The 288,358-nt window shown below is 37.7% G+C and overlaps 4 protein-coding genes across 6 annotated transcripts; 2 read left to right on the top strand and 2 right to left on the bottom strand.

Moving 5' to 3' along the window:
• Positions 1-61,564: 61,564 nt before the first annotated feature.
• Positions 61,565-65,109, bottom strand: LOC134542092 (uncharacterized). 2 transcript variants are annotated; one of them, XM_063386015.1, is made up of 4 exons: positions 62,940-65,109; positions 62,637-62,777; positions 62,302-62,390; positions 61,565-62,175 (listed from the first exon to the last, which is right to left on the bottom strand). In XM_063386015.1, the coding sequence occupies exons 1-4, from the start codon at positions 63,241-63,243 to the stop codon at positions 61,666-61,668; spliced, it is 1,044 nt and encodes a 347-aa protein (XP_063242085.1). In that variant the 5' UTR covers positions 63,244-65,109; the 3' UTR covers positions 61,565-61,665. The 2 variants fall into 2 exon arrangements, with proteins under 2 accessions (XP_063242085.1, XP_063242084.1); XM_063386014.1 differs by having other exon boundaries at positions 62,637-65,109.
• LOC134542091 (uncharacterized) lies at positions 63,523-65,354 on the top strand. 2 transcript variants are annotated; one of them, XM_063386013.1, is made up of 4 exons: positions 63,523-63,979; positions 64,142-64,282; positions 64,529-64,617; positions 64,744-65,354. In XM_063386013.1, exons 1-4 carry the CDS (start codon positions 63,676-63,678, stop codon positions 65,251-65,253), a joined length of 1,044 nt encoding a protein of 347 aa, XP_063242083.1. In that variant the 5' UTR covers positions 63,523-63,675; the 3' UTR covers positions 65,254-65,354. The 2 variants fall into 2 exon arrangements, with proteins under 2 accessions (XP_063242083.1, XP_063242081.1); XM_063386011.1 differs by having other exon boundaries at positions 63,523-64,282.
• A 36,966-nt stretch (positions 65,355-102,320) lies between these two features.
• Positions 102,321-284,646, top strand: LOC134541847 (dipeptidase 1-like). The gene is made up of 13 exons (XM_063385544.1): positions 102,321-102,334; positions 103,254-103,350; positions 155,305-155,464; positions 165,736-165,913; positions 197,452-197,608; positions 220,723-220,855; positions 225,656-225,806; positions 236,735-236,813; positions 258,151-258,327; positions 259,566-259,650; positions 260,689-260,764; positions 272,229-272,367; positions 282,112-284,646. The coding sequence occupies exons 1-13, from the start codon at positions 102,321-102,323 to the stop codon at positions 282,211-282,213; spliced, it is 1,548 nt and encodes a 515-aa protein (XP_063241614.1). The 3' UTR covers positions 282,214-284,646.
• LOC134542016 (uncharacterized) lies at positions 265,073-267,849 on the bottom strand. The gene is made up of 2 exons (XM_063385811.1): positions 267,015-267,849; positions 265,073-266,916 (listed from the first exon to the last, which is right to left on the bottom strand). The coding sequence occupies exons 1-2, from the start codon at positions 267,240-267,242 to the stop codon at positions 265,237-265,239; spliced, it is 1,908 nt and encodes a 635-aa protein (XP_063241881.1). The 5' UTR covers positions 267,243-267,849; the 3' UTR covers positions 265,073-265,236.
• Positions 284,647-288,358: the final 3,712 nt, after the last annotated feature.

The following is a 288,358-nucleotide window of genomic DNA, read 5'->3' as shown; positions in this document are numbered from 1 at the left end:
TTTTTTTTTTCAGTGACGAGGTGTGAACCACGTCAATAAATTCACACAAGCGCACGCGTTATATCGCTGTGATATCGAGCCTATCGGGATGTTGCGAGGAGGATTCGAAGCCGGGACCCCTCTATCTACCGCCTGGGCTGACCTGCGACCCGGCTGCGCCGATCTCGTTCGGCGTCCGCCAGGGGCGCTGCGAGTGCGCAGGGTTTGTAGGGGGGGGGGAAAAGGGGAGGGGATGGCTGAGGGTGGGAGAGGGGCGGGAGAGGGGAAGGGAGCGGCGCCTCTCCGCTTCGTCTTTGTCCGGTCGCTTCCGCTCAGTTTCGTGCGAGCCGCGCGGTCGTCGGGTCGTCCGTGCAGGTGTCCCGTCTCCCCCCCCCCCCCGCGCGCGCGCTGTCCGAGGTTCGAGTCCCCGCAGGAGCTTTCGACCGCCCGCCCCGGAGCTTTCGACCGCCCGCCCCGGAGCTTTCGAAACGCCCGCAGGTTCCCGTGGCGACGCGAAACACACACCCCCAGTTTCCCTCGCCCTCCCTCCCTCCCTGTGACCGACCCTCGGGCTACAGATGAGTGCCGGTGACGTACTCGGACTCCCGTCGGCCGCAACGCTAGTGACAGACTTCCCGGTCGGCGGTTAGGCCCCCGATTTTTCCTGTTCGGATTAAACATTTCTGTAAGGTGAGTTACGTGCTGGCTTCAATTTTCAAGAACTTTGAAGAAAAAAAAAGGGGGTTGTCTGCAAAGTCGGTTTACGGACGTTAATTTCACGTGATCACGTCATAAGAAAACATTGATGGCAAAATTGCATTCCTTTTTTAATTTTGAAATATTATTTACAGTTTTGAAAATTTTAATTTAAATAATTCGTTTAAATATAATATCACGAAACAATTAGTTAAAAATAGCCCGCCTCAACCTGTTTGATATTACAGAAGATTTTCTCGAACGGTGGTTTGGCCGTTTCTTGCACGCTCGGCTCAGGCGGAACGTGACAATTTTTCGTGCGTGCAGACGGCGTTCAACGATTTGTAAGACGTTATCACGAAAAAAAAACTTAAAAGATTCCATTGTAAACAGAAAATCTAATTTTTATGTGCGGTATTTTTAATGGTGTCTCAAGCAACAAGTTAAATACAAAACCAACAATATTGTATATGTGTAGTGAAACACAACGTTTGTGAGAATTCTTTATATATATATATATATATATATATATATATGTATATATATATATATATATATATATATATATATATATGTATATATATATAATTATACAGTGACCCATTACAGAGCATAGTGCCACGAAACCAGCTGCTAATTAATTTGAATATAGTTATATAAATATATACGGGATACTTAAACCACGGTGGGTGTCCAGTAAAAAAAAATATATATATATATTTTTTACAAAAACCTGGATCCAGGCAGATAGTTAAGCCCACTGCCGTGCTTCCAGAGATATTACAGTTACAACCAATAATTAATTGGCACTGGGACGCCAATTATTTTCTACTATAAAACTGTTGCCAGTTTTAAAAATTTAACCAAACAGTTATAAAACACAATCTCTTTCGGCACAGCCTACAGGAGTAGGTAGAATTCGAAGTACCTATCCATTCTTGAATTGTTCTGGAAATTTCTGTAAACATATGGTATTTTTTAAGTACCTAATGTACATGATATCCTATATGATCTCCATATTACAAAATGATCGATAAAACATATTTTTCATATCCCATGCAGCGAAAATGTTTCGTCAATGCATCCAGCATTGAATAGCTTAGAAGAAATTCCATATTATGCCTACTAAGGTAGTAATGAATTTTGTGAGTTTCAAATCCTATTTTTATTCCTTTCACTAATAAATGGTCGTATAATTTTTTTTTCTTTGGACCAAGGTTTAAGATAATACTTGGATGATTTGGAATATATTCCAAAGAATTTAACGAAAGGAAGTTTTGAATATTTTTATTCCACCCCCTGTTTTAACGGTTATATTTGGATTCGTCAAAGATTGTTTCAGCCAAATTTTTTAGATAAAGTTTAGAATTTATAAATATTTTACTGTATAGGTAAATACTAAAATTTAGTTTTTTTTTTTGTATTTTAACTCTTGTTATTTCCACCCTTCATTTCATTTATATATAACGTTTTAGACAATATTTAGAAAGTTAAAAATAAATAAGAACAGACTGAATGGTGTACACTATACTGAAGATTTTTTTTTAAACCCCTGGTTTTTTCTTCCACTCACAGTTAATGGTTCATCTTGTCAAAAATCAATTAAGACCAAAGTTTTGGATGATTTTTAGAATATTTAAAATAAATTGTAACATATTTTATAGTTTAACTAATAAAATAGTTTTTTTGTCCTTTGACCGATTTTTTATTACATCCTTAGTCGCAATGGTTGGCTGTAAAATAAATTGTTTCTGAATTTTTTCTTTTTAGATAATACTTATAAGGTATACAAAAGAGTTTTAACGTATTTGGTAGTGTAATTACTAAGGGAGATATTAATTTTTCGTGTCCATCAACCCCGTTATTTTCCACTCTTTGCAGTAATGGTTTATCGTACAACATATTATTTCGAACGAAATTTGTAGATAATGTTGTTACGAGTAGGAAAACAAGGTTAGAAAATATAGCCCAAATTAATTATATACAGTTTTAATTTATTAACTACTATTCTCTTATTATTATTTAATTACAACACTTGAGAAGTCTTTCTGCAAATTATTCACTCATTTATTTAGTCCACAGTTCACTCTCTCTACTGCTCGTCTCTCAGCTCGCACCACAGTCCCGACAAACTGCCGTCCGCCGCGCACACAACACAGCCCCGATGCACCAATCAGCGCACACGAGACCCTTCGCTCTTTGTCCGCTTTCGCTCACTCGCCTCGGAGGCTGGCTTCGCCGTTTTCATACCCCCTCAGCCCCCCTTCTGGAACTGTCTCGTACACGTTTGAAGTGTCGCGTCGTCTCACCCAGAAAAATGGCGTCCTAGTTACGCCACTCCACGAGGCGGCCTTCGGAACCCCGTGGAACCCACCAGAAGGACTGATAAAGCGCTCGGGAAGGTGGTAGGGAGGGGGGAGGGAATTAGTGTGGCGTTGGCCGCTAATCTGACAAAGGAATGTGTCCACACCACCTGGAGGTCAACTGGCCAACTGAGCGCTAGCAGGCTCACTGACCTGCCTTGCGTCCCTGTCTCTAGTACTCTCGTAACATTATTTTAAGTTTTCATATTAAATAAGAAAAAAAAATTTAATAGTCTACTTAGTAAGGAAATATGTTTTATTTTTATTTTCTACCCATTTACAGGAATTATTTATATAATTGCTTCAGTCAATGGTTTTAAATAAAAATTAAAAGATTTCCAAAAAAATTTAACGGATTTGATGGTGTGCTTACTAAGGGAGTTAGGAATTTGCTTGTCCTTTAAAAACCCTGTTCCACCGTTTGCACCAATGGTTGGGTTTATCAAAAACTTTTTCAGACAAAATGTTTAGGTAATATTCACACGGTTTACAAACAGTTTGAACGAATTTAATAGTGTGAATACTAAGAAAGCTCTGATTTTGTTTTGTCCTCCAAAATTTGTTTTTATCCACCCCTTGCAGTTATGGTTGGTCGCTCCAAAAATGTACTTAGACAAATGTTTTTGGCATTAATCCTTGAAGATATAATGCGTTCAAACGGATGCGATATTTTTCATATTATGGGAGTTATGGCGATTTTTCTGTTTTTCAAAAAACCTTTACTATTTCTGTCACTTTGGTTGAATTTGGCCATTGACGTACTTGACCGAGATTTTCCATTGCTATACTTCATTTATCAGGTTGGTGGAAATTTGTGAAAAATTGCGGCAGTTAATGTGTCGACAAAATTGTATAACTGTGATATATATGACAATGATTTTGTAGTCTATGGACCATGAAACGAAAATCTATATAACATTTTCCCGGAAGTCGCACATAGGAGTCTTTCTTATAAATCTACCTAAAAATATTGCACGATAGTAAATTATAGGAATTTTTCCTTAAAATCAGGACTGTAAAGTCTGGCCTAAAATTACATGATACTCCACTGAAACCATATTTTCTGCATGTAAGTATGTAACTTTTAAAATTTGCATTTTAAAATTCCATTTGCATTTATTTTAGTACCTCTGTTGTTTTTAAAATAAATACTTGTCAGTTGTGAGGGTGATTATATACACTTTTATTCCAAGATTAATTAAAATGAAAAATTATATACACACTTTTGTCTGAAAAAAAAAACGACGTGACTTGTTGCAAAGTAAAATATTCCTTCATTTTACTAACCTGCTAAGATTTTACTTTTATATTTTACTTACCTAAATGCAAGCAGCTAACAGCTGCAACGGCATTTCAGGGGGTGGTGCCATTTGTTTTTGAACATTGTTATCGCTTGTGTGGAAAACGCTAAATACAAGATACAGGATTTTCCTTAACTCTACGTCAAACCAAGAACAGTTGATTGGCCATTAATTGCAGCCTGAATAAAAAAAACCAAATTAAAAACGTGTCGTAGTTAAAGGCAAGTTTTCAAAAGTATTTAAATACTCACTCTGCACCCAATTATTATTAGATAAAATGACTAAAATGTTTTGCTACACAATTGCATACAACTTTAATATTGATAAAAATTCATAATAATAAAAAATGCAATAATTTTAAGGGAAAAAAATTGTGTGGAAGTCTTATTCGGAAAAAAAAATAATCGGGTAAATTTGACTAGTCATACTATCAAAATATTATTTTTCTAACTTAGCCAGTTTTTTTTTAAATAATGGCTAATTAAAGCATATAACTTGCCAAGTTAGCAAAGTAATATTTTTTACGGTGTGAATAGTCACAGTTAACTGATTAAAATTGATTGCTACGTAAGTCGTGCAAATAATGTTTTCCCCATAAGTATAGCATGTTTGATTTTATTTTGAATTTTTTCAATAGTAGTGTTCTCTATGAATTCGTAGCAAAAAAATTTTAGTCACAGCATCTAATGGGTTCTTGCAACTCGGAAACTACAAAACGTTTGAATTTTTAAATTCAGAATTGTAATTAATTAGCTTATCAACACTTCTAAGTTTAACGTTGAGTTAGAGGACATTCTGTATTTATGAAAGTGAGTCTGCCATGTAATAAAATAAACTACAAGAAACGTTAAGGTAAATAATCTAAACCATTGAAATAAATTAAAGTTGCTGTGATACGTGTAATAAATGTCGGAAATTTAGTTTTCGCTAAGAGTTTAATATTTGATATGATAGTACTGAAATGTTCGGTAGTTTAAACAGTTCCTATCAGAATAATCTTTAAGTGAAAGAGCGCATTGGCTACTCCGTTTTAACTTCACTTTTAGGTAAGGTTTCATTTACAGAGCAGAATTTTTGCACAGGTAGTAACGAGCTGAAAACTAAGTAATTTTATAAATTTTACCATTTTTACGCAAGGTTATTAGCCACCACTTTTTAACTAATACTTTTTCATAATTTTAAGTGCACATTTTGTAAATATGTAACATTAACTCTTAGCTTACCACAGCTGAACGATTGCCACAAAAAGTCATAAAATCGTTTATTAGGGATAAATTTTTTTAAAACTGTGTCTAGGTATCGTTGCATATTTCATGTACTTAAACACAAAGGGTGTATTATACTCAGGCAAACGCGGATCACAGCCAATGTTTAAAGCACAAAAAAAAATTTTTTTAGCCGTTCGTTTGAACCTTGTTCTCATTGATAGGTTCTGCCAACGTGATCTGGCCGTGATGAAAACCTTTCATCCAAATAAAGCAGAATGAAAACAGACGCGTCAAAGTTCAATCGAAAGGCGCAATAGCGCCATGTAGAAATCGTTCGCTTGAATATAATAAACACAATGAGGCGCGCAATAATATATAACTTAATTAATTTCATTCAATGGCTTGAATTAATTTAAATTAGTGTTTTATTATTTTTAAAACATATTAGCGTTTTACTAAATCCAGTAATGTTTGTACAAGTGTATAACCATCAACATAAAGGTACTTACTCATCTGGTTAAGGGAAAGAGATGCCATCTTATTTTCAACAGTTTTTAAGCTAAAACCTTTTTCTATCGTTTGATTTTATCAATTTTGGTTTCGTTAATTTAATGGAAAACTTCAAGTTAATAGCAAATAGCTGCTATGAATACTTTCCCCTTTGAAGTCACTGGCGTTTAGTACTGAATTAAATTTTGGAAATGACTACAAATGTAATAATACTGTCGAAACATTAGCTATACCTAGAGACCTGAAAAATTCGCGGGTTCATTTCGTGTTATGCTAAAATTAAAATACTTATACATACCTTAGTGCTGCTTCTGCCATTGGTCCACTGTTAATCTGGAGGGACTGAGGACCAATTATTAGAGACCCTCACTCATTGAAGTGTCGAATCACAGGCCACCCAGTCGAGACGACTCACAAGTCAGCAGCCAATGAACAGTTGGCCTTTTGCCCGAGTGTGTTAGAGGATATTGGAGTCTATCCTGGAGGTCACTGAACCCGCGAATTTTTCCGGTCTCTAGCTATTTGTATATTTCGTTCTGAGCAAAGGGAAACACACACGTGGTCGAAATAAGAGTTGTTTGACTGCAGACTTAACCAGTTTTTTTTAAATGTTTTGTTGATATGCACAGAAAATTATTTTGGATTATTTTTCAAAGTACGAGAACTCGGTGGTTCTCGCCGCCCAAAACGGACCATCAGTCATTTCTAGAGATCGGAAAAATTCGCGGGTTCAATGACCTCCAGGATAGACTCCAATATCCTCTACACACTCGGGCAAATGTCAACTGTTCATGGGCTGCTGACTTGGGAGTCGTCTCGACTGGGTGGCCTGTGATTCGACACTTCAATGAGTGAGGGTCTCTAATTGGCCCTCAGTCCTCCAGATTAACAGTGGTCCAATGGCAGAAGCAGCATTTAAGGTATAATTATTTGAATTGTAGCATATCACGAAATGAACCCGCGAATTTTGCAGGTCTCTACATGCAGTTTGTGGTCTGAGCCGAGGGTGCGCGTGTGTGCGCAGGGAGATGATCCACCCCGGGGGCACGGCCTGCCTCTGCTCCCTGGACCACGGCGCCTGGGAGGACGAGCAGAGGCTGCACTTCTGGCCGCGCACCTTCCCGGCCGCCGACCCCGCCAGCTGATACGCCGCCGCCACGCAGGTCAGCATACCCCACACTCTCCTGCAGTCTGCCGGGGATGCACCGCAACTAGAGTCTCTGGCATCCGGGGCATGCGCCCACCCCCCCCCACCCCCTCTCTTGTTTTGCACATACAACACCAATAGGGGTTCTGGGGACCCTCCCACGGAAAAATGGTTCTATGTTGAGACGTTACATTGTAAATCAGATTAGACATTCCTGGCATGCAAGTTAAAAAAAAAAAAAAAAAAAAAAAAACTTTTTACCAGTTACCTACCAGTTGTAGTAGGAAGGAATTACAAAGCAAAAGCGATTTCGGCGCCCCCACACAGTTTTGCGCCCGGGGCGTATGCCCCGCTTGCAAACCCTTCCCCCCCCCCCCCACTAGTTGCGGGGCCTGCTACCGGGGACACACCACAACGCCGAAAATACCACAACGCCGAACGTACAATAACGCCGAATGACTACAATTGTCTACAACGCCGACAGCTAGAAAACTGCTGTGTACCACAACGCCGAATTATACCACAATGCCGAAATACATTAACGCCGAAAAATGTCATTGCAGGACTGCCACAAAGGTTAGGTAAGGCTAGGTTAGGCTAGCCTAGGTTAGGTTAGGTTGTGGTATTTCGGCGTTAAGATACATTTAAGAAACACACACAAATTCATTCAGTTGTTTTTTTTCATTTTGCTCCGGTGGCCCCCCCCCCCCCCTTCCGCAGCAACATTTTTCGGCGTTACTGTATTTCGGCGTTACTGTATTTCGGCGTTGTGGTACACACAAGTTTTCTAGCTGTCGGCGTTGCGGTCGATTTGGCATTCGGCGTTATGGTATTCGGCGTTATTGTACGTTCGGCGTTGTGGTATTCCGGCGTTGTGGTAACGACCCCAATCTACCTCGAAGTCTTAGCTCTCAGTGTACGGTCTCTTCGTGAAGGTAACGGAAGTTCGCGCGGTGCGAACCGCGTGGCCACACGGTGCTGAAATCTTCGGCGGACGGCGCGAACCTAAGTTCACAAAGACAAAGGGAAACTTTAAATTAGTAACTGTTTAGTGAATTTTAACCAAATCAGGCCCAACGCCCGGGCTTGGATATATATATTTTACAAGTTTTTCTCGCTTTTTTTTTCCGTAACCGTTTCATTAAGCAGTTTAAAATTTTGGTCTGCAAATGGAATGATTAGTAGTGGACGAAGCTGCTCCAGCAGTAAGTTATAGTGTAATTTGCGTCAAGAAAAGTAGTTGGAAACGTAATTTTCGTATAATTGTCACTCTCGGCATTTTTTTTTCAATACTACGTTAAATGTCGTGTTTACTAGCTGAAATACCTGGCGTTGCCCGGTATGTATATATAATGATACAAGGAACATCACTATCGAGTTTCAAGTCTGTAGGAAATACACTTGAAAACGGGAAATTTTTGATTTTAAAGTCCCACTGATTGCACAATCTCGGTGCATCAGCAAGACCGGGACGCCAATATTCAGCTTCATTTTGTGGGAAGGCAGATAAGCCCTACGAAAGACGTGACGGACGCACCAAACTAAACCGATTTACAAATTCAAAGCAACGCCATCTATTAACAAAGCTATAAAATAAAATTTTATTAGCGCCTTTAGTTTGCTTTAGGTAACGAGCTTCTCTAAGCGAATGGGTTTCGCCAAGAAGGATAGGAAGTTGCCAGACCTTTCTATATGACCGTGTAGAGGACACAGAGAAATGACGCAAACTCACGGTTTGTTTATGACCTACCTCCTAGTTTTCTATAATAAAACTGAATTTACCCCTTTTCACTCAGTTATGACATGTTTTTTTCCTAAATTAGTTAACAGAACTATTTAGAATATTCTTGATTAGTGTGGATTCACGGAAGTGCATTATTTCTATTCGATGAAAACACAACCAAAGTTCAAACAAATATACGCATGTTACTGAATATATGTTACTGGAAAATTTTCTGGTGTGCATCTGGTTATATTAGGAGAAAATCAGAATAAAATTTGTTTGCCAGATATTTCTGTAATAATAAATGGATTCATTCAATGCGGGTCATTTTAAAATGTTATAAAAACGAAAAAAAAATTAAACACAATATTTGTTGTAACCCATCATAGCATGTTGAATATTTATTGTGTAGCAAAAGTGCTTCTGGAATACAAGTTTGTACATACTTATAAATATTAATTTATGCCTGCACATATTCAACGGTATTTAATGAAATAATGTAACATATTTATAGCAAAAATAGTAAAAGTTAAACATTCCCTTATTATTCTGTATACATGCTAGAGGAAATTTTTTACTCCACAGATAGAGAACGTAAAATCGCAGCATGGCAACACACGCTTTCAAAATTGAAGTATCGCATCAAATAGTCAGTCATTTTTAAAGTGAGTTGATTGAAAAAAAAAAACGATGGTTGAACTTTACACTTGTTTTGTTTTAGAATTTTATTTATTATTAACTTCCTGTTACCGAGAGTTCGTTAACGTGGACATAAAGATTCACACAGATTATTTAGATGGAAAAGGTGTTCAATTATCTCGTTCTATAAATGATTCATGCAATGGGAGTTTGGATTTAATACAAGTTTTTGGATGTACGCCATTGCAGTTTTACACTGTTAGCCATAGAAAAAATTAAACATTCAAAATGAGAAAAAAAAAATTGGTTGTCTGTAAAGTCGGTTTACGGACGATAGTTTAAAAAGATAACGTCATAACAAAACATTAATGAAATGATTGCATACTTTTATAAATAAAATTGAATAATTTTTATTGAATTATCACTATTTTGTATGGATACAAAGAAGGAGTGAAATGAAATCTACAATTTAATTGATAAATTTACTTTTATTTCCACTCATTAATTCAAATATGTTTATTAGTTTAACGAACAGATTATTTTAACTATAACTTTTATACATGTTTGCAATTTAACTTCTTCCAATCTGTGTTATTCTGTTAAGGATAGGACGACGATAGGAAAAGCAGGAAACGAATGGGAGTGTTTCAAGTTTAATGTGCCTCGAAAAAGTCAAATCGATGGTTGTTCCAATCGAGTGGAAGAGAGATAGATGCGGCGCAAGCGTACAATGAGCGTAACGGGACAATGAGTCATCCTTTTTCGTGCGTGCAGCCGGCGTTCATCGGTTTTTTTAGACGTTGTCAAAAAAACTCAAACATAAACCCACAGAGAACAAGCCTAAATTAGCTAATGTCAAAAACAGGACCCAACTATGAAACAAATGAGGTATTATGGACGAACACAGTAGGTTTCTTATGACAGTTGCGACGTTTCGGGAACTGGCATTCGTTCCCATCATCAGGCACAGACTGATATTGCAACCGTTTTGTCATGGAAAATATATCACAAATCACATAAATAAATCTCAAACCTACAGATTTGTTCTGAGATTGATGAAATTATAGACCCTTGACTTTCAAAACAAAAGGAATGTCAGTAACTAAATAATATTTAGAAAATTTATCCACATTTCCCTTTTCCACCTCCTAAAGTGGATTTGAGGATTTTCTCGATACAAATTTTGCACCACTTACGTTCAAAATGAGAGGAATATTACCGCCTAGATCTGATTTAGAGAAAAATTAGATCACTGTCTACATAAGTTTTCATAAAAACAACCCGGTCACCCTTTCCCAACCCATAAAGCAGATGAAATTTCGCTAAACTTACTAATAAAATAAAATAAAAAAATACTATCTTCATTTTTTTTAAAGAAGAAAATTACTTTCCACTAAAATATTTATTTAGACTACACTATTTTCCTTTCCCACATCTTAAAGCTAAATTTTGGTAATACTTAATGAAATTTTGCACACTTGATCAAAATAATTATTGCCTACAACTTATTTATTGAAACAAGTAAATTAACTGTCTATAATAGATATAGAAAAACTAGCCCATCCACCTTTCCCAAGTCTTAAAGAAAAATTTTGGTACTTTACGATGCAATTTGTAACACTTGAAAAAATTACTGTCTAAACTTAATTTTTTAAAAAATAGAAGGATTATTCCGTTAAAGTAAAATCAAATAATCCTCCTCTTTCAATTTACTCACTCAATAACATTTTTTAAAACTGTATTGGTTAAGTTAATTGGTTTATAAACTTCACATTTAATATTCCACACATATCTTCTGCTGACCTTACATAGTATTGAAGATGGACCAAGTTATTTACGTACTAATTTTTTTTCCAGCCCATAAAGTGTTTCCAATTTTTTTGTAACAGGCTATACTGAATTGTTACGACTCTAACCAACCAATTTTAGCTCCAGGTTCATCAATAAATATTAAGTTAAAAAAAAAACACATAATATGATATACGGATAAAGATTTTTTTTTGTGGTTTTGAGATATAATGACTTGATGTAAGCTTTTGGACATACGCCATTGCTAAAGAGAGTTAGCAATGGCGTATGTCCAAAAGCTTACATTAAGTCATGCACTGCCATTGCACAAATCTTTCAAAGATAATATTTGAGATATAATAACTGTTTAATCGTGAAAATAGAGAAAGTATTTGAGATGAAACAGTGAGCGTCTGGTTAATTTTTGATAGAAACAAATTTCTAGTCACCATAAAACTTGTCGCTGTCGTAAAATAATTTCTTTGAAATAACTTGGGAATGAACACGTCAGAAAAAAAATGTATGAAAAATGTGGTTGTAAACGACAATCATGTCAATGTAATAATTTTACGACAATGATATGTTTTTATGTGGTTGTAGTAGATTTGTTAAATTAAACATTATCTAGATCTTTAATGTTCCGTCTTAATTAATTCCTCCATTATTGGCAATGATTTGGGAACATGTTTGGACCGTAAGTCGTGTTTGGTTCCAACTTAATGTTCCCTGGATGAACTTGTCGGTCGAATTCAGGCTCGTTCTGCACAAGTCGTTGTTGGTCGTTCTTCGAGGCGACGCTGATCACAAATAGCTGCGGTTGACGAGGGGGAAAAAAAAGGAGCAGCGCCTGCTTTGGCCGGCCGCCGACAGAATGCGCCGGCGGTTTAATCACACGCAGGGACCCCACTTCTGCCCCGGACTCGTTATCGACCGTTTCCGCGCGTCCCCCTTTCTGGTTGCCCCATTTGACCATAACCTCCTTCCCCCTTCACTCTCTCCTTTCTCACCTGTCCCCCGTCCTCTTCCCCTCCAGGGGCCCTCTGCGGCATGATTGCATAATTACGCGTGTTTTTCTTCCTTCTCTCTCCTCCCCCTCCCCTACCACCAAAACCCGACTAAACCCGCTGGAACACCGAAGTCCCGCTAGGATCTGCTGTTGATGCTGGAGTTCGTTACACGGAACTCGTGTGTTTTCGCTAGAAATTAGTTCATCCCCATTCCCTCTATAAAAAATTGTATACATAAATTTATGCCGGAAATGTATTTCATCTCGTCAAAAACGAGATTTTTTGCGACAGTGCGAAGGATTAATAACTGCTTATTTTTTCTTTTTTTTTCAAATGAAAATGTTAAAATGGAGGGTGAATTGCGGTCAAAAAAAACGCATGCAAGGTATTTTGAAAACTTTTAAAGTTTATTGAAGGAAAAAAAATGTCTAGTGACACTCGGTTGTGAATTTGATGAATGCAATCAGGTAAATTAATGTGATGAAAAGGGATAGTAATAAACCAGGGGTATTTCGTTATTGTATTTTTCTTTGAATAATAATAAGTTAATTCATTAAAAAATTCAGCTACGGTTAAGTAATGAGCAATTAGTTGTTAATTATTTTTAATTTGTTAAAGTATATTTCAGTAATTTATGTACATACCAGAGAATTGCCTATATTTTTGGTTTTGTTTTTAGTTTTCAACTTTCATAAGTACTCTAGAATAAAATGCAGTCCATATCGGACGTCTGATTATCCTTTACACTTAAGCAAATATTTTCTCATTATCTCCTTCTAACCTTACATGGTTCATTTTTAATATATTAATATGCATCGAGTTGTGCTCCAAGTAGTTCTGGGCTTACTAAAATGGCGATGGTCGCGTATCTTCAAGCCCATGTGAAAAACCAAGTGAAGAAACGCTCCAATTTTACTCACACTGATGCAGGAGGACTATAAAATAATTATAAATATCAGTAATTTGTTAACTGTATTTCAAGTCAGTTATGAAACAAATGCAGTTGCATCTAAAGCCGTAGAGTTTTTGATCGAATAGAGGTTGAAGAAAGCACGTAACCGTACATGAGCAAATAGTTATTTTATTACAGTTCCTCTAATTTTAGTATAAAATTAGTCGAAAAAAAATAAATAAGGATGTGGCTTGTATGTAACAAAGTATGGAAACATCATTATTTGCAAGACTTAACATGAAAAAAAATTTATACTTCATATAAAATTAAAATGAAATGCTGGTATAAATATTAGATATTTGTAACAATCAGTTTATCTGAAACCTTGTGTTTCACCCTGTGAGCGATACGGAACAGCTTATGCGCACACCTCGCATGTATTCCACCTTGGCGCAGCGCCCAATCAGCTAACGCCAGTGCTTGAGGACGAGCCGATGGGAGAAGAAGAAAAAAAATGGCCGTGGAGGGGAAGGGTATTGGAAATTCGATGGACTTCCTTTATCTCGAGTCGACGCTACTTTTTATCAGCGGCCCGCTCGTTCGTCGATGTCCCCGCGCAAACGGGCTTAGAAACCTCACAGAAGCAGAGAAATTCGAGAAATTTCGAATGTAAGAATTTATTTCTTTAGATAACGGTAGCTCGAGGTGTACTTTGAATGAATCTCGTACCTTACTCTATTCGCTCATAAAAGCAGAGTCTACGTTTGAGACCCACCACACAGAGATAAACTCACTTCATATAAGAGCAGCTACAACAATAATATTAATAATACTGGACATAATTCAATCTCCTAAAATTTGTGAAAATAAAAACACAACTCAATTGAATTAAAACCTAGAGGATATAAATAGATTATAGAGCGGTTTTTCTGTTCGTGTTATGTTGTATTACTATTCGACTACTTGATTCTCAGCTTAATTGTTAGGCCTGTTTATTTTTATTTTATCTGGTGAATTTTTTTATTAATTTGTGTTGTGTTGTGCATTACTGTCCATTTAAATTCTTATAGTAGTATCAAATCACAATTGCAATAAAACTTTAAAGATAAAAATAAATCTTTTAGAGGTTTAGATATATAATTTAAACAATGCTAGGCATTTTGTTTGCATTGGTTTGTTGAATTTATCGTATCAAGAAAGAATACCGTTACTATATTTTACTTTCATCTCGAAATATTATTCAACCGATGATACACCAAGATTTATGCTTTTTTACACATATTGCTACGATTAGCTAATGCAATGTACTACTAACTTGCGTAGGATGGTAGTTAAAAAAAAACATTTAAGCAGTATCATCATGGTTGGGAAGTTTTTTCATTAACAAGCTTCTCCAAATACAACTCTTTCGCTCGTGCGAAATCCATTGTCATCAGTCCTTTGTTCAATTCCTTCTAATTGAACTCCAACCCCCGGTTGTTTTCTTGCACTTTGTTAGGTAATACAGTTAGAAAGAGGAACTTTAATTTACGTTTATTTGGTAAACACTCTTTGTGCAAAAAATAACTGTCTTCATAAAGCAAGTGCCATTGCACATTCTTGGGAGTTTGCGATAACCTGAGTTCAATTTTCCGCAGAGCACTGTTCAAACTTTGATATTTTGGAAACTTTGCCAAAATATTTTTATCAATGTACCAGCTACTTATTACCGGCTTTGCTGCGCCAATGATCCACCACTATTATTTATACGTGTAAATATATGAAATACTCAAGTGCATAATTTAGGTTTGATAGAAATGATGATTCGATCAGCAAAAAATCAGAGCTGTGATCTGTAAGTGGCAACACTTCTATGGATTATTATTATTTGTCTTTAACTTCAAAAACAATACTGTTCTAATTTAAAATTGTTTTTTTTATGTAATGAGAAGTAACGAGTTTTGTTTTGTCGAACACATTCTCTAGTTTTAGCAAACGTTTCGAACATTTTTATGACAGGAGAACTTTTCCAGACTTAATTAAAGAATCCCTTACTTTATTTGAGATGCACAATTATATCTTTCTGGAAGAAGAAGTGTTAGCTGATTTGGACGTTACATTATCAGAAGTGTGTGTGTGTGTTTGTTTTCAAGGACTCTTAGAATACATGTCTCCAAAATTTATCTTGCTACAATATTATATTTTACCCAAGTAATTTGCTTTCAACTGAAGTTATTTTGTCGCCATATTTATCACAAATTTAAGGAAATATGGTGTGTTGATTGGATGGAGATGGGTTTGAGTCGCCAGTCACTGCATTGAGGAGGTTTATATGGCGTGGCTGGGCGTAATAGGCGAGATAAGTCTGCGGTGGCGCTTTATTGCCTTTCGCAGTATGAAGGTGAATCCAGGAAGGGCATTTCATACATGTTAAATATCCCTGATCGAGTGGGGATCAAAATCTGGACCCTTGGCTCACGAGACAGAGCTATAAACAAATTTTTTAATGTTTGAATCGTTTATAATTTTTTTCATAACTGACAAGCAAACCATTTTTTTACATGGTTGCTTTCTTCTGATTGGTCTACAGCTGCAGTCAGTCAGGAAAAATTAACCATCTCAGGGGAGAGTAAATTTAAAAGCAATAGAAATTCCAAGAATCTCACTAGGTAACTGCTACCCTGAATATGGCTATTGTAATATCGATCGAAATATTAGTGACGTCTTCGCCTTCGACCCGGATAGAACCACAAGTCAAGCTACTCAGACAATGGCCACGACAGCCTACGATCCTTAAGGTTGACATAAATCCACATTTGACCATTTTTTGAATGTTTGACAGAGTTCTGTGGTGTTATGGAAGAGAGGTTTAAGTCAAAAACATCAAATTTTAAGAGAGGTGGAAGAAAGCCAAGGATTATTTAAAGGATATGCCTTTTGGCACTTTATATGGTTTGTAGGTTTGTGTTGCCTGTATAAGGTATAAATAATTAATAATATAACGACTAATATTTGATCGTGAAAATAATATTAGACTTTCTTCCACCTCTCTTAAAATTTAATGTTTTTGACTTAACCCTCTCTTCCATAACACCACAGAGTTGTGACTAATTAGGACGAATTAATATGTATTCCCATGCAAGAAATACCGATGTTCTGCATGAGGCACGACATTTAGGTGATGCACTTAAACTGGTTCCTTAGTTTCATGCATTTGGACTAATTTCTACAAGATTTGACGTTTCACTTTTGTCCAGCAATCCAATGTTTTACTGTGAACAATGCATATTTAGTCATCAAATTTGCCGTTATTGTTCACCAAATACTCTATCAGTAACAAATTTTCTTGATGTGTGTACTGGGTTCATAAAAAAATTTCAGAATACAATGTATTTAGCAATGTGTTAAGAAGGTAGGAATTGAGTTTTCGCAATCTTTGCCGATTTAATAATTAAAAGAATAAAATTATTTTATAATAATTATAAATAACGCTAATCGCTTGCCGATGTGTTGTGTGGCCAGCTCACTGACGGGCCTACGTTTGTTTTCACGTGGATTTTTGCTCAATGTAAATAACTAAATTAGTTTTTTTTACTTGTATACATTTAAAAAAATATTTGTGGTTAGTTTTACAATTATTTTTTTCTTAGTTTAGTTTAGGTTTTAAAGGTGTTGTTAGATACAGTTAAAGAGAATTTAAATGCAAACAAAATTGAAAGAAATCGGTGGTGCCGCGTGGAGGGGTTGGGGGGGGGGGGGGTCGCAGATAGGTTCGTTGTGGTACCAATGCATTATGCCGTGTGTTCCTGGAAGGAGTTGCGTGCTGAAGAGACACTCTGGTATCGCGATTGGGGTTGGCGCGCTCGTGCGCGAGAGCTGTGCCGGACTGGGGTCGTGGAGTCCCACTGTCCCACAGGGGAAGCCTAAGATGTCCATCAAGTTCTGTCCCTGCCCGAACACGCCCGAATATTCACCTTCGGCCAACCTCGGGTTTATATGTAGGCTATATATATATATATATATATTTATATTTCTCTGTTTTTTTAATGTAGCTATACTAACCTAACTAACCGTCCATAGTGTTTTAAAGTGTTTTAATGTATCTAACATAACCGACCACTTTTAATATTTGAATTCATTTTTCCTGCGCAAAAATAAAACAAGTCCCGAAGTTGGCCGAAGGTGAATATTCGGGCGTGTTCGGACAGGGACAGAACTTGATGGACATCTTAGGCTTCCAGTCCCACAGCGGCCTGGCGACATTCCGCCGGGAGCGTTCTTGCCTCATGGCGTGAAGACCGCGGCGCAGGCGAAGTTGGAGGGTGTTTTTTTTTTTTTTTTTTTTTGCGTTAGGCAGATAGCGATGGCTAAGCTTCACAGCGCGCCCATTTTTTTTTGTTCACATGTAACAAAACTGGGACAACGTCGTACGTGCGTAATAGCGAGCTATTAAGTGTTAAAGAGGTTTGTGTAGAAACCTACCGATGTGCCAGTGAAATTGTAGTACCTACTCGTTTGATGATCTGACCTCAAGAATTGGGGTACGCCTGCAACGAAAACGTGATGGCGTTACAGTGGATTGGAATAGCGTGTTTCACGGCTAGCTAGCTCACACGGGACATGCTTCGAGCCCCTCAATTTTGAACTCATGCGCGATGAAAAGGCAATTCCGTGAAAATTAAAAGAACAGAATCGGAAGGGACCGAAAATTATTTTTGTAAAACTGATTCAAATTTTACGGACTTCGGCTTTTCTTGCGCGACTCCCCAGTAAACGAACATTAAAAATATTTGTTTATAATTTAAATGGTTTATTTTGTGGTGGAATTTTCAAGTGTATTTAAATGTCGCAAAAAAAGCTACATATTTTTTAATTGTATATTTGATTTACTTACCTTTATAGTCACTTGCGTCAGTAATTTAAGTATTCAGAATTTTTTTTCTTTCAAATAATCATTATGTGTAATCTGAAAACGGTTTTCAGTAACGCATTTATCCCTATATTTATTTTATATCGATTTTATTAAATATTTTATGTAATCGTTTGTATCTGAGTATAGGTATTGACGCCTTATGACTGCATTGGCATTTTTATCATAATTTGTTTGTAGGTAATAAAAAAATATGCATACAAATCATTAAGTTTGTTGATTTCATAATTTATTGGGCCACTCTGCTTCGTTGGATTGTTTCCTTAAATGTTTGGGTTTTTACGATTGTTCGAAACGACTTTCTTTCAAGATACTGAAAAAAATTCTGGCAGTAGCTGCTTTACAGCTAGGTATATTTTTGCTAACCAAATGTTAACCACGGTGACTTAAATTTTAGAACAGACATCGAATTAATAAACTATTACCTCCATGGTGTTTATTTGTTCAAAATGGTTAATCCGTTAGGAAATTTTAATTGCAGGGCCATTGTTGATTTGACTCAAGCAACTTGCAGAACTGTAAGCGTAATCGTTTTACAGCTGCCTCACCGCTGCAGATGTTTACCACCCAAACTGGAATTAACGGCGCAAGATCGCAGCAGGAAAAAGGGGGGGGGGGGGAAGGCGAGATGTTTGCGCGCGGTTGCTCTGAATGAAACTTCCTGTTGCCAGGTAGGGAATTCATTACCGCCCGCCCCCCCCCCCCCCCCCCCCACAACGGCGCGGCCATTCGTTCTCATTACCTGCCTGCCGTCGGCGCGCGCTCGAACACAGCTTCTCGCTTGCAGGACACGAGGCAGTTGGCAACACTTCCCCCTGCGAGCAAGCCACGCCCCGCTGGGACCCGGCGCACCCGGCGATAAAACTTCATTTAAATTCACAGTCCGGTGTTAGGGGAAAAAAAAACAAGGGTAACCTAAAACTTTCAAAGATTTTTAAATTTCTGCTTTTAAAAAAAAAATAAAAAAAAAGAACCACGCCAAGTTAGGGAAATGTATGTTATATCACGGAACTTATTTTCCCCACCCACCCAAACGCACACACACACACACGGAAGAAGCCACGCAATTTATTTAAACCGTTAAAAGATATCCGAGTGGGGTCTGTTCACGAAAAGCATTCTGGAAATGCGCCGAGGTCGGATTGAGTAGTTATTTTTCTGTATTCTGTTTTTCAAACTGTATTTTCAGAATATATTTACGGGCATGAAATATCCGGCGCGTATCCTTGAAACCACTCAATGGACTTGCGTTACGCTTTTTTTTTTATCTTAATCTCCCCTGCCTTCTGATGTTGCGGTCTGCCGCTCGAATGTCATAGCCAGTTGCCCAGCGCACGACGAGAAGACCGCGCGCAAGTTTTCCATTGGTCCAGAGTCTTTCAGATAAACTGTGGCCCAATCACTGAAGCAGCTAGGAATGCAAATTTATTTGGATTCTAGCCTATCGCGAAATGAACCCGCGAATTCTTCAGGTCTCTACTTATGAAAATAAGTTACCTGTTTCATTAAAATCAAGCTTCTACAATAAGTGTTACAATTGCTAGAAAATATTATGTAAAGTTTTTAATTTGCTTTTGAAAATAAGATACCTGTTTCATTAAAACCAAGCTTCTACAATAAATGGTACAAGGGCTAGAAAATATCATTCTAAGTTTTTAATTTGCTTATGAAAATAAGAAACCTGTATCATTAAAATCAAGCTTCCACAATAAATGGTACAAGGGCTAGAAAATATAATTTAAAGTTTTTAATTTGCTTATGAAAATAAGATACCTGTTTCATTAAAATCAAGCTTTTACAATAAATGGTACAAGGGATAGATAATATAATTTAAAGTTTTTAATTTGCTTATGAAAATAAGATACTTGTCGACATCGCATCTCAGCTGCCGAGAGATCCAGGTGGTTGCTGGTGACAAATGTTCATTGACAAACAGCTCAAGATCAAGGTAGTTAGTTTACAGTTCATTCACAATCGAGAATAGGTCAGCTGAATATCAAGCGATCGAGGTTCCTTCAGCTGTGTTAAAAGAGAAATTAAGAAAAAAATGTTAACAGGCTAAAATCAACAATCACAATCTGGACAATCTGTATCGGGTTAGAAATCTGTAGGTGGTTATAAATATTTACGGGGATAGGAAATTTTTTAAAATACTTTTTAGTCCGTTTTAAAAAAAATTAACATTACTTTTTTTAATTATTGTTTATATAAACAAGATGATTAAGGTAACAGTATTTTGATAATATATATAATTATATCATTTCTATTAGATAGCAATTGTCATTATCACCTTATTATTCAGACTGAGTTACTGAAATATGTATAGTTTGGACAGGTATAAATTTGAAAAATCCGCTTTATGGGAAATTTTTAATGGAATAATTATTTTCGTAAGAGATAATATAGAAAAAATTCTGAGTGTTGTCATTAATGAAGTATTTTGAAACCATTGCGCGATGGTAACTGTAACATTCCTCACACCTAAACTGTATCAAATGAACATTCTAACACATATAACTTACATTATTTCTCTAGTTATTATGAAGTGTTATGCTGGACTGGCTTTATACGCATAAACCGAAATGGAAATACAATAAAATTATGAAAATCATGCGTACAATGTTTTTTTTCATCGGGGAAAGGGTGCAACGCAGATTGAATTTTAATGCTTTTACGCCTTACATCACCGACTGATGCTTTGCTGTTCTTTCCGACAACTTTCTTTTTTTAAATTCGAAACTTTAAAGGACGTAGGAGTAAGCGTTCGCGAAGCACAATGACATTACGGCGCCGAGGAAGTTTGGACGAACTTCGAGACTGGGAGTGGGAAAGAAATTGAAATCCCCCCCCCCCCCCAACAACCTCGTCCCCCCCCCCCCCCCCCCGAAAAACAAACTTTGGTAACCCTACGCGCAGCGGGACGTGCGGCAATTGCGCGCACTACTTTGTTTAGTTCCGAAATAGTATCCGTGCAATTACTGATCAGGCAAGATACAGAAGTTACGCAAGCATCTTCAGTTTATCAGGAAACGTCTATTAGCCAGAAATTATCTAAAAAAAGAATAATTTTTCATTGCTATGTTAAAAGAAGTTCAAAAACTCAAATATTACAATATCAGCTACTTTTTACACTAATAATTAAATTAAAAAGATTTAAATGTCTGTCCACAAATTAATCACTCTTATATTGAGTCCCCACTGGAGCTCGGCTCGGCAGTAGTTCTTTCCACCGCTCATCTCTTACTGCGCACCTCTGTCTCAACACACTGCCTCGCACTACTCTCTTGTCCGCCGCACATGCATACAACACCCGGGTGCTTCGGTCTCCGTTGCACCAGTCTTCGCACAAGAAGTCCCCCGCTCGCCATCCACTATCGCTCACCAATAAGTCACTCGCCCTCTTCACTTCACTGTCCTCGCACCATCCCCATAATAGCTGGCCTAGTTCAAACAGAACCTTCAATTAGCACTTTATAATGTGTATGACTATGTACTGAATCACCAACATAAAAAAAAATCATTTGACAGTCTGTGATGGCGGACTGCAGCATGACCTTTTACCCACAAATTACTATACTTGGAGAATTTCCATTACTGTTCCAGGATTTAAAATTAATTCCCTGACTTTCTTTGACCAATTCCTATTTCCCTGATTTTCCCTGACACTCCACAACGTGGAAACCATGTAAAACACAAGTATAAAACAAAAATAAACAACAAATAAATAATAACTTGTCACTAAAACATCAGAGGTAATTTTGTACTGCTACAAATAATTTACTTGTACCCTCCGAGGATCCGCTTGTGTCGCTACCAATCCTCTGTCACTCTCACGCTACTCCCCGCAGACCGGCCTCCATCTTAAATAACCTGCTAGATGTTTGGTAGTCCTCCGAAGTGCTGCATCAATCAGAATTCCCAACTTAACACTCGAAACTCCAAGAACAATGGCGTCCTAGTTACTCCACTTTCAGATGGGGGCTCCGGGAACGGGCCGAAACCCTCGAGAGCAGCAGAGAATTTTCGTGTACAGTCGCGAAAGCGCTGGTTAGGGAAGGGGGTAGCGAGGCATAACTACTAATCAAATTAGGTCTTTAACTATAATGGAGTGATTGGCGCTACCTGCATCGCATCCCAACCGCAGATATGACGCGTGGAACGGCTGGCCAGCATCGTCGCTAGCGTCCTCTTAACAATATTATACACGAATATGGCCACAAGTCATTAAAAAAAATCTTTAGACAGATTTTTTTATAAATTAATTTATCCTAGCTCATATTTCGTGAAATTATTTTGCAAGATTAAAATATTGCTTAAGTCTTAAAGCATAGTTTGTGAGGATTATTATGTAAGCATTGTCAATGCTTGCAAGCACAATGGAAACTATTAATATTTGTTTATAGCATTGAAAAAAATTACCAAAGTTTTAAATTAAATTATATTTGCTCAATGAAAAAGGCGATTTTAGTACTTAGATTTCACTTAAAGTATTTTAATGCTGTAAAATTTGGTTCCATCGTTCATTCTTCTTAATATGTTATTGGTTTAAACTCCATAGTAAAATTATTGCGTTGTTAAAGGGACAATTTGGGGTCAGTTTTCACATGGTGACACAAACGAGACACCTCATAAATGTATATTTTTTCAACTTTTCCTAGTAATATTTTTTTTATAATATAACTGTAAATAGGCATACGATATTGTGGGTATCATTTCATTTTAGTAGCGAAAGAAATTTTAAAACATACCTTACTGCGTGACTAAGAAAATAAACTGTCTTTAACGAGTACTATATAAAAAAATATTAGTTACATATATACATTTATACCGTAAATAATGTAAATAACTTATGGTTCTAAATATTTATTTTTATCAACAGTTGTTCCTCAGAAATTCAAGCATTGAAAACCCACAAATAAATGGTTTCAAGTCTTCGAAAATATATCTTACGAATAAAAATTTATTATTTAATCGCATTCACTTTTACCTCTTCTCTGCTTCCCTCAACTCTTTGTAATCTTCCTTCATTTGCCCTTTTATTTTTATTCTCTATGGTGGCAATAAAAAATCCAGAGCATCTATCTGTTTCAACCCTTCTTCACTCCAGCTAAACTTTTCTTTCCTTTGGTAAGAAAGTACTGAGTCGTCTACAATCTCCAAGAAAGCACTTAGTCTATCTGTAGTTAGAGTAGAAAATGATCTTTCTCAAAGGAAATATTAACTCTTTTTAAATTCTACTCAGCTTATTGAAAATTGAAAAAAAAAAAATCTTATTTGCGGTTTTATAGTATTTTTAAAAGTCTATGTTTATGTGGAGGAATGCTTCAAGAAGATTTTATTGTATGTTGTAGAATTTCCCAGATAAAATGATCGATATAAATATACTAGTACTCGGGCATCTAGAAATGATCCTCACCTTAAGATACGATAGTGTGCATACTATATTCTCTAAAATTACGTTATTGTAGATATTTTTTTCATTCTCATGCTTATTTAATCGTAGCATACTTAAAACAAGCTGTAATGTTGCAGATTCTTATGTAGTCTTTACTGTTAACTAATAACATAGGTGATATGAAAAATAATTTTTTTAGTAAAATTATTTGAATAGTTTTTATTTTCACATATATAGGTCCTCTAAGTAAAACTCTCAGATAATGACAAAATACATTAATTCAGAAAATGTTTGGAAACGTTCCAAATAAAGCCACTCTACTGACGCCACGATAGAGCCCGTGTTCCATACAGAGTGGAAAAACCCCTACATTTCCCCGACATGACCACATCAAATTGAGGTTGTTTTTTTATTATCTGCGAAAATCCGATATTCGCACCGTGGTTTTTCTATATGATGGCGCTTTGTGGCTACATCGAGGCAGAACTGCAACAGCGGTGTTTTACATTCTCACCATTTTTTTTGTGGCGAACTTGATTTGCATGTGGTTTTTTTTATATAATGAGATATTTGAGTCGCTCAGAAAAATTTAAAGAGTCCTAGTGTCCCCATTCACCAGGTTAACAGGATTTACATTAAATTTTATAAACCGAGATACAAAAAAAATATATAAATGAATGTCTGTTTGTTTGTTTGTCCCTTATGCGTTTATAAAACATTCATAAATTGCGACGAAACTTTGGACACTTGACCATGGATAAACGAGGAAGATCGCTGTTTATGTGAGATTTTGATTAATCCAACCCTAGAGAGCAGATTTTATTTATTCTCGATGATATTTCGCCATTTCATTGTTAACGCATCGTTAATACAATCTCTATGAAATTTTGCACACATTACCTTTGAAACGAAAGGAAAATTACTGTCTAGGTGAGATAACGTACAATAGGTGGCGCGCGAGTCGTGTCGGATATTTACCAGTAACAATTTTATGACAGTTCCTCTTTTCTATGGTCCGAATAATAATGGTGACATGCGAGTCATGAGAAGCCTAAGATGTACATCAAGTTATGCCCCTGCCCGAACACGCCCGAATATTCACCTTCGGCCAACCTCGGGATTTGTTTTATTTTTGCGCAGGGAAAAAGGAATTCAAATATTAAAAGTGGTCGGTTAGGTTAGCTACATTAAAACACTATGGACGGTTAGTTATGTTAGTATAGCTGCATTAAAATAAACAGAGAAATATAAATATATATAAATAAACCCGAGGTTGGCCGAAGGTGAATATTCGGGCGTGTTCGAGCAGGGACAAAACTTGATGGACATCTTAGGGTTCCCTGCGAGTCATATACATGGAGGTATTAATTAGTCCAAGGAGTGGGTTTCTGTTCTGAAGTTGAAGTCATATGTTAGCAATAAGATAGCAAAACCAGTTAGTACAGCCATTTTACAATAGGTTGCCCACGAATCGTTTCAATAAATGTGTGTATTTCATATATCTAGTTTAGCGTCAGTTTGTGTGTTTTCGGTGTATAAGGGCGCGTGCATGACAGAATTAAAAGGAATTAAATATATAAGAGAGATATAGATATAGCATGATTGAGATAGAGAGAGAGTGATAGAGAGGGACAGAAAGATAGCGAGTAAGAGTGATAGAGAGCGATTTAATAATAGATAGATAAATATATATAAAGAGATAGAGGTAGATAGAGAGAGGTTTATAGAATATATAAAGAGATAGTGAGATATATAGATAAAGATACATAGAATTAGAGAGAGCTATGGATATTCTTTCTGTGTGTGTATCTACTTAAATAAATACAAAATAATCGGATGTGTCATAACAACGCCTGCCGGACATTAGCTAGTTGGATATGAAATGAAATCAATAACTTTTATTATGATGTTTTCACCAACGAAGAAGTGAAATCTTATTGCATTTTTCCCCCCTTTAACCAGGATCATTTCACTTAGTTGTTTTCCATTGGAACACGGCAAATAAATGGAATTCATACCACACAACAAGAATAACGTTGCCGTAAAAATATTTTTGTAACATTCACGATAAACTTACCATTTCAAGTTTGCATTTATCTCAACTATTGATTCAATAAGATAAGTAACGTATTTCGTAATGGAAACCGAAAGACATATTAAATGAAATTAAAATATTTAAAATCAATATATACTTATATATTTTTATAAAATATTATAGGGAAGATCTTTTAAAATTCATGACAAAATACAGTATTTAAATCCCAAAAATATTATGTGGGCATAATTAATATATATTTTAAAATGTTTGTTATACATATATCAGATGTTCCATAATTCAAAATCGAGTCGAGAATAGTTGATAGGACAATTAATTACGGTTCTAAAAAAATTCAACAAGTGTCGTAGTTTTATAGTTAAGGGAAATTATTGTAAAAAAGTTTTTAAATCCCCGCCCTGAAAAAATTATTAGATACTGTGAATACATTTTTTGCTATGCAATCAGAAATAACCCTACAATTTAAAATAATTTAAATACAATCAAACATGCTATATTTTTATGTGGCAAACAATTGTTAGTTTGGTAACTTGACTACTCAAACTGTAAAAAATTACTTACTTAGTAAGTTATTTTCTTTAATTAGCCTTCTTCTCAAATAGCTTGCTAGGTTAGCAAAGTAAATTTCTTACAGTATGAGTAGTCAAAAATAGCCGATTAAAATTTGTTGCCGCATAAGTCTTACAAATAATTTTATTTTCCTACAAATATTTTATTTTTTATTTTTAAATTGATATCATTAAAAATATATTTATGATTGCTAGAAAATATTTGTAGTCACAATATCTAACAATTTGGTGCAGGATAAGGTCTTAAAAACTTTTGGATAAATGGCTATAGCTCGAAAACTACGACACATTAGGTATTTTGATTTTTCGATTCAGAACAGTTATTTAATGGCCTATCAGCTGTTATTGGCTTGACGTTTAGTTATTATACACCCATATGGAGCTACGAAACAGAGTGATGTAAGTAAAAAAATTTGCAGCTTTGATGTAGCTACATATTTCACTTTTGAAACACTATAAATATTATTTAGCGATGCAAACTCAAATCTACAAAATATATATATTTGCGTGGCGTATATTTAATTTTTTTATGTTTGTATACGATTTAAACCATAAAAATTCACTGATCACGGTCTGAACAAATACACAAAACCAAGTTTTTAAAAGTTTTTTTTAAGTTGTCAAACGCATATAGTTTAGTTTTAAAAATGATTCTTGTACTTGCTCAGATTTGTTTAAGACTTTTTTTGGATGTACGCAGAATCATTCAAAAAACTTATGAAAGCCCGGTATGAACCCGGTATGCATCAGTGAGTTCAATTTGAAAAGAAAATAAAGAAAGAAAATAATCTTTCTACCTCAATGTTCAAATAACAAGCAATAATGTATGTAAAAACAACAGTTCGTTCAGTACTCAGTGATGTGTAAACAACTAACCTTGGTAAAGAGCCAATTCGTATGATCTCATGTTGTTCATGTTGCAAATAAACTTATAGCTAGTACGAAACTCTGACACGAAATTTAACGAAGAATTATTCAAAATAATGCTGAGCGTAATTTATATACTTATAAAAAATATTCACTTTTCAAGTACTTACCAAAATTTCTAGACGCGATTCACACACTTACTTTCGGCTACCGCCGCTAGAATTCGCTGCCTGAATCTAAACGTTGCTTGCCACCATCACCCGCAGATGACAACACGAAACAAATGGAAATTTTAAATTATTATAAACGGCTTCGATAAAAGTGAAAAAGACTTTAAAAAAATTCTTAACCCAGGTTTTTGACCGGAGTTTCCAGAATGAATTTATTGAAATACTGTCCAAGTTGTTGAAATTCATTAAACAGTAAATACTACCTATAATGTTTCCCCACACAGTAGAAGTTAAACATTCATGGCACTACTGAAATATTAACCTCAATCATTTGAAAACACATACTATAACACTAAGTATGTGTTTGAATATCTGTTGTTCCTTAAACGACTGAAATCAGTCTGTAAATACTTCCTATAAACTAAACTTAAAATTATTTAGCTGATTAAACATTATCATTAGAGACCCGGAAAATTCGCGGGTTCAATGACCTCCAGGATAGACTCCAATATCCTCTACACACTCGGGCAAATGCCAACTGTTCATTGGCTGCTGACTTGTGAGTCGTCTCGACTGGGTGGCCTGTGATTCGACACTTCTATGAGTGAGGGTCTCTAATTGGCCCTCAGTCATCCAGATTAGCAGTGGACCAATGGCAGAAGCAGCAAGAAGGTATAATTATTTGAATTTTAGCATAACACGAAATGAACCCGCGAATTTTCCGGGTCTCTAATTATCATATTATAATGTTATTAAAAAAGTTTAAAAAAATTCCAATTAGATTTGAACCATGCCCCTTGAGGTTACAAAGCTTGCGCTCTAACGCTGTGTTTCTACTAAGTCTCTTGAGAACTTGTCTCTTGAGACGATGTGGTAGAATAAATAATTTACATTATGTAAGTGGTACATAGTAATATTGATGTAAGTGGGGTGTTGGCTAACTTGGTTGCACTTGGCTGTGAAAAAAAAAAGTTTTGTAGTTATATCTCCAGCTCCCGTCATCGTAGCGAGATAAAATATAAGTCTAAAATTTGAGCATAATCATAAGCTTTTAACACATAAAGTTTCATTTAAAATCGGTTGGTTAATTTTCGGGTGTTACTCGAACGAACAACCAAACAGACAAATATTCAATATAAATATAGAAATTCAAATAAAAAATTTCAATAATAAACTATTTTAATTCAAACAATTATTAACGCAATAGTAAAAAAGTATCTCTATAACGATACAAAAAATTATACCTATGGATTAAATGCGTGGTTTTGCTTAAAAGGGATAAATATATTTGAGTTCTTACTACTTTATTAGTATATATTATTAATAAACCTAATTTCAGTTATCAGAACCAAATAAAAAATTTATGTGAATTGCCTATAAACTAAGTAGCAAAATTACAATAGTCAAAAATTAAACGCAAAAAATATGTGAGTACATAAATTAAAATATATGTGTAATAACACAGACACAAGGTTTCAACACGTTCCTGCTAATTATGGTAAAATATTTTTATGAGAAAATTAAATAAATTAAAAAAATAGGGTAAAAGAAGGCACAAAAATGCTTACGCATAAAAATACTGACACGCAAGATGACTCGTCCTATTTCTTGATGTTTTAATTTAAAAAAAATTTCAAAGACCTTCTGCAAAATTTGAACCAACTCGCGTTTTTATTCCTCACACTGGCTCATACGCATGTAGGTTGGCAGCCAGAACAGCGGAAACCACTCTGTTGGAAACCGCCCAAGGAACCAAGCGAATCCTGTGCGGTGGTGGTGGCAGATGAATCTCCCCCTGCGAGTAACGAAGTTGAGACACGAGTAATTCCGGACGAAAGCAGAAACTTGGAACACAGACAAAACTTGTTGAAAGAGAAAGTTCTCCGTGTCCCGAAATGTTTATGGTGTTAAACATCAGGTACTTAACGGAGACAAAGTGATCTTTTTTTTGGCAGAGCTCCAAAATCGATGGTTAAATCTTTTATTCGAATAAAAAGTTTGAATTTCACTGATAATATTTTTTTTGGGTTTATAAAGACTAAAAAATTAATCACGTTTTACAGCAGTCAGCGTAGCCTGTTATTGGTTGAAATTACGTGTACAATATACGAGAAGGAATCGACCCACTTCCATAGTTTTCAGACGGAATATTTTCACAACTTTGATATAATACAATTTCTTTAACATAAGCGATTTCAGTAATTTTACCTTTTTTCATGGTAATAATCAACAATGCAAATTATGAATTATAAATGAAAACTTAAAACGAGAGAGAACAAGACAAAATCAACTGACGTCAAACAGATAAATCCAACGATGAACCTAAACAGGTGTTATGGGAAACACAACGACGACAGCACATACTAACACATTCAAAATTAAAATATCAGACAACACAATAATTCCGTGGAAGGAATCTAATCATGCAAAAAAAATTGGTTGTCTGTAAAGTCGGTTTACGGACGATAGTTTAACGTGACAACGTCATACCAAAACATTGATGAAATCATTGCATACTTTTATGAATAAAATTGAATCATTTTTATTTTAATAATAAAAGAATAAATACTTTGTATTAAACTAGTAATCAGATTTCTAAAATGCAAGAATAATTAACCTTTATTGCCGAAATTGTTGTTGTAATAAGCAATGAAAACCACATTAACTTTTCACATCACTTTATAAACAGTCGACGAAACAGTTCACGTGTAGATGACTTGTACTTAATTTTAAAAACTGGCGTTTGGCTATAAAGTTTAAATATAATTATGAACAAGTTTTCATATAAATAAACTGAAATCGAATATCTATCATCAATTATATGAATCACCATAATTTTTTAGTCAATTGTAACATAACCTATTCTCACTGCACTCGCCGACAGCGTAACGGAACACAGCGTAACGGAACAATGAGCGTAACGGGACACAGCGTAACAGAACAATGAGCGTAACCCGAAAAACACAGCGTAATGGAACAATGTGCGTAACGGGACACTTAGTTTTTTGACGTGATAACGTCTTATAAATCGATGAACGCCGGCTGCACGCACGGAAAATTGTCACGTTCCGCCTGAGCCGAGCGTGCAAGAACCGGCCAACCACCCTGCGAGAAAATCTTCTATAATATCAAACAGGTTAAGGCGGGCTTTTTTAAACTAATTTTTCGTGATTATATTTAAACAAAGTATTTAAATTAAATTTGCAAAAACTGTAAATAATATTTGAAAATTAAAAAGTATGCAAATTTTCATAATTTTTTTCTTATGACGTTATCACGTAAAATTATCGTCCGTAAACCTAATTTACAGGCAACCCCCCTTTTTTAATTGTAGTAAACGGTAAGTCTGCTAATTTAAAAATTTTATTTTGCTTATTACCCATATTACCCGGATTATCGGGATTTTAGATGGTCCGAATTTCCTTTAGTCCGGATTAACATGGTTTTATTATACTTGCTCTTGAAACAACATTTAACGTATTCGAAACGTAAACAAACGTGGCTACCAACGCGGCAAAATACTCGGCTTCTAACGGCCGCACGGAGTAACGTAAACGGAAGGGTTGAACTTTGCCGAGCTAATCCGTACGGGTCCTTGTCCGTATGCATGGCACTGTAGATGACTCCGTTCCGCGAGATCCGTCTCCGTTGACGTGATCCGTAGGGGCAGGCATTTTTCGCTAAAAGATCTGAACACTTATTAGACTGCAACAAGGTATACCCGCACCAGCGCATTCTTCCTTGTTATTGGCGGCCGGCTGCGAGAAAAGTCGTCGCCTTATTTGACAGAGCCATTCAGGACGCGCTTACTTCCGCACTGAATCACTGTGATTGGTGTTGTTACAATCAATATGTACCTGGGAGAAAACTCACCCAATCACGAAACACAGACGATGCTATAGTGTTTGAACTTTCATCTAGTCTCGAAATCTTTTCGAGAAATCTGCATGCGCCTAGTGATCCGTCACAGCAATCCGTGTCATGGTTAGAGACCTGGAACATTTCGCGGGTTCATCTGTCCTCAGGGTAGAATTCAAAGTCGTGGGTGTGCCTAACCTATGATTGCTTGTCCCATTGGCTGATTTCTTAGCGAGAACAAAATTATCCTTGTTAATTGGCAGGGACCGGAAAAATTCGCGGATTCATTGACCTCTAGGATAGCCTCCCTTATCCACTGCACTTCTCAAGTAAACACGCGTGTTCAATGGTTACTAAATTGTGAGTCGTCACCACTGGGTAGCTTGTGATTCGACGCATCTTTGGTCGATAGTCTCTCATTGGCCCAGAGAGCTCCAGTTAAACCGGGAGCCAATAGCAGAACCAGCAAAATTTTACACATGTTTGAATTTCAGCCTATCACGAAATGAATCCGCGAATTTTTCCGGTCTCTATTAATTGGCAGGCACTATACCGGATTCGCTTACTTCTCTCCTAGCTGGGCATCGTTGGCTCTCGGTAGTGGAGGGGCGTGTCCAGATACAACTGCGGTCCAATCACGAACACAGCGTGAGAGGGCGAAGGTTTGCATTATAACTTGCGAATAATTTCCGAGTGTCTAGCCATAGTGTAACGGGGCCTCACAGCTGTGTTTGAAAGCCCACACGCGCTCTCTCTCTTTCTCTGACAGGACCGCTAATGGATGTAGTGGAGATGGTTGAAATGGCGCCCGGGCGGTCGCTGACCTTTCTGCCGTCGCCGGACCGCTCGTGTGAGCGAGGTCGCAACCCGGCTGAAAGCTTCCCGCGCCGCTATTGGCTGCCCCCTGCTGCTGAAGGCGCGCGCCTCCAATGACGAGGGGCGGGAGGCGGAGCGCGCGATCTCCCGTGACGCCCTCGCGACATGCGAACGTTGCATCACACCCGCCGAACCTTTGTCCAGGGGCTTAAATTTTTTTGACGTGACAACGTCTAATAAATCGATGAACGCCGGCTGCACGCACGAAAAAAGTGTCCCGTTACACACATTGTCCCGTTACGCTGTGTCCCGTTACGCTCATTGTAAGCTTGCGCCGCATCTATCACTCTTCCACTCGATTGGAACAACCATCGATTTTACTTTTTCGAGGCACATTAAACTTGAAACACTCCCATTCGTTTCCTACTTTTCCTATCATCGTCCTATTCCTTAACACAATAACACAGATTGGAAGAAGTTAAATAGCAAACATGTATAAAAGTTATAGTTAAAATAATCTCTTCGTTAAAGTAATAAACATATTTGAATTAATGAGTGCAAATAAAAGTAAATTTATCAATTAAATTGTAGATTTCATTGCACTCCTTCTTTGTATCCATACAAAATAGTGATAATTCAATAAAAATGATTCAATTTTATTAATAAAAGTATGCAATCATTTCATCAATGTTTTGTTATGACGTTGTCACGTTAAGCTATCGTCCGTAAACCGACTTTACAGTCAACCAATTTTTTTTCTCCTTTCCTCCTCGCAAACCAAGACCAGCTGTGTCTCGTGATTATGAGTTCCTTTCATGCGCACGCCCCACTGTCGGCACACGACTCAACAGAAACACCGCGCAGTATCAAAGCGTTCCTGAACGACCCGCATACTCACAAGGAACAGACTACTGGTTCGGGCCTACCATCGGTGCACATTACCGTCAATTATGTTTCTGTTTTCTCAATAAAGTTTAATTTTTTTTTTCAGTATTACGAGTTGTTGTGATAGAATTAATGAATTAACGTTCAACGTTTCGTCAACATATACGATGTGAAAAATAAATGAAGGGGTAAATCGAAGGGATTTAGAAGAGACGGAATGCATTATAGATAGATACCCGTGAATTTCGCTGATTCATTTCGTGTTATGCTAAAATTCAAATAATTATACCTTAGTGCTGCTTCTGTCATTGGTTCTCTGTTAATCTGGAGGACTGAGGGCCAATTAGAGACCCTCATTCATAGAAGTGTCGAATCACAGGCCACCCAGTCGAGACGACTTACAAGTCAACAGCCAATGAACAGTTGGCATTTGCCCGAGTGTGTAGAGGATATTGGAGTCTATCCTGGAGATCATTGAATCCGCGAAATCCACGTGTATCTAATTATAGATGATTGGAAGAGGAAGAGAGACTGGTAGTTCCCCTACAAAACCCACTTCTTTCACGACAATTGTCAGCCATGTTTCTCGACTGCAGGAATCTTTAGGTTACCTCCCTCCCCCCTGGCAGAAAACGAACCCAGATCATCTTGATGAGAGGCGAGGCATGCGATCTTGAACCGCAGTGGCTTTTTGAGGTTTTAGATCCTTGGGTAGGTTGCACCAATTGTAGTTATTGTTTTGAAGAAAGTCTAAATATTTGTAGCCTATATGGATGAATATGTTATCATTAGAGACCGGAAAAAATTCGCGGGTTCAATGACCTCCAGAATAGACTCCAATATCTTCTACACACTCGGGCAAATGCCAACTGTTCATTGGCTGCTGACTTGTGAGTCGTCTCGACTGGGTGGCCTGTGATTCGACACTTCAACGAGTGAGGGTGTCTAATTGGCCCTCAGTCCTCCAGATTAACAGTGGGCCAATGGCAGAAGCAGCACTAAGATATAATTATTTGAATTTTAGCATAACACGAAATGAACCCACGAATTTTTCAGGTCTCTAGTTATCATGTATTTGTATCTCTATAAAATAGTGCTAGTTTTACCGTAACTTTTCCTTAACCGAAGGTTATAAAAATGAATTTATCAAGCATACATTTAAAAGAACAGCTAGTTAATTTCTCCAACATCACTTCCCCCTTTTTAAAAATAAAAACTGTAACATATTTCATATATTTTGTATATTCTTTACACAACCACCCCGATATGCCCGTGCCTCTGAATGAAATCGAAATGGAGAAACATGGAAAACGAATACACATAATAAAACGAAAGAGTTTGAATTTGAATTTCTGTTTCAAAACAAGGTTAACACACCCAAGTCGTTTAAGGTGTGTTTTGAGTGCGTATGAGTGATTATCCAGTGCTGACTTTTCTTTACCGTGCTATTTCCAGAAAACTTGGCTATTAAGGACATCCTCGTACACGTTAATAATTAATACACGAAAATTAAGGTATTATTTTATTTTGGATTAACGCATCTTAGATTGTGAGGTCTTGTGACATACTAACATAAGACACGGAACCAAATTTTGGGAAAGGAATGTCTCATGGCCCGAGAAAGAGAACAATTTCATCATACACACATACGGGTTGCATTGCTATACAAACAATTATTCGCAAAAACTATAAGTAATATTTAATGGGTTATTTTCACATATTCTTTTCTTAAATCTTGTCAGTCTTTACGAAATATTATTTTGAGTTTTAGTGTTTCAAATGTTCAATTTATTTTAAGACTAAAAAAAATTAATTTAAACAAACAAAAACGTTATTCCCCTCTTAAACTTGTATGCCAATACTTTTATTATTTATACTTTTAGTGTTATAAATAACTTTTTTATAATAATTGCATTAATATTTGCGAATGTCTAAAAATGGACATTTGTTACATCACTAATAGACAGTACCAAACTAATGAACACCCAACACATGTTCTTTCCTTGCACGTCCTTAAATATATTTTTGAGTAGAAAGTAAAATCAACCATAAAGAAGCTGAAATTTCTTGAAAATGGCACTCATTTTGTGTCATTATTTAACTTTTTAGTGCAACAATTCCAATCAGAAGCATAATTGATTTTATTCTGGTCCTTAAGCTGGAGTCACAAAGCCACGACCAACACGACTCGAGAAATCCGATTATACCTACGTTTGTACATCGTTACAGCACGACAGATTTAATGGCATCGGGACACAATACCACTACAACATGAACATTACCAATAATTCTAATATGGCTGTCGGCAAATCTTCCTATGCCAAATTTGCCCATAAAATGCAAGTACAGAATGCGCTTCAAACAACGTAGGCCTATCGAAATCTTTTAATCCCTGTTGCTAGATGAAGTGCGTAACAAGTATAACTTTAGGATGTCTCTGGGACTAAGTGTTATTAAGTTTATTTTAGTGCAAAGGAAGCAATACACAGATATGTTGATAAGGGACGGAAATAATTTCGCTGTTAGTTATGCGAATGATTAAAAAGAAACGTAATAAAAAGATGACGCAGCACTAAAAATGTTAAAGTGTACCTACCAAAACATAAAACGAAATTTAGATTTTCAGCATAAGATTTACCAAGTAAATATTTGAAGTAAATATTTTTGATGTTTAGTTTTAGCAAGCTATCCGTTTTGTCTTTCCGTCGTGCGGCACGACACGAGATCAGAAATAGAATCTACTTCATGTGGGCTGCCGGGGCGCGTCTTTTGTCGTGTTGACGTGACGGCCTGTCGTGTCGGGTCCGTCGTGGCGTCACGACTTCAGTTTTAGCGGGAAAATATCCGCTTGAAGAGATTTTAGGAAAAAATTGGTTGTCTGTAAAGTCGGTTTACGGACGATAGTTTAACGTGACGTCATAACAAAACATTGATGAAATGATTGCATACTTTTATGTATAAAATTGAATCATTTTTATTGAATTATCACTATTTTGTAAGAATACAAAGAAGGAGTGAAATGAAATCTACAGTTTAATTGATAAATTTACTTTTATTTGCACTCATTAATTAAAATATGTTTATTACTTTAACGAACAGATTATTTTAACTATAACTTTTATACATGTTTGCTATTTAACTTCTTCCAATCTGTGTTATTCTGTTAAGGATATGACGATGATAGGAAAAGTAGGAAACGAATTGCAGTGTTTCAAGTTTAATGTGCCTCGAAAAAGTCAAATCGATGGTTGTTCCAATTGAGTGGAAAAGAGATAGATGCGGCGCAAGAGTACAATGAGCGTAACGGGACACAGCGTAACGAGACAATGTGCGTAACGGGACACTGTTTCGTGCGTGCAGCCGGCGTTCATCGATTTATTAGACGTCACGTCAAAAACTGAAAACAGAAATCCGAATGTCGTGCCCAGGATAGGAACTGGAGTCTGGTGTTTTGCCAACAACGGTGCACCACCTCTTCCCGTACATGCAGGAGAATGACCATGCGTGCATTATCACATGAGCAATGCGTGAAGCCTTATTTATTTATTTATTTTTTATCGAAATGATGTTCGGCACAATATTATATGCGGGACACCAAAATCATTGGGCGAACTGCAGTGTTTGCGTTTCGGAAATAATTTTAAAGGACATTTTCATCTTGTGCGGAAAAGGCCATGTTTAACGACATGCTTTATGAACCATCACCAAAAAATGGTGAAGCACCGTTTATAAAATGTTTCGGGTCTTTTTCAATAGAGGATATGTCACAGCACGCCGTCCTTTCGCAATTCTCAACTTCGGTGCGTGCGTGTGTACGCACTTTCGAAAATTGGACTGCACGAATTTGAGTGAAATTCCGACCGTGCGCTCCCTACTTCCGAAAGCACAGATGTTCGAACTATGCGGTACCTTGCCGAGACACCGTGGCTTTTATTACACGCACCTCCAGGCCGAGGGAGCGGGCTTGCTGATGGAAGCCCTGTGGGGGAGCATGCTGTTGCTGCGGTCTAATTGGGCGGCGGGACTCGCCGCCAGCCCCAGAAGGCGAGAACATAATAAGGGAGGCACCCCCCCCCCCCCCCCGGGGAACCCCTGCCAGAGCAGGGCTGTGGGCAGCCTGCCCGTAACCATGGAGCCGGGCGGAACTTCCTGCAGGCGTACACCTCCAACGTGGCTTATAAAACAAACACGTGTCAGGAAAACACCCTCCCATTCCTAGAGACCGGAAAAAAATTCGCGGATTCCTCTTTAGAGACGGGCTGGGAATCCGAACTCGTTTAGCTTAATGCTGCGTCAGTGATTGGACCGCAATCTACCTGAAGGACTCTTGAGCCAATCGAGTCGGTAGCCAATGACCAGGTGATAGTTGCCCCCGAGTACATAGAGAATGGCGGAGTCTATCCTATTGGTCATTGAAACCGCGTATTTTTACAGTCCCTACCCATTCCCATCCTCTCTCTACAGATTATCAGAGCGTGACTACAAGTGCAACGGTCAGGATTGCGGTGGCCGAAGAAGGCGTGTGGGTGTGAAGGAATAAAGTAGAAAGTCAGACAACTGTGAGACTCCCCGCAAGTTTTTTTTTCTCCGCCATGTATGCTTACAATAAATTGTGGACTTCATGTGTGAAACCTCCATGGTGTAAGTTATTGACGTGTAACATCTTGGCTGTCGGTATAAAAAATCCGAATGTGTAAACAATGATGCTGCCATCTTTGGCGGAATGGCGTGAACCAAAATTCACGAAGCTGATGGGAAACTTTATAGTATTAACTGCTTAGTGAATTTCAACAAGATGGGCAGTATTTTAATAACATTTCTTGTCGAAAATCAGGTCCGAATCCGGGGGTTTAGTATTTTTTCAAGTCTTTTACGGTTCAATCGGAGCCGTTTCATTATATATTTAAAAATTTGGCTCTGCAATTCTAATGATTAAATAGTCGACGTAGCTACTCTGGCAACGAATGCTAATGGTGAGCGCTGAAAACCTTGCGTGATTCATGTCAAGAAATGTAGTTGAAAACACAAGTCTCATGTATGTATTACGCTCGGAATTATTTTTAAGTATTCTAAGTTAAATTCTCTGCAACATACTCATTCCCACGGCCACCGAGTAGCGGCGCTTCTCTGCAACATACTCATTCCCACGGCCACCGAGTAGCGGCGCTCAGTGGCACGACCAAGTGGTCCGTGAGCAAGGGGCGTTCAATATTTCCAAAACAATTCATTTTAAAATTACAGGGAATCGTTTTTTTTTCTACCTTACACGTGCAGGTTTAATCTCTTTACAATCGATCACCGAACTCAGAATTGGAGTCTAGTGTATCTACGAATGTACATCACATGATAGTGCGAAGAGAAATCTATCCTGGGTGTCTTCCGATAAGCGCCTAAAGTTTTTTATTACTGCACAACACTGCTCGACCTACAGAAAAATGACAGGGATCTTAGAACCATTATCTTCACTGAGGTGGAGTTTTAATTGCATGAACATTATATTTGTTTGCGTAACACACGAATTTTCTTGATTTCAAAAAATATTCGGTTGAATGGGAAATTTCTCTGATACAACAAAGCGTAATTTTTTATTTAATTAAAATATATATTTTTTAGTTAAAACATGATTTTAATACACATAAAAATATATATTTACAAAAAAATGTTGTTTCATCACGCAGATATTTCTTACACCGTATACAAACAAAAATCTGTTGTGTTTGGCCTTGAAAAAAAGTATTTCTCTATCAGTGTCATGAAAATGATAAAGGGATCAATGGCAAAATATCCAATTAAAAAGTTTGAAAACATTTTGTCACTTTGTTTTCACGTTATCTACACCTGCCGCGCGCTGGAATCACAACAGCGTGACGGACGTGGTGCGAATAAAATAATTTCCTATCCAATCACGTTTGACACATCTGTAATGTCAGCGTGACAAAATCCAAGGGAACGAGAGAGACTTCCGATTAGAAGGATTTTTTATTTCCATCGGCGTGAAGCCACTGAAATGTGAGTCAGAATTGTTTTTTTTCCCCTTCCGATTGATGGAATTTATCCATGATATTTTTGAATTTCCGAATGAACGTTAAATTTGTATTTAAAATATATTTCTCTGAAACACGTTGATTAAAAAAATTCTAGTAAACATTGATGGTTGTATATTAGGCGTGGTATGTGTTTAATGGTCAGAAACATTTTTGTAAACTCATATTTGTTTATTTTTGTCAGTTACTGAAGTGAAAACAGCTTGTTACAAATAAATTTATTTATTGAATGACGCACCCATTGCGCTATTGTGATCCCAGCTCCATTGTACGCGTCTGGTGCAGCTGGCTTGTCTGGTTTGTTGATGTCTGCGTCGAGGCTACATTGCGGTGGGACATAGCCAGCCCTCCTTCCCCCTGGTCCACCTCGAAGGATCATTTGAGGTATTCGCCCGACCGTGCTTCCGATAGGCCTCCAAAACACCGTCAGTCCAGCTCCCATTTCGGAAACCTCAGACCGAACTGACTTGTTTGGACTGAACTGGAAGCCTTCCCAACACACCATCAGTCTTATGGTTTCTGTTGCTGTTGGATGTATCGTTTCATCGTAGTTAATGGAAGAAACTTTGGACGTTGCAATTGCAGTTGTACTTTTAGTTAGAAAAAGGAAAAATAAGTAAATAGCAAAGTAACCAAAGAGTATAAACAAAGATGTCTGCCTCCACACTCATATAATGGATGGGTAGGGACCGGAAAAATTCGCTGATTCAATGACCTCTAGGTTAGCCTCCATTATCCTCTGCACTTCTCAAGTAAACACGCGTGTTCATTGGTTACTAAATTGTGAGTCGTCTCCACTGGGTAGTTTGTGATTCGACGCTTATTTGGTCGATAGTCTCTCATTGGCCCAGAGAGCTCCAGTTAAACCGCGAGCCAACAGCAGAACCAGCGGAGTTATACACATGTTTGAATTTCAGCCTATCACGAAATGAATCCGCGAATTTTTCCGGTCTCTATGGATGGGTTGATTTATTTTTGACCGACGGCTTGGACTGGCGGTTCGGACTTAGGGTTCTCGAGCTCATAGTCAGATAATTTGGGAAGCCATAAGTTCGTCAGTCAGTTCGGAATGATCAGTCCACCGTCCTTGCACACAGACGGCAGTTCCGACTGTGAAGTTCCAACTGATAAATCGAAACTGAAAGTTTTGAATAATCGTATGTAGATGGCCTATAGACCAACAATATGTGATGGCCCGATTCTTATATTTTGGACTTTTGGCCAACATTGTATCATAATTCGCTATTTGTCAAAATCAGCTGCTATCGTAAAAAACAATTCCACGTGTGTTTACAAACAAACGGAACTTTGATAGCCACGTGTTATTTTTTTTTAGATTAATAAAGGTATAGCATTTTTGTTTTGACACATACGTAATTATATCAGTAAACGAGTCTTGAAATGGCTGGACGCCGCACTTGCATTCCGGAAGACGCGGGTTCGAATCCCATTGCGGTCATCCTAATTTAGATTTATCTGTTGTACCCAGGCAAATGCCGGTTTTTTTTTTTTTTTTTTTTTTTTTTAGTTATTTCTCTGGCTTGACAATTGTTTTCCTGTCTCTAGATCTTTCTGTTGAATAGAGGGTATCACAAGATCAGTCTTAAATAACTAGAGACCGGAAAAAATCGCGATTTGAATGACCTATATAATAGACTCCATGAGCCTCTATGCACTTAGGAAAATTACACATGCCCATTGGCTGCTGACTCGTGACGCCTGTTAACTGGGATGCTCGTGATTCGTTACTTCTTTTATTGAAGGTTTTTAATTGGCCCAGAGTCTTTCAGATAAACTGTGGCCCAATCAGTCAAGCAGCAAAATGGCAGACGTATTTGGATTCTAGGTTATCGCGAAATGAATCCGCGAATTTTTCAAGTCTCTATAAATAACAATATCATGGTCGTCGAGTGCGTTAGGAGCAAAACTTCACCGATAAAATCATAGGAAATTTGTGATTTTTCACAAATATTTTTACATGTGTGTAAATGTGTACACTCAACTACGAGGTGAGTGTGTTGTACAGGTATGCGAAATTATAATAATGTGTGAAAAGTATGCAAGTATACAAATATGGACACAGGCCATCGAACGCTGCTTCTACCATCTGTGTTTTTTTGTGAGTAATATGATAGTTGACACAAGATAAATTACTTTGCTTTCAATAAAGTACTAATGGAGGTTCTCAATTGTAAGAAGAATTGCGACGAAAAACCCGCAAATCCTACAGTTGGCTAACTAAAGATTTTTTGATGTGTAACATCTTAACTTTTGGTTTTTATCGGAGCTATTTCATGATATGGTTTAACATTTCGGTCTGAAAATTGAATGATTTGATAGTCAACGTAGCTAATCCGACAGCGAATTATAGAGGATGATATGGAAACTACGTGTGATTCGTGTTCAGAAATGTAGTTTAAAACACCATTTAGCGTATAATTACCACGCTTGGCAGTATTTAAAAAAAAAATTCTACTTAAAATTTGTATGCGAGTTTCATATTATAAGCGTATGAGCAACATGTGAACACATGAATTGGCTCATCTCCGCGAAGACACCTCCCACTCTCTCTATTGGACAACCCACTCCTGAGAGATTGCGATGTTCATTTCTGGCATGCTCCGATGAGTCATCTCTTCGATTTTTTCCCGACGGTCACAAGGAAAGGACATGTATACGTAAGGTCGCGGGGGCGGATGGAGGGGGAAAGTATGTTTATACGCATGGTCGCAAGGGAAGCGAGAGAGGGAAATTATGTGTATACGCGTCATCACGAGGGCGGGGAGAGTGGGGAGGGGGGTGTGGCCGGCAGGGCCACATTTTTACTTGTAATTTATTTTTGTTGCTGGTCTCTAGTTTTATATGGTTTTTTATTTCACGTATTTTTACGCCTTTTTTAATTAATGTTAATTTATCTGTAAATTTTTTTTAATTATATTTGTTTCTGTTAATTAGTTATACGCCGTTTGGTAGCTATCGATTATGAGTTTAAGAATATCGATTGTGTTTCACGTAAATACCACTTGGTGAGCGCCCGGCGGTTGGCTGATGACGTCAGACATTCGGCTTGCCGGGAAGAAAAAATCAGCTGGGCCGGCGGGGGAGTTTGTGCCGAGCGACCGTCGAGGACAGAGCCATGTGACGGCGCGGACTGGTATGCCGGACGGCAACGGGCGACGAAGAGTATTGGGTTGGAGGCTCCACGATGGGTGACAGGGCAAATGGATTGCCCTGTGGTACAGAAGAAATCAAGGTAAAGAGAGGCCGCGATTTTGATTTTTACCCTCGTGGTGCTGCACTGGTTTTTGGCAAACCTAGTGAACTGTGTATTTTCCCATACTAAATTTTATTTGGACGGAACTTTTATTAGCCTGTTTGGTGAAGAGGCCCATTTGTTTCACACGTTGTTCCAGTGTGGGATTTTTTAATAAGGTCGCCCGTTTGCCTGTAGTTGCAATAAAAGTATAAGTTTGGAAGAAACGAACATTTTGCAATTTGTTTTTGAGACTTTGTCATCGGAATTTGCATACGTAAAGTTGGCATTTGGCTAATATATCAGCTTGTGCAGTATTATTAAATGTATGCGATCGGTATTGGACTACATGCGCAGCCTGATGTTGGTTGGTTGCGGCCATTCTACGTTTTTATAAAATCATTGGCAAGTTAATAAAGAAGTAAGACTTTGTTTGAAGCTGATGATAAATACTTCTGTGGTAACATGGTTATGTTACGTGAAGAGTTTTTGCTACATTTCCCTTAAAAATAAGATAATTTTTTTTTGGTCATCGTTCACGCCTTTGTGAATTCGTACCTATGGCCCGGCGTGGCATTAGACTCTGGAGTTGGTGAGGAAGGTCAGGAAGCCAGCGCACGCCTAGGATATTAACTTTGTTTTTTTTTGGCAAGTCTTTAGCAACGAACATCTGAAGAAAGACTAAACCGTTGATTGAGAGTTTAAGAACTTTATTTAAATAATTTGTTTGTACTTCAGTATTATTTTTGTAGATTTTTTATATATTTGTATTGATTGTCTTGTTTGATTTTTGGTATTAGGGCAGTCAGTAAATTTTGATATTTTATAGTGGCCACGCCTCACGCCCTTATATATTTTTATACTTGTTGTTATCAGTATTTATATTTTTACGATTTTTTAAAGGTTATTGTTAGTATCGCAAATGGGGATAAGATGCTGCCATTATTAACGTCAGCTTTTGTAACTAAGCTTGTATGGTTATGTATAGTAAAAATTATTTTTGCAAATTTCTATTTTTTAATAACATACGTCCAAAGTCTTGCCTCTTGTTTGTTTAATGGTTACTCTACTATTATATCCTTTGAAATTTTTGGCCTGACCCCTGGGCAGTGGTGTGGGGAATTTATATTGTTTAGCTTTTTATGCCTGGTTTTAATATTTATTTTTTCCCTTCGCGCCCAGAGTGAGTCGGGGACGCAACCCCTCTTCCAATTAAGGAGGAAGAAGGGTTCCAACCTGCGCCACTCTGCTTGGCAGAGACTTTGGACTTTTGCGATTTTGCTGACTTTTTTGATTTTTTTAATAATGGCAGTTTCTTGGATTTATAAACTTCCCAAAGAACAGGTTTACGCTAATTTGCAAGCAGCGGGAGTAGAGAGTGGTCTGGAGGATGACATTGATACCTTACGCAGGAAATTAAGTACCCACATTAAAGAAGGGAGGAAAAAACCTGTTGAGGAAAATGTGGAGAATTCGGAGATCAGCCAAGTAAATTCATTGAATACTGCTATGCAAAGTAAATTGCTTTTTAAGGAACTGGATAGGTTGCCATCTTTATGCTCCGGTGGGCCAAGAGATTTAATAAAGTTTTGCTTGGGGGTAGATAGTTTGAAAACTAATTGTTGTTTACAAAATGAGCAAGAATTGTTAAGGTGTATTTCGACTAAATGTAGCGGGATCGCTAGAGACGTGATTACGTCAGGTATAAATAAGTCTGTTGGATGGTCGGTAGTGAAAGAGAATTTGTGGGAATATTTGTGCCCTAAGAGGGTGAAGGACGATCTAATTAAGGAATTGATTTTCCGTTTTCAACGGGAAAATGAAAGCACCTTAGAATTTATACAGGATATTAGAAATCACGTTAATGTATTTGGTCTGCAGTTAGATGATCACCGTTTTGTAGCTATTATTTTGGAAAATCTAAATCCTGCCATCAGACACGAATGCGCATTTATTGGCAGACCTAATAGTGTGGAGGAACTCAACACTTGGGCTATCCAGGTTGATAATATTTTTTACGCTAAATGTGAATTCGATAAGTGTAAAGGCAAAATCAATTTTAAACCGGTTTGTTTTAAAACGCCGGGTAATGAAAAAATTGATAAGACTTGTTTTAAGTGTAATAAGGTAGGGCATTTTGCTAAGGATTGCTCGGTTTCGGAGGTTAATAAATTTGTTTGTGGTTTTTGTGGCAAATATGGTCATTTAGAAAAATTTTGCTTTAAAAAGAAACCGGAGCAGGAAAGACACAAGACATGTTTTAGGTGTGGCAGCATGGACCATTTGATAAAAAAATGTAATCGCAAGAAAAAATTAGTTTGTGGTTTTTGTAATAAAGATGGTCATAATAGCGGGAAATGTAATTTCCGTAAGGAAGTTAAGAAATATCGATTTAACAATAAGCATAGTTTGGCGGTCATTCAGGCAAAAAGAGGTTTATGTGTCAAAGTTTGGTTGTATGATCGTGAGATAGAAGCTTTACTTGATACGGGGGCTAGTTGTAGTTTCATCCAGCAGAAATTTTTGAGTAATTTGGTGCGCGATCATAAATTTTTGAAAACTAAGATCGTAAGTAGTCAAGGCATTAATGTGGCCATGGCGGACGGGCAAAAGGTTCAGGTAAAGGTAAAAGTATTTTTACATTTTAAATTGGAACATTTATCTTGGACACGTGAATTCTGGGTAATGCCCGATTTGATCCATGAAGTAGTTTTGGGAATGGATTTTTTAAATGATAGTAAGGCTATAATAGTGTGCGGCGAGAAAGTAATGAGGTTCGATTTTAATGATAAAATTAAGATAAAATTGTGGGAGAATAAAAAAAAAAGAAAGGTGGTTTGTGGTGGTATCGAAGGGTTAGAGCAAAGGTTGGGTGAGAAGGAAAAATTGCAGATACAGCAATTAAACGAGGAATATAAGGATGTTATCACTACTAAAATTGGCAAATGTACGCTAATGCCATACAAGATCGTGCTGGTAGATGAAACCCCTATTAAATGTGTGCCGTATCAATGTGCCCCGCCTAAAATGAAAGCCTTTCGAGAAATTATTAATGATTTACTTGATAATAAGGTAATAGTCCCTTCTAAATCCAATTTTGCCTCACCTGCCTTTTTAGTAGATAAGAAAAATAAGGGCAAATATCGTTTGGTCCTTGACTATCGCCTCCTTAATGACAGGGTAAAACTAGATCCGTTTCCCATGCCTAAAGTTGAAATTGTTTTGCAATATTTGGGAAAAGCCAAGTTTTTTACGGTGCTTGATTTGAACTCGGCGTTTCATCAATGTGAATTAGAAGCAAGTAGTCAGAAATTTACCGGGTTTGTCACTCCTTGGGGGCACTTTGAATGGACTAGAGTGCCTTTTGGGGTGAATTTTGGGGCCCAATGTTTGTCACGAATTTTAGGGCACATATTACAAGAATATCAGTATAAATTTGTAATAAGTTTCTTGGATGATATTTGTGTTTTTTCAAATAGTTTTGAAGAACATATAGAACATATAAGAAAAGTACTTGAGAAACTAAAGGGAGCCGGCTTTACCGTAAATCCGGAAAAAATAGTTTGGGCCCGTAGCGAGATAAAATTTTTAGGATACATAATCCGAGAAGGTGAATTGGTCATGGACCAAGATAAGATAAACCCCATAGTTAATTTCCCGGCCCCCCGTAATGTTAAGGGAGTGATGCGCTTTATAGGAATGCTTGGTTATTTTTCCCGTTTTATACCGAATTACGCTAACCTATGCGCGCCTTTAAATAATTTGAAAAGGAAAGATGTTAAGTTTGTATGGGGGGAAGAGGAAGAACAGGCCTTTAGGAATTTAAAGAAAGCCATAGCTCAACCCCCCATTTTAATACTTCCGGATTTTGAGCAAAAATTTATTGTGCAAGTGGACGCTTCGGGAGTAGGTCTGGGGGCGGTTTTGTTGCAAGAACGTGAGGGAGGTTTAAAACCTGTTATGTATGCTAGTAAATCCCTAAATAAGCACGAGTTAAAATACAGTGTATATGAGAAGGAAGCATTAGCGTGCATATTTGCGTTGGAGAGATTTGAGAGTTTTCTTGAACATGAGAAATTTGAATTATGGACTGACAACCAGGCTTTGACATGGCTTTTTTCCCACCCGCGGCAACTAGGGAAAATAGGGCGGTGGATCATGCGGTTGACGCGTTTTCGTTTTGACCTCAAACATATGAAAGGACAGGATAATGTAGTGGCCGATGCCTTATCGCGCATGTTTGATGAACATGAGTTTCAGTGTAAAGACGAAATGAGAACTGAAGACAAGGAAGAATGTAACATCCTGAGGGAATTCCCTCAAGGATTTATTGATTTGCGCGAAATACAAAAAGAGGATCCTGAGACTAAAGATTTAATAACGCGTTTGGGACAGGATACTACTATAGACTTAGGAATGAAAGACGGGCTTTTGTGTTGGATGAAAGATGGAGAACATAAAGTTTTTGTTCCTAAGGGGGTAAGGAAAATGATAATGCGGTATTACCATGATTCTAATATAGGTGCGCATGGCGGAATCGAAAAAACTATAGATAAAATCTCTAAAGAATTTTTTTGGCCAGGTTTGAAAAAAGACGTAAAAGATCATGTTTTAAGCTGTGAAGATTGCCAGCGCGCTAAGCAATCTAGACATAGTAAGATAGGTAAATACTCTGTTGAAGCTCTGACTAGACCTTGGGAAAGGGTTTATTTGGACATTTTTGGGCCCCTACCTAGATCATTAGGGGGGAATAATTGCTTACTTATAGCGGTAGATGGTTTTTCTAAATTTTGTTTTTTTTTGCCTTTGCGTAATATGAAAAGCGAGAATATTATTAAGGCTTTAGAAACTAAAGTGTGGGGTTTGTTTGGTAGCCCGGAGCAAGTAGTATCAGATAATGCTACATATTTTAAGAGTAAGTGTTTTGAAGTGATGTGTTTAGATTGGGGTATAAAACATATTACTACCAGCCCCTATTATCCCAACCCTAATTTGGTTGAAAGGGTGAATAAAAATGTCAAAGTGGCCCTCACGATTTTTCATCAACGTAACCAACGGAAGTGGGACAGTGTTATCCACGTATTAAATTTAGCTTTTAACATGACCATACACAGTGGTACTAAATTCACACCATCGGAAATTTTTTTGGGAAGAAATGTACCCCATCCTTTACTAAATTGTTGGGGTTTGCGTCCAGCCCTTTTGGAAACCCGAAGCCCCCGTTTGTTGGAAAAAATGTGGGAAGAAGCAGCCGAAAATCTGCAAAAGGTTAGAAAGAAAATGAGTAAGTTTTATAATAAGGGGCGAGTGGATAATGTATTTAAAATTGGTGATGAAGTGCTATGCAGACAATTTGTTTTGAGTGACAAAGTAGGGTATCAGAGCTCTAAGTTAGAGAATAAGTATGATGGACCGTATAAGATTGTAAAGATTTTAGGGCCGGTTACTGTCTTGTTGGAAGAAGTTGAAAGAAATAATAAGGTAAAAAAGGCCCATGTTAGTCATTTGAAAATGTTTGTAAGGCGGAGTTCCTAAAATGAATGTGGATGACCCTTTTAGGGTGAATATGGCTAAATATTTTTATTTTTATTTTATTTGGAACTTACTCTGGTATGTTTTTTTTTTTTATATAATTTGTAGTTGTGGTTATTTTTAAAATTTTCTTTGCTGTTTAAATTTTTTTTTGTTCAAGGCGGAGGTTGTGGCCGGCAGGGCCACATTTTTACTTGTAATTTATTTTTGTTGCTGGTCTCTAGTTTTATATGGTTTTTTATTTCACGTATTTTTACGCCTTTTTTAATTAATGTTAATTTATCTGTAAATTTTTTTTAATTATATTTGTTTCTGTTAATTAGTTATACGCCGTTTGGTAGCTATCGATTATGAGTTTAAGAATATCGATTGTGTTTCACGTAAATACCACTTGGTGAGCGCCCGGCGGTTGGCTGATGACGTCAGACATTCGGCTTGCCGGGAAGAAAAAATCAGCTGGGCCGGCGGGGGAGTTTGTGCCGAGCGACCGTCGAGGACAGAGCCATGTGACGGCGCGGACTGGTATGCCGGACGGCAACGGGCGACGAAGAGTATTGGGTTGGAGGCTCCACGATGGGTGACAGGGCAAATGGATTGCCCTGTGGTACAGAAGAAATCAAGGTAAAGAGAGGCCGCGATTTTGATTTTTACCCTCGTGGTGCTGCACTGGTTTTTGGCAAACCTAGTGAACTGTGTATTTTCCCATACTAAATTTTATTTGGACGGAACTTTTATTAGCCTGTTTGGTGAAGAGGCCCATTTGTTTCACACGTTGTTCCAGTGTGGGATTTTTTAATAAGGTCGCCCGTTTGCCTGTAGTTGCAATAAAAGTATAAGTTTGGAAGAAACGAACATTTTGCAATTTGTTTTTGAGACTTTGTCATCGGAATTTGCATACGTAAAGTTGGCATTTGGCTAATATATCAGCTTGTGCAGTATTATTAAATGTATGCGATCGGTATTGGACTACATGCGCAGCCTGATGTTGGTTGGTTGCGGCCATTCTACGTTTTTATAAAATCATTGGCAAGTTAATAAAGAAGTAAGACTTTGTTTGAAGCTGATGATAAATACTTCTGTGGTAACATGGTTATGTTACGTGAAGAGTTTTTGCTACATTTCCCTTAAAAATAAGATAATTTTTTTTTGGTCATCGTTCACGCCTTTGTGAATTCGTACCTATGGCCCGGCGTGGCATTAGACTCTGGAGTTGGTGAGGAAGGTCAGGAAGCCAGCGCACGCCTAGGATATTAACTTTGTTTTTTTTTGGCAAGTCTTTAGCAACGAACATCTGAAGAAAGACTAAACCGTTGATTGAGAGTTTAAGAACTTTATTTAAATAATTTGTTTGTACTTCAGTATTATTTTTGTAGATTTTTTATATATTTGTATTGATTGTCTTGTTTGATTTTTGGTATTAGGGCAGTCAGTAAATTTTGATATTTTATAGTGGCCACGCCTCACGCCCTTATATATTTTTATACTTGTTGTTATCAGTATTTATATTTTTACGATTTTTTAAAGGTTATTGTTAGTATCGCAAATGGGGATAAGATGCTGCCATTATTAACGTCAGCTTTTGTAACTAAGCTTGTATGGTTATGTATAGTAAAAATTATTTTTGCAAATTTCTATTTTTTAATAACATACGTCCAAAGTCTTGCCTCTTGTTTGTTTAATGGTTACTCTACTATTATATCCTTTGAAATTTTTGGCCTGACCCCTGGGCAGTGGTGTGGGGAATTTATATTGTTTAGCTTTTTATGCCTGGTTTTAATATTTATTTTTTCCCTTCGCGCCCAGAGTGAGTCGGGGACGCAACCCCTCTTCCAATTAAGGAGGAAGAAGGGTTACAGGGGAAAGTAAGCTGTTCAGACACCGCCGCATGTCTCAAGAAAAAACAGAAAACATTGACGGTGGTGACCTTTTTCTTCCTTGTGGCTCGCAGGTATGTACAGGGCAGTACATACAGAAAAAAAAGTTGTATGTCTACAAGAGATTCCTTTGGAAACCAGTTACAAAGAAATAGTTTTTAATACTAAAAGAAATATGTTCTAACTGTGTACAAAATATGGCTATGGGGATATTTGCCTTAATAAATTATATTTTTCTTAAAAAAATTATGAATGATAATATATTTTAATTGGTGATTCATTCAAACATAATTATTTAGATCATTGAAATATAATCCAATGTTCAATAATTGGAATTTATTTTTTTGTGACATGGAAATTATGTGGGCAGTTAATACTGGAAAGCTAATCAGGGAACAGTTTACATATAACTTTAACAACCGGAGGCACTGTGGCAACACGGGTAAGAATCAAACCCAAGTATTACTGCGAACACTATTTTGATGCGATAAAAATGTTTCCATGAGAAATACAGATTTACAAATATATGTATTTTTACGTGAATATTTCTCTTTCATTTACAAAAAAAAAATCCTTTTGAAGACGTTTCACTTCAAATAAAAGCGAGTCTCTTTGGAAATGTTTCTCTGTCTGCAGTTTTGCACGACTGCACTGAGAGGATGCGGTACCGAGATACATCCTCCCCCTCCCCTCCAATCACCCCTCCGACAACAAGTGCAAACACGGGGACCTTTTTTTCCGAGGTCGCGCGCGCACGGGTTCGGCAGATTGCTTTCCCGTTCCATCCTCCTTCCGATCCGACAAAACCGCATCGCCCGAGGTGCAAGATGGAGTAACGCCGAGTCATGTACAGCTCGCGTCGATATAGCTTTACTCCCCCCCCCCACCACCACCACCCTTCATCGTAACTTTATTGCGTGTAACTTTCCCTCTCTCTCACTCTCTCCTCCACTACTCGACAAACGCTACCCCGGCACAAACAAAAAGTTTTCGCATAGACCTCGCGGGCACTTTCTCCGTCGATATACTAGCGCTCGTTGTCGTCTGCAGAGGGAACTTCCATGCTCTCGTTTCCCCACTCTTCAAAGAAAACTATAACTACGTGAAACAGTTTACAGGATGTTTCAGAATTATTGATGCATACATTAGGAAAAGAAAGAAAATGGTGAGGGGGGGGGGGGTGGCGGTGATAGAACGAAAATTGGCAACCCGAAAGTCATCGCACAATGGAAACTCGGAACTCAACCGCTGAAGCACTGGAAGGCGCTTTCCCTCCAGGATCATATGACGAAACTCACCTACGATGGAAGTCCCCTTCAAGAACGCGGCTAAGGGGAATGCCGAACTACCCCAGGAGAAAAAGTTTTAATTGAACGTGTTCACAAACGCCTAAGTTTACGGTTACACGGCAGTTGGTATAAAGTGTGTTCAACTCCAAAAACCGACTGTCCACTGTCGTCGGATGAACGTGCTGTGAATACTATTTACTGGAACAAGTGTACATACATCTGTTAGAGAATCACCGTCAGAATAAATTTTTAAACAATAAATAATGTATACCTTATGATTTTTTTTGTTGCAGTGAGTAAAATATCACACGAACATTCTCCACCTTGCGTTTTTCGCAAAAGAACTGTTAATACTCTCAATACCTAACCGCCAATCAGAGGCTTATGTAGAATATAAGTACTTTGCCAACCTCTTTCATTATAGGCTATAACTTAAAATTTTGGTCTGCAAAAGGGACGATTCGATAGTTGAAGTAGCTGCTATGGCAGCGAATTCTTGTGGCGGGTGCGAAAACTACGTGTTATTTACGTCCAGAAATTTAGTTGGAAACAAATTTTCTTTATATTTATAACGCTTGGAATTATTTTAAAGAATTATACGTTAAATTTAGTGTCTGAGTTTCATATTTTAAGTGTATTTGCGGCATAAGAACTCATGAATTTGCTAGTCACCGTGGTTGGATGGTTCACATCTCTAGGGACTACTGAAAAACTCGCTCACATTTTTTAAACGATACAGTTTGTTAGAACGGTATTTATCGGAATAATGTAAATTCTTCGTGGCTACCTATTGCCATCGCTGGAGATTTATTTTTCCGTCGCCCGAGGCAAACAAATTATTCATCGATCTGCACAATAGTTACAGTTTAACACTTTATAAATGCTCTTTATAAAAATAGTTTGTATGTTTATTGTGATAAGGGGCATTGAGTTGAGTCGAAATTAGTTGGATTTGTTTGAAAAAAATAAATTGTTTAAAGCTTATATAAATGCCAAATTGTGGAGTAAATACTAGTTATATATTTTTTATGTTACAATTAAATTAAGATGTTTGGTTCTTTTTGTATTTTTAACATTAATACACACGATATATATTATGTCCTGTAACTCGTCTCAAATTTTTCAGTTCTCCTTGGTTTAAATTCCGAATGAGGGATGGACCAATGTGGTGTTTTTATTTATTTTTAATTAAGGATGTAGTGCAGCCTATAATCCACCACCACATCCAGCCTATCGACGTAAAAGTGAAGGTTTTGACTACCCAGTGGCGTAGTTATGTGTTATCTGGGGCGGGGTACTCGCCTCGGTAATTTCATCGTTATCCTAGCCATTTATGAAATATTTACTTTTTTACTAACTATCACTAAAGTTTCTGTATACTATAAGTGCTTTTTACAAAAAAAAATGTTTCTATAGCTGCTAGTAATTGAACTGCTGTGGTTTGAACTTACCATCTCCACCTGGTAAAGGAAAAAAAAGGTCTTATTTCCAGTTGACTGCTCTGTCACTCAAGATACACAATTATATTTTTGCATTTATACCTATAAACGCACTTATTTTGAGCAATTTTAAAAAAAATTCTGTTTCTCAGAGGGGACATTTCACGCATATTCCCTTCCGTGATTAAGTCACTGAAACAGCCGAATTGGAAAATAATAAAATAATCGATGAGTTTAACTTGTTGGAAGAGTAGGTACTCTAGCTTCGCTGGCTTGGGCCAGGTAGATTGGCTCGCGGCTTGAGCGCCGGCGAACTGCGGCCCACGTTGACTGCCAGCGTGCCGCAACGCAGCCCCCTCTCCCCTGTGTTCCCCCCTGGCCCTCTGACGGGTACGCATCGGCGTGATAAATCAATAAATACTCGTCGGTAATTGCGTGGCGCTTCCAGCCCCGACGCTAATCTCGTATTCACTTTCCGGGCCCCGGGAGGGGAATATCGGCGTGTTTTCATATGACAAATTGCAAACTGTGACTCACTGTCAGGCGCCGCACGACCACTTGCCGGCGCGCGTCGCTGATTCCGCGTCTGTTGGTGCGCGCCCAATGGCTCGAATTGAAGCTAAGCGAGGAGAGGAGAAGTGAAGCTAAGTGAGGAGAGGAGAAGTGTATCTAACCGAAGAGAGGAGAAGTATAGCTAAATGAAGAGAGGAGAAGCGAAGCTAAGCAAGGAGAGGAGAAGCGAAGCTAAGCAAGGAGAGGAGAAGCGAGGCTAAGCGAGGAGAAGAGAAGTGTAGCTAAGCGAAGAGAGGAGGAGCGAAGCTAAGCGAGGAGAGGAGAATTGAAGCTAAGCGAGGAGAGGAGAAGCGAAGCGCCGCGACCTGGTTGGCGCCCACTGCCGCGAAGCGAAGAGGCGAAGGCGCGAGGCGGCCAGCAAAACAGCAGGGATCTCGTTTCGCGTTACTGCGTAGGGGAAAGTGATAGACTAGACTCTCATTAAAATAAAAGCCAAAAATTTGCTTTAATAACCACTAAGTGAGTTGTAATTGCAGTTGTGGACACTCCACATTATTAATATTATTCTTGTATATAAAACTTGTACGGGTTTTACCATTAGTACTCCAATGGTATGTACAAAAATTAGACCTACCAAAATGCATCTTTTTACTCGCAACTTATTTACTTTAGTTTTTTAGTATAATGACATATATCACTTTAAGATTGTTGTACTTTAATTTTATAGCAACTTAGTTGAGTTAATTGAATAAATATATATAAAGCAAAATTTTGCTCTAAATATTCTACCTATCCACCTGTAGTACTTACGTGGCAATAGCTAGTTACACTGAGAATTAAAGAAATAAGCATATTAATGGTTCTTCTTTAAAGAACAGTGTTTTCTTTTTGAACACAAATTCACTATTATAACAGTATTAAATATCTTGCACCTTATACCACGGAAGGCAGACAACTTCTTTTCACGCTGCAATCACAGCTCTGTCACAGAAAAGCAATCAACAGACAAACAAACCGGTAAATCACAAAAATTAGAATTTGATAGATGTAGTTATTAAAATTTTTATGCAATTTAAAGAAAATGAATGTACTTTACAATTATGATATTGGAACAACTGAGAAACAATAAATAACCAAGATATCGCTTTAATCGCTTAAAATAAACTATAATTATTTTCTATTTACTATGAAGTTATTATTTAGTTTTTTAAATATTTTGTTTACTACCAACATAATTAATCTCATTACAGTATATATTTAATAATAAAATGGTTAAACAAATAATTTCTTTAAATTGTAAAGGTTTAGTGACGAACACCAGTTTCTTGATAAAATGATAAAAAAATTTATCTCCAGTAAATATGGTGTCATGCGTAACATTTTTAAAAACATTTTAATCCCAGGTAAAACAATTTTTTGGTGAATTTTTTTTTTAAATTTGTAAATGTTTTATTTAGTATGAATAATTGATTATTGGTATTGAAGTTCGAATTAATTGCAGTATGAAGAAGGTATAAAAAATTTCAAGATGAAGTGATAGCAATTAAAACGGCACATGCTAAAAGGGACTCAGTCCAAGCAACCCAGTTTTGAGAAAAACGAATAAATCTGTCTCTAAGCAACACTTTTAGCGTACGTGGAGAATTTACGTAGCTAATATTAGCTAACCCACGCGTGTCACTCAAGCCCTTTTAGCATAGATAGTTGAAGCTATCCTGTAACATGCGATTTTCATGTTTAACTCACTTACCATTTTTTTGTGACCGAGGCCCTTTTAGCATGTGCCGATTCAATTAAAACGAAACGTGAAAGAACTCCTAGCGCTCCTTGTTATTCAGCTGCGCGCCTTTCACGCCACTTGGCGCATTCCGCTTGACTGAGATGATTTCATACACCTCGGAGCACCTCGTAAAACTTCTTATAATCCCTGAAACGAATGAACAAAGCTATCCTTAATAATTTGTGAGGACGAATTAAAGTAAAAGTTCAGAAAGCGTGGCTTTGTAATGTTTTTTACGTTCGCCGGCGCTTTCTGTGCAGCAGGTCTTTAAACGGCAACTGTATCCTCTCCTCGCATTCTTCCACACCCGGCCACCGGGGAATTCTCGACGAGCTGTCGATGTTCTCCCTGTCGGACGAGAGGTTGGAACAAGCGACCGTTAACTCACTTCGCCGCCGCTGGGCAGTCGGCGGCGCCACTCGTCCCCGACAAAACACCGTCGCCGACTGGAGACCTTTCCTGCCCGGGAAAACCTGGAATTTGAATTGTAAAACTCGATTCCCTTCCTGCCTCTGAGGTGTTTTTTTTCTCCCTCACTCTCTGTCTCTGTCCCTCTTTCTCTCCCTTTCCCTTCCGTTCTCACGCGGACCCGCAGAAAATATTTGCCGAGCTGGAAAAAAGAGAATTTCAGAGGGCGATGGGTGATCAAGTAGGGTTAAAAATTTTTTTTTTCATATTTGTTCCGCCTCCGGTTAATTTTGACCCAAGTCACGTTCTTGCCGACAGCTTTCCTTGTTAAGGGTGTGTCTCCACCATAATTTTGCTTGTATAATTAAGTGTTTCCCTCACGATTGTAATCGGATTCTTGATGTAAATTTAGCTAATTGTTTGTAAATGGTTTTATCGAATCACTAAGCTTTTATTTAACCTTTATGTGTATATGTGGGGTTAGATTTAAATTCTAGCATAAATTGAGTGTCTAATATCATGTGGCAAAAGTACTGTATGAATTAACCATCTGAATGCAATGTTTGTATTCCTCAGCAAAAAAAAAAATATGAAGAAATTTTTTGTATGTTTGCAACAACAATTAACCTTTCTGAACGGAATAACAATTTTTTGTCCTATCGGTCTCTGAATCAGATTTTATAATAATTTTTAACTATAAAAATTAAGAAATTTCATGTTTGAAGGAATATTAATTACCTATCCAAAACCATTAAAGTATTAGCCAAATACTTTTAAGTGTAACTTTATATCACCATACCGTGCCAGGTTGTAGGCTTTCTAACGATATAATAAATTTCTAATACTCCAAATTGTTTTTACAATGATAGGCAATATATATTGGTCCATCAAAAATAGCGAGTGTCACATAATCGGCAACAATAGTGAGCTTTGAACATATATTAATGTTTTTTTTTGGCTGATGTTAACAACTAGCTGTTGATTAATTTTTTTTAGTTTATTTAACAGATGTTTCTTTTCATTTTCCTTTCTAACATATACCAATTGAATTATCATGTTCCTGAAATTTTTTCTGATTCGTCTTTTAAGATGTTTTAGATGCACCATTGTATATCTTTTCGCGATTTTTGGTATCAATATACAAATGTGGCATTAACTGAAATAGTTATGAAAACGTAAGGACTTTTAAAGAAATCGTCCCTTACACTTTAAATTGTAAACTAAGGAATTTGTCATCACTATCATTACCGTTCATTTGTGGTAAAACAATATTATTGTTTTAAAATTAAATTTATCTCTATCTAAAGTTTTTTTTTCTGAATTACTACAAACTTAAGGTTTAGTTTGGATTAAATTTTTTCGGTGTTTTTCTCAAGTCCTGATTTTTTAAAACTGTTCTTCCGCTAAATAATCTGTCTACTTCATTTTCCAGACTGACCACATGTGGTGATGAGTTTTTCATAGCTAACCATTTATAACATCGCTAATTTTCCCGAGTTGCGCTGTCTTCATTCCAAGTTTGATGTATATCGAAGACGTTAAAGAAAAAAGTACTTTTTTTTTCCTTCTTTTAGTTGAGACTTAAACGTTTCGTAAGACTGCTTTGGGATTTAAAGGTCTGCTTGCCGTGGAAGTTGTACGAGGCAGCATTGTGGTTCTGAAGTGTAACTGCCATGCACGTTTGATAAGACTCCCTGTTCCCCTGGCCATCACGCTCGGGAATGCTAATCGCACCGTTGTTGCGCCGCTGTTTGCACGCGGACGAGATGTTTTGCAAGCCGAGCCCGCCGCGTTGCGTTGCTTGCGCGCGCAGAACGCACGGGGTTGAATTATTCCCGGCGTTGCCTCAGCGGCCGCGCGCTTTGGAAGTTGTTTATTATTCAGCACGCTTCGCGCAGCTCAGCGAGAGGAAGAGAGAGAGAGAGGAAGGGCTTCTCCATCCCTCACGGACCTACCCCGTGTCGAGTCGCACATGCCGGCGGCTCTGGAAGGCGGTTGAAAATGGTTGGAAACAGCTGGCAACCCTGTTGACACACCTTTTGTTAAAAAAAAAAAAAAAAATTTGGTGGGCGAAGGCTGAATGCTTATACCTTCCACCAACTACCAACAACACGCAACCCCCCCTCCCCCCCTTCCTTCACCAATTCAACACCAATTCAACTACAATTCCCTCTGCTCACTGCATCTCCAAGGCATTACAACCAGGGTGGAACAAAGACGTTTGTTTGTTTCGAGCGTGTGTGCTGAACAATACAGCAGGACAAACAAACTGAAAAATTAAAATAAATAAATTAAATAAATCATGGGTGCGTAGTCGCCACGCACGTTGCAAGTGAAACTCTTTCAATACTCAAATCAATTATTTTTTTTAAGTTTTGCGTCGATCCGATTCATATTCGTGTTTATTTATTCGAAAAAAAAAACCCGTAATATTATTTTGTAATTAATATTTTTTTTTTACAGTATGTCGTATGCGGTACTTTGCTGCATGCTATGATTGTCCGCGGCAATCAAGTCTACAAGAGCAAGCTAAACGTGTTAATGGTTTTTTTTTTTTTTTTTTTTTAGAATCTTATCGACAGTAAGAGATTTTTAAATTAATTTTTCTTATGGAAAATAATCTGGAATGACTTAGTTTCGTGTTTTCTGTGTCGCAGTTGTCGTGGAAACAATATTAAGTGATAACTATAGAGACCGGAAAAATTCGCGAATTCTTTTCGCGATAGGCTAAAATACAAATCGTTTTACCTCAGTGCTGCCTCTGCTATTGGCTCACAACTCACCTGGATGACTCTGGGCCAATGAGAAACACCCAACCAAAGCCTTTATCAAATCACAGGCTGCTACGCTGGAACGTCTCACAAGACAGCAGCCAATCAGTGGACCGAGTGTACGTAGAACTATGGAGTTCATCCTACAGGTCATTGAACCCGCGAATTTTTCCGGTCCCTACTGATAAAAATTAAATTTTCTGTCCACAAGTACACTCTCCCCACTAGAGCTCTCCCTACTGCTCGTCCCTCATCTCGCACCTCTGTCCCAACACACTGTCTCCCACTACTCACTCGTCCGTCGCACAACAGCGCAGTCCTAATACACCAGTCTCCGCCCACGACAACCGTGACTTGTTCGCTTTCCCTCACTTCTCTGCCTCTGGGATACTGGCGTCACCGTTTTTACACCCCTCAGCCTCCTTCTGGAATGGTGTCGCACCCCTTCGAAGTGTGGTTGAGTCAGGGTTGTCTTACCACCCGAAGCTCCCAGAAAAATGCCGTCATAGTTACGCCATTCCACGCGGCGGACTCTGGGAGCCCGAATAATCCTCCAGAAGGACAGCAATTTTCTAAGACGAAGCGCCGTGGAAGGGGAGAAGCGGGGGGAGGGGGCTAGCGAGGCGCCGCCGCTAATTCCCCTCCGGAAACCAATATGCCTGTAACAATATATTAGGTTTTAATGGATGTAAGTTGGTCTCCTCTTTTGCTTGCTGTGAAATATAATGGCGGCGATTTCACTTGGATCCAGTGCGAGACAACTACAAACAAACACATCATTGGTAAAATTCGGTAAACGCTATTACCATTGCTCACGGGTTGAAAACTAGACCACGACCTAAATTTTTTGTTTTATGAAGTGAGTTCACTTTGCTTTAAAAAATATTATACAAAATTCAATGGCTAAGCAAAAAAATTTCGTTAAAACGTAAATATTTTATTTGCTAGAGACAAATTTCTTGTTTATTTTTTTCCCTCTCTGACGTAAGTATTTTATCTTCAGAAAAATAGTTTTGTGTAACATGTGTTAAAATATTTTAAAAAAATCGCGATGAATTTTTCGTATGCCACATGTTGAAACTTAACAAAAGTTGCAAGTGGAAGATAATCTGGCGACTGGGCGCGGAGTGTAATTCGTCTGGCTAACTGCGGCCTTGTGCCTGTGTTCCGAAGACGCACAGCCACGAGGAACTGTCCGGCCCCTAGCAGCGGGAAGCCTTCTTTTCACAGACGTGAGAGCCAAACACCCGATCGTGCATCTTCGGGTTTTTTTTGTTCATTGTAAATAAATATGGCGATGTTGATAAAAGGATACTAATGGTCAATTAGGTTAGGTTAGCTACAATTTAAATACTTTAAAATATTGTGGACGGTTGATTTTGTTAGGATAGCTACATTAAAGATACTGTGAAATCATGTAAACGGTTTCCTAGCGCTGGATAGCTACATATTAAAAGGTTATTTGCTAAGAAACCATAAAATGATTTTACAGTATTTTTAATGTAGCTATACTTACCTAATACAACCAACCATCCACAATTTTTTAAAGTATTTTAATGTAGCTAACCACCATATGCTTCTTTTGACTAAAAAAAAAACTAAAAAAAAAACATGCTTTTAAAGAATATCAAACTAAGAAGTTAAAAATAAATATAGTTTAAAAAACTAAAGAAACATGCTTTTAAAGATTATCAAACTAAAAAGTAAAAAATAATTTTAAAATTAAATTTATGACAATAGTATATAATACTAGTATAAATGAGAAAAAAGCTTGAGGCGCTTTGTGCCATATTTTTTGAATATTAAGCGCCCCATGCTTTTTTCTCATTTATACTAGTATTGCTTATATACTATTGTCATAAATTTAATTTTAAAATTCTTTTTTACTTTTTAGTTTGATAATCTTTAAAAGCATGTTTCTTTAGTTTTTTAAACTATATTTATTTTTAACTTTTTAGTTTGATATTCTTTAAAAGCATGTTTTTTAGTTTTTTAAACTATATTTATTTTTTAACTTTTTAGTTTGATATTCTTTAAAAGCATGTTTTTTTAGTTTTTTAAACTATATTTATGTATAATTATCATAGGGAAATGAGTTACCGACACTACCTATTATCATCTGAGATAACTATTTGGAGTTGCAACGTCACTAAGGGCCGGTTTCACCAACAGGGATAATGCTATTTTATCGAGATAAAGTTCAAAAATATCTCGATGTTCTAGTTGTTGTGTTTCATCACACACTTTATCTCGATTTTCTGATATTATCGAGATAGAATACTTAAACCTCGGAATTTGGTGGATAAAGTGAGAATATCTGGATAAAGATGTAAAAATAAACAAACACATCACAGCATGCATTATATTTTTGGAGGAAATATGGCTCGGGCGATGTATAATTTAATTCTTGAGGACAGTGATGATGAAGAACATTTTCGCGAACGTCGGCCACGATGGATTCAGGAAAGAAGCGATTATTTTGAATTGTATGACGAGGATGATTTCAAGATTCACTTTCGTCTTTCTAAACAATCGGCTATGTTTGTACTTGAACATATTGAAAACCAACTAGAGTTCCCTTCTGACAGGTAGGTTTATTTGATTCTAAACATCCATTTAAATTTTCTAATTAAATCTAGATTACTAACAGTATTTATTTTTACTTTTAGGAACATGTCAGTTTCACCCATGAATCAACTTCTTGCAACACTTCGTTTTTATGCAACGGGATGTAACCAGCTGTCTGTTGGGGACTACGTTGGTTGTAGTAAACCCACAGCACACAGAATAATCCACAGGGTTAGTTGCGCAATCGCTGCTCTTCGGCCTCAATTCATAAGATTTCCTGAGACCAGAGAAGAAATTCATTCGGCCCAAATGAAATTTTATCAGATTGCAAAATTTCCCAGGGCTATTGGTGCAATGGATTGCACCCATGTCAGAATACAGTCACCAGGTTTGTTAAGAATATCATTGAGCATAGGTTCAAAGTGAATGATATGTCAAGGCATATTGTTAATACAGAAAATATTTTTTTTCAGGAGGAGAAAATGCAGAGTTGTACAGAAATAGAAAAGGGTACTTTTCTATCAATATTCAAGCCATTTGTGACCCAAATGTGGAATTCAAAGATATTGTTGCCAGATGGCCTGGATCCACACACGATAGTACAGTCTTTAATAACAGTAATAGAAGAGCATTCTTTGAAAGAGGAGCATATGGAGATTCGGTATTGCTTGTGGATTCAGGCTATGGTTGTAACAAATATCTAATGTCTCCATTGAACAATCCCACAAGTCGTCAGGAACATCTTTACAACGAATCGCAAATACGATCTAGGAATCCAGTAGAACGAATGTTTGGATGCTGGAAACGGCGCTTTCCAGTCTTAGCTTTAGGACTGAAAGTCAGCCTAGAGAATGCTTTCCCAATCATTGTGGCAACTGCAGTGCTGCATAATATTTTGATACGAGCCGGCGAAGAAATTCCACCAGATGATCCTAACATTATTTGTGAAAAACCGTGGACTGAACTGCTGGAGGAAGGTTACATTAGGGATCAAGAAGGAAATGTGGAGAGAAGGGCCAGATATGATGTAGTGAGACGGTCATTAATTGAGAACTATTTCAGAAGGTAAGAACAAATAATATTAAATTTATCCGATTGCATATACAAACTCCTATCATATTTAATAATTTTTGTTGTCTCAGTTTGTTGTAGATGGCCTCGAGAAAAAATCATCAACAAATTCGTGAAGATGTTGCAGCAAGGATCAAGGGACAAAAACTGTAAAATGGTTTTATGTATAATTGTTATTAGTCAAATAATTAGTAATGCTACAAATATCAAATATAATTATATATAGATAATGATTTTCAATACAACTAGGTTTCATTACAAATATACGAAATCAGATGCTTTGAAATGCTCATTGTAAATAGAGTTACAAAGAAAAATTGTATACAAATTACATAAAACATAAAATTATAAACCATCCAATTCTTTCTTTAGTTTTTTAATCTGTAGAGTCATAAATTCAGTCTGTAGCTTTTCATGATTCAGCCTTTCTTGTTCTTGTTGCAATCTCACTTGACGCAGTTCTTTCATAGCTTCATTTTCTTCTGTTGCATATTTCTTACATAATTCAATTAGTTCAATTTTAGCTTTATGGAGGGCACTTATTTCATTGTTCTTGCTGGACTGCAATTTTGGCCGCCGTCTCTGAGTCCAGGAAGACTTCCCCGCGATGTTTGGCAACTGACACTCAAGGACTGATTTTGCAACATTGTTACTATTATCGGGAATATGGTCTCTTGAAGTACTTTCACAGTTGCCTTGCTCAGTGCTTACCATAACCGTTTCTTTGACACAAGGGAATATCACTGGTGAAACTGATGATGTTGAACTGGCATTATTTTGTGGTACAAGAGCAGGACATATGGGGCCTCTGAGCATTGAGGGAGTGTAGTGGGACCAGTCTCCATTAAGAAGTGTCTGCTGAAAAAAAAAAAAGAAGACACTGTTATGTGAAAAATGTAAACATTCATCGTACTGTTAAGTTTCTTTGTTACGTTAATGTTATTAACATTTTAAACTGCTTTGTAATGTCTGCTACTTTACACTAGTTTGAGTCTCCAGGGTAGCAATGTCCACCATCGAACCTATTTCCAGCTCTACGACTGCATTTTCTTCTGTGTTGTTTGATTCACCTGGAACAATACTATTCTGGTTAGTTCACATGTGATGTTATAAGCACAACAACTTAACGGTTTAACAAAATAATACATATAGGTCTAACATTTCCAATGTTCGACCAAATATGAGACTTCTTTTATGTAAGAATGAAACTGATCAAAATTATTTTAATCAATCATCTACATCATTTACTACACAGAAAAATGTACTGAAGGAGAAGGCTATGAAAAACCATTACTTTGTAGGAATACTGTACTTACTTATGCATTGTAATGTATTGACCATTACTGCATCTGAGTCTGAGTCAAAGATATTATTGTGTCCTTTAACTACAGGTTTTATTAAAGTATATACGCGGCCCAAAATAGGGTCATTTGTACACTTTGTGGGGGGTCCTCCACCTGAAAAAAACAATGTATTCAATTTAATTAAATTAATTGTCAATGTACATTGCCATTTGTAAAAATATATTAAACCACTTCCTTTCACTTTGTATAGTAAGTCACAAAATAAAATGTTACATTTTGTAATACAAGTTGAAAATATTTTTATACAAAACATACCTGTCCCAGTTACCATCTGAACTTTTTCGTCTGCATACTGTTTCCGTGTCGTCTTCTTCAGATTTTCCCAAACAGATTTCAGGTTATCTGCAGACCTGTGATGGACTCCTGACACACAGTTGAAACTACTTGCAATAATTTGCCACTGTTTCAATTTGTTCTGTTGTGTTACTGCATCCGTGCGCTTATTTTCAATTATGTTAAAATGTTCTGTCACCAAATCTAACAAAACAATTTTTTCTTCTGGTGATAAATTCTTATTTCGTGGTTTTTTGGCGGAACAAGTGTTTTCTTTAGCTTCCATTATCTTTATTATCGCTACACGACTTGAATAACAACAAACCTACTCGCGATATTTGTTTACTTTTCTTCCGAACATCGAGATTTCAAAAAGAAAATCGGGATTTTATAATGAATATCGAGATATTATTATCTCGATTATCTGGGAAGAGGATAAGTCGTGGTGAAACGGACACAAGATCATCGCGATTAAAATTCAAGTTTAACTTTTTATCTCGATAAAAATATCTCGATTTTCCATTAAGTTTATCTCTGTTGGTGAAACCGGCCCTAAGGGCACGACTTATCCTCTTCCCAGATAATCGAGATAATAATATCTCGATATTCATTATAAAATCCCGATTTTCTTTTTGAAATCTCGATGTTCGGAAGAAAAGTAAACAAATATCGCGAGTAGGTTTGTTGTTATTCAAGTCGTGTAGCGATAATAAAGATAATGGAAGCTAAAGAAAACACTTGTTCCGCCAAAAAACCACGAAATAAGAATTTATCACCAGAAGAAAAAATTGTTTTGTTAGATTTGGTGACAGAACATTTTAACATAATTGAAAATAAGCGCACGGATGCAGTAACACAACAGAACAAATTGAAACAGTGGCAAATTATTGCAAGTAGTTTCAACTGTGTGTCAGGAGTCCATCACAGGTCTGCAGATAACCTGAAATCTGTTTGGGAAAATCTGAAGAAGACGACACGGAAACAGTATGCAGACGAAAAAGTTCAGATGGTAACTGGGACAGGTATGTTTTGTATAAAAATATTTTCAACTTGTATTACAAAATGTAACATTTTATTTTGTGACTTACTATACAAAGTGAAAGGAAGTGGTTTAATATATTTTTACAAATGGCAATGTACATTGACAATTAATTTAATTAAATTGAATACATTGTTTTTTTCAGGTGGAGGACCCCCCACAAAGTGTACAAATGACCCTATTTTGGGCCGCGTATATACTTTAATAAAACCTGTAGTTAAAGGACACAATAATATCTTTGACTCAGACTCAGATGCAGTAATGGTCAATACATTACAATGCATAAGTAAGTACAGTATTCCTACAAAGTAATGGTTTTTCATAGCCTTCTCCTTCAGTACATTTTTCTGTGTAGTAAATGATGTAGATGATTGATTAAAATAATTTTGATCAGTTTCATTCTTACATAAAAGAAGTCTCATATTTGGTCGAACATTGGAAATGTTAGACCTATATGTATTATTTTGTTAAACCGTTAAGTTGTTGTGCTTATAACATCACATGTGAACTAACCAGAATAGTATTGTTCCAGGTGAATCAAACAACACAGAAGAAAATGCAGTCGTAGAGCTGGAAATAGGTTCGATGGTGGACATTGCTACCCTGGAGACTCAAACTAGTGTAAAGTAGCAGACATTACAAAGCAGTTTAAAATGTTAATAACATTAACGTAACAAAGAAACTTAACAGTACGATGAATGTTTACATTTTTCACATAACAGTGTCTTCTTTTTTTTTTTTCAGCAGACACTTCTTAATGGAGACTGGTCCCACTACACTCCCTCAATGCTCAGAGGCCCCATATGTCCTGCTCTTGTACCACAAAATAATGCCAGTTCAACATCATCAGTTTCACCAGTGATATTCCCTTGTGTCAAAGAAACGGTTATGGTAAGCACTGAGCAAGGCAACTGTGAAAGTACTTCAAGAGACCATATTCCCGATAATAGTAACAATGTTGCAAAATCAGTCCTTGAGTGTCAGTTGCCAAACATCGCGGGGAAGTCTTCCTGGACTCAGAGACGGCGGCCAAAATTGCAGTCCAGCAAGAACAATGAAATAAGTGCCCTCCATAAAGCTAAAATTGAACTAATTGAATTATGTAAGAAATATGCAACAGAAGAAAATGAAGCTATGAAAGAACTGCGTCAAGTGAGATTGCAACAAGAACAAGAAAGGCTGAATCATGAAAAGCTACAGACTGAATTTATGACTCTACAGATTAAAAAACTAAAGAAAGAATTGGATGGTTTATAATTTTATGTTTTATGTAATTTGTATACAATTTTTCTTTGTAACTCTATTTACAATGAGCATTTCAAAGCATCTGATTTCGTATATTTGTAATGAAACCTAGTTGTATTGAAAATCATTATCTATATATAATTATATTTGATATTTGTAGCATTACTAATTATTTGACTAATAACAATTATACATAAAACCATTTTACAGTTTTTGTCCCTTGATCCTTGCTGCAACATCTTCACGAATTTGTTGATGATTTTTTCTCGAGGCCATCTACAACAAACTGAGACAACAAAAATTATTAAATATGATAGGAGTTTGTATATGCAATCGGATAAATTTAATATTATTTGTTCTTACCTTCTGAAATAGTTCTCAATTAATGACCGTCTCACTACATCATATCTGGCCCTTCTCTCCACATTTCCTTCTTGATCCCTAATGTAACCTTCCTCCAGCAGTTCAGTCCACGGTTTTTCACAAATAATGTTAGGATCATCTGGTGGAATTTCTTCGCCGGCTCGTATCAAAATATTATGCAGCACTGCAGTTGCCACAATGATTGGGAAAGCATTCTCTAGGCTGACTTTCAGTCCTAAAGCTAAGACTGGAAAGCGCCGTTTCCAGCATCCAAACATTCGTTCTACTGGATTCCTAGATCGTATTTGCGATTCGTTGTAAAGATGTTCCTGACGACTTGTGGGATTGTTCAATGGAGACATTAGATATTTGTTACAACCATAGCCTGAATCCACAAGCAATACCGAATCTCCATATGCTCCTCTTTCAAAGAATGCTCTTCTATTACTGTTATTAAAGACTGTACTATCGTGTGTGGATCCAGGCCATCTGGCAACAATATCTTTGAATTCCACATTTGGGTCACAAATGGCTTGAATATTGATAGAAAAGTACCCTTTTCTATTTCTGTACAACTCTGCATTTTCTCCTCCTGAAAAAAAATATTTTCTGTATTAACAATATGCCTTGACATATCATTCACTTTGAACCTATGCTCAATGATATTCTTAACAAACCTGGTGACTGTATTCTGACATGGGTGCAATCCATTGCACCAATAGCCCTGGGAAATTTTGCAATCTGATAAAATTTCATTTGGGCCGAATGAATTTCTTCTCTGGTCTCAGGAAATCTTATGAATTGAGGCCGAAGAGCAGCGATTGCGCAACTAACCCTGTGGATTATTCTGTGTGCTGTGGGTTTACTACAACCAACGTAGTCCCCAACAGACAGCTGGTTACATCCCGTTGCATAAAAACGAAGTGTTGCAAGAAGTTGATTCATGGGTGAAACTGACATGTTCCTAAAAGTAAAAATAAATACTGTTAGTAATCTAGATTTAATTAGAAAATTTAAATGGATGTTTAGAATCAAATAAACCTACCTGTCAGAAGGGAACTCTAGTTGGTTTTCAATATGTTCAAGTACAAACATAGCCGATTGTTTAGAAAGACGAAAGTGAATCTTGAAATCATCCTCGTCATACAATTCAAAATAATCGCTTCTTTCCTGAATCCATCGTGGCCGACGTTCGCGAAAATGTTCTTCATCATCACTGTCCTCAAGAATTAAATTATACATCGCCCGAGCCATATTTCCTCCAAAAATATAATGCATGCTGTGATGTGTTTGTTTATTTTTACATCTTTATCCAGATATTCTCACTTTATCCACCAAATTCCGAGGTTTAAGTATTCTATCTCGATAATATCAGAAAATCGAGATAAAGTGTGTGATGAAACACAACAACTAGAACATCGAGATATTTTTGAACTTTATCTCGATAAAATAGCATTATCCCTGTTGGTGAAACCGGCCCTAAGAAATGGTAAAGTCTCTACGAATCATTTGCAGTTAGATGTATGGATATAATATTAGAATTTACCGGGGAAAAAAACATTTTTTTTTTCGGTGTGGCCGGGAGTAGAACCCACGATCGCTGAATCCGAAAGCTGACGTCACAGAAGTCGCGCGCCTTAGACCGCTCGGCTAACGAACGTAATGAAATTGGTGGGACATTTTACAGTGATGAGTCACTCACTCTTAGTCGAAAGAGTTACAGACGGACAGACAGAGTAACAGACGGACAGACAAACATACAGGTGAAGCTAATATAAAGCATGTAAAAAACAGATACCGTTTTATCTTCATTTACTGAAAAACAGATACCGTTTTATCTTCATTTACTGAATAATTATTTAAATTACTTCTTGCCAATTTTAAGAATGACATCTTATAAGTTAAACCCGCGCAATTGAAGATTAATACCCGCGAATTTTTTTGCTCCCCAAATAAATACACCTGTTGTGGTATGGAAAAAAAATTTGGTTGTCTGTAAAGTCGATTTACGGACGATTGTTTGACGTGACAACGTCATAAAAAAACATTGATGAAATGATTTTCATACTTTTATGAATAAAATTGTATCATTTTTATTGAAATATCACTATTTTGTATTGATACAAAGAAGGAGTGGAATAATTTAATTGATAAATTTACTTTTATTTGCACTCATTAATTCAAATATGTTTATTACTTTAAAGAACAGATTATTTTAACTATAACATTTATACATGTTTGCTATTTAACTTCTCACAATCTGTGTTATTCTGTTAAGGGTAGGACGATGATAGAAAAAGTAGGAAACGAATGGGAGTGTTTCAAGTTTAATGTGCCTCGAAAAATTCAAATCGATGGTTGTTCCAATCGAGTTGAAGAGAGATAGATGCGGCGCAAGTGTACAATGAGCGTAACGGGACACAGCGTAACGGGACAATGTGCGTTACGGGATACTTTTTCGTGCGTGCAGCCGGCGTTCATCGATTTATCAGACGTTGTCACGTCAAAAAAAAAAATGCGAGCATGAACTTCGGGTGTGGCTCTCTCGTCTGTGAACTGAAGGCTTCCCCCCCCTGGCAGCAGCCCCGCGGTCAAAAGGGACCAGAGACGAACAATGCGCGCCGCACGTCGGGTTCTCTCGCAGCGGACTCGGGGATTCCCCGCCAGGAGCGCTGTCTGCAGCGTTAACATTGTTTGTGCGGCGCAGGGGGGGGGGGGGGAATGAGGAGGAGGGGATGCTGAGTAGCGGGTGTTTGTGCGGTGGGGGGAAGGATTCGAGGAAAGGGGACGAGATGAGAAGTGACGCACGCCAATTAACCGAGCTGCGCGCCGCGGGAAACAGAATTACCGCGACGCGAACTCCTCCGGAGCAAACAGCGCCGCGGCCAAAAGAGGTGCAAATGGCGTTTTGCGAGGGGTCGAGGCCGGAGCTCGACTGAAATATCCTGCGATACAAAGACTTTCAACACTAAGGCCGGCTTGCACAGTCGCGACTTGAGACGAAGTGGAGTATTCTTCCATTTGATTAACCTGCCAAGTTTTAGCTCGGACTTGACTCACCTGACTCTGCAAGCGGCCCTAAATATCGCGTGAATTCGCGGCCATCTTCAGAAGATTCTTGGCCTGTGGGCTATAGGGTGAAGTGACGTTTCGGTCCAATTTTTCAATCGCCATCATCAGGGTCTTATACGTCCCTATAGCTAGGCTACATAAACGTTGGAATTTTTTTGTTCTAATTCATTATTTTATTTAATGAAGAAATATATTTAAAAAAAATTATACCTCATAAGCTAAGTAGTGATAACTATCCAGCTGCGGAAACCCCGAAAATGGATCTCTTGCTTCTTACTGTAATTCATTCAGTCAGAAAAATGTTTTAGTCATGAATACCTACCTGACAGCAGATAAGGTGTTGCAGGTGTCACAGAACGCAGCGTCAAACCGAGTATAGTTGATAGGCCAAAAAATTACGGTTATAAATAAAATAACCAAAATTAAATAGTGTCGTAATTTTTTGAGTTGTATGCTTTTTCAAAAGTTTTCAAATGCCCTCGCTGTTTCAAATCATTAGATAACGTGAGTACACATTTTCGTTACGCGATACTGAATAATCCTAATGTTGATAACAATTCAGAATAAAATGAAAAAAAAATATATACCTTTGGCAAAAATTCTTTACGCGACGTATGGCGCAAAAAATTTTAATCGGGTAACTTTCGCTATTCATAATGTGTAAAATTTACTATGTAAACTTAGGAAATTATATGAAAAAAATGGCTGATTTTAGTAAATAAATTGTTCAGTTAGTATATTAAAATTGTTTACAGTATTATTGGGCAAAGTTACCGGATTAAATATTTTTGCAACATAAGTCGTACAAAGAATTCCCCCCCCCCCTAAAATCTTATATGTTAATTATTTTTAAAATTGTTATCAACAGTAGTGTTATTCATGATTGCGTTTAGAAAAACTGTATTCAGAGTATCTGATAATTCTGTGTCGGGTGAAAGCTTTAACTTTTTGAAAAAAAAAATGCCTTCAACTTAAAAACTTTGACCTTTATAATTTAGTTTTTTTAAGATTCAAAATCGTAATTAATTGGCCTATAAAAGGGACCGGAAAAATTCGCTGATTCAATGACCTCTAGGTTAGCCTCCATTATCCTCTGCACTTCTCAAGTAAACACGCGTGTTCATTGGTTACTAAATTGTGAGTCGTCTCCACTGGGTAGTTTGTGATTCGACGCTTATTTGGTCGATAGTCTCTCATTGGCCCAGAGAGCTCCAGTTAAACCGCGAGCCAATAGCAGAACCAGCAGAATTATACACATGTTTGAATTTCAGCCTATCACGATATGAATCCGCGAATTTTTCCGGTCTCTACCTATAAACTACTCTCAGCTTAACGATAAGTTCTGGAACGCCCTTATATGGCGACAAAATGAGATTATATGCTTATGTAGTGACACATCCGTAGAAATTACTGTCAATAAAAATAATTTAACAGAATGCTTGCAGGAATTCGTCCAAGGATCTATCAATATAAAAAAAAAATGTTTTTACTAAAAAAAAATATTCTTTTCAAAGCTTTGTTGGCGTATTTTTGTAAATACTAAATTACCCATGATTAGATACCGGAAAAATTCGCGAGTTCAATGACCTCCAGGATAGACTCCAATATCCTCTACACACTCGGGCAAATGCCAACTGTTCATTGGCTGCTGACTTGTGAGTCGTCTCGACTGCGTGGCCTGTGATTCGACACTTCAGTGAGTGAGGGTCTCTAATTGGCTCTCAGTCCTCCAGATTAACGGTGGACCAATGGCAGAAGCAGCACTAAGGTATAATAATTTGAATTTTAGCATAACACGAAATGAACCCGCGAATTTTTCAGGTCTCTACCCATAATACAAGAATAATTCAAATAATTAATTAGCGCCAAAAAAAATACTACGAATAAAATATGAGTCAAATTTCGTATCAAGTTTTCCTCAAGACGGGGTGGAAATGTGGTGAGTACGGTTTCGTTAACCAGGGAAGGGAACTGCTTGGGAGGTTCTCTTCGGGATGAACCTCGGTGTATTAGTAGTGTACATTTAGGGTTTTCACCCCTTAAAATAATGAAGCGCACTGGCCAGGCAATTCCGAGGAAAATGCCTTCGAAAATTGAAGCATAATTTATAAACTAGTTATGATCCACACTGACCCCACGGCGCAGTGGCCTGGGTGGAAACGTACTTGCTTGCTGCCCATACGTCCGGGTTTAGATTATTGCTGTCGGTCAATTATGTTAAAATTTTTAATATATTTAATAAATCTAGTGTTACAATTATTAATTTAAATATCGATAATTTAAATTGTATTTATTTGTATTTATTACATTTTATGTAGGGGAGAGTAGGGTATAACGGGGTACTTAGTATAAATCGCTTTAATTTATTGTTTTAATATTGCTGTATCTGTCTGAAAACATCAGCATGCGTAGATTAGAATGTGAGTTTAATTCTGCATCTAGTACCGTGTCTTCTGAAATATTATTCTTGCAGAGATATTTATTTATTTGAATGTATGCACACTACCCTGTTTTACCCAACTGGTTGGGTAAAACGGGGTACAGAAAGCAGATTTTTAAAATGATTTTACATGTGCATTATAAAAAATTCTGAACAACATGTAGTATGACAAATAAATACAAATGTCAGTAAAAATATGAGAATTTTAAAAAAAAATCAATTATAAGCCTTCACCTTACATTTTCCTCTGTATTTGCAGTAAAACTTCACAAAAACATTGGTTTGCGGAAAATCACAAACATTGTTTGAACAACAATAACACAACACTGTTAATTTTGAGGAAGTGGTTAGTCTAAAAGCATAATCTAACTATGTATAATACAAACTTGCATATGCGGTGAACCCAAATATCTGACAAAACATATGATTGTTTAATTAGCCTAATATGGAATAGTAGGCCCATCAGAACACAAAATAAGGCCAGAGTCTTTATTCCAAACTGGCAGAAATCACATTCAAATGGCCTACAGTCATCTGTGTCCACACCAGCACATCCTTCATGGCTCCAAGAATGACACTTTAATCATTGCACCCAACTTTCGGCTGATTTTGAAGTGGAGAACTGTTCAGCGCAATAAATGCAAGGAACGTCATCATCATCAGACACACGCAAAGTTACTGTTGGTATGGATTTGTTGCTGTCTTCTTTATTCTTATGTGTTTTAGAACTGTTTTGAGATTTAGACACACCAGCATTTTTCTTTTTTAAAGATTTTGGTGAAGCTGACTGAATAATAATTAGTTCGTTCTTATATGGCGAGTCGGTCAGCACAGCTGCCTTGCCACGTCGTCGTCCTCTTCCTTCTGCAGGATTCTTTTTGACATGGGAAATCGGCATCACTGTAGTCGGTGGAATTGTGAAGCTACTGTTTGATGAAGCATTTCGATTGTTTTTATCAGATAGGCCTAAACGAGATTCAGTTGGTGAAGATACCAAACCAGATGTCCCAGGAATATTACCAACACTGACATTTCCATGGGACTCTGAAGGCATTGTGTAAGCTCGATCAGTTGTTGCAGCAGTCACTGGAATATCACCTACACTGTCATTTCCACTCGGTTTTGAAGGCCTGGAGTTAGCTCGGTCAGTTGTTGCAGCAGTCAGTGAAATATCACCGACAGTGTCATTTCCACTCGGTTCTGAAGGCCTGGAGTTAGCTCGGTCAGTTGTTGCCCCTGGCTAAAACATCCAATCTGGGAAGATACTTGCATCAAGGGGAAATATTCCAGTTCTTCTGAAACCATTTACCGCAGTTTCTATAGAAGCGGCCTTCATAAATGCAGCGCCATAGAGTTTCCCGATCTGGTTAATTGTAATGGGACGTCCAGGATGTAAACGAACCCATTTCCTTGCTTCATCACTAAAATACTGCATCAATGGGGACATGAAGGAAACATCTAAGGGCTGCAACCTATGGGTGCAGTTGGGGGGAAACACAATAGGACGACATGGTTTTTTCGAGCATGGTTTTTATTTTTAAAAATAGAAAAAAAGATAAAGTCAAATTACAATTTAATTATATGGGCCTACAACATTTTTACGTTTCCAATTTTTTTCCTCACCGATACAAGACTTTTGGTTGACTGTATAAATGTACTGTAGGTAACTCTGTATAACATTTAGTATGCATAACAAAACTGTTTTTAATTTTAAAAGTCATTTGCACAATTGATCGAAAAGATGATTAAAACAGGAAACTGGTTGGACAGAACGAGGTACTACCCCGTTTTACCCATTACCTGTGTACCCTGTTTTACCCTACATGCAGGTTCTCAAGCAAAAAGACAACAGAAAATCTTAACACCCGTCAATTACATCGGTTACTATGGCACAACATAGCAAATATAACACTTTACTTGAATACAACTTACCATAAAATATATCTGCAACCACTGATTAAATATTGTATAGCCAATACACGCTAAACATTTTAGTGAAACATCATAAATTTGTAATTTCCATTATTACGCACGAAAGAATACTGTGCGACACTTCATACTACCTCACTCTAGTGACGACGTATAGAGGAGTAACTTACCAAACGTACACACAGATAGCACCACGTGTACGGAAAATAACAGTGGTACCCCGTTCTACCCAACTACCCTGTTTTACCCAACTCTCCCCTATATTTAAATTACGGTAATAACATAATAATGACATTACATTAGTGTTCCTATTTAAATCTATTATTATACAATTATTATTTTATATTTGAAACAATGAATTATTTCTTTAATTGAAATATCAATTATTACCAGCAGTATATAAAAATATTTCCTGAAACAGGGTCAATGGTCTGGTGCTGGTGCCGATGTCTGCCATATTGTTCTGTGACGTCACAGCGACCATCTTGGATGACCTTCAACTTTTACTTTAACCTTGACCTTTGACCTAAGTTTCCACCTTGAATCCCGCCATGTGTTTTATTATTCTTAAGAAAAATAAGTTTCTTTCTGGGAAAGTATTACATAAATCATAAATAATGCCTGTCACCGTACTTGTTTTGGACATATGCAAACATACCTTAAGTAACTTTTAGTTAGGAGTCTAAAAAAAAAAACATATTTATGATGGAAACTTTTAGCTGTGTTTGCTATTTGCGTTCGTTTGAACAGTAATTTTATCTTTATCTAGGATGTAGGATATCTCAAATGGAGATATTTACGTAATCACGATGGCAATATGTCTTAATTTCAAACGAACTTATTATGTACGGCCATGCTTTAAGATTAAAGTTAAATGCTTACTGTCTTGAAATTAAGATACGATTATGATAGCCTTAATTTTTTTGTGTTACGATAAGCTGCCTGTTTGTCATGTAGGTGCACACCTACGTTTTATCGCGTGCAATTTGAGACTTAATTTCAGAAATTAGAGATTTATTTTCTGGGATTTTCATTTCATTTCTCACGCTTATTCATGTCTATTCATTTTCGATGCGAACTTTGTAAGTGACATTTTGCTTTATATATTTAAATTACATCCTAAAAATTCACATATTAAATGCGAGTAAAACAAAGCCAAATTATTTAAAGATATATGAATATAAATATATATAAGGCGTTTAAGCCAACATAATGCTGAATCAGCCTATATTATATAGAATTTTTAAACGTTTCCAAACCATTATTATATTTAGAGACCGGAAAAATTCGCGGGTTCAATGACGTCCAGGATGGACTCCAATATCCTCTACACACTCGGGGAAATGCCAACTGTTCATTGGCTGCTGACTTGTGAGTCGTCTCAACTGGGTGGCCTGTGATTCGACACTTCAATGAGTGAGGGTCTCTAATTGGCCCTCAGTCCTCCAGATTAACAGTGGACCAATGGCAGAAGCAGCACTAATGTATAATTATTTCTAATTTTAGCATAACACGAAATGAACCCGCGAATTTTTCAGGTCTCTAATTATATGGCAACTACAGGAAACTGGCCAGCCACACCACGCACCGTTAGTTTGAAATGCGTTATATTATACAACAGACCTTGCCCGGAAATACTCCTCAGTTCTTTCCCAGCTGCGGCGAAGTTATAAGAACAATTTAATTACGGGCCTGCAAGACATGCCCGCGAGTGAAATTTTAATTTTCCTTCTTTTCTTGGAACGGTCGGGGCTGTTGGATAGAGGGGTGGGAGTCAGGTGGGTGGGGGGGGGAGGTCTGATGGAGGGGACGTGATACGGTGAATTCATTACCAGCTGCTCGACCCTCGAGGTACGTGCCAATCTGGAAGACCGACAGAGAGAGAGAGAGAGAGAGAGAGAGAGAGTAAGAGAGAGATAGAACGATTGGGAGGACAGAGAGAATCGCAGAAACCTTTGTCAAACACGGTACAGCAGGATAGCAGAACAATAAAAAAATACTTCTTACGCGACAGGAAGTCGTTAGTAGTCAGTCGTTGCCAAGTAAGGTATTTAAAAAAAATCACGCGCTGTTTCATGCAACAGAGAAATAACGCGCACCATATGTTGAATTTACGCCGATGACGAAATTTATAATTTGAAGAACTCAGCGGAAAGACAGAAATTTTTATGTTGGATGGCAATTTTTGATGTGTAAAACAACTTAGCTCCCGGTATGCGGCATTAAATTAGAGTAAATTCGTGAATGCGACGGAAGTCGCAAGGAACGGAGATGTGTAACCACGGTGCTGCCATCTGTGGTGTATGGTGCGAACCAACGTTCACAAAGCCAAAGGGAAATTCTATAATAAAATGTTTAATGAATTTTAACGATGTGGGCAGCATTTAAATGAAATTTCTTGTTGAAAATCAGGTCCACAGCCGGGTTTTAGTACTTTTTTCAAGTTATTTTCTCTTTTGTAGCCGTTTCACTATATTGTTTAAATTTTTGGTCTGCAAATGGAATGTGTATATGTAATAATGTAATGATGTATTATTGACGTAGTTGCTCCGGCAGAAAATTTGGGTCGTTACCACAACGCCGAAATACCATAACGCCGAATGTCAAAATTGACCACAACGCCGACAGCTAGAAAACTGCTGTGTACCACAACGCCGAAGTAACAACTGAATGAATTTGTGTGTGTTTCTTAAATGTACCTTAACGCTGAAATACCACAATCAAACCTAACCTAACCTAACCTAGCGTAATATAACCTAACCTAACTTAACATAGCCGATCCTAGCCTAGCCTAACCTAACCTTGCCTAACCTAACCTAGTCTAACCTAACCTAACCTTTGTGGCAGTCCTGCAATGACATTTTTCGACGTTAGTGTATTTCGGCGTTGTGGTAATTCGGCGTTGTGGTACACAGCAATTTTCTAGCTGTCGGCGTTGTGGTCAATTTGGCATTTCGACGTTGTGGTATTTCGGCGTTGTGGTATTTCGGCGTTGTGGTGCGTCCCCGAAAATTTTAGCGTGGGTGCGAAAACTACGTGTGATTCACGCTCAGAAATGGAGTTGAAAACACAATTTGCGTTTATTTACCAGCTCGGCATTAATTCAACGAATTCTACTTTGAATTTGACGTCCGAGTTTCGTAGTATAAGCTTATTAGCAACATGAGAGCACATGGATTTGCTCGTTACCGAGGTTAGATGTTACACATCACTGGCGGGTACTGAAAGACTAGCACACGTATTTTTTTTTTTGTTTTCACTCCGTGTTTTGCGAACATCCACTGGTGAAGCGTTGTTTTCTCGATTGGAATTTCCGATTCGTCGAGCTCGGACAAACAGAGCAAAGAGGATGAGAGAGAGAGAGAGAAAGGGGGAGAGAGCTAGTGAGAGAGAAATGAAGAGATAGAGAGAGACGGACCTGAAATTTCCGCGGTTGGTTTGTTGAAATCGTGCCTAGAATTCGAGCGCCGGGGAACACATAAAAACCTCTAAATGTGTTGACGCCAACGGCCATTTTCGCTCGAGCGTCGTGTTTGTTTGGCCGCGCGCTTGTAGGTCGTCGCGGCAAAAAGAACAAGCCCGCCGCCGCAGCGCCGAGGGGAGGGGATGCGAATAAACACGGCGCCATCTTCGCTCGCGTATTTGATTGCAATCGCGCAAATTTCGACATCACATTGTACGCGATTTATTTTTTTAAGTGAAACTACTTTGGGCACGATCGGAGTAAAATTTCAAGGCAGGATTTTAATGCAAAAATTGTTGTGAAACGATTTCTGACGCTAAACGGTTGCGGACGGTGCAGAAAAATCGTTGGGCCGCTGGCTCCACGTGGTGATGCGCGGCTCAGGTTGAACCCCGCCATGCTGCAGGGATAGGCGGGTGGCGCCGGTAGGGACCCGCCTGCGCCTAACGCCACCCCGACTTGCTGGCATCTAGTAAGGACTGAAGGCAACACAACTGAGTTTGAGGTTATTGTGCACCGCGCCACTGGCCATCTTCGCAAGAAAATGGCGTTCTTTCCCGTGCGTATTGTTTTAATTACTTGTGTAAATCAGTACTGTTATACAGTAATATTGTTTTAGCTGTGTAAGTAAATATATATTTTTTGCTGGTGTAATGCCATTCACGCTTTAGTTTGACATTGTAGTTATTTGTCACGAATTATTATTTGATTAACTAAATTACACATCGAATTATAACTATGAGCCCACGAGCGTGTAATTACTTTGAGACCAACTAAGAATTTGAAGGTTTAATAAAAGTTTAAACAAATAACAAGCGTGGATGATTAATTATTTTAATTTTAATGGAATTTATAGTAAATACAAAAAAAGTTAGGTTTCTTAAATACTTGAGGAAGAAATGCTGCTATTTTTAGAAAATTGTCTCCTTTCTCTCTTTATCTCTCTCTCTCTCTCTTTATCTCTCTCTCTCTCTCTCTCTCTCTCTCTCTCTGCCATTTTACACCTTTCGTTATACTTACGAGTCAAGGTTTGAATAGAAGTTTCACTTTTATCACATGTACAGTTGTATACGCGCTCTTTTTTTTTTTTTGTAAATGGAACATAAATATTGATGTGAAATGGCAGTTATATGCAAATTTATTCATTTTCATGAAAACAACTCTATCAATATAAAATAGTGTTCGCAGTAATATTGGATTCGGATTCTTACCCGAGCATTTAGGTATGCTTTGTGTTGTTTCAGTACCAACATTCGTTAAAGTTATTTGTAAAAGGTTCCCCGAATAGCTTTCCAGTATTAACTGCGCACATTAATAAGCATAACTAAACAAAATAAAACAAAGTTGTTGAATATTCGATTATTTTTCCATGGTAAAATATTCTTTGATGGAACATAATTCTAAACATAAAATTAAACGCCAATTTTCGTAAGAAATATTAAGTATTATTTCGAAAACCGTCTTTCATATATGAAAGAATAACCATAGTCTAGAATTATAATATCTTTGGTGTAGTAATACAAACTATATTTTGGTGAAGGCGGTATGTTATTTTTTGTGAAGCAGGGTGGGCTGTCACAGCGCCTGGAAGTGGCTAATTTTGAGACTGATAATGTAACAGTCCAAGTTTGAAGTAAGTTTTATGAATACATATTTATATATTTTTTCTTTCAAATCAACCCCTGAAACAATTTCTTGTATTTGCCACTGGTCAAAGATGCAGCGCCATCGGTCTTCGCACAGTTCCATCTGTGCCCGGAAAAAAAAAACAACTACCTAATCATTAGGTACGGTAGAAAGTTGGTAAAATATTTTGTGGCGGCATTAAAATGATTCTTTTCAGCGTTTATTTAGTAAAAGCGACATTATTTCAATTCAGCGTTGAGCTGTTTAGAGCAATACAAAACTTACGAACGTAGAGTAAAAGGGAAGGATATTGTTATATTGGTTCAAATAAATTAAAAACTGTTTTGAACGGTTACATTATCATTCTCAACACATGAATCGCTGCCTTTTTGGTTATGATCCCAGGTGTTGTACTAGCTCTCCTAGCATCACCAAAAACAGCATACTGCGTTCACCGCGATCTTGTACGTATTTTCATAACTTCAGGGAAATATATATCCCCCCCCCCCACGTTATTGATTACCAGAACATTCCAAACGTATCCTCACAATAACTGTACTGTTCAGCTAGGCATATATTCGCTTGTTCATTTCGTGTCATGCTAAAATTCAAATAATTTTACCTTAGTGCTGCTTCTGCCATTGGTCCACTGTTAATCTGGAGGACTGAGGGCCAATTAGAGACCTTCACTCATTGAAGTGCCACCCAGTCGAGACGACTCACAAGTCAGCAGCCGATGAACAGTTGGCATTTGCCCGAGTGTGTAGAGGATATTGGAGTCTATCCTGGAGGTCATTGAACCCGCGAATTTTTCCGGTCTCTACAATCCATGCCATCGCCTCGTCCACACTTCAGACGTGGACGGGCGAAGACTTGTACAACGACGCGATGGTTCCCCCCCTTCCCCCTCTTTCCCCGCGATGTGAACACGTGTCGATGGATCGAGATATCGCACGCATATCAGATCAGAAGGTCGAGGGCAACGCAATGGCGCCACCGCCGCGCCCGAGGTCGGAATGTGTCCGCCGGCGGCGAGGTGATAGATCGCCTAGCGAAAGGGTCGCCAACCCCTGCAAACAAAAACCCTCATCACACACGACCCACCACTTCTCTCTCTCTCTCGACTGCCAACAGAAGCCCTTTTTTAACCGGGGTTTCCCTCTCTGTCTCGGAAAGCGCGTCATTGACTAATGCCGAAGGCCCTGCGATGCTTTGTTCTTGCGGCCGCTCGCTGCCGAACGCCAATGCGGATATCGGAACGCACCGCATGAACACCGAAGTGCCTATTTACACCCACGCAATCATGTCCCTCCAAAACTAACGTATAAAGGCTAATTAATTTTTTTTTTAATCTCATGGCGTTTAGGAATTGTTAGGATTTAGCACGCTGGGACGTAGTTAAAGTGCGTTTTACCTCACTTCCAATAAAATACTGTTTCTTAGAAAAAGTGAGCAAGTGAAACGTAATATCTACATCCGGGATATTGCGGGAGGTTAGTTGAATAATTTACGTACAATTTTATTTTTTTGTTATTTAATAACAATTTTTTAAAAATATATCTTTGGTACTTCCTGGTTTAAATAAACTTTCATAGAAATAATTGGTAAATACTTTCAGAAAATAAAAAGACTGTCATTAAAAACTGCATTCAAAGACTTTAAAAACGTTTTAGAAAACTAAAGATGTTTTGTTTGTTTTTATTATGAAATTTTAGAAAGTTTATTTTTACTAGGCGAATTTCTAGTCCGTGCAGATGACTCGTGCCGAAGCAAATCTTCCAAAGGGGGACACATCGCTACTTTCGCTGAAGCATTTGAGTTGGTAGAAATTCTACGTATTATTTTTTTTTCCTCTCGACGCCTCGACGGCTTCCAGGTTCTCGCCCCGCCCTCCCTCCTCTGCTCCCCCCCCCCCCCCCCTTTTTCGATTCACCGTCGCGTCTCTTTCCTGAATATTAAAACTCAAGCTGCCGTCGCCTGTCGCTCTTTGGGATTCGTCGGCGCCCGGGCGTCGCTGAGTCGCCGTTGATTCGCGTCACTTTCGCTGACTGCCGACTCCCCGAGCGACGACTGCTCCCCTGAGAGGGGCTTAACTGCGAGCAGGCCTGCTGTGTGCGAGGGACGCGAGCGAACATTTCCCGCTCTGCTCTGCTCGGCCGACAGGCGCTGGCTGGATTTTTTCCAATTTAAAGTTCACTTTCGAACATTCCGGAATCGTCAAAAGCATTCTAGGAACTCCGTGCACAAGGCCCCATATTTATATTCCAGAATATTCCAAAAGGATACAATATTTTGGACAGAGGACACGGTTCTCAAACTTCAGAGATTCGATGTTGGAAATTGTTTGCTACCAGAGTTAGCTGACATAAATGTAACAAAGGGAGAATCTATCAGGACAATACAGTACATTTTTATATGCCCAAATATGTTAAAAAAGTTAAATGTCTAAGAAAATGCAGCTTTTACGTTTTCAAAAGTTGAGCAGAATTTTTTTATTTAGTTCACAGAATATATGTAATGTTATAAGTTTCCAAACCCATTATTTGTTTCGTAAAAGGTTTGTCCACAATTAAAAACTAGTAGGTGATTTTATATAATTATGCTTATTTTATTTTGGAAAGTTTGTTTCTAATTTAAAGTTTGTTTTTCAAGCTGGCATTTGTTTATTTTTATTAAAATTTCATTAAATTTTTATATATAATCAACGACGCTAACAACGAAGCAAATACCTTTGGTTTTAGGTGGATTTCGAAGCAATATTAACTATTATAGTCGTTACCATGGAGCGACTTCCGGAAAATATTTATTCAGTTTTTTCGTTTCATGGTCCATAGACCCTCTGAGCCCTCCGGGACACAAGATGAGTATCAATATTTTTTTGAAAAAAAAAATAAAAAATTCATTTCCTTTGTTTATAGCTTGTTTTAATTCTTTTATTTTAAAGTGACCTTGTAGTTAATTTACAGTTTTAGTTGGTTGTTGTAATTCATCCAAGATTTATTTTTGATAAATGCAAAAGTTTTGGGAGATTTATAACGGAAATTAGTTTTAAGTGGATACCGCCTAAGAGACTCTAGAAAGTTTGAGAACATTCAAGTTATACGAATAAAATGTATTTAGTTTTTAGTAAATAGCTTGTTGGATGAGTGAAGACTTTATTGCAGACCTGTTTTCTCGACTGTCATAATAACGTTCCTAAAAGCTACAAAACATTAAATTTATAATATTTGCATACTTACTACAGCCATGCCAAATTGGATTACCTGTATGAATGTATTATACATATATGTAAATAATAAATATAAGCTTATTAGACAGTTTTAACACTTATTTTATTATTACCTTTCTTGCAAGGTTAGTGTTGTGCAGTGTAAAATACTCTCTAACTTTATTGATTCATGTGAGCAAAACTCGGTTATTGAAAACTTCTGTTATAAATATCATTATTAAACTTTGTAATTACTTTAGTTTCTAAGAAGCTATACTTTGGACCTAATTTGTGTCAGTAATTGTTTTTCCACTTGACTTAAATCAAACTAGACTCCCACATTTATAAACACGAATGCTTTTCCAAGGGGTGAAAATTGAATTTTTTTCCAAATATATTACCTCTATACATATTTTGTTTGTTTACAATCAGTTGGAAGAAATGCCATGGCTATTTTATTTTTGGGGTGCATCTGCAGAACTCATGTCACTTATTTGTTTGGGTGTATTTGACAAAGGAATCGGAAAAATGCGTTAGATATAGGTGCATATAGCTAGTTACAAGACTTTTAAGAGTAGGGCCTATACGTATTTTATACTTTCATCGTCAGAAAATTGATGTCCATTCAACTTCTTTCAACAATATAGTCTTAAATTAGCTGTAATGTTCTCCATATTCATATTTTACTGTCAGTAAAATTACGCTGAACTGATATTTTTCGTAAAAACGTTTGTAAAACCCAGTAATCAACACAGTGCTGTTCACATATTCTTTAAATTTTCAGTCATTACAATTACCGCTGGATGACGTATTTTGACTAATTCACCATTAAGCGATACATACAAATTACTAACAACGTTTTTTCAAGTTCGATCTAGCATAAAGAAAACAGACGCGTATTTATTTTAAAAGTTCGTGATTATTTAAATTTTTAAATTATCAACTATGAAATCTAAATTAAGAATTCAAAAATTGGCTTGCGACTTGTGTTATTAACAAAGCACCATAATTATGTTTAATTTAAATGCGATGTTACTAGTCATCGATTGAGAATTTTAATCATTTCTCATCAAAAAAATACGACTCTAACGATGCGGAAAAAAAATCCGATTACATAGCTGATAAATAATGACGACTATATGAATAAATTACGCCAGAATTTCAATAAACTTTTTTATGAAATAATTATATTTAATTGAAATACATAATGAATAGTTTTGTTTTGCATGTACATACATATTGGCTGTACGAGATAGTGCTTGGAGCGGAGGATCGTGGGAGCGCAGCAGCCAACACCGCGGCTAGGCGGGCGGGCGTTCGCTGGAGTGTCAGGCCCTACCTGTTGCCTCTTGGATGATGGTGTGTCGAGGGGCGAGGGGGAAGCCTGTACAATTGGCAACGCTGTCCCTCAGCAGGCCTGCGCCCAGCAGGGGGGGGGGGGGGCCTTAAACACTGGCTTGGCCCATGGAGATCGGAGCGATGTACCTTTCCCATCTGACCGACCGCTTCCCTACGGCCAACCCAGTCTTAAGTACAGGCCAGCTGAGTGGTGGGGGATGTAGAGTTCGACACCCTCGACAGTAATATATCATCAAAATTAACGTTTGGGAAAGTAACGATTTTTTTGGGGGGTTGAACCACCCAGGGGCACAACAACAGGGGGGGAAGGGTATTTTGCCCCCCCCCCCTCTGAAACCTTGAAGTGGGGGCAAACGGGGGCAAAGAAAGTGCTGTGTAATAAATTTTTAGATAATAAAACTGCTTAAATAGCACCATTTTCCACCTTGAAATACAAATTTTCCCGGGGGAGTACCTCCGGACCCCCCCCCCCCCGGCTTCAATAGGGGGGATCGATGATTCTTTATAAAAAGGTATATTGCCCCCCTTTGGAAATTTAGTTGTTGCGCCCCTGGAACCACCCCCTTTAGTCTCCGGCTTGCGGCAGAGGAAACAATAGTCTTCAAACGGGGCAGTCTCTTCTTGAGGGCGGGGCCTGGTCGTAAATGTCGCCCCCCCCCCTCAGGGCTGGACCGGGTATAACGGCCGGCGACGTAAACTCCCGGCGCTGCGGATGACAATCCCCCTCCGTCCCTCCCGGGCGTTACGGCCGCCACGGACAATAAAGTGTATACCCGCGCGGCCGGTGAGGGGGTTAGGGGTGGCTTTCTTTGCTCCGAGGCGGGATCATGATCCACCCCCCCTTCCTTCCCCCGTTCCTTTGTCTCGACCTCTGCACATCAAGCGCCAGAAGAGGAACTCTCTTTTACGTCCTGCTTTAATCCTACATGATCCTCCCCACGTGCTGACCAGCCTCTAGCGTCCGTCACTAGCGCCCTTCTTGCAGCGTGTCTGTGTGTGTGTTTCTTTAGTAGAGGAGAGATTATCAACACAATGTTGGGGGGGGGGGGGGGGTGATAAGGGAAAGACGGTTTCTGGAGCCCACGAACCTCTTCTTTTTAATGGTGCCGGAAATGCCCACTGTCCAGATAACACAAACGTCGCAACTGTTGTCGCTGGAAACCTTCTTGTGTTCGTCGGTGCTATCGTCGTTGTGTTTTTCGTAGTACCTGCTTGCTTATCTTCATCGTTGTGTTTATGTGTTTTGCTGCGTTGTCCAGGTTTGTTGTCTGCCTGCGTTCAATCTGTCTCGTCGTAGTTTTCCCGCTGTGTTCGTCTGTGTTGTTATAATATTTTTTTCATGACTAAGTTTCTTCAACGGAATTCTTGTGCTGTCTGATATTTAGAGGTTGGACCTTTATTTTTGTTTGTGCTGTCGTCGTTGTGTTGTCCATAATACTAGTTTTCTGTCAATTTAATTATCTTCATAATTTTTTGTTCGATTTTCGAATTTTTCCATGAATAAAAGTGCAAAACTGCAATGGCGTATGTCCAAAAAAAACTGCATTAAATCGAAATCCCCCATTGCATGGATTATTTAAAGAACGTATAATTAAAACATTTTTTTTTTATAAAATGACACCTAAATATTCTACCTCCCGGACTATTTATACAACATTATATTCCCCGCAGTTTAACCGTTATTTCGTTGCATTCGTGGATTTTAAGGTCATATTTGGAAATTCGTGACATTTCATTTTTTTTTTTTTTTTTTTGCTGTTGAAGTCGCACCGGGTAACTACTGACATCGCCGCAGCGGCGCAGTGGCTAGAACACAAATACTGCGACGATTGTCTCTCCGCTCATTAATTCCTAGAATCTGGTTGTCGTGACAATTATAGAGTTCAGTCGAGAACAATAGCCACGAACCCCAAAAACAAACATTAATTTTCCACGGCGTCGCCTCGCCGTTTTAAACACCCGCCCCGTGATGCATTAAATTATTCTTTACCGAACAAAGAGGCGCCCCGGCAATTAATCAAAGCGACGTCCGCCGTGCACTGGCTCACATCGTTCCCGGCATACTTTTACATGAAGTGAGTCTGATGGTTCCCAAATTGTGATTAATAATGCGGCGCTTCCGTAAGGGCCAAGGGCAAGGGGAGGTGTTATGGAAACAAAGCCCTTGTGTACAGTATCAGCCAGCTTGCGTGCTGGATGTGGCTCGCAAGAACGATACAATGTTAACTGGGCTTAGGCATCTTTATTAATTTATTTTATTTCGTTGGCCTATATTTATAGATAGAGTCCCGTAAAAATGGTTTTATTTTTCCTTAAATTTCGTTTTGAAAAAATCAAATTTCGGTTTTATTTCGCTGTTTTGGTTTTTCATGTTTACTTTAACTTTTGAGAATGGTTTTATGACCTACAAGTTTTGCTTGGCTAAATAATAGTGGCACGGCGTATACTCGTATACTGCACTCTAAAGTCAACACTATTGGCAAATAAAAATTGTAGGCTTGAAACAGCTCGGCACGGCCCGGTGCCGCCTAGCGCGCTGCCTCGGCACGGCCCGGTGCCGCCTAGCGCGCTGCCTCGGCACGGCCCGGTGTCGCCTAGCGCGCTGCCTCGGCACGGCATGTCTCAACTTAGTATTCTTTTAATATTTCTTGCTGCTGTTCTTTGTCCCGTTGACGCCGTATTCACTTGCTCTGCGGTCGTATTGCATTTGCTGAGAAGTGTAGTTACGGCAGTTAAAGGTCACTGATTTTGCTTATCAATCGGCGTAGTGCCATGTGTTCATGTTTACGAGTAGTAGAGGTGTAAAAGTAACGAAAAAAAGTGTACCCGTATGTATTCGTTACTATAACAATTAGTACTCGTTACTATCGTGTCGCTACGTTACTCGTTACTTCTGATACCGCATAACATGCAATGTTATGTTGCAGCAACGAATCGAGTCGTATTGCGTACGCGTACAGTATGACGTCACGTAAATAAGAATAAATAGAATATAAACAATTAACAATATTTGATAATTAACAGTTTTTGTTAACCAAGAAACAATTAAATCTCATTAGAGCGGTTTTATTATATTATCTCTTTTAAGATAAAAACAACAAAAAACGTGAAAATACGCGATAATAAATAACAAAAACATACATATTTCTAATTTGTAAAAAATACTTTCTTATAAACAGTAAAAAACTTGGACGACAAATTTCCATATTATACTTAATAAACAAACATCGTTCTTTGTAACGTAAATTCATCGAATATGCGCGCGCATGCGTAAAACATACGAAAAATGTGAGTAACGAAATCCAGCCGTGTGTAACGTTTCGTTACTCGATACTAGATGGCGCACCCGTTACTCAGTCAGTACCGAATACATACGGTTTGCTACACCTACAGCTCTAACGAGTAGGTTGCCAAGCCAGTCAAACGTAGTTGAAAGCATGAGGTTGTTAACTGTTCAACATGAAAGGAAGAATTAAAATTTTATATTTCTCTACAAGATTAATGTGTAAATACAGCGGGTTGAAAATCATGGCAGCTATATTGTGTTGAAAACATCGCCGGTATTTTTTATTAACTTTGTGTTGATGCTCAGGTACATTTTTCTCTTTTTAATTAGTTTATGATTGCAATTACTGCTTTCGTTTCAAATTGTAATGATTACGTGACGGGAATACTGTAAATCATTATTTACTTTCATTTCTACAAAGCGGCCATGTTGAAACTTAGAAAAATGGCGATGTGCCGTCAACGTCGTGTTTACTTGTTTTTCGCGATGTCTTGCATGGGTGGTCTAATTCATTATTATCAGTTTTATTTCTCGATGCTGTGCGATTTCGGTGTTTTGTCGCGAATTAAGGTAAATTGCGGTGTTATTTCGCGATATCGCGATTCGCGAAATTTCCGTGTCTCTATTTATAGAGACCGGAAAAATTCGCGAATTCATTTCGCGATAGGCTAAAATACAAATAGTTATACCTCAGTGCTGCCTCTGCTATTGGCTCACAACTCAACTGGAAATCTCTGGGCCAATGAGAAACGCCCGACCAAAGCTTTATCGAATCACGGGCTGCTACGTTGGGACGTCTCACAAGACAGCAGCCAATGAGTGGGTAGCATTTGACCGAGTGTACGTAGAACTGTGGAGTTCCTCCTAGAGGTCATTGAACCCGCGAATTTTTCCTGTCCCTACCTATTTATTATGTGGCGAAGTGTTAAACTTAACTATACCATACAAATGTTTACCAAGAATTGGTTAAATGACAATAAAACTAAATATAGTTTATATAACTAATGTATCGTAGATAAAAACAATAACCAAGAAACTGAAGACAAACTTATAAATTATTATCATTTTACATACTAAACATAGATTTTATAAGAAATTCAGAACTGAATTGTTAGAATGTCACATAACTACATAGTATCAAATATATGAAAATGTAAATCATTAATTGTAATCATCGCCTTGTTTATCATGATTTTTTTTATAGATCTGCAGTGAAGTTGTAAATCCGTGTTGTGAAATAAATTTTTGGTATATAATTATAATTGAATCTTCGGTATCATTTAATAGTATAAAAATAAAGAATAAACGTTTACGAATTTGAAGTCAATAGCACAAACAGTTTTTACATTTAAATCATTTCGTACAGGCAGATAGACAGATATTTTTACACGATTTATATTAGCTTCACCTGTATGTTTGTTTGTATGTTTGTATGTTTGTTTGTATGTTTGTAACCGACTCCTTTGGGTGCGATTTTGACCCACTTTAAACGGCCAGATTTCATTCAAACTTTGTAGATTTATCGAGGACCAATGACAATACACTAATTTGATAAGATTATTTCATTAATCAATTTGCAAAATAAGAATTTTGTCATTTTATATAATTGGTAAAATGAAGCAAAGACGTATTTGTAAAGAAAATTTCGCTCATGTGCGAACTCTTTTCTTTCAGTTTGTCTTTGGCGCGATATAAACAAAGCCTACTAAATATTGTGACATTTAATTAAATGAAAAGTGAGAGTGGGTTATGATTATTGTGAAAAATATACTTTCTTGAAGAGAATATTATCTATATTTGTAAAAATATGAAGAGTAAAACCTGAAAAAAGGGCTTTAAATGTTGTTTCTTTCGTTAAATAGAGAAACACAATTACGTCTTTGTTTCATTTTACCAATTAACCAAGAGTGAAACATGATTATAAAACAACATTTTCTGCAAATATTTCACGAAACATGGAAAAATTGAGGTTTGATTTTGCTGTGAAACCAACAGCAGATGGGAAATCAAACACCATATGCATAACCTCATTAGCCACACCTGATGGGCAGATTTTTTAAATTCCACTCGAACACCAACCTGCAAATCTACACCAAGCAGTTACAAATACTCCAAACTATGCCAAGGTCAGTAAATCATTAAATAAAAGACATCAAACACGGAAAATATGGATAAGTTTGACAGATGATATATCAAAAACATATTTGGATAGAGAGCAAAACTTACAGTTTAAGGATTTTTACCTGGAAGAAATTGAGGAAATAAATCCCAGTCCGGTTAATCCGAATTTTTCTCACATATTGTATACACTCTCATTGAGCAGGTCCTTTCCTCATCCTTTCTCAATCCTTATCCTTCCCAAAATTCCTGTTACGTAAATGTGGAACGCTTCACGTAATAATTAATTCGTAACTCCCATCATTTCCTGCTTCACAGTATTAATTTCGTACAGTATGTAAGACTGGTCGATATCACTTGTTCGTCAATAACCTTAAACCATTAAGTCTCACTGTATATATTGATAACGTTAAAATTTTTGAATGGCTTCTAAAATCGAGATTTGACTATCAATACAGCTGTACACATTAATAATTTGTAAAATAATTACAGTTACTTATAGTTATCACGGAATTAATAGTAGATTTGAACAACTAACAGTTTGAAAAAAATTAAAAAAGCACGCATTTTTTATAAATAAACAAAACTAAAAAGTAAAAAATAAATAAGAGTTTAAAAAACTAAAAAACCCGCTTTTATAGAAATTCCAACTAAAAAATAGAAAATAAATTTTAATAAATTTAATTTAAAAATAGTGTAAAATTAAAAAAATGTATTTTGTTTAAAAAAAGCGTGGGGTGCTTTTTAAGATATTATCAAAATGATAATCCTTCTACTCATATCTGTCAGTAAAATAATTATAACTATTGACACCATTCACCCCACGGTTTTTTTTAAAAATTTAATACTTTTTTTTAATTTTACACTATTTTTAAATTAAATTTATTAAAATTTATTTTCTAATATTTAGTTGGATTTTCTATAAAAGCGTGTTTTTTAGTTTTTTTAAACTCTTATTTATTTAACGTTAGATTTGGTTACAGGAAAATAATATTTAAAGTGTAATAATTCAAAAATTATATACAGGAGCTTCGATTTCCTTTAATTGTCAAGACAGCATTACATACACATAGCCTGAATTAACTTAAAATATCTACTTGAAATAATATGAATACCAACATTTCTTTTAATAAAATTATATAAAACCGTCTGACAGTTTTTTTTAGTTATACTTATTATAAAATGTTCTCGTGTGTAACGTCTGCGTTACTTTCTAACGCTTCCGTGGAGGGGGGAAAGAAAGAAAGAGAGAGGGAGAGAGAGAGAGAGAGAGAGAGAGAGCCGATGAGTGATTGCTCTGTGGCGCGGGGTTACTGATGGCAGCAACAGCTTATAATATCGTATACGAGGGTTCTCCGTAGAATAATGTCTCCAATTTTTTTTGCACAAAGGAAAATATGTTTATTTAAAACGAACTAAACATTGTTGGAAAGCCTGGACTTCATTCTATTTTTCCACGTAATCCCCGTTGCGATCGATGCATTTTTGCATGCGTTGTGGCTTTTTTCGTCCACCCGTGTCGTGTATAGTATCTCCCGCACCAGTGCGCAGGTGACGTGCGAGATCGCCGCCGTGACGTCACAATCCAAGATGGCGGTCGGCTTCTCGCCCAGAACCCAGGGCTTAGGACAACGCTCGTCCCCACACCGCCTGTGCAATAACCGACCTTATCAACCCGTCTGGATGGGATGACGTCACAATCCCTTCTCCCTAACACTTCAGCGCACACCTAGCACCAAGTGATTATCATCTCTTTCATGCGTCACACCTGGGTGGAACGATTTTTTAATTTAATTGAATTTATAATTTACCAACTGTACTTATATCACTCCAGTACATTTTATTATTTTATTTCTATTAGGTAATTTATTTGAATGCAAAATTAAGGTTAATTTTTTTTTATTTTGGCAAGAAAGTATAGCTTCTAAACGCGCGTAAAAAGGTACACGCGCGCGTTTTTTTTTTCTTTTTTAATGTGTGGAAGTATCGAATCGTGTTCGCGTCAAATCGTACATTACAATATAAGTTCGTGAAATGAATAGGTTGCTGAATCTTCACGGAGGTCGGGGTCGTTACCACAACGCCGAAATACCATAACGCCGAATGTCAAAATTGACCACAACGCCGACAGCTATAAAACTGCTGTGTACCACAACGCCGAAATAACAACTGAATGAATTTGCGTGTGTTTGTTAAATGTACCTTAACGCCGAAATACCACGATCAAACATAACCTTACCTGACCTAACCTAACCTAGCGTAATATAACCTGACCTAACTTAACCGAGCCTATCCTAGCCTAGTCTAATCTAACCTAGCCTAAGGGGGCGTTCAAGTATTACGTAACGCAATTAGGGGGGAGGGGGTCTTGTAAAATGTTACGATGCGTTACAAGGGCGGGAGGGGGGGGTTTGAACAACGCGTTACGTAATATTGTTTTTTTTATTTAAATAAAAAAAACTAGGCAATTTAAATTTCCCTAGTTTGCAAACCTTTTCGTTTATGTTTTACGGGGAATCCCTCGATTATATTGTACGCCATTTTTTTTATTAAATAACAATATAAATAAATAAAATAAACAATATACGCATGTATTGCGAGCTAGAAATTGCTTGTTTTTTTTATTATTACCGCAAACGCGATTAAAACAAAGACAAAGGTATTTTAGCGACTTTCCGGTACTTTGCGCAACATAATTATGACTTTTAGGTAAAAATGGTCACTTGGGTGTTACGTAACTTTTAAGGAGGGGGAGGAGGGTCTTGTAAAATGTTACTGCGCGTTACATGGGGGGGAGGGAGAGTCAAAAATCTTCAAAAATTGCGTTACGTAATACCTGAACGCTCTCTAACCTAACCTAGTATAACCTAACCTAACCTTTGTGGCAGTCCTGCAATGACATTTTTCGGCGTTAGTGTATTTCGGTGTTGTGGTAATTCGGCGTTGTGGTACACAGCAGTTTTCTAGCTGTCGGCGTTGTGGTCAATTTAGCATTTCGGCGTTGTGGTATTTCGGCGTTGTGGTATTTCGGCGTTGTGGTATTTCGGCGTTGTGGTATTTCGGCGTTGTGGTGCGTCCCCACGGAGGTCACGTTCCACCTCTCCCTCCACGAACCCACGGGTGTTTAATCCGAGGTGACGGCGTGGGGGTGGATCAATACCTAATTCTTGCGAACTCCCTCCGTGTGTCCGGGAAGCTCCCACGCTGAGGTTCCGAAATGGCCCGTTGCCAGGTGCTAGGGCGGCGCGCGGAAGTTCTCGGAACGTCGGTATTCTCCCCCCTTACCCCTTTTCCCACCAACCAGCGCAGCGGGTAACACAAACACACACACGCTTCCCCCTTCCTCGAAGGAATTTCGTCCCGTCGATGGCCGCGCCGTTAATCGTCCGGACCTTCGTAGCCTGCGGCCGGCCGCGGGGTGGAGATCCATCAGCCGACCTGCGAGCAGCCTTCAGCAGGGATTGTATTTGCAGCGTGGGCGGGATGAATTACACTGCGCCACTTTCCTCCCTCCCCTACCCAACACTCACCCCGCTCTCTCTCTCTCTCTCTCTGCCGGAGGCGTGGCGTACCTGGCCGTACCGTGTCGTAGCGAGTTGGCTACACATGAAAAAAAAAAATTGGTTGTCTGTAAAGTCGGTTTACGGACGATAGTTTAACGTGGCAACGTCATAACAAAACATTCATGAAATTATTGCAAACTTTCATGAATAAAATTGAATCATTTTTATTGAATTATCACTATTTTGTATGGATACAAAGAAGGAGTGAAATGAAATATACAATTTAATTGATAAATTTACTTCTATTTGCACTCATTAATTCAAATATGTTAATTTTTTTAACGGAGAGATTATTTTAACTATAACTTTTATACATGTTTGCTATTTAACTTCTTCCAATCTGTGTTATTCTATTGAGGATAGGACGATGATAGGAAAAGTAGTAAACGAATGGGAGTGTTTGAAGTTTAATATGCCTCGAAAAAGTGAAATCGATGGTTGTTCCAATCGAGCGGAAGAGAGATAGATGCGGCGCAAGCGTATAACGAGCGTAACGAGACAATGAGCGTCACGTAATATTCATAAAAGTATGCAATCATTTCATCAATGTTTTGTTATGACGTTGTCACGTTAAGCTATCGTCCGTAAACCGAATTTACAGACAACCAATTTTTTTTTTAACAGACCGGGTTAGCAGGGCGTAACCTGCTGCGGCGTTGAAACCTGCTCAGCGCCGGCGGGAACTCAGTCCCCGCACAGCAGAGGGCGGGTTGGATGAGCCCTTGAAGCCCTCCAGCTGACGTCCAGCGGAAGTGATCTCCCGTGGTCCGGACACGAGACCTCTCCTCCGGGGGGTGAATAGAGGGTGGGAACGGCCACACCCTCCATTTCCCTTCACACCCCACACCCCCCACCCACCCCGCAAATCCTTCTGTCCTCCCCCCAAAGAGAGGGATGAGGACCGATCAGCCCTTCCGCGTTTGATCGCTCACGCCTGGTCCCCGACCACACACACACACGCCTACTCCACTTCCGCACGTCAACTCCTGGAGTTGCGGTGCTCCATCAAGCTTGTCGCTGCTCCTACCGCCCGCCGAGTCGATATAAATACGTCCAGAACACGTCTGGGCTTCTGCTCGACGCGGCGAAATAAACACCAACGTCACAGAGTACACAGTTTTTTTTTTAAATTGTGCCATGTTAGCTACGCGTGTTAAAAGTAGAGACCTGTAAAATTATCAGCCAACGAACAGTTGGCATTTGCCCGAGTGTGTAGAGTATATTGGAGTCCATCCTGGATGTCATTGAACCCGCGAATATTTCCGGTCTCTAGTTAAAAGTATAAACCATCTGAACGACGAAGCGAAGCATAAAATAACTTAATAACACTGACTGACAGACAGAAGCATGAAATTTTACATGGGAGTTCCTTACATAACGTAGGTGAGCATTAAGAAAGGATTTTTGAAAATTCATTCCCTAAGGTGGTTAAATAGGTAATGAAAATTTGTATGGAAGTTTGTAATTTTTTAAGTTATAAAAATGGAAATTGTATCTTTTTTTTTGGTAACTAATCAAAAATGAGAATGGGAAATTCCACCGGGCCCACGGCTAGCATAAAGTAAAAAGACTTGAACAAGAAAATACTGTGGACAGCTATCCTGAAATTTGTTTTTAATTCATGTCAAAAAAAAATTACTTCAAGCTCATAACCATTTACCATACTTTTATACAGGAATCAGTATACCTCATCCAAGAAAATAAAAAGAAATTAAAAAACAGTTTGGTTGTCTGTAAAGTCGGTTTACGAACGATAGTTTAACGTGACGTCATAACAAAACATTGATGAAATGATTGCATAATTTTATGAATAGAATTGAATAATTTTTATTGAATTATCACTATTTTGTATACATACAAAGAAGGAGTGAAATGAAATCTACAATTTAATTGATAAATTTACTTTTATTTTCATTCATTAATTCAAATATGTTTATTACTTTAACGAACAGATTATTTTAACTATAACTTTTATACATGTTTGCTATTTAACTTCTTCCAATCTGTGTTATTCTGTTAAGGATAGGACGATGATAGGAAAAGTAGGAAACGAATGGGAGTGTTTCAAGTTTAATGTGCCTCGAAAAAGTCAAATCGAGATAGATGCGGCACAAGCGTACAATGAGCGTAACGGGACAGATCGTAACGGGACAATGTGCGTTACGGGACACTTTTTCGTTCGTGCAGCCGGCGTTCATCGATTTATTAGACGTTGTCACGTCAAAAAGTGGTGAAATAAGTTTGGTCAGGATCTACATAACTTGCTAATCTAGAAAGTGTTAATACCTTCAAATTGAAAAAATACGATACTTTACAAGGCAGTGCTTAGCGTAAAGTTTGCACGCCCGCATAGAGTTGATTATGCACTAACAGTGGTGTCGCCCTTAGCGCTTATTTACTCCTCGCCAGATAGAAATTGTAACAGTCCCAGTAGGCATGCCCATTAAAATATTTGCCATTTTTTACGAGCTGGTTGCTCGTAGACATATATAAGATGATACAATATTTTTAATGTGTAGCTGGGATATTGTTTATTATGATTTTAAAAAAGAGAAATTCGCTTTTTTTCCGTTCACATTCGGGATGCTCATCAAGCGAACGTTATCGCTTGGTTGTAGGCGTTGTCGTAAATGTTGACCTCATACTTTAAATTGGCACTGAACTGCCTACCGGGACGAGAAGGCAACTCGAACAACACGGATTAGTAAATTAATTGACGCTGAATAATCAACGTTCGTGCAATATGTTTGGTTTCGTTGGCCAAAAAGATAAATTTTTACGAAAACCCACTAAAAGTATTGTACGTCTGATTTTATTTTGAGTTTTTATCAATATAATAGTTATTCAAAATTGCGTAGCAAAAAATTTGAAGTCCCATTTCAATAAATAAAAATAGTACCTATAAATAAAAGAGTAACGTAATTTTTTGACGTAATAACGTCTTATAAATCAATGAACGCCGGTTGCACGCACGAAAAGCATGACTCATTGTCACGTTCCGCCTGAGCCGAACGTGCAAGCGAGAGCGCGGAACAAGCGATGGAGTGTTACGATTGGCTTGTGACGCATCTATCTCTTTTCCACTCCATCGGCCGATGCGTCCGTGTAGAAGAGAGACAGCGGCAGCACACAACCTACACGTGAACCGTTTTGTCAACTGTTTATAAAGTGAAGTGAAAAGTTAAAGTTGTTTTCCATTGTTTATTGGAACAACAATTGCGGCAAAAAAGGTAATTAATTCTTACATTTTAAGAATTTGACTAGCGATATAATCTCATATATTAGTTCTTTGATTATTAAAAAAAAAGTAGCAGCTGTCGGCAAGTGCAGTAATAATACTCGTAGTTTATGTTACAATTTTGACTAAAAAGTTATTATCTCATATAAACGATCCTATAAAAGGTCAACTGCTTTTACATATTTAGTATTCAATGAAAAAAAATTGTAATTATCAATTAACTCCTTTGTGTTATACAAAATAATGATAATTCGATGATAATAATTCAATCCAGTTCATAAAAGTATGCAATTTTTCATCATGTTTTCTTACGACGTTATCACGTAAAATTATCGTCCGTGAACCGACTTTACAGACAATCCCCTTTTTTTCAAATTTTTTATCTCCCCAACCTGCACATAATTGTTGTACAATCCTGTCATTTATAATGCTGATTCATATCGTCAGTTAAGTAATACAATTCAAATTCACATATTTTTTAGGCTGGAAGAGTTTTACAACCCACTGGCAAATAAACATGTCTGCGAGTCATATTCCTTACGCCTCCCTTTTGCAATGACGAAACTCGTCAGAAACTCGGCAGCAAACGAGCAATCTGTATTCTTGCTCCTCTTCCAGTCTTCTGGCGCAACGCGGCCACTCTCGTTCTACGAGTCACTTGCAGAAGAACGAGCAGAAGAAGAAGAAGAAGAGAAATGAGTGTGACGTTTGTCGGTCGGAGCACGAGTTTCTGAACTGCTCTTTCGAGAGTATGGGTACTATGTTGTCAACCCTTCCCCCCCCCCTCCTACACCTTCCAACGTAACTTTTTCATATCAAGCTCGTGACGAGAAATCTCTCGTGCGTTGAAAACTTCTAGCGTCGGAAATCCCCCCATCGCGCGCCTACCAGGAAGCTGAGAATTTCTCGGGAAGCAAGCTAGCGGTTCCAGATATTTAAGTTTAAAGAAATCGAGAAGAAAAAAAAAAACACATAGAATTGCATAAGCGTCAAATTTTGTCTCGCCTGGTTACCTCAAGCTTGTTTATACTGTCGTCGGAAAAGGACAACATATATTAAATTGCGACAGGTTTATTATTATTTTTTTTTGTAATACAACGGAACGACTCGAGATTGTTAGCTAACAAGATCTGTGAGATGGAACTTCTCAAGTTTTGATCCTCAACGCAAATCCCTCTTCCGAAACACAAACAAGATTTTGCAAAAGAATACAGTGAGGAGAACAAAAAATATTCTTTATATGTGAACTAGCTATATTCAAGTTTGTTCCTTTGATAAAATTGCAGAAGTTTACATTTCCCATAACAATAAGGAGAGCAACTTCCTTACCAGAGTGCTTATTTTTAGGGTCCATGTAAGGTATAAAATATGGTTATCAAAGAATGATGAAACGCTACGCTAACTAGACTATTTTCTTTTGTGGTTTAGTATTACGTCTTGTCAACAACATTGTCACTACAGAAGAAAACATCTAAATTTTGAATCAGTGCCATGTGGCCTCTGTGGAGAAAGGAACTGACTCAATATTTGACCTCACACTCGACAAGTTTGACCCAGCAAGTGACTATGATTTTCAGTCTGCCGTGCTATGCGTTTGAATGTAGTTTGATACGTTTCTTGTACGGGTATAAATGTAATCAGTAGAGCTATGCAAATTTTGCGTTATTTCATGACACGAAGTACAGTCCAAAAAAGTGTGCGTAATCAAGTCTATTTCAGTTGTTCATTGTTGGGACACCTGTATTTCGCGAATACATTTCGTGTCAAGGTATGTCACAAAACACTGTAGCTTTTCTCCTGTGGTTATTGGCTGAGGTCGGTGAGAGGTGTCGTCCCGCTCTTGACGGGGCCAATGAGAATGTGGTCACCGTACTGCTGCACCCTCACAATTTGCCATGACTTAGAAAAAGCTACAGTGTTTTGTGAAATACCTTGACATGAAATGATTTCGTGAAATACAGGTGTCCCTATTCATTGGCTGCTGCTAAATTTCACTCTCAATCTTGATCGCTCAAGATTATATTACACCATAATACTTTTTTTTGTAAATTTAACAAAAGATATTCATGTAAAGTTACAGATATTTGTAAAGTTTGACATTGGTACGTAAACAACTGTATCAGAACAAAATAGCGTTCTTACTCGGCATTTATGCTTTGTGTTGTCCCAGTTCCTCGAATAATTAAATTTATTTGTAAACCGTTCCCCGAATAGCTTTCCAGTATTTACTGGGAACAAAATTAAGTAAAATTATTGAATAGTCGACTATCAGTTCTGCGGTTAAAAAAAAAAAATACTTGATTGAAACATCAATCAAAACATAAAATTATGTGCCAATTTTCGTAAGAAATATTCAGTATTACCTCGAAAATCGTATTTAATACATGCAAAAATAACCATAGCCATTTATTGTAAAAAGTTACATTATATTTCTTGTAGAGCTACAAACTCTTTATGGGCAACTGGTTTCTAAAGGAATCTTTTGTAAAAGGACAGAACCTTTTTTTTTCAGGTAAGTATGATTGTAAGGTGCTTTTTATTGGCTTCTAGCTCATGCAAGATGTATCAAATAACCCGTTCCCCAATGACACGGGTCATTCAGTGTACACACATTTACGATCTGGACTGTCACTAAATGACAACGCGAAATGTTCACGTCTCTACCAACCACACTCAATCAGCTTTGCACCAGAGTCATTATTATGATTTCCAGTCTGCTGTAGAATGCGGTTGCGTGGATTTGATGCGCTCTTGATGGGTAATGTCATCAGTTGACGAATTGACTGCTTATGCAACTATTGCATGTGTTTAAAAAAAAGAATGGAAACGCCGCAAAGTATGGGGGAAACAGCGGTTAAAACTGTAAAATTACTTTGCACGCATGCATATGAAATGTAATAACTCCTCTATAAATTCTAGTGAAACATTTTTTTTACCTTGCTTCGGTATTTTGTTACTTCTTAAACACGCTGTTCCACTAAATGAGAAAAGCCTGAATTATGTGGCCGCTACCACAATTGACGATAATTGTCTCAATTGCTTATCATTTAGTCATGAGTTTCTTTGATTTTTGTGCCCTCTCCCCTCACCCCCTTGAAATACTGAAATATCTATATTAATCTATTATTCCCAAACAAAAAGGAAATAATTTAAAACAACCAGCCGGCAAAGTGGATCTAACACCTTCCCCTCTCCCCACACCAATAAATTAAATTCCACCTCTACTTTTTTATTGAGGCGATTAGAATAAATAACCTGACTGTCGGTCATATGAATAAGGTTTATTACAATCTAACTTGCAGTCAAATAATAAGGTAAATTTTGCAGGTTTATACTCATGGATAGAGACCGGAAAAATTCACGGTTTCATTTCGTGATAGGCCAAAATTCAAATACATATACACTGAAGCTGTTTATGCTATTGGCTCAATGTTCAACTGAAAGTCTCTGGGCCAAACGAGAAATCGTTAACCGAGGAAGTAACGAATCACAGGCAAACCATTTGAAACCATTCTCAAGCCAGCAGCCGAATTAACTGGCGTTATTTGCCTGACAATAAAAAAGTACTACGTGGTCTACTCTGAAGATGATCGAAACCGCGAATTTTTCCGGGGAGGGGGGGGGGGGAGGGGCGGTGGTGGTGGTGGTGGTAGGGGGAGTTTAAGCTGCACGTAGTCACCTCCCCTCACCATACCTTTTCCACGATTCTCATTGTAACGTCACCTTGGCATCGCCCGAACTCTTCTTGCGAGCTCATTCCGTTTGATTTAGGCGACACCCCGCGTCCACAATCATTATTGTTTTATTTTGACGTGACAACGTCTAATAAATCTATGAACGCCGGCTGCACGCTCGAAAAAGTGTCCCGTTATGCACATTGTTCCGTTACGCTGTGTCCCGTTACGCTCATTGTACGCTTGCGCCGCACCGACAGAAGTGAAAACTTGAAACTTTGTTTATAAATGTGTAATATGAAATAATTTCTACGTCAAATGTACGTAAGAAAATGAATCTGATTACTAGTATAATTTCAAGTATTTATTCTTTTATTAATAAAATAAAAATAATACAATTTTATTCATAAAAGTATCCAATCATTTCATCAATGTTTTGTTATGACGTTGTCACGTTAAACTATCGTCCGTAAACCGAATTTACAGACAACCAATTTTTTATTTTGGTAATTGTTCCTTATTGCGTAGAAAGTTTACATGAAAGTTCTATAATTCACATTTTCTAAATGAAAAACGTTTTAGTTATGTTTCAGTTTCGCTTTACAGGCACATTCAACTGCTAGCTTTATTTTAATATTTTACGTGAAATACAATCGGACATGTTACACGGAACAATTATTACCGGGCAATGTTCATTACCGTAAATCCTATTTATATCATAGCTTTATAATGCATATCTTCAAAATTAAAACAACATTGTTGGTAATTAATTTAGAGACCGGAAAAATTCGCGGGTTCAATGACCTCCAGGATATACTCCAATATCCTCTACACACTCGGGCAAATGTCAACTGTTCATTGGCTGCTGACTTGTGAGTCGTCTTGACTGGGTGGCCTGTGATTCGACACTTCTATGAGTGAGGGTCTCTAATTGGCCCTCATTCCTCCAGATTAACAGTGGACCAATGGCAGAAGCAGCACTAAGGTATAATTATTTGAATTTTAGCATAACACGAAATGAACCCGCGAATTCTTCAGGTCTCTAGTAATTATACATTTTAAAATCAGGAACACATTCAACTGTCTCATTTGTTGTAATTTATTACCTTAAAACACAACTGGCTATGTTTGCCCGGGGAACAATGTTTATCGAATTTTTTTAATTTTTTTTCCAAATAAAATATACTTAAATAATTATATAACTTTGCAATACAAACACGTCCAATTCCTTTCTTTATTTTAACATTTTATGTTAAAATACAATTGGATACGCAATATTTTTACTACACCACTTAATCACGTGTCAGTGATAGAGAAGAGGAAAGAGGGGTTGTGTGTATCCATCTCACAGATCGGGTTTTTAGTTGGTCGGATGTAAGGTAGAGCCAATATAATAAATGCGTATCCATATAACATTAGCGATTTTCGCGGGAAACAAAAAATGAAAATACTAGGGTCATAACTATTCGTGATTTGTCACGCCACGATAATTTACATGCATTATATCTTAAAGAAAAGGCTATAAAACTTCTGAAGATATAGAGATCCGAGAATTTTCCGTCCCAAAATTTCCCCAAAGCTCTAATTTTATGGGTGTACTTTATTTTTTGCACCTTATTTCTTGAATTTATTTTACTATTACCATCCCAGTTTTGTATTTGCCCGCGCTAATTTTTTAATAGTTCCAACACGGTAACATCATAAAGATATAAATACTGTTCGAAACGACGTTAATTAGCTCGGTAGGAGCCGTATAAAATGTCTAGTTCGCACAAGGTCTCAGTCGTTACAATAGCATTTAAAGGCACATTGCAATGACTGTGGCAGATGTAATATTTTCAGAGCAATAACATTTTGCGTTACTAAGTTGTCTTAATTTTTCAATATTTTATAGTGTGTAAAAGCTTAGAAAGCTATGATATGTCTGAAGACTTTGAGTAGACGTACACTACTAATATGAATTATAAATTTAAATAAATGTAATCTTGAGTTCTAGTTATGACGACATGTAAAGTTATTGTTTTATTGAGAAAAAAAATCAATTCATTGGTTTATGACCCTATTTGACATTTTTACATACGAATGCTCAAGTCGAATCATTTAAGACGAAAAAATTATGTGCAATGATAAGAAATTGTTTTGATTAATAATATGGAATGTTAAAAAAATTGGTAGTTTAAAAATTTTTTTGATAAAATTATTAATTTTTGTCATTAAAAGACTTTTAAGGTTTGTATTTTTTTTAAAATTGTTTGTTATCAAATTTATTATGCCGTGGGCAATCATCACAAAGTTATATCTTTGTTTATTCGTGCGTGACTGATGATGCCTTGGAAATTTCCGCGAACGCAATAAAATAAAACTTGCTAACTGCGAGTCGGAAATTCGCGCGGAAACACCAAGACAAGGAGTGCAGGTGATAAACGACATGGAAGAGCATCGTCGTGTTCTGCAGGGAGAGAGAGATGATGCGCGCGAGGTGAATAATTAACGACTCGTCATCAATCCGCGGCTGGAGAACAGGAGGAGGAACATGCACGCGCGTAATTACTCTTCAAGCTCTGACTTTTTTTTTTTAAGAGAACGAGAGGCGCGGGTAACGTAAGATGACGAGCCGGAGCTGCAATAATTCAGAAGCAAGCTAGAGAGAGCGCGCGCCCGCGCGCGTGTGTGTTTGTGAGAGAGAAAGCAGTTCCGCGCTATTCACGTGGTGATGAATATCCTTCCGCCGACTACCCCGGAGGTCTGAGGAGGAAGTTTGATGCTATGGAGAGGCGAGGGACTGTTTTTTTTGCCGGCCGGAAGTGGTCTCACGAGGGAAACTGAGTTACCTTTCCACCCCCCCCCCCTTCCCCTCCAACACTACCCCTCTTCACAACCCCTTCTAGCCCTGTCTTCCAGGGGGGGAGGGGGAGGTTGTCCAAGCCAACGTCACTTCCTCCTTCCGGGCAAACAATTGGAAGCTCGGTTCCCCGCCAGACGAAACTTGTTTTGCCCGCACGACGGGATTCGCCTATCGCGACACGCCCCGTGCTAACAGCTACTCGACTTCCCCCATCCGCGGCGAGGGGTTTGTCGCTTCCTCCCGGAAATTAATTTTTACCCCCCACCCCCACCCCCTTGCGGTAAGGCTCTCTGCAGAAGGTTTTAAGTACAACGACACTGAAGAAATGATTCGATTGTCTCTAACCAAACACTCGCAGCACACGAATCGCGGTAGGTTTTCCCCGTGCAGCATTTTTTTTTGGAGTCTTGAATGTTGGACGTTAATAAGACAAAAATGGTTTTACGCTTATCAAGTTTATTTAACTATCTTCAACTTCAATTTATTTGAACAAAAATGTAAGTTTCAACGTGAGTGTAAAATTAAAAGTAATTGAACTTAGAGCAATTTTGTTTTGATTTTAGTGAAACCTCACTTTACTTTATTCTTGTTTTAAAAGTTGTTTTTTTATTTCACACTTCATAAAATATAAATATATTTGTTCACTGAATTGGTCTAGGTTTTGAAATTAATTAGCTTGTTTATTTTGGAAATTGTCCAGCGGTTTGTATGAAAAAAAAAGTTCTTTCATGCAATACGGAATTTTTATTTTATAAGATTTTCCACAAACGCCATTTTATATTTGCAGAGTTGTCATGGAATTAATTCAAGAATGCAAAATAAGAAAACAAATTTAAAACATAAGCCCACAGAGAACTAGCATAAATAAGCTGTCGTTGCACAGATGGACCCAACGATGAATCTAAACAGGTATAATGGAGAACAAATCGACGACACCACTGACGAACACATCAAACTTAAAAAAATCAAAGAGCACGAGAATTCCATGGAAGGAATTTGGTCATGAAAAAATAACAGCGCCGACTAACGCACATTGGGCAAACAACGACGAGACAGTTTCAACAAGAACATGAAATGCAGGCAGACAACAAACCTGGACAACACAGCAAACATACGAACACAACGATGAAAGGAAACAGGTATTATGGACAACACAAGGATGACAGCAACGACGACACAATAGGTTCCCTGTGACAAAACAGTTGCAACGTTTTGGGAAGTGGTATCTGTTCCCATCATTGTTGGGTCCATCTGTTCAACATCAGGTGATTTATGTTTGTTCTCTGTGGGTTGAAGTTTTCATTTTTTTCCTATTATTTTGCACTTATTTTTAAATTTTTCCAATGTCAAACAGTGCAAACCTGCAATGGCATATGTATAAAATTTTTTATTAAATCGGAATATTTAAGTCGGAAGTTCCCTAACGTAGTATAATAATTACATAAACTTCATATCAAATTTTTTTAATAAAAAATATTTAAAAACAGATGTTTAGATTTTTAAAAGGTCCTTGGATATAGCTGTTTAAGAAAGAATACTAAATAATTAAACCTTTAAAGGTGGGTGAAGTGGCTTTTAAATAGTTTACGTAATCATACTTAATTGAATACATTTCAAGCAGTTCGCCGGGTAGAAGCCAAACAGAAAGAGCCTTGAAACGCGACGACAACGTTAAAGGGCGTCGGCAATCAAGCAGTCCTGCCAAAGGACTCCTCGAAAGCGGAACATCCGGAGGGCCTCGTTACCGCAGCGGCCCCTGCGTCTTCCGCAACCGGTAGCCTCGAAGGTGCGCGTCAGTTGGGCGGGTTGCCGGTGTTTCCATTCCCAGGGGCCTGCACACCCCCACGGCTGCGCCGTCCCTGCCGGTACACCTCCTGGGAACGCGGCAACCTGCTAAGCAGCTGCTCGAGTCTTTGGAAAGAGAGGTGGGGGGCGACCCTTCTGCGAACCGCGGGCCTCCCTCGTCCTAATTGGGTACACTCTGCCCGGCTTGAATGGTCGAGAGCACTCCGATTGGCCTCTACCTCCCCCCCCCCCCCCCACTACCCACTCCTTTCGCCCTTCTCCCGTGGACGCTTCTGAGACCCGGTGAACCTGTCGGTCACTGACAGTCTCTCTCTATCTCTGGTTGAGTTCATTCGAAGAAGGTGTCTTTCAGCGTGGAAGTGTAGGCTACTGGGACCTAGGGATACCAGGAGCCTGCAGGTCTTTGCCTCTTCGCCGCTCCAAACCTCTGGATTCTCTGAATCTCCGTGCGTGTTCTGTTTATTTGTTGATGTGAAAACATATTAGCTCTCGGCACAAGTCATTTGCTGGGAGTAATTTCGTGAAAATGGAACGGAAGAAGATGAACGGAAATGTGACACAAAGATGGCAGACCCACGTGTAGCAACATAAACCCGTATATAGTCACTTTCGTGTATATAAGGGTGTATACCAAACGTATTTGCGTGCCAAATGAGACTTTATTATAGTGAAACTACCTTGTGATGTATATGGTAAACTAAAATATTTCTAGTAAAAAAATTGGTTGTCTGTAAAGTTGGTTTACGGACGATAGTTTAACGTGACGTCATAACAAAACATTGATGAAATTATTGCATACTTCTTTAATAAAATTGAATCATTTTAATTTAATAAAAAAATAAATACTTAAATTTATACTAGTGATCAGATATTTAAAATGCAAGAATAATTAACCTTTATTGCCGAAATTGTTGTAATAAGCAATTAAAATCACATTAACTTTTCATTTCACTTTATAAACAGTCGAGTGGAAGAGAGATAGATGCGGCGCAAGCGTATAATGAGCGTAACGGGACACAGCGTAACGGAACAATGTGCGTAACGGGACACTTTTCGTGCGTGCAGCCGACGTTCATCGATTTATTAGACGTTGTCACGTCAAAAGTAACCTTAATTTGTAAAAAAAAACCGTAATAAAACTGGCATTATAACGATAATAATATATAATCTCCTTCCCAACTCCCAATGTCCTAATGGCGCAATGGTATAGCACGCGCATGACGACAACCTAAAGGTTGATGGCACATAACACTTCCTCATTGGAATTTTTTTATATACTTATATTTCAAAGTGTAATACGGCTTAGAGTTTTTTTTTCAGAGTAAGATCATAATATACGGCAACAAACAGCACAGAACTGGAAAATTGAGGAAATGGCTTACAACCATTTTACTGTGGTGATTTCTGGGAACCGCAGATCAAATCGAAATTAGGATCGCCGTACTGGTGTTTGATCCCAGGTTATCTGATGTGAGAGTTCCAATGCCCATTTTACGCGTGTTGTTGAACGTAAATCGCTGTGAATGTAGGATAAAGAATTAAATTTTTTTTTGATCCCTGGATGGAGCCGACGGCGTACGAGCCTTTCGACCACGAACTTTCGGCTTCAAAGCCCGGTTTAATAAACAGGCGGCAAAACGTTTAAAAAATATGACGTGAACATGACTATTTGTGAGCAAAAGAGAAAAAAAAGTAATTTAATTGCTCAGGTCTAGTATTTTAGAATAAAATCCTGCGAGAGTTAATTCTATCCCGACACAAAAGGAAATTCATAATAATAAGAAATTTAACTAAACGTGTGGTGCATCGAAAATAATTTTTAGCCATATAAATAATTGAAATTTAATGATACATTTTATAATAATATATTAGAATAGATTTTGTGGTTCAAGCTTGAAAGAAAAAAAAATATTAGTATTTATTTGACCGAAACAGTTCGTATATCTTATAAAAAATTTAACTTTTTTTATTAAACGATATATGAAGTGTAAAAAATCGAAGCATACGCATATTAAAATATTCTTATAAACGTATGTACATATAATAAATCTGAATGATTGTAGAGGAATAGTCAATCTCAGTTTTATTGAATTGAAATTAATGAAGAGTAGAATAAATTTCGTTGCGAAATAACTAGATGTAAATTAAGACATTCATATCTAGTGCAAGGACCTCAGAAATACACACAGAGCCATACAGGCATCGAAATTAACAAACAAATTAATTATGAGGTGTTCAGGGTCATTAAGCTGAACACCGATTTTCTGAGTAACTCCTCTCCTACATAAATGATCAGCTGGACGGTAATGAGTGTACTGCATAATGTAACATCTAATTACTAGTATTGCATGTATAAATAATGCTGTACTGAGTTGACCACGCGCTCCTCATTGGTGCATCACCGCGTCATTATATTACGGATCTAATTAGAAGCAGAGTTCTAATTCGTCACCACGCTTCTAGGAGAGAGATAATATATTCTCCGGTTTTACATTTACTAAATATTGATTAACTTTGCTGATAAATAATATATTTTTTATCTCTTTTTTTCAGTTTCAATCGGTGTTTGCAATATTTTTTTTATTGATCTAAGTTATAGACTTTCCTGAAGCTCAAAACAATTCTTAATGATAATCTGGCTACATAAGAGCGTCAGTTATATTGAAGTATACAATAAATATACAAAATATTTGTACCGTGAACAAAAAGAAAGATAAGGAGTGATGTAAAACAGAAAATCATGTTACCAGATTTTGGCTTTTTTTTTCTTTCTTTTGCAATTATACACCCAACATCACATTTACCTTCGTGCATAATATTTTTTGTACATTTTCTTCCCACGAAGTACTCCTGCTATTATTTCGTGTGATAGTGTATTGCAGTTTTAAACACGATTGGACTTAACTGTTCATATTTTACCTGAATTTCGTAAGTGTTGTCTTAATTTCTCTTTGTGACATTTATAGAACTTGCTTCTTTGAGCTTAGTCCAGGTTAGTAGCGACAAATCCTTTTTCACGTGTCCTTGAACCTTTCACACGTATTCTATTTTGCCCTTCGTTTTAAAATTTGCATCTTTCGAATTGTGTTCAAAATAGTCGATTTTAAATCTCCGATTTAATTCCACGCGAAGAATGTCAGAATTTTTTTCTCACTTAAAATAATTATCATAAAAATATTTAAAAAAATAAATACATTTTTCTTATTTAAAATAGTAGTTGGGTATTTATTTTTAATTTCCTAAAATACAATTTTTCGTTAAGTCATTTGATAATTTAAAATGACCTAGATGATTAAATAAATTGCCATTCTCTTACCGTTTGATTTAAGATAGAATCTCCAGTTGTATTTTCGCATGTGCTCATGTTTCGGCCATGATGACTATTGTCATAATAGTAGAAACTAACGGAACTTCATGTGGTGACTCGCCTTCACACGGGTCTCTACAAAAAAGGTTAACTGAAGTTCGCCACGAAATATCTGTGGCTCAGATATATATATATATATATATATATATATATATATATATATATATATATACATATATACACACACATACACATATACATCCTAAGTCACAATTGGGCAATACACAGGAGAGTAAACAAAAAATGTTATTTGAACGATAACAACACTTAAAGTACAAAAATCTGTCACGAAATTTAACGTAAAATTCTTTAAAATAATGCCGAGCCAGATAAATATTCGCAAATTGTGTTTTCAACTACATTTCTGGACGAGAATCACATGTAGTTTCCGCACCCGCCACTAGAATTTTCTGCCGGAGCAGCTTCGTCGACTACCGAATCATTTTATAACATGACTGAAATTTTAAACTATATAATAAAACGGCTCCTATAAAATCTAAAAAGACTTTTAAAAATACTAAACCCCTGCTTTGGACCTAATTTTCGACAAGGAATGTTTTTTTTTTTTAAATAATGCCCATATTGTTTAAATTTACTAAACGGTTAAAAATATAAAGTTTTCCAATGTCTTTGTGAACTTTGGTTAGTGCCATTAGCCACAGATGGCAACACCGTGATTATTACACATTTCCGTTCCCTGACTTCCACCGTATTCACGAAATTATTCCCACCAAATGTCGTATACCGAAGATCTATGATGTTAAATTTAAAAAAAAATTGGTTGTCTGTAAAGTCGGTTTACGGAAGATAGTTTAACGTGACAACGTCATTACAAAACATTTATGAAATTATTGCATACTTTTATGAATAAAATTGAATCGTTTTTATTGAATTATCACTATTTGGTATGGATACAAAGAAGGAATGAAATGAAATCTACAATTTAATTGATAATTTTACTTTTATTTGCACTCATTAATTCAAATATGTTTATTACTTTAACGAACAGATTATTTTAACTATAACTTTTATACATGTTTGCTATTTAACTTCTTCCAATCTGTGTTATTCTGTTAAGGACAGGAGGATGATAGGAAAAGTAGGAAACGAATGGGAGTGTTTCAAGTTTAATGTGCCTCGAAAAAGTGAAATCGATGGTTGTTCCAAGAGAGATAGATGCGGCGTAAGCGTAAATTGAGCGTAACGGGACACAGCGTAACGGGACAATGTGCGTAACGGGTCAATTTGCGTAATGGGACACTTTTTCATGCATGCATCCGGCGTTCATCGATTTATTAGACGTTGTCACGTCAAAAACACGTAAAAGTAAGTGGCTTTGGGGAAGGAAATAACCATGCGTAATGGTAAGAACCTATCCTAACGATTACATTGAACGATTTCGAAAAGCCAAGGTTGAGCCGACTTCAGGATGGTCTAAATGGATTTCAATAGCCGGGTCTTCTGAAGTTGAGGGCGCTGTTTAATACAGCCAGAAAAAATTATTCTCTTATCTTAAAACTAGGGTTACCAATTCCGTATACAGATGGTCCAGCGATTCACTTTGTTCCTTTCAAATAGACTCACGTGACACCGAACTTAGCAAAAAAAAAAATGTAGTCCATTGATACAAACTTGTGTGCATCAATGACTGACGTGTTAGAGTTGTGTACGTTGTAGCTAGAGAATGGAAAAATTTGCAGTCGCAATGACTTCTAGGGTGGATTCCACAATCCTCTACATAATCAGGCAAATGCCAACTGCTAACTGGCTATTGACTCGTGAGAACTGTGAACTGGGATGCCAGCGATTCGAGACTTTTTTTTGGTCCAAGTGTTTTTCATCGGCTCAATGCCCTTCAGATAAACTGTGAGCCAATCACAGAAGCAATCTAAATGTAAAAATGTTTTTGGATTCTAGCATATCGCGAAATGAATTCGCGTAATCTTTCGGTCTCTAGCTAAGGCAAAAAAAATAGTAGACCTAATTGTTTGTTTCTGCTTTTCGCGTGCCAACAATCCATATAATGCGATATTTTAATGGCGCGTCGCATCTGTCTCGATAATGTGATTCCAGCATTATTACGTTCATTAATGTCCCATGCACCAGGCACCATGCCCAAGAAAACTTAAAAAAAAAAAAAAAAAAAAAAATACACGGGCATGGTGAGGTTTCAGTTTTGGCTAATTTATTTTCCAGCTTTTGAAGTGTTACACATTTGTGCTTATGAAAAGTTTTCTTTTGTTTTATGTTGGTGAATTCTTTTTTTAGCTTTACATGAGCTAGCAAATATGCGAGGGCGCACGTGTTGTATGACGAAATAAGGTACATATACATGTTTTTGGAAAACGAAATTTGCGCGCGTGTTCTGCGGCGAAGAACAAAAGCTTCTCCTCAGGACGTAAAATAAAAATAATATTTTTTTTTTCCTCGAGGGAAATTTGTGGCACACGCCAACCTGCAGACTCGCGGTAGAAGGTTTCAAGGAGAAAAGAGGGGGAATGTGTGAGTGGGGAGCCAAACAGAAAATTTTTTCGGGGCAAACATAAAAGGCTAGGGAGAGCAAAGACTGAGAAATCACCTCGTATTTGTGTTTAAAGTAACACGCGGTTTTCCTTCCTCGAACGATGAGCTCTCTTTCTCTCTCCCTCTTTCCCTCCCTCAGCTTTTGAACCGCACTTTCCCTCGAATTCTCTCCACGCACTGCCTTCGCTACGAACGCCTTTGTACGGCAAATACTTTCCCTCCGTAGGCTTTCCGGAAAGGCGTTTAGACAAACAAAAAGCGAAGCAAACGCCTACCGTGGAACTAACCGGATAAGCCTGATTAGACTTTACGCCATTACTACAGACATGCAGATTCACGTTATAATTGCGTGACTGTCAAAATTACAAAGGTTTGTGGACTGAAGGACCCGTGTCATTTATCTGATACGCCTTGAAGGATTTAAACCCAACGACAAAAACATGAAAATCATATTACCGAATAATGTGCGACAAAGAGAGAAAGCGTTTAGAGGCACCAGCCAATGAACCATTGAGATCGACTATATTGTGCGTCCTTTTGTGGATTAACCAGGAAAAAAAAAATAACGTCAATTTTCCATGTCCCTACTAATGCGCATTTTCATGATATTGGCACGACACAGATTCCAAGAGTATTAAACACGTTGTTGTGTTCTGCTGTTAAAAGGACAGATGGTTTCACTGTCTCGCCTGGTTAATTTTAACTCGAAATGGCTTACTAAAATTGACTTGGCTATCCAGTATCCCGTGACAAACGTGAAGACGCAAAGGAAATTCAATTAAAAAAATATATTTATTTTGAATTTATCGCCGGCTTAGTGATGAATGTTTCCAGTCTAGCCGTTTTTACCTCTATGAACGTCATTAATTGTCTTCGAAAATAACAGTTATGGAATGATGAAAAAAGATTTATTTCCTAAATGTTATAAATAGTTCTTATAGATTTGAATGTCAAAGAAAGGATTTACTTTAGTTTAAACAACACCATACGAACACTTTGGCTGAAGTACGTAATAAGGGTAGTTGCTCATGCACTCCTACTTGAGCTGCTCGAAAAACGCTAAACCAGCTTATACTCCAGGTTAAGATAACCAACTCAGTGCGGTATAAAAGGTTTCAATGCTATATAACATGTGTGACTTGACAGTACCAAAATATATATATATATATATATATATATATATATATACACATATAGGCCTATATATATATAATTTCAAACTACTGCCGAAAATAACTAATTTATTCCAAATAAATGATCAAACATTGAACACTTTAAAAGTAGCTTGGTAGTGTTGAAATATAATATTGTGTAAAGGGCCGTTATGTTCTTACACCAAATGTAGCGTAACGGAAGTTCCGACACCATCAGTGTTTACCTGGTCTAGAAGAGGATGAGGAAATAAGGATGCTGGGAAGGGTTAGAAGAGGTCCAAAGGGGGAGAAAGGAAGGCATTGGATTCGTGATCTGCACACTTGTGGCCTGCCTATCAATAAGGTTTATCGGGAGTTAGTCATGGAGTCCTTCAAATAATACAGCCCTGTACAATAAGTCAGAGTTCCTGTAGGCTCTATTCTACAATGAAAAGGTTTACAGGAAAGATTTCGTAACTTTGTAAGATGCATGGCTACGGTTATTTATGTATATATGAATTCCGTTTATCGTGACACTACTAAGTATTTCTTACGAAAATTGGCGCATAATTGTATATTTTAACTTACATTTCATAGAAGCATCATATTTTCAAACCATGAAAAGTTAATAGAATATTTAATCATTTTCTGTGTTTATTAATGTGCGCAGTTAATACTGGAAAGCTATTCGGGAAACAATTTCACAAATTACCTTAACTATTGGAGGTACTGGGACAACACAAATCCTAAGCCAGCACTACTGCAAACGCTATTTTGTAGCGTTACAGTTGTTTTCACGTGAATATGCAAATTTACAGATATCTGTAATTTGACATGAATATTTATATTCCTAATACAAAAAAGAATTACACTGTACACGAGGGTCCAAACTGTGATCGTACCTGCCGCACTGCGTACCGAGATAAGGCTCGAGGCGCCTTGAAGACTGTATTTTACTTCTTAGTTGCTTTACGCGTTTCTGGTACTCTTGGTGATCCCATGGTGGTATTGCCCTGGCCTGACACCTTGCTCTCTCCAACACAACTAACCTGTGTCCTGGCATCGTTCCACCTATGACTAGGGACAGGCATTTTTCGCGAGAAGATCTGAACGCTTATTAGACTGCAACAGGGTATACCCGCACCTGTGGTTTCATCCTTGTGATTGGCGTCCGTCTGCGAGAGAAGTCGTTGCCTTATTTGACCGAGCCACTCAGGATGCGTTTGCTTTCGCACAGAATTACCCTGATTGGTGTTGTTACAATTGATATGTATCTGAGATAAACTTACCCAATCACGAAACACAGACGAAGCTACAGTGTTTTAACTTTCAGCTAGTCTCGAAATCTTTTCGCGAAATCTGCACGCCTCTACCTGTGACCTCCCTCGAACCGACAACGCCACTGAACAACGTGTCAGCGTTCCAGATAAAAATGCAGTAGTGGGCCTAGACATCACGGATCACACACTCACTTTCTTCGCCCGCTGCTAGAATTCGCTTACGAAATCGTAAAAGTTGCTTTTCACAATCACGCGCAGATGGCAGCGCGAAACAGACGGAAATTTTAAACTATTATAAACGGCTCCGATAAAAGAGAAAAATACTTTTTATTAAATCCTATATTCCAGCTTCGGACATACTTTCCGAAGAGGAATTTTATTAAAATACTGTCCATATTGTTAAAATCCATTAAAAGTATAAATTTTAAAGTTTCCGTACACGTTAAATGTTGTACTTCTATGACATTGCTAAAATATCAACCTGAAACATTTTTAAACACCTGTTATAACACTAAGTACACGTTTGTACATTGATTTTTGTTCAAATGACTTTAATCAGTCTGTAAATACTTCCTACCAACAAACTCCAACTTTATTAAGCTGGTTAAACTTTAATATTAGATATATAATAATTTTATATTAAAATGTTATTAAAATAAACCAAACATTTGGAGATCCGAAGCACATCCCTTGAGGTTATGGAGATCTCGCTCTGCCGCTGTGCTATTGGGCCAAATGTAAATCTAGAAAGAGAATAGGCTATGTGTTAATATTATTGTAATACCAGATTTCTTGGGTATTTTAACTATAGTTATTTTAGTTTTCCAAATATGTTCCCGGGTAGTTTCGCAATCATAAAGTTTCATTTCGCACACCAATATGCTTGGTATGGCCCTACCATGTTAACGAAAGTGAATATGTACGGTTTATGTTGCATCTCGTGGGTCCGCCATCTTTGTGTCACTTCCGTGACTTCCGTTCCATTTTCGCGTAATTTTAATCCTGCCGGATGCCCGTGTACTGAGAGCTAATCTGTTTTTGCATAAAAAAATAAAATAACAAGGGGGGAAATAAACAGTAGACCGTAGCGGATGGACAGCACACGGTCTCCGGTCGCAGTATTATTTCTTCTTTTGTCCTTCTCACGTTCGCACCCCCCTCCCCTCTCGGGACCGCTACTTCGGCCCCCGCGACCCAGCTAGTGTGTCGCTACAGAAGCAAGGGGCCAAGAGGGGGGGGGGGGGGTTCCCCTGCAGCGACGTAATCACAGGGCAGGATGTGTGGCGTTCCTCTAGCCCTAGAGCGAATGCGCTCGCTTCATGTTTAGCCCAGGAAACAAAGGTTTCAACCTGTGAAAAATTTGTCCAAAGCTGAATTTTTGCACAGTGGTAGAGTCGACTATGCTTAATAACATACCGAAAGTTTACCGCTGTAGACCTTGTGCGTATCACTGAAAATTTGCAGTTAAGTCCTAGATGACAGCGACTTGCAGCAGTTCATTAAAATGCTTCCCATTTTTGCACTTTTTACCGTAGACTCTCGATAGCTATATGAAAATAATCTTAAAGCACTACTACTCACATTGATAATGAATAAAGTTCTAAAAGTTAATATTAAAGGTAAGAAAAAAAATGTTAAATTAATGAAATAAGTTTTTTTACATCAGTCAAGGCAATAAAAAGACAATTCACTTACAAATAAAGGGTCTTACGCAAATATTTCTTTAACAAAAGTTGTTGTATAGTTCTTAAGCTTTACAGGGACATATCTCTCAAAAGTCTAGCTTAATTTATAGGATCACTAGACTCTCCCGAGCTTATCAATGTCGTCTACGCACTGCGACAGAGCCACAGCCGCAAGCGCTGTGGCCACTCTCACTCCCACGAAATCGAAGATTTTTAATCTTTGTAAAATTTGCTCCTAACTGAAATTTAAAACAGTGGTAACATTCAAGTTTTCTAGCAACATTTGAAATGTTTACCTCCGCAAACCTTGCGCGGAACACCGAAAACGATAAGTTAAGTCCTAAATAATACTTTATTGATCACTCAACAATATGGCACTATAACGTAATTACTATAGTATACTTTCAGAATAGCAAACCAAAACTTACTCAAAACATTATTCTCAATGATTAAATTTAAAAATCTTTTACTACGTTTGACTAAATATGATATTTATTCAATAATATTAGAAGAGAGGTGTTCTGAAAAAAAGGGCACAAACGAAAATACGTATTACAAAAACACGTAGAGCCCGATTTGAAAACATTAAATAAAAGTAGTTGCAAAGTTCTTAAACTTTAAATTAGTTTATTTGTTGAGAGCTTGGTACAATGTGTCTGACCGCTAAAGAGATCCGAGCCGCGTAGTGTATACTACTGCGAGGTTGTCGAAGTAGGCTCAGGTCGGGACGAATTTCGCCGTAAAGAAACAAAGGATTTAATACATGGAAAATTATCCCAAAGAAAAAACTTTGTACAGTTGTAGAATGAACGTTTCTTGGTAACATATCAAAAGTTTACCGATGCAAACCTTGTGCGTCACGCCAAAAACGAGCAGTTAAGCCCAAAATGTCTTTTTTTTGCAACGATCCACAATAATGGATATTGCAAATGCAGTTTATGGAGTAGACTGACAGTATGGAACCCAAAATAATATAGAAACATTGCCCTATCTGAGGATAGTAATAAAAAGTACTAAGTTTAAACAACTTTCTATAAAACAGACAATTTAAATCATTAAAGTTAACGAATTCACTTTCATTCAATTATTAGGAAATATAAATACATTTTACATAATCTTAAAGAGCCCAAAATGGAAATCGCTTAGAGTAAACGTTGTTGCATACTTATTCATCTTTAAATTGGTATATTTTTTAAGTGTCTCATACAATTAGTCTGACCACTGAAGCGATCCGAGCCGCGTAGTGTGTACTACTGCGATGTTGTCGAAGTAGGCTCGGTCGGGACGAATTTCGCTGTAAAGAAACAAAGGTTTTTAATACATGGAAAATTATCCCAAAGAAGAAACTTTGTACAGTTGTAGAATGAACGTTTCTTGGTAACATATCAAAAGTTTACCGATGCAAACCTTGTGCGTCACGCCAAAAACGAGCAGTTAAGCCCAAAATGTCAATTTTTTGCAACGATCCACAATAATGGATATTGCAAATGCAGTTTATGGAATAGACTGACAGTATGGAACCCAAAATAATCTAGAAACATTGCCCTATCTGAGAATAGTAATAAAAATTACTAAGTTTAAACATCTTTCTATAAAATAGACAATTTAAATCATTAAAGTTAACGAATTCACTTTCATTCAATTTTTAGGAAATATAAATACATTTTACATAATCTTAAAGAGCCCAAAATGGAAATCGCTTTAAGTAAACGTTGTTGCATATTTATTCATCTTTAAATTGGTATATTTTTTAAGTGTCTCATACAATTAGTCTGACCGCTGAAGCGATCCGAGCCGCGTAGTGTGTACTACTGCGATGTTGTCGAAGTAGGCTCGGGTCGGGACGAATTTCGCTGTAAAGAAACAAAGGTTTTTAATACATGGAAAATTATCCCAAAGAAGAAACTTTGTACAGTTGTAGAGTGAACGTTTTTTAGTAACATATCAAAAGTTTACTGATGCAAACCTTGTGCGTCACACAAAAAACGAGCAGTTAAGCCCAAAATGTCAATTTTTTGCAACGATCCACAATAATGGATATTGCAAATGCAGTTTATGGAGTAGACTGACAGTATGGAACCCAAAATAATCTAGAAATATTGCCCTATCTGATGATAGTAATAAAAAGTACACAGTTTTAACATCTTTAAATAAAATAGACAATTTAATTCATTAAAGTTGAGAAATTCATTTTCATTCAATTTTACGGAAAAGTTAATACATCTTACTTAAATTAAAGAGCCCTACGTGAAAATCGCTTTCAATAAACGTTGTTGCATATTTATTCTTCTTTAAATGGGTATATTTGTTAAGGGTCTCATACAATTTGTTTGACCCTTGAAGCTATCCGAGCCGTGTAGTGTGTACTACTGTGAGGTTGCCGAAGTCGGCTTGGGGTCGGGACGAATTTCGCTGTTAAGAAACATGGAAAATTATCCCAAAACAGAAACTTTGTACAGTTGTAGAATAAACGTTTCTTAGTAACATGTCAAAAGTTTACCGATGTAACCCTTGTGCGTCACACCAATAACGAGCAGTTAAGTCCTAAATGATAATTTCCCAAACGATCCACAAAATTGTGTTTCGTAAATAATTTAATAACTCTATAAATACTTTTTTTTAAGTAGGCTCCCAGTATACAGCAAACTTGGTTTGTTCTCAAACGCCATACTACTACGGTAATAGGAATATGAAATCACTACAGACAAGATTTTGTTCTGGTGAAACCAGAGCTAACCAAGAAATGACCGAACGTCCCGGAAAGTTGTGATATTTGACGATATTGCGCGAGTAGCAGACCCGTACGTGACTACAGAGAATGGATAGTTTCCTTAGCCGTTAGGATTTCTGGTACGAACACCCTCTCACAGGTAGCGTCATAAAATACGGTCAAACTCTTGCAAAACCATCCACCACCGCTCTTTGCCACTAGCAATCCAACTACGTCAGCTAGGCGCAGCACTCAAATACATTAACTTATATAAAAAAAAAAAAAACGTAATATGTAATGCTACCTATACACTTTACAACACAACTCGTGTTTTATTTATTTTCTGGGGAAAAAAAACATATTATTATAAGAATTATGTTATAAAAGTAAAAAAAAAAACTCATAATTTTTAATATTTAAAAAATTTGTTGCTAAAAAAATAATTTTTCATAATAAAATTTTTTAAACAGAATAAACCGATGCAGATATCAAACCAGAGGTCCTCTAGAGTTTTTAATTTAAAAGTTCCAAGCAGAAATCGTTTATTGTTAATTGTATTGTATCAAAAAACATTCATATAAGAAAAAAATGCATATCTCATTACATGTAACATAAATACACCCTCTCATATGAATTAGCTATGTTTAAAGTAATCCCTAAGTAAGACCCAGTTGAATGAGTGTCGCAGTACGCAGTGTGTCGCAATGCCGCGCTGGAACGGCGGTGGCCGTGAGAGATCAGTACGGCCGCAGTACACTGCAACGCTCGGGCCGCTTTAATGAGCTAACTAATTACGTTAGACTCTCTATAAATATACTGTCTTAAAGCTAAAGGTATAACCAAAAACATTTATTTGGACATTTTTCGCATTGGGCTCTTCAAATTGGTGTAAATCGTATTTTTATCTGGGTGGCAAAGATAAAAAAAAATATGTCATGAATTAATCGCTTAATATAATATCTTTAATATTAACAATTTATGCTTTTTACAACATTAATGGCTGTATTAGAGTCTCAAGATTATTTTGGTGATTTTATGGACAGTCTAAATTAAAAACTGTACAAATGGGTACCATTTTAATGGACTGATGTAAGTCGCTGTCATCTAGGACTTAAATGCACATTTTCGGCGATACGCACAAGGTCTACAGCGGTAAACTTTCGGTATGTTATTAAGCATAGTCAAATCTACAACTGTGCAAAAATTCAGCTTTGGACAAATTTTTCACAGGTTTGTGCCTTTTTAAGTCTTGGTTTCCTGGACTAGTTCCCGGCTTGGGATTTCCTCTTCCCCCCTCCCCCTCCCCCAACCCTTTCCCCACACCCTCCCAGGAGTCCCCAGTCGGGATCAAAAAGCTTTCACAGCGGGGAAGCAGACGGGAATAACGTGCGAAATAAGGTGGCAGCCCCGGGGTGGTTTGGGGAAGGGAAGGGGGGGTGTAATGGGTGGGGTAGGAAGGGGGGAAGTCGATTTCCCGCACGTGCCCTACCTACCCCCCTTTTCCCTCCTACCCGCCCTCCTGTAGCTGCTGCCTGCGCAGTTAACTCCATCCCTGTGTCACACTCGACACCCGAAGCGCGGAACCTCTACTCGAGAATGAAATATTATTTCCGCGCGCGGAGAAAAGGCTCCGAGAGAAATCAAATATGTTCTTCTCACCTCCGCCTGGAGGTAATTAAATTTTCAATAAACGTAATGCAAACCAAAATATTAGAATCTTACCCACACCTCTCCCCCCCCCCACCCACCTCCTCGAGAACGCTTTTTCTACCATCAAAGAATATATTGAATTAATGCTACCGAAGGTTGTTGTGAGCTATATCACAACTTAAAAATACAACGTGGGACATCCGTTTAAAATCACGTTTTCTTAGATGTATTGTTATTTGTTCCAAAAAAAATTTTTTAAGTACATTTGAAATAGCACAATTATTTTGCGTAGTAAATTATATGAAGTAATGTGTATTGGACTACCAGGTAGACTCAATTGTCCTAACCAAACTGATAATTTGGCTGCCGCTTTAACTGGACACTCACAAAACTCGTTCGGCCGAAAGCTCAAAGTTTTTCTTTGACTCTCAAGGTCGATATTCCAGAAACACAAGAATAAGGGTTTAGGTGTTGAATATGATACACCTGTACCCTAACCGTATTCCTAGTGCACGATATGATCCAATTCCTTGTTTTTAGGGAACGGATATTCGTGCCCATATCTGCTGCAGATTTGCTGCCCAAATTCCGCGCATGCGCAAAGCTCACTTTTTCGACGATTTAATCCAGAAGGCGCACCCACGCCTGGCGTTATCAACTCGTATATAGTAATTTTTGTGATCATCGGAGAACGTACCAAGCGCGTTAGTGTGCCAAATGGAACTTCATGATAGCGAAACTATCCTGGAATGCAGTTAGTAAACTTTTAATGGTCATGACAAGAAATAATTGCAACTTAAAAAGTACTTGATAAAATTAGAAAAGCTGTTTTATTTTGTGCGATGGGTCTGCTGTCTCAAGTATTTTTGACGTAAAAAATTGTATCGATGGTTGCGAAACGTCTGCTAGAATGCGTAGAAAGCAGTTTCTAGCCTCGCTCAGGGCACCGTTTATTAAAACGGTTGCCGATTTGTTTCCTCACTTGTATTTGGTTTGGACACGTTCTGAAATACGGCCCATGAGTTAAGTTACGGTTTTATCCCAACAAGACAGTGCTTATTCGCAACCTTACCCGAACGATTTGGAATGCCGCCTTAAGTCTAAGTATTAGGGCGTTCCGGATTAACAATTTATCATGTTCAAGGGGAAATAAATACCCGAATACTTTTGAAGGCCAGCATGGCGTTGAGTAATATCTTGTAATGGATGTGTATGCAGTAATAAATAAATATTAAATCTTCGTTTGAGATTTTTTTTTATTTTGAGTGAAATAATTAAAAAAAAAAATTATTTAAGTGCATTTGTCTGTCATAGCAAAATGACTGATAAAAAATGTAAGTGTAGGCAGAATACAGGAAACAACCCAAGATTAGCTACTGTGAAAATAAAAACAAAAACTAACTTCTGAATAATACATTTAGTCAGTAAAACAAAAGCAAACTCTAATAGGAAGCTAACTATGTTAAGCGCTGTTGTATACGTTGCGGAATCCTTATTTTTATGCAGATAAATTGTGTTTATCCTCTTCTTTGTTTGTCGGTTTTGTCTCCGTTGTGTCGTTCAAGGTTTGTTCGTCCGTGTAGGAGACTGTCACAGTGATGATGGCAATCGCAATGTCGACCGAAACGTTGGTGGAATCTTCACAAACCAAAAAAGCTTAACTTTTTATACGTCAATTTTTATGTTTTCAAACCTGAGAAATGCATACAACTTTACTTTCGTGTTTCCAATTTTCGAAACGTTTCTTTTACGAAGATTTTGAGTCAACAAAAAAAAATACAATCCGATTCGTCGGCCTCTAAGAGTCACCGCACGTACGACAGTGACGAAACAGAAACACAACTCTGGAACGAGACCGGCTTTCGTGGCTTAAAGAGTTCCCCCTTAAGGTCTCCGCCTGCCCGGGAACACATACGGCGGGCAGAGCTTCAGGAAAAACAACGCGATTTCAAAACTACTCAAGATATCCGAGTGAGGTCTGCTTACGAAAACCATTTGAGAGTTCGCTGAGGGCCGAAAAGTACTTTTGATTTCTGATTAAGTTTTTAAACTGTATTTTTAGAAGAATTAAAATGGCTAAAACACATGTTTCCAGAGTAATTTTTAAGCGTAAAACAACCGGTACAGATTCTTGAAAGCACCTAAGGGACTTGCATTACACCATTATCTTCATTTCTCGGCCATATAATGTTACGGTCACCGCTCAAATTTTACAGTTGTCCTGTGACGACGAGAAGGCTGCGCGCCAATTCAGAGCCTTGCGCTTAGAGGCTATACCGCGCTGGAACCACCGGCGAGCGTCGCGCTTATCAACCTGCCTCACTAACACACATACACCCCTGACGAGGCGGGCCCCTTAAGGTGCTCGCCTGTTCAAGGGCGTATCTGTGTTTGCGAGCCGGTATGTTAAGTGAAACACGCTCGCTGGTGCTTCTAGCGCGAAGAACTGGCGCGCTGTGTTCTCGTCGTGCACGGGACAACTTTGATGCACGAACGTTAATCATAACTAGAGACCTTTAAAATTTGCGGATTCATTTCGCAATAGGATAGAGTCCAAATACTTTTGACATTATTTTGCTTCAGTGATTGGGCCACAGTTTATCTGAAGGACTCTGGGCCAATGAAAAATCTTTAACAGAAGAATTAGCGAATCACGATCATTCCAGTCAACAGGTGTTACGAGTCGGTAACCAATCAGCTGATGTAATTTGCACGAGTGCATAGAGGATCATGGAGTCTACCCTAGAGGTCATTGAAAACTCGAATTTTTCCGGTCCCTAATCATAACATTTAAATTAAGATGAACGTGCTGTGAAATTGCCTTGAGTTCTTTCATGAATCTCTATCGAGAGTTTCATACCTAAAAAAAAATATTCTGAAAACACGCGTTTCAGCCATTTTCATTCTTGTAGAAATAGAGTTTCAAACGAAATATGGAAACAGAAATACCCATCAGTCCCCAGAGTATCCTTGTAAGCTGTTCGTAAACAAACTCCACTCTAATATCTTGTGCAGTTTTAAATCGCGTGGTTTATCCTGTTGTTCTGCCCACCTTCTGTTAGCCCTGGTAGTCGGGGTCCTTAAAGAGCTGTTAGGTACTTGTCAGACGCCATATTGGTTTCAATAGCTTTAAGGCCGTTGTGATGTTCTGTGGTTTTTAAATTCTCTCCAATATGGCTTCGTCAAAGCGTAATGTAATTATCACAGATGAACTCATCCCCAACAATATTTTAAATACAAAACGCCAATGAGTTAATAAACAGTATTAGTAGCAACCAGCAATATTTTAATTCAGGCATTGCATTAAGTTAGGTATCGAGCTCAAGTGAAGGCAAAATTATTTAACATACTCGTGAGAAAATGTTCATGGACTAAAAACTGCGGACATCTAAATTACTTTTCTCCGTTCTTATCCGTAGGTACCTTTTTAAGGTTGTGGATCCTAAGCTATATTTCTTCCGTTATCTGGTGGTTATGCTCATTACTTTAAATAAGTTGTATTAAAAACAATAGTTTATTTTTGCAAATTGTTTTATAAAATAATTCAATATTCATTTGATTGTTTTTTTTTTTTTTTTTTTTTACAAAATAAAGACCAATAAATATGTCAACCCCAACATGAACTAACAGAATGTAATTCTGCTGTATGCAGTTTTAAATTATCATTTGTGTGTAGCCTTGAACTAGTATCACTTAATTATTGTTGTAATTCATTCATAAATCGATGAACATTCTAATTTTACCCAAACGCTGGAAAACTCAGATTTTTAGGATTGTGGGAAAATTAAAAAAAAATTATTTTATGAATGATAAACAAAAAAAATTAAGTAATATATGACAAAAGGAAAAAAACAAAGGATTAATTTAAAATTGCATACTTCGCGATTTCAAAATCTTAGTCCATGATAGGATTGATATAAATAGTATTAGCATTTAAGTTTCTAAAAACATTAAATAGATACGTTCATTAAATTTATGAAACATTAACGAGAGTAACATAATGAATTTACTTAAAAATAGTGAGCAAAAACACGAAATCATGGAAGCAAAAAACTATTTAGTATAACCTTAAAGTGGTAGGGGTAGGAACCCTTCCCTGGCTCGCAGTAAAACCTTGCAGCCTTGAGGGTGAAGCAGGGTGAAGCCACTCCACGCCATGCGGACACGGGGCCAGGCATTTAGCGGACCGCGCGCGGATGACTGATGGCCCGCGCTCCAGGGACAAAGCTGGGTAAGCTATTGTCCCGCGAGGGTCGCCTCTCCCTCCCCGCGCGAATCCCTTCCCACGCCACTGTTCCTCGCAGAATGTGCTCCGCCTCGTAGCGGGATTCCTGCGCGATCACTTTCCCCCCGTCCCCCCCGTCCACCGCTCCACGGTCCCATCTACGGCGGCTTCATTTCCGCTGCCTCCCCGCCAGTAATTAGAACCTTCCAGGGAGCCCCCCCCCCCTCCCTCGCGCCTCGACGTGATTCCCTGTTAGTCCATCCCCCACACCCCTCCCCCTTTTCCCGAGATTTGGGTGAAGGGGGAGCTGGTTCCGGATCATTCTAGAATCGACACGAATGGCTCCAGTCAGCCCAGTCGCTTTCCGCACTGCTTCTTGGCGGCCCACACAAATGTATCCAGCTAACATCCACACTGTTCCTAGGCATCCCACACAAATGTATCCAGCTAACTTCCACACTCTTCCTAGACATTCCACACAAATATATCCAGTCACCTTCCGCACTGCTCCTAGGCATCCCACACAGATATATCCAGTCAGTCCAGTTACCTTCTGCACTGCTCTTAGGCACCCCACACAAAAGTATCCAGCTAACTTCCACACTGTTCCTAGACATCCAAAACAAATAGATCCAGTCGCCTTCCGCACTGTTACTAGGCATCCTACACAAATAGATCCAGTCAGCCCAAACAATCTGCACTGCTCTTAGGCACCCCACACAAAAGTATCCAGCTAACTTCCACACTCTTCCTAGACACCCTACACAAATAGATCCAGTCACCTTCCGCACTGCTCCTAGGAATCCCACACAAATGGATCCAAATTGAGCACTTTCCCTTCTCCCCAGGCCTCATCTGCAGTGCCCCGCCATTTACTAGTTTGTAGCGGGCCGTCATATTGCTTTGGTCTGCTGTTGGTGGTTATCATAGTTCCAAAGTTTGGCGGTAGGTGTCGCTAGTGTCGCCGATGAACTTTATTTTGTTAAATAATTTTAATTGTAGTGGCTTTGGCTCATCCCAAGGGACCCCAGAATGTTGAGGTTTGGAGGTTACATGATCAGTTGGGAAATAATGAAATAAATAACGAATATGACCATGACCGTAACCATGAACAAGCGACAGAGTAATAAAAAACCTATCTAATTTCAAACACATGCTGAAAAACATATTATATACCATTATCACTTCATGGCTTACACGCTGCTTTAATCGGTGTGTAAGTGTGTGAGTTACTGGTTTTTAATGTTATACTACTTATTATTATCTTGTTTGTGCAATGCCGATTTTTTGAGTGTTAATTATCCTCCAACACCTGTATTCCTGTGCTTAATTTTTAGTTACATTTAATTAGCTTTTTTGGTTAAATATTGTAATGGTTACCTCTTATCTTCGAACGTTTATTGCATGCTTAATTTCTGCTTTCCATCTTATTAGCTAGTTTATCATCTATTGTGATTGTTGTAGATTTCAATGTATGATGTATTACCAAAAAAAATGTGATTAAGCATAGGAAAAGGCGTATCGCCTTAACTACGCCACCAATAACGACGATTATAAATAAATAATTAAGGGGTGTATCAATCGCCTGCCACCAAAACCATCCGGCTTCTATTCCTGAACGCCACCCAACCCGGGCTTGTTTATTTTTGCAGGTCGGAAAAAACGTGGCCGATGTACCTTTTCTGTTACATCGCCGCATTATATTCTATATATTGTATATGTTGACGTGGATTACACACTGAAAAAAAAAACAGTTTTGTAGTTACCAGAAAATATTCTAATAATATAGAGGCTACCAAACATTGTAATTTTGAAATGTCAAAGGAGTAGCTGATAAGCTATAACAAAGTTTTGCTGACAACTAATAAATCCTTTGGTGGGACTAAACTATATATACCTTTATTTTGTGACTTCCTCCCTTTCCCCCCCCCCCCAACTAATCCATTTTAGCTGCACATTATGTTTTCACATTATTTGTAACCGAAATAACATAAAAATAAATAAATTACCACTTTTTTTTTAATATCACACGTGAATAAAGGATGTAGCTAGTTCTACGCCACTTCCAGACGTCTGTTAGGAGGTTGGCATGTAAGCATATTAACTGTGTGTGGGTGATTTTTTTTGAAAGAAACAAAAATAACGCAGCAGCTGGAAGGGAAGTTCCCACCTGAACTCGGCGAGATTACATTCCGCCGCGAAGAGACTCTACGAAGAGACCCTCCTACATTCTCTGCTGGAGCCGCTTCCTGTGGACAGACGCTCGAGTAATTTGCCGGGAGCAACAGGGTCAGCCTAGCCCGTAGCGATGGTTGGGGGATTGGGGAGGGGGGGGAGAGAGACCCTGGCGCCAGGACAGCGAAATCGATAAGAGTGAGGGATGTCCTGGCTGGCAGGACTACCCGCCGGGGTCTTCTCCCATCTCTCTCTCTCTCTCTCTCTCTCTCTCTCGAGTGATCCTTGACGGATGGTGGTTGTGGGAAGGGGATTGGTGAGGAGGGATTGGCTGGTTAGTTCGTAGGACGGGGTTGGAAGAAGAAGAAGGAAAAAAAAGGAAGGGGTTGAGGCGGGCGATGCAAGAACATCGCCGCGTCGCAGAGTCCTCTGAATCGTTGCGGGAACTCTCCAGAAGGTATCATCCGTCCCTGCATGGGCCCTTCTTCTCGGCAAACCCAAAAAAAAACTCAGCCACTTTTCCACTCGGAAACGCCGCACCTGTGAGGTTGCGTGACTTCTGGCGACTGGCGAATGTGTCGCCCTTACTGGCAAGCCGGATGGGGGGGGGGGGGAGGCGTCGTGGACAGCAAGAGTACCTCGCCTGCCCTCGTCTCTCTCCTTTTTTCCAGTTGCTGGCCGGAAATAAAACAACACTCTCCCCTATCATCCCCCGAAATTCCCAGCCACGTTGAAGTCATCCAGCTGGCTTGGTGAAGCCTCGTTATAAATCTCGCATCACACTTCATCCCGCCATGAAATTGTTACACAAAAATTTGCATCCCCTCCCCCTTCCGGGGTCATTATCAGAAGCTACTATGTATTATATAACCTATGCAGAATTATGCGAAATTCTTGTATTCCCTCGCGCATTTGAAATCCAGGTCACAGGGTTTAAACAAAACAGCAATAAACTCCGAATGATGAGGTGCAAGTTTGCGAGTATGCGAGTATGCAGCGTCAGTTCTACCACTCCCCTGCTTTCGCCTCCTCCATAGATTCCCCCGCCACGTACCCAACCATTCCCCTTCGCCACGCTCGATAATTGTTAGAGACCGGAAAAATTCGCGGGTTCAATGACATCCAGGATGGACTCCAATATCATCCACACACTCGGGCAAATGCCAACTGTTCATTGGCTGCTGACTTGTGAGTCGTCTCAACTGGGTGGCCTGTGATTCGACACTTCTACGAGTGAGGGTCTCTAATTGACCCTCAGTCCTCCAGATTAACAGTGGACCAATGGCAGAAGCAGTACTAAGGTATAATTATTTGAATTTTAGCATAACACGAAATGAACCCGCGAAGTTTTCAGTTCTCTGATAATTGTAGCCCCCCCTCAGCAAAGTAGTTTGTTTCTCTTCAGAAGCGCCTGACCGCGAGTTGTCACGCTCAGGAAACGACGGAGAGATGCAAGTTAAGAGGCCACTCCAGTGTTTCAGGGGTACTACGCAACCCGCGTTAACCTCATCAGATTCAATGCTATTTTCATTTTGCTTACAACTTATTAACTAATATAGATTTCGAAATGATGCTGGCTTGATATGTAAGAAAACGATGCTCTTATCAAAGCCCCTTTCTTCAAAAACGTGCATAAATTATGGTTCAAACCTAGACAATACACTTATGCATATTAGTAAAGATTAGTATAAAACCATAATTTATGCACGTTTTTGAAGAAAGGGGCTTTGATAAGAGCATCGTTGTCTTACATATCAAGCAAGCATCATTTCGAAATCTATATTAGTTAATTAGTTATAAGCAAAATGAAAATAGCATTGAATCTTATGAGGTTAACGCGGGTTGCGTAGTGCCCCTGAAACACTGGAGTGGCCTCTTAAGACGCCACCACCAGGTAGTTTGTCTGTCAGAGAAACTACCCCGCCGTGATTGGGGGGGGGGGGAACCCTTACGCAGCCCGGGGCAACCTGAAACTGCGCAAACCCTCCCCCCCTCCAACCCCCTCAACTGAAACCCAGACAGCAGACGGCGAGACAATCAGACGCGCCTGCAACGATCCAGTTTCAGGGCTCCAGCGGCATCGACCCGGGCGCCGATACCGCGTTATGGCACAAGCGCACCTGATTGGCGGCGTTCTGCGGGGGTGGAGGCGGGAGGGGGAGACGTTCGCGCCGCGGCCAGACAGTCGCCGTCAGACAGTGTCGCCATACACATCGGCATACACAGAATAACTCAGGGTTCGGGCATCGCCATTATTTTTTCCATACATTCCGACATTTTGTTCCTCCCAAATAATGAAATCTTTTTACGACACCGACAAATACTGCGGTTGCTGTAAATATTTGTTAAATAAAATATTATCCAGCAAAAAAAAAATATTTTTTTCTATATTTTTTTCAGTAAAAAAAAATTTGTTCGTCTCCGACTTCAAAATAAGTTTTCATCGTAATTTTACGTGATGAGCCTGCAGTGGAACTGTGTCGGTCAAACTCTGACGCACTCTGAATTACATAATTAAACTCTGGATATAAAATGTCGGAACTTGTCTAGCCTTGTTTGCAGTAATGTCAGAACGTTATCTTCAGCTGAAATTTAAATAAATAATACTCATAAGTTAATGTTATCACTAAATTATTTTATTATGGAACATACTTTTTAATGGTATGACCATGTAATATTCGTCCTGGCCAATTTTCCCCCCATAAATTTCATGATATTGTTAAAACTTAAAAAAAAAACTTTTTTAGTTAAAAATAGTCAAATTTTAAAACATTTATTATAATTGGTATATATAGCCTAGTTAAATGAAATGTTATATAGTTAAATAACATGTACCTTTTTTTTTAGCAGGGTTTGTGTAAAATATTATAATTGTAAGACACTCGGTACCAGAAATTAATGTTCGCTACCTGGCAATACTGCATGCGACCTACAGCGACTACAATTATGTCTCCTAATCGCACTACATCTCGCTACGGCAAACTGCGCATTAAATCATGCCGAGCTCTTTTTTTCACTCATTTAAACTATGAAACGTTTAACAGTTTTGCAGAAATATGTATCCTATTAATAATATAAAGCGAAATTCTGATTTTGTTTGTTTTGTAAGAACAAAAATCGAAAACAAGTGCACCTCTTTAACCGTTATATCCATTCATTATTCTAGATAGAAATCGGCTTTTTTTTACTTTCAAAAACTTATGACTCCGTATATCTATATTTCTTACTAAAAACCAGAGTAAAAATTATTTAATCGCTTTTATTTTCGTTGCTCATGCTGATAAAACCGTTACAAATATAACTAAATAATCATATCGCACCGATGTTTCTAGTAAAAAATTCCCGGTTTTTAATCCATATAATTGGTTATCCAATATTTAATTGGAAGTCATAAACTAAAAAAAAAAAAATTGGTTGTCTGTAAAGTCGGTTTACGGACGATAGTTTAACGTGACAACGTCATAACAAAACATTTGATGAAATGATTGCATACTTTTAAAAATAACATTGAATCATTTTTATTGAATTATCACTATTTTGTATGGATACAAAGAATGAGTGAAATGAATACTACAATTTAATTGATAAATTTACTTTTATTTGCACTCATACATTCAAATATGTTTATTACTTTAACGAAGAGATTATTTTAACTATAACTTTTATACATGTTTGCTATTTAACTTCTTCCAATCTGTGTTATTCTGTTAAGGATAGGACGATGATAGGAAAAGTAGGAAACGAATGGGAGTGTTTCAAGTTTAATGTGCCTCGAAAAAGTCAAATCGATGGTTGTTCCAATCGAGTGGAAGAGAGATAGATGCGGCGCAAGCTTACAATGAGCGTAACGGGACACAGCTTAACGGGACAATGTGCGTAACTGGACATTTTTTCGTGCGTGCAGCCGGCGTTCATCGATTTATTAGACGTTGTCACGTCAAAAAATTTTGAACTTGAAATTTGTTTAGAAATTAGTTACGTGAAGTGATTCCCTTGATAAATTTTGCCACGTTAAAAAAATGTTATATCTCGTCGTGCGAAGCCGGGTGTAACTCAGCTAGCTCGTGACAATGAAGCACGGCAAGTAGTGGGATTCAGACCGCAATGCGAACGCAGTTACGTCGCGGGTCATCAGTTACAATGGAGCAAATAACGCGTCCGGGAGCCGTCTCTCTGCGTCGCGCGCGCCTGCACGTCCTGAATCCATTAGCAGGGCGAGTCGGCCGTTACACCCCGGTGCAACACTCGCGCCACAGTCCCAATTTATATGTTAATTGAGCTTCCCCGGCCAGATGCAGGACACGTAAAAAAAAAAACGACGCAGTGGCGTAGAAATGAGAGAGAAGTCGCACGCCGTGAATTACTCCCAAGATTGCGATTTAGAATGCCTATTGCTGGAGACTGGAAAAATTCGCGCTTTCGATGACCTTTAGGATAGACTTCACAACCCCCTACATACTCAGGCAAATGCCTCCTGCCCATTGGCTACTGACTCTTGAGACCTGTCAACTGGGAAGCTTGTGATTCGATACCTTTTTGGTTGAAGGTTTTCCATTGGCTCAAAGTCCTTCAGATAACCTGTAAGCCAATCACAGAAGCAATATAAAGGTAAAGTTGTTTGGATTCTAGCTTATCGTGTAATGAATCCGCGAATTTCTTCCGGTCTCTACCTATTGCTAGAGACCGTAAAATTCGCGGATTCCTTTCGAGACAGGCTGGAATCCAAACTCGTTTAGCTTAATGCTGCGTCAGTTATAGGACCGCAATTTACCTGAAGGACTCTGAGCCAATGGCAAACACTCAACAAAAGAAGTATCGGATCAAAAGAATCGCAGTAAACAGGTGTCCCGAGTCGGTAGCCAATGACCAGGTGATAGTTGCCCGAGTACATAGAGAATCGTGGAGTCTATCCTAGTGGTCATTGAAACCGCGAATTTTTTCCAGTCCCTACCTATTGCTAGAGACCGGAAAAATTCGCGATTTGAATGACCTATAGAATAGACTCCATGAGCCTCTATACACTCGGTAAAATTACACATGCCCATTGGCTGCTGACTCTTGAAGCCTGTTAACTGGGATGCTCGTGATTCGTCACTTCTTTTTTTGAATGTTTTTAATTGACTCAGAGTCTTTCAGATAAACTGTGGCCAAATCAGTCAAGCAGCAAAAAGGCAGACGTATTTGGATTCTAGTTATCGCGAAATGAATCCGCGAATTTTTCAGGTCGTTACCTATTGCTGGTCGGAGAAAAATCTTTTCGGACGCAAACTTCCCTGTAGGTGGACGTTGTCGCACAAAGAACATGTTTATATTTTAAAGCCTGAAAATAAAGAGATTCAATAATATAAGTGTTCCTAAAAGTATAAATAAAGGTTTAGTACTCAACGCTAATAAGGAGCTAAAATTAACACAACGTAAGAACATCTGTGGACTCCATTACACTTGTTTGCTGTGCAAGGTCATACAGATACGGCCTATAGTTGGAGTTCTATTGGCAAAAGAAGCAAACATAAATGCAGTAAGTAACAATGGGAAGACTCCATTACACTTGTTTGCCATAAATGATCATATAGAGACGGTAAAGGCTCTACTAGGAAAAGGGTGCAGAGGATAATGCAGTAGATATATACGGGTCGACTCCGTTAAATGTAACTGACAGAGAAGGGTATACAGAAATAGTATCGATTTTATAGGCACATATAAGAGACTTAGGTAGTAATGGAACAGAAACTAAACATAAAATTATAAAAAAAAATTCACAGTACTTTCTACGGACTTTTCCAGTAGGAATGCGGCTTAAAGAAACGAAGGGCTCTTCAAGGTGACTGGATCTTTGTTTAAAACTACGCTGCATTCCGAGTTAATGTGGTATTAAAATATCCCGTGACCTCTGTATGGCATCTGTCCGTCAGTCACGTGACTTGCAGCTAATCGAAAAATTCTCCCCGTCCGTCCGTCAAAAGCTTGGCAAGCTCTACTCTGGACGGACTGACAGACAGATGGATTATATCTGTGGTTTTGGCCGCAGTATTCAGTTGTTACCAGAAATACAAGCGTGTGGTGTTTGCATACGTCGTTCAGGTGTTTATTTTATAATAACCCAGTGGTTCTTAAAGCTCATGTCCGAACAATTTAATCACGACTCTTATTTTTTCCAAAGAAATAATAAAACTCCACGATCATAATCACGACATTAATAGCAAACAACATCTATTCGAATCTCCGAGAGAAAAAAAAAACATGGGTTGTTGGCAATACTTATTTGGAAAAAAAAATATTCTCACGAACGGATGAGAGGCGTTGACGGAATACAGAGTGACAGACGGACGGACGTATGATGATGATGGAAAGGTCGGGCTACTGTTATACCGCCTGTATGTGTTCTGTTGTAAACATGATAAAACATTTATTTCGCAGGAAGTAGGAGAGTTTTTGCACTGGAGCTAACTCTTAAAGGATTTGTTTATACTTCAAGATGATTATTAATGCAAATTAAATAATGGACATGGCTTCCGTAAGTTCCTGTTTTCGTGAATTCTAGATATAAAATTTTTAACAGCGTTCATGAACCTTTTTTTTTTCTACCGTCGTATTCAACCCGTAAGCTGTAAATCTTTGATCTGCTAGAATATACTTTTCTTAAGACACAGAATCTAAGATACTTGTGCAACATGTCCACTGGACAGTAAAGAGCTTATTTCACCAGAAATGTTGACTTCTGGACTGACCAATAGCTGGTCTCCCTTCCACGAGTTCGACCTGTATTGGCGAACGATTGTACTCAGTCTTCGCAGTCTTAGCAACGTTTATACGAAGTTTTTGTCTCCTTCCACCTTCAGCTTCCTGCTTGAAGAAACTTTTTTTTTTTTTTTTTAATATTGGTCTCTCCAGGGAAAACCCACACAACCGTCACAAGAAAGTTTCACAGAAAAAATATTCATGTAATAAATTAGCTTGGTTGCAATAAATTATTCCGCACGGTCACGTTAGAACGCGAAATTCGGAACGAAATACATTTCAGATTGTTTTTGAGCTCTCTGGCAAACACGATTTCTGTGAAAATGAAGGGGTAAAGTCCACAACAGATCTATTGCAGTCGTGCTTGCAATGTACATATTCCCGAAATATTAATGTTTAAAAAATTTTCAGTTAGTAGCTCAGCGTTTGAAGTGCCCAAATAAATCGAGATGAATCACTTTTATCTGTTAATTATAAACTAAAATTACTTTTATGAAAAGTAGTATATTTGCATGTGGTTGAATTAATGAAGCTGGTAATGGGTTAGAAAATTGACCTCTGGGCTCCTGTTGGTGCGGAGTGGGAGCTGATGTCAAGCGACTGGAAACAAGCGCGCGCGCACGTGATGGAAGGTTCTCCGGCGGTTCATCCGCAGCTGACGATGGAACTGTTGAGCGCAGTTGCCCGGAACCCTCACGGTCACTGGGGAAGAGAGAGGGGGGGGGGGGGCGAGCTGGTGGAGGGAAGGCTGGAAGGTTACGCTTGGCGATACCCGGGTGGAGGAGGGGTCGGTGTGGCAGAGAAGTTTCGGCCAGAACTCCGTGGCCCGTCTGCCAATTATACAGTTTCCGTCGGCAGCGCCTGCCTGTTTGCCGGACGACAGGGCGGGAGGGGGGGTTGGGGAGGGAAGGGTCTTCTTCCGGACGCCGCCCTTGGGTTTGCGTAGCGGTCGAAGGGAGAAGGGCCAGTCCTTTCGGCCGTGGTCTCTGGCGGAAGGCCATACGGTCCAAGAGGGCAAACACCGCCCAACCGTCGATGGGAAAGACGTGTTTGTAGGGCGCCGTGGCTAATATTTACGTAACAATTGAAAAAACCCATATTTATATATATATATATATGGGATGTATATATATATAGGTGCGTAGTCACAAATCCCGTTGGAAGTGAAACCTCGCAGATGGATGGATAGCTAATTTGTCGAGTACAAAATTATTTGAAACACGTGTACTAGTGTGCAAGTATGCAAGCGTACAAGTGCGTGTAAACATATACACTAGTGTGTAAGATGCCTAAGAATGTAATTACCTGAGTGCGGAAGCATGCAGGTGAGAAAGTAGCTATGCTATAAAGCGCTGCTGCTGCCATCTGTGTTTTCGGAAAGTAATTTGAAATACACACACATATATATGTACACACACACCTCTATAGAAATGTTTCTGATTTTTTTTTTTGGTACAAATCTACAGTTTTATTCCAGGATCGATGAACTTTTGCACATTTGACCTTCGAAATAAAAGTAAGGTTACTGTCAGGAGCGTATAATAACTTCTGTGTCTAGGGCAAAGCAAACTTTGAAGGGGAAAAAGGATGTTTGGGCAAAAAAAATTGACATAAGAAAAAAAATCACTAATGGTGACTCGACTTTCCGATAAAAAAAACTAGGGGAATTTAATTAAATATTATTGTAATCAGTCGAAAGTCATAATATGGCAGATGGATGCCGTATGTCAAGTCGTTACAATTCTATTATTATTCCTCTATTCTCGGCATCCATGCACGATGCAACCTTTCCTATCCTCTTTAGTCTCAATGACAAAAAAAAAATTAATGATACGGAATATTTCAAAGAAATAGCATACGACACAAACTTCCACATTTGTAACAAGAGATCTTACACATATACTTTTTTTTAAGTTATTCGTAATTGTAGAATAGTATCAAAATGTTGCGTTGCAAAAGTAAACTGCAAGCATCTCATGTCGAAACAACACTAAAGTTATTGAATCCGCAATTGTGGTGCTGTAGGAAAGTGTTAGGGGCGAATGCAACCAGCAAAGCTTCTGTGTAGCGCAAGGATGTATACTGAGAACGAGTGCTGGGCGTATACGTACGTACATTAATATTGGCGAAGTTTTCTCACATACTCAGAGCAGTGGACGAGGGTAGTGAAGTTGGAATAGCAGCATAACTTAAGTAACTGTTTAACTTAATGTATATATATATAACGACTACCTAATCTGCATTATTTCACTTCAACAAACACCTTCACAAATCTATGTGCACAATACAAAACTTAAATACTTTTTAAAGAGTATTATTTTTTAATGCTACAACTATACTTCCAAGATTAAACGTTTTACGTTAAGAGGCCCACCTATTCAGAGGTGTGTACCTGTGTTAGTGAGGTGGGATGATAAGTTCGACGCTCGCTGGTGCTTCTAGCGTGGACTAGTCTTTAAAAGCAAGGCTGTGAACTGCTTAGTTCTCTCGTCGTGCAGACGACAACTGTGATATTTGAGCGATAACACAAACATTATATGGAGGGGAAATGAAGACAAAGGTGTAATGCAAGTTCCTTGAGTGCTTTCAAGAATCTGTGCCGGATGTTTCATGCCTAAAAATTATTCTGAAAACAAGTGTTTCAGCCATTTGTACTCATAAAAATAATATTTACAAAAAAAATTTGGAAACCAAGCATCCTATCTGCCCTCAGAGTATCGTTAAATGCTTGTCATTAACAGACCCTACTCGGATATTTTGAGCAGTTTATAAAAAGCCTGTATTTTTTTCTAAAGCTCTGCACACTGTTTGTGTGCCAAACGGGGCCCTTAAAAAGAGTTCTTGTTTTTCTTTGGTTTATTAATGTTATGAAGGCATGTAGGATAATTTGCTTTAAGCTGAAAATTAAAAAAGGTAATAAAGGTGCAATGTTTTACTACTGTACCAATTGGCTCGGCAGCTCGAAAAGAAGTGATAAGTTCAAAGGTTTCGAATAGACGGAGAAATTGAAATTAAAGCTTATTATCTCGTCATCAGCAAGGTCATTAAAGACGACGGATTATTCTGAAATCAAGCGTTTCAGCCATTTTTACAGTTTCCTGAGTGGAGCAGCTACGAATTGTATTGCGAGAGAGAAAACAGGAGAACTCCGAGAAAATCCACGCCGTCTCATGGCGACGTCAGCTACGTTTTCCAATGACGAAATATCCAGGTTTGAACCCGCCGGGAAGCGAATTCGTATCATCCTGGGTTTAAGGCATTGACAACATTAATTTAGTTAAAATTAAATGTAGACATGAGTGCAAAGTGCATGAGTTGATGCCATGGGATTGCTAAACCTTACCTTTCATCTGAAATAATCAATAGCAAGTGGCTGCGGCGACAATCTTGTAAAAACTCCAGGGTTTCGGAATCTGTGACTTGGCTCTGCAAACACACACAACCTAGCTGTATCACATTAGACACTAGTTTTATCTGTTAGCATGTTGCTAATGCTGCGCACATCACTCAGAATTTCTTTCTTCAGCACTGGTCTGAACAAAGCTCTGAACTTCACTGGTGAAATACATTGGCAATAACATCTAAAATATATTTAAAAAATAATTTATAAAAGAAAAATAACAGGTTTATAAAGTATAATAAATGTGCCTTTCTTTCTGAAACTTTACAAATCACTCAGTAAAAGATACCACTGAAATATAAAATGTTAAAAAATAATATAAATTACTATATTTAAAATATTTTACACTATGTTTACCGCTGAAAATATTCAAAACTACATTTTTTTTTGCCTTTTGTCTTACAGTTTTTTTTTTTTTTTTTAACCTTTCTGACCCGAATTGAGCTTTAAAAATGGACTAGTGTTTACCAACCCTTATTTCTCCCAACGTTTGTCTATCAATTTAAAATTTAAATCTTTTGAACAGGGAAAGCAGGTCATATTTTAAATTATTAGGACATAGACTGAAATATGCATAATTATGGGGTGAAATATTTATACTTTAAAAATCTTTTTATCGATATAATTTAATGTGTGGAACGTGACAATTAAGTTTTCTGGTTAAATTATAATTTGGTAAAATGAACAATCCAACATGCTCATAAATATTCTGTTAGTAAGATATTAACTATTTATTGATTAAAAAAATTAACGAATAATAATTGAAAAAAGTAAAGCTACGTTAATGGAATATTCAGTGAGACTGTTTTGTCTTAATAAAACAATTTTAAAAAAGGTTTGTTGTACAAACCAAACAGTGCCAGCCAAATAACAGAAAACCTTGTTATCACAACAAAAGATATATTTTAATGTGCCCCAAGAAAATTATTTGGCTTGCCTAGAAAATAAGCGGATTTGTTGTTAAACACATTTTTTTCTCAAACAAAACATTACAAGTAGAATTGTGGCAACGGTGGTTGAGTGGTCATGCCACTTGCCTCTTAACTAGGCGACTCGGGCTTGAGTGCCGGCGGGGTAAATTCTTAGAATTTTGGGCAAGTAGGAGACGTGGCGGACGTTGCCTTGAGCCAGTGTGTTTTTCCCAAGTACTCCCGTTTACCTTACACATTCATTCCCTCAAAGAGCCATCTACACCTCGTCATCCCATCGTCGCTAACTACTCCTGTTAAGTCTTTATTCATTCCACTTCATTCATTTGAGATTTTCTCAAATGGATGCATATTTTTTTTTTTCAGCAATATTCAGACAAACGTAACTTCATAAAATTCCTAGAAAATTGTTTTAGTGGCTAAATATATACCTCTTCACATGTTTTTTCTATTATTTATATGCGAATTTCCCTTCGTAAGAAGCGTGTTTCCCAATTCAATCCTGGAACTTGGTGGTCAACAGCTGCTTATAAACTGAATGTATTGAGAGTAGCATTCCTTTGGTTTGTTATTTTTATAATTTATGATTTTGGTAATAGTAAGAGACATGAAAAATTCGCGGGTTCATTTCTTGTTATGCTAAAATTCAAATAATTATACCTTAGTGCTGCTTCTGCCATTGGTCCACTGTTAATCTGGAGGACTGAGGGCCAATTAGAGACCCTCACTCATTGAAGTGTCGAATCACAGGCCACCCAGTCGAGACGACTTACAAGTCAGCAGCCAATGAACAGTTGGCATTTGCCCGAGTGTGTAGAGGATATTGGAGTCTATCCTGGAGGTCATTGAACCAGCGAATTTTTCCGGTCTCCAGTAATAGTGTAGGGGTGAAACTATAGGCGCTGAAACATCGAGCCAAACCGCGCGTCATCGATTGCTTATTCTATTTAGCTTTATCACTCGCAAGAGCGACAACCCGCGGTAGCGAATGGATCAGCGGACCTGATCTCCGCTTTGTCACGTTCTGGGCAACGTTACTGTTTGTCTGCACATTTGATGCCTGCCATAATACTTTATTACTCGTAGGAGAGCAATTTTGGCTGTGTGCGAACATCTACCATCCAAGCGATAAACTGAAAACTGTCCCAACATCAATTCTATTTGACTGATAACTATTGGAAACTTTCAATTTAAATCACTATAAATCCTCTAAATAATACTAGGACAAAATTGTATTACCTTAGTCCATTCATACATCGAGTCACAATGTACACGCTTTTACGAGGAATGGAACCCAATAAATTCGTTTATCTGACCAGTTAATATAATGTTAAATTGTCCGACAGAAATCACTTAATAGTTTTACCCTCGTAATGAGAATCTTTTACATGTTCGTACATTCATCATTCCGTCATTTGCTACCAAATTGCAGTCTGCTTTGGAATAAAATTTAAATGTATTAGTTTCTAGTTTTTCTAATATAAAAATGGATTTATTGAATACTTACAATAATGTTATTCAAGTTTTTTTATTAATCAGGCCTCGCAAGAATAGATTATTTCCTGAGTCATCCTCAAACCAATTAAAAAACTATTTGTAGTTTGAAGATTGGCAGATTAGTGATCCCAACACGAAAACTTAATGTACTTAGAGTATTTTATTTTATGTAATACCGATCTGTGTGCGTGTTCTGCTGCCAAGGTTAAATAAGGTCAGTTGGTTACTTGCATCAAAACCAAACTGAACAAATATCTCAAAGCTACACCTTCGATATTATAATTACAAAATATGAGAGTAGTGCATGGTGGTCATCTGTCACGGAGATACACCATTTTTGAATACATAGGCCCATCCTACTTCAAGACACATGGTATTTTTTTCTTAAAACACCCCCTACCCCCAATCCCAAATTAGTTTCAGAGGGATGATCTTTATTTAAAAATTAGAGGGGATGCTATGTGCAAACCATGACACAATTTTAAACAAATTTTGTTTAATTATAAATACGTATAGTTATGTACATAAATAACTGATGTAATCGCACTTCGCTTTGGAATTCTGCCGGTAGTACAATCTCGCACTGTTCATTAGGCCATATACACGTCATGGGTACAGCAACTGTTATACCTCGAACCAAAAAAAAACTGAAACTTATTTTGAAAATCAACTTATAAAAAAAAATTATTACTAAGATAAACGGGAAGAAATGTGAACTTAACAGGCTAACTTTTTTTAAGGTGCTTCAAATTTGCATTTTTTTTATCCAATAGCTCTCATGTTGGGTGTGATGTTAAAGATGATTATAGTAAGTCTGGAATGTAATTCAAAAGTAAATGAGACCCAAAAAATAGAATCGCCGTTGACGGGTGACGAAGGAAGCATTAAACAAATGCAACAGCTATTGCCATGGAGATTATCGGGACAATGTGTTATCGTTAAAAATCTTTAAACAAAATCAAATTAAAAACGAACTAAGACGAATTTCGAAAACACCTCTTCGAGGTGCAAGTGTACCTCGCTGGAGAATCCACGCACCAAATTTCACACCTCTAGGCCTCACCATCTGCACGCTAGCAGAGCTGCAGACAGATAGACAAACACTCCCTTTTATTAATAAAATATACATATAGGATGTCCCAGAACTCAACGTCAAGCGGTGAAAAATTGATAAGTTAATTATTTACAGTTGTAATAAAAAAACAAAATTAATAAGTTCTAGTTTATGAGTTATGTGATTTTTTTTCAAAAGTTTTAAAATCCCATACCTTGCATAAAAATAATTAGATACTGTGACTACGTATGTTTGTAACGTAATTATGAACAACGCGTCGACTGAGAACAATTCAAAATCAAATTTAAAAAATTATTCTTTTTTAAAAAAGAAATAATTCCTTGCGCGACTTATATCGCAAAGGTTTGTAATCAGGTAACAATGACTATTCATACTAGAAACAGAATGTACAAAAATAACTTAGCAAGTTATTTAAAAAAAAAGGAATCATTTAAGAGCTCTCTCTTTCCTTAGGAGTATTTTCAGTAGCAATTTTTGGTTGTTTTAACGAGAAGGGCTTAAGATGGCCGACTACTATTCAACGTCGTATTCCGGGAATCGGAAGTATTTCCATCACCCTGCTCTCTGAGAGACTGGCGAAAGAGAGGGGGATAAAAAAAAAGCTATCGGGACATGTCAGACGCACGAACCTACTCTTTCCCCCCACCATCTTCCTCCTTCGCCCCCTCTTCGACTTCGAAACAGTCCATCACAAGGAAGACCCCCCCTGGGTTAGCGGCCCCCCCCCCCCCTCATCCCAACACATCCTGTCTCTACCGCGCGTCGCGTCCATCCGTGCTGAAGACTCCTCCTCCTTGGACGAGCGAGGCTCCGACAACCCCCCGGCTCTTGACGGGGGCGTATCGCAGAAGACGAGTCCGTTTGATGCCCGTCGCCCGTCGAGAACAGACGCCCGTCTTCTCTTCCATCCCCGGAGGAGATGGAGGAGTTAACTGTGGAGTTGCCTCGACAACATGCAGCTCCAAGGCACAAAAATATTTTCCTTTTCGGTTGACGAGCGTAGAGTTTCGGAAAAGGGGGGAGAGAGAGAGAGAGAGAGAGAGAGAGAGAGAAGAAATTCGTGGAGGAAAAACACGTATTCATTTGGTCTCGGGCTGAATGCCGGACGCATCAACTGTTTTGCGTTTGCTTCTTTCAGTTTTTGACGGGGCCGCGGAAAACCACCATACTGGAAAACTACCATTATGGAAGAATTCCCCCTGGCCTCCTAGAAGCAGGGTGAAAAGTACCATGATGTAAAACTTCCATAAGTTAAAAAGGACGAGGAGAAATTCTGCCAACGTTTCTTATACAGTCTATGGAATGAGTACAATGGCTTTGCTCTCAGAGTAGTATATAAAATACGTTGGTAGGTAGCGCTGTCAACCCCAGCAGTTTCCGAAGTTAAATTAAAAGACTACAGATAATTACTTCTGACTTGTGACTTACTGTAGTTAAAGTCATAAATAAACTCAACATTCGCGCATGAGAAGAAATAAAAATTTCCAAAAAAATTTTTTTAAAGGGTGCAGAATTAATTGTATTCTTATAACCACTGTGTGTAAACAATTGTGGTAGAATTCCCCTGGTACTTTTCCTTATGGTAGTTTTCCATTATGACACTTTTCATACTGTTAATGGAACAGTGCCAGAGGGAATTCTACTATAATTATTAAAATATGTTTCAGATTTCACGTCAAAGCCCAAATGTATCTGAATAGCCAATTTGTTCGAAAGCCACTAGGTAAATTGTACACGGTTTTTTTTTCATTCGATCATCTTAGTTAAAAATTCACAAACATGGTGAGTTTTGAAATTTTAATAAATGCATAAAAAATGACGCTTGGCATAAACAAGTATAAAATGTCGAACTTATCGGATTAAAAAAAGAGAGCTTATAATCACTTGTTTTTATCAACTTGGTGATAGTTTGAACACGCTAATGTTGCTAACTGAGCAAGAAGACTTAGCACTACAATTTTATCTGGAAATTTCCCTTCAAGGAGAGGGAAGCAAATTATAATGATAATAAAAATCACAGAGTAGCTAAATTCTTCAACTTCTATTTTTTGAGAGCTCTTATTATTAATTAGACAATACCCGGATATTTTGCCGGTAGAATTTTCCGTGTAGTTAGTACTTGTTTTCCTCTTCCCAAACGCTCAATCTGACTGGTTTATTCCAAAGTCGGCTGAGAACTGCGGAAGCTGTTCTGAGTAGGCGAGCCCGCACAGATCGTCCCAAGTTCGACGACGAACTCGCGGAGGTTTTGCGGCGATGGCACGCGGGATTCCTCAGACCCATTCTCCGTCGGCATTCGGGAGGATCTGGTGAGGGAAGCGGGTATGGAGGGGGAGCGGGTTAATAGTTTATCCGCCATCATCTCCCTTTCGCACCGGGGGCTATTATCGGGAGTCCCCGAGTGTTGATATTCCCGAGGATCGCGCGAAGTGCCGGAGTCCTCCAGCGGCAGACAAAGGACCCGAACACAGCTGCGTTGCTCCCCTCTCTCCCTCCCCCAACGAACCCCCCCCCCCCGACCACCCCCCCCCCCCGCCGCACACCCCCCTCGCACTGTCATCCCTCTTGTTCGCCAACCAGTCTCACCCCAGTGTCCTTGTGGAACCTCTCGACACCACTCTGGAAAACCGCGCGCAGATTACCCACCACAATGGGCCTTCCCACTTCCGCTGGAATTCTTCCAGCACCCCGCCCCCAAACTCTTTGCTCCTCCCCTTCCCCCCCCCCAGTTCCCCCTGCAATCTTGTATGAATGCTTGCCGGAACAACACCGGAAGATGGATGATCAAAGAAGGAGGATGATCTGGGTTCGGCGGACCTCCTCGAGGGGGAAGTTTTTCTCAAAAGCGGAAGCAAATTCTTTCTTTTGTGTGTGGAGCTTCCAACATCTCGCGCGATTCGACGTGTTGGTGTTGTGCGGCTCCGACGACACACGCGCAAACACGCAAACACACAAACACACAGAGCCAAAGTTCCACAAAATAAAAAAAATAAAAGACTCGATCTGAGGTATTATTCCCAGGTTTTTTTGTAAAGTTTCCACATCTTGGATCGCGGAGAGAAGAGCTTTTATTTTCTATAAATATGTATGGTCATTTTGTCATTCAGATAACACAAATTATTTCTGAAGTTTGTGCGTGGATCGGACAGACGTGTATACTTGTGCCATGGCCATACTCTCTCGCTCCGTCTGAAGTTTCGCAACATGGGAGACGCCAGCGACAAACAGAGAAGGAGCAAACCTCATCGTCGTTTCTGGGAATTGGCCGTGAACATGTACATACGACTGTTCTCGAACAAGAAATAAAAGCCTTAGTCTAAATGGAAAAAAGGGGGGTGGATTGGATGGAAATGTTGTTGGAGGCAGCAGTAAAATGACCTGGGTGCTTACATAAAGTTTATTGTTTCTACTTACGGTTTGTCGTTGCCTACCGATTACCGTTAGTTCTCTACAGTTTCGTTTTCTAAGTTTTTCTGTGACGTCAATCTCGATATATAGAAACGTTACAAACTACAATGTCGTAACAAGACGGTATGAAGCTATCGTAAGCCCCACACGATTCCCATTTCCTTGGCAGTTTTCATGCTTATTTTCTGCTTGCCCACCTCTTCTCCCGCATAGATCACAATTTAGCATTCTTCCAAGAGGGTATGGCTATGGGTTTAAAAGTTTTCATGCCCAAAGTCTTACCTAAAACAGCACTGTAACTGTTTTTCTGGTATACCCACGAGCCAAATCTGACATGATAGCGGACCCGCGTGTGATATCATAAAATCGTATATATTCTCTTTCATTAATATCAGGGGACGAACCAAATGTATTGATGTGCAAAATTAAACTTATTTTAACTTACTCTTGGGATTGGGTGACCTAATATTTTTTTTTTAACTGAAATATTTAGCTTTAGCAACAACACAAACAATATGCTTGCTCCCTCCAAATACATTTTAAAAATATTTGGAATGTATTGTTGTGGCGTGTTCACACTGGTTCGAAGTTGTTCTTGTGATTTAACTAACGTACCACTCATTCACGTCACGAGTAATGTCTGCAGCGTGTATCTATTTCCCTCGCGTGATAATTTTTGACGTGACAACGTCTAATAAATCGATGAACGCCGGCTGCACGCACGAAAATGTGTCCCGTAACGCACATTGTCCCGTAACGATGTGTCCCATTACGCTCATTGTACGCTTACTCCGCATCTATCTCTCTTCCACTCGATTGGAACAACCATTTATTTGACTTTTTCGAGGCACATTAAACTTGAAACACTCCCATTCGTTTCCTACTTTTCCTATCATCGTCCTATCCTTAACAGAATAACACAGATTGGAAGAAGTTAAATAGCAAACATGTATAAAAGTTATAATTAATATAATATCGTCGTTAAAGTAGTAAACATATTTGAATTAATGAGCACAAATAAAAGTAAATTTATCAATTAAATTGTAGATTTCATTTCACTCCTTCTTTGTATCCATACAAAATAGTGATAATTCAATTTTATTCATAAAAGTATGCAATCATTTCATCAATGTTTCGTTATGACGTCACGTTAAACTATCGTCCGTAAACTAACTTTACAGACAACCAATTTTTTTTGTTACGCGATAGTTTTATGGGCCTAGTTGCCCCTCGGTTCACGCACGTAAAAGTTAGGCATGTTTCGATTGGGGTATGGGGCCACCCCACCGTCCCCGCTCCCTCACCCACGCTTTGCGAGTTTCATCAGGAAGTGCGTCCGGCCAGGCAGCGTTCCTTATTACCTTTCGTTCCTGAAGTTAACTCCCTGGGGCAAAGTTTCTTTCGGGGTTTGCTTCCGGCGTGCACGCGGCCTTTCGGGAAATCATGGCCCCGAAAGTTTATGCGATTCGCTTCAAACGAACGTTTCGAATGAGGACAGGAAAAACACCGCAGAAACAATTTTTCTCTATTCTTGAAACCGGGGGAAAAGTACACTTGCGATGTGTTATAACGCATGGAAAGCCAAACTAGTTTTAAACTAAAAAAAAAAACTTTTTTATGATGTGAATATTCGCAGGATAGTTTCAAGGCCGACTGGTCCAGAATCTGCTTGTTCGCTCTACTTACTACCTCATGCTCACAGGCTACGAGGACTCAAGGATTTATTTTACACTTATCATTTTTGGGAATATTATCACACACATATGAATGATGATGACGGACGCTTATAACTAGCCTACATTATTTCTAATAATGCTGACGGAATACGCAAAAATGACATTTCTGATTCTCTATCCTCTATGTTTAAATCTGCATGAAGCAATATTTCTGTTTATTTTGCCAAAATTAAACCTATGCTAACCGCAAACCTAAACATTTATACCATCCAAGCCTCTTAAATATTATGCGTGGTTTTCTAAAACACAAATTTACAGAACACGCAACCAAGGGAATAATGAATGGATGTGTGTATGTGTCTGTGTGTGTGTGTGTGTGACTGAATGAATTAAATCATATTCAGAGTTTTAATTATATTTCAATGTTTTTTATTTAAAACCAAACTTAATATTTTTAGGTAAGTATTTATTTAAATTATAATGTTATGTATATAAAACTATATTTTATTTGTTTTGGGTTTTTGTGTGGCTATTTTAAATATTTATATATATTTAATACATTATTTTGTATGTTTTATGTTAGTACAAAACTTAGATTTAAATTGGGAGTTGATTTATCAGTAATTGCTGTAATTTGTAATTGGTTAGTATGTAATTTTATGTTTGATTCCTAGATATAAATTATTATACGTGTTTTATTTGTCATGATTAGGTGTAAGAGAAAGCGTACACGTCTTAACTGCGTAAAACTGTAGTAGAAAAATGAAGAAAAAAAATACTCAAAATGTAAACTAGGTATATTTAAAACTATAATGTCATCTTTCATTCCTCAGCCATGCACTTCCAAAAGAAAATTCATCTGTCAAATAACAAAAATTACATTTCGAAAGTAAAATATCACTTTATATATGTAAATATTTACAATGGCATTTTTAATGAGTGTAAAGAAAATCATTATCACATATTTAATAAATAATCATCGTTGTAGTTAATTCAAGGTTGGGTCTCACATACAATTTTGATTTATTTTTTATTTTCTCCTCACTACTATTTAAGAGCTATTTCTGAATATTTAACACTATAGTTATCTCGCATTAGTTTGCTCTGACACAAATAACTTAAATCATTTTTTTTTTCGATATAATTGCGGCAAAACGTTGCTCAAGTGTGCCTAATTTATATAATTTGTGCGACCTTCTATAACTTTTATAATATAATCGGTGTAGAGGGTTATTATAAGGTATTGGGAGCTTATTATAATACAGTAAATATCTGTTGAAAATATTTGCGACAGAACAGCAAATGCAAGAGAGGTATAGAGATAACTTTACAGAAATATTGCATTAACTAAGAGTACGTAATAACGTGAAAGTGAAAAAAAATCAACATAACGTGTCAGATCCCACTTTAAAATCAGACACAACTACATAAATAATGTAATCTAGCTATTACTTGCACAACAACTAATAACTCCGCTGTTGAAAGTTTTAAGAGAAAGTAATGTTCAAATGTTTCAGTTTATTGGATAAACAGGTATTTAACGTTATCGCTGAATTGTTACAAGGTTAGTTGGAATGCATCACTACTCCAGGAGAAGCATGATAGTTTTTTTAGTTACCAGGACAGGAATGTTTCAGTTGCATTCCTCTCCTGGCACATAGCTCGCCGGTTATTTAACAAGGCGGAGCAGAATGTGACCCAGTTATTGCTTCATCGGATTGCTACCAGCGTCGCTTTTCTTTTGTTTCTTTCGGTGGTAATGTGGGGTAATGTGGCTGAATTCAAACACGTACGTGCAATTCAACTATGAATATTTTCCTGTGTATGTGTGGATACATTTACAAAGGCATTTATCAGTGACTGTTAAAAAAAATTGAGATTTTTTAAAAGCATAGTTACATATCTGTACTTCACATTCAAACGAGCCTAATTATAATTTCACGAATTTGGTTTTGTTGCAGATTATGACTTAAAAGTTTGATTTGTTGTCTAACCATAACATTTAACGAAGTAAAAAGATCCTAATTCCCAGATTTAGTTGAGCCAGACAAACGTTAGGTCCCATTACAATGTAAACGCACCTGTGGTCTTTCGGGGAAAAAAAGTCCTCATTTGGAAGAGATTAATCCTAAGTCCCTTCGTACCGGCCACACCCTCATTAAGGTTAATGTAAAACACATGTTCATTTAAAGAGCAGTATTTTTTGTACTCTTCTTTGAAGATTTCCTAATTGTGACTTAGGCCGATTTATTTCTGAAATACATATGTTTACATAGATTCATAACAGATTTTTGCGCTGTAAAGATGGCAATTATGGCGATAAAGCATGCCGCAAGCTTATCAAAAAATCGTGCAATCATTAAAATATCGAGTAAAGAAATTTCAAACAAGGAAGAAAATCATTTTTTTTGACGTGACAACGTCTAATAAATCGATGACCGCCGGCTGCACGCACTAAAAAGTGTCCCGTTAAACACATTGTTCCGTTACGCTGTGTCCCGTTACGCACATTGTTCCGTTACGCTGTGTCCCGTTACGCTCATTGTACGCTTGCGCCGCATCTATCTCTCTTCCACTCGATTGGCCTATGCGTCCGAGGAGAAGAAAGACAGCGGCAGCACACAACTTACATCTACACGTGAACTGTTTCGTCGATTTTTTGTAAAGTGAAGTGAAAAGTTAATGTGGTTTTCATTGCTTATTACAACAACAATTTCGGCAATAAAGGTCAATTATTCTTGCATTTTAAAAATCTGATTACTAGTATAATTTCAAGTATTTTTTCTTATATTATTTTTAAAAAAGTAGCATTTGTCGGCGAGTGCAGTAATAATAGCTATGTAAGATATTTGATTATAGTTTATTTATATGAAAACTGGTTCATAATAATATTTAAACGAAAAGTTAATGTGGTTTTCATTGCTTATTAAAACAACAATTTCGGCAATAAAGGTTAATTATTCTTGCATTTTAAAAATATGATTACTAGTATAATTTCAAGTATTTTTTCTTATATTATTTTTAAAAAAGTAGCATCTGTCGGCGAGTGCAGTAATAATAGTTATGTAAGATATTTGATTATAGTTTATTTATATGAAAACTGGTTCATAATAATATTTAAACGAAAAGTTAATGTGGTTTTCATTGCTTATTACAACAACAATTTTGGCAATAAAGGTTAATTATTCTTACATTTTAAAAATATGATTATTAGTATAATTTCATGTATTTATTCTTTTATTATTAAAATAAAAATGATTCAATTTTATTCATAAAAGTATGCAATCATTTCATCAATGTTTTGTTATGACGTTGTCACGTTAAACTATCGTTGGTAAACCGACTTTACAGACAACCAATTTTTTTTCCACAGAAATGTTTAATCTGTACTAGGCTTCAGTTAAATTCGGTTTCTTTCTATTTTTAGATATTGCTAACATGTATCCTAAGACAAACACTTCAGATTATATTTCTGGCACTGAAGAACCAGGGATCAATAGGACTTTCGTGGTTACATTGTGGTTTCAGTTAGCGTGTTTTACGTCTTATTGGCAATGCATCCTATCCAAAAGAAGATGGCACTTCGTAAATGGCTGACGTGATTACATTTAGTATTTTACGTAAAATGGAACAATACTCTTGATTAATTTTATATTTCTGTTGCCATTCTAAGTTTCTGAAATTAGTTTTTTAAGGTTGCCATTCATTTTTTTAAGAACTCTTTCGAATTTCATGGAATCATAAAAATTATTTTGGAATAAATATGTTGTTGGACCAATAATTTTTTTTATTTAGTGTTTTTATAATTCCTAAATTATGAATTATTTCAGTGACGATTTCTCTACAAAAAAACATGAATAATGATTGTTGTAGGGCTGTTTTTGTTTATTCCATCTATGTACTCTTGCCACTTCGCAACCGAAGCAATATTATGTGGTAGCACTCCAACGAAATTGAGTTTTGAAATGAACTCGTGGTTATAACTCCAGTCTAAATGGGAATGCATAACGGAATACTCCCCGTTTCACCTGGGGTAACATCAATTTATGAAAGCGACGTGGATTTAGCGCACTGGAGTTGGTGTATTTTTTTTTTTATTCGACCCTCTTCCGTTGATGGACTCTCCATATCGCCGGTTGGAAATGGAAAAAAAGGGTTGGGGGGGGGGAGATGTGTGTGTGTGTGTGTTTGGTTGGTAGTGGAGAGAGGGAGGGGTTTTGGGGATGCGCTGGAGAGGAATTTGTGTTCCTGTCCGCGCTGGCTTTGTGCGGCTCGGGCGATGGCTCGCGAGGATCAAGGATGACTGAGCAGGCCTCGCCGCCAGGGGCAGCACCGGCGGCGGACGGAGAAGGAAAACAGATCCGCCGGATCGTCCGATGCGCGTCGCTACCCCGCGACCCCGCGCGCGCGGAGGATGAATCCGCGCCTCGGTGCAATAAACAGCGGGTTTACTCCCGGTTCTGAGTGGGCGGAACCTTTTTTTTTTCTCGTTTATAAACATCCTCCTCGAACTTAATCTGATGATGGTCCATGTCAGTCAATCTTAACACTAGAGACCTGAAAAAATTCGCGGGTTTATTTCGTGTCATGCTAAAAATCAAATAATTATACCTTAGTGCTGCTTCTGCCGGTCCACTGTTAATCTGGAGGACTGAGGGCCAATTAGAGGCCCTCACTCATTGAAGTGTCGAATCACAGGCCACCCAGTCGAGACGACTCACAAGTCAGCAGCCAATGAACAGTTGGTTGGCATTTGCCCGAGTGTGTAGAGGATATTGGAGTCTATCCTGGAGGTCATTGAACACGCGAATTTTTCCGGTCTCTACTTATCACGTAACTATCCGTAATACCTGTGTTGGGGGGGGGGGGGGGGGTTACTGTTTCGTTGTTTTTCAGATTGGTTGGTTTCGTAGTTCGGAAACATCGAAAGTTCAAATGACTATACTCTGTCCCACGCTTAGACTGCAGTTCTGGCGCCCACTTTTTTTTTCAGTTTGATATTCAATCCGGTTTCTTAACATTAAAATTCTTATTTTGTAAACTAATAATATAATAAGTTTTTAGTGCGTCTTTAATTTATATATATTTTTTAATTTTTTAAACCCAATAAAACAGTGTCTTGCTGATAATATTGTTAAAGGTTTTTACAGTCTGAAACACCAACTATTACTTTATAGGAGAGACTATTTGTAGCGTTCGGCCACTATTAATAAAAAGGCATTCCATTAATAATGTCCCGTGGTCAATCAATGCCAAAATTTTAAATATTCAATGATTTAAAAAAATTATTACCAGAAAAGTTGAGATAAAGATATCGAATTTTGGTTACGTTTCCTTAGAACTAAACATGGAATTTTATTGATTAAATACAACAAGATAATATATTTCCGAAAATTCTCATTCATAATATTGTTTTCAAGTACATTTAAAAAAAAAAAACTTTTAAAATATTTTTAATTACATTATAAAGGAGTCTCTAAAACATGTGTTATATCTGGCAACAGAGCACACCGGAACAAGGACAGTAATAAAAGAATATATCATGCATTGGAAAGAGAGAAAATGCCCGCTAAAATGCACGCAACAAACTTAGGATGAGACACACTTTAGCTGTTTTCACGAACAATATTTTTTTTTTCTTTAGTGGATGCTGTCGTCGAGATAGTATTGAATCACCTGAATGTGATTTGGTCTTTCAGTTGCTGTTGGAAATGTTGGTTAGTGTTTGGCCGCAAAAGGGCGCGTGTCATGACAACCGCAATCCCAGTCGACAGCGACATTAAATAAATCCACAGTGTTTGCGCGTATCCAAAGATAATTTAATTTAAATTCAAGTTATCGAACAAATTTTTAACTTCGCTATGACATCAGGGTTCGTAAGAGAAGATGAGGGATGACTAAATGAGAACAGAAGCATTGAAGGAACGAATGAGTTGTGGAAACGGGCGCGCCCGGAGAAAACTTACCGGGCTCACGGCAACGTTTATTTATTTTTTCCTACTTTTCCTCTTACCTCAGAAAAATACAAACTTCTCGAAATATGCGTTGTTTTCTGGCTTAAAATGGTTTCCTAGATTTTTCCCTCTTCTTCAGAGCGCAGAATATACGTTATTATTAGAGACCTGAAAAATTCGCGGGTTCATTTCGTGTTATGCTAAAATTCAAATAATTAAACCTTAGTTCTGTTTTTGCCGTTGGTCCACTGTTAATCTGGAGAACTGAGGGCCAATTAGAGACCCTCACTCATTGAAGTGTCGAATCACAGGCCACCCAGTCTAGACGACTCACAAGTCAGCAGCCAATGAACAGTTGGCATTTTCCCGAGTGTGTAGAGGATATTGGAGTCTATCCTGGAGGCCATTGAACCCGCGAATTTTTCCGGTCTCTAGTTATTATTGTCCCTTTTGTCTGGGCAATAGTTGAGATACGATGTTTTTTTTACATTCTAAGCCGACGATTTACGTTTTATTGCCTCGCGTGTACTTTTTTTTCCTACCTAGTCTTTGACTTGTGTAATTGCGAGGGTTATTCAGACGTTTGGAAATTCGACATGACTGTCCCTCTCGACGGCCGAAACCCGATTATCGCGGGAGGCGAGTCAACGAGGACGAAGAGATATTTCCAGAGCGATTAGTTCCCTTTAGGCTGGGCCCGGCCAGGGGGAGGGGGGAAGGGGGTGTGTGGAGGCTCGGAACTCGCTCGACGGGAAGTCATCGATGGGGCTATGGGCGAGACACCCACCTCCTCCCACCCACCTCCACTCTAACCCTCGCTCTGGCTCGTTCAAATATAGCTGGAGCGTCGGTGTGAGGCTGCAGGGCTTGCGGGCGCTGAAGCTGACCTCCGACCCCTCCCACTCACACACTCACACACACTCACACACACACGCAGCACCGAGGGCTGACGTCACAGTCTCTTCCGCTGGCGAGGCCCGCCGACGAAACCTCATTGCAAACCATGGAATGTTACACCATTGCAAACCATGGAATATTTTATTCAGGAAGTTAGAACATATATCAGATTCCGGTAAATTAAAGAAAATTGTTTATGCAAATTATAAAAGTAGGACTTGCAAAAATTTGCGTTATTAACTCACAACACACAATAGTAGAGACCGGAAAAATTCGCGGGTTCAATGACCTCCAGGATGGACTCCAATATCCTCTACACACTCGGGCAAATGCCAACTGTTCATTGGCTGTTGACTTGTGAGTCGTCTCGACTGGGTGGCCTTTGATTCGACACTTCAATGAGTGAGGGTCTCTAATAATTGGCCCTCAGTCCTCCAGATTAACAGTGGACCAATGGCAGAAGCAGCACCAAGGTGTAATTATTTTAATTTTAGCATAACACGAAAATGAACCCGCGAATTTTTCCGGTCTCTGGACATCAGTGAATCAAGTGACACCTTGCCGACAGAAAATGAAGTTCGCAACTCACTTTTTTCCGAATGCTGTGCCTCCGTAAAAGTGTATGTCTCATTCCAGGCATAGGCGTGCGCAGGACTTCAGTATTGGTGGTGCCAGATTACACAACCAGATTACACAACAGCCCTGTCATTCACGGACCCCGGATATGAAAGCGCAAAATGGTGCTATTTAAGGTGCTTCCGAACAAAAACATCAAATACACAGATGTAAAAATGTTAACATTTTTTATGACAAATTATGGCTTTGAACGTTATAATCACCAGGAAAACTACTAAACTATTTACAGTTTTAAGCTTTGTTGAGCCATAAAGTAAATTGCACAAATTGTTTGCACGGAATTCATGCTGGTGGCTTTGAAAAACCGTACTTACATGTTTTCTGAAGACGCAAAATAAATGCTAGAAAAAACATTCTCAAATGTTAAGTTTTAAAATCAACAAATCAAGGGAGTTTTTGTTACATACCTTAAATATGTAAAATATTAAAATAATAAAAATACACAAATAAGAGTGGGCAAAAGTTTTAACTTTTGGAATACAACAAAAATGTTTTGTCGGCGAATGCATATAAGTCATCGAGTAAGCCTATCTTTTAACCAACTAAACTCTCTCTCTCTTTTTAAAAATAAACCCTGGCGGACGGCGGCTATTATTCCGTGCGCCTGCCGAGTGGAGTGAACAGTGTACACCGAGCGCGCATTCTATGTAATTCGAGGAGAACTAGGAGAAGTATTTACATTTCAGAAGTTTCGTAGCCGCGGCCCGCGTGTACAACACAAGTAATTGCAACTGGCTTGTTTCCGTGTGTATAGTTGGTTTGATTGATAATTGATATACTGATAGTGTTATGAGCACATATCTGTAACTCGACACTATTGGAAAACATTTTTTTTTTTGGAAATAATACGGATTTTTGTAAGTATGTATTATTTCTGCTTGTAAAAAACAAAATAACGTTAACCCTAATGGTGGTGCCAATGCACCTGTGGCACCCACCGTGCGCGCGTTTATGATTCCAGGCCATTATTTTATAATTATGTTCCACGCGGTTAAACTTGCCGACTTTTTTGAGTGGCTGAACTTCCACAAAAATAAAAAAATATATATACATCGCATACATTTTGCACAATTAACTTGGCAAAGTTTTCGTTTTTACGTTTTTCTGCAGTATGGATAACGAGAATGAAATGGAATATAAAACTGGAACTTTTAAGGTTTAAAATCAATTTTACTGGCTGTAATTTTATATGGTTCGATTTCTTTCGGAAAAAATTGTTATTTTACCTACCCTTTTAAAATCATCAGAATTTTTATGACTTTAAAAAGTTATAAAAAAATTTAATAAATTATTCGGGAGTAATTTTAAACCAAGCCATGAAGTGGCCACCAGCATTGCCTTTAACACAAATTTTTTTTCAGTTATTTAATTTATTTGGTTCTCTTTATCCATTCTGCACAATATTGTTAAAAACTCATCATTTCCAGCGAATTATGCTAAAAGTATTCCATGTATGTATCACATGATGGGCAATATTTTAATAAAATTCCTTGTCTAAAATCAGGTACAATCCCGGGGTTTATTATTTTTTAAATCGTTCTAACTTTTATCAAGCCGTTTCATTATATTATAGTTAGAGACCTGCAAAATTCGCGGGTTTAATTCGTGTTATGCTAAAATTCAATTAATTATACCTTAGTCCTGCTTCTGCCATTGGTCCAGTCCTGGAGGACTGAGGGCCAGTTAGAGAACCTCACTCACTGAAGTGTCGAGTCACAGGTCACCCAGTCGAAACGACTAACTAGTCAGCGGCCAATGAACAGTTGGCATTTGCCCGAGTGTGTAGAGGATATTGGAGTCTATCCTGGAGGTCATTGAACCCGCGAATTTTTCCGGTCTCTAATTATAGTTTAACATTTAGCTCTGCAAATCGAATGATATTAAGGTCTATATAGTTGCTCCGGCAGAGAATTCTAGCGGCGGGTTGCAAAACTACATGTGGTTTGCGTCCAGAAATGTAGTTGAAAACACAATTTGCGTATATTTATTACGCTCGGCATTTTCTTAAAGAATTATACGTTAAATTTCGTCTCCGAGGCCCAAGTTTCGTATTATAAGTGTATTCGCAATATGAATTTGCTCGTTACCGAGGTTATATGTTACACATCACTGGCGAGTATTTAAAGATTCTTACTATCCTGTGAACCAGATTATATAACTTTGAACTTTACAGTTTTATAGAAAGTTTAAAAACTGGTAAGGCTTTTGAAAAATAAATACGCTTTCCTAATAATGGAATTTGGAGCCGCTTAGTCCTTAATTAACCAACTGTGAACATGTATCCTTTTTAGGAATGGAATATCATCATGTAACGCATTTGACTGCACACGCGAAACGCCTGTAGCTCCTGCTACTAACTTTCCCGACAGGGTAAGAATCATTTGCACGAGGCTTCATATAAACTAAACAAACAGTCAATGCTCTATCACTAGAGACCGGAAAAATTCGCGGATTCATTTCGTGATAGGCTGAAATTCAAACATGTGTACAATTCTGCTGGTTCTGCTATTGGCTCGCAGTTTAAATGGAGCTCTCTGGTCCAATGAAAGACTATCGACCAAAGAAGCGTCGAATCACAAGCTACCCAGTGGAGACGCCTCACAATTTAGTACCCAATGAACACGCGTGTTTACTTGAGAAATGCAGAGGATAATAGAGGCTATCCTAGAGGTCATTGAATCCGCGAATTTTTCTGGTCCCTATCTATCACTCTTGCAGTTCATTGTCAAGCTAAATCAAAATAAAGAAGCGGCTATGTTGTATCGCGCGTTTAAAGCTTTAATTGCTCAAAACAGAGTCGAAAATCGCTGAAGACTAATGTTTGATCTGTGATTTAATTTAAGATGACGCTTGTTACGAATTTAAAAAAAGTTTTATACCAAACATAGGTTTATTTTATTATTCAATTGATTGTATTGAAATTCCTGTAGCCACGATAGTGAAATCTTTTATATTACAAAAGAGTTTTTATTTTATTTTCGAAATTTTTACAAATATAAATTTATTTTCATAAATAAATTTAAAGTAGCAATAATTGTTATATTCATAAATGCTAATTTTTTTTACAATGTGAGCCTTTAAATAATCTGATATTTATGTCAGTAATTTTTTCCAGAGAAGATTACATTAAGTTAGTTTCAATAGTTTTATCAGTGCGCGGCACCGGTGCATGGAATAGATTATTCTAAGCTGCAGCTGATGCCGCCAGCTGCGACCGGAGCTAACGAGATCCGCCTCTGATCCGAAGACGACGAGCGAGGGAGCACTGGTCCTCCGAGACTGCCGGGGTCAGTGTCTGCGCCACTCCGCGAGGGGGGAAGGGAGGGGGAAAGTGGCGTGCAGAGTGGCGCAGTTTCCAGGCAAGTGGGGACCGGAGCCCGCGCGCGCCCGGAGAAACCCCCTTTGTGAAGGGACGTGTGTTCCCGCGCGTAGGACGTGGGCGGTTAAGGTGGGCGGTTGAAAGCGATGCGCCTCCGATTGTGCGCCAGGCCTTGTGATTGACGAGCAGTTGCCCCCTCCCCCTCGCAGGCCTTGAACCGAGTGTGCCTGCACTTTGACGTGCCTCCAGGGGTTCCGAGGAAACAGGATCAACTCCTCTGTCCGGAGCTGCTGTGATTGGTTCCAGCTGACGAATTGTGTGTTTGTGTGTGTGTGTGTGTGGGGGGGGGGGGGGCGGCTTTCCTTGAACCTCCCTTTGGCCGGGGCTTCAAACCGTTTGACCGTTTGTATTTCAGTTTGCAGTATCTAAGCCAGTTTGCCGGAACATCGCCTGGGTATACTGACTCATCGTGCAGCTGACAGCGATAGCTCACGCTGAGGGAGCGAGATTCGTGAAATGTATTAGGCTATTCTCACGTGTGAGAAGGTTGGGATGGTGATGCGTTAAATGGATCATTAGTAAGCATACTCCTGAAGTTATTTTTTAACATTTCAGTTAAACACTAGCATTATATTTTTTGCAGTTATAACACCCATTTGTATGTTTTGCATGTTTTTCTCGAAAAAAAATTTTTAAATGCTCTTATTCTGTTTACATTACCAGCATTAAAAAAAAATTATTTGTAAATGTGTACATAAATACACATTACAGAATATTTGTGTGAGTATAATTAGGATAAAAGTTTCTTCATTTTTGTGTTTCAACTAAAGAAAAAAATTAAATACACGAATTGCTTTTTGTCCTAATGCGAAGGATTTAGGACCCAGGCGGAATCAATCACACTGTTAGAAATATCAGTAAATTTACGAACGTTTCAAAGAATAATTATTTTCAAATAAAGGAATAGTGCTTCGTAATTTCAAATAACAGAATATTTTTAGAAACTACGCAGTATTTTGATTTCCAAGCTTTAACTTTAGTTCTAAACAAAAATAGACAGGTGGTAAATAAGAGTGATTTTTATCAAACTTTTGAAAAGTTTCTTATTATATAGATAATATTATTTTGGAGTCATGTTCAAAGAGTGTGTGCCAGGTAATTGAAGGTGAAATTTTTGACGTGACAACATCTAATAACGCCGGCTTCACGCACGAAAAAGTTTCCCGTTACGCACATTGTCCCGTTACGCTGTGTCCCGTTACGCTCATTGTACGCTTGCGCCGCATCTATCTCTCTTCCACTCGATTGGAACAACCATAGATTTGACATTTTCAAAACACATTAAACTTGAAACACTCCCATTCGTTTCCTACTTTTTCTATCATCGTCCTATCCTTAACAGAATAACACAGATTGGAAGAAGTTAAATAGCAAACATGTATAAAAGTTATAGTTAAAATAATCTCTTCGTTAAAGTAATAAACATATTTGAATTAATAAGTGCAAATAAAAGTAAATTTATCAATTAAACTGTAGATTTCATACCACTCCTTCTTAGTATCCATACAAAATAGTGATAATTCAATAAAAATTATTCAAATTTATTCATAAAAGTATGCGATCATTTCATCAATGTTTTGTTATGACGTTGTCACGTTAAACTATCGTCCGTAAACCGACTTTACAGACAACCAATTATTTTTTTTTTTTTGGAAAGTGCGCCGGTGGCTGAAGCCACGCCTAATGCGCCGGGGACGGCCTCCAGTGACAGGGGGAATGGACGCGGGTGCTTGCAGACGACCTGCCTCACGGAGCTGCCGGACGTGGCGCCCCCCCTCGGCCTGCTGCGGGGAGAGAACGGATCCGTGCGCTGCAACGGCCGGCCCGCGCAGTGCCAGCAGCACCCGGACACCGCCAGCTCCTGCAGCAGCAAGGAGGACAGCTCCGCCGAGAAAGGTACCTCAGTACTCACTGCATATCTTCCTTTACTGCAGTTGTCAAGGCGAACCCACTGCGTCGACAAAGGTCTCTCTCTAAATAACCTGTTAAAACTGCAGTGGCCAAGGACAGCTGCATCGAGAAAGGTATCTCTCTAAATAACCTGTTAAAACTGCATTGGCCAAGGACAGCTGCACCGAGAAAGGTATCTCTCTAAATAACCTGTTTAACTGCAGTGCGCCAAGGACATCTGCACCGAGTAAGGTATCTCTCTAAATAATTTGTTAAACTGCAGTGTCCAAGGACAGCTGCGCCGATATCAGGGCATGTCTCTCTGTTCACATTTCCGTACTGCAGCGCCAAGGAAGTCGCTGCCGAAAAAGGAATCGCTCTGTGCATCTTCCTGTGCTGCAGCAGCAAGCAAGGCAGCTCCGCCGACAAAGTTATCTCAGTACTCACTGTAAATATCTTCCTCTACTGCAGTGTCAAGGAGAACCGCTTCATTCACAGAGGTGTCTTTCAGTAACTTTCTAAATGCTAAATGATAGTTGTTCATGCTAATGAATTGAACCAAGGATTATAATTGTTTGAAACAATCATTATCTTAACAAGTGATTTTTTGGTACATTTCGGAAATTTTTCCAGAATTTCTAACTTAATATATACATATTTCCAAGATGGCCCATAAAATGGCGAACACTCTGGAAACATTAATTACTGCATTCTAGCGGGTAAAAATTAAACTAACATTGTGGTAGCGCGCTCTAGCAGACGAAAGCAATATGTCGGATCCAAGATGGTGGCCTCCAGCAGACGAAAACAAGATGGCGGACGTGACGTCATACTGTCTTACGTGGTTGGCATTAGTAGTTGGAGGTCAGTCTGTCGGTTATCTCTATGGAGAAAGTATCCATCGCCATTTTCTTTGCTCTCACAGGGTTTCGAACCGATGATTCCATGATGTAAAAATTTTTTTTGCCTTAATTTTTTAATGTATTGAAATAATTTTTTATATATTGTAAAAGAATTCGAAATTTTTAAAATAATGACTTATTATGATCAAGATGGCGGGAAATGTTCGAAATTGCGATATATTTTAATTATATTTTTTTAATTAATAGTTTTATTAATTTTAAAAATTTTTATCGATTTCCTAGCATAAAAAATAAAAGTTGTTAATTTGGCGGGCATAACGAAAATTCCAATAGTTACGAAAATTCCAATAGTTACGTAAAAATTCAAAATGGTGGCCGTGACATCTTAGTGATCGTAGTAAAGACCTTGGAGGCTTCGTGTGGTTTGCTTGTGTGAAATTAAAGCCGTCTGAAAACTTTTTTTTTGTAAGGCAAAAGTCTTTTGCGATTTTTTGATTTCTGAATTTTTTAATTTTATCCGGGGATTTTTCCCTCAATTTTTTAAAATATTTTTGACGGAATATTTTTTCTTCCAAAAAACCTAGATATTTTGGTTGATTTTGGCAAATTTTTGGAACATTTGGGAAAATTTTGAAGGTCAAGGTCAAAAACATTGACAAGGGCATCCAATATCGCATCCAAGATGGCATTCGGCTCCACAGGCTCCACCTGCGAACTCCTGGGCTCGGACCGGCCAAGTTACACTACTCACGTAGATAAAACTTGGCCGGATTACGTCTCCTCCTAGTGAAGATTGCACTGAATCCTGCTTTGATATTGCACTCAAAGTAAAGTTTGATTACTGGTGTGTCCCTCAGACTTAGAGTTCTCTGGCGATGGAAAACTTGTTTGAGAGTTTAAATTAAGGCCATGTAATAATATCAAACACAGCGACCTGGTAAGAGCACTCTCCCTTCACCGCGTTTCGTCTCTAAGAACTTTCGGGAGGGTATCTTAAATGAGAAAAAAAAAATTCGCAGCCATCTTTTTGCTTCTTGCATTGCGCACCCATATCCTGTTGGTTTTTTTTCTTAGGTTGGTATGCCGCGCGAAAACCGGAAAGTTAGGAGCCGGAGAGTTGGCAAGTCTCGGCTTCTTGATATTGTGCGGGGAATGGGGATTAGGACGGCAGAGAAGAAATGACAAACTTTGCTTCGATACTTGGAAGAAAAAAATAACTCTGAAATTTTCTACAAAGTCTAATACAACGTATACTTAAGTTTAAAAAAAATCTTTACCAGTTTCGTATTTTTTTTAAATTTGTCTTTTTTAAAAAAAAGATCCTTTTGATACTAACAACTAGACCAAAGTTAATTCCTTCCTATGAAAAGATCACTACAACATAATGAATTTAGCCCGGAATAACTAGCTTTAACGTCCTTAGTGGCATTGATATTTACAGCAAAATATTTACCTGGTAAGAAGACGTACAAGATTAAAAAGTAAAATATTGTGAAGGTAAAATATTACGTCACGTGGTTATTTTCAGAGCCACTTTGGTACCGACTCTGTGGTCATGAATGTTGGTCGAGTTGGATTGTTGGAATGGAACCCGCGAATGAAGTGTTTCAATTGGATTTTTGAGCATAGGTTTTTATTACCTTGTTACTTTTGTGCACGAAATTAGATTTTAAAAAATCGAATCATGCGAAGTTTTCATACAGTTTTTAATTTCCATGGAATACAAATAAATTTCAAGTACCGCTTGGTTGATGGTAAAATAAACCAAAGGAAATAAATAGTAACAGGTCATTTTAACACCAAATTTAACTTTATTTTCCCTTAAATTTTTTTCAATAAATTGCTTGTTTGAAGAAACCTTAAAATAACCTGGAACTGAAATGTAATTAATTATTACAATTAGTTGAGGTTGCGGCAGCTTCATCATAGAAATATTATCCTATATCTGCAATGAAAAGTTATTCTAATACAAATATCCCTAGGGGTGAGGTTTGAAAGGAAGTAGCAGTAACAATTTATAAAGCCAATTGAGTAAACCGGAAAACTAATTTTAAAAAATTAAATGCATGACAGAACTCTTTAATGCACTAAAATAAGTTTAAATACTATTTCAATAATTACATAAAAGGACAAGTACTTACCACAAATTACATTTAATAACTTATCATATACTTAAATTACGTAACATTTGTATTCCTTGCGTGTTTATAGAATACATTAACTTAAAATAACATGAATGAGTCATGTTATCCTTCACATAAGCTAGAACGATTTTTTATTCCCAGTTATATTTTAAAATGTAGCTCGAGTTAAATGATTATTGTTTGCTTGATTCCCGAAATGAAACTTTTTTTTTTCAAGTTTGCGTTCCGTTTCGTTAGCACACGTGCACTCGTGCGGACGAATGCGTGGCAGCAGCCGGTTCTTTCATCAGAGCTCTCCGTATCCTCGGCTGCCACGGATATCCCCTGGAAGACTCGAACAACAACAAAGAACTAGTCACATATAAGAGAAGTTCAAACTCACAGAAAGAATGATGACATAGAAGAATGGGCGGGCGTTGTTCCTCACGTCCCGGAAAAGGAAACGAAAAAAAAAAACAAGATTATAACTTAGTTGCCATTAAAAAAAAACATAAAAAAGTTATCTTGGTAAAGCTTATCAAAAGGCAGTATCAAAACTTGACGTAAACCATAATAGAAAGAATGAAACATTCCGCTTGTAGCCAAGTGCTACATTGATGGATGGGTTTCGAAGAAGCGCTGGAACACAGTCGTAAAAAGCACGCGTGCAAAATAAATTGTGCCGATGTTACAAAATTGTGAAAGCTGATCTCTACTTACAGATAGATAGACATTAAAGGACCAGATTATACGGTTCATTCGGATAAAATCGAAATCGCACTGAAATGAGACCTAATACAACATATAACACAGAAATGTTCAAATTCAAGTTAATACATCATGTATTGCCAAAAAAAAATTCCACAAATAAAATATAATGACAACTAAAGTTTATTCAGATAGCTGAACAACATTCATTGCCATAGGTAGTTTAGACAAAACCGAAAATTTTGATCAGCAAACAGCCCCCCCCCCCCCCAAAAAAAAAAACACACCTTACGAGATGAATTTTCAAAAATATTGAAACGTATGTCATTTTATTTCTTTTGAAGAGAATAATTACAACATTTAATCATCGTACCTAAAAAAAATGTTAATATAAACTTTACCACCCATTTTAACCCCTTTAGGAATAGAATTTCAAAAAATCCTTTCTTAATGCACCTCTAGGGTGCTCAAGGAATATCTTTTCCGAATTTCAAATCTCTAGGTCTACAGGTTTATGCTGTTAGTTGTCTGTCAGTCAGTGTTAAGAAGATTCAAAAGGCTACAATGCGATATCAAGAAATCACGCTGTAAAAACTTGACGTGCGCAGGTCAAGGCTGGCAGTTGCTGAACTTCGCAGGGAGGCGAGCGCAGGATAAGAAACACACACGCACAACGCACACCAACACAAGCAGAGGGAGAGAAATAAGGTCATCAGTTGCGGCAAGACTCTGCGAACCGCGGCCTGCCACCGGCTTGGTTGAGCACCGCCAGCAGAAACTTACGGCCGCCGAACCTCGCTGAGTTACTGGCCGCTCCGCACGCCGCCGCCGCTGGTTTAACTAACGATCTCGATAACTCTGCGCCGACGAACCGAGGCTGGTATCGGCTGCCACTGTTCGCATCCGCCGACCTCCATCTCCCCCCCCCCCCCCCTTTTTCTCACCCGCAGACGGAATCTCAGCTCGAATCTCCTCTACGCGATACGTCCCAATCCGACGCGTCCCTCAACTCCTTGGGAGATTTAGATGTTAGTTCTTTGAAGGTTTTCTTGTAGAGTCTTAAATTTACAGTTTAAACGTAATTCTGTATCTTTAAATATTTCCGTCAAACACGATTAAAAATGTTTTGTGTGAAATATGAAAAAAAAAAAAAAAATCCTTAAAAACAATAAATTTAATAGGTTATTATTGTATTATGTGAAAAAACGAGTTTGTAATTTAAAAATAAATTCATTAAAAATTAGCTAACGAAATTTTATTTAGTAAATACGTGAATAGGACAGTATAAATTTAACAAAACATTACTGGGGCACACGTTAATTAATTCTACGTTTGGTAAAAGCAAATATTTGTTTTGTTTTTCAAACAATGGTTAGCATGAAGCTACAGCATAAATTATCTATGCCCTTCAGTAATATGTTAAAATGAAAATATGATTGTAATTTTTTTCAAAAATTATCATAACTTTTTTTTTCAAAATTATTTTTCAATAGAAGAAGTTTAGTGCAACGTGAAACTTTAAGTTCATGAAACCATTCAACGCAAACACCTAAATGCAAGCACATTGAGTTTCACGAAACCAAAATTTTACCTAGTTGTGCAGCAAAGGTTTAGTGAAATATGTAATTATGGCTTAGTGCAAAAGTTTCGTCAGTTTTGTATGGAAATTTCAAGTACCAATTGAAATCATCGACGTTTTTTCAATAAATATTAATACAATTTTTTTTGTTATATATTCTTTTAATGCTTCGAAGGAAGATCGTGGTTTTATATTTGAGACAGTATGTAAAAACTTTGGAATTTCTTCTCCGTCGGCATTTCATTCCTTAGCAACAAAATAACTATTATTCGATCTATCGCGATAAGTGAATGAACAAAGTAAAGAAGTTTCGATACTTTATTTCGCAACCACCACTAACAAATCATTTTTTTGTTGTACAATATTTTTAAAACAATTTTTATTTTATTTTAATTGGTGTGTGATCAACTTTAAGCAAATTTCATGAACTTTGTTACACTTAATCGGTTTCAATATTGTGTACGCGGATGTATCTTCAAAATACTAATTTTATTCATCTATTTTAACTATTATTTATTCAACATTTTTACCACAGTTATGAAGTGTACGCATTCTCTTACACTGAACAATGAGACATAAACAACTTATAATAAGATATTTCTAGGAATGAAACATGAAATTATTTAGTAACTAATCACAAATTACAGAAATTACTGATGGTGATGATTCATCTACCAATTCAACATCCAAGATTGGTACTAACAAAAATCGTACTGAATATTGTATTCAATGTAATACTATTAAAATATAATTAATTTTTACGTAATATTAATCAAATATTGTTTTTTATACAAAAATAATAATATTTAATTAATATTCTAATTGTGATACTGTCATTCACACACACACATTCGTTCTGCATTGCCTTGGTTTCGTGTTAGTAGATTTTGAGATTTTTAGTAAGATTATTTTAATGTCTCGGTATACCGCAGGTAGAGGCTGTTCCGTGGGCGAGATGCAGTAACTGTGAAGGATTTAGACATTGTTTTGGTTTTAGGCATGGGTATTAAAAGTTCACAAATTGATTTTGGACGGGCCCCAAGACTATGGTGCGAGCTTAAAAACGGAAAATCGCCGGGATAGATATTGAAGAGTATCTGCTCTAAGTATTTAATGTAGCTATTTATGTGGAATGGTTTTAATCAGCCGGAGAACACGTGTGTTTTTCCTCGCTAGTTTGTGGAACTCGCAAGTGCAGTGGAAAATGACGCGCGACTTCAGAAATCCAGACCAAGTGCTGCAGTCCAACAGCGCCGTTATCTCCGTGACGAATGCAGCTTCTGTTAGGGACACCAAAAAGCCCTTCGGAGCACAGCAAACTAACTAGTTTCACTGCCATATTTCTTGCCCTGTTCTGAAGTATTATCTCTGACACTTTGTCCCAGATAATACCCACGGGAGTAAGCAGTTGCAGTTGTAATAACAGTTAGTGTTAACTACCCAGCTAGAAATTTATCCAACCCCCTTACCCCCTCCCCCCTTTTGGGAAGTTTGTCAAAAGGATTATAGTCCTATCAGTGAAAAGTTTAATTTTGCACGAAGATAATCGTTAACACTAACTTTAAAGGAATTTAACAACGTTTCGCAAAACAAAAGTTTCTTTGTTTGTTAAAGCATGCTTAAATATATAGTCATAATTAAATAGGTAACATCGCACAAAAATCATAATGTTTACTTTTAACAATATATTGTTTCTGGTGACTTGATATTTGCCAGCTAAACTTAGATATTTTTAATACATTAAATTTTTGATTATCTTAATAGCTCACGGAGGAAAACAATTAAAAATTTCAACTCCAAATTTGGTCGTAGTGGAGCCAATAATTACCTAGAAATGTAAAGTAATGTTACTAAGTTACTTGATTATTGTACCTCAAATATATTTACTGGCACGGAATCACTAGATACCCATCTCTCCGCTAGGAGTATGTTATGAGTTATGTTGGTAGTTGAAAATATACCTGTTTCCAATTAACGTTTCATTGATTTTAAAGAGTTTCGTTTTAGCGGCCAATGAGGAGATTTATTAGTAAAGATTCTGGAAATTGAGTTTAGAACAGCAACTGATAATATTAAGCGCATTTGGTTAACAAAAACCGATGTGAAAGAGAAAAATATTATTTATCTTATATCGCAGCCTTACTTAAAAATCCAAACGCTTTATCTTTTTATACGCTAATTTTTTTTTTTACTTTAACATCCAATAATCTTTCTATATTGTGTGTGTGTCTGCTAGTTGAATGGTCTACATCATTTGGACTCTTAATTTGTCACCCGTACCTTCTAAGAATGTTCCTATATCTTGAATTTTTTTTACCGCCTATTACACGTGTTTTCCTTAACTTTCCGTTATTTTTACAAGCAGTTATATTAATTCTGGTCTTTTTAAAAGTGCATGCCACTGCATGCCACTGCGTCTCGCGGTTATACTTGTGGCTTTAGATAAAGTACCCGTTTTTATCATTATTCGCATTCCTGCTACCTTCTTGGTACCTCAAATTCAGTTTTATGTTTCAAATAAATACTCCTTGTGTGTTATCTGTTTTATGGGCTAAAGTGACACTCAATTTCTTCCGCACAATATCCCTTTTTGCTTTTAGAATTTATTATCACACTAAGCGCACTTCCTCCTATACACATCAATGCATTATTCCGTTTGCTTTTTATCTTAGCAGTCTACTTGCAAAATAGTATGAACTTAATCTCAATAATCAGTAACAAAAATTTAAAAAAAAATAGTTTCTTTTCAAAGGAAGTATTAATAAATATCTCGTGGAATAACTTCAAATTTAACATTTAAGGAGCTTTTATCAAAGAATAATGAGTACAGAATCCTCAAGTGGTTATGTAATTCTTTTGTGGAATGCTGTCCGTCCGATTTCCTACGCCACTTGTGAAAGTGCCACTTCTGTTTTAATTATCGTTATATTACTGTCGAAAGGTACTCCAGCGGACAGTCTCTTAAATTAATAGATTTCTGGTAAAAATAACCATTTAATTAGGTTATACTTAATTTAAAATGCTGGGAAAAAGCTTTCATCGATATGAATATCGCATGTCCTAAACGTACGAGAAATAATTTAAAAAAAGTTTGAATTAAGTTATATGAACAAATTTTTAGGCACAAGTGTGTTTGTGTCACGAGGGTATATATTCTATACATCGATGCAGTTAGAGTCGAGTTCTCTACTTCAAAGTTCTATACTTCAATACTATATATTCTATACTTCAATGTAGTTAAAGTATTCCATTTCAAGAAGGAATACATTGCCATAAAAATGATTTATTTGAAGGAAAAGTAATTAATGTTATTTTGTCATGTAATCAGTTCATATCAAGAATTTTTCAGTATTTCCGTAAAGCACAACATTTTAGTTTAAAAGTAAAGACGGAATACTTACTAGTTGTGCTAATAACGACCACATTACTCACAACTATTTCTATTTTTTTTATTTTATCATTTAATATTCTGTTTCTTCTAATAGGAACTTTTTTTTTACTTTTAAAAATTAATTGTAAAACCTTGACTTTTATCATAACTTTTATGGAATGTGTGATGGATGTGCGGCACAGTCTCGCCAAGATGGAAGCTAGATAAATATTTCTGGAATTACATCATTTTGGGACTCTCTTTGCTGGTGGAACATAGAATTATAAGCGAGTTAAAGTTGCAACTCCATTGAGTTTTGATTCATGGTCCAGGTTAAAAGAACTGATTTTCGTGTATGCTTCTGGCAGGCAAATTGCTGGCCACCGACCTCTAATTTAAATATTGCTTTTATAGTCAACTAGCTGCGGCAGTTTAAAGGCAGAACACTCTCGAACTGCTCATTGTACATGTCCCTTTTCACGGTACGCCACTGCCTTGCCTCGACCATATAGCCAAAATAGCTACACCGCTGTTTAATCTTTTAAATAATGTCAGTGTATGGAAGTGGGGTGTAAACGAACAAACGGCGTTCGAAGACTTGAAAGCTATGTTTTATGAAAGACAAAGAACAAGGAACATGTCTTCTTGTTGTATACTGATGCATCCGCGTATGCGTTGGGAGCAAAACTAGCACAGTTGAACAACAATGGAGTGGAGAAAACTTTCCGTGCTCTTTCCGGAATACGTCGTAATATAGGACATCGATTGATTAATATCTGTAACTACAGCTGAAAATTTAATTTTTTTGTTCTGTTTGGTGACAACTTACACATTCAGGTGACGTGGAGCTGCGTCAACAATTTGATGATATTGCGTGGCCCCGAACATTCTGATGAGGTTATGTAAACTCGAACATTCTGATGACGTAGCATTGCTTTGAACGTTCTGGTGACTTAGAGTTACCTGAAAAATTCTTGCATTATCATGTTACCTCGAACATCCTGAAGACGTATCATTGCTTCGAACATTCTGGCAACTTTTAGTTACCTGAAAAATTATTTGCGTTGTAATGTTGCCTAAAACATCTAGATCACTTTGCCTCGAAGATTCTGGCAGCTTTGAGTTACATGAAAATTTTTGTGTTGTCATGTTGCCTCGAACATCCTGATGAGGTAGCATTGCTTCGAACATTCTGGGGAATTCACTTTGCCTCGGACATTCTGGAGAATACTCTTTGCGTCGCACATTCTGGAGAATTCTTTTTACGTCGAACATTCTAGAGAATTCTCTTTGCGTCGAACATACTGGATAATTCTCTTTGCCTCGAACATTCTGGATAATTCTCTTTGCGTCGAACATTCTGCATAATTCTCTTTGCGTCGAAGATTCTGGATAATTCTCTTTGCTTCGAACATACTGGATAATTCTCTTTGCCTCGAACATTCTGGATAATTCTCTTTGCGTCGAACATTCTGGATAATTCTCTTTGCGTCGAACATTCTGGATAATTCTCTTTGCCACGAACATTCTGCATAATTCTCTTTGCGTCGAACATTCTGGAGAGTTCACTTCGCCTCGAACATTCTGGCGACGTCAAGCTACCTCCTGACGAGGTGGGCACCGGCGGGTTGCAGGCTCGTCGGGCGCGCGGCTGAGGCCGTGGTGCGTCGCGCTGCTGGTGTTCCTGCTGCTGTCGGCGCTGGGAGCGGGTCTGGGCGTGCCACTCGTGCTGGACGCCACGCGGCCCTCCACGCACCAGGAGAGGCTGCAGGTCGTCAGGAGGCTGCTGCGCGACGTGCCGCTCGTCGACGGGTGAGTCGCCTGCACCGACACGTGCATTCCGAACTACATACACCCGCTACATACAGGGATGTTCATAACAAATGTCCCAGTTTCAATGGTATATTATAACACTTTAAACACTCGGAAAGATGATGGATCGGCGTGATTCATCCTTTAAATATTGATTTCATGAACATCATTTTATACCTTTTAGGTATGAAAAAATAAATCTTTATAATAGTAAAACTACCCTTTATAGTCATAAAAAGAAAAATTGATGACTCAAAAAAAGTTAGAATGCTGGCATTAAGTTAAGGACAATCCTGCAATTAACATTCAAAGCAAGACATAGCACAGCACTCATTGCCCTGTAGAGACTCAAACAATTAATTGTTACATTTATATACCTCTATATTATTATAATTATTAAATTATTATAATTATATTATTATTATAATTATAATTATATAATTATTTAATTTTAAATGTATGATACAGGTATCGATTTTCCTATTGTACGTGCAAGTTGATAAATAGTTGTGCTTAGTACTAATAAATCAAATTTCTAAATAATATTCACCCTGTCACTTGATTAGATTCTTTTTTTATGATTTTTATGAATAAAAGTTGACTTATCTGTTTGCCCTATTTTGAAGGTTCTTCTTTCTCACATTATTTGCCCTTGGTTTATTACATCTCGATTGATTTGCTTCAGAAGTTTTACTATCAAAACTAATTTATTTGATTCGGGTGCAAAATGCAAAAATAATCCTAAAATAAATAATTTTCATATATTTATCGCCATTGGTATTATTTTAAAGCATTACACGTTCAATTTTCATATTATAAGTTTATTTGCAACTTGAGAATACATGAATCAGCTTGATACAGAGTTTAGATCTGTAGTCATCACTGGCAAGCATTAAAAGACTCGCTCACATATTTTTATTTTTTATTTATATACGATATTTTTAAATCGTATCTTACCTTTCAACATTAACGATTATCCAATTGTAGCTAGTATAAATTAAAGCAATGGAGGGCCAATGGTCAACATTCCAAAAATCTCGTAGTCTCGTAGTAATTTTTGCCAAGTTTTCACTGTTTTCAGTTCTAGGATATATGTACCGTAAAAATCACTGCTGATATTATAACTTAGCAAAAATCTAAACTTCTATCTACTGAAGTGTGACTTTTAGTTTGAAAAATAGGAAAAATAGCGCCTCGTTCGTAATTCTTTATAGAATCAACAAAATGTTAAATATCTTTGACGCACTATTTGTTTCAACACAATTTTCAACCGGCTCTCATGTTCTAGCAAGATAAAATATGTACAAGTTTTTAAGTCTAATCATAAGCTTTAAAAAAAATCATCAAAATTGGTCCAGTAGTGTTTGCGTGATGCTCGAATAACAAAAAACAGTTACAGTTTTATAGTAGTACTAGATAATGCCCGGCATGCGTTGCAATGCCTCAACAATTTTTTTTTGTAATTTTTTAAACGTATACTAAGCATCTCTCTTTATCTCTCTAATTCTCTATATCTCTATGTATATCTCTATAACTCTCTTTTTCTTTCTATTTATATCTCTATCTCTCTATATATCTTTCTAGCGGACCCGACAGACATTGTCCTGCCCAAATGTACTTTTTGTGAGATATGGATATGGCGGTAAGTATTTCTACGCTGGACATTTTGTATCTTCTCATTATACATACCCCTCCTCTTGGGCACGCCACTGCCGTTACCAAAAACCTTTCCCATGGTTACGCAGAAGGCAACAACAATGTAAAAGCCCGTTGCCATGGAGGCTAATTATTAACAATGCTTAGTTTTTTTGCTTTTAAAGCGTGTATTTTTAGTTTTTCTTAACTCAGAATCGAGATAAAATATCCAATTATGAATCTAAACCATCCTCGAATCCCCGTGAACTCACACACAAAATTTCATCAAAATCGCGTACAATCAGATACAGAAAAAGTACTGTTTTATTATAGTAAGATAGATAGATTATTCTTACATGTTCGCATCCATGCAGTATACCTATGAAAAATCAGCATGCATAGCCCCACACCTATAACTATACGTATCTGCTGCCCACGACTTTTTCCGCATGGAATTTTGTATTATCTTGCACCATTTAGAAATTTAAACATTATAACATAACAGTTGATACAGTTGTAGTAGTTTTCTTATGTTCACAAATGATAATTTTTCTCACCTCTATTTCAGTCTTTGCAATAAAAATATGTTACTACCTAAATTTTGAGTAAATATGTTTCTACTTTCAAATGTAATGACGGGAAGACACTTCATAAAATGTCTTTGTAAACCACATTTACTGTTTTTTCAGTCTCGAGCTAGAATGTAAAGATTGTCTGCATTACTGACCCGCGAGCAAGCTACATACATTTCATAGAGAGAGAGAGAGAGTGAGAGAAAGACACCTATTGAATGTCTATCTAACTAATTTTTTTATGAGAGCATATTTTCATTAAATAAATCATGAAATCATTCAACGATAAAAGCTGTTTATTTAATTAAGCGGACGGGTTCGCTCCAATGAGAAAATTGACGCGGCGAGACCTCGTGGACATAGAGAAATGACACACACTCACTATTTGTGTGGCTATGAAACATGATTTTTTTCTGCAATTTAAATTGTAATATACAAAAAGGGTATTGAAAATTGAAACAAATATGGCGACACTATAAACTGTCAGGATCTTTATTTTTTTCTTACTCTCTACTTAGTTCCTTACAATAGCAAAACTTAATGGCTTCTAATAATGCGTTGCAATTTTTGCTTTTAAAGCGTGTTTTTTTTAGTTTTTATTAACTCAGAATCGAGATAAAATATTCAATTGTGAATCTAAACCATCCTAACTATTTGTGTGGCTATGAAACATGATTTCTTTTCTGCAATTTAAATTGTAATATAATACAAAAAGGGTATTGAAAATTGAAACAAATATGGCGACGCTATAAACTGTCAGGATCTTTTTTTTTTCTTACTCTCTACTTAGTTCCTTACAATAGCTAAACTTAATGGCTTCTAATAATGCGTTGCAATTTTTGCTTTTAAAGCGTGTTTTTTTTAGTTTTTCTTAACTCAGAATCGAGATAAAATATCCAATTGTGAATCTAAACCATCCTCGAATCCCCGTGAACTCACACACAAAATTTCATCAAAATCGGTCCAGCCGTTTAGGAGGAGTTCAGTGACATACACACGCACACAAGAAATATATATATATATATATATATAAAGATGTAGATACTCGTATAGGTGTATACATATAGATTAAATAAACCAGATGATAAATTGGCTATATACACGCTATACAGGTTCTTTATTGTTCTTAGCGAAAGTAGTACCTAATTTTGGCTGAAATATAAAGCTTACATAATTAAAAGATGTATATATTTTTGTGCACAGCAAAAATAAAAATAATTTTATGCAAGCGAAATTTTTTGTAGTTATTACAAAATCGTCTTTAGTTTCTAAAAATATTTGTCCTGAGTTTAGATAAATTTATCTAATCATAAGAAGTGGCATTAAATACATAAATATGTTAATTTTAATTACTTTTAATTAATGTATCATTTATATATTACAATATTTAGGATCGGTTAGGAAGGTTTTTTTTTTACTATATCATTATTGGCATACTTAAATAACTCTTTACGACGATGGTATTTTTAATGCCTTTTATTTAGCGAGCAATCTAATTCTAGCTCTAGCGTATTGTGTAGGATTCCAGATAATACGTAGATTCGTTCGCAATTCGGTTGAATTCTAAAAGACACTTAATTTTAACATCGTTTTCTCTTTAATCCCGTTGTTTTGAGCTCTCTCGCAGTATTATTCGATCAACAACCACCAAGCTGCGAAAACAACGACTGAACCTCCCCATTGGTGTTTCAAAGTTAGCGTGCAGCGCTAGTGTTTTTAAATTATCAGTGAATGCTAATTGAGTTTCAACGCAATTCTCATGCCCAGTTTTCTTTCTTTTCAGCTGCACAAAATAATCGGTATATACAACAATAAATACTTGAATAACTCAAATCATGGTTCTATTACTAACATTACATGCAATGTTAGAAATTCAGCTTAACTAAATTAGAGTTTTAATTTTTTTTTTCGATTTGCATTACCATTGGGGAAAAGTGGTAATTATATTTAGAACCCATTAAAGTTTTCTTATTTTTATCGTATTAAATTATTTATCGGATGCCAAACCCAAATTAAAAAATTATTTTTAATAAATCAATTCAACAATAATTGTTTACTAATGAAATATACTTCTTAAATGCATCGCATTGTTAGGTTAATTTAAAACCAATGCTATGATTTTGTTTTATTTAGTTATAATATATTCTACTTTAAATAAGATTCTGTTATTGTAAATTAGACAAATGATGTTCAAAATGACCCTATTATAAATATTTCACAACAATTTAAAGTGCTGTGTCTGTAATAGCCAAGAAAAAATATATCTAGACTAATAGAGAAATATCCAGGCTGAAATTTACTTTCATCGTTTTATTTTGTTGTCATATTTCAACTGTTTAAGGTACTATCTAGTCATGTTAAGTGTGGTTTGCTTAAAGTTAAAAATGTAATCTTAAAGCTGACCTAAATGATGTTCCCTTATTCACCCTACACGCATGAGTAACCCGAGCATTAGAAAATTGACCTTGCTTATACTTTAGTAATTTAGTTTTTCAAACAGAAATAAAGTGTATATAAGTTATTGAATATAATTAACCTAATATTTTAAGCGTAAATTCACTCAAAGCTGCCTGACTTATCACCTAAAAATCAAATGGTTTCTCTGCAAACATCCATATGAACATTTATACTAATTTAGCTAAAATTGTCAGTTTTTCCGCATACAGTCAACACAAATGTGAAGACAAACAATCATCCTTACCACACCCAAAGATTATTATTATTTTCAGCAACTTTTGCATAGCTGAACATTAAAAAAAACAATTGTTCTACCCGTATGACGATCAACTACCAAGCATAAGAAGTAGGTACATTAAAAATGAAGACGTAGCTCGTCATACTGCTCGCATTATTTTTATTGTCTTCCATAGCTAATAGGCCTACATAAATCATATATATATGTATACACACAAGCGGAGACAGATTTACTACCTTATATCTGAAGATGTAAGATGGTTTATTGAAGCAAAATGTTGCAGTAAATGATTTGATAACGACAGTGTTATACGCTCTACCTCCATAACTGCAATGCGTTTTCTTCCTTTCCACCAGAACCCTTGCCATACAACGCCCTGGGTCCACACCTCACCCGTTAGTGGCTTGTGGTTGAGACTTTCCCCCCGAGTCACGTCCGCAGCTATAAAACCTGGAAGGGAGGAACAAAGTTTCGTGAAATGTGACCTCGTGAATCATGGAAGACGGGGAAGGCCAAGATTCCGCAGTTTCGGTGCGTAAAAGACGATGAATAGAAATGTCTCCTGGAGAAAACTTCACACATAATTGACTGCGATTACATTTAAACTGATTCTTCTGATAGAAAATTCCAAGCAGTTTAGATAGTTCTCAGCTGCAGAAATGAAGTCGTGATAGCCGGGACGTGACCAACTTATGAAGGAATGGGGCTAAAAATAAGATGTAAAAAGAGAGACAAGTGTGGCGTACTCAAGAAAAGTTTAACCAGGGTAAAGTGACCTTCTTTCGTCCCCAAGTAAATTTCGAGATTCCGGTGAGTTCCACATCAACCCTACACAAGCAAAAACTCTTTTGTGATATTATTATCCGGAAAAAAAAAATATTAGAAAATGTATAGAGTAACAAAACAGTCAAAAGTGCATTGAAGTAATATGGGAAAATTTGTTGCAAACTAAAAAAAAATTTCAGGGTAATACCTATATATAAGGAAGAACGTCTGATTGAATGTAAATAAAAATGAAAGTCTCTAAGGAAACAGTAACAGAATAAATTTATTGTATGGCTCTCCCTTCTAAGGTCTTGATACGCCCACTGAAGAGCACAGGCACTATCTTAAAGGAGATACAATACATACAGACCTTATCCTTGTATCGGTAAATAAATGCAGATAGCATTGTGCATTGGGATCCCGAATTTACATTCACGTGGGGAAAACATTTTCCTACAATAGCTGATGCAAGTGAGCGGGTTCCGTATCGAAGAAGGTATGAAATCGGTTGCGTGACTACATGCGTCATTTCGCCACTGTAAACTGCATTCGCGTTAGAGGTATACTCAGGATTAGAACCACGGAATTTTAGTTGGAAGCAGGATGTTTCACTGTAGTCGCCAAGTAGCGAAATGTGGCAGACGTTTTCGCTGGCCGAATGAATTTTTCTCTCCGGATGTCATAGAAACCACGACCATTGCATTCCGGTGATTCTACGTTCTTCTCACAAATGCATCACAGGTCTTTATAATGTGTAACATCTCAGCTCTCGTTTTAAATTTTGGTGAATGCGACTGAAATGAGCAACAGGAAGTAGGGTGCTGTTAATCTATGGCGAATGACGCGAAATAATGTTCACAATGACATAATATTAATGGATTTTTTTCCCTTGTTATTCGAAACATATAAATTTTCGTCCTCTCAACAATGAATTTTATAAACTTTGTATTTCAATACAATAGTTCGACTGACATGGTTGCAGTTGACAAAGTTAATCGAGTAAAAAAAGGTGCTTACTATTATGCGGAGTTCATAGACAGTATCTCCATTTCGATTATCTAAAAATTAAGGTATTTCAATAATTCCACTGAACGACATTAACTGAACTCGAATAAAAACACATGAGCGCGTGGCCGCTAAGCGCGTTTCAAGTGAGATATCACAGACGGGTATACGAATCTAAGATAAGAACGTGTGCAAGTAAGGAATGCGCAGTTATGCGAATACGCAAGTATACAATTGGACAATTTTGCTAAACGTCCAATTATTGGAGTGTGCAAGTATGCAAATGAGCAAGTATGCAAGTGCGTAAGAATGCAAAAGCGCAATTAATATCGTGGGCTTAGTGGAAAAAGTCGGTAAGTCCAATTTCTGGAAAAAGACTGTTAGTTCACTTACCAAGTTTTGCTTGCCTAGAATAGCGTTATAATGGACTTGCCGAAATAAAGCTAGAAGGAAACGTCCACAATCATTCATTATTTGGACTTCCGAAAGTTTTCTTGGCGAAGATATTGCCCTTACAACTTCATCTGTGAAGTTAACTCATTTTCACAAAAAAAAAGTGGACTTACCAACGTTTTCCACTGATCCCACGATATGCAAGTACGCACGTAAATAAATGAGTGCAAGTACGCGATTGCGCCGTATTGCACTAACGCCATCACGCCACCAACTACTTTAGAGCCCTCCTACCCTCCACCTTTCGAGTGCCCCAAATCCGATCGTTACCTCTTTTTTTTTTTTTTTTTACTAAAGTTCTGATGACGACGTCATCGCATCGCCTTGTCCTGCCGCCGGCCCGCAAAGAAGTTTCGCTTGAACGGAGCACGCTGGTAGTAGTTTCAGTGCGACACAACGGTACAGCCACGGTTGTAGGGCCTCGTGGTTCAACACCTACGGTTCGCAGTTCAGTTCAGTTATTCATGAGGGCAGCCCCACGCCTCCTCTCGTTGGCTGAGAGCGCGCTGAGCAGCATCAGCGGAGGACGAACTCGCGGTGATTAGGGCCCGACGCTCCCCCCTGGTGGGTGGGGAAGGGAGGGGAAGGGGGGTCGACTCATGATTCATGAGCGCCGAGCCACGAGCCGGGCGTAATCACGAGCGCCGGCGCACTCTTTCGGATCTTGCGCGTGGCTCAGCCGCGCGGGCGAGGCTGAACTCCGAGCTTCATCAACATGCAGGTCAGGTAGCTACACACTCTGACCGACGAACTTGGGCGGATGTATTTTTCGTGCGACGTGCAATATTCTTTTAAAAATTCGATCACAAAGAAAAATTTACTCGAAAAAAAATTGGTTGTCTGTAAAGTCGGTTTACGGACGATAGTTTAACGTGACAACGTCATAACAAAACATTGATGAAATGATTGCATACTTTTATGAATAAAATTGAATAATTTTTATTGAATTATCACTATTTTGTATGGATACAAAGAAGGAGTGAAATGAAATCTACAATTTAATTGATCAATTTAATTTTATTTGCACGCATTAATTCAAATATGTTTATTACTTTAACGAAGAGATTATTTTAACTATAACTTTTATACAGGTTTGCTATTTAACTTCTTCCAATCTGTGTTATTCTGTTAAGGATAGGACGATGATAGGAAAAGTAGGAAACGAATGGGAGTGTTTCAAGTTTAATGTGCCTCGAAAAAGTCAAATCGATGGTTGTTCCAATCGAGCGGAAGAGAGATAGATGCGGCGCAAGCGTACAATGGGCGTAACGGGACACAGAGTAACGGGACAATGTGCGTTACGGGACACTTTTTCGTGCGTGCAGTCGGCGTTCATCGATTTATCAGACGTCACGTCAAAAAGATTGATAATGGGTTTACCGGACCCCCCTCCTTCATCAAAATTTCTGGCTACCACCTTGTCCAGACTTCAAGTACTCCGACTTAAATACTCTCTCTCTGTCATTTTAAATTTTTAAATAACAATTAAAAATTGTCCAGCTCCAACTTCGAAGGCGTACAACAACTGAAGTCGTTACGCGCTGGTTAAGGACAGTTGGTTTTTTATGGCTGTGTTGCAAGTTGATTCCTAAAAAAAAAAATGTTTATGAAGAATTAAAATATAGCTAAACGGGTGTGAAATTTTTTCTCATTCTAAATCAATCAAATTTACACATTATAAATTGCTCAACACAGTGTGAAACTTGTATTCATGTATCAAGAGTGTGTCAATCATAAACGATTCTAGTGTGGTGATATATACAGAATGAATGGAAACTGCATCAGTTCAGCGATGTAACTTCAGGGTAGTTTCATAGAAGTGATATTGGGTTTAACCTAAATAAAATTTTGTCTTTGGAGGCATTTTACAAAATCACGCCAGATATCTTAATTATCACTCAACAACCGTAAACAAATTTCACGTCAAACATTAAATAATTGTAAACACACATGCAGTGCTCCATGAAGATTATGTGTGTTCAATTTACGTAGCTGTGTTCTAAACGTTACTCTGTTTTTAAGAATACACATGAAATATATTCGCACCCCCATGTTGTAATATTGTTCATCAATTATCTACAGGTCTATAAGGTGTATAATTTATTGTTAGTAGTATAATCTAATGTAGTCTAATCAATAAATGAGAACATAAATGTATTTTAATTTTTTCTCCGTATGTAATTAATTTTTTTTACTTGGTTTCAATTTTGGCCAAAGTTGCAGCTACGTGTATTTTTTTTTAAGTTTTAATTCGTAATTGTAATGAAGTTTGAATTTAATTTCTTAAATTTAATGTGAATTCTCCTGCTCAAAAAATCCAAAGAAATTAACACGACAGCCACTGGAACATCTTGTTCCAGAGTACGTGTATGAAACAATGTAAAATAAAAATAAAAATGTGAGAAAATTTTTGACCATTTCGCGTTCCGTATGCGCACGAGGATAACTGTCCTTCGTGGAAATAAAAAAAAAAGAAACAAAAGAGGAGCAGAAATATGGCGTTTCACAAGGGGTTGGTTTTCCGAGCGCCGATGTTATGTGTGTTATGTGTACCTCACACCTGTGGCGGGTTAGTGGATGTGTTTGGAGAGGTGTCGAGGTAAATATTCCTCTCCGGGGTGAACGAGAATCCTAGTTGTGTGTGTTCGCGGAACAGGGAAATAGAGGGCGCGTCGGTCGCGCGGGGGGGGGGAGGAGGGGGTTGTGTTTCCCCAGGGCGAGGGGAGGGGGGGAGAAGGGGGTTCGAAACGTGGCGGGATGTTCCAGTGACAGGTGCGTGTGTTGCCGTGAATAATACAGCAGGCGAATGGGAAAGGAGGAAAGAAGGTTTTGGGGCGGGAAGAGGAGGAAGGGGGCGGGGGTGGGGGATGAAGAGGGCCAACTCTGGTCCGAGCATCAGCTAGCGTGGGATGCAGCGACTCTCGCGAGCAAAACCGACCCAAGGGGAAACAAAACTACTGCTTCGATTCGTTACACATTCTCGTGTTCCCGGACCTATTCTTGCCGTATGATACAGCGAAATTTTCTTTTATTGAAAATTTTTTTTTTGATGAGAATTAAGTTTTACGATGCGCGCTCAGAACGCAAAAAAAAATTTGACAGGATAAAAAAAAAGTTACGTATAAATAAAATTTATATGTTTGCTTTTAAATCATATACTTTAGTGACTGATATTGAATACTCGTCCATATCATTAAAAACCATTATTTATTGTGAATATTAGTGATAGACATTGTGTTTATAAACTTTTTCTAGTGTATTTTCCAGTGTAAATATTTATAGGGCTTATAAGTGAGGTTATGTTCCCGAATGTATATTGTATTGTCATTAAAAATATAATTATTATATTTTTATTTAATAAACTATTAAAATGAATAAATCCTAATAAATATTAAAAATATTTATTGTAATTTTTATTACAAATAATCATTTGTCTTGATTATTTTACTAAATTTAATAATTATTTTTACATGTGTTTATATTAATATTGTATAATGAATATTTCTTTAATTTGTTTAATTTGATTGAATTTATACTCCACCAACCGTATTTATAAGATCACTCCAGTCCTTTTATTATTTTATTTTTATTAATAATTTGAATGCAAAATTAAAGTTAGATTATTTATTACGCCAAATAAGTATAACATCTAACGCGCGTACATAAGTACACGCACCCATTTTATTTTATTTTTAATCCAGCAAGTTCGCGACCACGGTCAGGTGCCGGATTAGGGATGTTTCCGGATTATCGGAAGTCAGTGTAAGTTAAACGGGAATGCCGAACAACTGTGAGATGTGACGCAATAACGATAAACGCTGAGTGAACTAATAACACAGGCAGCGCATTAATGCGATCGAGCGGTCATGGACAAAATCTAGATCCACCCGAAAAAAAAATGAATTGAACGCGAGATACTCTATTGACACCGAACCACAGAATGTGTCGGATTTAGTTATGCCGGAACAAAGACCGTTCACTGTCAAATATATGATATTTAATTCAACTACTCATAATATTACAAATATATATTTATATAATTTCTATTACATCTACTCTCTAAGGTGTTTAGTCGATTATAATTAATTTCAAACTAACACGTATGCGTGTGTGTGTTGAATTTTTTCAACTTTGATAAACAGTCCCAGAAAAACCTCCAAAATATATCGTAAATAATGTAAGTTTCGGTAAAAGTTTTTATTTGTTTGGTTGCTTTGAATCCGATTTATTGTCTATTTGAAATACTTATGCCCAAAGTTACAATTTTAGAGTAGACAATGTTGTATATTTGTGTCAAATTTGGAGATCTTAGTATTTTATAAAACCAAAATCATTCATTAAAATACACAAACTGTTATATGGAATATATATGTAACTATAAAAATTGTTTAATCAATACGCATTCTACATTCTGAAAAGACTGTATCAAATAATGTTTCTTTGATATTGTACAAATAATTTTTGCACGCTCAAACGATATAAAAATTGTTCATCAAGGCACCCACAGAGTTGATGCTTGTTAAAAAAATATATGTGTAATGTAACTAAAAGCACTTTGTCCAATCTCCAGTGATCACTGGCATAATATCAACCCAATGTACATTGCACGCTGTACTTGATTTCGAATTCCCTTTGCTCTGGATATGAAAGCTTAAAAATTCGCTTAAAACCATTATCCTACAGTCAATACCGTGAGTATTCTGACGTCACTACCACGGCATGTATATCTAGCAGGAACTTTTAGAAGCGGAATCATTATCCTGAAAACAATGTACATTCTCGTAAAATCGACTTAAAATTTGTTATAAGGCAGCTAATTCGCAAGTAATTTCTTGTAACATCGCTTGTTATTTCTCAAAGTTTTATGAATGACAAAAAATTCTTGTTCCTTATTTTATTATAATGCCAGCTTAAGTGCATAGGTTCACAAAGGTAGATAAAAAATGTTTAACAGAATAAAGTTTTATTCTATTCATCAAAATAAAAACTGGTACCTAAATTATTTTCGAACACTAATGAATTTATTCCTATTTGGTCTTAAAATTTAAAAACATATATGTAAAAAATTACTGTATCGATGTGATAGCCAAGAAAATTAGAGAAATAATAGATTAAGATCAAAATTTACTTATGTTAACTAGTGTCATATATAAATATCAGATATAAATTTTAAATTATACCATATTTCAAACGCAAGTGTAAACCCCGTACCAGCTAATTTGACATGTTTATTTTGTTTAATCTGTTATGGATTTATCAGCGTAAACCAATAATGCAGTAAACTAACTATACATTTTAAAATAAATTTTCAAACATAAGTGTGAGTCATTCTATTAGTTTAGTTAGTTTAAGTGATCAATTACTTAATATTTTTATTTGATATCTGAGTTTTATTTGTAAAAGTAATTCTTTAAATATGTGGTCAAGTGTAAGATAAGGCGGACATTGCCTTAACTTCGCCACGTGGGAAAATAAAATGAATATATAAATTAATTAACAAATTAATTTGGTCGTATACCCCTGGTTTCGTTAAAACTATTACCATAACTAATGTAACGGTAATTATTTTTAAATAATTGAGCATTGCATTTGACCAACTTTAATATTTTAGGTTTATAACAGTAGAATAAGTTTTGGAATCGATTTAATAGTTTTCAAGTTTTTTTACAAACAAACCAGCAAACTCACGCTTTTTCTTTACATTAATAATACCTACAGATAACTTTCAAGATTATACGTCAAAGATATACACATTAAAATAAATCAGGCATTCCGATAACCGGTTTCGCCACTGAGCATTTTTAATTAAAACTCGGATCTTTGAGCACAATAGTTCTATTTTCCGCACACTATTTGCTTTGCCGCGCTAACAATCAGAGAACTTGTGTCAGTTTTGCTGGGATAGGACGCCAGCACGAAATGCATTGTTTTTCTCGTATCGCTGTTTGCTCCTCAGATTTATATGAGTAATGCTTCAGACAAGAACCGCATAAGACGATCACAGAGTTTTTTTTTTTTAAGTAGAACAATATGTGATGAATGTTTCCCTAGTCTAGACAGAACGTTTTGTATCAGACAGCAAATATAACAGCTAAGAATAGTCTTGTCTACTATTTGAGATTTTTCATTTCAAACGATCATTGTTAGCTAAAATAAAATGGGGAGTTTGAAATTAATTTTCACATTATAACATAACATTTTTACGAATATTATAAAGATATAGTGTGTTTTAGTTAGTTATTTGGTTTTTTAGAACTAAACTATTAAACTTCTGGCCAATTTAAAACCTTCTTTCGCTGTTATAAAACTGAATATACCAGATGGACATGGGATTTTTTTTTTACGCGTTTCCGTAAGATTAAGTAACTTTTGTAATTTACACTATAGAAAACGAGCTCTTCTGTAGGTTACAAAATGTACAGTGTAATAAATATCTACGGTTGCGTCCACTGTGTAGCCCATCCACGTAAGTAAAATAACATTCTATGTCCAAACTGTAAAGGATGGGGCAAAAGGCGTGTATCGGTTTTGAAGGGCTATTAAAAAAACTGCAAAAACTCAGAAATGAGGTTAATTTTGTTGGTATCAGTATACAGCCCTTTTTTAAAAATAAAATTCTGAAGATCACATCAGAAAGATGGTGACCATCAGCAGGAATATATTGATGAAAACGATTTATAAAATTTTCGACCGGTTGGATTACAAATCAGGCCGGCCCCACTTCTCCAGTATGCCAAATAATCTTGATGTGCTGTATCATAATTATGGTATGCTATTGTGGAAATTATGGTGTAATTTGGAAAGTGACACGCTATAAATTATCGTACGTAGTACCTTAATTGATGCTACGTCCTGGGTATACCCTAATGAAATTATGGTAAACCCCTCTCCCCTCCTGCCCTACCAACCTTCCCAGACTGAATAGCAGGAATAAAAACTTTCCCCGCCCCCTCCTCATACCACCTCCCACATCATACTTCGATAATTCATTGGCAGATGTCTCTAGTGTCGTCTGCAAGTGTCGACAATTTTGTATGGCTGCCATCTCAATTCCAATGTTTCTGCTAGGTAGTGCTAATATCGTCTGCAGGCGTTGGCCTCTTTCGATTACGTCATTGTGCGTGCCTTAGTGAGTTCGTTAATAGGAGATAATACAGGTGGGAAATTTGCTATGAATATTTTACTTTAAGATCAACACAAATGCAATGTGAAAAACACTGTAAGATAAAAATTTCAAAATGCTGACAAATATGCCGAAACAAGTCGAAAATGTGCAGCGAACATATGATGAAAAATGAATCATTTTAAAACGATGAATTATTTTTTTAAACAATCAGAGTAGCTATCACTCATCGGGAAATCATTCAGACAAAACAAATAATACGAGTATTTCGGGTAAGTTGTGTGTCCGTCGTCCTGATGCTGGCATGAGAAAAAATAAGTTATAAATTGAAATTAAAAAAAAAAAACATACAACCATTCTTTTTGCATTACAAAACGGTTGAAATAATTTCATCTTGGAAAATTTTTGGATTACATTTATGTTTCAAACGATTATGATAACTCAGTTGTGTTGTATGAAAGACCCTTCAACAGTCTATCGTTTTCAAACAACTGGCCGCAACGGCTTCTTGACAAGTGAAAAGCCGCTCATTGTACAATTTTCATTTTGCGTTTTTTTTTTCCACTTATCCCTTGTGAATTTCCCTTCACATAAAAGTGGTCAGTATATAACCACTCCGTTTCCCGTGTGATGTCAAAAGAGCAGCAAACGAATTGAGTTGTTTTTTGTATACAAAATCCCGTCAAAAAGTCACCATTTTATAATTTAAATGACGTTTTGAAGCTTTATAAAAAAATTCTATTTCTAAATGCTTTATTATATCGTATATGTGGGTATTATATAAAAATTATTCCTCTAAAATTATGTTTTATAATTCACTTCCATGTAATCAGTGTAGTCAATGACGCGATGCTGCATCTTAGTATTTTATTTGTTCCTAATTATATTTTATAATACAAAATAGTGTTTGCAGTAATGCTGTGTTCGGATTCTTAGCCAGGAATTTATGCTTTGCGTTGTACCAGTACCTAAAATAGTTTAAGTTATTTGTAAACCGTTCCCTGAAATGCTTTCAAGTATTAACTGCACTCATTAGTAGGCAAAATGAAAACAAAATAAAGTCCAATAGTTTAATATTAGATTATCTTTTCCATTGTTAAAATAGTTTGCGTGAATGAAATATCAATTAAAAAATAAAATTAAGTGCCAATTATCATAATACTCAGTATTATCTCGAAAAACGTATTTCATGCACGCAAAAACAAGCATAACCATGTGTTGTACAAAGTTACAATAACTTTCTTGTAGTATTACAAATTATCTTGGTAACTGGTTTCCAGAGGTGGTTTTTTGTAATACTACAGAAAAATCTTTTCTGTGCATACACGTAAATAATTTGACCCGCAATCCATACTGCGTGTATGTCCCGCTCTGTGTGCTGGTACTAGGTAACGATTCCTGCATATTTCCTTATCCTGAAGTTTTCAAAAATTATGGTATTGTAATTTCAGCCATACAAATATTAACATCATACTGAGCTGGTCTCCAGCTCTTAACTGAATTTAAAATTATTATATAACGGGTATGTAAACTTTTAAAATATTTTTATGGGTTTCTACAACTAAAGAGAGTGCGACACAGAGACTTCCTAAATGTACTTAATGATACTATTGTGTTTACAATTTATTTTATTTTAAACCTGTAAACAGAGAGGTGTGATTACTAAAACTTTGTAGTTTGCAGATGGAAAAGAATGTGCTTATTGGACTTACATCATACACTGTTTCCTTTAGTCTTTTATCGCTGCAACTGCATCATAAATACATTCAGACATATTTAGATGGTACTTGCAGCCATTGAAAGTGTAATAAATAACATAACATTCTGATGCTACTAATGAGACTGGATTTCTTCTATACTACCAAAACTACGTACAGGATTGTTTTGTAAAATTTCCCCTAGCTTGTTTTTTTTCTCGGTTTAGTTATTTGTATGCTTGTCCTTTCAATCTCGGCCTTTTCTTCTAATTCACCGACCAGCGATCTGCAATGAAGTTCAATTCGGTGAACACGAAATAAAGGCTGACCCATTAAACATAGTCTGACCGTGAAACATCATAGATACGGCCTTCTGACGAGTAGTGGCAGCTATAGTTTGCAGGACCGTGGGCCATTTATTTTTGCAAGGGTCTTAACGTTTGGAGAATTCCCTTACCTTCCCGGTAAATAATTTAAAAAAATGCAATTTCTTTGAAACAAACATTTTTTTATGACAAACTGTAACTTCAATTTCAGCGATGGTTTTTCTAATTTATGTTAAGAAACATTTATAGACGTTCCTGACTTATTATACTCAGGTTAGTTTTATAAATGCTAATGATATATTATGAAGGAATAAAATATTTTGACAAGCTCATTTAAATACATGCTAATAGCAATTTCATTATTCCCTTCCTTTTTTTAAAATTAATGTCCATATTTTTTCACAGAAAAAATAGACAAACAAGGAAAATAAAAAAAGGGCTGGCCACCCCTGCGGACGAGTACAACTCTGACTGACGATAAGCCAGCTTGGTTTTTGTAAAACAGAAACATTTATGACCACTGAGCAGACTTGGCTCGCGTCACACGCGCCACTCGGCGTTGCGAAGGATGGATCGTTTACGACAGATACGGGCCGAGAATCCCTGGTGGTAAATTGGGACATGGACCAGAGCAAAAAAGAAGAAGGAATTTGTCAGTGTCACTTTTTCCCCCCTCTTCTAATAGCACGTGATGTTGCCCGGGTTTCCTTGCGTGGTGGCTGCACGTACGACGTGAACGAGAGGGAACACAAATCTTGTGTTTCGTTTGAACATCTCAATCGAGCAAATACTCGTACGCAACAGGCCAAAATAATGTTGTTTTTTTAAAATGAAAACATTGAACTCTCCAAGACACCCATGTTGTGTGGCAGTTTAAAAATCAGTTTTTGAATAGAAAAGATTCAAAAGACTTACTCTACAGGCAATTTGGAACACTACCTAAAGTTTTAAACTATCACAAGAAAAGTTTAATTGTTTTTTTTTAATATTCATATTGGGTTAAGGGATTGAGTGTTAAAGTTCTTTATCTCCATTTATTTTGTAAAGTTTTAATAATTTGCTTCCAAAAATGTTATGGAAAGATTTTTTTTTTCTGTAGCATTAATAATTACAGCAAAATGTTCGTCCAGGTATAAAATATATTGACATGATTATTTTTTTCCCTTTTTAGAACCCTTTTGGTTAACGCCTGCTCTTCTATTTGAATTTCCCTGTTTCCTATTCAGAAATGATAACTTGTTTTAAAGGTGATCTATGTTTAAATATTTAAACTCAGGGGTAAATCGCAATGGTTATGTTACAATTAACTAAAAAATTATGGTGATTCATATAATTGATGATAGATATTTGATTACACTTTATTTATATGAAAACTTGTTCATAATTATATTTAAACTTTATAGCTAAACGCCAGTTTTTAAAATTAATTACAAGTCATCTACAGGTGAACGGTTTCGTCGACTGTTTATAAAGTGAAGTGAAAAGTTAATGTGGTTTCCATTGCTTATTACAACAATAATTTCGGCAATAAAGGTTAATTATTCTTGCATTTTAAAATCTGATTACTAGTACAATTTCAAGTATTTATTCTTTTATTATTAAAATAAAAATGATTCAATTTTATTAATAAAAGTATGCAATCATTTCATCAATGTTTTGTTATGACGTTGTCACGTTAAACTATCGTCCGTAAACCGACTTTACAGACAACCAATTTTTTTCCCTTGTATTTGATAATAGTTCGTATGTTGTATGAAGACTGAGTTCTTCGTTAGTCGCAATGGAAAAAAAATGTAAAATTAATTATAATTGTGATATGTTATGCAAATAAAGGATGACTTTTACTTAAAATCACATAAACGTGGACGTCGGACGTGCTGAAGTGTTAAAGTATCGTTTCACATCGCAAGGTTGTTCTCCAAGTCATTATGGGCTCGGAACCACCACGGACATTCATAATTATTAGTCACTTCAGGAACTAGGACCGAACCCGCGACTCCTGCAACATGAATGCGATGCCTTATCGATCACTCTTCAAAAAATCCTTGTGCTGTGTTCTATTTATCCCCAAATACCATAAAAATCCTCTTTGTTCTCGCGTGTATGAAGTGAGAAGATGCTGAATTTGCTGGGCGCAGAAAATATGTTCACAACTGCTTAAAGAAATGACAATCATAATTATCTAATGACTGACAATCTGGTCCCAGAAGGTTATCATGGTACTGCTATTTTCACGCGAAGCCACTTACAAGTCTTCTACAAACGTGTACGAATGTGTTTATCTGCGAGATGTATTTAAAGTGTGTAATAAATTTGAATTAATTTGGCCAATTTGGGAGTAAGGAACCCTAATAATAGCAGGTGTTTGTCCCTTTTGTATAATAATATTTTAAATGTTATTAAAACTTTTGATTATTGTACATGACATATGAATATAAATTTCTAAAATTAATTTTATAGTAACTTTAATGAATGACAGTACTGTAATAATCATTCAAATAATTAAAATAATAATTTTAGTTAAATAAAAGCAGCTTTTTTTTTGTTTTAAAATAGTTATATCAGTAATTGGTATAATGACTATATATTATGCGAAATCTTTTTCAATAAAAAAATTTCATTATGAATTTTTTTAAATTTTAAAAGAAAAAAAAAGAATTTTAAGTGCTAACGTAAAAAAAAGTTCTGTTTATTAGAATATCGTCCCAGAATAATTTTTGTTTTGCGACGTTGCTGATGTTTATGCTTTAAAACAACAGGCGCCACGCATTCCTTGGTTGGTAGCCATGGAAGTTCCGTACGTCCTGTTTTATTAACTTCTCCGATTCCGCCGTCGCGGCGTTAAAAACACCTTCTCCCATCTCCTCGCGGCTTTGAAATATTCAAACGCCCCGCAACAGTGAAGTTCTTATTTCTCCTGCAGCGCCGTTTGAGTTTTCACAGTTGTCATCTCCTGCAACTCCCCCTGGCGTGTGCGTTATTTCTAGAAGTGCTCTGGCTCCTGAAAAATTAACGTCTTCATTATATCCTCACTAAACTTCTTGTAAGTAAGCTTTTTTTTTTTGTATAATTTGTTTTTGAAAAAGATAACAATTAATATTGGTATAAAAACGAAATCGCGAATAAAAAATAATGGGTGCGTGCACTTATGTTCGGGCGTTAGAAGTTATACTTACTTGGTGTAGTAAAATATAACTAATTTTGCATGTAAATAACTAATAGAAATAAAATAATAATAAAGAACTGGGGTGATACAGCATAGTAAAAACTGTTGGTAAAAAATACATTCAATCAAATAAAAAAAACTACTTATTATTAAATATTTTTATTAACACTTGTGTAAAATTAATAATTTAATTTAATAAAATTAACTAGATTAATTTTAATTAGTAATGAAAATCAATAAATAAATCGAATGTTTTTTCTACTTTACAATTTAAATTATTTATAGTATATAATGTAATAATTTAATAATTTATAATACAAAAAATTATACATACGGGAACATGACCTCATAAACACTCCCATGAAAACGGCCAGGAGACTATTAAGCATTCCAAGGCACTCCCTGTCAGCAGCAATGGAAGCTTACAACCAACCTGACATCGTTATAAATACGAGAACATGACCTCACTTATATAAATACACTTGAAAAAGTTTATAAACACAATTTATATCACTGATATTCATCACAAAAAAATGTTTTTAATGACATGGACCATTATTCAATATAAATCACTAAAGTATATGATTTAAAAGCACATAAATAATTTGTATTTTATGTAGCTTTTTTTATGTAGACTTCTTTTCATCCTATGAATATTTTATTGAATGGTACGTGGGCATCGTATAAATTCACTCTCATTTTTTTTTCCATAACGCGCCTAAAGAAGTATAATTCAAAAATATTGTTATTAACCAATCCGTGAATCATTTTTTGACTATTAAAACCTTCTGCTGTAAATTACGAGTATCATTTAATCATTTGCTCGTGACCATTCTACACGATTACCGTGTAGTCAGTGGTACTGAAACCTTTAAATGTCATCGAAGATCAAAGCGTCACTTTCAATTTCGATTTCCAAGACATGAGTAGGTCATTAAAGAAACATTTTGTAAGTGGAATTTTGGTGTAGTTTATGAATCTAATATGAGGTTCCAAACATTTTCAGGGTTGTTTGATGTGTAATAGATTTTCACCATTTTGCTTTCGTATTTCAAATCTTATAACTATTTATCGTTTCACGTAATTTTGTTAACGTGTCAGCATGCGTGCAGAGCCTTTAATCGTGTTGTTGATAGCTGCCATACTTAATAATAAAACATTACAGAGTAAATAAATTATCTTAGTTATCTCCGTAAGAACACGGACGTTCCGATTAAGTGTTCAGGGCTTTGGCAAGCAACTCGAATTGAAGGAGAAAAAAAGAGAAGTGCAATGTTTTCGTTCGGTTCAAGTGTCGAGTTTCAACACCACAGTCTCCGGGTCTCTCGGAGCGCATGCGCTGTTTACTCCGGTCTTATGTATCCCTCCGATCGCAGGGGAAAAAAGGAGTCCTCGATGGGCACCCAATCAGCAAAGAGCAAACAAGACGCTAATGTGTTTTTGTTGTTTCAAAAGTGTCCTACGGGTGGGAAAAGGGCTGTTCGAACGTCTTGAAAGAAAGGTTGGAAAAAAAGGGAAGATAAAAAAGGGGGGGTTGAGAGAACTCTGCTCCCTCGTCTTCGCCATCCTGCCCTGGAGACACACTCCGGCGTATCTGGTTCCCGTTGCAAGCCCCTAATTGTCTTACTGTGTTCCGCTATCCATTTGGGTGTCACGTGTCCTTTTGTTTGGAAACGATCGCGTTCGGCACGAGGCAACGTTGCTGAAATACCACTCCCACCCTCCACTTCCCACCTACGATCCCTTTAGCATTCTTCCACCACCACCCCACTGATCCCCAGTAACTCCCTTCCCGACTGAAAACTCGTGGCATTTTTCTCTCTCTCTCTTATCACTGTCCCGCCCCTTCTCGGTCTTGTCTCGTCTCCTTCGTCATCCTCCGCCTCTTCCTTCCCTCGCTCTTACCGCCCCCCCCCCCCCCACCCCAGGCGATGTCGCCACAACCACCCTCCGGCGACACGGGATATTGCCTCTCGGATGTTGCTTATTTTGAGTTAATGTAAGGCACTTGTTAAAACATTCTGGCAGCACTTAAACGCATCCCCAACAAAAAAAAAAGTTTCACGCACAAAAGAAAATACTTTTATGTAGATTTGAAAGAAACACTACCTATTAAAGCCGTTACCATGGTGCGACTTCCGGAAATATTTTACATAGTTTTTCGTTTAATGGTCCATAGACATCAAAACCATCGTCAACTCAAAAGTTTATAATATATAATATATAGTGGACACGATAACTGCCGCAATTTTTTACAAATCACTTCCAAACTGATACATAAACTCTCGTAGTGGAAAATCTCGGTCGAGTTTGCTAATGGACGACATCCGAACAAAGGCGTACAAATGAGGAAGGTTAAAAAAAAAAAAAAAAAACAGAAAAAATACTGTAACTCCCATAACACTGAAGATATCACATCCGTTTGAATGCATTATAACTCGTAGGAGAAACTCTCAGGGAAAATATTAAACAGTAGATGATTAATAAACTCCAAGATAACTTTAAAAAACCGTAATTATTGATCTAAACTCTTAAAAATATATGTAAACCAAGCCATAAAACAACAAACGTTTTCGTAAATGGTACCCCAGAAGTGTTAATAAGACTTTTTTTATGACTTAAAAATATCATCTTAGCTTTTTATCTTTTCCTTGAAAACTTATAATCGAAATGATCCTCGTTATAAAATAATACGCGTATACTTTTGACGGTAAATGAGATTGTTGTTAATTTAACTTCCACAGTCGTCCTTAAACTTAACTACCCAAGTTTTGTAGAGGATTCGAGAGCTCAAAGTTCATAATCACATTTTATCACAGGTTTAAACTTACGTCATCTGCCTCTAAAACTTAATGCCGTCAATTTTTTGACGCAGGAACTTGCGAAAGTCACTTGTCTTTCTTTAAGCAAAACAGTATGTACCGCTGTCAACTTTCTTCAAATTATCAAGTGAAATCTTAGCTTATATTTCTCTAAAGTGCAATATTACCATTTTTTTCTCTTACACATAAAGTGATGTAACTTGACTTTATTCATCTTCTTGTCTTAGTTTCAGTTAAGCTGATTAAATGTTCCTCAGGGTAAGTGGCTGTGGAGTTATGGTTACATAAATAAAATGTAAGCGAACCTTCAGGGCTAGCCAATGGTGTGTAAACACCCAACCTTGGTAATGAGAAAATTCACGTGTTCTCATGTTTTTAACCTGGCAAATAAATTTATAATATGATACTTGGACACAAAATTTAAAGTTGAATTATTTAAAATTATTCCAAGGGTGATAAATGTATTTATCAATAAAATGACCGTTTTTCAAGTACATATAAAAATTTTATAGACGCGAATCACACACTTATTTTCTGCGCTCGCCGCTAGAATTCGCTGCCTGAATCGTAAACGTTGCTTACCACCATCGCCCGCAGATGGCAGCTAAACAAACGAAAATTTTAAATATTAGAAACCATCCAATATAAGCGAAAAAAGACTTAAACAATCCTAAAGCCTGAATTTGAACCTGATTTTAAAAAAAGGAAATTTGTTAACTAACGTTCCATGTTGTTAAAATTTATTAAAATGTTAATACTATAAAGTTTCCTCACACGTTAGAAGTTAAACATCTATGGAATTACGAAAATGTATCTTGAATAATTTTTAAATGCACATTTATACACAAATATATGTTAGTATATTTGTTTTGTTTATTTAACGACTGAAACCAGTCTGTAAATTATTACTACAAACAAAACTTAAACTTACTGAGCTAATTCAACATTATTATGAAATATCATATCATAATGTTACTAAACGAAGTAAGAAAAATTCCAGTCATATTTTTGAACCAAGTCCTTGAAGGTAATAAGTGCGCGCTCTACCACTGTGATACCTAGGTTGCTGACACATTTTAAGAAGAATATGTATTATAATTGTTGTAATGCCAGGACTCTTAGGTATTTTAAAAATTGAGATTACTGTTAACTATAACCATTTTACTTTACCAAATAAAGTTTCATTTGACAAACCAATAATTTCGGTATGTCTCTTAATGCTTACGAAAGTGACTATATACGAGTTTTATGTTGCTACGCATGGGTCCGCATTCTTTGTGTCACTTTTCCGTTCATCGAATTCCGTTCAATTTTCAGGAAATCACCCCTACCAATAATTGAAATATTTACGCTTCAAAAACCAAATGATGACTTCTGTAAAACGTGGATCCATTTTCGGGGGTTTATATATGAAATAGTAAAGCATTAACTGTATGGTGAATATTAACAACATGGGCAGTATTGTAATAAAATTTATTGTTGTAAATCAGGTCTATTTCAGGGGTTTAGTATTTTTTTTCAAGTTTATTTCGGTTTTGTCGGAGCGGTTTCTGATATTTTAAAATTTCCACGTTTCTCATCCATTAATTTGTGCTCTTTTCCTACACCATGGCAAAATTTTCAATAATTGTGATAAAATGTAGCGTCTTCCTGCTTCTGTCTCTCTCCCTTAACTTCAACGTGATACCCGTCGCACAAAACCACGCGTAAAGGGAGAGTTGGAAAGGGAAGGGAGGAAAAAAGTGGGGTGGGGTGAAAAGGGCCGCACCGGCCGCACGATGTTCGTGCCTTTACCGCATCAAAACGAAACAAGAATTAAACTTCCCTCCCGGAAGGTCTGGATAGGTCTTGTCAGGGAGGAGGGTCGTGGAGGGGGGGGGGGGGAGATGGTCGCGGAAGGGGGGGGGGGGTAGAGGAAATTAATAACCGGAGTAGTCTGTGCGAGCTCTTTCCACCACAGGATCTCCTCCTCCACCAACTCCACCAACACCATCACCACCACCACCACCACCCGGGATAACGTCCTCTCCGACGGTCGTGACGTATTCCTGCGCGCACCTACGGCTAGAGAGAGAAAGAGAGAGAAGGGTCGGGGAGGGAAAGAGAGAGAGAGAGAGAGAGAGACGAGAAGCTGCGCGCATCACGGCAGATCCTTTCAGCAGATGAGTAATGTCTGCCGGCCCGGGGCGCGCCCCCTCCCCCCTCTTCACCCTCGTCCCTTGTCCCCCGAACATGGAACGCGGCTACAATGACGCTCTGGCGCCCACGCGACCCTACCCTCCCGAGTGACGCTAACACCAGCCTTTGCGCCGCGCGGTGGCATTAGCCGAGCAGCGAGGACTCGAAGGTCCTTCCTTCTACACCCCTTCCCCCCTTCCCACTTTTCCCGACGAAGGGATGGGCGAAAAAAAAAAGAGAAAAGGAAAAAAAAAAAGACGAACCCGAGCGACAAAAGCCCTCCCGATGGCAAAGGAAGTTTTCACGCCGTCGCACCTCCACAAGGACTTAGACTCGCCTCGTCATCGAAAGAAGGGTTTAGGCAGGGTGGGCGGGAAAAGAGCTTCAGGGCGGTGCGAGAGGAGGGGAGAAGAAACATGGCCGGCCTACACGGCGCCTTTTGCTCGGCGGCGAATAGAAGAAAAAAGAACTGTGCCCGAAGAGTCCAGTCGTACGTAAGGTGTCGTCGTCGCCAGGTGCCTGACTCGTGCAGGGAAGTGTAATCGGGTTTATGGTAACCCTCTACCGTGTATTCTACCTGTGATCTGGCTACGGTCTCCCTTTTACGTTTCCACGTCTTTCCCGACAATCAGGGATACGTTTTACACAATTCGTTAAGTTGCTTGTATTGACACAATGATAATGTTAACAGTTTAACCCTTCACAATTTATTTTAATTTTTTTTCTTAATTAAGTCAATTTACCCAGGAATGTATCAAAACTAATATCAAGGTTGCCAAACACTGAATAAATCACTGAGAATGAAAATTCCATTCTTACAATACTTATATATAAATTAATGACAAATTATATTTTTTTATCGTATTTAACAATATATTTATACTGAACTTTTCACACGAATGACTTAAAATTATAGCAGACTCTCTGGATAATATATAGTATTAATTTTATTCTTTAACTAACAATCCAAACTGTGCAAGAAAAACGTAAACGCAGTGTTTTGTGAATACCGCACAGATTCTGAGAACTTTGTCAAACGAACATATTCTGGTGCAGAAAAGAAAAAAGGCAATATAAAAGAGCGTTGTGATTATTTTTTCTTCTCCATCCACCTTTATTTACTTGCAGATACGCCTTCAATGTTTCTGTTTCTCAGTGAATACTCTTAGCTTCTGTCGAAATCGTGTCGTCTTTGGTTGGGTTAGCGGTTTACACGTGGTGTTCGGTTCACGATGCTTAATTGCTTTGTTATCGTGGAACAATTTTCTTTTTCGGTAGCCCGGGAGAGAAATGTTTACTAGTATATCGGGCCGACGAGGATCGCTCTTGTAGGGTGGGGAAGTGTTCGGCGGGTTGCATAGTCCCTCGGTGGCAGGCGGCACGTGTTTGGCGGGATGCATAGCCACTCGGTGACAGGCGGCACGTTTTTATCGTAATCGCCTCACCCCGACTTGATCTCCGAAACACAGATACGCTGAAGAAAGAGGAGATTTTCGAAGATGTAAAAACGCTTGGGGTGGAGAGGGTTGTCGGTTTTTTTTTGTTTTTATTGCAATTGGAGCGGTTCCTGTTTTTTTTTTTTTTTACGGGAAGACCGGGGTTTAGGCCCGCGCTCCTAACGACCAGCTGTGAAACGCGCTCAATTGCGAGAGGTGGTACGGGGAGAAAAGCATTCACACTTTCCTACACCCCTCTTGACACCTTCCCCACAAGCCTACTTCACCCCAAACACGTGCGGTTGAAGCCGTAAAAAGGAAATTGGAAATCCAACTTCCGAGAGCCGGTGCCGTCAACAGTGATGGAATTCCAATCACGCTGTTTACGACTCATCCATCTTGGAGAATTGCTTTTAAACTAAATTACACTACAGTCGACTTATTAGATTAAATTATAACCAACTGGTTTTATTCTCTATTGTTTTTCTATACACCGTTCTTTAAGCTAACTCTTGATACAGCAGAATTTTCAGGAACTCAGCATATTCCCAGTCCCCAACACATACATAAATGGTTAAAGTTTCTTGGACTAGCGGATAATATCATAAGGGTAGACATATTTTTGCATATGTTTAAATTTAAAATCATTTAAATTACACGAGAATAAAAAAATAAGCACTAATGGACATCAAAAATAATTTGTGGTAATGGGAAGAAAATTTAACTGATTCCTTGAAGAATAGCCTGAAACTGGGTTTGCTTATTAAGGGCTTTAAAATATACGAATTCTTTAGCTTCTTTGGTCCGTATATTAACGCTACCTGTACACTGAAGAGATTATTTAAAATTTTCTGTAATTCTGTCATGAGCCATTCGTTCGTGTATCCACACAAATCACCAGAGAATTAACTGTATCAACCTTGTAATTAGATCTTCTCTTGAAAAGAAAGCGCTAAGAACATTTTAGTTTCTCTAGCGTATCCGATATGAAAAATTATTTTATTTTGGTTTGGTGAGGACATGCAAGACTTACAAAAAATGGATAATTTTTGAAAATATAATTATTTAGGCGCGTTATGAAACTATGGTGAAAGTGAATTTTTACGATGAGAGCGCAAACATGGAACGTAATTTTCACAGGATTAAAAAAGGCTACAAACAATTAAAATAATATTTGTTTTTTAATATTATGCTTTAATTACTAATATTCAATAGTGGTTAATATCATTATGAACAATTTTTAATGTAAATATTAGTGATAGATATTGTGTTTATAAACTTTTTCAAGTATATTTTTATGTGTGTTAATGTGAGGTTATGAACCCGCATGTATAATTTATTTGTATTAAAATTATTACACAATTAATTTATAAATAATTATATTTTAACAAAAACTAACCATTTTTTGATTTTATTATTAATTAATATTTTTCTCAAATATTATACTAAAGTTAAATCATTAATTTGAAACTCATGTTTATATTTATATTGAACACTGAGTAATAGTTTAATTTCATTAAATTTATACTTCACCAACTGTATTTCTAATATCACTCCAGTCTTTTTATATGAGGTGTATTTCAAATAAATACTACCTATTGTAACCGTTACCAAGGTGCGCCTTTCGGATAATAGTTATAAAGATTTTTTGTTTCATGGTCTATAGACCCCAAAATAGTCAACTTTAAAGTTTATATATAGTGCACGGGATGAAAACTAGTTATGTTTTTAAATAATTGAATAACTACTTCAGTAGGCATATTATGAAATTAGTTAAGAAATTCAATACTGGATGCATTAAGTTAAAAACATTCAAAATATTATCACCACGTGGAATATGAGAAAATGTTCAATCTATTTTTTTTTTTAGTATTGTCAACCATATACAATGTTATGTACATTAAGTTCTAAAAAAAAAGTTCCAGGAGTTTATAGAAGTTTCCAAAACATTTCCTAAATAAATAGATAATTTTAAAATATACTGACGCCTGGAGAATGTGCCGGAAGAGATTTTTTTTTTGTTTCTATTAATCATTGTAATGCAAATTTAAAGGTAGTTCCTTTTTACTACGCCAACTAAGTATTTCTTATAACTCAAAGAGTTGTTACGCAATTGTTACATCCTACCACGTTCAACAGAAAATAAAATGTGTTTATATGTAACCTAAATAAATAGAATACTAATTAAATTTTTTTGAAAAGATTGTTCCGCCATGGAGAGGATTGTACAATGTAGGCTTTAAACCACGCTTAGTGGATGAAAGTACACATGTTGGGTAGGGGGGAATGGCGTAATAAAAGCGAACTGCCGTGTTGACACGGGGGGGGGGGGGGGGGGTGCACCTCGCGGGCAGACCGACAGCCTCTCTCGGCGACAACGGCGAACTAGCTCCTCGTCAAAAGTTTATTTAACGATTTTGAAGCTTGTGGCTGTGGTGGGGTGGGGGCGGGATGTAGGGGTGGGGGTGGTGGGGTGGGGTGGGGAATATGACTTTGACAGACACGCGTGGGTGGGCACAAACAACCTCGGGCGCTATCGGAAATGCCCCTCCGCCCCCCCCCCCCCCCCCGACACCCCGTGGCCAAGAGGAGCGCGGAAAGGTCGAAGTTGCGACATCTACGCGGCCCATAACAGTAACCGTTACACCCTCGGCAAGCGGACTACAACCGGATGACAAAGTGTGCTCGTCGTGTTTGGATCGCAACAGCAGCGCGGCGGAACAAAATATGGAACTGTTGCGAAAATGTTTTTTTTTTTTTTCACCCGCGCATAAAAAAAAATCAACGCTTATTGTAAAATAATAATAGATTTTCTTCGCGTGGGTTGAAAACATATCTACGTACTCAATAAAATTCTAAACCTGACCTATTGCCAGACCATTCACAGCATGATATTTTGTATAGGAGTACCTCATATAACGAAGGAGATCACTAGGAAAGGATTTTTTAAAATTCTTCCCCTAAAGGAGTTAAATATGGGTTGAAAGTTTGGGAAATCCCATCAGGCAAACGGCTAGTAAATTTTATATATATATATATATATTCCTATAACAGAACGTACCAAGCGTAATACTGCTATCAATGTTTACAAATGTTTTTTTTTAATCGAAATTTTTGGGAGACACTCGGTTTTTTTTTAAACTATTACTTGTGAAAATTAATGGGCCTAAACACATTAAAAATATTTCACAAATACGTTTTGTGAAAAAACGCGTTAAAAAATATTAAAAATAATATTTTCACCAATGCACCATTCTGGCCTTCATTCGCAAGCGTTGTGACACTCGTTTCAGTAACTTTGCGTCTGTGACACGATGGCAAAATAAAATATTCATGAATGGGTTGTCGCATCCGCGAATTTTCTCGCAATGACGCAAGCGTGATTGGTTTTGGAAATTAATTGATTTTCGCGTCTCGTCCAGCGCATAATACCTGACGCGATATTTTGTTTCCGGATTAGTGTGTATGTGTGTCGTAATGTTTCACTACCAGCGAATCTGCTTTTGCCAAATTTTTTATTTATTTTACGGTTGTTTAGAGTGCCCAAAATTGTGAATGCTAGGAAACATGTCTAACACATGTCCAGTGATCTCATCTTTATGATGCTGAACAAAATATAAAGTAAAAAAAAAAAATGGGTGCGTGTACTTAGGAACGCGCGTGAGAAGTTATACTTCTATGGCATCATTAAAAAATAGTTTTAAATTGCATACAAATAATTCTCCATTGTAGCGTTAAACGTTTAACGCAACCTTGTTGGAAGTCGCATTAGAAGTATAACTTCAATAACTTATTAATATTACAACCTTCTATTCCTCACTATATTAAGCCAGGACCCTTCCAATCATAATTTCTTTCACCCTAAAAAAATTAAGTATACGAATATAAGTAGTTATAATATAAAGAAAATGTGAGTTAGACGCTCAATACCTCTAACCTCGGGAACTAGCAAACTCATGGTTCTCATGTTGTTCATGCTGAAAATAAGTTTATTTTACGAAACTCTTTCACGAAATTTAACAAAGCATTTTTTTTAATAATACAGAGTGTCATAAATATACTGATAAATAAAATATTTGCTTTCCAAGTGACAAACACTTCTGGATGCGAATCACACACGTACTTTCTACAGCCGCCGCTAGATTTCGTCGCCTGAATCTTAAACGTTGCTTGCAACCATTACGCTCAGAATGCAGCTCATAACGACCAAAATTTTTAAACTATTATAAACGAATCTGATAAAAGCGAAAAGACTTTAAAAATTCTAAGCTTCGGCTTTGGACCTGATTTGCTACAAGTATTTTTTTTTTAAATACTCTCTATCTTGTTAAAATTAACTAAAAATTTAATACTATAAATTTTCCGCACAGCTTGTAAGTTATACTTCTGTGGCAATACTAAAATATCAACCTAAAACATTTTAAATCACATATTACAACCCGTAGTATATATTTGTATATGTTTTGCTTGAACGATTGAAATCAGTCTGTAAATTATTCCTACAAACAAACCTTAACCTTATTGAGCTGATCAAAAATTGTCATTATAGAATATTATTTAATAAATAAAATAAATTATAAAAAGAGATTTGAACTACGTCCCTTGAGGTCACCAAACGTGCGCTCAACAGCTGCACGACTAAGCCTGTTTGTAATTAGGACTAATTTTGCGTATTATAATTAACGCAATGTAAGTATTTTTGTAATTTTTAATGTGAAATTACTTTTAACTATGGCTATTTTTACAAGATATATTCCAGGATAGTTTCACTATCATAAACTTACATTTGGCACCCCAATATATCTGGTATGTCCACTAATGTTAACGAAAAAGTCTATGTACTGGTTTCCTTCCCAAGGCGCGAAAAGGCCACTTTCCCAACAGTCGCATTGATATAAAGTTAAAGGGCGAAAATTACTAAAATTAACTTCATCTCCAAAATACCTAGAGCAAACGAAATTAATATGCTCCATAAAAGTGAAGGGACAAAAAAATCAAAGTTATAATAAAAGCAAATATCAAAAAAACAAACACCTGGAGATTGGATAACTTAAAATTTTTAATAAATGTTACGAAATACAGCGCATTAAAAAATTACAAATAGCTGAATGTAATATGACGGGTGCCTGAACACTATTCGTTTAATCCTATTAATTTTATTCTTATATAATTGTAAAAAAAAATCCGCGCTTTTCGGAAAGGCGCCTTAAACATATATAAATAAATAATATGTATGCTATAAATATGCGTTACTTATCACAGTGGCAAGCTACACATAAACCCAAACACTTAAAAAAAACTAGAATCAGTAAAGTCCAAAAAAAAAACCTTCAATAATTCACTAATGGGCCCAAGTACATTTTTTTTTGCGCGTTGAGGTCCTGAAAGTTATAAAAAATATTTTTTAAAACGTTATACAGATTTATGGGGAGTGGGGTTGGGGAATGAATATAACTCCAGTGAATAAAATTTATCTTTAAAATATTACGATAGTCAGACCTCTTGCCGCTAGGATATTTGTCACATAATCGTCTGTTTTGTTAGCGTGGAGTTGTCCGGTATTAGTCTCCAGTGCGTGTTTGCTAGAAACGCTTTTTCGTATGTTTTTTTTTTTCCACGTAAGAGCGGCGACGTGAGAGGCGCTGTGGTCTCGGATTGCCCGCAGCCACAACGACCTGCCGTGGAACGTGCGCAAGTTCGTCCACAACCAGATCCTGGGCTTCAACCTGAGCGCGGACCTGCGCCGCGTGGAGCCCTGGTCGCGCAGCAACTGGTCGCACACGGACATCCCGCGGCTGCGGCGCGGCATGGTGGGCGCGCAGGTGAGTCCGCCACGCCTGTCTGTGCCTGTCTGTGCCTGTCTGTGCCTGTCTGTGCCTGTCCGTGGCGTCGATCCAGGGGGGCTGGCTAGGACCAGCTGCCGGTGCGGACAGCACAGTCGGCGACCACACTCTCCTCACTGCCCGGTCCGTCACGCCTGTCTGTGCCTGTCTGTGCCTGTCTGTGCCTGTCTGTGCCTGTCCTGTGGCGTCGATCCAGGGGAACTCGCGGAAGAGTCCCAGGCCGCATGTTGCCGCTTATCACCTCTTGGCAAGCGTCCGTGTGCTCGTTGTTGTTGTGTTCGGGTGTAGAATGATTCTGGTCGTGTGGGGGCGACTGTCCGTTTCTCCGGACTTCTTCTGCGTGACGCAGTTTACCAATCCTGGGGTTCGTGCAGGAGCTTCGGATCAGAAGGAGAAGGGGGGGGGGAATTGAAGCCAAAAGGGGAAAGAAGGGGATTTCAATGTACTTCAAGTACCAATATGGCGGCCGTTCGTATACAAATCTATCAGCTGTACCTGTATTTGAGGTTAAATTGGAGAAAAAATTGTCAACATGTGTATTATGAAGATTTTTTAAAATTATATTTATATTAACCGGTAACATCTTGATCTAATTTTCTCTTCCAAACAGTTTAACTAGAGTAGTTAATAAAAAAACGTGTCGGCTATATTGCGTATGAGAAAATCAGAAGGAAAAACCAATTTGTGGGGGTGGGGGGTGGAAGACTTCACGTCTGACGGCTAACGCTCCGTTACAAGTGCACCAGTTACATTATTTCTACCAGTTACGAGGCGAAGGTCTTGTAACTCGTAGACGTGCAGTTTTAAGAGAATTGGAAAAGTCGCACCATGCATGAATTACAAGAATCTGAACGACTTTGACAGAATTCGATGGTGTTTATTTTGTCATCTAGATATTTTCAAAACAAATGCCTGAATGTTCAGAAATAGTCAATACGTTGTATATAGTTTTTTTTAAATTGCAATTTGGTTTTTCATAAAGAAAGGACTTGAAAACAAAAATCAACAATAATTTTGACATTAAAATTATTAAAATCACTTAATAATAACCTCTAAATTAACCAAATCTTAGAATGAAAAACATATTACAATTTCAAGCTAATTTAAACTTATAAAAACATAATATTGTACAATAGTAGCTAAATTAATATCATTGAAACCAATTTCGTTCTAAGAATGGGTTACTATAGAGGTTTTTCTGATGCGATTTTAATAATTTTACAGCCAAATTTTTATTATCTTTGTTAAATTTTTGTTTAGTTTCAATCCCTTATTTTATGAAGAACAGTTTGAAACTTTTTTAAAACCATACACTGTATTTACTATTTCTGTACATTCAGGACTCCGTAATGAAAAAATCTAGCCCACAAATCAAACCCTATCGAATACCGTCAAGTCTTTAAGATATTATGATAGTGTTTTTATATTCTCGTCGTCCATGAATGATGCGACCTTTTCTATCCTTTCAACGGAACATGCCATTGGCCCCCCAGTGACCGTATATTACGAGTCTGGGCAGACTTTGCAAGTGATGCAGATACCGGTCAACCTTTTAACCAAGTGAATGAGAAGCTTTAGCGTGGCAAGCTACCACAGCCCCTGGTTCATAGTTTACTACAGCGTGTCATATTCTGCTCCAACAGGGAGCGTATGTATCAATGCTGTTTCAGATGATAAAATACATTAAATACATTCCAAACCAATATCTCCAATAATTTCCAGACTGGGCACGAAATGAATGCTAATTACGTATGCAATAAACCACGTTTATCAGATTGTACGTCAAATTTCATCGGGTATAATAAACTATATGTTTTTTAATAAACAAGTCATACAACGAGAGTGAACGCCGTCCATTTTTAACTAGTTAATTAATTGCCACGCGTTTAGCTTTAAATGTACTGCTCTCGCCTTAAATTTATTCCGTGGTTTTGTATTCATATCCACTTTTTTACACAAACTGCAAATTTTTCAGCGTGAGCTTATGCTTTATTTAGCATGCATGTAGAATCGAATATAAATTTTCTTTGTTTACGTCCAACATCTACGCGATAATTTTATTTTATTTAATTTTCAACTGACCAGTTTGTATACATTATTTTGACATAAATATATATATCATATTCATTGACAAAAATTTTGTAATTTTTTTGCAGAAAAGGTCAATGCAATTTTTTTATAGAGCGTCCTAATTATACCGTTGAAAAAAAACTTTAAAGTAATTATTTTTAAATGTTTGAATTTATTTTATTTTAAAAACGTTTTTATTAAATTTATACATAATTTCTTAGTACATTTAATTATTTACAGCTTTATCAGAAAGACTTATTTTTAAAGTAATATCACATAAAATAAATATTTTTATATTGTGTATATATATACATACATACACACACCCACACAAAACACTTACACGACTAAAAAAAATGGGTATTAATTTTCAAATATAGCGTTTTGCATTAATTTTTTTTACTAGCTGTATTTGTAACCATACTCATCTGCTCTCAGCATCACCTTACAATACGCATGATAACTACTCCTGCAACTAAATAAATACTGTGCTTGTGAGTCCGTAAACAAATTAACTATTGTTTCTTTTTCTGTGCACGTCAGGTAAACTTTGGACTTTTAGTAACGACGGTAAATTACATTATGTCATAACGTAGTAGATCCAAATTACTTAAATAGAAAATAAGTATTCATTTTATACTCGGTTCAAAATATGGTAGTTGCTGTCCGTTGTGATTTTCAAAATGCTGTTCTTACTCATAGGTTATGAGTAGTATAGGAATGGGGCTTCTGGGACATGGCTTCTGGCTGTGGTGCTTGGTGCCGACCGCCATCTTGGATTGTGACGTCACGGCGGCCATCTTGGACTCAAAATTCCTCAAAATTCCTCAAAATTGACTCAAAATTCCTCAAAATTGACTCAAAATGACTCAAAATTTCCCGTTTTAAGAAAAAAATTCCCGTTTTCGAGGGAAAAATTCCCGTTTCGATGGAAAATTAGGATTTCGAAAAATCACAAATGTCTTTTGCCTTAGAAAGAACACAAATTCCTAAAACTGGCTTAAGCATCCTTAACTCAAGCCAGCGTTAAGCCATTTATAGGATTATGACGTCACCGTTGCAATTTTCGTTACGTCCGCCATCTTGAAAATCCACAATTTTTATGTTAGAAAATCGGGAAAAATTTTAAAAATCATTAAAAAATTATTTAATCGAATTAAAAAAATATTAAAAACCACTGTTGCAGTTATCGTTACGGTTGCCATCTTGGATTATATAAATGTTACATATTTCGTTACACCCGCCATCTTGGTTGAGTACCATGTCATTCTTACACTTTACGTTACGACCACCATATTGGATCCTATTAATGTTGCAATTATCGTTATGGTCGCCATCTTTAAATTTGGACGCCATCTTGGAAATCCGTAGTTTTTATGTTAGAAAATCGGGAAAAATTCCAAAATTCATCAAAAAATTAATGTATTTAAATTCTGTATGATTATATCGATGTACGTCCTTGGTTCGATTCCCGACGAGAGTAAACGGTCGATCCTTCCTCCATGAAAGCTACCTAGACTGATCTACCACCACCAGTACCAAGGTTTATATCATCAACTGGTATGACATCATGTCCACCATCTTGTCTTCATCCGCTGGAGTCCACCATCTTGTTTTCGTCTGCTAGAGTGTGCCGATACCATGTAGTATAATTATCTGGTCACCATACTTTTGTCCTCAACTGTTGACATTGATCATTGACCTTGGCCTTTGACCTTGACCTTTAAATTTGACCTTGACCTTGAAATTTGACCTTGACCTTGAAATTTGACCTTGACCTTGAAATTTGACCTTGACCTTGAAATTTGACCTTGACCTTGAAATTTGACTTTGTCCTTGAAATTTGACTTTGTCCTTGTCGACCATCATGGATCCGACATTTTATGTTCAGTACATGCTACCAGGACCTACCACCTGCCAGAGTACTCCATCTTGTGTGTGTACTTGTATTATGGAGTACATTTCCATCTGGTTAATTTTATTCTAACCCGCTACAGTGCAGTAATCATTTATTACCGAGGTGCCCCCGCCATCTTGAAATTCGACCGCCATCTTGAAATCATGTAATAATGTAGCTAGAAAAGCGGGAAAAAATCCAAAATTCATTAAATAAATCACTCATTATCTTACATATTGATTCGATCCGCTCCCGTCCTTGGTTCGATCCCTGGCCGATACAAATCAACTTTAATTTTAAAAAAGTACCAGAAAAGTGTAAGGTTCGAGAAATAAAACACCTCAAAGTCTTTTACAAACATAATATTTATTACACAATTTCTATCCTACTACAGAATCACTTGCGAAAGCCAGCAATCTTATAAACATTTAGCCCTGCATAGACGTGCATCGACTACTTCTTAGCTCCAAATGGCTACAAATGCTTCAAAAGGCTCCAAATGCTCCAACAGCTACAAAAAAAGGCTCCAAATGCTCCAATAACCACCAAATGCTTAACACAGCTCCAAATGGCTCCAAATGCTCCAAACGGCCTCCAAATGCTTGACAGCCTCCAAATGCTTGACTGCTCCAAACGGCTCCAAATGCTCCAAATGTCTCCAAATTGCTTCAAATGCTCCAAACGGCTCCAAATGCTCCAAATTGCTCCAAATGTTCCAAACGGCTCCAAATGCTCCAAACAGCTCCAAATGCTCCAAACGGCTCCAAAAGCTCCAAATGTCTCCAAATGCTCCAAACGGCTCCAAATGCTCCAAATGTCTCCAAAAGGCTCCAAATGCTCCAATCGGCTCCAAATTGCTCCAAATGCTCCAAACGGCTCCAAATGCTCCAAATTGCTCCAAATGCTCCAAACGGCTCCAAATGCTCCAAACGGCTCCAAATGTCTCCAAAAGGCTCCAAATGCTCCAAACGGCTCCAAATGCTCCAAATGCTCCAAATGTCTCCAAAAGGCTCCAAATGCTTCAAAAGGCTCCAATTGCTCCAAACGGCCTCCAAATGCTCCAAATGGCTCCAAATGCTCCAAATGGCTCCAAATGCTCCAAATGGCTCCAACAGCTCCAAAAGGCTCCAAATGCTTCAAAAGGCTCCAATTGTTCCAAGAGCTCCATCTTCAATTGATTCCAACTGATTCCAATTACTTTTCTTATCGAACTTGGCATGGTTACTAACATGTCTTTATTAGTATACATTTTGACTGGCAGTGGTAACGTATTTTGCACCTTTAAGTTATAAGTTTTATTTAGAAATCAGATTTCGATAAATGATAGATACCATTTGGAAAGAAAATATATTAATTTATCTTCAAGTTTATACACATTTAATTTAAGCCATTATTGTATGTAGCCAGCTTCCCTCAGTTCTTTGAGTATGAAGGATATTTCTTTAATGTTCGAATAGTTTCCTGCACAAAGCGATCCATGTAGTAGTCGTAGCCTGTCAACCAATATGTTAGGATCTTCCCATGAGGTATAATCAAACTCTTCTGCTGCGTTCATCATCCTTGCATGTTTATAATAAATATTATTATCTCTGGTGTCTATCGTTTTAACACCAACCTCAAGGTCACTTTCGTCATCGTGACAGTGATTATCACAAGCTTGATCAGGATAATTTATTTTATTACGTCGTTTCCGTCGTTTTGGTCTCAGACCGCCATCACAGTCTTCGATCTTACCTGCTTTAGGTGCTTCAGTACAGTACTCAATCATGTCAGCCTCAGATGTGTCACCACAATCTTCAATCATGCTCGCTTCAGATGATTCATCATAGTCTTCGACCTTGTAAGCTTCAGATGGTTCTCCATCTTTCTCATTTTCATGGAGACGACTAGATATTGGAGTAAATATATTTTCATTTCTAATGTGGTTACAACTTCCTTCGATTGTTTTAGATTTTAAATTATTATCTTGATCTAGATCAGTAATTTTAGCATTAGCTTTTTCGCCTTCGTTCCTCTTCCGCGATGTTGTAGCCCAGTCTTCGTTATCTTTATTCATCTTAATTGTACAGGTCTTGTAATGTCTATCCAAGTAATATCTTCTACCAAAGGATTTCTGACACTGACTGCAATGAAATGGTTTTTGACAAGGACCCAAATTACACTCGCTTCTCTCATGTCGTTTAGCATTCTTTCTCAAGGTAAACACCTTGCTACAGTATCTACAGTGATGACGTTTCGATACAGCGTCAGATCCTAAATCGGAATTCATATTAGTTACCGAGACTAATGCCAGATGCAAACTAAGAGTTTTAAATTAGATATATTACTTAAATAGAATTTTTTAATTATTTCATCAGCGAGAATTAATTTATCTCATTCAAAGGTACTTTTTGCAAGTAGTTCTGCTTTTCAACAACAGATGTCGCCACATGTTACTTGCAGGTAAATAATATTTAGTTCTTTTATGCGGGATGCGGGATGCTCACTAACGATCGAAATAGAACGATGGCTTCGCTAGACTCCAAGGAGAAGGAAGTTCGTCCATCCTGTTAGTGCTTCTTAGATTTCTCAGAAATTATTTGACTGAGTAATGATAATTTTTTTTTTTAATTTCCGCCTGATAAAAATATTACAAGTAATGATTGAGTAGCAGAAGTTCACTAATTATATGCAACCTTGAATAAAAAATGACATGCTTCATTAAGTAAAAAAATCCTTCATGCAGAGATAAATTCCTCATCAGTAACCAGAAGCACTCGGAGAAAACCATCAGATGTATAGTCAGGAATAATCAGAAGCACCCAGTGAAAACCATCAAAATATTGTCAAGAATAATCAGGAGCACACGGAGAAATCCATCAAAATATTGTCAAGAATAATCAGGAGCACACGGAGAAATCCACCATAATACTGTCAAGAATAAACGGGAGCACACGGAGAAAACCGCCATAATATTGACAAGAATAATCGGAAGCACACGGAGAAAAACGACACACGTTTTCTTTGATATCATAAATTTACATAATATTTAATAAATAACAAATAAATTAATAAAAAATTTAAAAAAATAAAATAAAAAATACATAAAATTCTGGCTTGTACTAGAACTATATCTTTGCTCAACAATGAAAAGTTCACAAGCTAGCAGAATCTGTTTATGTATTTTTGGTATTTTTTTGTCATTTTAAATTTTTTATTAATTTATTTGTTATTTATTAAATATTATGTAAATTTATGATATCAAAGAAAACGTGTGTCGTTTTTCTCCGTGTGCTTCCGATTATTCTTGTCAATATTATGGCGGTTTTCTCCGTGTGCTCCCGTTTATTCTTGACAGTATTATGGTGGATTTCTCCGTGTGCTCCTGATTATTCTTGACAATATTTTGATGGATTTCTCCGTGTGCTCCTGATTATTCTTGACAATATTTTGATGGTTTTCACTGGGTGCTTCTGATTATTCCTGACTATACATCTGATGGTTTTCTCCGAGTGCTTCTGGTTACTGATGAGGAATTTATCTCTGCATGAAGGATTTTTTTACTTAATGAAGCATGTCATTTTTTATTCAAGGTTGCATATAATTAGTGAACTTCTGCTACTCAATCATTACTTGTAATATTTTTATCAGGCGGAAATTAAAAAAAAAAAAAAATTATCATTACTCAGTCAAATAATTTCTGAGAAATCTAAGAAGCACTAACAGGATGGACGAACTTCCTTCTCCTTGGAGTCTAGCGAAGCCATCGTTCTATTTCGATCGTTAGTGAGCATCCCGCATCCCACATAAAAGAACTAAATATTATTTACCTGCAAGTAACATGTGGCGACATCTGTTGTTGAAAAGCAGAACTACTTGCAAAAAGTACCTTTGAATGAGATAAATTAATTCTCGCTGATGAAATAATTAAAAAATTCTATTTAAGTAATATATCTAATTTAAAACTCTTAGTTTGCATCTGGCATTAGTCTCGGTAACTAATATGAATTCCGATTTAGGATCTGACGCTGTATCGAAACGTCATCACTGTAGATACTGTAGCAAGGTGTTTACCTTGAGAAAGAATGCTAAACGACATGAGAGAAGCGAGTGTAATTTGGGTCCTTGTCAAAAACCATTTCATTGCAGTCAGTGTCAGAAATCCTTTGGTAGAAGATATTACTTGGATAGACATTACAAGACCTGTACAATTAAGATGAATAAAGATAACGAAGACTGGGCTACAACATCGCGGAAGAGGAACGAAGGCGAAAAAGCTAATGCTAAAATTACTGATCTAGATCAAGATAATAATTTAAAATCTAAAACAAACGAAGGAAGTTGTAACCACATTAGAAATGAAAATATATTTACTCCAATATCTAGTCGTCTCCATGAAAATGAGAAAGATGGAGAACCATCTGAAGCTTACAAGGTCGAAGACTATGATGAATCATCTGAAGCGTGCATGATTGAAGATTGTGGTGACACATCTGAGGCTGACATGATTGAGTACTGTACTGAAGCACCTAAAGCAGGTAAGATCGAAGACTGTGATGGCGGTCTGAGACCAAAACGACGGAAACGACGTAATAAAATAAATTATCCTGATCAAGCTTGTGATAATCACTGTCACGATGACGAAAGTGACCTTGAGGTTGGTGTTAAAACGATAGACACCAGAGATAATAATATTTATTATAAACATGCAAGGATGATGAACGCAGCAGAAGAGTTTGATTATACCTCATGGGAAGATCCTAACATATTGGTTGACAGGCTACGACTACTACATGGATCGCTTTGTGCAGGAAACTATTCGAACATTAAAGAAATATCCTTCATACTCAAAGAACTGAGGGAAGCTGGCTACATACAATAATGGCTTAAATTAAATGTGTATAAACTTGAAGATAAATTAATATATTTTCTTTCCAAATGGTATCTATCATTTATCGAAATCTGATTTCTAAATAAAACTTATAACTTAAAGGTGCAAAATACGTTACCACTGCCAGTCAAAATGTATACTAATAAAGACATGTTAGTAACCATGCCAAGTTCGATAAGAAAAGTAATTGGAATCAGTTGGAATCAATTGAAGATGGAGCTCTTGGAACAATTGGAGCCTTTTGAAGCATTTGGAGCCTTTTGGAGCTGTTGGAGCCATTTGGAGCATTTGGAGCCATTTGGAGCATTTGGAGCCATTTGGAGCATTTGGAGGCCGTTTGGAGCAATTGGAGCCTTTTGAAGCATTTGGAGCCTTTTGGAGACATTTGGAGCATTTGGAGCATTTGGAGCCGTTTGGAGCATTTGGAGCCATTTGGAGCCGTTTCGAGCATTTGGAGCCGTTTGGAGCATTTGGAGCAATTTGGAGCATTTGGAGCCGTTTGGAGCATTTGGAACAATTTGGAGCCGATTGGAGCATTTGGAGCCTTTTGGAGACATTTGGAGCATTTGGAGCCGTTTGGAGCATTTGGAGACATTTGGAGCTTTTGGAGCCGTTTGGAGCATTTGGAGCTGTTTGGAGCGTTTGGAACATTTGGAGCAATTTGGAGCATTTGGAGCCGTTTGGAGCATTTGAAGCAATTTGGAGACATTTGGAGCATTTGGAGCCGTTTGGAGCAGTCAAGCATTTGGAGGCTGTCAAGCATTTGGAGGCCGTTTGGAGCATTTGGAGCCATTTGGAGCTGTGTTAAGCATTTGGTGGTTATTGGAGCATTTGGAGCCTTTTTTGTAGCTGTTGGAGCATTTGGAGCCTTTTGAAGCATTTGTAGCCATTTGGAGCTAAGAAGTAGTCGATGCACGTCTATGCAGGGCTAAATGTTTATAAGATTGCTGGCTTTCGCAAGTGATTCTGTAGTAGGATAGAAATTGTGTAATAAATATTATGTTTGTAAAAGACTTTGAGGTGTTTTATTTCTCGAACCTTACACTTTTCTGGTACTTTTTTAAAATTAAAGTTGATTTGTATCGGCCAGGGATCGAACCAAGGACCTTAGTCGATTTAATCAATCAGTATATAGATTACAAATTTATTTAATGAACTTTGAACTTTTTCACGAATCTCTAACATTACAATTATGAATTTCCAATATGGTGGTCTTGATGTCTGATAGGATGATGTTAGTAGAGGTTTTAAAGTCTCTTTAAGAATGATGAACATGGTATATTGAAATTATTATTTTTTCATAAAATTAAACATTATTGCATCGATCGGGTATCGAACCAAGGACGGGAGCGGATCGAATCAATATGTAAGATAATGAGTGATTTATTTAATGAATTTTGGATTTTTTCCCGCTTTTCTAGCTACATTATTACATGATTTCAAGAACGCGGTCGAATTTCAAGATGGCGGGGGCACCTCGGTAATAAATGATTACTGCACTGTAGCGGGTTAGAATAAAATTAACCAGATGGAAATGTACTCCATAATACAAGTACACACACAAGATGGAGTACTCTGGCAGGTGGTAGGTCCTGGTAGCATGTACTGAACATAAAATGTCGGATCCATGATGGTCGACAAGGACAAAGTCAAATTTCAAGGTCAAGGTCAAATTTCAAGGTCAAGGTCAAATTTCAAGGTCAAGGTCAAATTTAAAGGTCAAGGTCAAAGGCCAAGGTCAATGATCAATGTCAACAGTTGAGGACAAAAGTATGGTGACCAGATAATTATACTACATGGTATCGGCACACTCTAGCAGACGAAAACAAGATGGTGGACTCCAGCGGATGAAGACAAGATGGTGGACATGATGTCATACCAGTTGATGATATAAACCTTGGTACTGGTGGTGGTAGATCAGTCTAGGTAGCTTTCATGGAGGAAGGATCGACCGTTTACTCTCGTCGGGAATCGAACCAAGGACGTACATCGATATAATCATACAGAATTTAAATACATTAATTTTTTGATGAATTTTGGAATTTTTCCCGATTTTCTAACATAAAAACTACGGATTTCCAAGATGGCGTCCAAATTTAAAGATGGCGACCATAACGATAATTGCAACATTAATAGGATCCAATATGGTGGTCATAACGTAAAGTGTAAGAATGACATGGTACTCAACCAAGATGGCGGGTGTAACGAAATATGTAACATTTATATAATCCAAGATGGCAACCGTAACGATAACTGCAACAGTGGTTTTTAATATTTTTTTAATTCGATTAAATAATTTTTTAATGATTTTTAAAATTTTTCCCGATTTTCTAACATAAAAATTGTGGATTTTCAAGATGGCGGACGTAACGAAAATTGCAACGGTGACGTCATAATCCTATAAATGGCTTAACGCTGGCTTGAGTTAAGGATGCTTAAGCCAGTTTTAGGAATTTGTGTTCTTTCTAAGGCAAAAGACATTTGTGATTTTTCGAAATCCTAATTTTCCATCGAAACGGGAATTTTTCCCTCGAAAACGGGAATTTTTTTCTTAAAACGGGAAATTTTGAGTCATTTTGAGTCAATTTTGAGGAATTTTGAGTCAATTTTGAGGAATTTTGAGGAATTTTGAGTCCAAGATGGCCGCCGTGACGTCACAATCCAAGATGGCGGTCGGCACCAAGCACCACAGCCAGAAGCCATGTCCCAGAAGCCCCATTCCTATACTACTGTTATGTAAAACTTCACATTCATATCCCCTTGTAGGTACAGTTACTCTGTTTAGTATGAAATAGTTGAGGTCCACACGCCTATGGAAATTTGTATGTTTGATGAACATTAGAGCGAGTACGTCACACCAAATAATTCAGCCAAAAATTTGACTTTAGGATAGTTTGCTAAAACACAACCCTCGTGCGACTGAGGGGAAGAAAATTTAATTTTACAAAAATACTGTGGCAGTGTGGGTTATTGCGAGCATATATTTTGTCCTCTTACAGTTCATGTGAATTAAATTGACTTGTGCAGATTTGGTGACATGTACTTCATAAAAAATATTGTAATTTTTATCTGCACAGATGTGAACTTCGTCAGATTAGTTTAAAAAACTCTTGTAGTTTTATTGTTAGTAGAGCTCTTTCAACTTTCATGAGTGAAAATGTTATTTGATTACCACCTTAACCTTGTAATAACACACAAATTCAAAAGTTATACAAAATATGTGTTGATCACACGCACTCTAGAAATATTTTGAAATACATCCTGCCCCAATGAACTTAACTGCCAAAATTGTCTCGGTATTTTGAAATCAAAATGTATGAAAAAGCAGGTATCACTAATGGGTATAGTCTCGATAAAATGGCGATCGTAAACATATCTAATAAAATAGCTTTTTTTTCATATTAGTTACGGCTTTTATGACTCTCAGTTCGTTACAATTGCCTCACGGAAAATTGTCGTAGGTCTATATGAACTTGCGACAATGGCTTTTGAAAATATGTGACAAAGGGATTACAGAGAACTGAATACATAATTTACACAGGTGTGTATGACAATGTAAGATCATTAACATCATGATGAGCAAATGAAATCACATGGCGTGTTTACAGTCTAAGTCTGAACATTCCCAAAAAGAGCAGGCAATAATTATAATTGATTAGAACAATTCAAAAGTATGAATAATTTGTTACTGAAATCTTATTGCAATGTGGGTAAACACTTTTTAACAGGGGTATTCCAACTCATATTTAACTCTATATTTACTTCAGTTTATGGGAAACATCAAGCGTGTTTGTTTTGATACATTCAAATCACTTATTACAAAAAAAAGCCTTAATAAATGACAAATGAATTCAATAGTGTCAGTACCATCATTCGTTCGTGCCAAAGCGAGTGGGATGATTCATTATACCTACTACAGTTGTAAGAGGGATAATCAAGTATCTTCCCTATTGAACGAATGGCATTTCGAACAATTTCATCGAAATTCAAATTCAGAATACTCAAAACAAAATACTCTTCTATGCAAATTTAAAAAAATCAATTCCTTAAAATATACTTATTTATAAACCTAGCATCATCATGAAAAAAAAAACAATTTTTTAAAACAGAAAATAAACGTGAATTCACATTAAGCATAATGCATTTAAAAAAAAATTAGCGATAAATAATCATACATTTTCGGATGGTTTCGTGGATATATTAACAAAACGTAAGTAGGTAATAAAATTTTTCTCTTTCTGTTTCATCTGCAATCATTTGTTCATTCTGAATGCAACTACGCGACATTTTAAAAACAACTTGTGAAATATTCGTGCTCTTTATTCAACGCTAAAATATATCATTACAGAGAAGCTTTACACGCAATAGGAATAATTTGCATAAAATTATGTTATATATTATAAAATAATAAATAAATAAATAATAATAAATAAAATTATGTTATATATTATGTTATATAATTATGTTCTTTTTAAAATTTTAACATCAGCATTGGTTTTATTTATTCTTTCATAAACGTAGTATGTAAGAAAAAGTTACATTAACTAACAAATATAAATGTTTGTTTATTTTTTGTGTGCTATTTCCGTGACAAAATGGATTTTTTCATTGTATACTTAATATTGTTTATGTAAAAATATGCATGAAAACGTTAAGGGATATTGGTTTTTATACGCTTCTGATGACAGCTGTCAAGAAATGGAGCTGTTTGTCGCTAAAGTAGTCGGTCGATCTATGTGCATACTTATGAAATTGAGGTTTGAAATTTTCTGGATTGTGTAGTTGTTTGGTTAAAGTACATGTTTCACCTAAATGTAACTATATATTATTTTTCTTCCGATGTGACACAAAAAAAAAGTAGGTAAATGCATAAAGTTTCAATAACCCGAAGTTACATTTTTTTTTTAACTAGGACAATTTCTTCAGATATCTAACTGAATGAATATTCCATTTTGTGTTCTGTAGAACATTTTGATCACCAAACACATGATAATTGTTATGTGCTTTTTCTTAGAATTCAAGAAATTATTCATAATTAAAAATTTTGCCTAACTAATTGCGTTGTGGTCATTTTCTCGGTGTCCATCGCTATGTATGACTTATATAATAGCATTTTCAATATTTCTTCACTAGAATCTGCTCTCTGTGAAAAATTTTTAAAAATTGATTTAAGTTGGCGTGCAGAATCGTGCAACGTTTAACCATAACAAACATTCCCGGAAATAGTTCTTATGATAAAAGGAAACTGTCGAGTCCATGATAGCGTATTTTGAAGTCATATCTCCTCTCTCATCTTTCTATCTCTCCCTATCTCTCTTCTATCTCTCACTGTCTCTCCCCCTTAATCTGTCTTTCTCCCGCTTGCATTTACTTTCTTTCTCTCATTCTCTTTGTTTATATCTCTCTCACTTTCTCTCTGTTTTACTATATCTAACTCATCATCCCCTTTATCACTTTTCTCTAGCACTTTCTCTCTGTTGCACATGCATATAACTCATCTCCTTTATCTCTTTCTCTCTCACTTTATCTTTGTTTCTCCATCTCCTTGTATCTCTCTGCCTTTCTCTTTTTCTCTCCAACTCTATTTTCTTGACTTGATGTAAGCTTTTGGACATACGCCATTGCTAAGCTTAGTAATGGCGTATGTCCAAAAGCTTACATCAAGTCTTGCACTCCCATTGCACAAATCTTTCAAAGATAATATCTATTTCTCTTTCTCTCGCTTTCTCTCGCTCTTACTTTCTCTCTCTCTCGTTCTCTCTGTCTACCTCTCACTTTCACTCTGTTTTACTCTATATCTATCTTTCCCACTAACTCTCTCTCTTATTTCACTATCTCCTATGTATATCTCTATATTTCTCTTTCTCTCTGCATCTCTATTTCTCTGTCTCTCTTTCTCTCGCTCTCGCCACTGGACAGTCGGCGCGTGCGCGCTGGAGGGCTGGAGGGCTTGAGTGGTATGCCGAGGGGGCCGCCTCGTGGGTCTTGTAGCCACTCCGGCTGGAGCCTGCGGCCCTGGAGAGGTAGACCGACTGGAGTGCCTCCCCCTCTCCCTTCATGCCTCCCCACTCAACCCCCTGCCCCCTTCGCTCTCCAAGGCTCGCTCCGCCGGCGCATGGGACACAGTCCACTAAGCAAGGAACAACTCAGTACAGTACTCTACTACAGTATTCAAGTTACATACGTACATGAAAAAGACTATCACACTCGAGATGGGACTGTTGAACGCAACGTGGCACCTTGTTGAGGTTATAAAAAAATCTCTTATACTTATGTTTAATTGATTCAATTTACTAAGTTTTTTGCATTTCCTGACTGGTACACGGAAAAGCAAAATAATTTAGAACGATACGAATACTTCCTTAGCCTACCACTCAGTCGATCCAGGTTATATTCCAGGCTGGGTCAAGCCCCGGATATTTTTCGCGAAGGGTTAACGAGGCGGACGTTGCCGTGGCCAGTAGGTTATCTCGGGGTGCTCCTGTTTCTCCACAAAAGTTAATTCCGTCACTGATCCATTCCATTTTCATTGTCTCTCATCGACTCTGGTGATCCCGATGTCAAACGATGCGCGAAGCTTTAATTCCTATTATTCTCCCCATTCATTTTCCCATTCATTCATTCATAACAACCTTACAGCCGTGATTTTAAACGAATGGTTTACAATCAGTGGTTTTAATCAGTGGTTAGAAATATAATTATATGAAAATTTGATAAGAAATTTAAACTCTTTCTGCGCTTGGCTGTCTTAAAGGGCAATGAAGATCGTAATATACAAAGGGATTTAAACTTCACATTTTTTAGCTGCACTAGTGTTAGTAAAGAACTGTAAGCTGCAGCTAAGTATAACATGAGTAACAATAATCTGGGAGTATAAGATTATTATTTTTAAAATATTCAGTATTCATAAAGTATGTGAAAAATTACATTAAATGGGGTATTTTTGAAGTTTTCCTACAGTTCACAACCGTAAATTTCTTTAAGATAGCTTGATGAAGAGAGGTTTCGTCAAAGCTTGTATTGTCATTGGAAAAAGAAACAACTTTTAGGGTAACTCAGTTGCGTAGGAATAATAATTAATAATTTCAAATTATTTGTGCACTCATTTTCTTAAAACAACTTCTTTTGGCATTGTAAAATGAAGCTTTCCCTCATTTTTTCGAAAAAAATAATTTTCTGATCTGAAGTTTTCAGTTCAATTATCTAGGTTTTTCCACGAAGCAGCATGGTTTAAAGAGTACTTTGAAAACATATTTTTTTTCCCCTTTCTTTCGCTTCATCAAATCATATCCCCATGACGAGCCTGCCAACGCTTTCAGCTTTTGATGCCGATAATTTTGTTTCCAAGCGAAGGGTTTCATTTGCAATTATATGTTTTCTCTCACATACTTTGTCAGTCCACTGCATCCAAACTCGACACCAAAGTATTTTAAATGACTCTTTTTTCTGCTTCACAATTTTTGATCTATATACATTCGCTCTTGGTATATGTCATTTGGTTGGAGTAATTTCGTGAATGCGAAGGGAAACAAGGAACGGAAATTGTTACAACTAAGGTGCTGCCATCTGTGGTGGATGGCGCGAACCAAAGTTTACAAAGACAAAGAGAAAGGTTTTAGTATTAAACTTTTAATGAATTTTTTTAACAAAATGGGCGGTTTTTTACATGCTTTATATTAGCTTCACCTGTATGTTTGTTTGTCTGTCCGTCTGTAACTCTTTCGACTAAGAGTGAGTGGCTCATCACTGTAAAATGTCCCATCAATTTCATTACGTTCAATAGCCGAGCGGTCTAAGGCGCGCGACTTCCATGACGTCAGCTTTTGGATTCAGCGATCGTGGGTTCTACTCCCGGCCACGTCGAAAAAAAAAAAAGTTTTTTTTCCCCGGTAAATTCTAAGATTATATCCATACATCTAACTGTTTAAATGATTCGGAGAGACTTTACAATTTCTTTGTGACGTTACAACTCCAAATAGTTATCTCAGATGGTAATAGGTAGTGTCGGTAACTCATTTCACTATGATAATTATACATAAATATAGTTTAAAAAACTAAAAAAACATGCTTTTAAAGAATATAAAACTAAAAAGTTAAAAATAAATATAGTTTAAAAACTAAAGAAACATGCTTTTAAAGATTATCAAACTAAAAAGTAAAAAATAATTTTAAAATTTAATTTATGAAAATAGTATATAAGCAATACTAGTATAAATGAGAAAAAAGCATGGGGCGCTTAATATACAAAAAATATGGCACAAAGCGCCTCAAGCTTTTTTCTCATTTATACTAGTATTGCTTATATACTATTGTCATAAATTAAATTTTAAAATTATTTTTTACTTTTTAGTTTGATAATCTTTAAAAGCATGTTTCTTTAGTTTTTTAAACTATATTTATTTATATAATTACTTGTTTAAAAGCAGGTCCAAACCCGGTGTTCAGTAATTTTTTTTCAAGTATTTTTCGCTTTTATCGGAGTGGTTTCATTATATGAATTAAAATTTCGCTCTTCAAATCAAATGATTCGATAGTCAACGTAGCTGCTCCGGTAGCGAATTCTAGCGGCGGGTGCGGAAACTATGTGTGATTCTCGTAGAGTAATTTAATTGAAAACACAATTTGCCTGTATTTATCACTCTCAGCATTATTTTTAATAATTCTACTTTAAATCCCGTGTCACAGTTTTGTATTATAGGTGTATTTGCAACATGATAACACATATGATCAGAGACCTGAAAAATTCGCGGGTTCATTTCGTGTTATGCTAAAAATTCAAATAATTATACCTTAGTGCTGCTTCTGCCATTGGTCTACTGTTAATCTGGAGGACTGAGGGCCAATTAGAGACCCTCACTCATTGAAGTGTCAAATCACAGGCCACCCAGTCGAGATGACTCACAAGTCAGCAGCCAATGAACAGTTGGCATTTGCCCGAGTGTGTAGAGGATATTGGAGTCTATCCTGGAGGTCATTGAACAGGCGAATTTTACCGGTCTCTACATATAATACTGTTCGTTAACGATAATAGATATTACACATCACTGGAGAGAACTGAAAGATTCGTATCATTTTTTTTATATCTAGACCAGATTGCAGGCCGTGTAAACTCAAAATATTTCGAGTTGCGGATTCGTCAATTCTATAAACTGTATCCACAATCAACATACATATTGCTCTATTAAAGCAGTCTCTTTAGCCTTCTTATTTTAAAATACTCTGTGCTGTTCCGCGTGATTATAACCAAAAAATATTTACTCATAAGTTCCTGGCATGAATATCTTTCGTTTATGTCTCATTTCAAAGCCACCTTTAGTCAAACAACCTAAATCACAGGGAATAAACTCATTCAAAATATTTTGAACAGCTTTATCGAAATTATTTTACCTTAGAGAATGTTATATCATGAAAAAAATAATTCAAATTTTTATAGTTCTTAAGTGTCACAATGGCTGAATCAGTGGCTGGGTATTATTTGTGAATTTTAAATTTTATCATACATATTTCGTGTCCCCTAGGCAGAAAAAAATGTTTGCAGTAAATGTTTTGGGAAAATATCAAAGGAATATGCATAAAAGAATAAAATTTTAAAGGCGTTTTGTCTAATAGTGTTGGAATATGTAGGTACCCTTATATGCCCGTTTAGCGATGTTTCATCTTATAGGAAATAATCTTTGCACAAATATATTAGTAGTTACAAAATGAATTAACACTTAAAGAACCAAGTGTTTTACGGGCCTGTTAAGTTTAGTAAGAGTTTGGTTTGTGTTGTGAATACGATTTTTATTCAAAAGGGCTGTTTTGTAAATTCATTAAATGCCAGTAAGCTAGTCGCAATAAGGTAGCTAACGGGGCAAAATATAGTAATATTTAAATTCAAGTAAGGTTTAATAACGGTATGAATATTTTTCACGCGCTTATACACAGAGGCACAAATAACGAGGATCGTAACCACATATTTACTAACTCAGTGCTCATTAATTTGGTCATTTCTGAGGTCGGACTCAAACCTTGAACCCTCTCCACAAGAGCATGAAGCGTTAGATATTTCGAAATAAATTTAATTGAAAGTTTTTTTATTTTTTAGTTGAAGTATTAATTTTTGTGGGAATTTTTATATGGTTTTTACACCGGTAACTGCCCTATTTATATCTTTATGTGTGTAATTTGTATGTAGAATTTGAATTTATACCTTTCTTTTTTTGTGTAGTAATGTATTTTAAATTTTGAAATGTTTTCATCGGGTTTTTTTTCTGCCTAATAAATGGCAATAATCTTATTGATTTCCAAAACTAACTACAATTTTCTGAGTTTTATAGCATAAGAAACTTATTATTTATAAAATTCAACCACATATGTTGTCTTGGTAGTAGGTATAAGAAGAAGTATAAGAAGAAGTTTTTCTTAGACGTCATGTGTTATATACTGCATGAAGGACTAAATCGCTTTCTTAACGCATTTGAATAAAGAAAGTGGTTCCAAAGAGCACTATTTAAGAATAACTGCTACAGGGTTTGCTGTCACTGAGAATAACGGACCGACTCTTAGCAGCTTAGGGAAACTTGAGACATTGTTACCAGCTCGCGGAAGACGGCGACTTCTGGAAGTTTCAGTCCGCGGAGTCACGACGCGCAGTCACGGGAGACTTAAAGAGCTTCGTACCCGCCGGTCACGAAGTGCTGTAAATCTCTGAAAGACTTTTATGAATTTCGCCGAGCCCTTGATGGTAACTGGCGAGCCAGCATCATTACGTATTCCGTTCGCGCTCAACAAGCCAAAGTTTGATCACGAAAATGAGGATTTATAATTTTTGTAGGTAATATGAAACAACGTCTGCAAATATCTCCGGCAAAGAAAACATTCTAAAATGGTTTAAATATGAAAGTAATAGAATTTTGAAAATTTATGTGCATTTTACGTTAAATCAAAATAATTTCTGTTTTCATACCATTTTACGCCACGTGTCTACTTTACATTTGAAAAACAATAAATTTCTTCAATTTTGAGATAGTTGATTTAAATATTTTTCAACTGATACAGTCAAAATTTGTAAATTGTAGTAACTCCTTGACTGATTAGCAAATGATATGTAAATAAAAATATATGTTGCATTCGGTTTGCGTAGTTAGTTACCAAAAGTTAAATTTCTTACGTTCTTAGAACGTACAAAAAAGGGAGATTAAAATGTATTTTGATCTGAAAAATTTTATTTTAAAGATCAATACTACTGACTACATTCTTAAATTTTTTAAATATATATAAAAAATTATTTCACCTAGCCTTTTCTTAGTTTGGAGGGTTTTAACAGCTAGGTGATATTTTATCAGCTAAGTTTTAACAGCTAAGTAATTTACTTTTTGCAAAAGTAGACAAGTTGATATTTTTCTCCGACGCTAGCGATGAGCGTCAAAACCAATGTCTTGCGAACGCGCGAACGCGCAACGCTCTAACAAATCTTAAATTTATTTAACCAACGATATAATGATTATTGCATGTGAAATTTTATTTGATTTATTTGAACATTAATAAGTTTGTTTTTAGATTTTAGTTCTTTGACTTGTAACACAAACAATTTTTTTATAGCAATAGTTCTAACTTTGTCAAGAGTCCAAGATCAGTCGTCCAAACAATGGAGGATCGCCGCTCATTCGTGCAACTTAGAGCTCTGAATATAAAACACTGCCATTTTACCAATGAGCTAACCAATCCAATCAAGTGCCTATTTATAAGGTTTTTTTTTCTTTTCTTCCCTAGCTTACAGGTGGTGACTGGTGGCTGAGTGGGTGGTGAGAATGGCCACTCACCCTCAGGGGTGCTTGGGCCCCTGGTTATAAAACTCCAGTACTGGATACAAAATATAAAAGCGGACCTACCGCCCAAGTGTCTAAGCCTCGCACGGTGGACTCTTTACTGCCTCAACCAACTCTTCGTTCATATACCATCCTCTGTCTCCTGTATTCCCCTACACTATTAATGCATGCATATGGCGCCCCCACGTTTCTGAGCCGAGGGTTTTATCTGTGCATATTCAGGTTGTACCTTACTCTTAAGCATTTCACTATTCCTATGTACAATTTGAAAAAAAAAACAATACTTTATGTAATCGTTTTGTAACAATCAGCAAATTAAATTGTGTGAAACTGTTGTACAACCACATTTTGGATGAGTTACAACTCATTTTTATGAAAATAAAATATTAATAAATGTCTATAGGATTACCTATTCGATACGATGTTTGCTAATGATGTCAAATTGTAAAAGGCAAAGACCGCACAGATAATTCCGTGGAAGGGATTCGTCCATCGCTGTGTTGTTTTCTCCAGATAATCTGTTTTAGTTTCATCATTGGGTTCGTCTGTTTGTCGCTGTGTTGTCAAGGTTGTTGCTTGTCTGTATCGTATGTTCTTGTCTACTGTTTACTGTATCGTCGCCAACACACTGTGTTCGTCTGTGCTGTGATATGCATGTGACTTAAGGCCCTGTCACTCTTTCAAATGTTTATCTCCAACCGTATTTGGCAATAGTTTTGGAGGGGTAGTATTGTATGGAAAATGACTATCGATTTTCTCCGTCAAATAAATTTGTATATATAACCTCAAATATGTTTAAAATAATGGACACTGACAAAGTTTATTTTTTGGTCTGAGCTATCTCAAAATTTTCAATCATAGTGCTAAATGGAATTTTTCAATTTGTTATGCTATTTGTGCATTTAATTTTCTAAACATAAATAAATTTTACTGATAATAATATTCGTTACATAATAAAGTATATGTTCAGTAATTATTTAAAGTTGTAGAAACACTATTAATATTTCACGTGTGAAATTTTTCTGCATACGAAATTCTTTTTAGTTATTTCACTCTTATAACCTTGTTAATGGCCCATGTGCTATTCCGCCATTTTAAAGGTCCATTGTGACGGAAACTGATGTCATTTCCGTTCCCGCTAGGCACGATTTCGATCGGCTCATTGCATCCAGCATCCGAACTTATTTTAGAACCCGTCCTACGTGCAGAATATCTAACTGAAATTCAAGTCATCCAAGTAGGTTCGCTTCTGGGTTGTAGCCGTATCCTAGAGAGCAGTTACCTACTGATGACGGCGACTGCAATGTCGACCGAAACCGAAACGTCGGTGAATTATTCGCCTAGGACACGGCTACAACCCAGAAGCCAAGCTACTTCTGACAATGGCCGTGGAAAGCCTGCGAACATTTATCAAGTCATCCAACTTGTCAGACATCAAACATGGTGGCGCTGGTGACGTTTTCCACGTGACGTCACGACCCTCCAGCTTGATTTGACGGAAGGTTTGATGGATGGAGGGGGCAGGGGAAATTTTGAGAGTGTGACAGGGCACCTCGCTGTTTCCACGGAACCTTGGGTCGTTACCACAATGCCGAGATACCACAACGCCGAATGTCAAAATTGACCACAACGCCGACAGCTAGAAGACTGCCGTGTACCACAACGCCGAAATAACAACTGAATAAATTAGTGTGTGTTTCTTAAGTGTACCTTAACGCCGAAATATCACAATCAAACCTAACCTTACCTAACCTAACCTAACCTAGTATAATATAACCTAACCTAACTTAACCTAGCCTAACTTAACCTAGCCTATCCTAGCCTAACCTAACCTAGTATAATATAGCCTAACCTAACTTAACCTAGCCTATCCTAGCCTAACCTAACCTAACCTAGTCTAACCTAACCTAGCCTAACCTAACCTAGTCTAGCCTAACCTAGTCTAACCTAGTCTAACCTAACCTAGCCTAACATAACCTTGCCTAACCTAACCTAGTCTAACCTAATCTAGCCTTACATAACCTTGCCTAACCTAACCTAGTCTAACCTAACCTAGCCTTACATAACCTTGCCTAACCTAACCTAGTCTAACCTAACCTAGTCTAACCTAACCTAGTCTAACCTAGCCTAACCTAACCTAGTCTAGCCTAACCTAGTCTAACCTAGTCTAACCTAACCTAGCCTAACATAACCTTGCCTAACCTAACCTAGTCTAACCTAACCTAGCCTTACATAACCTTGCCTAACCTAACCTAGTCTAACCTAACCTAGTCTAACCTAGCCTAACCTAACCTAGTCTAACCTAACCTAGTCTAACCTAACCTAACCTTTGTGGCAGTCCTCCATTGACATTTTTTGGCGTTAGTGTATTTCGGCGTTGTGGTGCGTGCCCCGGAACCTTTCTGTATGCCGTGTCGCCGGCGCTGACTGATGTGTCCGCCTGCAGTTCTGGTCGGTGTACGTGCCGTGCGGGGCGCAGCACCTGGACGCCGTGCAGCTGACCTTGGAGCAGATCGACCTGGTCAAGAGACTGGCCGAGCTCAACCCGGGCCACCTCACACACGTCACCACCGTCAGAGGTGCGTCCCGCCGCGGCCCTGACGACGGCCACTGCAGCTTCCGCCGAAACTTCGGTGGACACGGCCTACAACCCAGAACCCGAGCTGCTGTAGCTAGAGACCTGAAAAATTCGCGGGTTCATTTCGTGTTATCCTGAAATTCAAATAATTATACCTTAGTGCTGCTTCTGCCATTGGTCCACTATTAATCTGGAGGACTGAGGGCCAATTAGAGACCGTCTCACTCATTGAAGTGTCGAATCACAGGCCACCCAGTCGAGACGACTCATAAGCCAGCAGCCAATGAACAGTTGGCAATTTGCCCGAGTGTGTAGAGGATATTGGAATCTATCCTGGAGGTCATTGAACCCGCGAATTTTTCCAATCTCTAGCCATTGCTAAGCACATGTAAGCTTTTGGACATACGCCATTGCTAAGCACTTAGCAATTCAATGCAAAGATTTGTGCAATGGGAGTTCATGACTTGATGTAAGCTTTTGAACATACGCCATTGCTAATCACATGTAAGCTTTTGGACATACGCCATTGTTAAGCACTTAGCAATGCAATGCTTAGCAATGGCGTATGTCCAAAAGCTTACATCAAGTCTACTATAGCTTCAAAAACAAAATATTTGCACGAGCAAAATTCTAGGCGTTTGCGTTTTAATGATTCGCAGCGTACATCCAGCTTCACATCAGACGCGAAGCTGAAGCTTTAAATCGAACGAATAGCTAAGTTCCTGGCGAAGTGAAATCTAATATTATAATAATAGTCGTGCCTCAACGGTTGGGAACAACCACTCGATTGCTTAGCAAATTTAAACCGAACACGATACTACATTTTAGCAGAATTTTCATTGGGCAATTGGACACTTTTTGTGCAATAAAGTATACCAATCCTTGCGTAGTCCATTCATGAGTTATTGCTTGTAATTTGCCACAAATAATAATTTATAGATATGTTGCTCAAACACCAACTGTTTTATCTTATTTTTTTTATGAACATGAGCTTGACTTTAACTGTAAGAAAACATGGAAATTATATAATAAAATAATCCGGAAAAAAAACACACATTTAACTTATTTCAATTTTTGTGGGTTTTCCCTTGTTGTAGTACATAATCCAGTAGCGCGTACATAGGTTCTATCACGAACTTAAAAAAAAAATTACACGTTAGCCCAATAATATTTAAAAATTTTGTAGTTGGCGCTCACTACTGAAAAAAAATTCTGAATATCGGTGGCATTTTATAAAAATTCTCTTCTTTAAATTAAAATCAATTTTTTTCTTTCGGAAATTGTTAAAAAACGTATCTCGTCAAGAGTAACAAGACAACCTGTAATTGTCCAGTTTAAAAAAAAAGTTTCCGCGAGTTTGAGAATAAACTAAACAAAATCAAAAAAGAGAAGGAAAGACGTTAAAAGAAGGGTGATCTCGTGTGCGGGATAACATGAAGCAGTTTCCAGCGGTGGGCGTGTATAATTGATCGGGCAGCTCCGGTCACGGGGAAGTTGTGGGGGGGGGGGGGGGGGGGTCCTGGGGCGAGGTTTACCGTCGCAGCGGCGGTCCCGCGAGGCGCGACTTGACCTTCGACCCCGCGCGCCCGGAAGTGCTCGTTCCGAGTCCCCCGTCGACTTCCGGGGGGGTTGCGGAGAGGAGGGCACGAGTTAGTGAATAATTGAAACAGAATGCAGCCCTGCAACCCAGTGCGGGAGGGAGGGTTGGGGAGAGAAGATTCTCGAAGCGATCAGAGCTTCCTTTTCGTCACTATTTAATGGCGGCGACTCTCTTCTCCCTCCTCCTCCTCCCCCCTTTCACCCCACATCGTTCGACGTGAGTGGTCCCCCCCCCCCCTGGACATCGGCCCGGTGATTGGACCGTGATGAAGATTCGCGCAAGGTGGTGGTACCACCTGGGCTTTCGCCGCCACTATGGCCAACTTAACGATTCCATATCGCAAATAGTAAGTATTCATGGGAAACCTTCGTAGGTATGCGATACACGCGGATCACATTTTCATTTATGGCCACGGTAAAGTTCACGTGTTTTTTTAATTAATATATATATTTTTTTAACTGTAGATTTTTAATAATAGGGAAGGGGACCCAAAAAAAACTATATGCACCCTGTTGCCCCTTTGTTTCTCTCGACGGCCCTGCACCAACGAAACCTTATAACCTGTTTTTAAAAAAAAAATGTTAATCATACTAGCGAAAAATGGTATGCGCTGAAAGTAGTCTTTTGAGTACCAGTAGTGCTCTTCGATTTTGCCTGCATTTGAGTGTTTTAGTTTGTTTCACAATTGGTTGTTGCCACAAACGTTAAAGGTTGCGAAAATATTTCCTCCCGCGCGGGATATGGACCGAAAGCTGCACAATAAAAACATTTCTGGGTCCAATATTTCAACGACTTATCAGCCAGTAGAACATTCTAAATCATTAATCGGGGCCGACTTAGACGGTGAGTCGTTGAGGTTATAGACATTCGCATCGCTTCGCTAGTTCGTGTTGAAATGCCTATAGTGTTTGATATTTCCAATTCCACGCCATTGCTGTTTTACACTGTATGCCAAAGGGAAATCGGTGGCTGAGAGGACGCTTGAACGCCAGCCCAGTACCTGCTCAATAAACCGTCAGCACTGAGATAATCGCCGAAAGGCAAACATGTGACTGTAATACATCCAACTATCCAGTGTGCTGTACATGAGACTGCTGGTTTTTATTGTAATTGACTGACTATAAACGTCTGCCTACGCCCGTCAGCAGCTCAAGTTGGTAGCATCTGTCCGTCACCCGTCCGTCAGTCATCCCTCAACAATGATCCTCATGTCCGTCATAATATTGTTCTCCTTGTGCGCCACCAACAAACATTATTGCTAGAGACCTGTAAAATTCGCGGATTCATTTCGCGATAGGATAGAGTCCAAATACGTTTGACATTATTTTTCTTCAGTGATTGGGCCACAGTTTATCTGAAGGACCCTGGGCCAATGAAAAATCTTTAACAGAAGAATTAGCGAATCACGATCATTCCAGTCAACAGGTGTTACGAGTCGGTAACCAATCAGCAGATGTAATTTGCACGAGTGCGTAGAGGATCATGGAGTCTATCCTTTAGGGATTTGAAATCGCGAATTTTACAGTTCTCTAATTATGGCTAATATTTTCGAGGAAATTTCTCTTGAAAAGGTTTAATTACCACTTTGACGACCATGTATGCTAAGAATTTATAAATTACTAAACAAACTCTAAAATATGTATTTAAATATATTTTTGAGTTACCGTGCATTGTTAATTACTTTTGTGTCACAGATAATTATTGTTCATAGACAAGTTAAGAACATAATACGAAAGCAGGTTAACAAATAAACAAAAAAAAATATTTTAAAATAAAAATATTGACTTTCCCATATTTTTGAGATTATAATTTCGTCCGTCCGTCGAAAGCTAAAGCTTCGCAAGGTTTTGTCGGACGGACGGACGGAATTGTTCGGGCCATCTTGATTGGCTAAATGTCACGTGATTGAATGGATGGACGGGCAACGGAATGATGAGACGGATCATTGTTGAGTCCAGCTTTAGCGTGGAGCGCCTGAACGTGATACTAGGGGCATGCATTCTTCGCGGAAAAATTTTGAAACCAGCTAAGAGTTAAAACCCCTGCAGCTTCGTGATTACGTGAACACAAACTTGAGTAATTCAAAGCGGAAGCAAACTCGTTCTGAGTGGCGCGGTCAAATAAGGCAATTTCGTTCAGAAGTTTTCGCCATAAAAAAAATACATGCCTAGGGCCACGGATATATTTCGCGAAAGGATCCCAAGACCAACTGAAAGTAAAAAAATAAAAACTGTATCATCTTCTGTGTTCCGTGATGGATGAGTTTCTTTGAAGTATATATCTTTAGTTACACCACCAATCACAGCAATTCAGTACGGGGAGCAAACGCGTTCCGAGTAGCTGGGTCAAACAAGACAACGAGTTTTCTCGCAGACGGCCGCCAATCACAAGGAAGAAACTTGCTGGTGCGGCTATGTCTTATTGCAGTCTAATAGATAGAGACCTGAAAAAATCGCGGATTCAATTCGCGATATGCTAAAATTCAAACAGTTATACAGCATTGCTGCTTCTGCCATTGGTTCACAAATCATCTTCAGGACTCTGGGCCAATAACAAACACTCAACCAAATCTGTAACGAATCACAGGCTACTACGTTGGGACGTCTCACACGACAGCAGCCAATGAGTGGGTGACATTTGACCGAGTGTACATAGAGCTGTGGAGTTCATCCTAGTGGTCATTGAACCCGCGAATTTTTCCGGTCTCTACTAATAGATAGAGACCTGCAAAATTCGCGGTTTCGATGGCCTTCAGGATAGACTGCACATACCCCTGTACACTCGGGCAAATAACGCAAGTTCGTTGGCTGCCGACTTGTAAGTCGTCTCAGCTGGTTTGTCTGTGATTCGATCCTTGTTTGGTTGAGGGTTTATAACTGGTTGAGATTCGTCCAGATGAACAGTAAGCCAATAGCAAAATTATCTAAAAGGTATGATGTGTATTTGAATTCTAGCCTATCACCGAATGAATCCGCGGATTTTGCAGGTCTCTGCTAATAGACTTTCAGAGTTTTAAACGCGAAAAATGCCTGCCCCTAACGCATGCCCCTGAATTGATACGGCCTCCACGCCACTGGGTTCGTGCTGCTGTTCGCAGTTGCAGGGTTGTGCTTGTTCGGGGTGTTGCCTGCAGTGCAGTGGCGAGTTGTCGCGCGAGAGAGAGAGTGTGTGCTTGAGCGCAGCGACGCTCGTCTGCGGCAGGGCTGACGGAGGCGCACCGCGCCGGCAGGGTCGCCAGCCTGATCGGCGTGGAGGGCGGCCACTCCCTGGGCAACTCCCTCGCCGTGCTGCGCACCTTCTACAGCCTGGGCGCGCGCTACATGAGCGTCACGCACACCTGCGACACGGCCTGGTGAGTGTGTCCGTGCTCGCGACGTGCTGATGTTCTGCCGGCTCTCGGACGAAAAAATTGGTTGTCTGTAAAGTCGGTTTACGGACGATAGTTTAACGTGACAACGTCATAACAAAACATTGATGAAATGATTGCATACTTTTATGAATAAAATTGAATCATTATTATTGAATTATCACTATTTTGTATGCATACATAAAAGGAGTTAAATGAAATCTACAATTTAAATGATAAATTTACTTTTATTTGCACTCATTTATTCAAATATGTTTATTACTTTAACGAAGAGATTGTTTTAACTGTAACTTTTATACATGTTTGCTATTTAACTTCTTCCAATCTGTGTTATTCTGTTAAGGATAGGACGGTGATAGGAAAAGTAGGAAACGAATGGGAGTCTTTCAAGTTTAATGTGTCTCGAAAAAGTCAAATCGATGGTTGTTCCAATCGATTGGAAGAGAGATAGATGCGGCGCAAGCGTAGAATGAGCGTAACGGCACACAGCGTAACGGGACAATGTGTGTAACGGGATACTTTTTCGTGCGTGCAGCCGGCCTTCATCGATTTATTAGACGTTGTTACGTCAAAAAGAAATAGCGTAGAGACCTGAAAAATTCGCGGGTTCATTTCGTGTTATGCTAAAATTCAAATAATTATACCTTAGTGCTGCTTCTGCCATTGGTTCACTGTTAATCTGGAGGACTGAGGGCCAATTAGAGACCCTCACTCATTGAAGTGTCGAATCACAGGCCACCCAGTCGAGATGACTCGCAAGTCAGCAGCCAATGAACATTTGGCATTTGCCCGAGTGTGTAGAGGATATTGGAGTCTATCCTGGAGGTCATTGACGCGCGAATTTTTCCGGTCTCTAGTGATAACCGTTATCCCGCGGGCCCTGCCTGCGATCCTACAAAATATTGCCGCTGGACAAAGCGAAAGTTTGGATTTTTGCAACACAATCACGTCTTCACTACAGAACCGATTTTGATGACTTTAAGGACAGAGGTAGCATTTGCGTTGTTTTAAATAATTTAATGTACTTTTAATCCCTTAAAAATGCAAAATTACCTTAGTTTATAGCCATGGAAATAAATTTTACAAAGATAACGCACAAAATGATCTGTGATAAAAGGGATCGACCCAAGTTAAGTCGCAACCCCTCTCCTCAACCATCCCGGTTATTAAACGCAAAAGTTTTATAACACCACTTTTAAATGTTTTATTGACTATCTAAATAAATATTTCAACGTTGACAAGCAACAAATAATTCGTTGGTTCGCATTAAGAATTGTCCGAGTAGGTTTTTTTTGGGGGGGGGGGGAGGGGGGGAATTAGGCCTCGTAATCTTGCCGTTTCAAATATTTTCATACCGCTTGCAATAAATCTTCCGTCCTAATTTTTTTTTTTTGGTTTGACATGGCATAAGACTTATCTTTGGCTTTATTTTTAATCCAACACTTGTGAACTGGTGTGCTTATCATGATAGTTGTAGTTTCCCGCAATGAATAATAAGCTGTTTCCTCGCGGCGCTTAGAGACTAGAGACCTGTTAGTGAATGTGTGGTTGCAACAAGATGCAGGTCAGGGAGATAGGATGTATGCGTTAACATATCGAAAATTGGGGTAAATAGTTCAAAATTATAATTATAGGGGAAAATATGAAAAAAAAATCCAATGATCATGAGGCCTAATACTCGTCAACTGCTTGAGAATAGCGGATATGGTCCTCTTGCAGACAAAATAAAGTGTGGACGTGAACATGTTTAATGGGCGCAGGAAACTACCCTATTTATAGTTACTCTCATAACTAGAGACCGGAAAAATTCGCGGATTCATTAGGCGATAAGCTAGAAGTCAAATACATATACCTTTTAGATGATTTTGTATTGGCTTACTGTTCATCCGGACGAATCTCAACCAATTATAAACCACCAACCAAAGAAGGATCGAATCACAGACGAACCAGCTGAGACGATTTACAAGTCAGCAGCCAATGAACTGGCGTTATTTGGCCGAGTGTACAGGGAAATTTGCAGTCTATCCTGAAGGCCATTGAAACCGCGAATTTTTCCGGTCTCTACTCATAACTGATTTAATGATCGCGTAACGCCGTGAGAGAGTGCTTGGCTGCAGAATGCCAGCGTGCGACGGAAAGTCGCCCACCAGGAGTCTGAGGCCAGCACTCTGCAGGTAGCCACGCATGCTGTTTCACACACAGCAACACTTTCAAATTTTTTTATATCTGTGTACTGCATATTGTATATCTTTTTCACCAAAAGATTGCGCTAGAAGTTAAAGAAAAGCTTTTTTTTTAATTTGTTAGTTTTTAATTATTCTTTTACTTTTCGAATTTGATTTATTAACTTCGCAAAGTAAGTATATATTTAATTTATCCCTGAAAATAAATTTTGATAATGGAGTACGTCGTTATAATTAACTAAAGATTATTGCATGACCACAGAAAATGCACACCCAATGTATTTTTTTCAATATTTTCTTCATTAAAAACAAATTTTCTGTCAAATATTTTGTTATCATTAGAGACCGGAAAAATTCGCGATTTGAATGACCTATAGAATAGACTCCACGAGCCTCTATGCACTCGGGAAAATTACACATGATCATTGGCTGATGACTCGTGACGCCTGTTAACTGGGATGCTCGTGATTCGTTACTTCTTTTTTTGAATGTTTTTAATTGGCCCAGAGTCTTTCAGATAAACTGTGGCCCAATCAGTCAAGCGGCAAAAAGGCAGACGTTATTTGGATTCTAGTCCATCGCGAAACGAATCCGCGAATTTTTCAGGTCTCTAGTTATCATTATCAGAAATAATTTTGTTTGTTGTATTCGTCAATTTTTTTTAACTGGAGCTCTAGGCGCCTTGCGACTGACTAGTTTAAAGCTCGGTCAGGAATGAGGAGCAGCGAATGGGCAGGATATCTCAGCCACGGAGGCTGCCGGCGGAGGGCGAAGTGGCAGTTTAGGGGCTACGTGACGGGAGCGCGACCCGGGGGTCAAAGGTTAACGGCTCCCCCGGCGACTGGGTCGAGGCTCGGACGGGGAGAGATACCGCAGGGGTAGGGGGTTCGGAGGGGTGGGCGGACGAGAAATAACAAACTGGCGACGCGGAACTAACTGCAAGGGGCGCGTCCCGACATATTACGAGGAGCGCTCGAACAATGGGAGTTCGCGGGTTAAGTCTCCCCGGTATCTACTGCCGGCGGATTTCTTTCCCGCCGCGCTCCGCCAGCGAGGCTATTATCTCAGACTAATTGCCGCGCGCCTTAGAACCTTTGGGGGATTTCTAAACGCGTTCAGGCCACGCTCGAAGAACCCCTGTAAAGTATCAGAGCTGCGCTGTCAATCCTTCGTTTGTGCAATCATCTAAATATTGTAGAATTGTTAGAGACCACGGAAATTTCGCGGATTCATTTAGTCGCAAGCTAGAATGCGAAACACCACACTGTCGCACTGTGTTCATGATTGGACCGCAGTTATCTGGACACGCCCCTCTACGACCGAGAGCCAACGATGTCCAGCTAGGAGACAAGTAAGCGAATCAGGTCGTGCCAAATGACAAGGATAAAAATGTTCTCGCTAAGAAATCAACCAATGGGAAAGTAAACATGGGTCGAGCACACCTATAACTTTGAATTCTATCCTGAGGCCAGAGGAATCCGCGAAATTTCCGGGACTCTAAGAATTGTTATTATCTCAACGAATTGTTAAACACAACGACGCAAAATTGGAATTTTTTAAGGAATTTATTGTTTTTTTTTGCATGAATGAGACCCTTTTTGGGCAAAAATGGCGACCAGACATTGTTTTCGGGCACTGCGTAAGTTTCTGTAATTTTGTCTTCGGTCTATGTTTCAAACCCCAGATTTAGATTAGATATCATTCGATTTTTTTTTTAGATATTGTAGAAGTTGTTCTAATTTTATCAGATATAATTAATTTTGTTATATTGTACATATACAGTTATTTGGGTATTTCTTTTGCGAGTGTTAAAAATTAAAATGTCTATATTTTGCCTAATTACAATAATTATTTTATCTCTTAAGTCTATATTTTTTTACTATTAACTTAAAATTACCTTTAAATAGACTCTACTAAATCATCTCATTATCTATATTTATTTTCAAAGGACTTCCTTAAACCTATAAAATCTTATAGCATATCATCGGCAGGGGTTTATGTTAAGACTGAAATCCATGACGAAAGTTACTGGGTGTGGGAGAGTCGTTTCACAATATATACTCACCATTATGAAAATAATCACACATCCATTACTTTTATTTTCCAAACAGTCCGTACAGTAGCTATTATAGCAGCAACCACCATAGAGCTTACAAAATTGACTCCATGGCACAATCTACTGTAACACTTAACAATTTACACCTCACATAACTGTATAAAACCAAGCATAAAATCTTGATTTACATGTAATTGGTTATTTATTTTACAATGTGAGTCACTGGATTTTTCTTATTTACATTTGCACTGAGTGTTGATTATTTAATATATTGTATTTTTATGGTACAAGTTTTCTTACGAACGGACGTATAGGTACTTCAAAAATAATCTGTTGTTTAGAAGATTTTAATAAGTTCAGGATGACATATCACCCGCTTAATTAAACAGAGTAATGCATTTGCGCTTACTTTTATTCTGACGGAAGTTCTTTCACTAATAATATATTTTGCTGATCAAATTTATTTTTTTCGCATATACTTTAAAAAATTGTCGTTTTGCATTAATAATTTATGAAACTATTTGCCAGAATATTGTAATTGCAAATCTCCAAAAATAAATTCATTTCTTTGGAACTGAAGTTTTATCTGAAGAATAAAATATTTTAGTCTCCAACATCATTATGACAAACTTAAGTGTTACGACACATTTTTATTAAATCCCGTGGAATTATTTTAGAAATTGAAAAATCTTTTTGCTTGTAACGCTACAATAAAATAATTTGGCAGTTAAATTTCCAACGCATTTCCTTAAACAACGCAAGACTTTTTTTTGACGTGATAACGTCTCCGGCTGCACGCACGAAAAAGCATGACTCATTGTCACGTTCCGCCTGAGCCAAGCGCGCAAGAACCGGCCAACCACCGTAATATCAAACAGGTTAAGGCGGGCTTTTTAAAAGCAGCAATTCATAAAAAATTTGATTTATTTGTTCTAATTCGTCATTTCAAATTAACAATTTATTGACATTGATCTGATTTCAGTTTATTTCTGTAACTAATTGTTCGTGATTATATTTAAACTAATTATTTTAATTAAATTTGCAAAAACTGTAAATAATATTAGAAAATTAAAAAAAGTATGCAATTTTTGATCAATGTTTGCTTATGACGTTATCACGTAAAATTATCGTCCGTAAACCGACTTTACAGACAAACCCCCTTTTTTTTCCACGCAGATGTTTTGAGTTGGAACATATGCCTCGCTGCCTGAAAGTTGGAGAGCTACATAATTGTAAACGAGCAATCCACGACAAGCTACACCGATTGTTACCGCTCCACAAGTTCCGACGAAGTTCCCGTGGGGTCGCCCAGCGCCGAGGCAACCCGAGCGGATTTAATTAGCATGTTGATTACGCTGTAAAACGTAAACGACACGCCTCAGCGAAATCTGGCGTGCACGATGATGCACACACGTATATCCCCCTCCTCTCTCCCCACCCACCCCTCCGGAGCACTTCTGATCAGGATACACGTCAGCACGTATCTCCCTGTTAATTACAACCCGCGCGCCCATCCTCCTCCTCTTCGTCAGGCCGCGCCGGTAACTCCTGCGCGCGTTGCATTCGACGTGTCGATTACAGCGCGCGGCGGCAGCGGCGGTAACTGTTGCGCCGGCCTTCCGGAACCAATCACGGAGCAGTGTTTTTTTTTTTTTTTCCGATCCGTCCGCGCCCGGCTCGTTGGCAACTGCCGAACTGCATTCAGCGCCGTGGCTCCACCAAATTCGCCTCTTGGGCCTTTTTTAACATCTAAACATTTCAATCGAATTATCTCCTATAAAACTAACATTCATCACGATATTACAGTTTCAATGGTATATTATAATTATAGCCACGGAATTTTCGCGCATTCATTTAGTCGCAAGCTAGAATGCAAACCTCCACACTGTCGCACTGTGTTCATGATTAGACCGCAGTTATCTGGACACGTCCCTCTACGACCGTGAGCCAACGATGTTCAGCTAGGAGAGAAGTAAGCGAATCAGGTAGTGCCAAATAACCAGGATAAAAAATGTTCTCGCTAAGAAATCAACCAATGGGAAAGTAAACATGGGTCGAGCACACCTATAACTTTGAATTATATCCTGAGGCCAGAGGAATCCCCGAAATTTCCGGGACTCTAATTATAATATTTTATTTTAGACCATTTACAACAAATCATTCGTCACACTTACAAATGTCCAATGTGTGCACCTTTGGTCCAACCTAAAAGTCCGATCCTTCCCTCACTTTGGTCAACACGTCCGGAATAATGGAAGCAATAGCCTCTTCAATACTGGCCTCAACTCTAGCAGATCATTAGGTAGCGGCGGAACGTAGATACAATCTGTTAAAAAGCCTCAAAGGAAAAATACATACATAAATGTGTGTTTTTAAAAAATAATTCTTTAAATATTTTGATGCCCCAAAAACTACTATTCTTTTCTTTTTTGATGTTATCTCGAGTGATTTCTCCTTTGAGTGACAAGTGATTTATAAACATTCCTTTAATACAATATTAATTACGTAAAGACGCATTATAGGTAAGTTTATAAACAGAATGTGTCTGAATTTGTCCAAAAATTTCGTGTCGGGTCCAATACAAAAAAAAAGTTGAAAATATACGACTTATGGTTTCAAGTTTACCAGGGCTGGTATGTGCCTTTGAAGTTTGTTCTAAAAATTATAAAAACGTTTTCATTGCAAATAATATGAAGTAAGTATGTAAGATAGAACAATGAGCATCTGGATAATATTTAGTCAAACAAATTCATACAACCACCGCAAAATTTTATGTTGGTTGATTTATTGCAATAATTGTGAGCAATAATTTTAGTTCCTATGAAAATTACGTCGTTCCTTTTCACCAATAATTTCAATGATGACATGGTTTGGGACAGTAAAAATGTTTTAAGTGGTGGTAATATTTTGTTCAATGAAACATTATCCACACACATAGTGTCTCATCCTAGATACTTCCTTTATTATTTGCGATAAAAAAATTGTTTAACTCCAAATTTAAAGGCATATACTAGTCCTGGAAAGTATTTTAGATGATGAACCTGCAGACAAAGTTTGTCGGTCTAATTCAGAATCACTCTGAATGTAAATTTAAACCACTCTCTTTACATTTTGAAAAAAAAAACTTTACTTCCCAAATTTATCTTAACTACTAGTATTTTTAAAAATTTTAAGTTATACTTCTTTAGGCGCGTTATGAAAATTTAACAGAGTGGATTTTTACGATGCGCGCGCACCATGAAACAAAATGTTCACAAGATGAAAAAAAGGCTACACACAAATAAAAATTATATATGTGCTTTTAAATCTTATACTTTAGTGCTTGATATTGAATACTATTCCATATTTATTTATTGTGAATATTAGCGATAGAAATTGTGTTTATAAAATTTTTAAAGTATATTTTAAGTATATTTATATGTTATGTTCCCGTATGTACAAATTATGTTTTTTAAATAATTATTATTACATTATTATTTAATAAATAATTTAAACTTATATATTGTTTTTTTATAATTATTAATTCAAATTTATCTCAATATTTTACTCAAATAAATAATTAATTTTATAATAATATTTATATTGATATTGATTTATGAGTAAATTTTTAATTTGATTAAATTTATACTTTTTCCAAACGTATTTATAACATTACTCCCGTTCTTAAATTATTATACTTCTACTAATTATTTGCATGCAAAATTAAAATAATTTTTTTACTATGCCAAGAAGTATAACTTCTAACGCGCGTACGTAAGTACGCGTACCCACTTTTTATTGTATACGTTGAAAATTAAAGAGAGAATTTTTTATATGACTCGTCTGAGACTCGAACCTAGGAATCTTCGTTCTGCAAGCAGGTGTTATCCACCTAGCCGCGAAGGTCTGGGCCACAAGGTCATAAGGATCACTTACCATAGACAGCTATTTCTTCCTCTGGAGCAGTAGCGACCACGCCCTCGTTTTTATTCGCACTTAACTCCGCCCCTCCCCTCTCCAAACCTCTTGCCCCCGCATCTCCAACTTGCTTGCAGCTCCTCTGTGCAGTAAATCATTTCTGGAAAAGTGTAGCGATAAAAATTTTCGGGATGGGAAAACCTTTATATTCCTGCTTTTTCTTCTTCTTTTGCAAACGAAAATGCACTTGTTATTTGAGATGAATGTTCTTAAACTTTCTTTTTAAGTGTAAGGGTTTGTCTGATATATTTTCTTTGAAATAGAAACTTTTGTGCGACGAAAGGAATAAAAATTTCATTTGAAAACGTGGGGGAAAAAAATATCTCTACACGACAATTCTTTTGTAACAAGTGATCACTCACAAACTTTTGAACGATTTGGGAGTAGTTTAGAGAATATTAAATTTTAATATTTAATTTGGATCACGTTATTTTGAGTCCAAATTTTTTGCATAATAGAACCAGTTAATGTAAACAGGGTGTTATCTACGTACGCAAGCTAACTTTCAATCGGCGGTATACATTTAAAGAAAAGTTAAATGGAATATTTATTAAACCTATTGAGATCTTTGTTTTCAGAGATAAAAAATTTGACGTCCTATGCAGCTTGTGTCGTGGATTATATCCCAATATCAGGGCGTTAATGAAATTAATTCAGCGCTCACCAAAGGGGAGTTATGTACATTTCTCATCAAATAAAAAATATACAACTTCCAAAGAGTGAACTTAAAACTTTAACCTCTCGGTACCTCGGCGTAATTCGCTGAGTCGTTTAATCATCATCTGCTTCCTAAGAAGGTTTTCCACAGAGGCTCAGAAATTCCAAGTGCTGCTTTTATTTAAATAATACGGGCAGTAAGCAGGAAGTTGAAGCCATCCTATTAAATATTTACTGCGTTAACGCGGAGCGCTGGGGTCCCAACGCCCGGCTCAGGAAATAAGGGGATTAGTCTCCATAGCTGGGGCTGATGACAAACTGGCATTGCTGCTGTGGACCCGGGCGGGAAGCTGCGAGGCGGTTGCTGCTGCGGAGAAAAGTAAATACGCCAAAGTTATTAGGCTCACATCTGCCGGGTCTTCCTCCACGAACACAGTCCCGTCCTGCTGAGATCCGATCTAATTAAGAACAATAGGTAGAGACCTGCAAAATTCGCGGATTCATTCGGTGATGGGCTAGAATTCAAACACATATACCTCTTAGATAATTTTGCTATTGGCTTACTGTTGTTCATCTGGACGAATCTCAACCAGTTATATAAACCCTCAACCGAAGAAGGATCGAATCACAGACAAACCAGCTGAGACGACTTACAAGTCGGCAGCCAATGAACTTGCGTTATTTGCCCGAGTGTACAGGGGTATGTGCAGTCTATCCTGAAGGCCATCGAAACCGCGAATTTCGCAGGTCTCTAACAATAGGGTACGCGACGATACCCTTTTAAACAGTACATGCCAGTACAACGGATCAGCAATAAATTAAAGTTAAATTTTAAAAAATCTTTTGCCATCAAAATGGGAAAAATTATTATGAAAGAGTGTTGGGGAGTCGTTTTGATTTTGACTTCAGTTAATTGCTTGGCACTCACTCTTTAACGTCTAACTTCTTATCTCTAAGACATTTATAAAACTTTCGGCATGCGAGTTTAGTTCTGAAGTTAGAAAATAAACATTTTTTTGTCTTTAAAACAAACGTCAGAAACATGTTTAAAAATTTTAATTAAATTATTAGAAAACAAAGCTGAATTGTAAGTATTATTTATTTTGGTGAATTTTATATTTATTAATTTTTTAAACTGAAATTGGCTTTACGGGTAACTCCTTTATACATATATGCAGTTAAAACTGGACATCCTCCCATCCAAAACAGGGTTTTTACTTATTTTTTTACATTCCTTGAATAGCAGTAAGTCCAAAATTAGAGAAGTAAAAAAAGACAATTTTAACTGTAAATTTTAGTCTCTAAAAAAAAACGAAATAAATACACTAATTTTTTTTTCCTTGGTCTAATATAAAGCTTGTAGATAACCAGTGTTTGCTAATTCCATCGTGTAGGCTCAAGTGGCCAGCCACAATGAGTCCTCCTAGAAAACTGCATTTGTACGGGCAAAATTCACATTTTACCTGAGATCAGGGCCGGATTTAGGGGAGGGCAACCGGGGCGGAAGCCCCGGGGCCTCCACAAACGGAGGGCCCCCACAACGGAGGGTCCCCCCACTTCGGAAAAAAATCTTTCAAATTCCGACAAGTAAACACTAGTAAACATATTTTCCTTTGATATTTTTTTCGCTGTTTTACCTTTACCTACAGTACTTTGTACATACATGATTATATTATTGTTAAAAATTAACAGAAATATTCATTAACATTAAAATTTCATTTCATATAATTCTTGTCTCCGTTTATATTTATGTATGTTTTTTTTTAAATACTAAGAGAATCTACTTGATTCCACAATAAATTATTTATTGGGAAACTCGACTGAAAAAAAATTGTTCATTTTATTTGGAGAATAATTTGAGGCCAGGGGGCCTCCGCTCCTCTGTTGCCCCGAGGCCTCCGAACCTCTAAACCCGGCCCTGCCTGAGTTGACGCAACTCCTTGTTTCGGCGGAGAGATGTTTGTTTTCGCTGCAGAGTGCTGTGAGAGGTGTAGCAGGTCTGCAAAGTTGTGCGTGTCAGGGTGCGGAGCGGATCGCTAAGTGTGTGTGGCTCTTGGCAGGGCAGACTGTTCCGTGGGGGAGGAGTCCCTGCCCGCGTCTGGCGTCCGACGTCGCTCGGGGCTCACCGAGTTCGGCAAGGTGAGTCCGCGCCTGCTTTCTTCCTCCGAATCATTGCTGAACGCCCTGTCACACTGTCGAGTTTGTGTCCACAATGAAATTTAAAATAAATTATGGAGGGTTAGTAATGGATAGAGACCTGCAAAATTCGCGGATTCAATGACCTCCAGGATGGACTCTACTACACTCTACACACTTGGGCAAATTCCACCTGTTCATTGGCTGCTGACTTGTGAGTCATCTCGACCGAGTGTCTGTGATTCGACACTTCAATGAGTGAGGGTCTCTAATTGGCCCTCATTACTCCAGATTAACAGTGAACCAATTGCAGAAGCAGCGCTAAGGTATAATTATTTGAATTGTAGAATATCACGGAATGAATCCGCGAATTTTGCAGGTCTCTAGTAATGGATAGGGACCGGAAAAAATTCGCGGATTCAATGACCTCCAGCATAGCCTCCATTATCCTCTGCACTTCTCAAGTAAACGCGCGTGTTCATTGGTTACTAAATTGTGAGTCGTCTCCACTGGGTACCTAGCTTGTGATTCGACGCTTCTTTGGTCGATAGTCTCTCATTGGCCCAGAGAGCTCCAGTTAAATCGCGAGCCAATAGCAGAAGCAGCAGAATTATACACGTGTTTGGATTTCAGCCTATCACGAAATGTATCCGCGAATTTTTCCGATCTCTAGTAATGGTCCATTACTAGAGACCGGAAAAATTCGCGGGTTCATTTCGTGTTATGCCAAAATTCAAATAATTATACCTTAGTGCTGCTTCTGCCATTGGACCACTGTTAATCTGGAGGACTGAGGGCCAATTAGAGGCCCTCACTCATAGAAGTGTCGAATCACAGGCCACCCAGTCGAGACGACTCGCAAGTCAGCAGCCAATGAACAGTTGGCATTTGACCGAATGTGTAGAGGATATTGGAGTCTATCCTGGAGGTCATTGAACCCGCGAATTTTTTCCGGTCTCTAGTAATGGACTGGAAATGGCTTTCAATTTTCTCCAGCAAATAAAATTGGACAGGCAACCACAAAAAGATGTTTCGAATCATTTCACACTATCAAAATTTTTATATTTTGGTCTGAGCCCTCGCAAACTTTCCGATTTTAAACTCATTTTGAAATTTAATAATCCACCACAGTCCTGGATGGAATTTTTGAAATTGTTATGCCATTTGTGCATTTATAATTTTTGACGTGATAACGTCTTATAAATCGATGAACGCCGGCTGCACGCACGAAAAAGAATGACTCATTGTCACGTTCCGCCTGAGCCGAGCGTGCACGTACCGGCCATCCACCGTGCGAGAAAATCTTCTATAATATCAAACAGGTTAAGGCGGGCTTTTTAACTAATATTCGTGATTATATTTAAATTAATTATTTTAATTAAATTTGCAAAAACTGTAAATAATATTTGAAAATTAAAAAGTATGCAATTTTTCATCAATGTTTTCTTATGACGTTATCACGTAAAATTATCGTCCGTTAACCGACTTTACAGACAAACAGCCCCCTTTTTTAATATATAAATTTAACTCACAATAATATTCGTTACATAATAAAAAAACAAATTTCCACTAATATTAAAAACTATATAACATAATATCCTTTTTACACATAAAATTATTCCGCATACAAATTACTTATTATCATTCTTTTAGTTATTTAACTTGTATAACAGTTTTTAACAGCCTATGTGTTCTTTGCTGAATTAAAGATTCGTTGTGACCGAAACATATGTCATTTCCGTTTTCGAAAGCCGCGATTTTGATTGGTTGATGGCATTCAGCATCTAATATATTTTAGAACCTGTCCTATATGAAAAATATTTGACGGAAACTAAAATCATATAACTTGTTAAACAAATATGGCTGCGCTAGTAAAGTTTTCGGGTACATCATAAGTTTCCAAATGTTTTTGATACAACACACTGGAAGGTTTTGGAAGCGGAAATTTTACAGTGTGGCAGGGTCTTAATAGTCGTGGGGTTAGCCAAGAAGAAAAACCATATGCTTATCGGCACTACTAATACTGCATGGATGTAAATAAAATTAAAATAACTTAACATAAGTTTTTTTTTTAAGTCAAAACGAATAGACGTCTTGAATATATAGCCGTAGGAAAATTTATTTATACATTTTGACTTAGCTCGTCTTTGTTGTAAACAGCTAAGTCATACATGTTTTTTATGTCTGTCAACAACATCGCTACGTACCATAAGTGGAATGTTTCCCAATAAACTCAAATCAAAATAATCAAATGTGATTTAATTTAATTTAAGCAATAAGATCTATGCAAAAAAATTTTAATACTTCATTAACATCGTAAATAATAATTTTAGGTAATTACAATCAAGGAAGTTAGCATCTGATGACGTAATTAAAAATTGGCAGCCAAGTCACAGAAGTTAGTGAAGTTAAATATAAATATTCATATTTAACGCTTACAATAAAATAACCTTGACGTAAAAGCCATATTCCACACAACTTTAAACATTCCCCTTTTTATGTCTTTCATAGAAGTCCAGCATTTTCAAATTAAATTTTTAGGAACAAAGAAAAACGTCCAAAACTTTTATGTTTGCGAATAAGAGAAAAATATATATTCACTACAGAAACAGGAAAATTTTAAAATAAAATAATACATTTCATTTAATGCGAAATTTAGAGCATTCGTATAAAGGTAATGTTATATTTAAAAAATAAAAATTAATTAAAATTGGAAAATTTTTTAATTATGTTTTTGTTAAATGATGGTTTCATTCCTCGCTTTAGACATCCGTATATTAACTTGAACACGAGCTGTACAATATATTCAGATTTGTAATGAATTTTAATTATAAATTATATTTTCAACTACCAACAATAATTATCAGTGTCATTACAATATATTTTAACCCATTTATAATTATGAATCACCCCAAAAAATTCCCTAATGTATTTCTGACTCATCCTGTATTTTTAGACAGTTTTAAAGCTATTAAAAATTTACAGATTGATTCTACGGTAAAATTATTCAGTAAACAAACACCAGATATTTGAACAAATATTGTTCTTAGAAAATCAAGTTTACTTGTACTAAAATTTCAGCTCAGAAGAAATTCATTTGTGAGATGTAATTGAATTTGATGAAGCATTTAAGTCAGGTATAATTGTTCGTAGTATACCTTCATGTCGTAACTCTTAGATAACGTAATCAATAACAAGAAAGCCAGACACAATAAAACCTCTGCGCTGAACTGAATCAAGTGTCACATAAAGATCGGAGATACATTGATAGAGATACATCTTTAATAACATTCCGACTTTCTTTTTTTCTGGAAAAAAAAAATATTAGTATCAAATAAATTTTTCCGGTACCAATTTTAACACCACTACCTGAATATTTTCCGATTACCTATATCAATTTTGGATTTTTGAAATTTTATTGAGACTGGTAATACAATTCTGTGTTTCATCTTTACGATTATAAATTATTCAAATAAAAAATAAATGTATAACTGCAATGCAGGTGTTCGAAAAAAAAATTATATGATTATAATTTTTTGGGGTAGAGAGTTGCATATGGTACAAGATTAATGAGATTTTAACGCGAAACGTATGAAATAGTGCCTCAGAGGGGCAAAGGCTCACGTGAAACTTGCCGTTAGTTTTCTGAAAACTACAATAAATTCAACGCTGCGACAACACCCATTTTAACGTGGTTGTTTTAAGAAAACTATGGTATAATTGGCTATGTTGTTACTATTTAAAAATTATTTTTGACGTGACAACGTCTAATAAATCGATGAACGCTGGCTGCACGCACGAAAAAGTGTCCCGTTACGAACATTTTTCCGTTACGCTGTGTCCCGTTACGCTCATTGTTACGTTACGCTGAGTGTTTCAAGTTTAATGTGCCTCGAAAAAGTCAAATCGATGGTTGTTCCAATCTAGTGGAAGAGAGATAGATGCGGCGCAAGCGTACAATTAGCTTAACGGGACAAAGCGTAACGGGACAATGTGCGTAACGGGACAATGAGTCATCATTTTTCGTGCGTGCAGCCGGCGTTCATCGATTTATTAGACTTTGTCACGTCAAAAAGTAATTTTCACCTGTATCGAAATTGGTGCTATTTTTTTCTAATTATAGGATAAAATTGTTTTCCGTGTGACTGGTAAAAGCTAGTTGTTAAACATTGTAATTTTAGTCAAACTCTAAAGAAATTCTTCGAGGCCTATTTCCGAATTGTTAACAGAGATTTATTAATACTTTTTTTAAATATAAAAGAATAAATTGTACAACGCTTAACTAACGCGTCTGTTCATGACGAAATTAAAAATAATAACATTCCCATATCCCCCGTGACAACATTGCAAAACATCGTTTACATTCGCCTTGAACCTCGGAACCCGTCTGGAAACGAAGGTACAAAATCTCGCTGCGATGCACTCTTCGCAGAAGGCCAGACCACGGCTGTGGGTGGAAGTCCATTTTCAATTTCCATTAATTTATATTCATGCCACTTCTCCGGAGGAAGCCTGTGGGTGGCCATCTGCCACCGACGCCGCGCCCCCCCCCCCCCTCCATCTCAAACAAGGTCCACTGGCATGACGTGGATGGGGGCAATTTCGGTCAACCGCCTCCCCGGCCGAATATAAAAAAAATTCCCTGAAGGGCACGACACATTCTTTGGAAATATTACAGATTTTTACAGGGCACATACATTTTTCCACGGACTTTATTTAAACTATTTAACCGCAAAGCGTTAATAGTTATCACCACGCGGTATCCAGTAATTTACATTTTTAATTTATTTTTTTTCTTACAAGAAGAACGTGTTTGGAAGAGGCACGTTTATTGTCTTTTATGTATCTCAAGTGATTCTAAATATGTTCTTAGTAGACGAAAGCGAGCAAACAAAACTTGTATTTTTCTGAACCACTTTGTGCTTCCAGTGATAATCTAAAGTACAGACAATCCGTAGACTTAAGAAACACAAAAAACGAAAGATGCGCCTAGAATTAATGTGGAAATACTAAGCAAAAGCTCTAAGGTCAAAGAAAAAAAAAATATACAGCTAACAAATAATTGGGTGAGTGTATTTACGTACACACGTGAGAAGTCAATAGTTACTTGGCGTAATAATATAAAATCAGCTAAAATGTTGCAAGCAAATAATTACTAGAAAAAATTATAAAATAATGGAGTGATATTATAAATACGTTTGGAAAAATACAAATTTAATTAAATAATATTTTTAATAATTACTAAGTATAAAATATTAATATAAACACGTGTAGAAATAATTATTTAATTTACTAAAATAATTTAGATAAAATTTAATTAATAATGAAAATAAATATTCTAAATTTTTACTCTGATTTATTAATTTTAATGATGATTATTATTATAAAACTATTTGCAGTACCGGGCGTTTCCCAGGCTGAACACAGGGTTACATATTGTCCACGAGTTAAAGAAAAAATTATAGCGCGATATGACAGTGAGTTGGGCTTAGAGAAATGATACACAACTATTTTTAGTATTTCTATTACCTATTATTTTTTTTACCCTTGGCGATCGGTTGAACAGTGTAGAAGTTGATGCGCTGCAGCGCTAGTAGCGGTGAACTACAAAAATAATGGATATCATAAAAACCTTCTCAATGAAAAAACACTTCGATGGGCCAACTTTCATGGCGATCGGTCAAATGGTGTCGGAGTTTATCAGTTTCATACATACAAACCAAAATTTATTTTTTAAAAAAAATTATACCTATCCATCCTCTCCTCGGCAAAATATCAACGGTAATTGTAATGAATCATACGAAGGATGGGTTTCGCAGATTCGCTGAAGGTTATCACCACCAACCATCGAAAGACAATGTAACGAGACACATTCTCGCCAACAAACACAATGGCAAATTCATTTAACGTCGCGTCGGTGCATTGAACATTTTTCATGTTCGCCTGCTGGTCTTTTATCTGTTTTGATCACTATTTTGTGATTGTCTGAAGGCATCATTTCTATTACAGTCGTTAAATAATTGGATCAATTGATTGTGTTTATGCGAGAGTTGTTGCATTTGCGGAAGAGTCTCTCAGTTTAGGGCACGACATATGGCACAACGCTAATTGTATTCATCATCAGAATTTTCAAGGAAATAAATCTGAAGAAATTTGTAATCACCATTCACTGACGGGAACAATGCTCCTGCACGATGGTGAATTTGTTCTTCAATCTGTAAAATAGAAAACTAATATTTGATTTTATGAGCCTCGGTGAAACGTTGTGTGATGTGTGATGCAGTCGAAAGAGAATGAAATTTACCTTAAAAGATGGTTTGGAACTTCGTTCTTTGATAATATTCGCCCCGAACGACTTCCTTTGGAAGGAATTATTGTACTTTCGTTTATTCTGCAAAAATATGCTTTGATATATGTTCTTGGCCAGAAAGAAAAAAATTCCGTGGATCTGGTGGTGGTGTTAATTGTGGTGGTTCATGTGAAAATCCCAAAGCATTACAATGTTGACAAACAGAGCTCATTGTACTGAAGTCGACCGATGCATCCGCGGCGTAATTGACTGTTGGATCATATCTGAACGCCAAACGAATATGTCCTAATGTCACGCTTGGCAGTCTGTTTTTTTTCGCCGTTCCAAATTATTTTGTGTGTAGGCTCCAACTGAGCGAGTCGAACTCGACTGTGTCCGTTGTTATGGAAATGAGAAATTCTTATTCGCTCTTCTTCCAAACACTGAGGTGTCTACGCTCTTCCTCAGTCTCACTTACTCGCTGATCAAGTAGTTGGCTTGCCTGGCTTGCGTGGCGCGTACGACGATCGATATTTCGATGCCTCGCTGATGGCATTTAAGGCTGCATCCGAATACTGGCCTAATGGATCCCTTAGCTAAGGGATCCACTAAAAGTGCATCGTAGTGGACGCGGCCATCTTTGTGTTGAATCCGAATCATCACAAGGGATGCCGATGCATCCCTTCACGCATCCACTAATTCGAGATTTCTAGGGATGCGACACTCGCATCCACTAACGCGTCCCTACATCCATTATCTTCGGAATCGGGTTTTATTTTGTTTGTGTATAATATTACTTCAGATTTCCAGCATAAGATTTGTTTAAAACATTATAAGCGAAAGTGATAACTTAAACAGAGACAAATGAAGACGTTAATAAATATAATCAAAATACGAATTTAAACTTAAAGGATAATTCAAAACTCATAAGTATTTTTAAAGTTTACAATTTATAAAATGTATTTTATTTGGATCGCTAACATGTATAACATACACGTTACATTATTTTTTAATTGGTAGGTATTTATTATTTACGTTTTGCTGAATATTCGTAGATATCCCTACACAAAATGGCTGCGTGAACATTAGTACGACTGACAGTCAACAGGTGGTGCTAGCAGTAAAAGTATTCAGATACTATCCATCCATTAGAAATGCGTCCTCTACATTGTGGCTGCATTTGCTAAGGGATGTAGGGATGTGTGTGCTAAGGACGCATCTCTATGTATTCGGATACAGCCTATATCAATTCACTACGAACTGAAATAAATTGAATTTGCCAATTGGATAATTTGAACAGTTATGTTATGCTATTAAAACATGTTACGGTTTGAATGCATCAAATATATGATGATAACCACCGATTAAACACTGAAATATTAATGTGGAATTTGTTGTTGTTATGAAAACCTGTGATCAGGGAACTCTCAAAATTAACGAATATTTTGCAATTTTCCAAAAATTTTCTTTCATACAAACTTTTTCTTGTCAATTACGAACAGAAAAAAAAATTATTTTCAACCATATTGGTCGAACAGTTCTCAAGTGATGATTTTTCATACACGCGGCAATTGATTTATAAATAAAGATTATCTTATTTATCAGGTAATTTATCCCGCTCGATTTTTTTTTTTTTTTTTTTTATAATTCTGCCTCAAATTTTGTGTTCGAGTTTTGTTTTATAAGTGTATTTATTTTCTACATGAGAACTCGCGAATTTGCTCGTTACCGACGATAGAAGTTATACATCTCTGGCGTGTACTGAAAGACTAGCTGACATTTTGTTTTACAAAAGCAAAACATACCATTAGTAGAGACCTGAAAAATTCGCGGATTCATTGACCTCTAGGATAGACTCTACAGTCCTTTAAATACTCGCGGAAATGACACCTGTTCATTGGCTACTGACGCGTGAGACGTCTCAGCTAGGCTGTCCGTAATTCGGCACTTTCTTGGTTTAGTGTTTCCCATTGGCTCACAGTTCCCCGGATAAAATGTGGGCCAATCGCAGAAGCGGTACGAAGGTATAGTTGTTTTGATACTAGCCTATCGCGAAATGAATCCGCGAATTTTGCATGTCTCTAGCCATTAGTAGAGACCTGCAAAATTCGCGGATTCATTCGGTGATAGGCTAGAATTCAAACACATATACCTCTTAGATAATTTTGCTATTGGCTTACTGTTCATCTGGACGAATCTCAACCAGTTATATATAAACCCTCAACCAAAGAAGGATCGAATCACAGACAAACCGGCTGAGACGACTTACAAGTCGGCAGCCAATGAACTTGCGTTATTTGCCCGAGTGTACAGAGATATGTGCAGTCTATCCTGAAGGCCATCGAAACCGCGAATTTTGCAGGTCTCTAACCATTAGTAATTTTTTTTTCCTAGGCATTTATTTATATTAGCTGCAAATTGAACAAGCATATTGAGTTTTTTTGTCTGACAAATTGTAAAACTTAATAATTAATTTTTTTTTTTTGTTTTGTGCTTCAGAATGTTGATTGTTTTTCCTGCTTTGCCTGATTTATAACTTTTATAGGCAACTAAAGAGAGTTCTCTATTTTCCGTAAAGGCCCATTTACCCCTTATCCGAACGACGTGACGTGTTTCTTTGCAGATTACGGAACGATGTTTACGTAAAGAAGCTGTTCATCCCCCTGTTAAAGGGTGGCTTATTAAGGCGCGCTGGAGTCAGGAACGTGTAAGGACCCTGTTCAGGCCTCGTCGTCCTAACGCTATTAGGTGCCCTCACGTGATCCGTGCCCGTCAATTACAGGCCGCCGGCTAAAGGAATGGCCCCGCCCCTCCGGGAAGGAAAGGGTAGGGGCTAATTGAGTTACGCCCGCCCCTCGAAAGCAATTAACAGCGACTGCCGAGGCGCCTGGGAGGCCAGGCAAAGTACGTCCTTTGAGGAGGACTCAGAGGTCCTTCCGGCGGCCGAAGGAAGCGCGCTTGGACGACCCTACTCTGGGGTGTGCCACGCCCCGCCATCTTGGATCCGGGACATTCGTACCGTTACTTCTTTGCAGCCGGTGGGGGTAATGTAGCTGTCACCGGGTCGTTACCACAACGCCGAAATACCACAAAGCCGAACGTACAATAACGCCGAATACCATAACGCCGAATGCCAAATTGACCGCAACGCCGAAAGCTAGAAAACTGCTGTGTACCACAACGCCGAAATACAGTAACGCCGAAAAATGTTGCTGCGGGAAGGGGGGGCGACAGGAGCAAAATGAATTACAACTGAATGAATTTGTGTACCTAACCTAACCTAGACTAGCCTAACCTAACCTAACCTTACCTAGCCTAACCTTTGTGGCAGTCCTGCAATGACATTTTTCGGCGTTAATGTATTTTGGCGTTGTGGTACACAGCAGTTTTCTAGCTGTCGGCGTTGTAGTCAATTTGGCATTTGGCGTTATGGTTTTCGGCGTTATTGTACGTTCGGCGTTGTGGTATTTCGGCGTTGTGGTGCGTCCCCTCTGTCACCTAACGCGCAACCTTCCACTGTCTCAATGCAGCATGTCCATAAAAGAGTGTCACAGATATAAAAATTTTATACTATCAACTGTTAGCGCTGTAGAGTGTCGGCTTCAAGGACGCAATTAAAGAGTAACTCAACCAGTTTTAGATCAAGCGCAGCGCCTGTACTGGCTTTGTTCTTTTCTCGCTTGCAGTGCCACCTATGTATGTTGAAAGAATGGCTCTTTCTGCAATTGGATTTAATTTTACCATTTTTCGGTATCCTCCCGCTATGAGAACACGTGGAAAATTATACATTTTTCATAAAAGTTTATACTGGTTCTGCTGTTTATCTGCATTTTTTGTCGATATTATTTTTAAAGAACTGAGACAGACATAATTTCAAACTTAATTTCAAGTTACGGAGTTTGTCTTACGCTTCGATGTTTCGTTCGGAAATAACTTCTTTTTTTTTAAAAAAAGGGGGGGGGAAAGAAGTAAAAGAAACAGACGAGTTTTTTGTTGATGGGTTTGTGGAAAACAAACGAGAATCTGAAAACGGTGGAAATATTAAGCTTGGCGCACAGTCAAAAAACATAAGCGAGTGCATATCAAGCTACACACACGACTATGCAAACTTTCACGATAGAAATCTTTATTATAGTAAAAGATCCAACTGCCATTCAGAATGATTGCTGTAGCACTCGTCACTTACCTTCAATAGAGCGTTTGCAAATCGCGATTCCTATCTCGCATACGCATTCCAGAACGCATTATTGACGTTGCCTTAAGTAGGTATCAGTAAAGTCAAATTGATTTTTTTCTACTCGAAACCTTCTCTAAAGAAGAAAAGAAAGCGACGCTTGGCATTGTTTGTTTACAATGCTGTAGTAGTATCACTACTAGTATCATTAGTAATTTTTTGTGGTTCTCTCGTAAATTATCTATACTAATATTATAAAGAGAGAGTGTTCGTTTGTTTGTTTTTATTGTTTTTAAGAAAAAAACCACTCGACCTATTTCAAAAATTATTTTACTGTTATTAAGCTATATTATTCCAGAAGGACATAGCTTATGTATTATTATTATTTTAAAATTTATCGTTCCATAAGATATAATAACACAGGCCAACAAGAAAAAAAAACTTGATGCCTAGGATTTTGGAACTGATTATAGCTATACTTGGGGCGCTCAATCTAAATATGAAATTAGTTTTTTTCTGTCAGCTCTACTTTTTGAGATAAGTGTGAAAAAAAGAAGTAAAACCACCTGCTTGACTCAAGACACTTCTTCACAGGGATACCGCAGGCTGGGAAACCCCACTTCGTCACTGAGATACACCAGGATAGGAATCGCATCCTTCATTTCAAAGCGTCAACTAAATTTGAGGTCAGTTTGTGAGTTTTAGCCGTGGTGGATAGATCGAAGTTGATAAAAATCGAATTCCAGTAGAAGAAGTTGTGTAAATCATCCAGATAAGTTTTGCTACATATGTGGAGAATACACATTAAAATATAGAAATACTGTTAGTGACCTTGTAAAGAGACCTTATCATGGATACTTTGTTGTTAAGCTCGGTGATCAGGATAAATCCTGGACACCGCATCAGGTTTGTAAAACTTGTACAGAATATGTACGTCAATGGACTAGCGGGAAAAGAAAAAGTTTAAATTCGGCGTACCAATGTTTTGGAGAGCACCCAAAAACCACATCGATGACTTATATTTCTGTCTAGTAAATAATACCGGAATCAGTCGAAACAATTATAGCAAGTGGTGCTGCAATTTTAACAATTTTGTTGAAAGACTCGAGTTGGAATCTTTCCAGAAGAAAAAAAACTCCCTTGAGCCTTGGAAACAAATCTAATGTGAAGTGACACATTGTAATGGTTGGTCCCCTTCGTATTATCACATAACTTCCTCTTCTTCACGAATATTATATTAAACGTCCTTTGGAGTGGTTTTTTTTTTCCTTCAGAGTGCACTTGAAGCTCTCTCGCCGTTTACCGAGGGAGGAAATCGCAGTATATTACGATAAAGTCACGCCGGCCGAATAATGTATGACAGGCGGAGTTGCAAAAAAAAAAAGAGAGAGAGGATGAAGAGGTAGGCAGCAGTAGCCCAGAGAACGAGAGGCAATAACCGCAGAGCATAAATAACCGAGAAATACGGCGATAACGGAGGAAGAAGGAAATGACAAAGATAGGAGGAAATGGGGTGACGTGATGAACGAGAGCACACAGTGGACAGGGAAAAAAGCAAAGGAAAACACAGGCCGCCCCAGGAGAGAACTAGTTCCAAGGAGACGCTTGCCTCGCCCCCTCGCGCGCACAGTTTATTACGACAGTGTTCCCGATGATACTTTATTACAAGGCCGTGTCTGCGTCTGCAGCTTCTTCGTGGTCAGTAAAGAAGTTTTTGACGTGACAACGTCTAATAAATCGATGAACGCCGGCTGCACGCACGAAAAAGTGTCTCATTACGCACATTTTTCTGTTACGCTGTGTCCCGTTACGCTCATTGTTCCGTTACGCTGTCGGCGAGTGCAGTAATAATAGGTTATGTTACAATTGACTAAAAAATTACGGTGATTCATATAATTGATGATATATATTTGATTACAGTTATTTATATGAAAACTTGTTCATAATTATATTTAAACTTTATAGCTAAACGCCAGTTTTTAAAATTAATTACAAGTCATCTACACGTGAACTGTTTCGTCGACTGTTTATAAAGTGAAGTGAAAAGTTAATGTGGTTTCAATTGCTTATTACAACAACAATTTCGGCAATAAATGTTAATTATTCTTGCATTTAAAAAATCTGATTACTAGTATAATTTCAAGTATTTATTCTTTTATTTTTAAAATAAAAATGATTCAATTTTATACATAAAAATATGCAATCATTTCATCAATGTTTTGTTATGACGTTGTCACGTTTAACTATCGTCCGTAAACTGACTTTACAGACAACCAATTTTTTTTCATAAAAAACCTACCGGTATTCCAAGACACAGAAATAATGGTTCAGGTGTTGAATATGCTACACCAGTACCTTAACCGTATTCCGAGTGCACGATAGGACACGGTCAGTCCCTTATTTTTGGGGAACGGATTTTGGTGTCCTATCCGTGAACTATCTGTTGCCCAAATTCCGCGCATGCGCAGAGATCACTTTTTCGTTGATTTCTTCCAGATAACGGACCCGCAATTGGTGCCATTAACTCGTACATGTATGTATATTTAATTAGTGAATATCGGGTGACTTGCTAAACGTATTGCTGTCCCAAATGTAACTTTATGGTAGAGGAATTAACATAAAAAGAAATAATAGAATACCATGCTTGAGAAAATTTGAATAACACCATTTAATTCGTGCGAAGCTGCTGCTATTTCTAGAATTTTTGCGGAAGGCCTACAATTGTATCCATGTCTTCTATAATACGTTGGTACCAGTGTCTATCCTCGCGCAGGGCACCGTTTATTAAAACAGTTGCTTTTCTGTTGCCTTACTGGAATTCAGTTTAGACTCGTTCTGGAATAACGGTCCTCAAGTTAGTTTACGGTTTTATCCCAGCAAGGCAGTGCATATTCACTACCTTACTCTAACGTCTTGGAATACCAACCTAAGTATCTTCTTTCCACCCGTCGAATAGCATTTCATCAAGCACAATAAAAAAAGTTCATTTTCCGCCAAAAAAAATAATTGATTTTATAAATACAGACCTTGCCAATAGAAAAAGCAAACGACAGAATAAAATCCCCGAAATTGCCGGGTCTCTACCGCTGTCTCTTACATGGACCGGTCATAAATACTTATTTTTAACCTCCTCTGACTAGGTTTGGATGTGCACATAAGTTCACCCTTGATGTGTCAGTGGCTTTAATTGAATTAAGTTTTTTTTAACCAAGGGTGGGTTTATCGGACACAGGTGCCTTACATCCTGTTCTGGAATATTCAGGGCAGGTTTTGTTTAGGCACACGTGAAACCTCTGCTCCAGAGAGACTTCGGGCGTTGCCAGAAAACGCGATTTCGCAGAGCTGACAGAACGTTAGCTACCTCTCTGCCCGCCCGTATTAGTTTGGGAAACTCGTTTGCGCCGAGAGCAACACGTAAATGAAGGGGGGGGGGGGGAGCGTTGTTTGGACCCGGCGCGTTTGAGCGAGGGTGTGGTGTGTGTGTGTGGGGGGGGGGGGGGCAGGCGCACTTCCAGGGAACATGGCCGGCGCGCTGGAAGTTTGGAAAACACCGCGCAGTCATCAGGACGCTGGCTGGAGCCGGCAGTCTGGAAGGGCGCGAGCCAACTGCACGGCTCACGCGACGGATTATGGGAAAGTTTTTGTCACAGTTTTCTGAACGATGCCAGCGACTCATGTGGGCACACGATGAAAGATATAATTTAAGCTAGATTTCGAAGAAAGCTTATCCGTTGGAATCTTTACCATGGTGCGACTTTCATAAAATTTTATATTAGTTCTAAGTTCCACTGTCCCTAGATCCCAAAATAATTGCCAACCCGTACCTCAATATAAGTACTACTGTCATTTTTTCACAATTCACTTCGATTACTGATTCGTGAAATATACAGATGGCAAATCTTGGTCAAGTTCGTCTATTGGCATAATCAAATCCAGTGAGTTAGAAATTGGGATTTTTTTTTTTTCCTGGTGTAGAGCGTCGTTCTATTTCCTCACAATTTAAAGATCTTTGGCAGAAACAAAACATAGCCCCAGAAATGTTTGTCCATCTTGTGGTGATCACTGATAATATAATTATTATCTGTTAACGTAAACGCAATAATAATATGTACGATACGAGGCCATGAAACATGGTGCGATCAGCAAATACAACTTTGTCCACATATTTTCTGCAAAAATAACCGTTGTTTTCAGTATTTGAAACCAAAATAACCATTCTCCTCAACCAGTTTCCTTTGACACTTAATGTTGTTTGCTTGGTTTTCAGCTGCTTTCCAGTATCAATAATCAATCAGTAAAGAATTTTCTTTTCAATTTTTGTACACTTAGACGAATTTGTTTGGACAAAAATAACCTTATTCCAAAACAAACAAAAATCTATATTTGCATATTAATGCTGATTAAAACATCAAAGAGGAGAATGAAGTGTTTTTTTATGTTACAGTATACGTTTCACATGTTTTTAATTTCATGGATTAAAGAAGGGTCAATTTTTTGCTTCTCCTGAAAAATATAAATTTTGTACTATGGTTGGTTTTACCAAAAGCTCTTCAATTTAAGTGTTTGATTACATTAAGAATAAATTGTCCAGAAATGTATCCATTATTTTAACACACGAAAATAAATAGATTTTACGATTAAATTTAAAATAAATTGGGTGAGTCTTTCAGTACCCGCCAGAGATGTGTAACATCAAGCCTTTGATAACAAAAAATATGTTTTAACCGAGCACGTTTTTTCAGTACAGCATCCATGAAATTACTAATTTTATATTATGCATTGTTATTCCACAACTTATTTATAACGTAATACAAAAGCCATTGTTGGCGGAATGAACGGTAAACTGCTGTGGCCTCTCTCTCTTGTCAAACGCCCTGTAAATGTTCGCTCTCGCTGGCACGCTGTAACACAAGCGCCAACTGTGGGCCGCATCGGAAAATTGAACGGCGCGCGCTTCTCCCTACTTCCTGTTACACGTTTCCATAGGCGTACCCAGGAATTTTTTTCAAGGGGGGGGGGGGGGTTCTTCCAGAAACTTTTCGGGGGGGGAAGGAGCTTCTGATTTTTAAGAAAAACTGCATAAACACCAAAAAAAATAATTGTTTATAATAAACTTTTTTAAGCTTACAAACTTTTTACAGAAGAATTCTTCTATTTTTTTTTTGGCAAATTCAGTAACCACATTCTCCGGGACGTTGTGGATGTTGTAGTGGACATTCATGAACCAACCACTGCAATTCAGATTTGTTTACGTTAACTTACCAACTGGGCTGCTTGGTGGCGTTCTCTCTCGTCGCTCGGTGTGGAACTTCAGAAAATGAGTTTCGAATGACATGATTGTTCATAATATTCTTGCCTTTATTTCGGGGGGGGGGAGGGCAGGGTTGAACCCCCAATACAACCTTCCCCCCCCCCCCCCGGGTACGCCTATGCACGTTTCCGTCGCATTCACGAAATTACTCCCTCCAAAAGCCGTTAGAGAGCCAAGATGTTTCACATCAAAACTTAAAATAAACACTACGTTGGGACCTGGATCGCCTTGGTGGGAGGCTGGTTATCTGACCGCTCAGCCTGTGTGTGCCATAGGAAGGTTCAAATGACCGAAGGTTCGGTGCACTTTCGGAAATCGCAGTAAATTTACGGATTTTCCAGCGTATAATTCAAATAACTGAACCTTCGTAGAAACTACGGCGTATTAAGACTTCTCGGTTGTATGATTCGTTCTAAATAAGCGTTTTCTTACTGAAGACCTAAAACAGTATTGGAAATTTTTTTTAATATATCAAGAACAATATTTTTAATTCGTGTTCAAAGTAAGTTCACTCAGAGTCGGCAAATTTACGTAGATAGCAAGCTGTAAATTCACTAAGCGTAGGTATATTTCAAAGTACCTATTTCTTTAGGAAATGTTTTGAAAACTTCTATAGACTCCTGGTACATTTCAAAAACGTAATGTACATAAAATCCCATATGTTCTATAATATTAAAAAAAAAAAAAGATCATTTTCACATATTCCACGCGGCGAGAATTTTTTTGAATTTTTTTAACTTAATGAATGCAGCATTGAATATCTTAACGAATTTCATGTTATGCCTACTAAAATAGTTATAGAATTAGTTTTGATCCTGAAACACTATTTTTCGTCCCCTGCAGCAATACCAGGTAGTATAAAGAATTTTTTAGACAAAAGTTAGTGGTGATATTAAGAAGGTTATAAATTCTGACGAATTTAATACTAAAGAGTTTTTTTTTTTAATTTCAACCCTTATTTTTACGGATTTGTGATATACAATTTACTATGGACAAAATTTTTCAACATATTTAAAAGGTTAAACAAAAATAAACATTAATAATATGGACGTTTTATTTCCCTTTTTATTTCAACCCCAGGTTTTTCAACCCATTGCTGCAATCGTACGTCTAATAAAAATTGGTTCAGGCCAAAGTTTTGGAGATATATATTTGGATATAATATTCACAAACAATTTGAACGTAATTACGTATTTGATTGTGTGCCTACAAAAGGAGCTATGCATTTGTTTGTCATTCAACCCCTGTTTATTCCACCCCTTGTAGTAATGGTTGGTCGTATAAAAAATTATTCCAGCGACTGTTGTAGATAATAATTTAAGGTTTTACAAAAAAACAGAACGGATTTAATAGTGTTCAGAGTACGGAAATTATGTTGTTTTATTTAATTCCACCCCGTAATTTTTTAATCACTGCAACAATTATTTGTCTTATCAAAAATTGTTTCAGACAAAAGTTTTGGAAAAAAATTAATATTTGCAAACAATCTGAACGGATTTGATAGTTTACTTACTAAGGGATTAATAAATACTTTTTTATTCTACCCCACATTTATTTCAGCCCCTTGCAGAAATGGTTTGTCTAATCGAAAATTGTTTCAGACAGAATTTTTAGGGAATAATTATCAGATTAATACATATATGTATAAATCAGATATTGAGCCTAGGAAGAGAGTTGTGATTTTTTTTTGTCATCTAACCCTTGTTTTTCAACACATTGTAGTTATGGTTGATCGTATCAAAAACCTTTTCAGACAAAATATTTTGATATTACTCCTACGAGTTATAATACGTTCACATGGATGTGTCATTTTTCATATTATGGGATTTAAAGCGATTATTCCATTTTAAAATACCCTTCTCTATTTCTACCCCTTTGGTCAGATATTGCCAATTAACGAACTCAACTGAGATTTTCCACTACTAGATTTTATGTGTCAGTTTGGAAGTTATTTGTGAAAAATTGCGACTGTTATCGTTTCTACAAAATTGGGATATATATATATATAAACTTTTGAATTATGATGGTTTTGCGGTCTAACCATACAACGAAAAACTATATAAAAATTTTCCTAAAGTCGCATTATGGTAGCGGATACAATAGGTAGTATTTCTTTTAAATCTACCTCAAAAAAAAAATTGCTGGATTTTTTGAAACAAATGCTACTAATTGTAGCTATCAATTAAATATAAAAGCTAAATATTTATTATATTTATATGAAAATAAACCTAATTTTCGTTTTGAACACAAATGGATGATACGCACGTGCGCATTGGACTTCGTCATGTTAAAACTCCTTCGCGTACAATATCACCTTAAACGCGCCTAAAGAAGTAAAACTTCAACAAAAACGCCGAGTTTTTTTTTACTGTGAGTTACAGCTGGTCTGAAGCCAAAGTAAGAGTATTTAGCTGTAAGGAAACAAGTTCGTTATTTAGGCCTTCGTGCTTGCAAAAAAAAATGCCGAGGAGTGAATTTGGGGGAAATCCTCTTGTTTCTCACAACACTCCGCCAGAAAGATGGGCCAGGAAGGAAGTACTATCCATCTAGACTTCTAGCGGGAACAAAAACATTTTACTCGCCATTTCTGAGTCGCCGTGCCAAATGTCTCTTCAGCCACGGCTCCACGCCGGCGAAAAAAGGATTTTGTCAGCTGCCATCTCTGCTGTCACTGCTGTCACTCCCTAAATTGGTTATGATGACGTCCGCTTTATCTCGTAGAACACAGTCTTGAACGCCTGTGTATTTTTACACTCCACTCGCTCTTCATTTTTCCCCAGTATATTTCCCAGTTTTCTTCAGCGGCTGACTTTAAAAAATGTGAACGAATCTTTCAGTACTCCCCAGATATGTGTAAGCATCTAACTTCGGCGACTAGCAACTTCATGTGTCCTCATGTTGGAAATAAACTTATAATACGAAACTTGGATTTAACGCAGAATTATTTAAAATAATACTTATCGTGATAAATATACGTAAATTGTGTTTTCAACTACATTTCTGGACGCAAATCACACGTAGTTTCCGCACCCGCCTCTAGACTTCGCTGCCGTAGCAGCTACGTTGATTATCGAATCATTTGATTTGCAGAGCGAAATTTTAAACTATATAATTAAATAAGTAGTGTAGTAAAGGGGCTCCGAGCGCAGGGTCAAGTTTTTGGATTGCAGATGGGATCAATGACCGACCGCAATCTGACGTCACGGCGGCCATCTTAGATGACCTTTTTAACTTGACTTTTTACCTTGACCTTTGACCGACACCTCGACATTGCCCTTTGATCTCGCCCGCCATTTTGGTTTCTTCCATCTTGAATTCCACCATCGTAAAATCGAATGCTTCATATGCTTTTGAAAACCAGTTGTCAAAAAATTGTTTGTGGTACTACAATAAATACATTGTAAATTTGTACAACACATGGTGGTTATTTTTTTGCATATATTAAATACGTTTCTTGAGATAAAAATAAATATTTCTTAAGAAAATTGTTGCTAATTGTTATATTTTTATAATTATTTCATTTAAGAATAATTTATTCCAACCATGTAAAATATAATCGAATATTATAATATTTGAATTTATTTGTGTGTATTATGCTTATGATGTGCACAGTTAATACTGGAAAGGTATTCAGGGGATTGTCTACAAATAAATTTAAATATTGGAGGTACTGGGACAACACAAAGCATAAATAAATTTCCGGGTAAGAATCCGAACCCATTATTACTGCGAAAACTATTTTGTTGTGATAAAGTTGTTTACGTGTAAGTGTTTAAATATATGTTATTTTTATTGAATATTTCTGCTCCATTTACAAAAACCATTTACAGTGTAATGAATCTACTAACACAATATCAAGACCGCCAGATATTTGTTTTTATATGCACTGACTTTTGTTAGTGTCGAAATAATTCGTACAACTTTTACTTCAAGACTTTTTTTTCTCAAAATACATTTATATTAAAATATATATTTATTAAAGCAACATCATTAAAGTAAGCATACTTATTACAAAAGAAGGGTCTTTAATCCGTCAAGTTCGGAATCACGGCTATCCTGGTTTAGCGATTGTCAAATAAATGATAAATTTTCAGTTTAAAACTTTTTAAAACAAGCTGTAATGTGCTGTTCTATTGAAAGAAAGTTTACAGGCGAGCGTTACCGTTTAAAACAGTCTCTGAATTCACGTTGCGTTTGTGTTCCGGATCTCTTATACAAAAATAAATCATTAAGAACATGTACTCGTGATGTGCAAAATGTTAAATATTAATGATGGACAACAGGAAACATTGCACTGAAATGAAAACTCTGAGCGAACGAAAAACGCCGGTAGCGCAGTAATGCGCCCGGGTGCCAGAGGCATGCAGTCCTTATTCCACCCGAAAAAAAGTCTGTACGCGAGCGCCTTCATTATTGTCAGATTACAGCTGGCGAACCATAGACTGCCTAATTACAGAATATGCCGTACCATGGAATACCGGACACAGTATAATCCGAACCATAGGCTGACGTATCACGGAATATTACGAGCCGTAGAATTCATGATCACATAATTTGAGCATTTAATAACGGATTACATAATAATACATATAATAATGGATTAGGATATTCCGAATCATATAATGCCGCATAACAGAATTTGTCAGACCATACGATTCCGGGTCGCAGAATATGCCGAACTATAGAGCACCGGATTACAAAATGTGCCAAAACTATAAGACACCGGATTCCAAGATATGGCCGAACCATTGAATTCCAGAATCCAGAATATTTCAACCAATGTATTTATAATCACAGAATTTGACGACTAATTTAATAAGGGATTACGGAATAATCCAAACCACATTAATGCTGAATTAGAGGATGATCTGAACCATATAATTCCGGGGTACAGAATTTGGCGAACTATAACCACCGTATTACAGAATGTGCAAAAACTATAGGACAACTGATTACAGAAAAGGTCAAAAATAAAACGATGGATTGTATAGTATGACTAACAATAAATTTCCGGAATGCAGAATATTCCGAACCATATTGTTTCTGATCACCAAATTTCACAAAACATTTAATAACTGACTACAGAGGTATCACATTTGTTGTGCCTAACACGCCAGCCTCTTGATTTACTGAAATCTGTAAACCATGTCGTAAGTTTGACTACTGAAATCTGTAGTCTACACTTACCTGAAGAGATCCAAGAAGATCGAAACATGGATGTCACATTCCCACACGCATAGTCGTGGGTATCGCAGTGAGTGTAGACTACAGATTTCAGTAGTCAAACTTACGACATGGTTTACAGATTTCAGTAAATCAAGAGGCTGGCGTGTTAGGCACAACAAATGTGTTACCTTTAATCATACCGCCAGAGAATTACATCTTTAGAACTGATCACAGAATAATCCAAAACATACAATTTTGGATTAGAGGATATTCCGAACCATTTAGTACTTACTGAATTCAGGTATATGTCAAGCCATAGAATGCCTGGTGAAAGATGTCTGGTCAGTTGGTGGTGCGTGGAGCTTGTGCCGTCCTCACCTGCTGGTCTGTTGCCCGGCAGCTGGTGGTGAGGGAGATGAACCGGCTCGGCATGATGGTGGACCTGTCGCACGCCTCGGTGGGCACCATGAGGGACGCGCTGGCCGCCTCCAAGGCCCCAGTCATCTTCTCCCACTCGTCCGCCTTCGCGCTCTGCAACTCCTCCAGGAACGTGCCCGACGACATCCTCAGACTCGTGGTGAGTGATGCCCCATCGGTAGAGACCTGTAAAATTCGCGGATTCATTCGGTGACAGGCTATAATTCAAACACATATACCTCTTAGATAATTTTGCTATTGGCTTACTGTTCATCTGGACGAATCTCAACCAGTTATAAACCCTCAACCAAAGAAGGATCGAATCACAGACAAACCAGCTGAGACGACTTACAAGTCGGCAGCCATTGAACTTGCGTTATTTGCCCGAGTTTACAGGGGTATGTGCAGTCTATCCTTAAGGCCATCGAAATCGCGAATTTTGCAGGTCTCTAACCATTGGTAGAGACCTGTAAAATTCGCGATTTCAAATCCCTAAAGGATAGACAACCATGATCCTCTACGCACTCGCGCAAATTACATCTGCTGATTGGTCACCGACTCGTAACACCTGTTGACTGGAATGGTCGTGATTCGCTAATTCTTCTGTTAAAAGATTTTTCATTGGCCCAGAGTCCTTCAGATGAACTGTGGCCCAATCACTGAAGCAAAATAATGTCAAAAAATTTTGGACTCTATCCTATCGCGAAATGAATCCGCAAATTTTACAGGTCTCTAACCATTGGTGGTCCGAGACCGGTGTCGCACTACGCGCGCCAGCTGCCACTTTGTGGACGGCGACTCTTCCCTGTTCCACTGAGTGTCCATAGAAGAATGTCCCATTTGATGTAAGCTTTCGGACATACGCCATTGCTAAGCATATGTATGTCTGTAGAAGAAAACTACAAAAAAAACCAAAAGACAAAAACACTAACTAAGCAAAAAAATATTGTTGTAAACTTTTTCGGAAGAAACAGGTACTTTTAAATATATCTACGCCTGTAGGCGTTTCCTAATAGTATTTTTTTTGTATTAGGAACCAAACCTTATCAAAGACCTTTCTCAATGTAAGATGTATAGAAAATTGTATTAAATTTAATTCCCTGTACTACTTTATTAACGTTATCTTTATAAGAAGCAGGTCCATAACACCAAAGCTTGCCTAATGACCCGATGATGTACATTCTTAATAGTCCTGAAAAGCCTAGGTAGAACCATTTTTAAGGATAAAAGACTGTCAACTGAGAATTTAAGTACAGAATCACACAGTTTTTTTTAAATACAAATAAATTCAATGTTAATACACGTAAAGGACTCAACCCCGAACTTTATTTGAAAACTGTAGACAGTCTGCCTGTAAAATTAATTTTAACAGCTAAATAATAAATTGATTTTTTTCAGGCCTTAAACCGTGGGATCGTCATGGTGAACTTTTACACATATTTTATCACGTGCAATTCAACGGCGACCATTTACGACGTCATAGGTGAGTATTCATTTTGCATAATTCCGTCTATAAACTACGCATCACGCAACAAACGCAAGAAAATCACAGTCATTTATAAAGCACGAAAGTTGCAAGACGTCACCAAACCTACAAATTGAATTTCAAAATCGTAGAAAACTAATTTATTTCCCAGCCTTCCTTTGATAACTCATTATTATCATTGAAACATGTGACATTTTCAGCAATTTGACCTAAAAGTGTTATTTTCTTTCACTATCTAAAGTTTAACAAGGGGAAAACGTAATGCATAACGATTGTATATACGTAACTTCTATGTCTTTAGAAGTTCTTGGAACACTTCCCTTCAAATGTAAAGGGCGGACACATTTAGTCAAAACGCAAGAAGTTGAAAATGGGCCAATGAGTGCTTTGCGTTTTTACTTCTTGCGTAATTTATAAACCGGTACCTGAAAAATGCATTATATAAATTTTTGCGTCTTGTGTTCCTGCGTTTCTTGAAAATTTCATAATTCAATATTTACTTACTTAGGTACGTAGACAATATGGTAATATTAAACGGTTAATCATTGAAAGATTGATTATACATCTTTTTACAGTCTTCGGCTATATAAAAAAAAATTAAAAGTAATTGTTTTGTTAGTAAAAGCCGAAACGTTTCTTAGATAAAATTGGTATTTGTTTCAATACAATACTTTAAACGCAGATATTGCTATATCTACGTGTACCTTTTTAGATTAATACATTATTGATGTCATTTCATATTAAAACGTGAGAATATTTTTCAAGTTTTTAGTATTCTGTAAAAATTGACAATCAACTCCACTCGTTAAGTTAATTTAATCAATGTTGTAAATTATACGAGAAGTGGTTTAAGTGTGTGCATTGTAAACATTTTTATTTTTGTTTATGTACTTAATTATTTCATATTACACAAAATTTTACTTCAAAGATATTCTAAATAAGTGTACAAGAACTTTTATGTGTTGTTATGGGAAAACTGGAGTTTAATATTGGATTTTGCTCCTTTAAAAATAGGCCATTCATGCTTTCTTGTAGCTCATGTGAACCATATCCGCTCAGTCGCTGGGATCGACCACGTGGGAATAGGTGCTGGCTATGATGGCATCAACTAGTGAGTAATCTATTACAATTCTTTCAATAAATGATATTGTTAATGTAAGTATTAACATCACATACACTTCCCTGTTTAATTATTCGATTAGTACTCAAACATTTTTAAAAAATTTAATTCAATTGTATTTTGTATTATAAGTATAAGGTCCCATATGTTTGTAATATTTTTACTTCTTGTTGATATAATCGTAGATCCTATAAAATGAAGATATTCCGCGAATTTATAACACATGATTGTTTTTTTTTATCTATACATTAATTTTAACACATTATCTTAAACAACCTAATAGCGGAATATGATGTGTGTTTACATAGGTATACTCCAACATATATATATAGTATTTTGTTAAAATTATTAACATAAAATTTTATTTTGATGCATATAAATGGATTAGTCCTTAATCATCTAGTACATTGCTGCATTTTAAACTGATACATACTAAGCTTTATGCTTTTTTTAAACCTTAAAATCGCTTTTGTGTGTTTAAGTGTATATTTTTATATCGTTTATCCAAAGATTATGTCTACACAGCGAGCTTGTAAAAATCTTTCATCTACAAAACTTGAACATTTACATTCGGAAAACAAATAATATGTAAAGAATAATAAAATTGGTTCGTATCAAAGTGTTTTAAAAAATGCTGTATGAACTTAACATTTAGATTTACTTTCAAGCTAAACACTTGTGTAAGCAGATGTGAGTTCGTAAATATTTAACCAAAATGCCTGATTCAAAAGAAGAAAAAAAAGGTAATATTTTTCTCGTGATATAATCACTTGCTACGGATTATTAAACATTTAAAAGTAAATAATATAAAGTATGAAGTGACTCGACATTTGCTTTGGTCGTCTTTGATATCCCTTTGATGGGTAGGAAACACCCGAGTTCAAAGCCTGAATAAAACATACGAAATAAAAATTGGTTGTGGATAAACCAGCAAAGATATTTTTTTTATCGAAAAGTGTGCAATTTTTTCTCTCTCTTTTCCGTCGTGAAGTCTCATGGCGCAAATCAGCACATGTAAATGACCATGCTAATATTTTCTGTAAAAAAGTAAAAAAAATATATATTCCAATGTTCAGGATTTTTTTTTCCCCCCGAAATTTTCGAAAACCACAAACCAGACCAGTTATTGGTAAATTTACATCCACAGTAATGCCCAAGTGGATAAAATTCAGAATTGGAGACATTTCGTGTAAACTCGAAGCTAAAAACTAAACGAGGTTATGTCCATAAAAGATTACAAGCGTGATAAATATAGTGACAAATCTTTTACTATCTGAAAGTTATTTTTTGTCTGCGTGTTGATTTTTCCCTTTTTTCCAGTTGAAATTTTTTTTATTCTTTATAACTTTTTTACATTATTTTGTACAAAATACATGTAAAATTATACATTTTCAAAATATTTTTAATGTGTTAAGAATACAAGAATTTTTTGCTGCCACCAATATATGTTTATAAAGCTTGATTTTGTTGTGGTTTATTAGCATTTTATCATTTTTTGATTAATTGTTTGTTGTTGTTTTTTTCGAGATCCGTGAATGAAAAAATGTGATGTTTGGGAAAACGGAGTGAAAGCATGCAATTAATTTTTTTTCTTTATTATTTTGCGTAGAGGCTTGCATTGATGCGCCTCTCAAAGTGAATCAATATAACATGGCCTTTAATAAAAAACCATTTCAGCAGTTTTTGCAAAGAGTGCTTATTTCGTAAATCCAAGGAAACTAGGAATCGTCACGGTACCCGGTTAGTAGAGACCGGAAAAATTCGCGAGTTCAATGACCTCCAGGATATACTCCAATATCCTCTACACACTCGGGCAAATGCCAACTGTTCATTGGCTGCTGACTTGTGAGTCGTCTCGACTGGGTGGCCTGTGATTCGACACTTCTATGAGTGAGGGTCTCTAATTGGCCCTCAGTCCTCCAGATTAACAGTGGACCAATGGCAGAATTTTGAATTTTATCATAACACGAAATGAACCCGCGAATTTTTCAGGTCTCTACCGGTTAGGAATTAAAACCCGGACCCTCCGGACTGCGAGAGCAGTGCATTAACCCTGAGCCGTCGTGTAGTTTGTGACGTGGAATAAATTTCAAGAAATCCACAGCGAAAAAATATTATCATGCGAATAGCAATGAACCCGGATCAAGACCAAACTACGAGTCGATACACCGTGTAAACACCGAAATGCGATGCAAGGCACGGGAGGCAAGTTTCTCAAACGTTCCGATTCCAGCCGGGCGAGCATGGTTCTCTTTTTCGCCCGTCATAGGGATGACGCGTCATCGGTATGACGCTTCGCTACTAAAAGCGAGCAGGGATCTTTTTTCGCCTTCTGGAAGACGCCTTAGCTACGACATGCCCGTCATACGTAAGGCGCAATGGCTTGTCAGTCATAACCCCGTCATACAGCCGACTACGTGTGTAACTTTCATTTAATACTGGGAAATAATTCTTTCAAATGAGTTAAATAATATATTTTCGTGAAATTTAAGGTTTTGCCTCAATTATATTTACTCAGAAATTACGTATGTGAGTTATACGATGTATCTAAAAAAGGGTTATGTTTTTCTCTGTCTGAACAAACTTCGAAACAACTTGTTTCCGATAATAATCACGCCGCATAAATAAATACTAAGTTTCTATGTTTCGTGTGAATAAGGCACATTGATTCTTTTTTCTCGTTATTTTTAACTGCACAATACTCAGTTAACCAAAATATATCATACTAAGAAAACTGCCAATCTGCCTACTTTTGTCATTTCACTTAATAAAAAAATAAAGGTCAGGACAAAATAACGTAATATTTCAACTAGATAGAAGATAACATCACATTAGTTAATTATTCTGTATAAAAGTTAAGTGTAAAACACCTATAAGCGTGTGGCTTATTAAACTTCTAAAAACAACTCATTTCCCCTTCAGCTTCCATACGTGTAATAAAAAAAATCACTTCTAAAAATAAAATACATGCATTGATAAGGTTGAAAATACACAAGAATGCCGCTGATAAATACATAGTAGTCTGATGGTTATTTTAAACCTTCGCTTTATCGCATTTTAAACACAAAGCATTTCCTCCAAACATTTAGTGACTTTTAGGTTAGGCCTACTCCCCACCCTCGTTGGTGGCTAGGTTTGCTCCTGCTGTATCGCATATTGAAACGTATTTTATTCACCTAAGATTCGCTCAAATACTTTCAGTATGATAAAATGGTAACAATGTAGGAATAATAGTGTTTCACGTAGAGTTGAGAGGTTTCGTGTTTATAGTTCATACGAAAATTGTAATTTGTGAGAGGAGCGGCTTATGTGAAAAGAAAGTAATTAATTCCGTTAAAGGGTATTTTTAGTTCCTAAACTCTTCTGGTAGTTATAAAATACAGACACAATATTGTCAACTACAGTTTACGTAATAAATTATAATCAGGCATTTAATTAACAACACCGACTTCGTGTTATATTGTTTCAAGCTTGCAAGATGCTAAATAAATATTATCAGCGTATTCACCCAATACATATGCTACGGTACAAAATAGTGTGAATAAAACTTGTAGTGCACTAGAAAATATGCTATAAACAAGTCTAAGGATAATGTAATTAAATATAACAGTAGTATTTTTTGAACAGTGGGACGTATAGCACACCGAGTTGTTTCGGTACCTTCAAATCGGCAAATTAACTTTAACGGTGACGAAAATTACCAAATAATGATTTAATCAGGTCTAGTATTGTAGGGGAGACCGGGGCTAGTTGGCACACTTTTTAATAAAACATTTATATAATTTTTTCAATGTTGTTAATGTGAAATTTTTTTATGGCAGTTCAAGTATCTACATTTCAGCAATATATTTGAGCCACAACAATCGCAGTTTGAAAGTCATAAAATGGTTTATTTAATAATGAACTGTCCCACTGCTTGTGTGCCAACTTGCCCCTGGAACGGGGTAAGATGGCACACACGTAGGGGCATGTTGGCACACATTACAAAATTGAGCATATATGTGTATATATGTGCCTATATGTATAGGCTACATATATCTACATATATACAGGGATATATAGAATAATTTTACAACTAATTACTTTTTTGCATGTATCTTTATTTTATTTCATTACTAAATTTTATCGATTGCCTTCAAGTTTTTTTAACAGATATCACAAATTTATGGAAATACAATCATAGATAATATTACGAATGTGTTGCTTATTTAAGCTAAATATATAACATACATTAGCGCGCATATATATATAAGTATACATATATATATATATATATATATATATCCAATTTCCGTATTTTTTAATGCTAATAATACAAAATCTTAAAATCTTAGCAATTTTACCTACAGTATTTTTCTCTGTATAGCCTATCATACAGTAAAATGTTAATAGAATGCCAATTCTGATCATGAAAATATTTATACTAAATTTTAACTGGTTGATCCAACATGAGCCAAAGTCTTCTAACATTTCTTACAGTTGTGGCACAAAAATTGCACGCTATTATCCGAACAATCTTCGTGGGCCCACATTTTGCAACCGACGCACTGCACCCACTGTTCACCGGGCCGGCTTTTGGAATATGGTCCTAAACAAAGAAGACATAATGTATCCTCCCTACTGGCTCTGCTGTTTGCTGTGTTGACACATATGTTTTTCTTTTTCTTGCATAACATTTTCACCTTAGACTTGCGTGGATTCTGAACTGTATCTTTCGAACTTCCAAACAAGTTTTTCTTAGCTCCTTTCTTCTTATCAATATCTGATTTCTTTTTAGCTAATTCATTTCTTATTGGAGTATCTGTCAACACTTCACTCTTCCTTTTCCTATTATTTACCCGGTTATTTTTCCTTGGACCAGCTTTGGGAAATGGTCTCACCATTTCTGGGCTTATGTTGCACGTAGAATCAACTACAATTTCCTTATCTTGTGATGCGATTTCGTGTAAGCCCCTGCTCGTTACGTCCATTGACGTTTCCTGATCAGCTTCTTCCTCAGTTTGTTGTACAATCAGCATATTTGAAGGGCCTGCTTCCATGATTACAGGTTCATTTGGTCTACATTGAACAGTGTTGTCTGAATTAGGCAATTCTCCACTGTCAACATCATTTTCGTCAGGTGCTGGGCGGTCTGTTACGTAACAACCAAGATAATCTGTATCATTAAAGACATCAGGGTTGAAAGGTGATACCCCACTTACTCTGAAACCAGATAAAATATTTCTCGGCGTAACCGCACTAGAAAAAGCAGCATTTACAACTTCAGGTATGTCATAAATAGTCATTGTTTTCCCAGGATGGTTCACCAGCCAAGAATCACAGGCACTGTTCACAAATTTCTTTAAAGGGCCAAATACACTCCGGTCTAATGGTTGCAGTTTATGGCTGCAGTGTGGAGGGAAAGAAAGGACAGTGACCCCCTTATCTTTAAGGTAGTCCAATGCTTCAATTGAAAGATGTGAGTCGTGATTGTCAAGTAGCAACAGACATGGGTTTTCTTTGGAACACTTAACATTTGTTACGAAGTGATGTGCAAATTTGACGAAATTTGCTTCCTTCATCCAGCCGGTAGCATTTGCATCTCCAGAACTACCTATAGGCGCTCCTTTCAGAAAATATTCACGAAAATTGACGCGAGGGAAAACAAAATATGGTGGCACATGATTTCCTGTCGCAGATACTGCAACAGCTACAGTAACTAGAGTTCCTCTTTCGGCAGAAGTAATTTTACCTACTTGCTTAAAACCTTTCCGTGCAACTACTCTGTCTGGTCTTTGCACTGTAGTGATACCAGTCTCGTCCATGTTCCACACATCTCCAGGCCCAATTTTCAATCTATCCATAACGTCTTTCAAATTGTCGAAAAATGCTTTCACATTAGTGCGATTGAAACACGTAGCCCTTGAAAGACTGGTCGCTTCAGGTGTTCTTATAGAAAGTGTAGGATGCCGTTTTAAAAATGCAGAAAACCAATCCGCACCTGCCATTTCACAGTCAGCCCAAGAAGAAGGAAACCTTACCTTAAGTCTCACTGCATATTCAAATGCGAATTTCCTGACTTCCTTTGGTGACAATCCATAATAAATATCAGCTGCTTTCTTCAAATAATCAGCAAACTCATTCTCTTGTTCGTTTGTAAAAACCTGAAAAAAACAACCACAAGCCATTAAGCATCTTTAAATTCCTAATTGATATATTTATTCAGGTCGACAACATAACATTTTTTTTAAAAAGCCCTTACCTGTCTCAGTTTCTTGTAGCCAATTGTAAGAGGTGGGGTATCTTGTGGAGCAATAAGTTTTTCTTCAGTTACTTTGCTACAATATCGAGCCAAAGAGCGAAATGGAATTCCAAAATCCTTTGCTACGCTTCTGATGGACTTCCCTTCGAGTTTAACTTTCTTTACTGCTGTTAAAACAACGTCTTGGGAAGTCTGGCATCTATTACTTGTTCTTTTGTAGGTGCGCATGTTGAAGCCTAAAATAAAAAATGATATCCAATTAATAAAACTATAATATTTTGTTGTCTTTCCTACTTGTAATAATGTATGTAATGGTTTGAATTTCTAAAAAATATGCTATTTCATTCCAGTGCTAGCTTATACCTTTTACTCATAACAATGCGTTTCGTTTTGGAAGATCTAGAATCGCGAGAAAGTGTCCGGGGCATGTTGGCACATGTGCCAACATGCCCCGCCATCTATGTGCCAACTAGCCCCACAGCAACTTTTAAAACTTACTTGAGTGAACGAAAGAATTGGAATATATTTACATTATTTTAGTAATTGCTTCTTAAAACTAGCTCGTTATAATGTTATACACAAATATTGTTTTAAAAATATATAATTTATTATAAAAGTTATATCCAAGTCTTTGTAAGACAAAATTTTTACTCACCAAACGTAGAAGTAAAGAAAATGGTCTCCTGTTTGTAATAGTGAAGACTCGCGGCGGAAAACAACAGGATCTAGGGACCTGGTCTGTGTGATCCTACATACAAGAGCGTTATGCTATCTGTCGGTAATTATTCGAACTATTAGCACTGTGCCAACTTACCCCTGTAGCCAACTAGCCCCGGTCTCCCCTAATGTTTCACGTCGAGTCACAAAAGTGTTTTAAAATTCTTTTTTCATCATATGATTTAAAGTAATAATAACTGACCATTGAAAACAAAATTAATAATAACGGGCAACACATTTCACAAGATCGCTAAATAATATTTTCATATTAGAAACTACAAACTTTCACAGTTTCTAATGCACTCCTTAACCTTCTTATATACTATTTAATAATTATAACCGAATTTGCTATGTAAAATGATTTTATTATATTTAGAGACTGAGACGTGACGGGTGTTTTACTGAGCATAAAATAGTCTGTAAAACTTATATTTACGGAACGCCAACAGGCGTACAATGAAAAATGATATAAATATTGAATATAGTTGTGGAAAATATTTAATTCGATAGACACATCATGCCTAAGTTTTACGAATGTCCACAATCTTGTTTTCGTGTAGGTAGTTTTCTATTGGCTGTAAATTGCTAGCAGATAAACCAACTGCCAAATAAAACACATCCTTTCTGTAAATTCACTGCCAACCTCTGCATATTATCGATTGCCAAGCCGTCGTAGGTAAGGCGCCTTAGCGATGACGGGAGAGATATGACGATGGGATCCGTGCTCGCATTTTCACGCGGCCGTCATAACTCCGCCGTCATACCGGCGACGCGTCGTCGCTATGACGGTGGCGAGGGAAAGAACCATGCTCGACCCGCGGGAGACTCGTCTACTTTGAGAGAAGATTTTTGACACTCGCGTCAGTCAATTGGAATCGATTACATTTTTTTTTGTGTGGAAAATAAATACCGATTTAAAACACGCTTAAAAACCTTTAAAAATTATTATTTCTATATAACAAGTAGAGACCTGAAAAATTCGCTGGTTCATTTCGTGTTATGATAATATTCAAATAATTATACCTTAGTGGTGCTTCTGCCATTGGTCCACTGTTAATCTGGAGGACTGAGGGCCAATTAGAGTCCCTCACTCATTGAAGTGTCGAATCACAGGCCACCCAGTCGAGACGACTCACAAGTCAGCAGCCAATGAACAGTTGGCATTTGCCCGAGTGTGTAGTGGATATTGGAGTCTATACTGGAGGTCATTGAACCCGCGAATTTTTCCGGACAAGTGTGAGGCGATATTTCGAAAAATGTTGCGAAAAAATTACGTTGGAGCACATGGCGAATATAGACAATCTAACTTGCAAGAAAGTACAAATATAAGAAAGAACAGCTTGTGACGATTTCAAAAAGGCGCCACTCCGGTGCCGAACGGACCACTCTCTGCAGGGAGAGGAAGGAAGCTAAGATGGCGTACGCCACCCGGCATAGCACGAGTACAGGAATTACTGACAGTGATAGTTTCTGATTTATTTTTTTTAACTTCCCATTTACACAACGCATTCACGTTTACAATTTGCGGCAATGTCCCCGACAGAGCCTACCTTAAATTTTAAGCTTTATTTCCCCTCCAAATTTTTGGCATTATAAGAAAAGCTTCTATGAATTGTTCCAATGTGATGTTTACTATCAGGGTTCCATCTGTGACCGCCAGTAGCAAACAACTGACCATATTCAATAGTAATGACAATCACGCCATTCCTCGATTGCTGACTTCAGCAAGTGTGCAAAGTTATATGGTGTTGAATGTCGAGCCAATTTGTTTTCTTGCGACGGATTTACACGTCGGAGACGTTTATTTCCATCGCGTCGCAGGCGCGACATTACTGAAATGAGCATCAGAATCTTTTTTTCGTGTGGTAAATAAATATTTTCAAATAACTTAAAGAAATTAGTGTTCCAAATGTTGTACTGATAATGGTGATGATTTTTTAAAAGGTTTGGACTCGTTTCGAAAGTCAAAAATCTCAATGAAAGACATTTTGAGCTCTCAATTGTTATTCGTTAAGAAAATACTTAATGAAAATATTGTAGATATTATTTGTACTTTATTAGTAAGAATTTATTTTAAAATGAACATGTTATATTTTTTGCGTCTTTTCCGTGTGTTTTTATCATATTTTATTTTTTTGTGGTCTAATTTTCATTATTGTGACTGTCTCTGTGCTTTATGTAAGTAATTGTCCTATATTTTATGTAATATCTGCTAAATGCCTGCCTATTAAAGGCTTATGACCTTCGGCAGGTAGTCAAATAATAAGTAATTAATTTTAAAGTTTCTTGCTAATGAAATTAAACTGTGAAATCTTTTAAGAGTTTTCACACTTATTGGTTTTTGTTCCGAATGAACGTAAAATTTTATAAAAAATTATTTCTATCAATAGTGTCGATTAAGACAGCAATTGTAAACATTTATTGTCATTGTATTTCTCGTGCATGTGTAACGGCCAGAAACATTGTTTTTGTATAACTGTTTGGGTTTGATTGTCGCATGGATGGAAACCACATTTTCAAAACGATGAAGGAATCATGATAGCACGAAAAGCGCAGTGCAATATACGCGAATATTATTATAAACATCCACGTTCGATACAGCCGTGATGCCAGTGCAAAATAAGTGGCGGAAGAGACAGGCTTTTTAGATTATAAATGTTTCATGTCCATAGGGTTGGCGCAAAGTTAGTAAAAAAAAAGAAAGCCATAATTTTGTTTTCGAAAGACGATTGAAATGGCTCGATGGTAATACTAATTTTCGTATTTTTAAAACGTTTTTTTTTTCTAAATTTATTTGCTAAATCTCTGAAATGTGATCACGCACGGTGACTTTTCCGAATGAATGTTATATTTTGATTAAACATATACCTCTCGAAAAAATGTTGAATGAAAGCAAGCAAGCATTGATGGTTGTCGTTGATTGCGGAGTATTCAATGGCAAGAAATATTTTACATGTTTAATCGTGTCTAGTTTGGTTCATCGTAAGGTTAGAACATCATGTTCACAGTAACGCGATATTTCGCTGTCGCATCACATGCCACTTGTCGCGTCGTCGCGCTATTGTGATTCCTGCATTGTGTGGGAGAAGCATTGTAATCATAACAAAATATTGTTAAGATACAATATGGAGACGCCTCACTCGTCGATTATTATTATTGATGTGTAACAACTTAGCTCTCGGTGTACGACATTTAGTACGAGTAGTTTCGTGAATGGAACGGAAATTTGTAACCACAGTACTGCCATCTGTGACGGTTGGCGCGAACTAAAGTTCTTAAAGCCCAAAGGTAAATTTTATAGTAACAACATTTTATATATAAAATTAACCCGATAGGCAATATTTTAATAGAATTTCTTGTCGAATATCAGGTCCAATGAGGGGGTTTAGTTTTTTTTTTCAAGTAATTTATCGCTTTTATCGGATCCGTTTCATTAAATAGTTTCAAATTTCGGTCCGTCAATGAAATGATTCTATAGTCGACGTAGCGGCGGGCGCGGAAACTAACGTGTGGTTTGCGTCTAGAAATGTTGTCGATATCAAAATTTTCGTACATATTTCACGCTCGACTTTTTTTTTTTTTTAAGAATTTAACGTTAAATTTCGTGACAGAGTTTTGTATTATAAGTTTATTTGTAACATGATGACTCATAAATTTTTATCGCTACCGAGGTTAGATCACTGGAGAGTACTGAATGACTCACTTTTTTTTTTCTTCATATTCTTGTCACCATTATTTCAGGGCTTTTCCTATGAATTTATAACGGTAGCAATTATGCATGTTATGTTTCATGTCGAATTTTTTTGACAGACATTTGCTAGAGTCGCGCATATGTTCATTATTGTGATCACCTGTGCTAAATTTAACGGATTTAAAATGTTCCCTGGAACATTAGTAACGCAAGTGACTTGAAAAATAAATTGTGACAGAGTCTTTCAGTAGTCGCGAGTGGGGTGTAAACATCTAACTTCGGTAACGAGCGAATTCGTGTGTTCTCGTGTTGCAAATATAAACATATAAAGAGAAACTCGGACAACAAAATTTAACGTTTAGTTCTATTTAAAACACTGCTGAGAGTGATAAATATATGCAAATTTTGTTTTCAACTCAATTTCAGGACGCGAAACACACGTAGTTTCCGCACCCGCCTCTAGAATTCGTTGCCGGAGCAGTCACGTCTACTATCGTGTCATTCGTATTGCGGAGAAAAATTAAAAAAAATATATGTAATGAAAACGTTTCGAAAAAAAAAACGAAAAATATTTGTAAAAAAAAATCTAAATTCGGTCTTTGGACCAAATTCCCAAAAAGAAATTTTATTAATATCCTGAAAATCTTTTTTAAAATTCACTAAACAGTAAATACTATATAGTCTCCCTTTGGTTCGCGCCATCCACCACGGGTGTTAGCGCCGTGGAATGGCTTGCACCGAGAGAAGATGTTCCACATCAACAAGCTCCTCGGCGTGTTGGCAACGAGGCCTCGCTTGCCCCGCAGCACGCCGCAAGGACTCGAGGACGTGTCCAAGTACCCGGACCTCCTGGCGCGCCTCATGGAGGACGAGTCCTGGACCGAGGAGGACCTCAAGAAGCTTGCCGGACTCAACATCCTGCGGGTCTTCAAGGAGGTCGAGGAGGTGAGGGCGTTTCTGGCGAGGACACGGTTGCCTCAATCTAGACGCTGTGCTTTGTAGGCCGAGGTCTTCCAAACAACTAGAACGAGGTCTCCCAAACAACTAGAGTGAGATATCTCAAACAACTAGAGCGTGTTCTCCCAAACAACTAGAGTGAGGTCTCTCAAACAACTAGAGTGAGGTCTCTCAAACAACTAGAGCGAGGTCTCCCAAACAACTAGAGCGAGGTCTCTCAAACAACTAGAGCGAGGTCTCCCAAACAACTAGAGCGTGGTCTCTCAAACAACTAGAGCGAGGTCTCTCAAACAACTAGAGCGAGGTCTCCCAAACAACTAGAGCGAGGTCTCCCAAACAACTAGAGCGAGGTCTCTCAAACAACTAGAGCGAGGTCTCCCAAACAACTAGAGAGAGGTCTCCCAAACAACTAGAGCGAGGTCTCCCAAACAACTAGAGCGAGGTCTCCCAAACAACTAGAGCGAGGTCTCCCAAGCAACTAGAGCGAGGTCTCCCAAGCAACTAGAGCGAGGTCTCCCAAACAACTAGAGAGAGGTCTCCCAAACAACTAGAGAGAGGTCTCCCAAACAACTATAGCGAGGTCTCCCAAACAACTAGAGCGAGGTCTCCCAAACAACTAGAGCGAGGTCTCCCAAACAACTAGAGAGAGGTCTCCCAAACAACTAGAGAGAGGTCTCCCAAACAACTAGAGCGAGGTCTCCCAAACAACTAGAGCGAGGTCTCTCAAACAACTAGAGCGAGGTCTCCCAAACAACTAGAGCGAGGTCTCCCAAACAACTAGAGAGAGGTCTCCCAAACAACTAGAGCGAGGTCTCCCAAACAACTAGAGTGTGGTCTCTCAAACAACTAGAGCGAGGTCTCTCAAACAACTAGAGCGAGGTCTCCCAAACAACTAGAGCGAGGTCTCTCAAACAACTAGAGCGAGGTCTCCCAAACAACTAGAGAGAGGTCTCCCAAACAACTAGAGCGAGGTCTCCCAAACAACTAGAGCGAGGTCTCCCAAACAACTAGAGCGAGGTCTCCCAAGCAACTAGAGCGAGGTCTCCCAAGCAACTAGAGCGAGGTCTCCCAAACAACTAGAGAGAGGTCTCCCAAACAACTAGAGAGAGGTCTCCCAAACAACTATAGCGAGGTCTCCCAAACAACTAGAGAGAGGTCTCCCAAACAACTAGAGCGAGGTCTCCCAAACAACTAGAGCGAGGTCTCCCAAACAACTAGAGAGAGGTCTCCCAAACAACTAGAGAGAGGTCTCCCAAACAACTAGAGAGAGGTCTCCCAAACAACTAGAGAGAGGTCTCCCAAACAACTAGAGAGAGGTCTCCCAAACAACTAGAGAGAGGTCTCCCAAACAACTAGAGAGAGGTCTCCCAAACAACTAGAGAGAGGTCTCCCAAACAACTATAGCGAGGTCTCCCAAACAACTAGAGAGAGGTCTCCCAAACAACTAGAGAGAGGTCTCCCAAACAACTATAGCGAGGTCTCCCAAACAACTAGAGAGAGGTCTCCCAAACAACTAGAGCGAGGTCTCCCAAACAACTAGAGAGAGGTCTCCCAAACAACTAGAGCGAGGTCTCCCAAACAACTAGAGAGAGGTCTCCCAAACAACTAGAGCGAGGTCTCCCAAACAACTATAGCGAGGTCTCCCAAACAACTAGAGAGAGGTCTCCCAAACAACTAGAGAGAGGTCTCCCAAACAACTAGAGAGAGGTCTCCCAAACAACTAGAGCGAGGTCTCCCAAACAACTAGAGCGAGGTCTCCCAAACAACTAGAGCGAGGTCTCCCAAACAACTAGAGCGAGGTCTCCCAAACAACTAGAGAGAGGTCTCCCAAACAACTAGAGAGAGGTCTCCCAAACAACTAGAGAGAGGTCTCCCAAACAACTAGAGAGAGGTCTCCCAAACAACTAGAGAGAGGTCTCCCAAACAACTAGAGAGAGGTCTCCCAAACAACTAGAGAGAGGTCTCCCAAACAACTAGAGAGAGGTCTCCCAAACAACTAGAGCGAGGTCTCTCAAACAACTAGAGCGAGGTCTCCCAAACAACTAGAGAGAGGTCTCCCAAACAACTAGAGAGAGGTCTCCCAAACAACTAGAGAGAGGTCTCCCAAACAACTAGAGAGAGGTCTCCCAAACAACTAGAGAGAGGTCTCCCAAACAACTAGAGAGAGGTCTCCCAAACAACTAGAGAGAGGTCTCCCAAACAACTAGAGCGAGGTCTCTCAAACAACTAGAGAGAGGTCTCCCAAACAACTAGAGCGAGGTCTCTCAAACAACTAGAGCGAGGTCTCCCAAACAACTAGAGAGAGGTCTCCCAAACAACTAGAGAGAGGTCTCCCAAACAACTAGAGAGAGGTCTCCCAAACAACTAGAGAGAGGTCTCCCAAGCAACTAGAGCTAGGTCTCTCAAACAACTAGAGCGAGGTCTCTCAAACAACTAGAGAGAGGTCTCCCAAACAACTAGAGCGAGGTCTCCCAAACAACTAGAGCGAGGTCTCCCAAACAACTAGAGCGAGGTCTCCCAAGCAACTAGAGAGAGGTCTCCCAAACAACTAGAGCGAGGTCTCCCAAACAACTATAGCGAGGTCTCCCAAACAACTAGAGCGAGGTCTCCCAAACAACTATAGCGAGGTCTCCCAAACAACTAGAGCGAGGTCTCCCAAACAACTAGAGCGAGGTCTCCCAAACAACTAGAGCGAGGTCTCCCAAACAACTAGAGAGAGGTCTCCCAAACAACTAGAGAGAGGTCTCCCAAACAACTAGAGAGAGGTCTCCCAAACAACTAGAGAGAGGTCTCCCAAACAACTAGAGCGAGGTCTCTCAAACAACTAGAGCGAGGTCTCCCAAACAACTAGAGCGAGGTCTCTCAAACAACTAGAGAGAGGTCTCCCAAACAACTAGAGCGAGGTCTCCCAAACAACTAGAGAGAGGTCTCCCAAACAACTAGAGAGAGGTCTCCCAAACAACTAGAGAGAGGTCTCCCAAACAACTAGAGAGAGGTCTCCCAAACAACTAGAGCGAGGTCTCCCAAACAACTAGAGCGAGGTCTCTAACAACTAGAGCGAGGTCTCCCAAACAACTATAGAGAGGTCTCCCAAACAACTAGAGAGAGGTCTCCCAAACAACTAGAGAGAGGTCTCCCAAACAACTAGAGAGAGGTCTCCCAAACAACTAGAGAGAGGTCTCCCAAACAACTAGAGCGAGGTCTCCCAAACAACTAGAGCGAGGTCTCCCAAACAACTAGAGCGAGGTCTCTCAAACAACTAGAGCGAGGTCTCCCAAACAACTAGAGAGAGGTCTCCCAAACAACTAGAGAGAGGTCTCCCAAACAACTAGAGAGAGGTCTCCCAAACAACTAGAGAGAGGTCTCCCAAACAACTAGAGAGAGGTCTCCCAAACAACTAGAGAGAGGTCTCCCAAACAACTAGAGAGAGGTCTCCCAAACAACTAGAGAGAGGTCTCCCAAACAACTAGAGAGAGGTCTCCCAAACAACTAGAGAGAGGTCTCCCAAACAACTAGAGAGAGGTCTCCCAAACAACTAGAGAGAGGTCTCCCAAACAACTAGAGAGAGGTCTCCCAAACAACTAGAGAGAGGTCTCCCAAACAACTAGAGAGAGGTCTCCCAAACAACTAGAGCGAGGTCTCTCAAACAACTAGAGCGAGGTCTCCCAAACAACTAGAGCGAGGTCTCCCAAACAACTAGAGAGAGGTCTCCCAAACAACTAGAGAGAGGTCTCCCAAACAACTAGAGAGAGGTCTCCCAAACAACTAGAGCGAGGTCTCCCAAACAACTAGAGAGAGGTCTCCCAAACAACTAGAGAGAGGTCTCCCAAACAACTAGAGAGAGGTCTCCCAAACAACTAGAGAGAGGTCTCCCAAACAACTAGAGAGAGGTCTCCCAAACAACTAGAGAGAGGTCTCCCAAACAACTAGAGAGAGGTCTCCCAAACAACTAGAGAGAGGTCTCCCAAACAACTAGAGAGAGGTCTCCCAAACAACTAGAGCGAGGTCTCTCAAACAACTAGAGCGAGGTCTCCCAAACAACTAGAGCGAGGTCTCTCAAACAACTAGAGAGAGGTCTCCCAAACAACTAGAGCGAGGTCTCCCAAACAACTAGAGAGAGGTCTCCCAAACAACTTGAGAGAGGTCTCCCAAACAACTAGAGAGAGGTCTCCCAAACAACTAGAGAGAGGTCTCCCAAACAACTAGAGAGAGGTCTCCCAAACAACTAGAGCGAGGTCTCTCAAACAACTAGAGCGAGGTCTCCCAAACAACTAGAGAGAGGTCTCCCAAACAACTAGAGAGAGGTCTCCCAAACAACTAGAGAGAGGTCTCCCAAACAACTAGAGAGAGGTCTCCCAAACAACTATAGCGAGGTCTCCCAAACAACTAGAGCGAGGTCTCCCAAACAACTAGAGAGAGGTCTCCCAAACAACTAGAGAGAGGTCTCCCAAACAACTAGAGAGAGGTCTCCCAAACAACTAGAGAGAGGTCTCCCAAACAACTAGAGAGAGGTCTCCCAAACAACTAGAGAGAGGTCTCCCAAACAACTAGAGCGAGGTCTCCCAAACAACTAGAGAGAGGTCTCCCAAACAACTAGAGAGAGGTCTCCCAAACAACTAGAGAGAGGTCTCCCAAACAACTAGAGAGAGGTCTCCCAAACAACTAGAGAGAGGTCTCCCAAACAACTAGAGAGAGGTCTCCCAAACAACTAGAGAGAGGTCTCCCAAACAACTAGAGCGAGGTCTCTCAAACAACTAGAGAGAGGTCTCCCAAACAACTAGAGCGAGGTCTCTCAAACAACTAGAGCGAGGTCTCCCAAACAACTAGAGAGAGGTTTCCCAAACAACTAGAGAGAGGTCTCTCAAACAACTAGAGAGAGGTCTCCTAAACAACTAGAGCGAGGTCTCTCAAACAACTAGAGCGAGGTCTCTCAAACAACTAGAGAGAGGTCTCCCAAGCAACTAGAGCTAGGTCTCTCAAACAACTAGAGCGAGGTCTCTCAAACAACTAGAGAGAGGTCTCCCAAACAACTAGAGCGAGGTCTCCCAAACAACTAGAGCGAGGTCTCCCAAACAACTAGAGCGAGGTCTCCCAAGCAACTAGAGAGAGGTCTCCCAAACAACTAGAGCGAGGTCTCCCAAACAACTATAGCGAGGTCTCCCAAACAACTAGAGCGAGGTCTCCCAAGCAACTAGAGAGAGGTCTCCCAAACAACTAGAGCGAGGTCTCCCAAACAACTAGAGCGAGGTCTCCCAAACAACTAGAGAGAGGTCTCCCAAACAACTAGAGCGAGGTCTCCCAAACAACTATAGCGAGGTCTCCCAAACAACTAGAGCGAGGTCTCTCAAACAACTAGAGCGAGGTCTCCCAAACAACTAGAGAGAGGTCTCCCAAACAACTAGAGAGAGGTCTCCCAAACAACTAGAGAGAGGTCTCCCAAACAACTAGAGCGAGGTCTCTCAAACAACTAGAGCGAGGTCTCTCAAACAACTAGAGAGAGGTCTCCCAAGCAACTAGAGCTAGGTCTCTCAAACAACTAGAGCGAGGTCTCTCAAACAACTAGAGAGAGGTCTCCCAAACAACTAGAGCGAGGTCTCCCAAACAACTAGAGCGAGGTCTCCCAAACAACTAGAGCGAGGTCTCCCAAGCAACTAGAGAGAGGTGTCCCAAACAACTAGAGCGAGGTCTCCCAAACAACTATAGCGAGGTCTCCCAAACAACTAGAGAGAGGTCTCCCAAACAACTAGAGAGAGGTCTCCCAAACAACTAGAGAGAGGTCTCCCAAACAACTAGAGCTAGGTCTCCCAAACAACTATAGCGAGGTCTCCCAAACAACTAGAGAGAGGTCTCCCAAACAACTAGAGAGAGGTCTCTCAAACAACTAGAGCGAGGTCTCCCAAACAACTAGAGAGAGGTCTCCCAAACAACTAGAGCGAGGTCTCCCAAACAACTAGAGCGAGGTCTCCCAAACAACTAGAGTGAGGTCTCTCAAACAACTAGAGAGAGGTCTCCCAAACAACTAGAGCGAGGTCTCCCAAACAACTAGAGCGAGGTCTCCCAAACAACTAGAGCGAGGTCTCCCAAACAACTAGAGCGAGGTCTCCCAAACAACTAGAGAGAGGTCTCCCAAACAACTAGAGAGAGGTCTCCCAAACAACTAGAGCTAGGTCTCCCAAACAACTATAGCGAGGTCTCCCAAACAACTAGAGCGAGGTCTCCCAAACAACTAGAGAGAGGTCTCCCAAACAACTAGAGCGAGGTCTCCCAAACAACTAGAGCGAGGTCTCCCAAACAACTAGAGCGAGGTCTCCCAAACAACAAGAGCGAGGTCTCCCAAACAACTAGAGCGAGGTCTCCCAAACAACTAGAGCGAGGTCTCCCAAGCAACTAGAGCGAGGTCTCCCAAACAACTAGAGCGAGGTCTCCCAAACAACTAGAGAGAGGTCTCCCAAACAACTAGAGCGAGGTCTCCCAAACAACTAGAGCGAGGTCTCCCAAACAACTAGAGAGAGGTCTCCCAAACAACTAGAGCGAGGTCTCCCAAACAACTAGAGCGAGGTCTCCCAAACAACTAGAGCGAGGTCTCCCAAACAACTAGAGAGAGGTCTCCCAAACAACTAGAGCGAGGTCTCCCAAACAACTAGAGCGAGGTCTCCCAAACAACTAGAGCTAGGTCTCCCAAACAACTAGAGAGAGGTCTCCCAAACAACTAGAGAGAGGTCTCCCAAACAACTAGAGAGAGGTCTCCCAAACAACTAGAGCGAGGTCTCCCAAACAACTATAGCGAGGTCTCCCAAACAACTAGAGCGAGGTCTCCCAAACAACTAGAGAGAGGTCTCCCAAACAACTAGAGCGAGGTCTCCCAAACAACTAGAGAGAGGTCTCCCAAACAACTAGAGCGAGGTCTCCCAAACAACTAGAGCGAGGTCTCCCAAGCAACTAGAGCGAGGTCTCCCAAACAACTAGAGCGAGGTCTCCCAAGCAACTAGAGCGAGGTCTCCCAAACAACTAGAGCGAGGTCTCCCAAACAACTAGAGCTAGGTCTCCCAAACAACTAGAGCGAGGTCCCCAAACAACTAGAGCTAGGTCTCCCAAACAACTATAGCGAGGTCTCCCAAACAACTAGAGCGAGGTCTCCCAAACAACTAGAGAGAGGTCTCCCAAACAACTAGAGCGAGGTCTCCCAAACAACTAGAGCGAGGTCTCCCAAACAACTAGAGCGAGGTCTCCCAAACAACTAGAGCGAGGTCTCCCAAACAACTAGAGCGAGGTCTCCCAAGCAACTAGAGCGAGGTCTCCCAAACAACTAGAGCGAGGTCTCCCAAACAACTAGAGAGAGGTCTCCCAAACAACTAGAGCGAGGTCTCCCAAACAACTAGAGCGAGGTCTCCCAAACAACTAGAGAGAGGTCTCTCGAACAACTAGAGCGAGGTCTCCCAAACAACTAGAGCGAGGTCTCCCAAGCAACTAGAGCGAGTTCTCCCGAATAACTAGAGCGAGGTCTCCCAAACAACTAGAGCGAGGTCTCCCAAACAACTAGAGCGAGGTCTCCCAAACAACTAGAGCGAGGTCTCCCAAGCAACTAGAGCGAGGTCTCCCAAACAACTAGAGCGAGGTCTCCCAAACAACTAGAGAGAGGTCTCCCAAACAACTAGAGCGAGGTCTCCCAAACAACTAGAGCGAGGTCTCCCAAACAACTAGAGCGAGGTCTCTCAAACAACTAGAGCGAGGTCTCCCAAACAACTAGAGCGAGGTCTCCCAAACAACTAGAGCGAGGTCTCCCAAACAACTAGAGCGAGGTCTCCCAAACAACTAGAGCGAGGTCTCCCAAGCAACTAGAGCGAGTTCTCCCGAACAACTAGAGCTAGGTCTCTCAAACAACTAGAGCGAGGTCTTTTAAACAACTAGAGCGATTGGCGTAAACCTTTTCCTTACGACACCATTTTTAATGAACTATTTTATAAATGTACCTGAATGCCATTAAAATTAAAGAAATTATAAGAAAAAAATTGTGAATAATTATTTTTTATTTAAGAAAAACTTTTTGGATATTTTCATTATTATTTAATCATCGTATTGGACACAAGCCATTGCTATTTGGCTTTGCGTGTCATGGAGAAAAACTCGAAGGAGGACAAATAAATATTAATATATAAACACACGGGCAGAGAGTGCAAAGTAGTAATGGCGTAAGTCCAAATCAATCTTCCCCTTAGGTAAAGGACACAAAATAAATTTTATTTTTGTGCTGACTTCTAAACTTGACAATGAAACACGGCAATCAAAGACAGAGTTTTTTTCGAAATCGGAAATTAAAATTTTTCTCAAAACCTTCTAGAGGGGGTTACCTGGTAACGTTTTTTTTGTGATAACCCATGTATTTATACTTTCATCCAGGAAACATTTGGCTTCTCTACACTGTAATATTTTTTGGTTAATGGAACAGAAATATCCTTGCAAAATTACATATATTTTTAAAATTTGTACATTTGCGTGTAAACAAATGTATCGCTACAAAATAGTGTTTACAGTAATACTGGCTTATTATACTTGGTGTTGTCCCAGTACCTCCAATAGTTAAAGTTACTTGTAAACCGTTACCTGAATAGCTTCCCAGTATTAACAGTGCACATAAGAAGCAAAATATTATGCTTGAATGAAACATCAGTTCAAATTAAAAATTGTTTGGCCTTTTTTCGTAAGGAATTAATGCAAAAATAATTATTGCCGTGTTTTGTACAAAGTTACAATATATTTCATGTTGTGTTACGGACTATTTTTTGGCATCTGGTTTCCAAGGGAATCTTTTGTACAGATTTTTCTTTTCTGTGTACAGATGTTTGTAGATATTATTTTTATACAGTTGGCACTGTGTGTGAGGTTTGTATAGAACGTACGCAGAACTACGGGTTCACTGGGTGATTGAGGGGTCCCAGTGTGATGTGGCAGAACGGGATAGGCGCCAGCATCGCTGATTACGTCTCATAGCTTAGGACGCAGCCAATTGTCTGGTCAGCTGAGTGAGGCAGGGGGTGAAGGTGGTGTCTATGCTGAGATGGGTAGCTACGGCCTCTGGACATAGCTGGATCTCTTAAGGTCCCCGCCTACCCGGGCACACACACGGTGTGCAGAGCTTCAGGAAAAACAACGCGATTTCAAAACTACTCAAGATATCCGACTGGGGCCTATTTACGAATAGCATTTAAGAGTTCGCTGAGTACTTTTAATTTCGGATTAAGTTTTTAAACTGTATTTTTAGAAGCGTTAAAATGGCTAAAACGCGTGTTTTCAGAGTAATTTTTAGGCATAAAACAATCAGTACAGATTCTTGAAAGCACGTAAGGGACTTGCATAACACCTTTATCTTCATTTCTCCGCCATATAATGTTACGGTCACAGCTCAAATTTCACAGTTATCCCTGTGACGACGAGACGAATGCGCGCCAGTTCAGAGACTTGCGCTTAGAGGCTGTACCGCGCTGGAAATACCAGCGAGCGTCGCGTCGCGCTTATCATCCCGACTCACTAACACACATACAGCCCTGACGAGGCGGGCCCCTTTAACATCTCTCCCGTTTCGCGTGTACGGCGTATTCCGTATCCACGCCCCTGGGGGGCCCCAGGCCCGGTTGGGGCTCATGCTAAGAGGGGCTGGGTTACCGAAACAAAAGGGGGAGCAATCCCTCAAACAGTTTACTTACTTTCTGTGTACGTGTGTGTGTGTGTGTGCAGACGCGCTACAAGTGGCAGCTGGCGGCGGTCACGCCCGTGGAGGAGCTGATCCCACTGTCGGCGCTCGACGGACACACGGCCTGCATGTACATCGGCTCCTGATCGACCTGCGTCGCCGTCGTCCGCCTCGCCTGAGCCGCTCGCCCGGAGACACCTCCGTCGTGCCAACACTCGAGCACGGACTATCCCCTCTCCCCTCCAAAAAAAAATATATATATATCCCCCCGCAGAGCTATTTTTATAACACGAGTGCATCACACGGTGGGTTAAAGGGTGGGTAGGGTCCATCGAAAATTAAAAAAAAGGGTTGTTTTTCCCCCACCCGTGAGGAACGTGATTGTGGAGAGGGTTTAGCTGTGAGTCAAACTTTTTAAAATATATATATATATATATAAGCTGAGAGCTCCCGATGAAGATGGCGTCTGTTAAAAAGTTTCTTAACTTCGAAAAGGCTCGAAGTCGTCGGGGAAGAGACGTGCCGTGCAGACAAGAGACCTGACGCCTTAACAACGTCGGGGGCTGAAAAGTTTCCCTCGATAGAGAGAGCGAGAGAGAGAGGAGTAGTGGTGGGGAGGGATTAAAGCAGCGCGAGCGCTTGAAGGACCAACCAGCATCCGCCCCCCGTGATAATTATTGGAGAAGGCCTCGAAGTTAGATTACACTTCTCTGTCTCCCCGGGTTCGCGAAGAGGAGGAGGGGAGGTTGGAGCACGCTGGAGAGGGTAGGCACCCGGGTTAAACGTCTTCTCGCGGGTCTTGGTGGCGCAAAAGGGGGGGAGAGGGAGAAGGTTCAGGATTCGGTTAAGTTCGACGGCGCCTTGCGACTGCGGCAAAGGCGCCGATTGCGTTTATCTCGGCGGGCGCGCGAGACGCCGCCAGGGCGTCTTCCCACGCTCCGGTGCCTCCTGACGGCTGGGCGTCTGCGCATCGGCGCGAAGGCGTCGTGGCGCGCCTCGGCAGTGAAGGCCTCCACTGAGTCGTGAACCGAGCGTGGGGAAGTCAGCGGGCCCTGCGACACGTCCCCTGTTCCCATCTCAGTGCCACTGGTATTTCTTTAACAAATACATTTAATGAAAGATTTTAAATAACAACTCAGTCATAATTTAACCTCTTTTTCAACCCTGAAGTAATTTGATACAATTCGTTGGACGTACTCCATTACAGTTTTTCACTGTTTGTCGTGGAAAATAATTGAATAATTGAAGATATCAAGCCTATCATAAAACAAAACAGGTATTTTGGACAACAACACGACGACTGCACTAACTTTAAATATCAGACAGTAAAATAATTCCGTGGAAAGAATTTAGTCATGGAAACATGGCTAACAAGGACGAGACCTAGGAGACCTACTGCGTTCATCGGTGCTGTCGTCAATATGTACTCCACAATACCTGTTGAGTTTCATCGTTGGGTCAATCTGTTTGACATCGGCTGATTTAGGCTTGGTGGGTTTATGTATTCATTTTTAATTCTTATTTTGAATCCTTAAATTTTTCCAACATAATAAACAGTGCAAAAACTGCAATGACAAATGTCCAAATAATTGAATTAAATCAGAATTACCCATTGCATGAATCATTTAAAGAACGTATTTAAGTCGTTTGTTCTTTCTCTGAATTATCCTGTCTATGAGGAGGATAGTTTTAACATAATATATTAGACACACTCCATTGCAGGTTGAAGCTGGTTTTCGTATAAAATACCTCAGGTATTGATAACAAAGATGAATCATTAACACGCGAAGAACAAGTTATGACAAACAACGTAAATCAGCAATGGTAATGAAATTAAATAATAAGGTCATTAGATCCAAATGAGGGGTTAAACTGCAAGATGTATAAGCGACGTAATGTGTTAGTACAGCAGAAAAAAAAAGATTTTTGGTAACGATTATAAACACGTAGTGATAATTTAACATATATTTTGAGTAAATATGTTGTTTAGAGTGGGGAAGGGACAGCCCAATTAATTAAATACAGTGCTAACAGAATTAATGGATAATAACAATTTAAAAGTCTGTCCATAAATTAAATACTCTTTTCATTATGTCCACAATTTACTCTCCTCACTGGAGCTCAGCTCGACAGTGGCTCTCTCTACTGCACGTCTATTATCTTGCACCTTTGTCTCAACACACTGCCTCGCGCTACTCACTCGTCCGGCCGCACATATGCTTCGGTCTCCGATGCACCAGTCTTCGTCACTCGTCTTCCACTATCGCTCACCAAGGGGGTCACACGCCCTCTTTACTTCACTGCCCTCGCAGTGTCGCTCCGAGGATCCTCCAGTGTCACACGCGGGTGTCGTCACCCGACTAGGGAAGGTCGTCTCCTTCCCCTCCAAAGTGTCGCGTCACGATAATCCCCGAATTGACACCCGAAACTACCAGAACAATGGCGTTATAGTTACGCCACCTCACGCAGACGAGGCTATGGAAAATGTGCCGAACCCTCGAGAGCCGCATGCAATTCTCCAGGCTCGATAATAAAGCGCTGGAAAAGAGGTGTAGTGAGGCGTCGCCGATAATCGGATTAGGAGCGTAGAGATAATAGAAGGATGGGCGCTTCCTGCATCAAGGCCCAATCTCAGGCAGGCGTGTGAACTGGCTTGCCAGCGTCGTCACTAGAGTCCTCGTAACAATATTTCGCTTGAATCCACCGCATTTCTCCAATATTGGTTTAGGAAAAATTTAAATGCATACAGCGTGTGCCGTTTTCCTATGGTAAATTTCCGGTACATTATTAAGGTTAATAACATCTATTAAAAGTTTAGAAACGTTACCACTATATTTATAGTGAAAGGGGTAACAGGCGTGCCTAGAGAAACCCCTTTCACTTCAACGCAACGTCCGCCCCGCTTCCCATCCACTCTGAGTTTGTCCTCACCGGGAATGTAAATCTGATCACCTGCTAGTGTAAGGCGATTTGGTTGAGTGTCTCAACCACCACGACACACCATTCTCAGGTCTCAGTGGGTTAAGGCTTAAGGTAGGACTTAGCTTGCACTTTAAATATCACCTAAGCGAATTCAAATTTTCCGTACGAAGCATGGTTAACTAATTGGCACATCGTCAGTAATAAGTAGAATCGAAGCCTAGTACGATCCTAGGGGTCCCGTGATTACTAGCATTTATATTCATTAATTTGCGACGTGTAAATGTTCACACATGGTATTTATTACCCCTTGACTGGAACTTCTGCGGCTGTGTTTGGTAGATATTCCCAGTATTCACTCAAAGTTCTTAAACTGCCAAATAATCAGATATTGCTACGAGCTTATGAAGTGATAAAGTTCGTATAAGTTGAGAATTGTAACAACGAAATTGGCCCAAGAAATGCTATTGTTTTACACATTTCCCCATATTATGCTACCGTCGTCAAAAAATTTATAAATACATCTAAAACTTTTTTTTTCTTAAAATGATTATAAAAAACGAAAAAAAAAATGGTTCAGATTTCATAACTAAAGTTTGTTAGTGATTTTAATAACTTACGGACGTAAAAAAAAACATCAAGTATAGTTTATGGTTCTTTGGAAACAATTTCGCTTACTGATTTCACAGATAAACGAATAATTTAAGTAGTTGACTATTTTTGTTGGTATAAAATTACGTATCCAACGCACTTGTAGAAAAAAAATAATCGTTTCTAGTGAAAAAACATGTGAGTGATGTATCATATTCAACCCACACATCATAAACGTCATCGCTAACTTTTCTGAAGCCAGTATTTTCTACAACAGAAGAATTATTTTTGTCCGAGGGACATCCATTTCTAGGAACTGTCCACTGGTTGACAAATTGTTTCTCGCTGTGCGATCCATTAAATGGAAACAATTCCCGTTAAAAGCTTGACCGGAGTTTGAGAGGCCATTTTTCATTTACTCTGGAGGAAATAAACAATCATTTCCAGCAACGTACTGATATTAACTCTAGAAACTGAGCGGTCTACCTTCAGTCAAGTTTTCTGTGTTAGTAAATGTAAAAGGTGGGCCCGGCAAAACCTTCTAAATTCATACGATTGATAGTCACCCTGTCACCATTTCTTTTCGCGAGCATTTGTTATTTTTATTTATAAAATAAATTCTGATCTCTCCCCTTCCGTGATATAAAATATGTATTCTAGAATAAGGGGAAACTAAATGCCGAGACAGAGATCTATTTTTTTAAGTAGTTTCGGTCCCACCTGCTAGATAGTCGCTTTCATAACATATTGCTAGTGCATAAGCTATTATCAGGCAAACAAACCAGTGAGTATTAATTCACTTTATTTTGGTAGCCACATATTTTGTGATGTAGCATACCAGAAATTTTGCATTACCTATTATTTTATATAGATCATGCTATTTTTTTAAATAGCAAAACTTCATTAAGGGTTTTTCAGTCTGTTTGAATTTTCGTTACCTACCAAGCAATTAGTCGTCAAGTAGTTAAATTAACATAATAAGCCTAACCCTTTGTATTTGAATCTCCCGTCCGAGATTTTTCTGCTAGTAGTTATGGGCCCGCCAACAGATAGCGTCATATGCCATTCAAAACATGGTTTAAGATGCCAGCGTACGAGTCGCGCTTCTATGATTCTAACCTCAGTCTAACGTAACTTAAGGTTTCTAACCCTTCATTAGGGCAATTTATTGATTCTACCCCAACAGTAACTAACATTTTACTTTTAAAATTATTTGTCATTAATAAAGTCACTTAAATGCATTTGTAAGTAAATATACATTACAAAATTAAAGTATAAAAAACGCTTTGCAAATGAATTTAAGCATTTTTTGTTGCACTGTAACTCCCTTTAGCACATAAAATTTTACCAGAATGGCAATAATACAACACTCCCACCAAGATATTCATAAATTAATGCCTGCTTTACGCATATTATAGTGTAGAGCGCCACTTTGTTGAAAAAATAGTATCATAAAGACTCAGTGGATTTCTTTCCTGCAATGAATCGCCGATACTTTCAAATTATTTGATACAGATTTACGTTCAAGTTAAACAAAAAAATACACGTGCGTGGTGTAGCAAAAAATTTCAAGAAATCTGTGACATAAATAAAAGTTTTGTGTGTATTACGTGACTTAGTAATATTCATCATTTTATTCATAATTAATTATACTCATTAGAATATGGGTAAATTGTCGCCAAATACGCTAGCAGTTTGTGTGAAATGAGCGCAAATATTCACATTGTCAGGAATCATCTTAACACAAACGTTCAGGCTCCACGAAGAGACAGTAAAATGTGATTAATGTCATGTGTACATATTTCGTGTGATGTTGTGTGTCTGAAAAATTGTGGGACATCATATATTTTGAGTGTGACGTCACACACCTTCGTGTCGAACGCATTTTCATTTCGGAAATGCTCAAGTGGTTGTTTTGTTCCATCTTCTTCACTCTTTAAAAACATTAGTGACAGAACGTTTACAATGCTATAGACGCACACCTATTTTCAGCGTGATACTGATGTTAATCATTCAGAGCCAATAAAACGGCCTAGCTGACATCAATTAGTCATTCTTGCCAACCAAATATGGTCTGAAATTACGGAAACCTGAAGAAATCTGGAATTTTAAGAACATTTTACCATTTCTCGTACCTTATATCAAAATATTACATAATCATACCGCAAATAACTTAAAGAATTGTCTTATCTTTAAATAGCCATATGTGGAAGACCTACAGGTTTCCGCATTATCATACGGACAATTTGAGGACTGGTTAGGACATGCATACCATACAGCTTATGAACTGTTTAAAATGTATTTACTACACTGACACAAGTAAAAAATTAAGTACATTATCTAAAAAAATCATGAAGTAATATAAATTAATTTAATGTTTAATTACAACTAATTAATCATTTACAGTAGGCTTCTATTTCTACAAATAGCCCTTCTGTGAAGGAATTTTTTAACTGTGCCCAGAACACTTTACTCTGTACAGCGTATGTAATGTAAGCGACAATGGGACTTGTCGTGAAGTTGTATACATGTTCTGATTGAAAAAGTCATGTTGATAAATTTTAAGGTTTTATGAGAAACGTTGTAATAATAAAATAATTTACAAGTAAAATGTATGTTATTATTTTGTAATTTTATTTGGTTTATGCATGCATGTTCTACTTTACGTTTTGGGGGCTATGGAAGCTATGATTGTTGAGGAAGTAATAGTTGACAAATTTCAAAAATAGCAAACCAGTATCACTGAGAAGGATGCACATTATTAGAATTTTTTTGGTATTC

Source organism: Bacillus rossius (assembly GCF_032445375.1).
Source record: "Bacillus rossius redtenbacheri isolate Brsri chromosome 4 unlocalized genomic scaffold, Brsri_v3 Brsri_v3_scf4_2, whole genome shotgun sequence".
Taxonomy (NCBI): domain Eukaryota; kingdom Metazoa; phylum Arthropoda; class Insecta; order Phasmatodea; family Bacillidae; genus Bacillus; species Bacillus rossius.
This window is presented reverse-complemented; position numbering and strand designations above follow the sequence as displayed.

Excerpts from the sequence above, each read along its gene's own strand:
- LOC134542092 (XM_063386014.1), bottom strand. The coding sequence starts at position 63,243 with ATGGAAGCTAAAGAAAACACTTGTTCCGCCAAAAAACCACGAAATAAG. Across the intron at positions 62,391-62,636 it reads CAATACATTACAATGCATAA|GTGAATCAAACAACACAGAA; the intron begins GTAAGTACAGTA and ends GTATTGTTCCAG. Across the intron at positions 62,176-62,301 it reads CCCTGGAGACTCAAACTAGT|ACACTTCTTAATGGAGACTG; the intron begins GTAAAGTAGCAG and ends TTTTTTCAGCAG.
- LOC134542091 (XM_063386011.1), top strand. The coding sequence starts at position 63,676 with ATGGAAGCTAAAGAAAACACTTGTTCCGCCAAAAAACCACGAAATAAG. Across the intron at positions 64,283-64,528 it reads CAATACATTACAATGCATAA|GTGAATCAAACAACACAGAA; the intron begins GTAAGTACAGTA and ends GTATTGTTCCAG. Across the intron at positions 64,618-64,743 it reads CCCTGGAGACTCAAACTAGT|ACACTTCTTAATGGAGACTG; the intron begins GTAAAGTAGCAG and ends TTTTTTCAGCAG.
- LOC134541847 (XM_063385544.1), top strand. Across the intron at positions 236,814-258,150 it reads GGCTCACCGAGTTCGGCAAG|CTGGTGGTGAGGGAGATGAA; the intron begins GTGAGTCCGCGC and ends GTTGCCCGGCAG. Across the intron at positions 258,328-259,565 it reads ACGACATCCTCAGACTCGTG|GCCTTAAACCGTGGGATCGT; the intron begins GTGAGTGATGCC and ends GATTTTTTTCAG.
- LOC134542016 (XM_063385811.1), bottom strand. The coding sequence starts at position 267,242 with ATGCGCACCTACAAAAGAACAAGTAATAGATGCCAGACTTCCCAAGAC. Across the intron at positions 266,917-267,014 it reads GCTACAAGAAACTGAGACAG|GTTTTTACAAACGAACAAGA; the intron begins GTAAGGGCTTTT and ends TGTTTTTTTCAG.